Source organism: Choloepus didactylus, chromosome 7 (genome assembly GCF_015220235.1).
Source record: "Choloepus didactylus isolate mChoDid1 chromosome 7, mChoDid1.pri, whole genome shotgun sequence".
Taxonomy (NCBI): domain Eukaryota; kingdom Metazoa; phylum Chordata; class Mammalia; order Pilosa; family Megalonychidae; genus Choloepus; species Choloepus didactylus.
In genome coordinates this window covers 22,568,102-22,856,459 of record NC_051313.1, presented here as the reverse complement: position 1 = coordinate 22,856,459, position 288,358 = coordinate 22,568,102, and the positions used below count along the sequence as shown (strand labels likewise).

Genomic DNA, 288,358 nt, shown 5'->3' with positions numbered 1-288,358 from the left:
GCACATTGCAGGTGGCAAAACACTGCTGCAGGACCCAGACAAGAATGTGGCCCTGGGCAACATCACTGCAGGAACATGCCTTCTGTCAATCAGTAAGAATGTAGGTATGATACTTAGCATGATAATGCTAATTCTATCCTGCTTACAGTGTACTTTTTGTACTGGAAAAGTTCAAGGCACTTTGCAAGCATTATATTAAGTGAAGCACAAAATGAATGCTACACACACGAAAATTAAGTCACTAAGAAAAAATAATACATTATCTGTATTTTGTCGTTAATCCAGATGGGGCTGCATATGGTGCTACAAACTCTCTCCTTTATAGAGGCTACTTTGGCTGTCATGTAGGGTAGGAAGGAAAAGGAAAATTGGTCTTCACTGAGTATATACAATAAACCAGATATTGCTAGTAGATTCCACATTTACCTTACTTGATATTTAAAACAACTCACTGAAGTATATTTTCCAGTTGAGGAAACAAAGGCTTGGAGAAGAAACTAATATAAGATAACATAGGCTACTACATGACAGAGACAAGAAGTTAACCCAGGTCTACATGACTGCAGAGCCTATGCTCTTTCCATTATACATTAAACCCTGGAAGAACACTACCACCTATCCAACAGTTTCTTTCTTCTAAGAACTTATCCTTACCTCTGCAAAGAACAGAAGAAACATAACTGAATTTTCCAAATAAATTACTCTTTGAATATGCATGAAGCCACCACATACAGGGCCAGGTCCCATTATCTCTACCCCTGAACTGTGGGCTAGAAGACATGGTTTAACATTTGGTTAGTTACAGGAAGTGTCCAATTTAAAATAGTACCTGATTTACACCTACTCACTGCTACTCATACACACACAAACCTCTACCATCACTGGGGTCACTAACGTCACTGCCACAGCACGAAAACAGAGAAAATATCTGAAAAACAAGAATGCCTTCGGATTACTTGTATCAGGAGCAGACTTAAGAAACAGGCCCCTGACTTGAAATTACCTTGCCCTCATACAGACTAAGACTGAAATTTTAAATGACATTTTGATGTAATATTGGAACTCAAAACTTAGCAAATCAAATGAGTTCAAACATCCTTGTTCTAAAACATATATTCCACCAAGAGGGCGAAGGGGCCAACTGATACTCACAACTTAGGGAGAATTACTTCGGATTCTTTTCCTTCCATAACCTCTATGAAATCCATTACACTGAAGGAATGTCCATTTTTACTAGAAGAATGAAGGTGGAAGTAGCTATTTTGAAGCATGGGACAGGTTGTGAGGGCAGGGACTCTGGCAGCTTTGTGCAACAATTTTTCCCCAGGTGAAACCATGATACCTGGCACACTGTAGGCATGCAAATAATGTTTGTTGAATTAATAAACTAAAATTCATTCCTATGTAACAAATTATACCAAAATAAATACTAGATTGAATTAAGATTTTTTTTTAATGGAAGAAATGGTTACTGATAGACTGATAAACAAAAGGTAAAACTTTCTCATGTAGAAAATAATATAAATTAAGATTTAAAAGAAAACAGCTATTCAAAATAAATATACGAATGAAAATATATTTAATATGAGACCAACATTAAGTGACTTGATTTATAAGCACTTTCAAATCACTAATAAAAGACAACCACCTCAAGAGAAAAAAAATAAGACATATAGCCACAAAGAAATAAAAATAGCCAAAGAATATGAAAAACGTTGCTAACATCAACAAGAATTTTTAGAAAACTAAAATTAATGCAATAGATGCCATTTCATCTATTGGGGTGGCAACCACCAAAACTACCCAGCATTGGCAATGACTCAGGGAAATGAGTACTCTCAGGCATTGCTGGTGGGGGTAATAATTGGTCCAACTGTTGGGGAAGGTAATTTGGTAGTAAATAGGAAGTGTTTAAAATGTGAATACTGTTTGATCTCCTGATTACATTTACAATAACTTAAGACTAAAAAAATTTAAAATATGCACACATTTTTACCTGAAAAGTTTTATTTCAGCAATGCTCATGACAGAAAAAGGGTAAACATTTAAATGCCCAACAATTAGGAATAGTTAAGAAAACTTATGATATATCCATACCAAGGAATTCTATCAGGAAAAAAAAATGATTTCATAGAAGAATATTTACTGTAATGGAGAAATATTTATGATACATATTTAGGTTAAACCAGCAGATTACAAAACAGCATAGGCAAAAGGATCTTATGTTTTGTGAGAAGGAAAAAATACATAAGAATTAGTGGTGATTGTTTCTGGTTGGTGGGTTTAAATGGCCATTTAGATGTTCTTCTTACTGATAACACAATTTACTAATTGTTCTGCAACAAACATGTAAAACCATAGGAGATGGTTTTAATTTGAATAAAGAAACAAAAAAGTACTGGGAACTTTGTCCCCTGCTCTCAGGACCCAGGATTAATTAATCATCTATAATCAGCTATAACAACCATCTCTTTCCAGTGCCAAACATGTTGCTAAGCACTTGATATGCATTTTTTTTTTATTTGATCCTTACCCTACTGATAAGCATCATTAGCCCATGATGAGGCCCCAGTTTCAAAAAGAGTAAGCAGCCTGCTCAAGGGGAGGGACATAGTGAGACCACTGGGCATGGTTCCCTCACCCTGATTCTGAAGCTTGACTTCTTTACCACAAAGTTACCTGCAGCCTATTGCGGAGTAGTTGGGCTTTTAGATGGTGGATGCAGAAAACTAACCACCATGTATGTTACGGCTTGAACTGTGTTCCCCCAGCCCGCCCCAAAATATATTGAAGTCCTAACCCCCAACACCTTACAATGGGACCTTATTTGGAAATAAGATCATTTCAGATGGAATTAGTTCCGTTAAAATGAGGTCATGCTGGAGGAGGGTGGGCCTCTAATCCAATACAACTGCCATCCTAATGAGAAGGGGAGAAGAGATGACAGAGGGGGGAGGACGGCCATGTGACATCTGAAGCAGAGAACCCCACGGATTGCCAAGACACCAGACGCCAGCGGAGAGGCACACAACAGATTCTTCCCTAGGGACTTCAGAGGAAGTGAGGCCCTTCCAACACCTTGATTTCGGACTTCCAGCCTTCACAACTGTGAGACAATCACTTTCCATCATTTTAGGCCACCTAGTTTGTAGTACTTTGTTACAGCAGCCTAGGAAACGAAGACAATGTATCACACAGTGTCTATGGAAAAACGTTTTGGCATTCCGAACAACACCCTTATAAATGAAATTTGAGAAACGAATATTTCTGAAATTGTGAATCTCCTCTACATGTTTGTGCTGTGTGGGTGTCCATGCTTATTCTTAGAGATGGTACCTTGGGCAGATATTGAATCTCCCTGAGTCTGTGTCCTCAGCAGTAAAATAAGGACAATGACTGTACCTTTCTCAGAGAGTTCAGGTAAGGATTAAAGTGCTTTGTTTGCAAAGTGTCTGACACATAGCAAGCACTTGATACATGGTAGCTCTTACTATCACTGTAATTGTATCCTCTGGATGGTAAATTCCCCCAGGACAGGGATCACACCTTGCATTGCTTTTGAATTCCCCAGATTGCTTACTAGATGTTTGATCAATGGATTGAAGCTGGAAGTTACATAATTTCTGAAGGGAAGGTCTCAGTGCTGCAAATTGTCACCTCTGATTGGACAAGAGCCCTCCCTTGTTACCCTTCATTGATGAACCAGAGGCCTGTTTTTATCTCATCTGCACTGCTGTGACTAGAAGAAAATCACTATTTTAAGGCTGTCTTGCATTTTCTTACTAAAAATCCCTGCAGTTTATTGATTGAATATTCAGTATCTAAATGCAAGTTACTTTCATTGCAACAAGGCCTTTCAGGGAAGGAGGTAACTTTCACATCTAAAAATAGTTAAATGACATCTGAGTTGTAAAATCCTTGAATGTTTATTTATGGCACCCTGTAGAAAGGTAACTGTGACCTATTTCTCTCTCTCAGCAAGAGAACAGCAGGAAAGAATCAGGGCTCAATCTCTCATTGAAAGTATTTAATCTAGATAAATCCTGAGGTAGCTAGCTGTGTTCCCATACTGTGCATTATTTTGAAGTCACTGAGGCTGAAAATCTCACTTAGGAAGTTCTCTTAATCATTGAGGGTATAATAGTATTCTGATTTTGACTATGACATGGCAGATTTTAACACACAATCTGTAAATATTGATGTGCATGTCCTGGAATTATTCTGTGAATATTCTACAGAGCAGGAAGTGAACACTTCTTTCATATAAATCAGGTCACATTAAATAAACCCAAGAAACCCAGTTTAAAGCAGAAAGTCTCCTAAGGGCTGAGTTAACAGTCCTACCTGTAAATTCATTTAAAAGTCAAATTGAAGCCTTCACAAATTATGGTCCAGTGAATAGTCCTAGAATTTTTCTTCTACTGTAATGCTAACAATTCAGTTAGTGACCACAACCAAAGCAATGAAGAAGGATGATTAGATTAAGCAAGCATATCTAATGAATTTTAGCTCTGAACATGTCACTTTTATTAAAAACTTCCAGTGGCTCTCAAATGACTCCAAGAAGACACCAAGCTGGCATACGAGCTCCTCCATGATTTGGCTACAGTCTAATTCATTTACCCAAGATAATTCTCTCTCCTCTTCCCATTTTCCTTCCGCACCCTTCACTCCCACCGAGGACCGCCCACCTTTGCCTAAAAATCCCTGGCATTCTTCAGCCTCTGTGTGTCTGCAAATGCTAGTCCCTCCCCAAGAATGCTTAATTTAAGATTGTAGCTATTCTGTACATCCTTCAACATCCTGCTCAAATGTCTCTTTCCCTCTTCATTCCATGGATTAAGGGTATCAACCAAGGGATAGATAAGGAGTTAGATGCTTCTTTCCCATAGTGTTTAACAGCAACCCCCCACAGACATCCCAATAACATATCTGAGTAAAAATAGTGTACTTGTTATAAAAATGCATCTTGAAAACAAAAATCACCCACCCCCACCCCTTCCAGCAGGATTGCTGTCCCTGATCCTATACAAAAATTTTGGAGCCATCACTGCTGAAATCTCCCTTTAAAATGGAGCCATCTCTCTCGGTGCCCACAGCGTGCAGTTTTCCCTTTCCTGCATCCCATCTTGTGTAACAGATGCTTACATTCTGACTCCCATCTTACTATCTCCATTCCCTGAGAGCAGGCACTAAGTCTTGTTCACCATAGATCACCCTCACTGCCAAGCAGGGAGCATTGCTCAGTATCTTAGTTGCCTGGGAATGAGAACAGACAAATTAAGGGAAGCACAGTCTGAAAAATCAGGCCATGATGAAAGAAAGTCAGTTCTATTACTTTCAAGCACACACACTAACAGTTCTGTCACTGATCTCTGTCCACAATTCTTTGGTTTCATTTTTAGATCCTTTTTTCCCACCAGGCCATTTATTTAGTCCTCACTGTGCTGTTCCTAATATTAGTTCTCAAACTATATTCTTGAATGAGAACAAAGTTCTTCATGGTTAAAATTAAGGTATGGGCCATCTTTTTCCAATTCACACTCCAAAACGATTAATTTATGGTTAGAACTTCTCAATTCTAAATCTTGCTCAAATCTTTGTTAACTAAACTAGATACCATGCACACAGGTAAGTAGTTAATTTAACACTATTTCTTGGGTTCATGGCAAGAGGATATGATTTTCAGGTATTCTACCGGAACACAAAATCACTCTCCCAAACCTTTAACATCATCTTATTCCCATTGCACCAAGCAGTTCAAAATACTGCAGTCTGCTTCTAAGGGTCTATATTTAAAAGATGTATAATGAGAAACTGCTTTAAAATGTAGAATATAAAATATACAAAACATATTAAAATAAACTGAAATATGGTGAACACAATTTTCAAAAATTGAGAAAACACATGCAAAACCTGAAAATCTGTAAATCCTATTTTGCAAATGGTGATTTAATCACAAAATGCAACATACTTCTCTCTGACCTATTATATGATTTGAGCTACTGGCCCATGCTAGATATTACTATAAACTTTATACACTAAATCAAGTACAGTCACGATAAAACCTTTAATTATTTTGTGCTTTTTATATGTAGATATAGATCTATTTATATGTAGAAAGAAGGTAGATATAGATGATTGATAGATAGATAGAAAGATAGATATACACACATACATCATTTATACCTGGTCTTCTATTTTCTATTTATATCTTGGTCATCTATTTTCCGACTTTATCAATGTTCCTATTGAGACTGTCATTTTAGCAAAATTCTGATTACCATCCTTGACAAGTAAAAACTGCAGTGCTACAAGTTTTATTGCCAATTCAATGACGTCCTAGTATTCTCAGATTAAAAGTACTTCAAGACACTGATTGTATACTTTGGATGGATTATATGGTATGTGAATATATCTCAAATAAAATTTGCAGTGGAGAAAAAAAGTACTATGGCAGTGTACGGTGTGCCGTTTTTACGTGTTCAAGGCACAGTACACTTCTCTACGCTGCAGCTCAGCATAGCTGTTCTCAGATGAGCAGCATAACGTTTGTTTCCCAAGAGATTGTATTGCCCTGATGAATACTGCAATTCCTTAATGAACTGCTATTTAAGCTACTTACTTCCTAAAAATGGAAAGAGATCAAAAGCTATCTCAAGGGCAAAATCTATCTCTAAAATTTCTTAGTCCACTGTATCCAACACCTTAAGTTATTTTGAAGGCTACAACTGGAAAAAAAACAAATTTCCATACTTTGCTTTTCTACAAATAGGTACCGAGAGTTAGTCAAACTCTTATCCTCTAGAACAAATCCAGCTCTGTCTATGCAAAAAAAACAAAACATGCTATTTTGTATGTTTCTTGAAAAATACGCACTTCAATAGGTTTGCAAAGCATGAAGGTTCATAAATAGACTGTGTTCTTCCACAGAAAATCTAAAGTTAACAACTTTATTTCCAGCCTAGGAGGGTTTATTTTCTCCCCAGAAAGCCATCTATCAATTTAAAAAATAAACAGATAAGGGCATAACTGTTCACACATCTAATAAAAATGTTAAGAAAATATAGACGTTCATTTACATTTTAGTGGCAATTACTTTTCATCTTAAAATTTCTCACAGCTTTTGATATTTCAGAAAACTGTGGAGCCTCTCTCTTTCTTTTCTTTCTTTCAACAAGGATTGCCAGCCAACCAGATCCAAGTTGATTTAAAAAAATTTTATGGAACTGAGAAAAGAGACTTTCTTATGGAGAATCCACAATTTTGCAACTCTTTGAGGCAATGAACCTATTATCCAATGTCATTTAACTAATCTCAGGAACTTAGTGGATGACTTATTCAGTTGTAGTACTACAGAGAGATAAACTATTATCCTCATTTATGTATAATGTGAATGCTATTTTTTCATGTTATAATTAGTATATATACTTAGAGGAGAACTTTAGACAAAGAAAATAATTGTTTTAAATAACTGAAATAAAAAAAGTCTGTGAACTAGATGGGTTATCATGCACTTCTTTTAGAATTCAGTGACAGGAAGACAATTTAGGGTTTTATTTTGTTTTTCACCCCCCCCCCCCAAAAAAAAATATGCTTCCTCTGCTCCGGTTATAAAAGCTAGAAAATTCTCTGTTTCTCTTTCTGCCTTGGCTACCAGGAAGCTCAGGATTGAACTGAGTCCACAGTCAACAGTAAATGTTTTCCTGCTCCTGTTTAAGCATATTCTTTTTGTCTTTTCACAGTCTTTTAACTGATGGTTGCTTATTTCTATTTTATTGCTCCAATATTTTATGTAAATTTCTATTTTTTGTTCTAATGTTTTATGTACATGTAAATGGAAAGAAGTAGGGAGTTCATTAATCTCAACAAGAAATGCATTTAAAACCCTTTAATGTGCACCCATGATGTGTCAGGCACTATTCTAGAGGATGGGGGAGACAGTTAATGAGAAGGTCATTTTCATGAGAGAAGTGATTATTTCACTGTGCACTTAAGGGGGGGGGAATCTGCCAATCAAACCAAATTCAAAAAAAAAAAAAAAAAATGAAAATTTAAAAGAGTTGCCTTTAAAGAAAAGCCTGCCAACAATTTAACTCTGTTCACAAAGAGTAGGATCATATGGAGTAAGGAAGACTGGTTATTTGATTACATAACCCACTTCTCAGGGTTCCAGCAATAAAACCAGTCTTCATCCTTGGCCATGTGCTAAGCACTAGTAATATAATGAAACAAAAATTTTTGAATAAATTGCCCCTTGACAAGAGAGATCAATTTAAACTTTCTAACTTCCAGCAAAGGGGTTTTATGTCTTAAATTTCCTACCTTGGAGCCTCTGATGCAACAAATAAGTAGCAACAAATACTCAGGCAAGCCAAGAAATACGATGCACTTGGGGTGGCTGAGCAGGGAAGAACACGTGTTTACTGCTAAAGCAACTCCCTTTGAGAAATGGCTTCAAGCTTGATGGGTGGAAATTCGCCCTTGCTTTCAGCATATGTCACACAGTGACCCCAGGTTGGTCTGCTTGCTGCCAGCCTGATGTTGGGAAAGGCATTGAAATTTACAAGGATCTTGCCCTTGGGGCCTCCACTCCCCGGATGCAGCATTCTCACACATTCTACAGCATTGCCAGCTCACAATAGCCCTGCAGTCAGGGCAGGCGGCCCAACAAGACTGCCCACAGATACGCACGTGCTTGTCACCTGCCCCAGCAACTGCTTCTTAGGGTAACCTGCTGCTCCTTCTTCCCTTTGCACAAGAAAGCTGTGTAAATAACTATGTTTCAAGTCGGGCAAAATATTGGACATCTCAATTTGAAATATACGCCCTCAGGCTTGCCAGGCTGACATCAAGGTCTTTCAATAACAAAGCCGCCCTGTTTAACTGAGAAATTAAATTTTTTAAAGTGGCGCCATACCTTGGTGACTTTCTAAGGGAATCCAAACACTGGAGTGGTTGACGGTTTTTTTTTTTGAAGTAATTGTAAGCAGCATTCAAAGGATTCAGAGAAGTAACAAATACAAAGTGTGACAACTGATCTTGAAAAATCAGAGGGCCCTACTGGAGAAAAGAATAAAAAAAGATACCAAATTCGTTCCAAAGATGATGCAAGGAAAATTTATAAAGTTACAGTCAATTAATCACCTCATTGGTTTGTGCAAGAGAACAAAAAAGTTGTCCGGCAAGATAAAATTAGGTCAAGATCGCCAAACTCATCAATACAGATGCAAAAACTGCAAATTTATTTATATTTAACGGGTGTGGGAAGAGTTGAGACGAGGATCAGGAACATTTAAACTCGGAAATCGGTCCTAGTGTTATCCAGATCTCGGCATGTCACACATTTTATTTAGCGAGTTAAACTGCCTAAGCACAAAACACCAGCGAGAGGACCAGTTTCAGGCAGGCGGCCGAATCTCCTCTCCTCCCTTCCCTTCAGAAACGCCCTCTTGGGCTTCCTTTCCTAATGGCATTTCGTTTTTAGGAAAGTCCCTGGTATCCTTCCGTCTATCTCATTGTACAAATCTTTCAAAAAGAAAGAAAAAAAAGAACCGAGGTTTGCTCTGCGCGCCGGACATCAACCAGCTTTTGCTTAAAAGGATGTCGCAGCGAGGTGACGATGCTTGAAATCCCGCCGTTTCCTCATTCTCTTTCCTTTCTTTCTCTCGGTATATGCCATCCACCCACCCCCAGACAATCTACGACCATTTTCAAGTAAGCGGGAGCGTTTTGTTGAGTTTCCTGCCTGCATTTTCCGCTCTGACCCGAGACGCAATTTCAATTGAAGACAGACAAGGCGCGTAAGCAGGGGATGGGCAAAATGGAATACTTGAGGGGAGTAAAGGGCCTCACTGAAAAATCTCATGCTGCCTAATTGCGATTAAGTGATTACCTATAAGTGAGCGTTTTGATAGTTCTCAAAACGCCAAGATCTTTTCCCATTGGCATTCTTGTTTTTTAAAAAACAAATTTATATAACGCTTACCACGTACCAGGTGCCGTTCTAAACTCTTTTAAAATAGGGCCCTTTTTGCTTACAAAATATTTGAATGCGATATTAAGTCCGTGAAATTATAGTTTTCTTTATAACAATACAACGGTTAAGTCTTCAAAGACAAATATGGAAAAACTTTAACCACTTTTGCTACTTTATTGCAAGCAAACCATTTCCCTATCTGTACTTTTTCGCAATCTTTGTAATTAAATACAGTAGTATAATGAAAAGGCACTATTCATTCTCCCCCCACCCCCCGTAAGCCGAGCTCATTTTGCCTCAGGTGTTTGGAAGCGCACGCTAATTTGCTCGCGTGGCAAACGTTTAATTGCACCTGTGGGGAGTAGCCTCCCTAACAACGTGCAGCCCTCACTGCAAGTGAGGAAGGTGGAGCTCGCGCCGGACCCGGCGCGCATCCGGCTCGCTATCGGCGGTGCAGCGGTAACCAGGAGCCAGGGTGGCGTCAGGGAAGGCTGTCGTGGATGGGGGGGCCGACCGCCCAGATGGGGGGTCACCGCCGATGGCGTGCTTTGCCCGGGGTTAAGTTTTGAAAGTCTGGATGGAGGGTTTCGAGTTTCTGTTCACACGGTTATCGCAGGGACCGCGGTGGAGACCTCACAAAAGAGACAAGGACGCACGGGGAAGGGGTTTTGTGTCTTAATGAGGGCGTCACACGCTAGCGGCACGTCCTCCTCGCTCTCCCCCGCCCCAGCGCTGGCGCGGTCCCCGTCCGGTCGCGTCCTTGTCTTCCCGCCTCGCGCCAGCCGGTCCTGCCTCCTCCTCCCTGACGCCTTGGGTGGGGACAGAATGGAGTGTCAAAAGGACGCCCAAGGCAGATCCCCAGCAAAATAAGAATCTGTCTCTTGGCGGCGGGGCGTGGGGATTAACAGATGCCCTTTCTCAGAGGCTCTCCTCCACTAAGCACAGACGGTGCCGGCGCGACGTGTGGAGTCCCGGGCTCCACCTCACCACCATGCCGCCCGCTCTCCGCCTCAGGCTCGCTCAGCTCCGGCCCTCGCCGAGGCTCAACGGCGTAGCCTGGAAAGAGGAGCAGCTTGGAAACATGTTTTGAAAGCACATCTAGAGTTTTCTACAACCCATGTAGTCCAATGCATTAAAAACTATTGGATTCGAATTCGTACTTTCGAAAACAGCTTCAATTTCCAAACGCGATTCTTTCCAAATTCTAAGGAACTCTACGGCGGCGACTGCACACACCGGGGGGAGTGGAGAATTGAGGCATTGATTAGCTGGATAATCCAAGCCCGAAAATGCCGAACTTGAAAAGCTACTAAAAATCGTGTCCTGAAACGCTCGCATCATTGCTCTAGTCCTTCCTACCATCCGAGTAGCCACAACGCCAGCCCATGGTCCACTCGGCGAGGGATACTACCCTCGGTCCCTGGGAAGAAAACCAAGTGGAAATAACCGATCCGTAGCACTCGAAGTCGAGTCGTGGCCGACCTGTCAGCCCCTCCGACAGCCAGCGGTTAAGTACCTGGTCGGAGAAATTCACGTCTTTATCTGTCCACGGCCCAGAGGCCACGGAAGTAGCCTCACGAGTTGCCAGGGAGAAAAGCAACGTTGCTTTAAAGTTTTCAGAAACCCAAGAGGTCAAATGGGACCGCCCAGGTCGGCCAGTCAGCAGTTTTGGTCCAGACAAGAGAGAGCCGACGTCACGCAGGCACGCTCACACCCGGCCACGCGCTTGGGGTGATTCTGTAGGCACATGGCGAGCCCACGAGGTGCCGAGCCGCCCACCCGCCCGCGCGTCTCCCATTTGTGGGTAACAGGCCCGTGCTCCAGCTCGCTGCCGCCTCCCCGGCGGCGCGCAGCTCCGGACCTAGGTACGCTGCAGTGTTCCCACGCCTCGGAGGCGACTCGCGGCGGGCATTGGAAAGCACGGCCCCGCCCTCCCTCGTCTCAGCCAATCGAGAGCCGTGGCGACCCCTTGGGAGGCGGGGCCCGGCAGGGCAATAGTGAGGGGAGAGCAGGGGTGAGGGGGCCCCGCCCGCGCAGGGGGGCGTGGCTGGCGCCGGCACTTGCGGCAGAGCCCGGCTGCGGCGTGGGAAAGAGCCGCGAGGAGCCGACCGCGCCGCCGCTGGAGTCGCGCCGCCGGGCCTGAGGGCGGGCAAGAGGGAGCAGGCGGGCAGGGAGGGCGCCGCCACCCGCTTGGCGTCCGGGCTCCGGCCGCGCTGCTCCCGTGCCGCCTGCGCCGCGATGAAGCGCCCTTGTGAGGAGACGACCTCCGAGAGCGACATGGACGAGACCATAGACGTGGGGAGCGAGAACAATTACTCGGGGTGAGCGCGGACCCAGCGGGAGGAGCCCCGGAACCCGAGGGCGTCGGGGAGCTTTGTGCGACGGCGGGTTCTTGGAAATCTCGAGGTTCCTCTTCGCGGTCCTGACGGAGCGGGCAAAGTTTTTGCCTGCAGAAACTTTACGTGGTGGGCGCGAATTGAGCGTGCGTTGGGGTGGGCCGAGGGATGTCGGCTTTCCCTGTAGTGGTGGAGGGGGTGAGGGGGAAGAGGTGCAGGGGTTGGGAGGAGGGTCCCCGACTGTCCGCGGTGGGCGCGGAGCCGGCATGTCCGAGCGACGGGCGGCGCAAACGAAACTGTATTTGGGCGACAAGCGATCCTGTATTTAGGGTCACTTACAAAATGTGTCAGGAGAAAGGAAAAACCAACTGATATTGTATTTCTAAAGTAAAAACACGAATTGCGTTTTGGAGAAATTACAACAATTTGCGATTTCAGGGCAAAGGAGGTTGCGCTTTCCCGGTTGACCCGGGAGCGCTTGGGCTGACGCGAGACTGAGTGACACATGTAAGGATCGGTTTGGGCAGCATCTCTGACTGCTTGTTCTTCCTAAGTCTGGAAAAGATCGGGGTCGTGATCACAGAAGCCAGACCTCCACTTTCCCGTGACAGAAGGAGATTACCGAGGCATTTTAGTGCCAAGGCAGGTCAAATGATAATTGCTTCTAATTGGCATCCCCAGAAGCACCTTAATTATTTATCTGCAGCTGTCACTCAAAGAGCAAAATTCTTTCTACCGTTGGAAAACTGGTTTTCTTTGATATTGTTAATCTAATACGTGCAAATGTAAGCCCCAGATCAGCTAGAGCAAAGATATTTATGTGAAATGTCGTTTGCAAAGTTACCTATCGATTTGCTAAATAGTCCCTATGTCATCTTGAGAAATGAGGTCTGAAAGATGTCACATAAAAGGCAAAGCCAGTTAAGGGGGTGGGGGGAATGAGGGGGACAGTTGATTTAGAAATAAGATCCAGAAGTGAGAAGGTGAAGTAATAGTAACCTGGTGTGTGCAACATTTGTAAAATGAAAGAGAACAATAACAAGAACCTGGAGAATTTGAGAACATAAAGAAGGATAGTGTCTCCATGAATTATGAAGAGAAACAGATACACAAACTAGGGAGGACCGTCAAAATAATAAGTGACAAAGGAATAATTTGATTGGACTTTCAATATAAAATGTCTTTTTTTAATTATTAAACTCAAGATGGATCGCACCTCCTACAGGTTTAAGTTTGGATTGAAGGCTGAGAGATTCTCACCTCCAGTTTCATTTTCAAAGTAAAACATTTATCTAATTGTGAACTAATTTTAATTTCCCTGTCAGCATATTTCATTTGGGCATTTTTTTGGGGGGGGGGGCAATTAGCTTAAAAAATCAGATTTGTTGTGGTTTGTTTTTCCTGTTATGAGATATGGCTAATTGAAGTTTTGATACAGTAAGATAACTTCTGTTGATTCACTTTTATTTTTTATTCTTGTTCTGGTTCTTTCTGATGTAAGGAAAATGTTCAGAGATAGATTGTGGTGATGAACGCATAACTGTGTTATCATACTGTGAACAGTGGATTGTATATCATGGATGATTGTATGGTGTGTGAATGTATTTTAATAAAATTGAATTTAAAAAAAAAAGATTGCATCTGGGGGGAACAACAGTTTAACATATGAGGATTCTGTATGTGTTTGATACTGGTGCTTAACATGACCCTTATTTTAAAATAGCTTTGCTTTGTTCAGTATGATTGACAGGACAGAGGCAGAAGGATGCTATTAGAGGAGATTAGTTGACTTTTAAGAAATATACATGAGTGGGGCTAAGAAGTATTAATATTTAACTTCTCATCCTAATTGCCCTTAATTATTTCACTGGGAGAATTCACTAAAAGTTCAGGGAAGTTTTTGCCAATGGATTTGGCATCGGGATTACCCGTTAAAAAAAAAAGTACAATTCCTATCTGCAAAGAGACAGGAGGGCTGAAAGAAGGATGCTAAGAGTGAAGCAAGAATTAAGAATTTAAAAACCACGTACACATGAACTATACAGTCTTTCTGAATATTTAATGGAAGCCATCAAGTACCCACAAGACACTATTATGTTAATGCAGCACCTGACATACTCTCCTTATTTCATAGGCAAAGTTCTAGCTCTGTGATTAGATCAAATTCTCCAACAACAACATCTCAGATTATGGCAAGAAAAAAAAGGAGAGGGGTATGTAATTTTTTTTTTCTTTTTATTTCATGTAATCCAGCCTAATGTGTAACAGTTGTATTTTTCCATTATGAGTAATTTTATCATTTCTGTATTCATAAATTTTTTTGTTTTCCTTTCTTTGGGATAGATTATAGAGAAAAGGCGTCGGGATCGGATAAATAACAGTTTATCAGAGCTGAGACGACTAGTGCCAACTGCGTTTGAAAAACAAGTAAGCTACCCCCACCCCTCTTCCCCCAAAAAGCTAAAACAATCAGATTCTCTCATCTGGGAATGTGGGTTCTTGTTAAAGCTCATTAAAATAATGGTGTATGTGCCCTGATCTGGCACAGAGCAGCTATTTCAATAAAATGCTTTGTTGTGGCAAAACTATTAAAAACATAATCCATCATGAAGTTGAAAAAAATTTCCATTCTTTTGCTTATTTTTTCCTTAAGGGTAACAGTGTTCGTGCTTTCTCTGTTCTTTTTATGAATACCAGTAGTGGTTTTGTTTAAAATGGTGCTGTATGTAGTATTCTTCAAAAAATATATATCATATGTAAAATTCACTTTGTCTCAAGCTGTTAATAAGAAGTAGGCTTTTTTATTTTAAAAAAATTACCAAATCCTCTCTAGCTGTATTTCTTAGTAATAATAATAATTATTATTATTGTATTTACCAAGCCAATTGCTTTCATTTTTAATCCCTGGGTTAACAGAATGATGTCTGGTTTTGGGCATCTTTTTTGAAGTTTGGTAAAAATTAAACCAGACCTAAGAGCCCCTTTTCTCAGAATTCAAGCATACTTTTACAAAATAGATTTTGCACATTTAGAAAAGTAGGAAGCCAAATGTTTAAATCTTTCTTTGTGGTTTTAGAAAAGTGTTTCTCCTTCTAACATGGCACAATTTCTAAAGAACATTTTTCAAAGGATATGGCAACATATCCTTGTTGAAAATTTTTTCAATGTTATTCAAATAGGGTATAGGCAGCTGTTGTTTGTTTATTCCATTTTGTTGTTTACTTCATGAACCCACAAACATTATAAAACAAGCCCTACAAAGCCCTTGGAAATTACCCAGAAACTGCAGCTTTAGTTGTTAGTCACTTTCACTGAAACTGCTTGTACATCTTCAAGGAAAAGTTTAACATTGACAAAAGTACAAGACGTAATATACTATTGACTATATATTTTTAAGAAAAAAAAATACTCTATATCCTGAGACTGTCTTTGATAAGTTAAATATAATGTGGCAATTGTAGTTGTGATTGGTAGCAATTCCAGACTGCAGATTAAAATATCAGTAATCAATGTTTTTAAATTTTTGTGCATCGTAATGTCTATAGTTATGAGGAGCAGTTAGGGTGATGAATTTTTTTTTCTTGGTTTGTTAGGTTTTTCTCAAATGTTGACTTAAAACAGCCTTAAAAGGAAACCTCAGTTGTTTGGCAGTTAGTTACCATAAACACAGGCTTTTCCATTAGCAGGGCTTGGCTACCAACTCCAGCAAGCTGGCCTTGTCACAATGTGATTACAGGAGGGTTCTTTAGAGCAGTAAAAGAACTCTGGCGCTCGCGCCATGTACTACTGGGTGCTGATAATTTTCACAAAACAAGTAAAGCAAAGAAACCTCGAATAAACTTCAGTATCCTTTCAAAAAAAAAAACATCTTGGTTTAATTATTTCACTCTTCCAGGAAATTAGAAACCACCCACAGCCCTTTGAGACAGTTTGAGGTGGCACATTTGTTTTAAAGTTGGTTTCTAGAGGTTGCCTTATTTTAAAAAGAGGGATGTAAAAAATCTGCTTCTAAGGCAATTTTATTAAGAACTAATTTTAAAGGTTTCAAAAATCCTTAAGCATTTATGGTTCTTTCTAGATAAGTAGTAAATTCTTCCTGTGATCTTGTAATTCACAGTGACACCTGCTGGTAATTTTTTTTGGGGGGGGGGCGGTGCTGACAAGTCTTCCCTTTTTTATTTTTGGTTCAGCTTACCAGGAGTCTAGTCTGAATCGCCTTAAAGACTTACTGGGCTTTTCTATTTTTGAAAAATCTACTTTTAAAAATTATTTGAAAACATTCTCTCTTTTTATCCTCCAGAGTTGATACTCAACTGGTATAGACTTGAGCATTATACAAGACTATTGGATGTCCCCTAATAAAATAAAGCATTTTTTTATTTTAATCGAAGGTAGAGATTGGATCCAAATCTCTACTGTAACTGAGATTTTTGCAGTTACAATAGTTTAGGTGGAGTGAACTTAGGGGTATATTTATTCTTATGATTTAAAGAATCATTTATTATGCCTTCTTTTAGCCTTTAAAAGTTAAAATGGCAAACAACGGTCACTAGGTGTGACACAGTAATTAGTGCTTTCATTTAAAGTTTGGTAAGAATTCAGATTTTTCTGTGAAAATTAAATTTAGAATTTTCTAGTCAGAGGGAAAATTGAAACCTTAATGTTATAATTCAGTGTAAAATGTTCTAGTTTCTATGGGACTTGTAAGCCTTCATTATTTGTTCATAAAGGGATCTGCAAAATTAGAAAAAGCTGAAATATTACAAATGACAGTGGATCATTTGAAGATGCTTCAAGCAACAGGAGGTAAAGGTAAGCAAGTGACTTCATCCCCACCCCACCCCCACCTTTCTCTTTTCTATTTTGCCCCTAACATTGTACAGAAGTCATACTTGAGAAGTTCTTTAACAAGCTGAAATACGCAGTCCCAGATTAAAGCTGTGGAAATCAATGCTAATGGCAGGATTGAACTCGTGGGAAAGAACTTCTGGAACAAAAGAAGCACTTGACCCTGGTCTTGTGTTTGCTTTCATAATACTGTGGGAGTAAAGCTTCATTCACAGTGGCCTGGTCATAGATTTGTTTGGGACTCCAGAAGAACATGCTGGAATCTGTACAGAAAGACAAAACAAACACACAAACATCCAAACATAAACAGTAGGCTTTAGAGACAGTCTTTTTCTCCTTCTTCTCCCCCTCCTTCTTTTTCTCCTCTTTTTCTTTTCATTAAATCAGGACAAGGACTCAGTATATAATTCAGCTATTGCAAATGGAAGTGACTCTACAATTATTTTTGTTGTTTTCTTCAGATTTTGGTTTTTCTTGGGTTAAAACCAGACTATCTGAAATGCAGGTAGCGCACGTCTAGACTAGAAACTGTTTGTGGACTAGAAACCTTTCTAGGGAGAGCAGACTGGAGCAGGCAGGCGCCTGGGACCAGTGCCCTGGGTGATGTCCTCTGTACTAGACAGAGCTTTAGGGAGGAATTGTCAGGGGGGTCAGATAGGGACTCTCACCTCATGCATAAAGGTAGATTTGAGATCCTGAAAGCTGTAATATTCATCATATTTTATTATCCCACTTCCCTACATATCACTCAGACTTGATTTTGCACCTTTGTATCTTTTTTCAGCCTTCAAGGAGGGCTTGATATTCATCTTAGGCAAGACTGTTAGTCAATATATTTAACAACTGGGTAAGGAGGGAATAACATGAGGAACTAAGTGCTGCTACTAAATCCTGGGGGCCTGTCTTGGCTCACCTTTTAGTACCTATGGCTGAGTTCTGGATCCGGGTGGGCAGGGCACTGGAGGGAAGTGGTTGTTTACCAGTTGGTATGGAAATATTTCAGGATTTAATTCTGGTATGACTTTACTGGTGAGTACATATGGAACATCTGCCCCAACCGTAACCATCTTTACCTGGTGGGGCGGGGAAGGGGGGTTGACCTTCATAGAGGGAAGCCCACATGCTGTGACTTAGCCCAGGTTGTGCCTTCCCAAGGAACTGTCCTGAATGCATAAGGAGTGGGGATGGAATTGTGATTTCTATTTATTAAGATATAACCCAAAGTATAGGATGCAAACATTCTTACAAAATAAAGAAGAGAAATGGATGGAGTCCTGGAAGCTAATGCTCCCCAGCCTCACCTATGGCTTGGGGCATAAGTGCTCTGCTATACTTTGGGGCCTGCCCCAGCACTAGGAATGCCAAGCCCCCTCCAGCCTCATGATTCTGCCCACACAACTGAACCTCAGGATATTAGGAGACCAACTGAAGCAGTGATGGTGCAAGGAAAGTTGTTCGATCACTCTTCCTTGGCATTGTTAGCTACAAGGCAAAGAAGTCTTAACAGGGTTTCAAATATTTGACATGAGCTGTAATTCTAAAGAGTAATATTATTCTTATGCTTTATTATAAAAACTGAGTTCCATCTTGGTTGCTATTCTTGGCCACCTGAACAGTCCTAAAATTGTTCCCCAAATAGTTTAGGAACAGACATTTCCAAGCAAACTCCATACAAGTCTTCTGGCTGCTGGGTCATTAAAGAGTTCCTCTAGCAGGAGAATGTGTGGGCTTCGACCAAGGGTGGCTGGCAGTTTGAGATGGCAGTGTCAAAGACTCGCAGCTGCTGTGGAGACTTCTGTGTGCAGCGAATGGTGGGGAAGGGGCATGGACACTGCTGTTGGGTTGCCTGATTTCAAATCCTGGCTCTGCCATTTATTAGCTCTGTGACCTCGGGTAAATTACTAACTCTCTCCAAGCTTGTTCCCTCAACTGTAAAATGAGGACAATGATAGTGTCTACCTCACAAGGTTATAAGTTAACTCATCTGAAGTCCTTAGAGCAGCGCTGTCCCAGAGGAAGTAGTATGGACACATGTGCTATTATTTTGGCGAGTCATTCCTAGGAGACAGCTGTTCATTGTCATTTACCTTGGCATTTAACAAGATAGGAATTACATAATTTATATTCTGCAACAGAGGGCTCTAGCTGTATACAACAGTGTAACTGGCAAACCACAAATATGACCACACATGAAAGTTCTTGTAAGAACTCAGGATTCTGTCACTTCATTTGTTATGGCCTGTCTCGGTATAATGCAATAGTTGCTAGATAGAATTTAGTAAAGTGACCTAAATGTCTAAATATCTCTGGGTTTCTAGACTCTGTCTACTCTAATGATTCCTTCCCTCTTTCTCTTATGGCAGTTAGGAGCCTACAAAGCCCTACAGAAAACCCTGAAATGCTTTCATTGGAAGCATCTTCTTCAGGAATAGTGTCCTGCCCTAATCCCAGGCCTTTGTTTGCTAACTATGCCACAGCCCTGGGATAATTTGTTTTTGTTGTTGTTCTTCCACGTTGATGATACTCTATTATATCAGCTTTGTGCTGTTGTCCTTACAGGTTTAATGGTGTATTTTGTTTTGTTTTGTTTTTGCCCCACACATCTTTTTGGACTTCCAAATTTCCGTTGGAATTTTTGGTTTAGAACTTTGAATATATGTGTCTAGTATTTTCCAAAGTGCTTTGATTACAGAATAAGATGGTCTGACTTTTAATAAATGATAAATGAAACAGGTAATACTTTGATCTGCAAAGACATAAACAAGATAATACAGCAAACACCTAGGATGAAAATAACTTTGCGGGAATATTATATATATCATTCATGTATATACACATCCCTAAAGTGGCTGGATTAAAGTTTTAATTTGAAAATTACTTTTTAAAAAATTGGCAAATGAGAAAGAAATATGAAAGGGTCACTTGTACATATCAGAAGTCACTCATTCATAGTGGTGTTATTTTCCTGAATGATTATTATTGGGCCCTAAAATGGCACTGTAAAAGTCAGACATTATTATTTTCTATTATGAGGTGTTAAATTTGGAAAAAAAGAGACACAGGTAAATGTGACACAACCCCAGCCATCTATGGTGGTAATCATAGGTGTGGGGTGGACGGTATGTACACACTGAAACAATTAATACACATTCTTTCTTAGGTGGATGCCAGAAAAATGTAAGCTAAACAAAGGAGAAGATATATATTTGAACTTCAGCAGTTCACAGCATAGTAATATCATATCCGTAAGCAGCCTTATATTGCTTGAAAGAAAATTATTTTATATTTTCTAGACCTTCAAACTAGTAAGCAAATTCCAAAAAAAGTCTTTTTGTTTTCATTAAACTTTTTCATACAGTGTAATGACAAGATATTTTCACTTCGCTGATAAAAAACGTTGTAGATCAAGAAGCACTTAAGCTTTTATTGTGATGACATTCTAGCACGTTTCTAAAGCAAATCTTCAAGCTACTAAGATGTTCTTTGTCTCTTACACAAATACCAACAGAGTGAGGATGTTTCAGATAAACCCTTTAATCTCCAACTCATGTGACAGGGATAGGGAGACTGGAATTCCATTTCACCATGAAAAAGCTTCCTGGGGAATTTCAGTATTCCACAACTTAAGAAAAACTTTTTTTTGTTTTCTGGAAATGTTTGAAACATGGATGTTCTTAATTCCACCCCACCCCCACCCCCACACTGTGATATTTGGTTGCAAGAACAACTGTAGCATTTTGCATTGTCAGAGTTGTCATACATGTAAATTGCAAAGTATGCTTTCTTAACTTCCCCCAAATTAAAACCATAAATAGCTGGCAAAGTTTTTGGAAAGTCTCATCCTTCTAGTAAATAAAAAGGACAGAATGAAATACTGCTTGGTCGTTATTGCTAGTTAACTATACCATATTCTCTCTCTCACACACTCTCTCTGCTTGCCTATTTCTGTCTCTCTCTCTATTTATCTCTCCTTCGCTCCTCTCTGCTCAAACCCCTTTTTAGGCTACTTCGATGCACATGCTCTTGCTATGGACTTCATGAGCATTGGGTTCCGAGAGTGCTTGACGGAAGTGGCGCGGTACCTGAGCTCGGTGGAGGGCCTGGACTCCTCGGATCCACTGCGCGTGCGCCTCGTCTCTCATCTCAGCACGTGCGCCTCCCAGCGGGAGGCGGTGGCACTGACGTCCTCCATGGCCCACCACCATCACCCCTTGCATCCGCATCACTGGGCGGCGGCCTTCCACCATCTTCCCGCCGCCCTGCTCCAGCCAAACGGACTCCACGCCTCGGAGTCATCTCCTTGTCGCCTTTCCACAGCCTCAGAAGTGCCTCCTGCCCACGGCTCGGCTCTCCTCACGGCCACCTTTGCCCACGCGGATTCTGCCCTTCGAATGCCAGCGACGGGCAGTGTCGCCCCTTGCGTGCCGCCTCTCTCCACCTCTCTCTTGTCCCTCTCGGCCACCGTCCACGCCGCTGCCGCCGCGGCCACCGCAGCTGCGCATAGCTTCCCTCTGTCCTTCGCGGGGGCTTTTCCTGTGCTTCCCCCAAACGCAGCTGCTGCAGTGGCAGCCGCGACAGCCATCAGCCCACCTTTGTCGGTATCAGCGACGTCCAGTCCTCAGCAGACAGGCGGTGGCACAAACAATAAATCTTACCGACCCTGGGGGACAGAAGTTGGGGCTTTTTAAGTTTCCAAGGAAGCTTTTCACTGAACTTCTTGCAATAGGAACCGAATGTCCATCATTTCCGAGTCAGCCTAAAACCTTTGCACCCTGAAGGTAGCCATACAGATGCCTACAAAGAAATAATAAAGCTCTTTGAGACACCTCACAAGTGGAAATGTGGTATTATCTTTTTTCTTTTTCTTTTTTTTTAAAAGGCGACTTGCAAATTGACATCATCAGCAACTTTTGAAAACTTCAGGCTTGTTTGCATTTAGAAGTCTCCCAGAAGATACATGGAATTTATCATCCAGCAGTACATCAGTATGCCCGGATTGGGGAAGAAAAATGTCCTGACTGAATTTTTTTGCAAGTAGACGGGGATAAAAATAATCATGTTTCATAAGTGCCTGAGCTAATCGAGTTTTCTTCTGGACATACAACGTTGCACAAGAGCATAGAGGTTGGGTTAAGAAAGGAAAGGGACAGAAATCTTGCTTTAGGCTGCAGACGTTTCATGCAATTCCGGAGAAGAATATTCTCTGGCCAAAAGGATTGCTGAAAATAATTTTCAGGTTGAAAGACCTAGTTTTATCTTACTTAGTTTGCTTTCTTTGTACAGACTTGCCAAGTGGTGACATTTAGCAGTGCATTGGTAGAAGCAGTCATTCCATCAGTGCCCAGATTAACAAGCATTTCTGTCCTGCTTGCAAGTTTCCAGATCTGGTGCTGCTTTATGTGAACCTTACTTTATATAGTGCACCTAGAAGCATTTGCCTACTGTGTGCCCACTGGAAGTTATTTGATACATGCCACCTTGAAAACTCTCCAGTTTGCAAGAGTTTGGAATAATTTATTTAGTTTATTTTGGACTACTTTTATATGTTTATCCTCCTCACTTTCTCCTAGTAACATCTAATATCTATTCTTGTCACCTTTTGGGAGAAGTTGCATTTCTGGAGGTGAGACAGGGGGTGAACATTGAGAAGAGAAAACCAGGATTCTTAAATGCTCTTTATCAAGTTAGTGGTTGAGTATGATCCTGAATCAAGATGAATGTATTCAGAGAGATGTATATTAATTATTTTTGTCCATACCTAGACTAGTGCTACATAATGGTGTTTTAGTTTTGTTTTCGTGTGGTTTTTTTTTTTGCTTTTGCTTTATGACCTAAAATAATCTCTTAATACATTGAAATCAAGCACCTGAGATTTTGTTTGAAAGTTAAAGACACAGCATGTATTATGCACTTCATTTCTTTGCTGTGTGGAGAAAGCAATAAACGTGAGAATGTTAAACATTATGCAAAATTATACTTTTAAATGTTTGTTTTAAAAATACTGTACCTAGTCTTGTTTGCATTACTTTGTAACCTTTTTCTATGCAAAAGTCTTTACATATCACTAATTAAATGAAGTCCTTTTTGAATGTTTTTATGTGAATGAGTTGCTTTGCAGAATGGACAGTTTAAGTGCATGTCAAGTGGGGCCTTCTTTTACTAACAATTTAAGCCAGGTCCTTTCTCTTTAACAGTCATTTGACTGATATAATTCACAGAGTGCTTGGAAATAGCATTTTTCTGCACTTGTAAATCAAGCATAGGCAGGTATGACATTACTTGGAAGCAAGAGGTGATCAGTTTCCTCTGCCTTTTATTCTTAACTATGGTTCTTGGAAAAGTGCAAGACTTCCAAATGAGAGTACAGTATACCAAAATAAGGTAAAGTGGAATGTAGCATGCATTTTGTAGCTCAAAAGCATTTATAGAGGGTTTTTAAGGTATCACATGCATACGTGATAGGCATTTACATACATCCTAAAGATAGATCCTCTGAACCTTGAAGAAAATATCCCGTTGCTCTGGAAGTTTTTTGGGTATCCCTTCTTCAGGGAAGGCTAAAGCTATTGGGCCAAACAACATGAAAAAATGAAAAATAATGTTTTTATTAAGTATATCAACTCACATTCAAAGTCAAAGGGAAAACTCAAGGGTGTGGTCTGTCTAATTTGTTCTGTTTGAAAGTGGTTTGGACTCCTAAAAAAAAAAAAAGTGCAAAATAACTACCTCTTTTTTTCTCTGTTTGTGAGCCCTGCGATCATTATATCTTAAGATAATTCTTACGGAATTAGGTAGCAAATAAGAAAATGGGCTTACTAGTGTTTGGAGTTGGCTTTTTAAATGTGATGTATGGACAACAGGCATATACATAGTTTTTATCATAAGATCTAAAAACTGATTTTGTGCCTATTGTAAATATGTCAGCATTTGAAGAGCTTTTCCTTTTTTGAAACGTACACTGTTTTAGAGATCAGTGATTTTTTTTTTTTTTGATTTGGATAAAATGTTTGAAGATAATTTCCTTCCTCTCTTTTCCTTTTTGATTTGTTCTTTTATTTTTTTCTTCCCAATTAGGTATGGGTTTATTATTTTTCAATTTAATTGATGAAAATATTTGCAAACCAACTTGCCACATAGTCCCTAAGGGTTGTCAGCATTCCTCAAGATAATCTTTGTCAGTTTCCCATTGATTGGTTGATAATCACATTTCACTGGGAGTAAGTAATGCTACACTTGAGTTTTCCACCTCCCAACCAAGTGCTTCATGAGCAGGTTGCAGCACCTTTAGGTGTGGTAATTTTCATGTTTGCTACCAAAAAGGAAAAGGGTTACATTTTTAAAAAATGATTTTTATGGTTCAAGGGGGAAAAACAGAAAACTCTGAGTTCGATTTATTGGTGGCTCTTATGTGTTTAAAAGTTAGTCCCAAAATTAGAGGATTTTTAGTAGAATAAAAAGAGAAGGGGGGGCATCTGTAGAAATTTGATTTTCCCTAAATGTTAAAAGCTATATGTTTGATTAGAGCGCAGCTTTACAATTCACATCAATGAACCAGAAGGTATTTGTTGAGTAACCACTGTGTGCCCAGCACTTTGTGGCATTTAACTGGTTTTGAATGGGACAGCACATGAACGGTGGTTGCACGTGAAAGCGTGGCTCCACAGCTGGACAGTCATAGGCATGGCTGCCGCCGCAGCTACTCACACAGCAGGGGGACCCTCAAAAGAAGGATGTGACTGACAGTAGGAAAAGGGGTTTCTGGGAGCTGGAGGGAACACTTTTTGCTCTTCTTGGAATGTTTTTCTTGTACGAAGATGGTATTTCCTATCAGACATGAAGAAATCTGAGGGACTTTTAAAGTATGTAATGTTGAAACAAAAAAAAAAGTCAAGTATTAACTAGAGTGATGTCTCTAAGATCCACACATGCCTATGTATTATTAATCTTAAAAGCCTTTTTCCTATGTATTTAACTTGTTTCTTATGCCAATCGTTAAGTTTCAACAAATCACAAATTTACCACAAATAATTATCATATATTATCACAAATAATATCACAAAGCAATATGCTTTTAGAATTGCCATATTTCCGTAAATCTGAAGTTACATCAGCTGCAAGCTACTCTGTTGGTTTAAGATAATCTTTTAAAGGGAAAAGAACACTAAGGCACAACTTTACACATTGATCACAAGACACACCCCAATTTCTAGAATGCAAAAATGTAAATTAAAAAATGCATCTTGGATTTGAGGTAATACTATAATGCACTATTTTTCTCATAATGAATGCCATTTAAAAAAAAAATATCCATGGCTAGAGATGTACACAGATTAAAATGTAGCTGATTTAGCTTATTTTTTTAAATTTCTCATTAGAATAGGGTCCTAGTCAAGGAATCTGGGTTGACTTTGTAAGCTTAATGATCTAGAGACAGATGTGTTTTTTTAAGCTTTTCATGTTTTTATTGCCCAATGGGACTACTCCTAGTTTTTCTGCTGCATTTAACTGAAGAACGGAGTTTGACTTCCCCTTGTAATTATTTTAAGATCTAAGCAATGATTGAGGTTGTGAATATTTCAGCAACTACAACAAAGCATTACAACAAACGTGACATAATAAACTGTGACTGGAGTTCATATTCTTTGGAAGGATAAGTCTTTGAACTCGGATGGGAGGTCTTGAAAAAAAATCCCCTAGCAAATATAGACAAGCTTGTGGGAGGGGCCAGAGGCATGGCATGGGAGAAACCGTTCTTTGTCCACCAGGTGGCACGTTCTCCCATTGTCCCTTCATTTCTAACAGGACAGGAACCAGAACAGACAGAAACCGGGCTGGTCAAGGAATCAAGTCCTCTGCTATAACTGACATCACCAGCATCCACTGTAAGGCACAGGGCTAAAAAATCAAATGTAGTGTTAACTGCTAATACTGTTAGGTTGCTCTTTGTGCTAAGTCTCATGATAAATGTTTGGGCCTCTTAAACTGCCCAGAGTAGAGAGTAGTGTTATCTTTATATTACATACTGGAAATTAGAGAATAAGAGATTAATTTTCCCAGCCTATACCTAGCAGGTTGAGCTATGAATCACCCAGTCCTGTCTGATTTTGAAACCCATGATTTTAACCTCTAAGTTGGTTGTCTTTTTGGCACTATTTTTTGTGAACTTGGACTTATTACAGATTATCCATGAATTTCAACCAGCCAGGGAACAGTTTGGACTAATGGCAAGAGTAATAGTATTAGCATAAAAACTTCCACCATCTCATCCTTCTAATATATGAAAGGATGAAAAAAAGTAAAAACTATTTTGTAATACAAGATAAAGAGCACAGCTGGAAATAATTCTGGCAGTTCTCTAGCTTTAACTTTGAAGTTGCAAACAGATCACACTAACCTTATCTTAAACGGTGAATTTACTCTCTGTAAAGACTGCCAAAGAAGATTCTGTAACCTCACTCAAGATGATTGACAAAAATGAGGCAAAGTGGTAAAGATTGAGTAAATTGAGTTTGGAAAAAAAAAACAAAACAAAACCCATTCTTCCTTTGGATGCAAAAGAAAATAGCTTTGTCTTGGTTTTTTTTTTTTTTGGTTTTTTTTTCTTGAAGGGAAAATGCTGATAATTCATCCTTCAACTCCATCCATTCTTCATTTGGCCTATGCCCAGTATCTCATTCGCTTTAACAGTTCTCATTATCAGGAAGAACTTTTGAACCTAAATCCTTGGGCCAATAGTTAACCCTATAGCAGTTAACAGTTTGTATTTACATACATTTTTAAAAATCTCAGAGGCCTTTTCTATATGCTTTAAGTCCTCAGCCTTCTGTAAATTGAATATCCCCAGTTTTCTTAACTTCTGTTGTCATTCTGTTATTCTGTGGGAAAGTGGTGATTCGTGCATATGAAATGGTATATGCATGTACTAGAATACATTTTAAGCTTTTTTTTAAAGTGTAGAAAGAGGTTGGATAACTGGCAAGTTAATTGTAAGGTTTCTTGCATTAAGTTTGCATTGTAATGGTTTTGTATTTTCATCACAATGAAAACAGTCGCATTTTCTCATGCAAAAGAAAAAGTATTTTGCAAAGAATGGCTGTTATTCAAAATGTCTCACATATAAGTGGGATGATAAATTTAAAATTGCTCATAAAGTCCCAAAACAATTGAATATACTATTTGAGTCAACCCCTCCTTTCCTGATTATCAGCTATAAAACTGAATATTATTTACCATACTGTAAAACTGCTTCTTTGATCTTTCATCACTTTTTACAAACCTTTTTTGTTAATTACAGGAAACATAAAGACATTATTTTTCTCCGCTAAAACAATGCAGCGGGAGCTGTTTATGTAGAATTTCTCCCAAGCCAGCCCTGGCTGGCGTCTTCCATAGTCCCAACCAGTCTATCCCAGCACAGCTGCTCTAAACAGGCTTCTCTTGGGGTCTGGCAAGATGATGGACGTATTTGCACAGTCGTGAGGGCAAAGCACAGAGGCAAAGCACAGACCATATCTTACTCTCATCATAACACATTTCTCTGCCACAGTCACAAGCCACTTCCTAAACGAGAACTAAGTCAGTCACATTTTTTAGTCTCACAAGCAACCACTCTTGGAGATATTTTATTATCATGACATCTTTCTGACGCTGCCAGATAAACAGCATAGTACAAATGGTCGGCTGCACCCACGTGCAGCCTGGTGACGGGTCATCAGATATGGGTGCGGCCGAGCTCCGTGGACAAGAATTGCCTACATTGACAAGCACCTTCAAGGCCATTGCACGCCCTCCCACCCCACGCCACCCCACCCCACCCCCGCCCTTCAAACATAACATAATACACCCCCTCCAAAAGAAATCCGTGAGTCCATAACTGCCGGATCATTCAACAGGCATAAACAATGTGCTGCACCAAGAGAGCAGGCTGCAACCCCCAACTCCCTCCTTACCGTGACTCCCTTCGGAACGGGCCTCAGAAATAAACCCGGGAATTATCTGGCCCCAGCTGATGGGATCTCACTCCCAGAGCTGATCCTTTGATGCGATGGTCAAACCCCCAGAATCCCCCAAAAGCGAGAGCCCCAACCAAAACAACAGAGGAGCAATAACTCAATATCAATGCTACTTAGCCACTTCCCCATACACCAAGATCTAGCAGGCAGCCTCTTGGTTCGCTTGAGCCAAAAGGGGAAACAAAATTCACAAATTATTTGTCTTCAGGGCCTGACAGTGAGAGAAATGGTGTAGGTTATTGTCTGATTTTTCTTTTTTTTAAATTAGAAAGGTTGCAGGTTTACAGAAAAATCATGTAGGAAATAGAGTTCCCATATCCACTAGCCCATTAACACCTTGCATTAGTGTAGTACATTTGTTACATTCGATGAAAGAAGATTATTAGAATTGTACTATTAATTATCGTCTATGGTTTACATTAGGGTTCACTGTGTGGTACAGTCCTTTTGTATTGTTTTGTTTTTTATTCTAGTAACATATATGCTAAAAAAGAGTTCTTCAAATGAAAGGACAGGATATTACATTTGGATAGAAGTGACATAAAAAAATAAAGGCCTCTGATAAAAGGTAACCATATGGGTAATTACAAATTGCAGTACTAATTGCTCTTTTAAATGTATAGTTCAGGAGTTGAAATTCTGTAAGCGGATCCTCTGCTGATGCAGTAAAGGCATTAACAAGAAGGTTTCTTGTTTGATGATAGTGCAACTTCCCAGCCATGGGAATACAAGTTTAATTAGTTAAAGCTAGCAGTTTTGTTTGTTTTAAGATGAGGGGGCTTATTAAAATTGTTGGTCCTTATTCAACAGACCATTTATAAATAACTTGCAATTCAAATTTATAATTCTAGTGAGTTTATGCCATACTTATTTATGTCATTTTTAACCTCAACTCTTTAATGAGTGCAATAAATAGTATAATGATTAAAAGTGCAGATTCTGAAATCAGACAGATCTGGATTTCAATCCCACCTCTTGGATTGTATTAGCGGTATGACTTTGTACAAATTTACAAATTACTGAAACCTGTGTCAACCTGGTTTTCCTTATCAGTAAAATAGGATAACACACACACACCTATCACAAGGATTTTCTGAGGATTAAATTAAATAATGTTTTTAAGACCTGATACATGGGCACATAGTATACTATCAATAAGCAGTAGTAGAATCTACTCAAATCTAGTTTATTAAAAAGGTCTTAAAATCCAAACTAAGTCTCAATTCGTCTCACATGCGATCACACCTTTATTCAAATACACACCAAGGCAGTCCCTCAACATGTATTAGCTCTTAATAAAATTGGTAGCATGTACATGTTGCTTTTTATGAGTATGTTTACAGATATACAGAATTTCGGAGTTAGAAGAACACCATCTAGAGCAGTGGCTTCTTTTTGCAGATGGAAAAAACTGAGGCCCAGCCAACTAAGGTAATTTTTCCCAAGTCACAAAACCCAGGTGTCCTGATTGCCAACACAGGGTTCTTCCTGAGACAGCATAAACATTTACATAAAGTTAACATTTTCTTTCATACCTCTTGTATTTCCAGTGCCAGAAAGTTTTTGTTCCGTTGTGGATGAGCTAAATAGGTCTATTTGGTTTTTAAGAGGTCGTGAGTTACGTTTCCTGTCTTTGTAAGCAATGCTGTTTAATTTGATTCAAAATAACTGCAATAGAGCCAAGTTTTATTAAAAGAAAATTCTTAAATCGAATATAGCCGAGATTGAAATTATATTACTGTTTTCAAATGCTGTCCTTTGTTATGAAAAAGCGACCACACATAAGTGAATAGAATTGTGCCACTATTTGGCACTTAAGGCAGACTCTTTCATATATACTGATGGCACCACTGCTCACCGCGATTGAGTGGGCTTCGAGCTGCTGCTGCATTGTCCCTGATCCTCTTAAAATGAAGACAAAATCCTTAACCTCAGTCTACAAGGCGCTGCAAGTTCTGTCCCCTGCCCACCTCTTGGGCCACTGCTCACCTCTGATTTGCCATCCAGTCGTCCTGGTTTTCTTTCAGCCCTTGACCTTCCTGCTACAAGCCCTTGCACATGTTTCTTCTGCTCAGAACATTCTTTCCTCTCCTTTTCATCGAGATGACAACCCTTCATCCTTCAGACCTCAACAGATGGATTACTACCCTGAAATCCCCAACTGGTTCAAAACTTCTTTGTGGCATCACATGAGCCACTTACTACTTCTTTACAGAATCTGACAGTTGCAAATTTCAGTTTGTGAAGATACGATTATTATCTGTCTCCACCACTACAGTAAAAGCAAATGAAGATGACAATGTTTTGGCCCCCCATTAAGTCTCCAGGGCCCCTTTGCCCTTTGTCTGGCACAGAAGAAAGGCTCTGCAAATATTTGTGGGTGTTGGTGGGAGAAATCAATGCCTGACTGAATGAGCAATGAATGAATGAATACCATATGCTGGACTGCTGTGCTTGCTGCATTGAATGTATTTGACTTGCTTTCCCCAAACTTAAATCTGATGGCACAGCATATATGCAAGTAAAATCTACTACAATTGATAGAAGGAGAAAAAGCTAAAAGAAAGTCCTCTGCTGCTCCCTATGGATACAGTAATCCCTAGACTTAATCATACCAGACATTTCCATGGTCCATTACTTGGATTTAAATCATTGAAATGAGGCATGTGAGACTAGGCTGCCACCTTGTGGTGTGTTTTCACATTTGCCATTTTCAACATACCTGGGACTTCACTACTTTAGAAAAGCACTGCTATAAGCTATGGCTATTGAGGGAAATGGAATTTTGCCTAACTAAATATTATTTGAATACCATTATCTCAAAGAGTGAGGTCAAACATTATCATTCATTCCTTTCTGTTTTTTAATTTTAATTAAACATTGAATTGATATAGAAGATGACAACATTTGTCTGAGGTATAAGCAATAAAATTAAAATTAACACCTTTTTACCCTCAACCCATCTTAGCACCACCAGTGTGTGCTTCTTAGCATCCATCTTCTCTGTGCCCAGGAGTATCACTATCTTGCTTTTTTAAAAATAGTTTACCACCCTCGTATATATCAATAAACAATATTTTTAATTTAGCATTTTAAAACTTCTTATTAAATGGATAGTGTTATATTTACTTGCTTTTTAAATTCAATATTGTGTTCCTGAGATTCATCATGCTGACAAGAGGAGTTATAACTATTCGTTTTCACTCCATTATAGTATTTCACTATATGGCTATACCACAATATGATTAGTAACTCTACTCTTGGTGGATATTTAGGTTGCTTCCAATTTGAGACTGTTACAAAACTTGCTGCTGTGAATATTTTTGAACACGTCTCCTGGTGCACATGTACAGGGATTTTTCAGGAATGGCATTTCTGGTAATGGGCCCCTCCAACTTGATAATACCAAAGTATTTTCCAAATTTATCGCACCAATTTACACTCCCACCATTAGCATTTAAGAGTTTTAATTGTTCTACATCCTTGCCAACACTTGATATTTGTTAGATTTTTCCATTTTTCCACTTTGATGGGTGTAATGGTATCTCTCTTGTTGTAGTTTGCATTTCCTTGATCACTAATGATGTTGATCCTCTCATCCAAAGTTTCTTGGTCATTCATATTTCTTCTCAGAAGTGCCAGTTCCAGTCTTTTGCCTCTTTCTTTCAGATACTCATTCAAGAGTTATTTGAATCCCTGCTATGTGCCAAACACCGTTATGGCCTGGTGCGTGCAAAGATGCTGGTGAAAATCCTTCCCTTCCTCCCCCATAGCCCCTGGTCACCATCGGCCGTCCCTTAAATTCCCGGCATGCCTCAGCCCAAATAGCTGTACACTGTAGGAGCCCAACCCTGGTTGAACAACAATTACACATTTAAAATAAAATAATTTGACAAGTCTGGAAAATATTTTTGGTATACATCTAATAACCTTTACTTCCTTTTGTGCAGGTTACATACTTCCTATTCCTTTATCTTTAAAGAACCTCTTCGTATTTGGAGTATTTCTCCATAAAGTCCTCCATCACGTCCCCATTCTTCATAGGTACAGAACTGAACACAACCTTTTGACTCTACATATCAGCAACTTTGTGCTATGTGTAGGTAATGTGATATATTGCTGTGTCTAAATGAAAATATCATTTAGAAAAAGTGTACTTTGACTAAAAAAATAATGACTGAACAGATAAAACACAGTAAGGAAGATACCTAAACCTCAAAAATATATATATATATATGGCTCCATATAAAAAAATAATGAAGAGGAGAAATATGCTCTACACTATTAATGACCACATAGCAATCCCCAGAGTCTTTCTTCTTTTGGCTTCCATGATCATGACATCTCCTGACTCGTGTCCTCCCTCAGACATTCCTCCTTTAGCTCCTTTTCCAGCCAAAGTCAAGGCTCAAAAGCAAACCTCAGCTCTTCTTTTTACTGCACTCAATTTCTTGGCAAACCTTTCCACTCCAGAGGTTTTGTTTCTCACCTCGGGGATGATTTGCTTCCAAATCTATCATCGATAGAGATTTCAACCTATATACAGCCAGCTTCACTGGGATGACCACCTTAGTCCAAATCTAAATGCAACATGGCTTCCTGCTTTGCTTGCCTCCCAATAGGCACCCCTTCCAAAGAACCTAAACCTTAATCATGATCTCGTTTGATTCTTTCTCAACTGAGATAGAAGCAGTCCTGTTCATCTTTCTATACCAGTGCCTAGAAGAGTGACGAGCACAAAGTTTTGCTAGATTGATGAATGAATGAATGAATGAATAACAATAATTCTGAAGCATGCATGGAAGCTATTAGCATCTCCACTGTATAGATAAGCATCCAGAGGCTCAAAGAAGTTGGGTCACTTATTCAAGATAACCCAGTTGATATTGGTACAGTCAATATAGTGGGTTGAATAATGAACTCCAAAAATTCACATCCATCGGGAACCTCAGCATATGATCGTATTTGGAAATAGGGTCTTTGTGGATGCAACTAATTAAGATGAGGTCACACTGGATTAAGATGGGCCCTAAATTCCAGTAAGACTGGTGTCCTTAAAAGAAGAGGGAAATTTTGATGCAGAGACACTGAAGATGGTCACCTGAAGACAGAAGCTGAGACTGAATTTATTCCACCACAAATTAAGAAATGCCTGGGGCCACCAGAAGCTGGAAGACGTGAGGAAGGCTTCTCCACTAGAGGCTTCTGAGGGAGCATGGCCCCGCTAAACACCTTGATTTTGGACTTCTACCCTCCAGCATTGTGAAAAAATAAAGTTCTGTTGTTTTAAGCCACCCAGTTTGTTGTACTAATACCGCCCTAGGGAACTAATACCATCAGGACTAACTCGGTCTTCTTGCTCCTGAACAGCAGTGTTTTCCTTGCTTTCATAAAACCTCTTTTCCTTTCCCTATTTGTTCTACTCCAATATCTAGTTCATTGATAACTTTCCTGTCTCTTTCCCATGCTTATCACAACACCTTGAATTGTATTTACAGCAATGGCCTCCTAGGTCTTCACCAGTCTCATCTGCACCCAACAACCATTGCCTCACCACTGGTTTTTGTTTAATTTCTTTCATCCTTCATCTTCTCTGTGACCTCTTTACAATACCGTATTCTCTTCACTGCTGCTTCCTTATTGAATCTGTCTTATCCTGTGGCTACCTTCTGACTTTTGCTATTTCCTTTGCTAATTATTCTACTTCTTCCCATTCCCCTATATTGTACTCTCTCCTGGGTTTAATCCTTGGGCTTCTGTCCTTTTTCTAGGTTTTTCTTTTGGGAGAGCCCAAATCATCTCAAACTTCTCAATGTCTATCCTCAACCCTAACGTAACACCAAAGTTCCATTCCTGTATTTCCAATACAGGAATCCAATACAGGGATCAAATGCGGTACGTTGTGTTATGTACCCCAATAAACACATGTTCTTAATCTCAATCTGTGTCCTTTGGGTGTGAATCTGCACCAACCTCTCCAGCTTCACCCTGCACCCTTTCCCTGCACAGATCCTCTGCTTAAGTCATCCTGGTATGACCATTCTCAGTGCAGACGCCAGGCTTGGTCATTCTGGACCCCCTTAGATGAAATGCCCATTCCCCTTTTCTCAGGTTTTCCAGATCCTACTAGCCTTTAGTTGCAGCTTAGAATCCAGTTTTCAAGTTCTTTCATTCTAGTGCCAACTTCCTTCTCCCTTCCTTTAACATACGCTGTGATTATTTGAAGTGCTTAATACAATAACAGATACTGGTGCCTATTATTTTTGTTAATGCCAATAATAATAACATGTATTTCAATCTTAATTCTTCAATGAAGTGAAGGCTCCTTGAGCGCCAGTATCACATCATCTTTTCTCTATCCCATGGCACCTATCACAACACACTTCCTAGATCCTTAATAGATACACACCATTCTCCTCTTCTAAACTTGTTATGGCACAGCTAAAAAGTAAAGCAAAACAAGCACAATTTAATTGTAATCAAGTTTTCTTTTCATTTCTATGCTTTTGTAAAATTTCAAATTTTAAATGAAATGTTCAAAAAGCCCAACAGTTCAAAAGTAAGAGAAATTAGATACAGGTTGCCAGTTGTGGGAACGGGGAGAATAGGGAGTTAGTACATAATGTGTGTGTAAGGAAGGTGGCAAGACTACCACAATATCATGAATTTGATTAATCTCATTGAATGGTATGCTTGTGAGTGGTTGAGATGGGAAAGTTTACGTTGCATATATGCTCCCACAGTTTAAAAAAAAAAATAGAGAGAGAAACTAAAGAGACAATGACAATTAATTGGAATACATGATCCTGGGTGGGACCTAGCAAGGGAGGAGAAAAGTCTCAAAGGGACATTATTGGGACATATGGAAAAAATGAAATAAAGCCTGTAAACTTTATATCAATGTTAAATTTCTTGAACTTGATAACTGCTTCTAAGGTGGTTATATAAGTGAATAGTCTTGTTCTTGGGAAATGTACATGGCAGTATTAAGCATTCAAGGGGCAGTATTAAGCATTCAAGGAGTGTAGTTAGGGTTCTCTAAGGAAACAGAATCAATGAGAGGTGTCTCTGATTATCAAATTGTAAAAGTGACTCACGCAACTGTGGGTATGCACGAATCCAAATTCTGTAGAGCCGTCAACAAACTGTCAACTCCAAGGAAGATATCCAATGAACTCCTCAGGAAACGAACCAGCAACTTCGACGAACTCCTCAGGAAATGAACTGGGATCTTCGACGAACGTGTTCAATGAACTCCTCAGGAAACGAACCGGCAACTTCGACGAACTCCTCAGGAAATGCTTCACTGGGCAGCTGAAGAAGAAGTGAAGGTCCTCTATCTGTCTTGCTTGTAAGTCTTCAACTGATTAATTGGATTAAATCCAGCCAATTGCATTCTCTCATTGTGGAAGGCATGCCCTTTGGTGAGTCATCAGTCACAGCTGCAGTCAGTTGACTGATGATTTAATAAACCAGCCTGTTGGTTTATTAACCAGCCTCAAACGTCCTCACAGCAATTGTTAGGCCAGTGTTTGCTTGACCAGACAGCTGGGTCACCTGACCAAGTTGACACATGAACCTAACCATCACAGTCGACCCCTTGTCAACTTGGCAGTTATACACATCACCTAAAACCACACCTTCAAAATGAACGCTACAGCTTATGCCATATGATAAGGGGATAAGACAGAGAAGAAAGCAAAGATATTTGCTTTACAGACAAATACAAACATAATCATAACAAAATGAGGAGGAAATATTCATGTCATCATAGTCCTCATTTCTGTAATTGGTCACGTGGCCTTAGTTCATATTTATCACGACCTTCTTCCACTACCCATTCCATGTTCCCTTTACCCTCAGCAAGCACTTCAGCTGGCCCTGGTTCTTTGCCTGGTGGGGTGATCCAAACCTTCATTCCTGAAGTTTCTTGGCCATTGGTAGTCCTGCCTGGATTGGGTTGTTGCAGTTTTCCATTGACTTGAGTCACGGGGCATGGCAGTACTAAGAGACACCCTAGGGGATCTCCTGTATTCCAGGAAAACTTTACTTCCATTGTGTAGTTGCAGTGCTATTTCCCCTTGATAGTCAGGATCAATCATCCCAGCCAAAATCCCATTCCTTGCCTATTGATTCAGAGGCATAAGAAGCCCAAAGTGGCCAGGTGGCAGTCTTAACTTCCAGTTCAATGGGATTATTGTTGTGTTTCCTGGTGGAAGCACTCCTCCTTTTGGAACCAAGACCTGTAGACCAGCAGAGTTTAAGCTTGCAGGGACAGGAAGCAAAAATTTACCTAGTGGATCACTAGGAGTGATAGTGAGTGGTGCCACTCCTGTTTCCACCCCTTGATTCCTGGACCCATGAATCCTGGCTATGAGAGAAACAGCACCATAGAGTGGATGCTGACTCAGAGCATACACAGCCTCCTGGAGAACACTGCCCCAACCCTGTAAGGTATTGCCACCTAGTTGGTGCCGTAATTGAGTCTTCAACAGGCCATTCCACCATTCTATCAACCCAGCTGCCTCTGGATGATGGGGAACATGGTAAGACCACAGAATTCCATGAGCATGTGCCCATTCCCTCACTTCATTTGCTGTGAAGTGGGTTCCTTGGTCCGAAGCAATGCTGTGTGGAATACCATGACGGTGGATAAGGCATTCCGTAAGTCCACGGATCGTAGTTTTGGCAGAAGCATGTAGTGCAGGGAAGGCAAACCCATATCCGGAGTATGTTTCTATTCCAGTAAGCACAAATCGCTGCCCCTTCCATGATGGAAGTGGTCCAATGTAATCAACCTGCCACCAGGTAGCAGGCTGATCACCCCGAGGAATGGTGCCATATCAGGGACTGAGTGTGGATCTCTGCTGCTGGCAGATTGGACACTCAGCAGTGGCTGTGGCCAGGTCAGCCTTGGTGAGTGGAAGTCCATGTTGCTGAGCCCATGCATAACCTCCATCCCTACCACCATGACCACTTTGTTCATGAGCCCATTGGGCAATGACAGGAGTTGCTGGGGAAAGAGGCTGATTGGTATGCACCAAATGGGTCATTTTATCCACTTGGTTATTAAAATCTTCTTCTGCTGAAGTCACCCTCTGGTGAGCATTCACATGGGACACAAATATCTTCATGTTGTTTGCCCACTCAGAAAGGTCTATCCACATACCCCTTCCCCAGACTTCTTTGTCACCAATCTTCCAATCATGTTCCTTCCAAGTCCCTGACCATCCAGCCAAACCGTTAGCAACAGCCCAGGAATCAGTATACAGATGCACCTCTGGCCAGTTCTCCTTCCAAGCAAAGTGAACAACCAGGTGCACTGCTTAAAGTTCTGCCCACTGGGAGGATTTCCCCTCACCACTCTCCTTCAGGGACATCCCAGAAAGGGGCTGCAGTGCTGCAGCTGTACACTTTCAGGTGGTGCCTGCATATTGTGCAGAACCATCTGTAAACAAGGCCCGAGTCTTCTCTTCCTTAGTCAACTGACTGTAAGGAACTCCCAAAGATGCCATAGCTATGGGCTGGGAAAGAGCAGGTAAGGTGGAAGGAGTGGGAGCCATGGGCATTTGGGCCACTTCCTCATGCAACTTACTTGTACCTTCAGGACCTGCTCGAGCTCTATCTCATACATACCATTTCCATTTTATGATGGAGTGCTGCTGTGCACGCCCAACTTTATGGCTTGGTGGGTCAGACAACACCCAGCTCATGATAGGTAACTCAGGTCTCATGGTAACTTGGTGGCCCAAGGTTAAGCGTTCTTTCTCTACTAAGGCCCAGTAGCAGGCCAATAGCTGTTTCTCAAATGGAGAGTAGTTATCTGCAGAGGATGGTAAAGTTTTACTCCAAAATCCTAAGGGCCTGTGTTGTGATTCTCCTATAGGAGTCTGCCAAAGGCTCCAAACAGCATCTCTATTTGCCACTGACACTTCCAGCACCACTGGGTCAGCTGGATCATATGGTCCAAGCGGCAGAGCAGCTTGCACAGCAGCCTGGACCTGTCACAGAGCCTCATCTTGCTCCGGTCCCCACTCAAAACTAGAAGCTTTTCTAGTCACTCGGTAAATGGGCCGGAGTAGCACACCTAAATGAGGAATATGTTGTCTCCAAAACCCAAAGAGGCCAACTAAGCATTGTGTCTCTTTTTTGGTTGTAGGAGGGGCCAGATGCAACAGCTTATCCTTCACCTTAGAAGGAATATCTCGACAGGCCCCACACCACTGGACACCTAGAAATTTTACTGAGGTGGAAGACCCCTGTATTTTTGTTGGATTTATCTCCCATCCTCTGCCACGCAAATACCTTACCAACAAATCTAGAGTAGTTGCTACTTCTTGCTCACTAGGTCCAATAAACATGATATCATCAATATAATGAACCAGTGTGATGTCTTGTGGGAGGGAGAAACGATCAAGATCCCTGCAGACAATATTATGACATAGGGCTGGAGAGTTGATATAACCCTGAGGTAGCACGGTGAATGTAAACTGCTGGCCTTGCCAGCTGAATGCAAACTGTTTCTGGTGGTCCTTGCTGACAGCAATTGAGAAAAAAGCATTTGCCAGATCAATAGCTGCATACCAGGTACCAGGGGATGTGTTGATTTGCTCAAGCAATGATACCACATGTGGAACAGCAGCTGCAATTGGAGTCACCACCTGGTTAAGCTTACGATAATCCACAGTCATCCTCCAAGACCCATCTGTTTTCTGCACAGGCCAAATAGGAGAGTTGAATGGGGATGTGGTGGGAATCACCACCCCTGCATCCTTCAAGTCCTTAAGAGTGGCATTAATCTCTGCAATCCCTCCAGGAATCCGGTATTGCTTCTGGTTCACTATTTTGCTAGGCAGGGGCAGTTCTAGTGGCTTCCGCTTGGCCTTTCCCACCATAATAGCCCTCACTCCAGGAGTCAGGGAACCAATGTGAGGATTCTGCCAGTTGCTGAGTATGTCTATTCCAATTATGCATTCCGGCACTGGGGAAATAACCACAGAATGGGTCCAGGGACCCACTGGACCCACTGTGAGATGGACCTGAGCTAAAACTCCATCAATCACCTGACCTCCATAAGCCCCAACTCTGACTGGTGGACCAGAGTGACGTTTTGGGTCTCCGGGAATTAATGTCACTTCTGAACCAGTGTCTAATAATCCACAAAATATCTGATCATTTCCTTTTCCCCAATGCACAGTTACCCTGGTAAAAGGCCATAGGTCCCCCTGGGGAAGGCTGGGAGGAAGATTAACAGTATAAATTTTTGGCAGTGTAACAGGGTCCTTCCCCAAGGGTACCTGGCCTTCCCTTCATTCAAGGGGCTCTGGATCTGTAAACTGTCTCAAGTCTGGGAATTGATTAAGGGGCCGTGACTCTGTTTTTGTAATTCAAGGGATATTTTTGTTCATGTGACCTAGAATTCTTCTGCTTATATAGTTCAAACAAGAATTTAGTTGATTGCCCATCTATTTTACTACTTGGTACTCCATGATCCACTAGCCAACGCCATAAGTCTCTACGAGTCATATTATTTTGATTGCTGCTTTGAGCCTGTTTTCCATTATGGTAGCCATGCCCACCTTGTCTGTGGCGATTAACTGCAGCCACTTGGCTTCTACCGACTCGGGACCCGATTATCCCCATTGTGTTTAAGGATTCCATCTCAGTGACAGCAGTTCCTACAGTAATATCTGACCTACAGAGAAGGGCAACTACAGAGCTCTTCAGGGATGATGGAGCTAGTCTCACAAATTTATTCCTTACAGTCCTGGTAAAAGGTGTGTCCTCTGGACATTCCAGGGCTGTGTGAGCAGGTCTTCCATGATAAATCCACCCTAACATTCTAATCTCTCTAAGCCTTTGAATCCCCTCCTCACATTGTACCAGGGCAGTTCTGGCATTTCAACCTCGGGTAATGCTGGCCACCTTTTGATCCATGTTTCAGCCAGCCACCCAAACAAACTGTTAACACCCTTTCTAACCCCTCGAGCTACAACATTGAATGCAGAATTTCTGCTTAGTGGGCCCATATCAGTAAATTCAGCCTGATCCAACCTTATATTCCTGCCACCATTATCCCACACTCTTGATATCCATTTCCACACATATTCCCCTGGTTTCTGTCTGTATATGTTGGAAAACTCATACAGTTCCTTTGGAGTATAGCGTACCTCTTCATGGGTCACACTTTGTACCTCACCCTTTGGGGCTTGTTGGGACTTGAGCCTAGTTACAGGTCTTGAAGCAAAAACTGGTGGTGGGGGTGGGTCATGAAAAGAGTTAGAATTATCTCTCAAGCCATTCACCTGAGGACATTCTGTTGCATTTTCATCGCTTAAAACGATTAATCTCTTCAGACAAAGGAGTGAAGGCTGCTTCCTCAGGGGAGGTGATTACAGGATTAGCAGACACTGAAGGGCTAATCTCCTTAGGTGGGGGTTGGGTGGCAGGCTCCTTAGGGCAGACTGAAGGTGGGGAAGCTGTTTCCCCAGGACAGCCCTCTACAGGTAAATCTAACAATGACCCAGCAGAATCCAGGGTTCCAATGTCCTCACTGCCATTATTATCAATCCATATGTCCCCATCCCAAGTTTCCAGATCCCATTCTTTTCCAATCAATGCCTTTACTTTAACAGCAGACACACTGAGAGGTTGAGATTTTAGTTTATGTTGTGAATCTGCTACTCACACAATGAGATACTGCATCTGGTTTTCAGAAACTTCCAGTCTGCGGGCACAGGAAATAAGATTTTCTTTCAGGGCACACATGGAAACCTTTACATCTGTCATACAGCATTTAAGTTTTGAATTTGAAGCCTTTAGCTCATCCCTTTCTGTTCTAGATTGCTAATGCTGCAGAATGCAAAACACCAGAGATGGATAGGCTTTTATAAAACGGGGGTTTATTTCACTACACAATTACAGTCTTAAGGCCACAAAACGTCCAAGGTAACACCTCAGCAATTGGGTACCTTCACCGGAGGATGGCCGATGGTGTCTGGAAAACCTCTGCTAGCTAAGAAGGCAGCCAGCGTCTGCTCCAAAGCTCTGGCCTCAAAATGGCATTCTCCCAGGACGTTCCTCTCTAGCAAGCTTGCTCCTCTTCAAAACATCACTCCCAGCTGCACTGAGTTCCCTCTCTTTGAGTCAGCTCATTTATATGGCTCCACTGATCAAGGCCCACCCCGAATGGGCGGGGCCATGCCTCCATGGGAACATCTCATCAGAATCATTACCCACAGCTGGGTGGGGCACATTCCAAGCAAATCTCTGCCCCACAAGACCACAAAGATAATGGCATTTGGGGGACACAATACATTCAAACCGGCACACTTTCTCTTACAACTTTATCCAAAGTGTCTAAGAGCAGCCAGCCAACATCATTATACCTCTTAATACTGCAAAACTCCGTGAACATGTCGAAAACACTGTCACCCAGAGCCTTGTTTCATACTAGAGTATGATTAGGAGAATCAAATGGTGCTATTTTCGTATTTCCTTTGCCAACTCATGCCATGGACTGTCAGTGCCCTCTTGATTATTGGAAATAGAGTCATTAGTGCCTCTGTGTCTAATCAGAGTAGAAAACAAATTGTAAAAGCCCATTTTAAGATTCTGTTTCTCCAGAACCACTCCCAGTACCAAGTTGTATTAGTTAGGGTTCTCTAGGGAAACAGAATCAATGAGAGGTGTCTCTGATTATCAAATTGTAAAAGTGACTCACACAACTGTGGGTATGCACGAGTCCAAATTCTGTAGAGCCGTCAACAAACTGTCAACTCCAAGGAAGATGTCTGATGAACTCCTCAGGAAACGAACCAGCAACTTCGACAAACTCCTCAGGAAATGCTTCACTGGGCAGCTGAAGAAGAAGTGAAGGTCCTCTATCTGTCTTGCTTGTAAGTCTTCAACTGATTAATTGGATTAAATCCAGCCAATTGCATTCTCTCATTGTGGAAGGCATGCCCTTTGGTGAGTCATCAGTCACAGCTGCAGTCAATTGACTGATGGTTTAATAAACCAGCCTGTTGGTTTATTAACCAGCCTCAAACGTCCTCACAGCAATTGTTAGGCCAGTGTTTGCTTGACCAGACAGCTGGGTCACCTGACCAAGTTGACACATGAACCTAACCATCACAAGGAGCATGATGTATGCAACCTAAACTCAAGTATTCAGAAAATGGATTAATAAATAGATGGAGACTGATGGATAGAAAGAATGATATGGCAAATGTGGCAAAATGTTAAATTGGTGGATCTGGCCATCAGAGTGTTCCTATACCAGACAAGTCCTAAAACCCAGAGGCAACAGCCTCTTTAAGATTAACAATCAGATGCAGCACCCTTCCCCATACTGTCAACACCCCCTTTAATATGAAGAAGCTAGGGTGCTCACTGCCTAGACACACCTGAAGATGGAGAAAGAGATTAGCTGAGTGGAAGGGGTAGCAGCAAACAAGATTAGTGTTCTAGTTTGCTAATGCTACCAGGATGTAAAACACCAGAGATGGATTGGCTTTTATAAAGGGGGTTTATTTGGTTACAAAGTTACAGTCTTAAGGCCATAAAGTGTCCAAGGTAAGTCATCAACAATTGGGTACCTTCACTGGAGGATGGCCAATGGTGTCAGGAAAACCTCTGTTAGCTGGGAAGGCACGTGGCTGGCATCTGCTCCAAAGTTCTGGTTTCAAAATGGCTTTCTCCCAGGACATTCCTCTCTAGGCTGCAGTTCCTCAAAAATGTCACTCTCAGTTGCTTTTGGGGTATTTGTCCTCTCTTAGCTTTTCCGGAGCAAGAGTCTGCTTTCAACGGCCATCTCCAAACTGTCTCTCATCTGCAGGTACTCTCTCAGCTTCTGTGCATTCTTCAAAGTGTCCCTCTTGGCTGTAGCTCCTCTTCAAAATGTCAGTCTCAGTTGCTCTTCAAAATGTCACTCACAGCTGCACTGTGTTTCTTCTGTTTGTCAGCTCATTTATATGGCTCCAGTGATTTAATTTAGACCCACCCTGAATAGATGGGGTAACACCTCCATGGAAACTATCCAATCAGAGTCATCACCCACTGTTGGGTGGGGTGCATCTCCATGGAAACACTCAAAGAATTACAATCCAATCAACACTGATACATCTGCCCACACGAGGTTACATCAAAGAAAATGGCATTTTGGGGGACATAATACATTCAAACCAGAATAATTAGATTTAACAACAGTCTATGAATACTGAAACTTTATATAATTGTGTGTGTGTCTGTGTGTATGTATATGTATGTGTGTGTATATATATCTATATGTGTATATATATAGGTGCTGGGGTGTTGGAATGGCTAGAAGGAGGTAAATGACATGGTGGAACTGAAGCCTATAGCATCCTTTGGGATTTGCTCTATAGCTGCCAGTTGAATTCTGCCCTGGAGGTCTTCACCTTTCAGTATATACCTTGAGTTGCATAATAGGGAAGGGGTGAAACTGTGGAACTGTAAACCATAACAATTTTTTAAATAACTTATATAACTGCTTGTTGTGCTGTACATCGAGAGTTGACACCTTTCTGTATGTTATACTTTACAATAATGGAAATGGCTGAAGTTGTGGAACTGTGACCCATGATGTTCTTTGAAATTTGCTCTCTAACAACTTGTGAAATTGTACTTTGAAAGTTATCACTGTTATGTATATATGTTGTAGTTCACAATAAAAAAAATTGGTGGATCTGTGTATCTGGGGAGGTGCAGTATGTTTCAGTTTTCAGTATGTGGTTTGTATTATTTTGGAACTGTCCTATAAGTTTGAGCATTCAAAATAAGTTCAAAATAAAAAGTTAAACAAAAAAAGTGGCAAAGGTGAAAATGGTTTTAAATTTTCAAGATTAAAAATAATTGATTTCTATATAGCCATATTTTTACTTCTCAGATTCCAAATATTTCCCCATATTTTCTTTTGGGGGAACTCCCATAATTTTACTTTGCCCTGAATTCCTAATGATACTTTTTTTACAAAATTTTTTAAATTACTTTATTTATCAAATAAACATTTCCAAACAAAATAAAGCAAAGCAATGCGAAAAACAAATATCCTGAAATAAGTTCATTCCTTCCAAGTATCTTAATGATATATAAATGCATTTTTTTGAGGGGCCTGAGGGAACTATATAGTTTACATATTAGTAATTGACACTCTGAATGCAAGAAATTTACATATTGGTGTGAATTTCTTAGAGAAAATTTAAAATCTGAAAGATAAAATAATTAACTAAATGGATTGTAAAACAAAAGCTAATACCAGCTACTTAATGATTAGCAAACCACATATCTCAAAAAGATCTTCTTAGATCCCTAAAAGATAATATAGTAGGAATAGCTTCCAGTATACACAAATAATCCACAAAGTACGTAATTTGAATGTATAGAAAAGACAGAAATTGACTAACCATGAAGCAAGTAGGTATCATCCCTCCTAAAACTAGTTTCCTCTTTTATTAGTCACGCAAAGCTCAAGATTAAACAAAGACTTTAGAAAAAAATCATAAAGCCTTAAAAAAATCATAAAGGCTTGTATATATCCAAATTATTTTCAAAAGATGGAAAATGCAATTTTTCAAGTTTATGGAAAAATATATTTAGGGTAATTTACAATCAAAGAACTTTGGTTTGTTTATTTGATTGCAAATAATATTATTTGAAAATAAATACAGCGTATTCTAAATTTTAGGTTAATATAATTTTAAAAGAACGGAATTTTTATCATCGAGAATAGAGACAACCAAAAGAGACAGAGAAGTGCTGTTGAAAACTACATTGTTCCCTGACCGGGAATCGAACCCGGGCCGCGGCGGTGAGAGCGCCGAATCCTAACCACTAGACCACCAGGGAAGTTGTAACATTGGCTTCTCGAATTCTATTTGATTGATAGAACTCTCTACGAAACTCCTTCAACCAGTAAGAGACAGAGAGAGACAGAGAGAGAGAGAGAGAGAGAGAGAGAGAGAGAGAGCGCGCGCGCGAGCGAGCGAGCTAGCTGTCCCTAAGTCCTACCCTTTCTTTCCTGCTCTAAGTCTCAGTCCCCAAACCCAGGCGGTGTCAGCAAAACCCTCCGAGCTCCGCGCCACCCGTGAAGGAAACCCTGGACGCCCCAAATCCAATCCCCTTCAGACTCCCGTGTTGGGAAAGACATCCTGAAATTCTCACTCTAATTACATCACACATAAATCTTTCTCTATACCTAGAGAAATGTTAACGTACTGTCCAGGGCTGTGTAATTTGCTTTATTATTTTCTTAACCATCGAGTTGCTTTTTCCAAGTCGAACCTCTGTCTCTTTTTGTCTTTCTCACGCGGGTATTAAATCCTGCTAAACATTTCACTAAATCTAGAATAGATTGCACCGGCCTTGCGTCCTTGGCACAAAACAGTGAACGTGAGTGACACAGGACGCGACCATCACTGTATATTTATACAGGAAGCGATCATTGCTTATTCAGGTTCAGGTGAACGAGGCAGACGAGAGTGGTAGGTAACATGCCTCGTGAAGGGCCAGGGCATCTGCACAGGATCCAAGCAAATCCATTGTCGTTCCCTTATCCTCGTATTTTCCAAACAGTGTCAGTATCTGCGCAATTGCTTCACTTCTCTGCATTACATATGTTGCCCGGCCAGGAACTGATGCAATTACCGAAGCAAGGCCAGGAACACTGCAGTCCAGCCTCCAGTAAGACATCCTTTCGACATACGAGCAGAAAGTAATAGGATGTAACTCAGCTTTGAGAGTGGCAGCCGCTCTAGTTGAGGAGACCCCTCTCCGCTGCAAAATGGAAGGAGGCTTAAGTAAGACGTATAAATTTGTAATGAACTTGATCAAAACAACATCCGGCGCGACTGTGAGTTACTGCATCACCCCTCACCCGGCACTTAGGTGAGCCTGGGCTTGACTATTTCTTGTTTTCAGCAACTCAGAGATAGAGTGTAAATTATTAGCATAATTTATTTCACATTATTTAATAATGTGCAAGCAGGTAGATTAAAAGGATTTATTATGTCTGATAGGAAAGGTGGAAAAATCACTGAAGGAAATTTCTAAACTTCATTGTTACATTTTAGATGGGGCATGCACCTCTTTCCTCTACACCAAGGAAGGATGCTATGTGTTTTTAAAGTAAAACATATTTTTAAAAAATAATTTTTCTCCATTTTTTTTCTAATACAGTAATTACTAATAGATATAACCTATAGCAAGAAATCCCTCAGGGGTCTCAATATTTTTAAAAGTCTTTACATTCAAAAAAAAGTTTTTAATACACTGGATAAAGGGAGTGGGAGCCACAAGGTTTTCACAATCACAGGGTCACACAGTGTTAACTATATACTTATTACACAATTGTCTTCAAGAATCAAGGCTACTGGGTTGCAGTTCAACAGTTTCAGCTATTTCCTTCTAGCTATTCCAATACACTGAACACTAAAAAAGGATTATCTGTATAAAGCACAAGAATAACCTCCAGAATGAACACTCGACTCTATTTGACATCTCTCAGCCACTGAAACTTTTTGTTTAATTTCTCTTCCCCTTTTTGGCCTCACGTTGCCAGGGAGATTTTACACCCCTGGGAGTCATGTACCATGTAGGGGGGAGGGCAGTGAGTTTACCTGCTCAGTTGGGTTAGAGAGAGGCCACATATGAGCCACAGAAGAGGTCCTCTGCTCCTATTTCAAGAGGATGTCTTACTGGAGACTGGGCTGTAGGGTTCCTGGCCTTCCTTCCATAATTCCATCAGTTCCTGGCCAGGCATTGTATATAATGCAGAGAAGTGAAGCAATTGCAAAGATACTGACACTGTTTGGAAAATAGGAGGATAAAGGAAAGACAGGGGTTTCTAAGGCCAGGGCATATGCACAGGATCCAAGCAAACCCTTTGAACCAACCAGATTTCACTCCCTATTCAAAGTTCCATGTAATTATGGTGTTTGAATAAACTGACCATACAAGTTAAATTATATAGTGTGTGCCAGGTAATTGTATTATGTCCCCTAAAATGCCATGTTCTTTAATGCAATCTTTGTGGGGGCAGATGTATTAGTGTGATTAGGTTGTTTCCATGGAGATATGACTCAATCAACTGCAATTGAAACATTTGATTGGATTATTTCCATGGAGATATGGACCCGCCCATTGAGGGTGGGTCTTGATTTAATCACTGGAGTCCTATAAAAGAGCTCACAAACCAAAGGACCTGAAAGCAGCTCAGGGTGACATTTTGGAGAGCAGCTGCAGCTTAGAGAGACATTTTGAAGACAGCTGTTGAAAGCTGATGCAAACATTTTGGAGAACGCCATTTTGAAATGCAACCTGGGAGCAAACAGACACCAGCCACATGCCTTCCCAGCTAACAGAGGTTTTCTGGATGCCGATGGCCTTTCTCCAGTGAAGGTACCCTATTGTTGATGGCTTACCCTGGACAATTTATGGCCTTAAGACTGTAGCTTTGTTACCAAATAAACCCCCTTTATAAAAGCCAATCCATTTCTGCTGTCTTGCAAAACAGCAGCATTAGCACATCAGAACTTAGTGTGCTACAAAAAATATAAATTTTGCACCTAATAAACATATCCTCCTTTGATCTCACACAGAAGTTGAAGGAGCTCTTACTTCTTAATTGGGGGTTACTAGTGCTCAGCCCTACTGAATAAGGTTTTGAACAAAAAGATAAAGCAGATATTATTTTTAGAATAATTTTAATTTAAATCTTAATGGGTATATCCATAATATTGTACAATAGGTACAAAAGAGTATGGTGAAAACCATCCTCCCACTCACTCTTCATTACTTCTCAGAGGTAGCCCTGTTACTAGTTTCTTCTACATCCTCCCCAAATAGTCAATACATATACAAACAAACATCTATTTCTTTTGTCCCCAACTTTTTATTTTGAACTATTTCAAACCTACAGAAGCGTGCAACTATAGCACAATGAAGAGACATAAACCCTTCCTCTAGACCTGCACTATTCAAAACAGTAGCACCAGTCACATGTGGCTATTTGCATTGAAATGTGGTTAGTCAAAATTAAAATGATCTGTAAGTGTAAACTACAGATCAAATTTTGCAGCCTCAGTATGAAAAAAGAATTAAAATATCTCCTTAATAATTTTTATACTGATTACATTTTGAAATGACAATTGTTGGATATATTGCATTAAATAAACTAGATTGTTAACATTAATTTAATTGTTCTTTTTACTTTTTTAATGTAGCTACTAGAATATTTTAAATTACATATTTTACAGTACTGATCTAGATTTATCAGCTATTAATATTTGCCATATGTGCTTTCTCTCAATCTCTCTCTTTATGTAGTTTTTCTGAACCACTTGAGGCTTATTGCAGACATCATAATACTTTACTCCTAAATATTTTTTATCTCATAAGAACAAGCAATAGAATTATCACACTCAGGAAATTTAAAATTAATATAATATTATAGATTATACAGTCCATAATAAAATTTTCCAATTGTTCCAATAATGTCTTTTATAGTTTTTCATTTTATCCAAGATACAATCAAGGATTATACATTGCATTTAGTTTTCACCTGTCTTTAGTCTCCTTCCTTTAATCTGGAACAGTTCCACAACAACCTCCTCCTTCTTCTTCCTCTTCTTCTTCTCCTTCTTCTTCTTCATCATCATCTTCTCCTCCTCCTCCTCCTCCTCCCCCCTTCCTCCTCTTCCTCCTCCTCCTTCTTCTAAACAACATTGATATTTTTTTAAGAATGGAGGACAGTTGTTTAAGAAATTCCCTCAATTTAATTAAATTATTTTTTGGCAGGAAAACTATTGTAAGTGGTGTGTCCTCAGTGTATTATATCAGGGGGCAAACAGTGTTGAATTATCTGTAAAGGTGAGTATGTTAGGCAGAATAAATGTCCCCCCAAAATGTCCACATTCCACTCTCTGGAATCTATAAATATGCTACCCTAAATGACAAAAGAGACTTTGCAGTTATGATTAAATGAAAGATCTTCAGATAGATAGATTATCCTGGATTATCCAAGTGGGTGCACTATAATCACAAGGGTTTTACAAATGAAAGAGGGAGGCAGGAGGGTTGGTGTCAGAATGATGTAATGTGGGAAAGACTCAACTGGCCATTGCTGGTTTGGAGGAGAAAGGGGCCACAAGCCAAGGTATGCAGGCAGCCTTTAGAAGCTGGAAAAGGCAAGGAACCGGATTCCTTCCCTAGAGTTTCAAGGAAGAATCTAGCCCTGTCAACACCTTGAGTTTAGCACAGTGAGAAGAGAGTCCAGTTTCCAAACTACAGAAGTGTAATATAATAAGTTTGTGTTCTTTAAGCTGCTAAGTGTGTGGCAATTTGTCACAGCAGCAATAGGAAAATAAACACAGTAAGTTTGATCATTTGGTTAAGTTGTCTGCCAGTGGAGGTAGTACATTGAGACTGTGTGAATATTCTGTTCTCCAACAAACTTTCACACAATTTTGTTAGCCTCCACTGATGATCCTTACCTGAATCAATCACTATTATTGTGACTGCAAAATGGTGATATTTTAATTCAATCATTCTTCTGTAAAGAAAAACTTTCCTTTATCTCTCCTCCCTCTTATTCTTTATTTAATTTTTAAATACAATTTTGGACTCGTATATCCTTTTTCTACTTTTGTGGGCTTTAAATTCAATGTGTTGTAATCTATTGCTGTCATTATTCATTTGATACCTAAGTTTTCCCAAATTTGGCCAGAAGGAGTCCCTTCAACTGGTTCTTGTATCCTTTTGTCATGTCCCTATAAATTTTCAATCACTTCCTTCTTTTCTGGCACAAAATGATCTAGGCACATGCAATGCTTTATAAATTAACTTAGGGAGAATAAATATCTTTACATATATATCTATTCTTTTTACATTTCTTTTTTGAAAATGTTTCTACAAATAGTGAGATATATACTTTTCTGTAACTTTAAAAAAAAATTAATATCCTTTGAAAGATGCTCCAGTCATTAATAAAGAGCTCTCTCATTCTTTTTGCTAACTGCATGGTACTCCATTGTATACATATACCATATTTTATTAAAACAGTTCCCTATCATTGTGCATTTAGATTGTTTCTTATCTTTTGCTAATTCATAAGTACTTCAGTGAATAACCTTAGACCAACATCATTTGGCATTTGGTTTTTATTAATTTTCCCACAAATGATTCACCTTATTGAATTATAATTTCTGATCTGAAAACATTGTTACATGTTTGTTTTGGTGTGCTAAAGCTGCCAGAATGGGAAATACCAGAAATGGACTGGCTTTTACAATGGGGGCTTATTAGTTCACAAATTTACAGTTCTAAGGCTGTGAAAGTGTCCCAGTTAAGGCATCAATAGGATGATACCTTCTGTGAAGAAAGGCCAATGACATCTGGGGTTCCTCTGTCACATGGGAAGGCACATGGCTGGAGTCTACTGGGCCTCTCTTGGGGTTAGCTTCTTGTTTTCATGGCTTTCTCCAAAATGTCTCTGGGCTTCTGTCTTAGCTTCTCCCTCTCAGTTCCTGTGCATCCTTGCTTGCTTCTCCCAGGGTGTTTCTCTCTGTCTGGGGGTCCTCTCTTAGCTTCTCTGGGGCAAACTCTGGATTTCATCTCTTAGCTTCTCATCTCCAAACATCTTTCTGTCTGCATCTCCAAGCATCTGGGTCTGTGTCAGCTCTGAGTTCTCTCTCTCTCTCCCTCTCCCTGAGCTCTCTTAAGGACTCCAGTAAACTAATTAAGACCCAATGGGTGGGGTCACATCTCCATGGAAATAATCTAATCAAAAGGTCCCACCCATAATTGGGTGGGTCACATCTCCATGGAAACAACCTGATCAAAAGATCCCACCCACAATAAGTCTGTACCTACAAGGTTGGATTAAAAGAGCATGGCTTTTCTGGGGTATATAACAGTTTCAAACTGGCACAACAAATTATTTATTGAACAGCTAATAAATGCCAGGCACCATGTTCACCAAGGTGAAAAAAACAGGATCCCTGACCTTAAAACTTAGTGTGTTGGGGTTCAAGTAAGTAAGGAATTGCAGTACAGTAGGGTAGTCACTAGAGAAGGAACGATGCTTATTTACCAGATTAAACACCCATCTTCCATTACGCATCCATTGCTGATGGAAATGTCAAATGGTACGGCCACTCTGGAAAATAGTTTGGCCGTTTCTTTTTATAAAACTAAACATACACTTGCCATACAACCTAGCAATTGTATACCTTGGGCATTTATCCAAAAGAAATGAAAACTTATGTTCACATAAAACCTTCACATGAATGCTCACAGCAGCTTTGTCTGAAATAGTAAAAACTAGGAACAATTCAAAAGTCCTTCAATGGGTGAAAGGTTAACGTACTGTGGTACATCTATATCATTTTGTATTGCTGAATACTACTCAACAATAAAAAGGGCTGAACTATTGATATATGCAACAACTTGGAAGGATCTCAAGGAGATTATCCTGAGTGGAAAAAAGAAAAACAATCCTGAAAGGTTATATTCTTATGATTTCATTTATCTAACAATTTGTGGTTGTCAGGAATTAGGGATGGGGTGGCAAAGGGGAGTGGGTGTGACTGTAAAGGGGTGTTGGTATAGTTGTACATCTTGATTGTGGTGGTAGTTACAAGAATCTATACATATGATAAAATTGCACAGAACACACACAAATACACATATACAAACATAAGCGCATGCAAAGTTGATGACAGTTGATTAAGCTCTAAATATTGCACCAATAACAATTTTTCTGATTTTGATATTGTTCTGAAGTGCAAGATGTTACCATTGAGGGGGACTTGGGTAGGGGTACATGGGACTTCCCTTCACACTTTTTGCAACTTTTTGAGTAACTTTAATTATTTCAAAAGAAAAGTTTACAAAAAATCTTTCGTTTTCAGGATATGTACTATAAATTTCTTTCACCCGGTAAAACCAAACAGCCACCACTTAATGCCATTTTGAGTTTATAGATTCACCTCAGAATTATAAATTATGACTTATCACCAGTGCCTACTTGAATAAATTTTTCAGAAAGTATAAAAATATATAATGAATTATGAAGTTATTGAACAGACCATTGTGATGGTTTGAAGTTTTATTATACCCCATAAAATATCATATTCTTAAATTTAATCCATTCCTGTGGGTGCATACCTATTATAGGTGGGGCTTTTTGATTAGATTATTTCAACTGAAATGTGACCCACCTCATTCAAGTTGGGTCTTGATCCTCCTATTGGAGTCCTTTATAAGAGGATAAAAGACAGGGAGTAGACACAGAAAAAAGGCCCAGAGAAGTTCAGAGAAGAAAAAAGCCACAGAAGCTGGGAGAGAAGGACTCACACAGAAGCTCAGAAAGAAAGCCACAGACAGAGAGTAGAAGCTGATAGCAAGGGAACCCAGGAGAGAATGACCAGCAGACACCGGCCATGTGCCTCGCCAGGTGACAGAGGAGTCCAGATAACATCTGATGATCCTCAATTTGGACATTTTCACAGCCTCACAGCCTCAGAATTGTAAACTTATAAGTTAATAAATCTCCCTTGTAAAAGCCTACCCATTTCTGGTATATTGCATTTCATCAACTCTAGCAAACTAAAACACTATTTTTTAAGCAGAAATAAGACAGCAGAATACTGTCTAAAAGCACATATTTTTAAGTTAGATGTTGAATAAAAGAAAGGGACAAATTTACTGAGCCTATTCTAAATAATCAGCCGTAAGTCCTCCGTGCTGACATGCATCCAGACAGCAATCCATTTCCATATTCAGTATTTCTTTCTCAACACACTCTGACAGACTCCTCGTTTCAAATGACAAGATAATTTCCACCCCCTCTTCAGACTTAATAAGAAGCCAAGAGAAGCTCTGAACCTAGGCTCATCCACAAAAGGATACATTTACTTTCTTCTCAGTATTCAAGATAATATTATAAGGTGCTGGATCCCAGCTTGTGCAAATAAGCCACTACTTTTGACACTGTTAAATGATAAATTCTCTTCTGTCTCTTCAGGTGCAGGATGGCTAACCGCATACATCGTGGAAACTCCTATCACAACCAGCCCAAGTCAGCTCCATAAGGAGGAGGGTAGTTCAACCCCTAAAGAGTGAACTTTCTTGGTGCTAGTAGCCTCAACTCCTCACCCAGTACACAAATCTCCTCTACAATGTCTTCAGGGAGAAATCTTCCAAAGTTCCAAAGCAGTTTCAACAATTTCAGTGCTTGTGAGCTAATATACTTATCCAAGGAGCCTTTAATTTTGGGAATTTATTAAAACAATATTTCCCAACTCCTGGACTTCCAGGTTATGAGAAGTTACCAGTGTTATGTTCACAAAACAGAAATACCAGCTTTCATAGTTATAAAATTATTTTGAAACAGAAATATAAGAAAAATGCTGAACACATATGTATGGTTGTTACTGTTTGGTGATATTTCTCTAAGCCATAGAGTGCTGACCCAAAGGGCCCCAGGAAGTCACTTGAGGAAAACAGGCATCCAGGTGCCGCCCACTGGTCTAAGGCTTGCCTGGGTGCAACAAAGAGGAGATAAATGAAGTGAGCCCTTCTCATTTTCCTTTAAGACCTGAAGGCATCACTGCTCTCTCTACATCTATGCCACAGTCTCATCAGGTGAAGATTGTTTATCCCAGAAAAGTCAGATGACAAGCCCACCTAAATTGTCCTACCAATGGCCTCTACCCTTCAACGGAGATAGAAAAATCAGTGTTGATATTTAACAGGCCCTCATCGCCATGAAATCAGTAATGTTACAGTGCTACATTAACTCAGCATTTACTGAGTATCTTCCATGAGCCAGGTACAGAGAGAGATGCTAGGATGCAATTTTAAAAAAGAAAACTTTATTGTAATAATGTATGTATTAGTTAAGGTTCTGTAGGGAAACAGAGCCAACAAGAGATATCTGTGAATATAAGATTTTATAAAAGTGTCTCATGCAACTTTGGGAATGCACAAGTCAAAATTCTGTAGGGCAGGATGTACAAGTCCAAATTCCGTAGGGCAGGCAGCCAACTGGAAACTGATGAAGGTGTTCGATGAGTTCCTCAGAAAATGTTTTGCTGGCTAGCTGAAGAAGCCGAAGAAGGTCCTCTGTCTTTCTCCTTTAAAAGTCTTAAACTGATTGGATTAAATCCAGCTGATTGCATTCTCTCATTCTCTCAGAAGACATGCCCTTTGTTGATGTAATCAGTCACAACTGCAGTCAATTGACTGATGATTTAATAAACCAGCCTTCTGGTTTATTAATCAGCCACAACTGTCTTTGCAGTAATGGTTAGGTCAATGCTTGCTTGACCAGACACCTGGACATCATCATCACCTAGTCAAGTTGACACATGAACCAAACCATCACAGTCCACCACTTGTCAACTTGGCAGTTATACACATCAGCTTAAACCATACTTCATCTCTAAGTGGAGCACAATAACAGACATATATTTTGCCTAACAATACTTCTCTATCCTGTGTTCATACGGAAATGGACTAAATCTCTCTAGAATAGGGTGCAAGTCCTTGGGTGACATTGACTCTTAAACTTGATTTCCTTGAACTTAAATACTGTGAAATGAACAATATAGCTTATGTCATATGATAGGGGGATAACATAGAGAAGAAAAGAAAGATATTTGCTTTGTGGACAAATACAAACATCCTCATAACAAAACAAAGAGGAAACATTCATGCATCATAGTCCTTGATTCTATAACTGATCCCATGGTCATAGTTCATATTTATCACTACCTTCTTCCACTACCCATTCCATGTTCCCTTTACCCTCAGCAAGCACATCAGCTGGCTGTGCTTCTTTGCCTGGTGGGGTGACCCAAGCCTTGATTCCTGAAGTTTCCTGGCCATTGGTACACCTGCCTGCCTGGATTGAGTTGTTGCAGTTTTCCATTGACTTAATCACAGGGCATGGTAGTACTAAGAGACACCCTAGGGGATCTCCTGTATTCCAGGAAAACTCTTCTTTACCTCCATTGTGTAGTTGCAGTGCTATTTCCCCTTGAGAGTCAGGATTAATCACCCCAGCCAGTAGAGTGATCCCCTTCCTTCCCTGTTGATTCAGAGGCATGAGAAGTCCAAAGTGGCCAGGTGGCAGTCTTAACTTATAGTTCAATGGAATTATTGTTTTGTCTCCTGGTAGAAACACTCTTCCTTTTGGAACTAAGACTTGTAGAACAATAGAGCTTAAGGCTGCAGGGACAGGGAGCAAAAATACTCCTAATGGATCACTAGGAGTGATAGTGAGTGGTGCCACTCCTGTTTCTACCCCTTGATTCCTGGACCCACAAATCCTGGCTATGGGAGAAGCAGCCCCATAGAATGGATGCTGATTCAGAGCATACACAGCCTCCTGGAGAACACTACCCCAGCCCTGCAAGGTATTGCCACCTAGGTGGGGCTGTAATTGAGCCTTCAAAAGACCATTCCTTCCTTCTATCAACCCAGTTGCCTCTGGATGATGGGGAACATGGTAGACCAGAGAATTCCATGAACATGTGCCCATTCTCTCATTTCATTTGCTGTGAAGTAGGTTCCTTGGTCAGAAGCAATGCTATGCAGAATATCATGATGGTGGATAGGCATTCTGTAAATCTATGGATGGTAGTTTTGGCAGAAGCATTGCATGCAGGGAAGGAAAACCCATATCCAGAGTATGTGTCTATTCCAGTGAGAACAAATCACTGCCCCTTCCGTGATGGAAATGGTCCAATGTAATCAACCTGCCACCAGGGAGCAGGCTGATCACTTCAGGGAATGGAGCCATATTGGTGACTGAGTGCTGTTCTCTGCTGCTGGCAGACTAGGCACTGTTCCGGTTTGCTAATGCTGCCAGAAAGCAAAACACCAGAAATGGATTGGCTTTTATAAAAGGGGGTTTATTTGGTTACACATTTACAGTCTTAAGGCCATAAAGTGTCCATGGTAATGCATCAACAGTTGGGTACCTTCACTGGAGGATAGCAATGGCATCCGGAAAACCTCTGTTAGCTGGGAAGTCATGTGGCTGGTGTTTGTTTGCTCCCAGGTTGCATTTCAAAACGGCATTCTCCAAACTGTCTGCATCAGCTTCCAATAGCCATCTTCAAAATGTCTGTCTCAGCTATAGCTACTCTCTCAGCTCCTGTGCATTCTTCAAAGTGTCCCTCTTGGCTGTAGCAAGCTTGCTCCTTCTGTCTGAGCTTATATAGTGCTCTAGTAAACTAATCAAAGCCCATGCTGAATGGGCGGAGCCATGCCTCCATGGAAATTATCTAATCAGAGTTATCACCTACAGTTGGGTGGGTCACATCTCCATGGAAACACTCAAAGGATTCCAATGTAATCAACACTAATATGTCTGCCCCCACAAGATTGCATCAAAGAATATGCTGTTCCTGGGGAACATATTACATTCAAACTGGCACAGGCACTCAGCAGTGACTGTGGCCAGGTCGGCCTTGGTGAATGGAAGTGCATGTTGCTGAGCCCATGTACAACCTCCATCCCTACCACCATGACCACTTTGTTCATGAGCCCATTGGGCAATGACAAGAGTGGCTGGGGAAAGAGGCTGACTGGTATTCACAGAACAGGTCATCTTATCCACTTGATTATTAAAATCTTCCACTGCTGAAGTAACCATCTGGTGAGCATTCACACAGGACATAAATATCTTCATGTTTTTTGCCCACTCAGAAAAGTCTATCCACATACCTCTTCCCCAGACTTCTTTGTCACTAATTTTCCAATCATGTTCCTTCTAAGTCCCTGACCATCCAGCCAAACCATTAGCAACAGCTCATGAATCAGTATACAAATGCACCTCTGGCCAGTTGTCCTTCCAAGAAAAATGAACACCCAAGTGCACTGCTCAAATTTCTGCCCACTGGGAGGATTTCCCGTCACCACTATCCTTCAGGGACATCCCAGAAAGGGGCTGCAGTACTGCAGCTGTACACTTTTGGGTGGTGCCTGAATGTTGTGCAGAACCATCTGTAAACCAGGCCCGAGTTTTCTCTTCCTCAGTCAACTGATTGTAAGGAACTCCCAAGGAAGCCATAGCTGTGGGCTGGGAAAAAGAAGGTAAGGGGGAAGGAATGGGGGCCATGGGCATTTGGGCCACTTCCTCATGTAACTTACGTGTGACTTCAGGACACACTCGAGCTCTATCTTGTATATACCATTTCCATTTTATGATGGAGTGCTGCTGTGCATGCCCAACTTTATGGCTTGGCAGGTCAGACAACACCCAGCTCATGATAGGTAACTCAGGTCTCATGGTAACTTGGTGGCCCATGGTTAAGCATTGTGTCTCTAATAAGGCCCAATAGCAGGCCAAAAGCTGTTTCTCAAATGGAAAGTAGTTATCTGCAGAGGATGGTAAGGCTTTACTCCAAAATCCTAAGGGCCTGCATTGTGATTCTCCTATAGGAGCTTGCCAAAGGCTCGAAACAGCATCTCTATTTGCCATTGACACTTCCAGCACCATTGGATCAGCTGGATCTTATGATCCAAGTGACAGGGCAGCTTGCACAGCAGCCTGGACCTGTCACAGAGCCTCATCTTGTTCTGGTCCCCATTCAAAACTAGAAGATTTTCTGGTCACTTGGTAAATGGGCCAGAGTAGCACACCCAAATCAGAAATATGTTGTCTTCAAAATCCGAAGAGGCCAACTAGGTGTTGGGTCTCTTTTTTGGTCATAGGAGGGGCCAGATGCAACAGCTCATCCTTCACCTTAGAAGGGATATCTCAACGTGCCTGACACCACTGGGCACGTAGAAATTTTACTGAGGTAGAATGTCCCTGTATTTCTGTTGAATATATCCCCATCCTCTGACATGCAAATAACTTACCAATAAATCTAGGGTGGTTGCTACTTCTTTCTCACTAGGTCCAATAAACATCATATCATCAATATAATAGACCAGTGTGATGTCTTGTGGGAGGGAGAAACGATCAAGATCCCTGCAGACAATGTTATCACATTAGGGCTGGAGAAATGATATCCCCCTGAGCTAGAACAGTGAATGTATACTGCTGGCCTTTCCAGCTGAGTGCAAATTGTTTCTGATGGTCCTTACTAATAGCTATTGAGAAAAAAGCATTTGCCAGCGCAATAGCCTCATATCAGGTACCAGGGGATGTGTTGATTTGCTCAAGCAATGATACCATATCTGGTATCCAGCTCCAACTGGAGTCACCACCTGGTTAAGCTTATGATAATCCACTGTTATCCCCCAACACCCATCTGTTTTCTGCACAGGCCAAATAGGAGAACTGAATGGGGGTGTGGTGGGAACCACCACTCCTGCATCCTTCAAGTCCTTAAGAGTGGCAATAATTTCTGCAATCCCTCCAGGAATCCAGTATTGCTTCTGGTTTACTATTTTGCTAGGCAGGGGCAGTTCTAATGGTTTTCACTTGGCCTTTCTCACTATAGTAGCCCTCACTCCACTAGTCAGGGAACCAATGTGAGAATTCTGCCAGTTGCTGAGTATGTCTATTCCAATTATGCATTCCACAACTGGGGAAATAACCATAGAATAGGCCCAGAGATCCATTGGACCCACTGTGAGACAAGCCTGAGCTAAAACTTTATCAATCACCTGACCTCCATAAGCCCCAACTCTGACTGGTGGACCAGAGTAATGTTTTGGGTCTCCTGGAGTTAATGTCACTTTGGAAGCAGTATCTAATTATCCACAAAATATCTGATCATTTCCTTTTCCCTAATGCACAGTTACCCTGGTAAAAGGCCATAGGTCCCCCTGGGGAAGGCTGGGAGGAATATTAACAGCATAAATTTTTGGCAGTGTAACAGGGTCCTTCCCCAAGGGTACCTGGCCTTCCCCTCATTCAAGGGGCTCTGGGTCTGTAAACTGTCTCAAGTTTGGGAATCAATTAAGGGGCCATGACTCTCTGTTTTTGTAATTCAAGGTAGACTTTCGTTCATTTGACTTAGAATTCTTCTGCTTATACAGATCAAAGAAGAATTTGGTAGACTGCCCATCTATTTTATTTCTAGTTACTCCATGATCTACTAGCCAATGCCATAAGTCTCTGAGAGTCAGGTATTTTGACTGATGCTTTGAGCCTATTTTCCATTATAGTAGCCAGGCCCACCTTGTCTTTGGCGATTAACTGCTGCCACGTGGCTTCTAACAACTTGGGACTCGATTATCCCCTTTGTGTTTAAGGATTCCAGCTCAGTGACAGCAGTTCCCACAGTAATATCTGACCTGCAGAGAAGGGTGACTACAGAGCTTTGCAGGGATGATGGAGCTAGTCTCACAAATTTATTCCCTATGGTCCTTGTAAAAGGTGTGTCCTCTGGACATTCCAGGGGTGTGTGAACAGGTCTTTCATGACAAATCCATTCTAACATTCCAGTCTCTCTAAGCCTTTGAATCCCCTCCTCTACATTATACCAGGGCAGTTCTGGCATTTCGACCTCAGGTAATGTGGGCCACCTTTTGATCCATGTTTCAGCCAATCACCCAGACTGTTAACATCCTTTCTAACCTCTTGAGCTACAACATTGAATGCAGAATCTCTGCTTAGTAGGCCCATATCAATAAATTCAGCCTGATCCAACTTTATATTCCTTCCACAATTATCTCACACCCTTAAGATCCATTCCTACACATATTCTCCTGATTTCTGTCTATATAATTGGAAAACTCATACAGTTCTTTTATAGCATAGTGTACTTCTTCATGGGTCACACTTTGTACCTCACTGTTCGGGGGCCTGTTGGTACTTTAGTCTACTTATAGGTCTTGAAGCAAAGATTGGCGGTGGGTGTGGATCATGAAAAGAATTAGAAGTATCCCTAAGCCATTTACCTCAGGACATTCCCTTCCAGTTTCATCTCAGTGAAACAGGATTAATCTCTCTAGACAGAGGGGTGAGGGCTGCTTCCTCAGTGGTGGTGATTATAGGTTTAGCAGGCACTGAAGGATTAATCTCTTTATGTGGAGGTTGGATGGCAGACTTCTTAGGGCAGACTGGAGGTTGGGAAGCTCTTTCCTCAAAGCAGGCTGGAGGATGGGTAGCTGTCTCCTCAGGGCAGACTGGAGGTGGGGTTGCTGTTTTCTCGGGGTACACCATGACAGGTATATCTAGAAAAGACTCAGCAGATTCCAGGGTTCCAATGTCCTCACTGCCATTATTATCAATCTATATGTCCCCATCCCAAGTTTCAGGATCCTATTCTTTTCCAATCAATGCCTTCACTTTAACAGCAGACATCCTGCAAGGTTGTAAATCTGCTACTTGCTCAGTGAGACTCTGGGTCTGGTTTTCAGAAATCTCAAGTCTGCAGCCACAGGAAATAAGATTTTCTTTCAGGGCACAGATAGAAACTTTCACATCTGTCATATGGAACTTAAGTTTCAAATTTGAAGCCTTTAGCTCATCCCTTTCTCTTATAATTTTATCTAGTGTATCTAAGAGCAACCAGCCAACATCATTATACCTCTTAACTCTGCAAGTCTCTGTTAAGGCTCTGTCACCCAGAGCCTCGCTTCATATAAGACTATGATTAGGAGAATCAAATGGTGATATTTTGCATCTCTCCATTGCCAACTCACACCATGGACTGTCAGTGCCATCTTGATTACTGGAAATGGAGTCATTGGTGTCTTTGAATCTAATCAAAGTAGAAAACCAATTGTAAAAGCCCATTTAAGATTCTGTTTCTCCTGGTACCAAGCTGTATTGGTTAGGGTTCTCTAGGGAAACAGAACCAACAAGAGATATCTGTGAATATAAGATTTTATAAAAGTGTCTGATGCAACTGTGGGGATGACAAGTTCAACTTCTGTGGGGCAGGCAGTGAACTGGAAACTCCGATGAAGGTGTTCGATGAACTCAGGAAATGCTTTGCTGACTAGCTGAAGAAGCAGAAGAAGGTCCTCTGTCTTTCTCCCTTAAAAGTCTTAAACTGATTGGATTAAATCTAGCTGATTCCATTCTCTCATTGCGGAAGACATGCGCTTTGTTGATCTAATCAGTTACAGCTGCAATCAATTGACTGATGATTTAATAAAACAGTCTTCTGGTTTATTAACCAGCCACAAATGTTGCAGTAACAGTTAGGCCAGTGCTTCCTTGACCAGACACCTGGACACCATCACCTGGTCAAGTTGACACATGAACCTAAGCATCACAATGTATATCGTTACAGTGATAGCTAAATTTTATTGAAGGCCACGTACCAGACTTTAGTCTAAGCATCATTCATTCATTATCTCATTCAGTCCCTACATCTACTCCGTAAAGTCGTTACTATTATCATAGTAGATTATAAAGAAATAAACTTTTATTTTCTTTATAAGAAAATAGATGAAGAAAACGGATAAAGAAACTGAGGTTGGATAATTTACCCAAAGTCAGCATGTGGTGGAGTTGCAGTCTGAAGTCAGAACCTGAATTCTTAAAGATTACCATGTTCTTAAGAAGTATACAGTTTAATGAGGTTTGATTGTGTAGTGTACTAAGAGTTCCCAGATTATTTTATGTGTTATCTTATCTCCTAAAGAAAATTTGACCTTCTATCTAGTGCACTGCTATCAAATAAAACTTTTGGTAAATAGTTCTTTTCTGCCCTATCCAGTGTGTTAGTCACTAGCCAAACGTGGCTCCTGAGCTCTTGACATGTGGCTAGGGGATTGTCTTTAGTTTCCTAGGCTGCTCAAGCAAATACCATGAAATGGTTCAGCTTAAACAATGGGAATTTATTCGTTCACAGTTTTGAGGCTGGGAAAATGTCCAAATGAAGTCATCATCAAGGTGATTCTCTCTACCTGAAGACTGTGATGTTTCTGGGGCTGGCTGCCAGTGATGCTTGATTTCTCTGGCACATGGCAAGGGACATGGCACCATCTCCTGGTCTCTTCCATCTCTTCTGGGTTCTGTTTCAGCTTCCTGCTTCCTGTGGCTTTCTCTCTGTCTAAATTTCATTCTCTTATAAAGGACTCCAGTAAGAGGATTAAGACTCCAGTAAGAGGACTGGCCACACCTTAACTAAAGTAACCTCATCAAAACGTTCTACTTACAATAGGTTCACACCCACTGGAATGGATTAGATTTAAAAACATGTTTTTCTGGGGTACATACAACTTCAAACCACCACAGAGACTGAAGAACTACATTTTAAATTTTATTAAATTTAAATAGCCACCTGTAGCATGTAGCTACTATACTGGACAGTCCAAATCTACAGGATAGGGAAATGGCTCTATTTCTTTTGATTCCTCTATCAAGACAAGACTCAGGAAAATCAATAAATTCTTAGTAGGTGAAAAAGAATGAATAAAGAATTATTAAAAGGAAGTTTTTTCCCTTTAAACTGGGAAGCAGAAATGTTTATTATTCTGGGACTTCATTATACTGGGACTTTGGTAATAAAATGTTATAAAAAGTATATTACACAGTATGCCATTCTAGAGGGATTCATGTAAGATAGTAAAAAGGATCTTTAAATTATTTGCAATGTTTTTAAGAGGTTTATAGACATTTTAGAATTGATGGTCACTGCTTTTTAAATACATTCTTAATAATATAGATATAATCTTATATTCAAGTACAATATCTCAATATTATAAACTTAAGTATAATATAAATCTCATATTTAAGTAAATAAGTATAATCTTGGAATAATTTAAAAAACACATTTATTTGTTTCTTGACAAAACATGGGTCCATTGAGAGAAAAACACAAGGGAGCTCAGTGGCAAAATGATGGGAAACAGTGAAGCATTTCAACTCATTGGATATTTCCTGCAGAAATTACCATTCTAAATCAGACTTCTATAAGCATTTAAAAATAGTAAACAACTGCCAAATTCTCCCAAGTGACTTTACCCTGTCACTTTACATTACATATATTCATGTACACATACACTTCTATAATCAAGTTGTTCTGAATTGGGGGCAAAACACCATGAATAATAATAGGTATGTGAGACTTACACTGTGCCATTCTCAAAAGGAGTCTTCATCTGTGGTTTCTCATTTATTCTCATCTAAGTGAGTTAGGCCGTGTCATCCCGTCCACTTTACAGCCTGGGAAAGCGGAGCCCTAGATGAACTGAGTTCCTCAAAGACATGAAGTCACCTGCTCGTGCTACCTGACCCTGTTGCCGTGGGGCTCCCACATGGCTCTGCACCCAACCTTCAATTTACTTAAAAGAAATCATCTAAAAAAGTCTTAGCTTAGTTAATCACAAATTTTACTGCTATAGAACATGTTTTTCCTTTTGCCTGATTATTATTAACTCATTTCAAAATCATAAAAGCACTTATCAAAGAGGTTTAAGGGCAGGCCAATTTCTCCAGAGATCTCAAACCATGTTCTTTTGATACAGTGAAACCTGCTCTTTATATTTTAGGAACCGAATTTCCCACTGGAAGTAATCCAAAAAGTAATATTCCATATTTTGCAAACCAGGATAACATGCCCACCGGCAGCTGGAATCCCAAAGCCACTAATGTTAAACGCTTTGCTCCGCCCTCCAGAAGAGGCTGTTTTGGTATCAGCGGCAGCAGCAGCCCAGAGCATGCCACTGTCCAGTGGGTCTGCGTGTATGAAAAGCCAGTGTCATCAGACCAGCTGCAGGCTATGCCTTGACATTTTTCTGTGTGTGAGGGTGACCCGCACGCCTAGATCCTCCGAGTCATCATGCAGTGCTGGTCAGGGGACCTTAGAGGGAACTGCACCCGAGTGGGGATGGGGAGATCACAGGCACAGGCACCGCTGCTGATGCAAACCCTTCCAACCAAGGCTCTCTGGGGTCTCTGCCAAGAGTCTGCCTGGAGGCCCCGATTGTTATGTTCCCATTGCTGTAATGATTGCAATTTGGCAGCATTCAGGATGCAGTCCCGGGGAAGGGTGCGGAAGGGGGAGGAGATGGTGGGCCCCTTTGCTAAACGCAACGCCGGAAGGGAACTAGGGCCAGAGAGATGAATTTATTGTGGCCAGTGATCCCCGAGCTGGAGCAAACTCCTGGGGCTTTAAAGTTCGGGAAGACGTCGTAACTGCAGCTCTGCTCTCAAAGCCTTACCTCCCACGCAGAGTGGGGGCTCAAGGCGAGCCAGCGGCAGGGGCTACGGCCCCGCGGCGAGGTAAGCAGACCCTCCCCGGCTCCTCAGCCCGGCTGCCGGAGCAGCGACGCGCTCGCGCTAGGGAGGCGTCACGATGGGCCGAGGCCTGCGGAGGCCGCGCGCGCAGCTCTCCGGGGCGGAGCTGGCGGGCCGGGCTGGGGCTGAGCCGGGGCGGCGGGGGCTGCGGCAGCCGGGAGCACTGGGGACCTCCAGCCTAGCGACTCGGAGGATGCCGCAGCTGCAGCCTCAGCCGCCAAGCCGAGCCGCCTTGCCGCCGGGCCTCTGCCGCGGCGTTAGGGCGCAGAGCGCGCCGCGGGCCGGGCGGGGCTAGAGGCGGGCGTGGGCCTCGCGTCGCGCCACCCGCAGCTTTCCGCTTGCGGCCCGTCGGTGAGCCAACTGCGGCCGATGCCTTGAGCGCGGCCGCAGCAGCAAGAGCGGTGCGGTGCCGGCCTGGGAGAGAGGCCGAGGGACGCCGGCAGCCACCTCCTCCCCCAGCTCCGGCCGCTGGGCCCTGGGGCGCGCGCCTCGGCGCTCCCGCCTCCTCCCGCTGCTGCTTCTCCGGGCCCGATCCTCCCCCGACCGCTTGTTCCACCCGCTGAGGAGGATGCGCTCCCCCGCGCCGAGCGGCGGAGGCCACTGCTCCCCGAAATGCGCGCGCGGGACCCCTATCTCCGCGACCCGAGGAGCCGCCGCCCCCGCTCTCTAGGTAGGTGGGCCAGGCGGAGACCAGCTCTCGCCGCCAGCAGCTGATGCTGCCTCTGGGGAGAGGTCGGGGCCGGGGTGGGCGCCCACCAAACTTGCCTCCTGCCGGGGTTGGAGGGTGTTGATGGCGCTGGACGCGCCCTGAGAGCCCCTTGCTAAGTTGAAAACCTCTTTTTGAGCTGGAGGGGCCGAGCGGTGGTGAAGGAGAGCGTGACCCTTTCGCGTCCACCCTCTGGGGACCGTTGTGGGGCCGGCTGCGGGCGGCGGTGGGGAGGACAGGGTGGCAGGAGGCTTTCTGGGGGCGGGAGGAGCAGGGAGCGGAGACCGTGGGATTTTCAGCGGCGCAGGTGGAAATATGTCACTGTTGCCACGGCTAGATTAGCAGATGCGTTCTTCCTGTTTTTTTAGCCAAAACATGTAGCCACCCAGAGCCTTAGGTTAGCGGCAGTGGAAGTCACTGTGGATTTTTGTGTATTTCAATGCTGACTAACTGGTTTCTGTAAAATTAATGCCTCCAACCTTTCCAGTCAATATTTTAGGACCAGTTAGAGACGGTCCTTCTAGAAGTCAAATTATTCAGGAGTTGGATAAGTCTGGGATATGCTTGTGCTGCTTGCTTAGGAGCCTCCTGCTTAGGTGAAAGGATGTGGTAAGAGTGGCAAGTTTGATACAGGTGTCGGGAATTGAGAATCTGCAGGAAAGATGAACAGGGTCGACCAGTAGACGGCAGTCTGTGCTCAGCCTAACTTCCAACTCGGTGTTATGGTTGGTGTTTCTGAGAAACTGGTTATGCATTCTTTTTCTTTCTCCTCAAGTGTAAACGTTCATACATCAGAGCTTTTGACAAGATCATCTCTTCCCAGGCCATCTGTTTTGATTTTCTATATTATGCAACGAGGTTTGGAAAATGGATCTTTGTGAGCGCTAATTTTATATTAACATTTTAAGTTTTAGAGTTTTGGAAAATCATTCAGTGTAAACTCCAAGAGGGCAGAATCTTCTTGTCGTTCAATCCTCTAATCCCCTGCATCTGATACATAGGTGCTCATTAGTTATTTGTTAAAGGAACAAATGGTGTTTCAAGCTTCATCGAAAGACAATTTATTTAAATTTAAGTACAATTTAAAGTGTATTTCTCTGTTTTGTGGCCTTTGAAAGTATTTTTCTTGTTCTGTGGCCATTGAAATTTAACTGGATTTTTAAAAATTGCTTCTTTGTTTGAATAGTCAAGTTTAGTTGTCTTAACATTTATATTTTTGTTTTGATATTTTTTAGGACCATATACTATCCTTCTGTAATCTGTTATGAAATGAGGTAATTCTCCCAACTCCTGACATGTTAATTTCATGTCTAATCTTTCAAATTTTCCGTTCTTGTTGGTATTCAAACCCTTTCACTTAAACAAATGATAAAATCCTTTCAAACACAACAAAAAAAGAATCATTCACATTCTAAGGAAAATTCTTAGTTTCTTATTAACCCTGTAATAAGAAGGGTAATAAGTGACATTTTAACTTTTAGAGTTGAGTTGCTGTGGTTTGATCTAATTATAATGTATTTTAGTACAGGTAAAGGTAAAAATGAAACATTTAGAAATGCCTGTGAGTTCTAAATGATTCAAAATACATGATTTAGTTATAGATTTTAGCTGTATGGGGTTTCCTCAATATATAAGCATATCAGTTTCCAGGTTTGACAGCTGCAGGAGTTGTAAAATGAGGGTTTTGGAGGATACAAAATTGAATGTTATCTTAAAAAAATCAAGGATAAGTACATCATACTTCATTTTGCTTTATTTTTGCACTGTGATATTCCCTGTTTTGTTTTTATTTTCCTGCCTTGTAAATTTTATGAGTCAGTATTAACTTCTCTTCAATCCCTTTTCTTAACAAAATTATCTGGGAGTTGTCTGGCGATTTTCTTTTATTCTTTTGGCCGTTTAAATACCTTGTCCCCATAAGACTTATTTATTTTCACGAAACTATGGCAAGCCACAATTTATTACTATTACCTCTCCAACCTGTTTGGGTTCTTCCTAGATGGGTGAGGAGATACCGCTTTTTATATAAAAGATAGTAAGATTGGGAGAACTAACAGTGAGAGGGAACTTTGGGGGAAAAAAGCTAAAATTCCCAATGAAATAAATGTGTAATTACATTTTACACATCTTAAATTTGTAATCAAGGGTACCAAGCAATCAATTTCCATAGCCGCCCCTTGTTCACTTTAAACTTTTCAGGAGAGCCCTCCCCTATAGTTACAACAAACTCCTTTTGCTTTGTTGCACACAGTAAACACTTATTTGTTCATGTGACAGAAGTTGAGTGCATACAACGTGCTGGCAGTCTTGGCCTTGGAATCACAGTCAAATAAGAGCTGGTTCATAATCTCCAAATGGAAGAGACATTTTTTTCCTGCTTCTTGCATCCAAATGCGCAGTGTCACTGTGATTTGGTGAGTCACTTTCTGGGTCCTGCCTCGTGAGTTCCCACTGTTCAGCCTCCACTCACACCCCTGGAATGCAATTCTAAGACCTAGATTTACTCTCTCTGACCTTTCTGTATCTTTCTCAAGGTTTAGTTGTAGAAACCTCCATCCCTTCCTTGCTAAATGTCGTTTCTCATCCTCTTCTAATACCAGTCCATAGTTTTCTTTTCTTCTATTTGCATCCAACAGGATCAACTCAGTTCACATAGGCTGGAACTAAAACTGTTATGGTTGCAGACAAATAGAAGTAAATTTGTATAACCTTGAATTCCAAATATAGAGAACTGGTGGTTGAAGAATAATTGTGTATTAATCTCCCCTCAGCAGTAGTAGTACACAATGACCTTGTTTTTGCACATGCCAGAGAATATGAATTGTCTGCTTGCAAATTTGATCTGAAGCTTAATCGAGAGAAATGATGCTTGTAGAGACAGTTGGCTGAACAACAGTCATGACATCTACCCATTCCTCTCTCACTCTAGGAGTTAGACCAAAAGTCTAAGCAGATCTGCAGAAACTGTGTGCTTTGGTTACCTTGTTTTGCATTCTTGACCCCCTCCACCCACCCCCATCATGTTCCCGCCCAGGGATTCTGTTAATAAATATAGTCTCAAGAGACCTACCTTCCTTTAGAGAGGTAGTTAAGTCATGATTACTGCTAGAGCTTCTATTGAAGACCCAAGCAAGAAGTTCCATTCACCTCTTAAATGCTTTTCAAGAGAAGCTTTACTTCCGCTGAACAATTCATATGTATGTTTATTGTTTTTTTTTTTTTTTTTCCATCACGAACAATGAGAATCAGATACTCCATTACATTTCCATTTCTGCCTTGGCAAGTAGGAAATTAGAATCAAATTTGCAACTCAGTTCTAGTAACCGTATAAAAACCCATGACCTAATATCAATGTTCTACCTTTCCCTTTGGTCTTGAGCTTTTGTTCTATTTATTTTTTTCTACTTATTTTTTTTATTCTGATTTTTATCAAATTCTATTTTCACATTTTATTGAATTTATTATTTTAAGCTGACTCACTTCCTGTGTGGAGCGAGGCAAAGTATAAACAAAAAACAAATAAATAAAAACATTGTGTAACTGATCTTTGGACACATAAGGTTTTGATTGCTAACAAGTTTAATTGGGTATATTAAACATGTTTTGAACAAGTAGTACTTGTTTAGATATTTGAGTTTATATAGCCAAATGAAAAATTTTGCAAAATTACATTTCTCTCATTTCTTAACTAGTAAAAATTGACTGTCTGGTAAAAATTAACTATGGGTTTTGGATGGCAATGCTAAGACTGACCCCAAAAACCCAATGGAGAGTTGAAGCTTTTATTTAACCATTCATCAGTATGCTAAGATTGGCCCAGACAAAACAAGGTTGAAGTGTTTATTTAAACATCATCCCTCCCTACTTTCAATATCATCCCTTCTGTATACTACAATTCCATATCATTTTCTTTAGTGGTCCTGGCTTACTTTACTAATTCTCTCTCAAACAGTGTACACACTCATTATAGATAGCTTTTATGTTTATTATGACCCTCATCTGGGAGAATTCTCCATCCCCAGCTTCCCTCTGTAGTTGGCACATAAAGGGGTGAAAGCCTCCAAATAGGGTGCTCCTCAAGTTTAGGGATCTCATAGGAGAAATCAAAAGTAGCAAACCTTGACCCTGAAAGGTGACACTAATTATTTGAGGAGAGTGGCCCATAGAAGTGGTGATGAATGAGGAATTCTTAATGCCAAGCCAAGTAAGTAATCAGAGGGTATCTGTTCTAGGTGCTCTCTTTTATTGCAAAGTGCCTGACACGAAGTAATTTGCTTTTCTTAAAAATATATTTATTTATTTTAAATTATGGTAAAATATACATAACAAAAATCATTTTAACCGTTTCAGGTGGACGGTTCTTTGACATTAAGTACACTGAAAATACTGTGTAACTTTCACCACATCTATTTCCTGACTATACATCATTTAGCAGTAACTACTCATTCTACCTTACCCCCACCCCTGGTAACCAATTTCTGTCTCTAAGTATTTCCTTAGTCGAAGTATTTACTATAAGCGAAATCATACAAAGTTGTCCTTTTTGTCCGGCTTATTTCACTCAACATGGTGTCTTCAAGGTTCATCCATGTTTAGCATGTATCAGAACTTCATTCCTTATTACAGCTCAATAATATTCCCTTGTATGCATAATACCACATTTTGTTTATCCATTCATCTGTTGATGGACATTTCGGTTGCTTCCACCTTTTGCCTTATTGTGAATAATGCTGCGATGAATACTGATACAGAAATATGTGAGTCCCTATTTTCAGTTCTCTCAGGTATATACCTGGGAGTGGAACTGCTGGGTCACATGGTAATTCTATATTTAACTTTCTGAGGAACTGCCAAACTGTTTTCCATGGTGGCTACACCATTTTACAGTTCCACCAACAATGTACAAGAGTTCCCTGTTTCTCTGCATTCTTGCCAACAGTTCTTTTCCTTTTTTAAATTGCCATCCTAATGGGTGTGAAGTAGGATCTCATTGTAGTTTTAATATGTATTTCTTTGATGGCTAATGATGTTGAGCATCTTTTCGTACACTTATTGGCCATTCGAATATCTTTGGAGAAATGTCTATTCAGATCCTTGGCCTATTTTTAAATTGGGTTGTTTGTCTTTTTTTGTTGAGTTGTAAGAGTTATTTTTATGTTCTGGATATTAAACTCTTATCAGATATATAGTCTTAAACTAATACAACCTAGTTTGACTAGTTACAACCTTGTTTCAGTAGTATACAATCTCTACTCCTATGTTTCTCTGTCCCTCCCTCTTTGTATTGTTATTGGCTCAGATTACATCTTTATGCACTGTATTAAGATAGATTTAAAATGTTATTTTACACATGGGGGTGTTACAAACTAAAAGTACAATAAATAATACAGGATTTTATGTTTACCTATGTATTTTTACCACTCTTCTTTATTTCTCTTATGGCTTTTACTTACTGTATAATGTCTTTTTATTTCAACCGGAAGGACTCCCTTTAGCATTTCTTGTAGGGCAGGTCTTCCGATAATGAACTGTTTTAGCTTTTGTTTATCTGTAAATGTCTTAACATTTCCCTCATTTTTGAGAGATAATTTTGCTGGATACAGAAGTCTTTGTTGACATTTTTTTTTCCTTTTAGGGACTTTAAATATGCCATCCCACTGTCTTCTGGCTTCCATGGTTTCTGATGAGAAATTTGCTGTTAATCTCATTGGGGAATCCATTGTATGTGACAAGTTGCTTCTCTACTTCTTTCAAAATCTTCTCTTTGTCTTTGGATGTTGGCAATCTCACTATGTTTCCTGGTGTCTGTTAGTGTCTATCCTGCTTGGAGTTTGTTGAGCTTCCTGGATGTGTGTGTTTCTTGTCTTTCATCAGATTTGAGAAGTTTTTGACCATTATTTCTTCAAATACTTTTTCTTTCCCTTTCTTTCTTGTCCTTCTGGGACTCCTGATGCATATGGTGGTAAACTTGATGGTGTTCCACAGGTCCCTCAGGCTCTATTCATTTCTCTTCATTGTTTTTCTTTTTGCTCCTCACACTGGATAATTTCAATTATCTTGTCTTCAGGTTCACTGATCTTTTCTTATGCCTGTTCAGAACTACTGTTGAATCTGTCTAATGAGTTTTAATTTCAGTTACAGTACTCTGCAGCACCAAAATTTGTTTGGTTCTGTCTTATCATTCATTTCCATCTCTTTTGTTTAGAAAAAGTTTTCCTGATTTCCTTTGTTTTTTTTTCCACCTATATGGATTCGTTCCTTTTACCTCATGGAACATATATAAGAAGGTTAATTTAAAGTCTTTGATTAATAGTTCCAATGTACGAGGTTCCTCAGGGTTAGTTCCTGGCAAATTCTTTTTTCCTGCAATGGGGCATATTTTCCTGTTTCTTTGTGTGTTTTATAATTTTTTTGTTGAGAATTGGACATTGTGAGTATTACGTTATTAGAATTCTAGAAATCTAGTTCTCCCTGCCTCTGGGATTGCTGGGATTTGTTGTTGTTGTTGAGGGCTGGAGCCATCTACCTGTGACTTTTCCAAACTATTTTTGCCTCCAAACAGGGAATAGAAAGATAAAAGAGGAAAAAATAGAACCAGTACTGTCTATTTAAGAGTTCTCTGCCATTTTTGCCTGAGGGGTGGGGAGTAGGGGTTGGCACAATGGCTGCCCTTAGAGCTGGGCCTCCAGTAATCTAAAGTAGCTGATGAGAAGTGATGATCGGTGACCAGACCACCCCCTCCCTAGGATTTTGGAGGACTAGGCCCTGCCACGCCACTGGGGGGTGGTAGCTGCTGCGTGGAGGGTGAAATTTGCTAACACTTACTGTAGTTCACCAGCCTCTTCGTCCAGCTGTTCCTTGAATGCAGTACCATGTTTCACTAATTCTAAAATAGTTGATTCAGATACTTCCTGCTGGTTTGATTATTGTTTTAGTGTAGGGAACTGATTCCAGGATCCCTCTACTTTGCCAACTTCCTACAGTTGTCCCACCAGTAATTTGCTTTCGATGGCTGATTAACAGAGGACTTAGAGTAAGAATTTGGTAGTGTTTGTTCAGTGTTGCTCATGTGAAATATTCTGATGCTTATTCAGACCATTAGCCACATGTATTACTTAGGGTTCTCTAGGGAAAAAGAATCAGCAAGAGATATCTGTAAATATAAGATTTTAAAAAAGTGTCTTATGCAACTGTGGGGATGCATGAGTCAAAATTACAAAGGACAGGATGTACGAGTCCAAATTCCGTAGGGCAGGCACTGAACTGGCAACTCCGATGAAGGTGTTTGATGAACTCCTCAGGAAATGCTTCACTGGCTAGCCAAAGAAGTGAAGGTTCTCTCTCTTTCTTCCTTAAAAGTCTTCAACTGATTGGGTTAAATCCAGCTGATTGAATTCTCTCATTGAGAAAGACACGCCCTTCAGTTGATGTAATCAGTCACAGGTATAGTCAATTGACTGATGATTTAATAAACCAGCCTTCTGGTTTATTAACCAGCCACAAATGTCCTTGCAGTAATAGGCCATTGCTTGCTTGACCAGACACCTGGGCACCATCACCTGGCCATGATGACACATGAACCTAAACATCACAGTCCAACCCTTGTCAACTTGGCAGTTATACACATCACCTTAAACCATATGTAATCTCTCAATAGAGCATAATTGCAGACATATATTTTGCCTAACAATACTCAGCTGTACTGCGTACAACCGGAAATGCACTGAATCTCTGTAGAATAGAGTGCAAGTCCTTGGGTAACATTGACTCTTAAACTTGATTTCCTTTAACTTAAATACTGCAAAATGAGCAATACAGCTATGTCATATGGTAAGGGGATAAAATAGAGAAGAAAACAAAGATATTTACTTTAGGACAAATACAAACATAATCATAACAAACAAGGAGGAAATGTTCATGCCATCATAGTCCTCATTTCTATAACTGGTCATGCAGTCACAGTTCATATTTATCACTTACCCATTCCATGTTCCCTTTACCCTCAGTAAGCACTTCAGCTGGCCGTGCTTCTTTGCCTGGTGGGGTGACCCACACCTTGATTCCTGAAGTTTCTTGGCCATTGGTAGTCCTGCTTGAGATTGGGTTGTTGCAGTTTTCCATTGACTTTAATCACAGGGCATGGTGTACTAAGAGACACCCTAGGGGATCTCCTGTATTCCAGGAAAACTCTTCTTTACCTCCATTGTGTAGTTGCAGTGCTGTTTCCCCTTGCTAGTCAGGATCTATCACACCAGCCAGTATAGTGATCTCCTTTGTTGATTCAGAGGCATGAGAAGTCCAGAGTGGCCAGGTGGCAGTCTTAACTTCCAGTTCAATGGAATTATTGTTGTGTATTCTGGTGGAAGCAGGCCATAGCTCTGGGCTGGGAAAGAGAAGGGTAAGGTGGAAGGAGTGGGGACATGGGCATTTGGGTCACTTCCTCATGTAACTTACTTGTGCCTTTAGGACCCACTCGAGCCGTATCTCGTATATACCATTTCCATTTTATGACAGAGTGCTGCTGTGCACATCCAAATTTATGGCTTGGCGGGTCGGACAACACCCAGCTCATGATAGGTAGCTCAGGTCTCATGGTATCTTGGTGGACCATGGTAAAGTGTTCTGTCTCTACTAAGGCCCAATAATAGGCCAAAAGCTGTTTCTCAAATGGATAGTAGTTATCTACAGAGGATGGTGTGCCGGTTTGAATGTATTATGTCTCCCCAAACGCCATTATCTTTGATGTAATCTTGTGTGGACAGACCTATCAGTGTTGATTAGATTGTAATTCTTTGAGTGTTTCTGTGGAGCTGCGCCCCACCCAGCTGTGGGTGATGATTCTGATTGGATAATTTCCGTGAAGGTGTTACCCCACCCATTCAGGTTGGGTCTAAATTAAATCACTGGAGCCATATAAATGAGCTGACAAACAGAAGGAACTCAGTGCAGCTGGGAGTGACATTTTGAAGAGGAGACACAGCCAAGAGGGACGCTCTGAAGAATGCCCAGGAGCTGAGAGAGTTGCTGCAGAGGAGAGACTGTTTGAAGACAGCCATTGAAAGCCGACTCTTGCTCTGGAGAAGCTAAGAGAGGACAAAGGACCCAATAGCATCTGAGAGTGACACTTTGAAAAGGAGCTGCAGCCTAGAGAGGAATGTCCTGGGAGAAGGCATTTTGAAACCAGAACTTGGAGCAGACACCAGCCACGTGCCTTCCCACCTAACAGAGGTTTTTCTGGACACCATTGGCCATACTCCAGTGAAGGTACCCGAGTGTTGATGTGTTACCTTGGACACTTTATGGGCTTAAGACTGTAACTGTGTAATCAAATGAACCCCCTTTTATAAAAGCCAATCCATTTCTGGTGTTTTGCATTCCAGCAGCATTAGCAAACTAGAACAGATCGTAAGGTTTTACTCCAAAATCCTAAAGGCTTGCCTTGTGATTCACCTATAGGGGCCTGCCAGAGGCTCCAAACAGCATCTGTATTTGCCACTGACACTTCTAGCATGATTGGATAGCAGGATCATATGGTCCAAGTGGCAGAGCAGCTTGCACAGCAGCCTGGACCTGTCATAGAGCCTAAACTTGTTCCAGTCCCTACTCAAAACTGGAAACTTTTCTGGTCACTTGGTAAATGGGCTGGATTAGCACACCCAGATGAGGAATATGTTGTCTCCAAAATCCAAAGAGGCCAACTAGTTGTGCCTTTTTTTTCAGTCGTAGGACGGGACAGATGCAGCAGCATATCCTTCACCTTAGAAGGGATATCTCAGCATGCGTGACACAACTGGACACCTAGAAATTTTACTGAGGTGGAAGGCCCCTGTATTTTTGTTTGATTTGTCTCCCATGCGCTAACACACAAATACCTTACCAACAAATCTAGAGTAGTTGCTACTTCTCGGTCACTAGGTCCAATCAACATGATATCATTAATATAATGGACCAGTGAGATACCTGTGGGAGAGAGAAACTATCATGATCCTGCAGACAATATTATGACACAGGGCTGGAAGTTCATATTCCCCTGAGGTAGCACAGTGAATGTATACTGCTGGCCTTGCCATCTGAAGGCATACTGTTTCTGGTGGTCCTCACTAATAGCAATTGAGAAAAAAGCATTTGCCAGATCAGTAGGCTCATGTCAGGTACCAGGGGATGTGTTGATTTGCTCAAGCAATGATACTACATCTGGAACAGCAGCTGCAATTGGAGTCACCACCTGGTTAAGCTTATGAAAATCTGCTGTCATCCTCCAAGACCCATCTGTTTTCTGCACAGGTCAAATAGGAGAGTTGAATGAGGATGTGGTCATGAAATAACCACAGATTGGGTCCAGGGACCCACTGGACCCACTGTGAGATGGACCAGAGCTAAAACTCCATTGATCACCTGACCTCCATAAGCCCCAACTCTGACTGGTGGACCACAGTAACGTTTTGGGTCTCCTGGAATTAATTTCATTTCTGAACCAGTGTCTAATAATCCCTGAAATATCTGATCATTTCCTTTTCCCTAATGCACAATTACCCTGGTAAAAGGCTGTAGGTCCCCCTAGGGAAGGCTGGGAGGAAGATTAACAGCATAAATCCTGGGTAATGTAACAGGGTCCTTCCCCAAGGGTACCTGACCTTCCTTCATTCAAGGGGCTCTGGGTCTATAAACTGTCTCAAGTCTGGGAATTGATTAAGGGGCCATGACTCTCTGTTGTTGTAATTCAAGGTAGACTTTTGTTCACTTGACCTAGAATTCTTCTGCTTATACAGAACAGAGAAGAATTTAGTGGCCTGCCCATCTATTTTACTTCTAGGTACTCCATGATCTACTAGCCAATGCCATAAGTCTCTGCAAGTCAGATTATTTTGACTGCTGCCTTGAGCCTGTTTTCCATTATGGCAGCCAGGCCCACCTTGTCTTTGGTAATTAACTGCTGCCATGTGGCTTCTGCCAGCTTGGGATCCAATTATCCCCATTGTGCTTAAATATTCCAGCTCAGTGACAGCAGTTCCCCACAGTAATATCTGACCTGCGGAGAACGGCGATTACAGAGCTCTTCAGGGATGATGGAGCTTGTCTTACAAATTTATTCCTCACAGTCATGGTAAAACGTGTGTCCTCTGGACATTCCAGGGGTGTGTGAGCAGGTCTTCCATGATAAATCCACTCTAACATTCCAGTCTCTCTAAGCCTTTGAATCCCCTCCTCTACATTGTACCAGGGCACTTCTGGCATTTCAACCTCAGATAATGTCCACCACCTTTTGATCCATGTTTCAGCTAACCACCCAAACAAGCTGTTAATGCCTTTTCTAACTCCTCAAGCTACAACACTGAATGCAGAATCTCTGCTTAGTGGGCCCATATCAATAAATTGAGCCTGTTCCAACTTTATATTCCTTCTGCCATTGTCTCACACCCTTAAGATCCATTCCCACACACATTCCCCTGATATCTGTCTATATAAATTGGAAAACTCATGCAGTTCTTTTGGAGTATAGCTGCTTCCTCAGGGCAGGTGATTATAAATTTAGTAGGCACTGAAGGGTTAATCTCTTTTGGTGGAGGTTGGATGGCAGGCTCCTCAGGGCAGACTGGAGGTCAGGAAGCTGTTTACTCAGGGCAGACTGGAGGTCAGGAAGCTGTTTCCTCAGGGCAGACTGGAGGTGGGGGTGGTGGTGGCTGTTACCATGACAGATATATCTAGCAAAGACTCAGCAGATTCTAGTTTTCCAATGTCCATACTGCCATTATTATCAATCCGTATGTCCCCATCCCAAGTTTTAGGATCCCATTATTTTCCAATCGATGCCTTTACTTTAACAGCAGACACCCTGCGAGGTTGAGATTTTAGTTTACGTTTAGTTACATTGTAAATCTGCTATTTGCACAATGAGACTCTGGGTCTGGTTTTCAGAAATCTCAAGTCTGCAGCCACAGGAAATTAGGTTTTCTTTCAGGGCACACATAGAAGCCTTTATATCTGTCATACGGTGCTTAAGTTTCATATTTGAAGCCTTTACCTCGTCCCTTTCTCTTGTAACTTTATCCAGTGTATCTAAGAGCAGCCAGCCAACATCATTATATCTCTTAACTCTGCAGAACTCTGTTAAGGTGTCAAAAACAGTTACCCAGAGCCTTGCTTCGTACAAGAGTATGATTAGGAGAATCAAATGGTGATATTTTGTATATCTCCCTTGCCAACTCATGCCATGGGCTGTCAGTGCCATCTTGATTATTGGAAATAGAGTTATTAGTGCCTTTGAATCTAATCAAAGTAGAAAACCAATTGTAAAAGCCCATTTTAAGATTCTGTTTTTCAAGAACCACTCTTGGTACCAAGCTGTATTAGTTAGGGTTCTCTAGGGAAACAGAATCAACAAGAGATATCTATAAATATAAGATTTTACAAAAGTGTCTCACGCAACTGTGGGGATGCACAAGTCCAAATTCTGTAGTGCAGGCAGCGAACTGGCAACTCCGATAAAGGTGTTCGATGAACTCCTCAGGAAATGCTTTGCTGGCTAGCTGAAGAAGTGAAGGTCCCCTATCTCTCCCTTAAAGTCTTCAACTGTTTGGATTAAATCCAGCTGATTGAATTCTCATTGAGGGAGACATGCTCTTCAGTTGATGTAATCAGTCACAGGTGCAGTCAGTTGTCTGATTTAATAAACCATCCTTCTGGTTTATTAACCAGCCAAAAATGTCCTTGCAGTAACGGGCCAGTGCTTGCTTGACCAGATGCTTGGTCACTATCACCTGGCCATGTTGACATATGAACCTAACCATCACCCAGATATATTGTGTGGAAAAGGCATAATCCACGAGCTGGCTCTGTAGGTGGAAGATTCCTCAAGAGTTTTCATTTTCCTTCTCTAATTCGACCTCACTAAGCAAATATCAGATTTACTGATTTGTTTCCCAGACAAGTTGATAGCAGGAATTGAGGGAGTCCTGAGTAGCAGTGGTGGGTATTTTAGCCATTGGACATGTATTATCCCTGCTGATCAATATAAAGCAGTTTCAGGCTATTAGCCTCTTAGGAGGGCCTGCTTGTTCCTTGTAGTTTCAGGTATTTACAGCTGAGCCCTCAGCACCGTGTCCTGGTGATTCTCCCAAAGTCCTGCCTCTCTGTGAGGACCCAGTGAAACAGTTAGTTAGTTCCCCTGTTTGAGATCTCGGATCCCAGAATCTTCCAAAATAATTTCAATTTCACATGCCTTAACTCTTTGTTAAAAAAAAATGATAGTAAGGAATAGGAGTAGAAAATTCACAAAACAGGGGTCCCAAATGGCCAAGGCATGAAAATCGATTCAGTTTCATTGCATTAAAGAAATAGGTAATTATTAGCTTTTATAAATGCAGTTTTATTGAAGTATATTCACACACCATGTAATTCATCAAAAGCATACAATCAGTGGCTCACAATATTATCATATAGTTGTACATTCATCACCATAATCAATTTTAAAACATTTTCATTACTCCAAAATAAAAAAGTAAAAATAAAAAAGAACACCCCACAGGGAAGTGAATCTCCCTGGCAACGTGGAATATGACTCCCGGGGAGAAATGTAGACCCGGCATCGTGGGATGGAGAACATCTTCTTGACCAAAAGGGGGATGTGAAAGGAAATGAAATAAGCTTCAGTGGCAGAGAGATTCCAAAACGAGCCGAGAGATCACTCTGGTGGGCACTCTTACGCACACTTTAGACAACCTTTTTTAGGTTCTAAAGAATTGGGGTAGCTGGTGGTGGATACCTGAAACTATTAAACTACAACCCAGAACTCATGAATCTCGAAGACAGTTGTATAAAAATGTAGCTTATGAGGGGTGACAGTGGGATTGGGAATGCCATAAGGACCAAACTCCACTTTGTCTAGTTTATGGATCGATGTGTAGAAAAGTAGGGGAAGCAAACAAACAGACAAAGGTACCTAGTGTTCTTTTTTACTTCAATTGCTCTTTTTTCACTCTAATTATTATTCTTGTTATTTTTGTGTGTGTGCTAATGAAGGTGTCAGGGATTGATTTAGGTGATGAATGTACAACTATGTAATGGTACTGTAAACAATCGAAAGTACAATTTGTTTTGTATGACTGCGTGGTATGTGAATATATCTCAATAAAATGATGATTAAAAAAAAAAAAAAAAAAGAACACCCCAACCATTCCATCCCCTTATCCCCCCACTAAGAAGTGGGTTATTATTAGATTTAGAAAGTCAGTGACAATGCTGGTAATGGTGAGCTTGGATCATACTCCTTTTTAGCAGATGGGAGAGGGTATGTTAGCTCATGTGCTTAGAATCAGTGATTTCATTCTGAAAGTATTGTCTAAGGGAATAATCAGAAATCAGGCTTACGTTCAGAAGTAAGCATGTTCTCTACAAGGCAGCTGGTTTGGGAAAAGGGTTATGTGCAGGGACCCTGGAACCAGCTACCTGGCTTCAAATCCTACTCCACTAATTACCAGCGATGTGCACTTGGGTAAGTTAATTTCTCCAAGCCTTGATTTTTCTCATCTGTAAAAGGAAGATAATAACAGTAACTACCTTTTTCATTGTCCTTAGTGTTAGATAAGTTAACACATGTAAAGCCCTTGGAACCCTGTCTGGCACAGAGTTAGTGACTGTGTAATATTAGTTATTATCATGGTTGTTATTATGAAAATTCGAGAAAAATCCAACAGTGGAGTTATTTTTTATAAGATAGCACATATCCATGATAAAATATTTAGCCATTCAAATCATTAAACAGCATTTAATGGTATGGGACATGTTCAGATACTTTAAGTTAAAGTAAATACCAAACTGTACAGACAAAAATATCCTAATTTGATTAAAAATGTATCTGCATAGAAGACAGGAAACTGGCAAAATATGAAAGGTTTTTTCCCCAATGGTTGGATCATGGGTAATTTATATTTTCTTCTTTCACATTATTATCTATTATCCATAGGCATAATAATGAAAATTTTGGAAATTATTAAAATCAGTGTAGCATAGGTTTCTTATGTTCTTGACTTTTCTTTACCAAATGCATATTCATTTTGACATATTTTACTTTCTCTTCCTTCTTTCAAAGCTGCTCATACTTCACTTCCTCAACATCTTCACCCACATGCCATCTGCTTGGTATTTTGTTGCATTTAGCTCGCTTGCTTTTTGTATAGATCTGCCCCAAGGCTGACTTTTGAAGAATGAGTAGACCAAGTGAAATGATTTTCAAAGTGTTAGTGGTGGTGGCTTTTTATTAGAAGTTGAAGCTGAGGATACTACTTGTAAGTAATGCTGCAGCTGTATCCTGTCCACATTTCACACGTTCAGCCTTATTGCCCACTCCCTAACCAGTGTGAACTCAGTGCTCCAGTGGGGTCAGAATCCTCAGGGACACCCCCATCCACCCACCCGCCCGTACACTAAGGTAATTCCTGCCTCCAAGTTTTTTGCTGCCTTCCCTCTCTAGAATTTCCTTCCTTATCTCTTCCCCTCCTGTCAATCCTGCACCAGCTTTATGCTTAATTCCATGAGGACTTTCGAAGCCATCAACTGTACCCTGATTTCAGTTCTTTTGACACTTAAGTATTTGAATAATAACAAATTAAGTGAATATTGGCTTGCTTTATTTAAAGCTTAGGTGTTCTTATGGTAAGCTCTCAGTGAGTGTGCTCTATGTCCTCGGTACCCCTCAGTTTTCTAGCTCAGTGCTATCCACATAGATGCACAAGGAACACAGGAAGATTGGACCTTAGTGTGCTGATAGCATGCTCAGAAATGATTTATGGGTTTTCCTTTCCATCTTCCCCTTTACCTGGTCTTCTCTTTCCCTTATATTCAAGATTATAATTTTATGCCCTTTGGTTCTCTTGATCTTGTAGATGTTTGCCTGAAAATCCAATGATAGATTTTCATTTCTAAAGCCAAGAAACTTAAGGGCTCAATTGCAGAGGAGACAACAGTTAGCAAATGCATTTACAATACAGCAATTGTAATATATTAAAATAAATTAATTCTAGTTGCAAGGACAACTCTATCACTAATGCTAAAATATTGCTTGTTTGGTTTAAAGAATATCATGAATCTGTCAGAATACGCTTAAAGTTCGCAAATATATTAGAATTTCATAGATCTTGCATTTCCTGAGACCAAGTCTCAGGATGTGTTTTCCTACACGCACGTGTATGGTCTTGTTGAGTGGTCTCCAAGACAGGGTGCATGCACCCCATGAGTGGAATGATTCATAGGATGTGGGAAGAAATTATTAGAATGTCTATATTATGTTTTCATGACTTCTGTGTTTTGTTATATGTTATAAAAGGTATAGATAGTGCAGAAGACATGTTTTATAAGTCAAAGTATATAAACAAATTAGGGTTTTATGCTCAGATATTTTTAGTGATGTGGAATGGGACCTAAAAAAGTAGAGATCACTCATCTGAATAAAAGGCAAGATCTTAGTGTTCTTAACCTGACATCAGTTTCTATTAGTGTCTTAATTTGCCAAGCTGCTATGGCAATACCACACGGTGGGTTGGCTTAAATAATGGGGATTTATTGTCTTACCATTTTGGAGGCTAGAAGCACAAAATCGAGGTGTCAGCAAGAGTATGCTTTCTCCTGGGAGGCTGTGGTGTTCTGGTGCTGGGCTTGCTCCAATCCTTGGCTTGCATCTCGGCCTCCTGTCACATGGCGATCTCCCTCCCTCCCTCCCTCTCTCTTTCTCTCTCTCTGCCTGCTCTTCTGGTTTCCACTGACTTCTGGCTCCTCTGTGACCTTCTCTGACTTCTGGCTTTCAGTTTTTCTCTTTGTAAGGCCTCCAATAATATATATTACTACCTTAAACTAAAAGGTCCTATTTAAAAAGGGTTTAACACCCACAGGAATGTGGATTAAGATTAAGAACATGTTCTTTCTTGGAGTTCATAATTCAGGCTATCACATTTAGGTATTTAGCCATAGCAAATAAAAAATCAGTTTAGTCAGCGTAAATTCTGCGTCCAGTCTGAACTGGGAGCTGTGTGACGTGTGTTTGTGTGTGCATGTGTATGTGCAGGAGCAACATAAGATGTGCACCCTGCTTTTAGGAGCTTACTGTCTGGTTGGAAGGAACCAGGGCATGAGGAACAGTTAGAAGACAGTACAAGATATTACAAGTGTGAGCTGAGAAGTCTGGAAGTTGGGGTGTATTGGAGTAAAATTGCAAAAGTGTGATGAGTGGCATAATTCCTTGCTTGAATTATCTCCTGGGTAAAAGTTAGTTGTGTGAGCTTTCTGTTCTAACAGTCAAAATAATATAGACCAATTCTCTCAATGACATGCCCACATTTCCTTTAAATTATGAGAAAGTAGCAGAATAAATATGGTGGGAAAGTAATAAAGTTTTTGGAGAAGTATCCTTTTGTAACAGTGATAATATAAAAAAAAATTGAAATAAGTGATATCAGAGTCTATAGTTGAATAAACCAAGACTAAATAAATCACCCTTGGTTTCTAATGATGTCTTTTTAGCTAAACTTACATGGTCATGCAAATGGGTTACAAGGTGAATGACAGCCAGAAGAAAGGGAGATTTCCTTGGCTTTTTTGTGAATCAGCTGCTTCTGTCTCTGGGCTTTGGTATCTATTCATATAGACAGTAATATGTACCATGTGGTTTTGATCTTCTTGGTAAAAATCCACAAAGTAATTTTGGGATCCGAATGGTTATAAGGGTAGAGTGGTTTTTCTGTTGTTTTAATAATGCTGCGTAACAGCCTCCAAATCTCAGTGGCTTAGAACCACAGATGCTTATTTCATATTCATGGATCTGCAGGTGGACTGAGGTTTGGCTGCACCTGGCTGAGCTCGGCAGGGCTGGGCTGGGCTCCAAGGTCAGAGTAGGGGTTCAAGTCTGTCCCACGTGCCTGCGACCCAAGTTGAAAAATGAAAAGCAGCTACTCTTCTCATGGCAGAGAGCAGACACTTACCTCTTAGAGCCTCAACTTGCCGGCTCTTGTCTTCCCATTAGCACTTCCTCTGTGAATCATACATTTTATTTGACTTCATTTTATAGCATACCCCTTTTTTCTGATTGTTTTGATTATGTAACTCTTATCTACCTTGTCAAAAATGAGTTTCTTGAGGTCACAATTATCCCTCTCATATTCATAGGTTTTAGATAAACAGAACAGTGGTAGGCATTTTACTGGTTCTTAGTAAATGCTTTCTGAATTGAAGGAAATTGCCAATGAATATGTCCAAGGTGCTACTTATGACTAAGTGTAAATTGTTTGTTGCCACCAATATACTCCATGTAAATAAGTATGCTGAAATTACATTAAAAAGAGTAGTAATTCAATGATTTTTTTATTTTACATTTTTACAAGTATGAGTATATTTTGAAAATGCATTCAGTTACAGATATCATCCATAGAGAACAAAGAAGCACATGGCCTTGGTGAAATGGCAGTCAAGCAGGTAGAATGTACTTTGCCTTTTATTCATAATGTCTCAAAAGACACTCATATAATTCTTGAGAACTAGTGTTTGCAGCCCATATACTGTGTGATTGTTGTTGTTTTTAAAGATAGTATGTATACTTTTAACACCTTTTATCCATCAAATTTTATTGGTTTTGTTGGCATCAATTAACACTAATTCGGATCCATCAAATAGACACTTCCCACCAGATAATAATAATAATAATAAGTAGTAGTAGTAGTAGTAGTAGTAGTAGTAGTGGTGGTAAGTAGCAGCAGCAGTAGTAGTGGTAGTAACAACTGCTCACACTTCTTTCTCCCTTGCAGTTGAAGGAGCTGGGGCAGTGGTGAAGGCAGTGGTTATGGCATTTGCACATGGTGGGCTGGCATGGTAATTTGCATCAGCACCTATTCTCTGCAAGGCCTTGGGGAATGAGCTTGAGTTCTTCCAATGGAGAAACTTGAGAAGAGTGTGGAGCTAACTCCTTTCAGGCCAGGGCAAGAAGATATCTGTAGAAAAGCCAAGTGGGTCAGAGACCCTGTGATTTTAGGAATGGATCTCTCTGATAAAATCATTAAAATGAACTCCAGAAGTAATTAAGGACACATTTTTCTTCCCAAGTGACCTGTTTGTTTACTGATGATACTTGGAGCCCACCACCTTTAGATTCATTTTAGAGATCATTTTAAGTCATCCCCGGTACTGGATCAATAGTAGGAGGTGTCCCTAGAAGCCTCTGTGGGTGATGCAGGCATCAGATTTTCCCAAGTCTTGTGAGGGACAATCATATGCATGTAGCAGGTACCCAATAAATAGTGATTGATGGTGAGAAAGAGGCAGTTTTCTCTTTTGGTTGGTATTCTAGTTTCCTGGCTGCTGAAGCAAATGCCATGCAATGGTTGGGGTAAACAATGGGAATTTATTGGCTCATAGTTGTGAGGCTAGGATAAGTCCAAAATCAAGGTGTCGTCAAGGCGATGCTCTCTGTCAGAAGACTCTGATGTTCTGGGGCTGGCTGCTGGTGATCCTTGGCCCTTGGCTTTTCTGTCATGAGGCATTGCAGATGGCAGCCTCTCCTGGCTTCTTGGTTATGTTGATTTCCAGCTTCTGGCTTCTCCCTCTGGCTTTCTCTCTCTGTGGCCTTCCTTATAGGGTCTTTTGTAATAGGATTAAGACCCATCCTGATTCATCTGGGGCACACCTTAACTGAAGAAACCTTATCAAAAGGTCCTGCTTACAATGGGTTCACACCCACAGGAATGGATTAACTTCAAGAGCATATTTTTTGGGGGGTCATAGCTCCAAGCCACCACAAATGAAATAAGATTAGCAGAGTAGACTCTAGACTATTTTCATTGCCTCCAATGATTTTTTGATATAACTTTCTGATGATTTTCTCCCCTTTGATCTGTCTTTGTGTGCAGGTAGAAGCTGTTCAAAATTGAATTCTTGTGTTCTTATGCATATTAATGAGAAAATACATGCAATACATTTAAAACATTTGGTAGAATTTTTATAGAATCATAATTTTTAGTTCTGTAATATTTTATCCCTAGGGAAAAAAAACCCCACACTTATTACTTTTGTAATTTAAAATCAGTAAAGAAATAAAGTGTTTTTTAAAAGATCAAAATTTCATCTTTCTGATTCTATGTATTTATAATTCTTTTTTTTTTTTTGGCAGAGAAGTAAGATTGGCATAAATTAACATGTCAAAACAATAGAAATAAAATAGTTGACCAATTGCAAAGGGAAATATTCCTGGCATATTCAAAGATGTATTATTACTTCTGTTCCTAAAATTTAAGGGACGATTTATTTAATTTGGTGAATTAGGGGAAAGTTTTTTCCACTTAGCTCTTTAAAAATCTAGTTCAGTGCAATAACTAATTTGAATGCACTGACATATTATGTTCATTGCAGTGCACTTATTAATAAATAGCAATGACTGTGCACTTATTAATAAATAGCAATGACTAACTTAAATACAGTTCAGGATTTACACTCTAAAGGACAACTGGCCCAAAAGCTGCTGTTTACCCTTTTGTTCTTTTTGGCCGTAGGTAAATCCAGAAACAACCAGGCAGTTGGCGTGAAAATTCTGTGTAGTATTAGAGGCCATTATCAGTGGTTCTGGCTTTAGGATTGGACAGAGCTGGTCATTCTGGCTCTCTTACAGATGTTTGACCTTGAGAAGTTCTTTAACCTTTCTAAACTTCAGATTCCTTATTTGTAAAGTATTGAGAATATTAGCTCCCTCATGCATTCATGAAGATGGAATTAAACAGTGCCTGTAATAGCACTGAACACAGAATTTAGCCCATATGGTAAATGTTCAATAAATGTTAACTTTCGCTGATTGCTGTCATCTTATATTCTCTAGGTCTGCCATTGCTTGAGTTAGTTTGCTGTATATTTTTTCTGTTTGCCAATTTGAGTGTAGTTTCCCAGATGTTGTTGAATTACGGTAGGGATAATTTTTAGGAATAGTTGAACATTTGGGCTCACCGAATTCTCAGTGAATAGAATACTCTATTCCACTGAGCACCAGCCTCTAGAGGATACCCTTTAGACATGTTTACTCTCTGGACAGCCATTTTATAGATAAGGAAACAGAGGATTAGAGCAAAATGAAATAACCTGCCAATGCTGCATACCTCGTAGGTGGTGGAATCTGGGTTCAAACCAGGCCTGTTCTGCTTCAGAAGTGCTGCTCGGCTTTAATAACCTGGGTCGTAAGTGTTACTGAGGTGAAGCACAGAGCAGGTGTAAACAGAGAACTCAGGTGTGTAGAGTTTATAAAATCTCAACTTTGGAGCAGTTTTTCAAATTAAATTTTTTTTAATTAAAAAACTTCAAAGTATTAGTTTATCCACAAAGCTTGACTTTCCTCAGTAGTAGTAGTTCTCCATGGGTGTGGCACTCCCCCTGTCCCCGGGAGGAGCATTTTGGTTGGCACAGTTATTGGGGGGCACTACTGGCATTTAGTTGGGGGGAAGCAGAGGTGCCAGATGTCCTGCACCAAGCGGGACAACCCTAGACAACAAAGAATTGTCCCTTACCTCTTGGGAGTTTCCTATCTTTTGTAAGGCTCACATGAATATTTATTGGGGCAGCCTAAAGAAAAGAAAGAGGTTAGTTCCAGCTTACTGTGTTCAGAAACATCTGTTTGGTTGTTATTTATAACACTAGCTTTTATTCTGGTGTTCCATGTCTCAGTCCTCGTTACCCCTGCTTCCCTATCTGCTCTTTCATTTCCCTGTACTTCGCATATGTAGTGAAATGATTTCTGATTTTATTTCCCCTATATCTAAGTTTGCCCCATATAGGTATGTGCAGTCCTCTGAGTATTTAATTATATATTCTAATGAACTCGTACCTTAGAATTTGCATACCAAAATACCTGTTATAAAATACTTTACTTTTTTGGCATTACGTTTTTTAACAATTTTTTCAATTTTAACATTGAAATACCTATAAAAATTACTTTCATTTTGGAAAATATATTGATTTTTAAAAGCCATATGCCAGTAGGTTATATTATCTATGAACTTATTTTCAATATTATAAAATATTTACATATTTGTTTAGTTAATATGTGTTGGATTTGGTAAGGTTGAGAACTACTGGTCTACAACAATCTGGTGAAGTGGCTGCTTAGCTTGTGCCCAAATACTTGTGGGGATTAGGAAGCCAGTCTGTCTGGAAGCAGCTCTTTGCATCTGTGTGTAAGAAAGTTCTTCTTTAGATTGAGCTAAGACCTTTCTTCCTCCCTGTCTAATGCCTGGTCCCCAGTAGAGCCCTTGGAGGTCTATTGGTACAAGCTTAAATCCTCTACTGGATAAAGATTCTTCAGATATTTGAAAATATCTATAATTTCCTCCCATGTCTTTTCTCTAGGCTAAGATCTGACCAGCTCCTTTGACTAATATTTTTAAATTTTGGTTTTATGACACTTAACCATGCTGGTTGCTCAAATTTCCCTGTATTTCTCCTGGAGTATGAGGCGCAGAGCTAAATGCAGTATCCTGATATGTTCGAGCCCTCAAGGAGGGGATGGGACAGATCGCCAGAATCCTTTTATTCTGGGTTGCTCACATTATTGTTTTCTGGGGGGCGGTGGAATCACATCACCAGAAATATGGGGTTTATGGATCTTACTGTAATTTAAAACCGCAAATTATACTCTCTCATGCTACCACCTGTCTCATTGCTTCACACCTCACCTAGGTGTAGAACCTGAGATTTGTATGGCGTGTATTCCACTCCTTTCTAATAGACAGCTGAAGTCTTTCTGAATCCTAATGATGCTATTCAGGATGTTCTTTATAACTCCAAAAGTCTGATAAGGATGCCCCTGTATTTTCATTGAAGTCAGTGGTAGGATTAGTGATGAGGACAAGACCTAAGAAAGAATATCCATTAAGCTATTAATATCCTGCACATAGCTTTCGGCTCTCTAGGTCTGTGGTTTCCTGGATCTTTGTAATCATGGAAGCATCCATCCCCATCCAACCTGCATTTCTCCATCTTAGCTATAAGTAGTTCAAGAGAAACTTATCAAATGTCTTTAAAATGCAGATACACTTTGTTTACTTCATTTCCATGATCCACTAGAATCATAGCTATGTCCAAGAGGGATATTAGGTTGGTATGATTTTACTAAGCTGCCCTTCCCTGAACTTCGTCCCTGCCAACAGCCTACATTCCAGCTACACCACCTAAGATTCCCTGAACATGCCACGTTCCCTCATGTGGCTTGGACATCCTCATTCTGCTGATGGGCCGAAACTCTTCTGCATTCACTCTCAGCTCTGTCATGACCTGTGAAGTTTCCCTGACACATCTTCCTGACCTGGCAGAGTTAGTTGTTTCCCCCTCTGTGCCCAGTGGTTCTTTGCACCCACCAATACCAGATCACTCGCCACTTCTTTTAGCAGCTGATGGGTTTCAGTTGCCTGTTCAACTGAGCTTTCTGGCAGATGGATGCTGTTTTCATCCCTGTATTTCCAGCAGAGTAATTGGTCCATGGTAGATGCTCCAAAAAGGAGTCCACTCATTACTTGTCAGTGCTGCTCTGCTGAATTGTTTTGTTCTCTGTGAACATTCTAAGCCCCAGGATTCACTGCTTCCTCTTCCAGGTACCTTGCCCACCTCCTTTAATGATTATTTCTAGAGTTTTGCTTGGAATCTATGTGATGTTCTTCAATCTATAGTTTGTATAATCCTCTTTCTTCCTTTTTTCAAAAATTAAAATGCATTTGCTTGTTTTCAGGCTTCTGGCACTTCTGATGTTGTTGACAATTTTTGACCCACCATTAATTTTTGAGAGATCTCATTAGCACATTTTCTTCCTAGAATTTCCAAATTTTCTCTCCAGCCCAAAGATGGGTTCTAATTCAGAGGGTCTAGGAGCTCTTATGAAATCTCTTTATTCATCTGAGACAAGAGGGCACTGAAACCTATGTTTGTTTAATTCTCTTCAGGTCAAATTTCAGTTCCTTAGGCAGAGAGTATAGAACAAGAGTTGACAAGTACATTCATTTTGCCATCCATCAGCCTTATCCCATTTTCCCAAGTTGCAGACCTCTGGCTTCTCTGATCATTACCTTGATTCAGGTGTAAACTTTCAGCTCTTTGTTGCCTTCGGGTTTTGATTTTGTTGTTTTGGTGACATTTGTTTATATGGGGGCTTTGTCTTCTGGATGCCCCTCTTACGTGTTTGTGGCACACTTTTATATCTGTTTCTTTGTCCTTTTTTCCTAATTTGTTAAAGAGGTTATTCAAATATGTGACCTTGGTTAATGCTGAAATTTGAATATACTTCCTTTCTTTAGCTGACATTGTGACCTTGAGAGGGTCTGAACACCTGTCCTATTTTGGTAAAAGTATTTTCTAGGAGGAAATGTCTGCAGAGAAAGGTACATGCAGGTCTCTTCCTTAATTGGTCAAACTCAATGTGACTACACCATAAAATGTGATCCTGTTATTATTTCATTTGCATATTAGGAACATGTTGATAGGAAAACAGTTGGTGGACATCAAGGTTACACTGGTGTTTTTCTAGTCCTGACCGGTTCTACCTGAACATACAAGTAGCTGCAGTGTGTTAGATGTAAGTTCCCAAAACCACCCTGTGCTGTGTGGGTCCACACTGTTTTCCTAAGAAGGGAGCCTCCAGTAGCTCTCTTCTTAGATCTGAGTGGTGTTGTGGTCTCAAACAGGGAACTGATGGCTGGTAGTACAGAAAATACTTCATCTTTGGCTCAGCTCTTATGAGGTAAGGATTTGTAGGTGCTATTTTTATTTGAATAATGAGCTGAATTTCGGTTTAAATTTGATATCCTGATTTAAGATTGCAAGAAGAGATATTTAGGTAGATTCATCTTGTGCCTCCTCATAAAATTCTTTTTGGTCTGTCATACACCATAAAAGCAGGATACTGCTGTAACTCAGTGTTGGTTTAGAGTTTCATGATGTGAGGAAAAGTCAACTTTAAATGAAGGAAGGACTTTTAAGAGGCCCATTAGAAGCACTTAGAATGGAAAATGTATTTCCCATTAGAGATTGATTTGGGGAACCCCGGTTCTTCACTGAAGCATGAAGGCTGCTGGGTGTTGCTCTATGCGATTTGTTTTTATAGCATCTTCTACTCTTCTCTTTTTGGTTAATCCGTTGGTGTATTTAGACCTGAAAGGACTGCATTGTCTTGTTTAAGGAATAGAAAAATTCTCAGAAACTTGAAAGAAACCAAAGATTAGCTTATTTTTTTATTTATCTAATAGAATAGGGGGAAAAAAAGCCTTGCCAGTTCCAAACAGACACAACACCAAATGTCGTTTCTTGCATCATTTAATCTTTTTCTCTTGTGCTTATTTTTGTCAATATTTTCCCACTGGAACCAAATATTAGTGTCTGGCTCAGCTTGCAATATAAAAATTTTCCAATTAGATTGTTATGACTTCATTTTTATTCATGAGGGGAAATCTAATCAACAGGGATCATCATCATATATGTGCAGCATGCAGGAGAAGGAATTTTAAAATAAACCAGCTGGCCCAGGGCAGTGATTGGGAGCCTGGGATTTAAATCCTTCTGGAGTCTGAGAGAGGTCACAGTCTGCATCCTCCATCCCCAAGCAGTTCTTAATTTGGGAAGAATCCTTGGATTTATACCAGCTGTCATGTAATTGTCCTCACTCCAAGTCTGGATTAATTTAATTCCTTGCTTGGCTTTTGCGTGGATCTTCTGCCTAGTTTTGTGTTAGGTATTTGGGGAAGTAGAAGGAAAGTGTGAAACATGGTGGTTTTTGACTCGAAGGAACTAGTGGTTTCTTTGGAGCTGAGGAGGCCAAGTGGAGTGGAATTGTCACACTGCGTGATTAAGTGCTTCATTATAAGTGATATGCGATATGCGAAATAATCTCCTGAGGCGGAAAGAGAAGGGTGCCGAGTGGTCAGGGGAGGCTTTAAAGCAGGGCTGGGCGTTGATCTAGATCTCTTCAGGAGTAGGGGCTGTGGCAGGTTTCCCTCAAGCTTGGGGAAAGAATAAGGATAAAGCTTCGGTGTGAGGAGTTGCCCAATGGGTTTAGAACCCAATGTGAGCCTGGGCTCATGAGAGGTGGACACTCAGCCAGTGTCTTTTCTTTGTCATCTTTGTTTCACCTCCAAAATTGTTGAATGAATATGACCCCAACTCACTGTGGCCCGGCTTCGTCTCCCAGTGCTCCTCAGACAGGGTCCTGTTGGAAGCCATCTATGACCCCTGCCCTGGTGGCCAGGTATCTCTGTCTTAGCCTGCAGAATCCACTCTGAGGATTTTTCTCCCTCATCTTCAAATGTTTTCTGGCTCCAAAGATGAATGAAAGGCTTCCGAGTCTACATCAAACTGGATTTAAATTACTGCTCCACCTCGGCTTGTGCTGTGTGAGCTAGAGAAATTAATTAGCATCTCTGAGCCTCAGTATAATGGAAATAGAATATCCAACTCATAGTGTGGTTATAAGAATGAAAGGCAGGAATAGATGGATAATATGTTGGAGTAAATGGCCTATAGCAGGCAGGCATCAAGGTTATCAGTTCCCTTTCTGACATACGTGGCCACTCTGTCCTCCTTGCTATGCCCTGCTGGGTGTTGCTATACACCATTGCTCAGGCATTCCTTCCCTCTCCCTGGAATGTCCTTTCTCCTTTTACCTTTTGAAATCCGACCTCTCCTTGAGAGGTTTGCTTTATTGATCCAATCAAAATTGAACTTTGCATCTTCTAGAGTCTTAGTATTATTCATTGGATGACTCCGCATTTGTACCCTGCGTTTTAGCTATTTTCATACATCTTACTTTCCCATCTAGATGTTAAGCTCCTTGAGGGCAAAGCTCATGTCAGTATGAGACTGTGTCCTTGTTGTTTCCCTTGTACATAGTTGTCACTCTTCCAGAGTGACCTCATCACCATGTCATTTTTTCCTTACCTACAACCATACTCTGTTAAGTTCTAAATCTTTTCCTCTAGCCCTCACTGCTCTCCTGTGCTTGAGATATTATAATCAAACATCTGGTGCGTGTCTCCAGTTGACTATCCCATAGTGTCTGCAACTGACCTCTCATCTCCTTCTGCCTTCTCCATCATCCTCCACCCCACACACCGTCAGCCCCCTTCATGGGTATTTTATCATATGTGTAGTATCACAGTCCACCCAGTCCCTGAAGCAGAAACTCAGAGGGCATTTTTCATTTCTTCCTTTCCCTTGTTGTCTACGTTCAATGAATTAACAAATCTGAACTCATTTGCCTTTTAAACATTTCTTGAATTCATCCCCTTCTTTCTCTTTCAGCAACTGATGCCTAAATTTGGGCCCTCTCTCGACTAGTTTTACTGTAGTGTCTTTCTAATGAGTCAACCTCATCCTATTCTAAGTCTTCTCAAATCCATCCTTGACAATCTATGTCACATTCCCTCCTGTAAAACCCTTTGGTCGCTTCCTTTCATTTACGTCACAGATGGGAAAATCGGTGTTATCTTGTGAACTAGCTCTCTTCAATTTGGTAATGGCTGCAGAGGGTGCTGACTTTGGATTCACCATCATCACCCAGTCTTATCTGACATTGGAGAAGGAAAGGGGGTGGGCAACACATATACATAGCTAGGATTTGGTTCAAGTTCCTTAGCATGGCATAAAGGTCTTCCGTGACCCTGGTCCTGCCTTTGTCTTTGTCCTCAGCTCCCACCATTGCCCTGCTTCACACTTTACCCCAGAGCAGCAGGGAGGTATTTTGTCTTCTCGTTTTTGTTCATGCTGGACCTGCTTCCGCCCTTTACCTGGAAGCTCATGTGCAGCCTTCAAACCTGGGGTGTGGGGATGCATGGGTGGTACCTGCAGAAGGTTAGTTGCTCTTTCTCCAGGCTCCGGGGGCACCTGGATACCTTTGTCTTGAAATCCTAACTCTGTCTGTCTTTCAGGACAGTAAGTTCCATTGGGACAGAAGTCATGCTTCATTTATCTTTGGTCTCTAGTACTTATCACAGTACATGTAATGAATACGTGTTATTGAACGGAATTGTTTATTGAATTGGAATGAATCAATGGATAATTTTGATTGATAAACATACTTTGCGTTTACCCTGATACAGGGTAAGAGGGTAAAAGGACAGATGTTAGGAAGTGCTACTACTCTGCAAAAAATTTAGATTGGCGTATCAGGCAGTGAGTGGATTTGAAAATTTTTGAGCAGGGTAGTGGTGTGATGCAAGTAGTATTTAAGGAAGATTGATATGGTGACCACTGTTTTTAAAGGTTTAAACAGCTCCTGGGAAGCATAGATGAGGGTAGCAGAGGTTACTGAGGGGTGGAGAAGAGGGAGAGGCAACTACATAAATCAAGAAATGCTTTTTGAGTCTTTGTACTTTCATTTCCACATTTGCTCAGGTAGAATGTACTAGCTGACATGTTTCTGAAAGCAAAATAGAATGCTGATATTATTTTTATTTTTAGAGAAAGGGCATTTTGGTAAAATACTTAAGTAGACTTTTTATTTATGTATGTGAGATATATTAATTATTAATTACTTGAAAAGAGTGATTATGAGTTCAAACATTTTTTTAAAATAGCATTTGAATAACTGGCCAAAAATCTTCCAAAGTAAGTGAAGGTTTGCATTTTTGGCACATTTTAAAATGATTGTGAATTAGGAGGAAAATCCATTCCATTCCAAAATAATTTAACACTTACATACTAATTACGGTTTTTTTTCACTGTCATTTGTATTTCGTATATGACTCATGTGACTGTGTTTCCTGGTTAAAGTTTATCTCCCATTTGTTGTGGGCTGTGGAGCTCCACTCTGCTTTATTATTTTGGCCATTATAATCTTCTTAATTTACAGTCATTTTGCTATTTTTTAATTACAGGGTTATGATACATTGATTAAAAAGAAGGACTTTTCCAAATACTTACTTTGTACTTTTGATGGTGTGTTATGGATACCAAGGAAGAGAAGAAGGAACGGAAACAAAGCTATTTTGCTCGGTAAGCATTCACTTTGCAAAATTATATCAGTACTTAGAAAAAAAAATGTTTGAGGGAACTTTGCCCTCAGGTATTACTTAGTATTTTATGTTTTGTGACTGGACTGTTCATAAACAGGTAAGCTGTAGAAGTTCAATATACTGTTTCAGCCTTTTCTTATTTATATTAGAGGATAGCAGTTAGTTTTTGTGCATTCTGTTTTGTTTGCTGCTCCAGGAATTTAGCTGCCATTATGCACCGAACTGCAGATTGATCTGAATCCCACATTTAGCAGCCTACATTCAGTTTTAAATCCTAAGTGCTTACTTAGCTACTTCTGCTCTGTAGCTTAATAGGTTGAGCTATAACTTAAACCATATGGCACATTATTTAAAGCTCAACACATTATGGGGAGTCTATTGCTAAAATACTTTTTGCAGGTAGATGGAATAGATGAAATTTTTTCATTGGAGTCTTTGTAATTATTAATGTTTGAACTTCAAAATATACACATGTGCATTTGTTGATATCTGAATAGAAGAAATCTAGTATTTGCTCAGTTACTGTTTAGAGATTTAATCATCTGTATGGCAGCTACCCATTAATCATAGTAGAATGAATGATACGCGAAACATTTATAAATCCTTTTGATAGCAGGAAACTCAGACTGAGTGCATAGGCTTAAAATGATCACTGTTATCTCCTAAATTGAAAGACTTCATAAATACTGAATTCAACCTCACCCATTCCCTAACTCCTAACTGCCAGTCTATGCTGTTAAAGATGCATTTACTGTTTTTCCAAATACAAACCTTGCAAACTAAAACCACAGTTGTTGTTTTTTTTTTTTTTCTTTCTTTCTGTTTTTATCCAGAAATTAAGCTGGGTTTTGAGTTGTTAATGAAAAAGGAAGGAAACAAATACTTAAGTGCTTAACTTACTATTTTATTTTTTCTTCCTAGTGAACCTGTGACATAGGTTATTTTATCCCATTTTACCATAAGTTACCCCTTAGTTACCATAGGGGTAACTAAGACTCAGGAAGTAAATATTTTGTCTATTTCATACTGTGTAATAGTCAGTATTCAAACACAGGGCTCTCTGTCTCCCAAGGGCATGCTCCAATTAGGAATAATAAACCATGAATTGCATTTATAGAAAAGAAAGAGTTTACTAGTAGTAGTGAAGTATTTTCCACTATCAGGACTGGAAAGAGTAGCAAAATGTACCTAGGGAAGTTAAAAATGAGGCATCAAATCAATGAGACATTAGAAAGTTAGGATGGTTAGAGTAAGTAAGACTACATGGTGGTTTTAAAAACTTTTTATTTTGAAATAATTGTAGATTCACATGTCGTTGGAAGAAAGAATAGAGAGAGATCCCCTACCCCTCTACCCCGTTTCCTCTAGTGATAACATCTTGTATGACTATAGTACAATATCACAACTAGGAAATTGGCAGTTACACTCCATCAACCTTATTTAGATTTTACCAGGTTTACATGTACTCACTTGTGTTTATGTGTGTGTTTTTTTACTTCTATGAGTTTTATCACTTGTGTGGATGTACATGACTGTTACCCCAGATAAGATACAGTAGCTGTTCCATAGTAAGGCTCCCATGGCTACCCTTTTAGAGCCACACCCACTTCACTTCTCTCTCTCTACCACTGCTAGCAATCACTATTCTGTTCTCCATTTCTATAATTTTGTTATTTCAAGAATAGTGTATTAATGGAGTCATACCATATGTCACCTTTTTGAGATTGGCTTTTTTCAGTCCCTGTAATTTGTCCAAGTTGTTGCATGTATCAACAGTTCATTCCTTTTTGCTGCTGAGTAGTTTTCCATGGTATGTTTATATCAGTTTGTTTAACCATTCACCCACTGAAAGACATTGGAGTTGTTTCCAACTTGGGGCTATTACAAATAAAGTTGCTAGGATCATTTGTGTACAGAATATTGTGTGAACATAAGTTTTCATTTCTCTGGGATAAATGCCCAAGAGTACAGTTGCTGGATCATATGGTAAGTGAATGTTTTGTTTTGTGAGAAACTGACATATGCTTTTCCAGAGTGGTTGCATCATTTTACATTTCTACCAGCAGGTATGAGGGATAAATTTTTCTGTATCTGCGCTAGCATTTGGTGTTATCACTTTTTTTTTTTTTATTTTGCTATTCTGATAGTGTTTAGTGATATCTCTTTAGTGGTTTTAATTTGCATTTCCTTAATGGCTAATGAAGTTGAACATCTTTGCATAGACTTATTTGTCATCCATATATCCTCTTCAGTGAAATGTCTGTTCATGTCTTTTACCTGTTTTCTAATTGTGTTTTTCTGTTGAGTTTTAAGATTTCTTTATAAATTCTAGATATTAGTCCTTTGTCATACATGTAGTTTGAAGATATTTTTTAGCCATTCTGTAGCTTGTCTTTTTATCCTTTACACAGATCAAAAGCTTTAATTTTGATGTGATCCCATTTATGATTTTTTTCTTTTAGGGATCGTGCTTTTGGTGTGAAGTCTAAGATCTCTTCTCCTAGAACTAAATGATACGGTTTTATTTGATGTTTTATAATACTATATTTTATATTTTAGTCTGTGATCCATTTTGAGTTAATTTTTTTATGAGGTGTAAAGTTTAGGTAATGGTCAAGGTACTTTTTTGGGGGGGGGGTGGGGGGGTGGAGCTTGGTCTACAGATGTCCTACATAGTGATTTTAAAAGTTATAGTGTCTTCTCAGTTTCAGTCCCAGATAACTCTTGTATTAAGAGTAACTGGCTCATGAACAGTAAGCTCAAAGTTAACTGCCTCTTGTTCCTAAGATACAGAGTAATGGGAACTCCCAAAATCCTTATAGTTTTGGGCAGCCCAATTCAGAAAGATGAAGCTAGCTAGACTGACCGAGACCATTGGCATGCATCAGTGAAACAGTTCATATGAATGCAAGGCTGAAATGTTCTGAAAGATAAATGTCATTTGTTCAAGTCAGAAATGTGAAATTAAATTGTCATACTTGCCTTGACCTCTAGTGAAAAGTATTCTAACAATGAAAAGACAAACATATTAAAAAACTCAAGTGTGACCTTGAGAGCCTAGGAATAATAGGACAAGGATGAAAATCAGTGGTGCTTTTAAAACAGTAAGTCAAAGGGATTACTAGGAAATAATCTCCAAAGGAGAAAGAGGACAAACTTTTGCTATTATAATGCAATGGCAGCCAGAAATGGTCAAGCTATTAAAAGCAAAAAAGCAAACTAAAGCAAACCCATAATCAGAAGACAGGCAGCCAAATTTTCAAATGCCTTTTTACCAGACTTCGGAATTACCCTAAAGTGGAACTACCAACAGAACCTACCGGAAAGCCAGTTTCTGAAAACATAGGGCAGATTTCTCTGGAGCAGTGAGCACAAGGGTAGTCCAAGCAAGATCTCTGAAAAGAAATGTGAGACCAGGGTAAGACCATTTGGATACAATCACAGCTTTCTGTAAACTTAATTATACCTTACCTTACACAAATCTCTACTAGTGCTCAGAGGAAATCAAAAGGACAGTTTACCCTGATGTTCTGCCTCCTACCCCAATCTGTATCTGAAACCCTAAAAATTGCTTTAATATACTGTATACTCTCTCTCTGATCCCTTTTCCCTCTTGCGTAAACAGCCACTACTTTCTTTGTGAGCTTATCATGTGGTTTAATAAATATTATATGACTGCGTTTGGTAAATAATCCTGTATTTGTCTCTTTTCTTGATGTTTCTCTTGCTGTCTCTTTCTGAAGTTAACATTGAAACAAAGTTAATTTAAAAGACCCTATTTTAATAATTTTGGATTAATATTAGAAATTAGAGGATCACATGATCCTTCCTTTCTCATAATTCATTTTGAGATGTGCTCTGTGTAACTCTGAATGGAAGGGTGGGTTAGCATCATCACTAGTTAGATTTATTCTGGATGAGCCTTAATGAGTTACTGGTCTGTGTGGCCCACCTGGTTTTCCAGATCTGCAGTGTAGTTTTGCACCAGTTGTTTATTCCTGATCAAATGATCATGAGACCTTTCTCATGCTTTTGCAAAGATTTTTTATATACAAACTTAGCATATTATATATGTGTGTATTAATTCCTTGATACCTGACAGTTCTTGAAACCAAATGGAAAATGGAATTATTAAAACAAATTATACTTGCTGTACTGCCCTCTAGGGTGCTCATTATCCATTATGGCCCCTGCTACCCCTTCCCTTCCCTTGTGGGGTGATTGCTGGCCTCTTCTTGGTAGTGCCACACAGGGCTCTTTTCTTCCATGCCCATTTTGCAGAATGTAGAACCCATTTCATGATCTTTGTGTAGGTCCCTTTATGCTATTTGTGTGTGTGTGTTTGACAAATTTTTCAAAGCATATTTTTCAGGATCAAGGATTAATTTAAGACATCAAAAATACATTTTTAGCTAATGGTGTTTTGTAGGTGGCTCACTTTAACCTCTGATAGGGTCTGAGAGAACCTGTGAGTGGCCACTGAAGATAAGGACTTATCAGCTGGCTGGGTGGTGTTCATGTAGGTTCCTTTGCCCTGGACTTGCAGGTTCCTTTCACACACTTTCCTGTTTATCAAGAAAAGCAGAACTGCTGCTCCCATCTACTCTCTTTTCTTCCTCAAGCCCATCAGAGCAAGCAGTAGGCAGCACAGAGGGTGGGGGAGACTCTCTTCTTTCCTCCTTGTCTCCACCTTCCTCCAACCCCTGCCACCTCTGTCACCAGCCTCAGTGAAGGATGCAGAGTGTCGAGCGTATCTTAGCTCCCATCCCACTCCTCTGACTCCTCCCACTTCCAACCCTGGCCTGGGGCAGAGCAGTCCATCAGCCTTGAACCTCTGACCTACCAGCAGATCACTTAGCTTTTAAAGATCACTCCAGTGTATTACCTTGGACAAGGTTTCTAAATTTCCTTCAACTTCCCTTTCTTCAGCTGGTAAGTATGGTTAATGAACCCAGCAACAAGATGGCTTTGAAGAAGGAAGTATCTGAGCCCAAACTGGGGAGAGGAAGCCCAAATGGGACATAGCAAAGAGAACCACAGTTGAACCAGATCTGCCCCCCTTATCCACACTGGTTGAGGTTTGACCTGTTTTTCAGGGAGGAGGATCCAGAGACTTCTATTTGGACCAATTGCATAGCCTTTTTTTATTAAGTATGCATAGTAAACTGTGTAGCTTTCACATTCAGCCAAAAGAAAAATAAGATGGCTGTGAAGGTTGAGATAACCTATGCAAAGTGCCTGGCATAGTGAGCACTCAGTCATTCTTTAAAAACAAATCATTCCTGGCCTTAGCTTCTCTAGGCCTTCCTGCCTCTCATCTTCACCCAAAAGGATCCTCATCTTGAGGCCTGTTATGGATTGAATGGTGTCCCCCCAAAAGATATTCAAGCCGTAACCCCCAATCCTATGAATTGGACTTGTTTGTAAGAAAGGATCTTTGAAGATGTTGTTAGAAGATGAGTCCAATATGACCAGTGTCCTTATAAGGGAAGGCAATTTGGAAGCAGAAACACAGAGAGAGTCAGAGAGAGAGGGAGAGACAGAGAGAAAGAGAGAGAGAGAGAGAGCCATGTGATGGAGGAAGAGATAGATTGATGCCATGGATTGCCTGCAAGTCACCAGCAGAACCCTGCAGACTTCAGGGGATTCACCTTTATTTCAGACTTCTGACCCCCAGAACTATGAGACAATAAACCCCTGTTGTTTTGAGCCACCCAGTCTCAGGTACTTTGTTATGGCAGTTCCAGCAAACCAAGATGAGACCCTATGTCCATCCCATGAGTTGTACCTGTTCATATTGGGAAGAAGGGAGCAATTACAGCAATCCAAATTAGGATCATTGTACAGTTTCCCAAAGATGCCCTGTTATGAGCATGATTAGGTGCTGAGGTATCAGGAAGTGGAGGCTGGTCACCTCCGGCCATGAGCAGCCTGTTGCTCCACCGTGCTGTCTTAATATCATTCTCTTCTGTGGATGCCTCAGTGTGAAAAAGGTTGGGCAGAACCAAACAAGATTATCTTCATCCAAGGCCTCTGATATATAAAAATTGTCATCCTTAAGTATGATTCAGCTGCCATGGAAATTTAGACTCAAAGGTGGTGAGTAAGCTCACTGAGGTTCCACACGGGTGGTGGCACAGGGTTCCAGCCCAGCTCTGTACTTCCCCCTCAGAGCCTCTGCCCCGTGATGCTGCCTGGGGCTGTGTGGCTGCTTAGTGGCAGAACTGAGCCTGCACAACACAGGCTGCCTGGCTTTCTGCTCCACAGTGGGCGGTGGATGGACCTCTGCGGACACTCCCGGTAGCCGAACAATACCTTAAACCATGCTAAATTAACTTGGAGAGATGCTTCCTGGGTTCTGAAGATCTAACTTACAAGTCACCTTTTCAGAAACCACTTGTTTATAATTTGAAGACATCCCCTACTGCAGGTCAACTCTATCCATCCCTAATATGATGGATGCCAGAATGTTAACTGACCAAGTTTGGCTACCTGCAGTCAGTGTCTACCCCACCCTGTAAGGCAGGGTTTTGCATTCAGCGATTGACTTTACTCTCTAGGGTTGCGTTTCGTCTAAAAAGAGTATTTGCCTGTAATAGAAATGAATGCAGGAATAAATTTGAACACAAAGCCTAAGCTTGTTTTCTTAGTCAGTGTTGTGGGTTGAATTGTGTCCCCAAAAGGATATGTTCAAGACATGACCCCAGATACCTGTGACTGTGACCTTGCTTGGGAATAGGGTCTTTGCATATTAATTAGTTAAGATGAGGTCATATTGGATTAGGGCGTGGCCTACTCCAGTGACTGGTGTGTTTATAAGAGAAAGGACAGGTAGATGCAGACACAGAGATGCCCAGGAGACATGCAAGGAAGAAGGCCACGTGCCAGAGTGATGCAACCACAAGCCAAGGAGCGCCAGGAATGCCGGCAACTGCCAGAAGCTAGGGAAGGCAAGGAAGGATTCTTCCTTAGAGCCGTCAGAGGGAGCGTGGCCCTGTCAACACCTTGATTTCAACTTCTGGGCTCCAGAACTATGAGAGAATAAACTTGTTGTTTTAAGCCACCAAGTTTGTGTGACCTGTTACAGCTGCCCTAGCAAACCAATACGATCAAATACAGAGTCTTCAGATCCTGTGAAAGGCGTCCCCTGCACAGTCTCTGTGGCTGATCTCCAGCACCAGGTGAGGACCTAGGGGGTGGCTGCCCGTCTCCAGCACCCCAGAGGCAGCCCCTGAACCCCAGGAAAGACCTGAGAATTAATGGATCACAGGGTGGAATGGTGTGATTTGAAGTCTTGTTTTTTCTTTGGCTGGCAGTGTGTAGATTTTTTTTCCTGCTAGCCAAGGGTCATTGGAGGGGATTTGACCACCCTTAGTATGTCTGAGATTTGAGGAGAAACTGTTATTACCAGTTGTTAGACTCAGATATTCATCTTGTCACAGGTTTTAATTGAATTGAGAAAAAAAAAAAAAGAATATCTTTAAGTGCTTGACAAATGTCAGCTCTGTGTGTCCTTTAAAATTTGGTTTCATTATGCCTTCTGTGTCTAATATAATTTAGTCATCATAATAGAATTTGTTGGTACTGTCCAAAGTGCTTTCATGTGTATTCCCTCACTTTATTCTCAGAATGATCCTGTGAGATATAAATGCAGATGATGAGTCAGGAGGCTAAGTAACTTGCCACTTAAGTCTTTAAATGGAGGGTCTGAGCCCTGATCCTCTTTACGTATCTCATATTACTTTTCCTTGTTCTGTGTAGTCCGGTTATATTGCTGCTGGACCCAGGAAGAGCCTGATGAACACATATAAACCTTTCTAATCCTCAGTGTGTTCAAAAATCAAGGTCTCCTTTCATTAAGGAAGGGCCTTTTAATGCAATTGGAACTGATAACGGAATTATCAAGAATTAATTTTTACTTTGTCTGAACGGACTAGTAGAATGTGCTGTTAGCATCACAAGATGATACCTGGAGAAAATTGTATATGGCTTTGGAAACAAGATTTTTATGTTGACTTTACTGGAAACCAAATTTGATTTCCATTTCAAAGAACCATCCTAGCTGACTGTTGTTGCTTTTAGGGATGTGAACCTGTTGTGATCCACAGTTCTGGTCAAGAGCTCTCTGGTGAACAATCGTCAGAGCTCTTATTTATCTGGTTATGTGTTTACAGTCTTGTCTCCCCACAAATGGACTGCTGAAGGGTGGCGACTTGGCAACAACCCATTGCTCTTTCCTTCCCCGCTGTTAAATAGTGGCTAGCATGTAACTAGTGTTAAATATTTGTTGACCGACTGACAGACCAAATGTATAAACAGCCTCTTTAATGTGAGATATAAATGGTTTGTGAGTGTTCATTTTTATCACTACAGATTTTTCAGTATTCAGCAATTTTATTATTCTTAACAAGTATGCAAGCTCACTCCCTTTCAAAACCATTTCCAGTGGAAAAGTGGCTGACCTTATTTGAAATTATTACTGTTACCAATTAAACTTGCATGCACTATAATTTTGCTTCAAGCTCATGTTTCCTGTCTTGTTGATTGAGTTGGGATCAGGCAGGTGGCCCTTAAGGGAACATTTACATAGTACTTGTCATTCATTACTGGGAAATCATCCGTGGTCAGGTTTCATCTGATAATGTTTTCAGGGAATCATTAACTTTTTTGTAGAGATTAAACAAGAAGGCTTAGAAACATTGAGCCATTAACAGTTTGCACTCGTGTATTTTGCTTCGTTTTTAAGGAACAGACTGCGTGACTTGATTTGATTCCATGTAGGACATTATTTTTCAAACCGTAGGGCCCAATCCATTGGGGCATTATGAAATAAATTTAGTAGATAGCAACCAGCATTTTTTAATCAAATGGAACTGAATAGATTAGACTGAACTAGACTAGACTGAAATAGAAAACATCAGCATGTGTTGTGTATAGTCTGAATAAATATTTCATGAAAATTTTGTTTTAAATATTTATAAGTAAGAATATTGAATCATAGTCTAAAATAATTTTTTGTGGGCTATGATCAAAAAAGTTTGAAAACAACTCATTGATTTAGAGGATTCTTTGGTGGTTAGTATTTTGGGAGTGAGGTTGCTTTTTTCATCACTGCAAAATGAATTTCTTTGAAAATTATTGATCTAAAACATGTTAACCAATTGTTCAAAGACATAAACTTACATAAAATTCCTATTCTTTAAATATAATTTCCCATAGTACAGGGTAATGGGTCCCTATAACGCTAATTTTGAGAATCAATGATAAGCATGTATCTAACCTAAATCCTAGACTCATCTAGACTATATCAGATCTTACAGAGAGCCCCAATAAACCTGTGACCTAAGAGAACCACCAGATGGAACTATTATGGGCCCAAAGCTTAGGTAACTTTTCCTTTTGGGCATCCTATAGGTTTTTTCTCTGTAGAACTCCTTACTAGCTATGTTGCTGGGGGTATAGTTTTCTTTTCTTTAAAATGGAAATAATAATACTACCTACTTTAAAAGGTTGTTCCAGTTTGCTAATGCTGCCTTTTTGCAAAATACCAGAAATGGATTGGCTTTTATGAAAGGGGGTTTATTTGGTTACACGGTTACAGTCTTAAGGCCATGAAGTGTTCAAGGGTAATGCATCAACAATCGGGTATCTACACTAGAGGATAGCCAATGGCGCCCGGGAAACCTCTGTTAGCTGGGAATGCACATGGCTGGTGTCTGCTCCGGATTTCTAGTTTCAAAATGGCTTTCTCCCAGGACGTTCCTCTCTAGGCTGTCTTCAAAATGTCACTCTCAGTTGCTCTTGGGGTTTGTCCTCTCTTAGCTTCTCTGTAGCAAAAGTCTGCTTTCAGCAGCCATCTTCAAACTGTCTCTCATCTGCAGCTACTCTCTCAGCTCATGTGTGTTCTTCAAAGTGTCCCTCTTGGCTGTAGCAAGCTCTCTCCCTCTTTCTGAGCTTATATAGGGCTCCAGTAAACTAATCAAGGCCCATGCTGAATGGGTGGGGCCACACCTCCATGGAAATTATCTAATCAGAGTTATCACCTACAGTTGGGCAGGTCACATCTCCACGGAAGCACTCAAAGAATTACAGTCTAATCAACACTAACACGTCTGCCCACACAAGATTCCATCAAAGATAATGGCCTTTTGGGGGACGTAGTACATCCAAACCGTCACAGTTGTCATGAGGATTTAAATACTTCAAGTCTTTAGAATAGTGCTTTTACAAATAAGGACCACAGAACTTTAATATAAAAGCATGCCAACTAAATGAGAAATACAGGAATAAATAAGAAAATGAGAAAAAGTAACAATGCACAGACACAAAGATTTGTGTAAATTTCAGGGAGTTTATATATCCCCTGAAACCTTGTCCATAAACATGCTCCAGTAACAGCCTCCATGGAAAGATCCAAGACACCAGACTCCAAAACACAGCCTCCAAAGAAAGACCCAAGAACATGGAAAATAAGTGATTTAAGCTGCCCTTCACCCCCTTTTAAATGTTGTTGCTGACAATAGAGGATGATTTCAATTGAACCGACTCTTCTATTTGGACTTAAACTTAGTAGCAGAGGCTTAAGATACTTTTGCCCCATGCCCTCTGCATTTGAAACCTTTCATTGTTGCTGGTACAATGACTTCAGCAAGAGAAGATTGAGTTTTCATGCAGAAAATGCTTTGTGCTAACAGCTCTGAGAAACTTGAAGGTTCACACTTGCAATTTGGGTGTTGCTGAGTTTTGTAGAAATCTTCCTTTCTCTTCTCCCAGAACATGAGTCTGGAAGTTCTGACAGACAATCTTCACCCCCTCTACCCTCAGAAATCAGATGCTAATTGCATATCGCCCCCCACGCATCTTGCCAGATGAGTCCTCCTGAGGCACAGCTCAGATATGTCACTTTTGCGTCCCAAATCCTTCTCTCTGGCATTCAGGGTTCTGCACAACATGGCTCCATCCTACCTTTCTGTCTTTTTCTTCTACTTTGATTTTTTGTGCATGTGTTACACTTTGCCTTCTGCATATAAACAGCGCCCTTTTCTCTCCTCCCTTTGCACATCACTCGGTCAAAACTCTCCCACCTTCAGTTGTGGCACTGTCTCTCAGAAGCCTTTCCTTTTTCATTTACTGTGCTCCATTCCCCACCCTCCACCCCAACTTGAAGTGGCCATGTGGGCCTCCCTGCCAGCAGACGCAGAGGGCATTGCTAGTCTTCCTTACACCTTCTCTTGGGGGCTTTTCTCCTTCTCACCAGGTGTAGCCCAGCGCCCTGCACCTAGCAGTCATTCACGATGAATGATAGCTCACATTTGATGAACGTTTACCACGTGTCATACTGGTTTGCGTTCTCATATAGCCCCATAATTATCCCATGGAGTAGGTCCCATTATCATCCTAATTATAGAAAAGAGGTTGCATAACTTGCCCAACTATGAAGGGGCAGATCTAGGACTCATCTTGTGTATCTGACCCCTCTGCCCCACAGCCCTTACTCTTTTTGTTTTTTTACTTTTTTAGAACAAACAATCTCCCTCCCTGTTTCTCTCTTCCCCTCCTGCCCCAGCCTCTAATCTATTTCTAGTCATCTCTTATAAGTGAAATCACACAATTTTTATCTGTATGTGCCTATGTACCCCATTTTATTTATCCATTCATTTGTTGATAGACATTTAGGTTGTTTCCAGCTTCTGGCTATTGTGAATAATGCTATAAACACTGGTGTGCAAGTATGTGTTTGTGACTCTGTTTTCACTCTCTTGGGGTATATACCTAGAAGTGGGATTGCTGAGCCATATGGTAATTCTCTATATAACTTATTGAGGAATCATCATATTGCTTTCCACAGTGGCTGCACCATTTTACATTCCCACTAACAGTGCACTAGAGTTCTAATTTCTCCACATCCTCTTCAACACATTTTTTTTTCCTATCATTTAAAATAACATCCATCCTTGTAGGTATGAAGACAACCTGCAGAACAGGAAAAAAATAGTTTCAAGGCGTGTATTAGATGAGGGCTTAATATCCAGAAAACATGAAGAGTTTTTACAATGCAACAAGAAGACAAACAGCCCTATTAAAAACTGGGCAAAGGACTTCAAAAGACATTTCTCGAAAGAAGATATACCAAATAGCCAGTAAACACATAATAGATGCTCAGCATCATTAGCCATTAGAGAAATGTAAATCAAAACCACAATGAAATACCACTTCACAGTCCTCACTCTTAATCATTACTCCACATTCTTCATTAAACTATATTGAGTTGAATTTTATAGAATGTTAGAATTATCAATATACGGATAAGTGGAAATCACTAATCTAAATAATAAAATAATTAAATATATTTAAGTACTAAATAGATATTGTTTGATTTTCAGTATGAAGGTAACAGTAGGGAGTTTGGAATAAACTAGGAAATCATTCCTCATTCAAGGAAACTTTGAAAGTTCTTGTATACCAACACAAAAGTCAGGACTCTTCTGTCAAGAATTCCCCCTGTAATTTCCTCTCTGGATTCAGGGTTGGAGACCTTGACAGCTCACATACTCCTAGCTTGGGCACTTTTGCCTGGTACTTCAGCCAAGTGTCATGTGTTTGTGCATTTTTACCTGCCTTTTCCTCCATTTTCCCAATTCAAGTAAAGTTTGTATAAAGTGGAATGGTTACGTTCATGTGTCAGCTTGGCCAGGTGATGGTGTCCAGGTGTCTGGTCAAGCAAGCACTGGCCTAACCATTACTGCAGGGACATTTATGGCTGGTTAATAAACCAGAAGGCCAGTTTGTTAAATCATCAGTCAATTGACTGCAGCTCTGACTGATTACATCAATGAAGGGGTATCTTCCACAATGAGAGAATTCAATCAGCTGGATTTAATCCAATCAGTTGAAGACTTTTAAGGGAGAGAGATAAAGGACCTTCACTTCTTTGGCTAGCCAGCGAAGCATTTCCTGAGGAGTTCATCGAACACTTTCCTTGGAGTTGCCAGTTCGCTGCCTGCCCTATGGAATTTGGACTCGTGCATCCCCACAGTTGTGTGAGACACTTTTATAAAATCTTATATTTATAGATATCTCTTGTTGATTCTGTTTCCCTAGAGAATGCTAATAATACATTTTGGGTTCTATTTTTTCTGTAGTCATTTTTGTGTTGTGGTATGCCAGTCAAATGCAACATCCCTGCCTGCTTGTTTTAACTCTTTGCTGCTCACATGTAGTAAAAATAATAGTGGGCTGTACTAGTTTGAAACTGTTATGGACACCAGGAGAGCCTTAATCATTTAATCCAATCTTCTTGGGTGGCAACTTTTGATTGAGTGTTTCCATGGAGATTGATTCACCCATCTGTGGGTGATACTTTTGATTAGATTATTTCCATGGAGGTGTGGCCCTGCCCATTCAGGGTGGGTCTTGATTAGTTCACTGGAGTATTTAAGGGAGAAGCTAAGAGCCAACACAGACCCAGATGCTTGCTGATGCTTAAAGACGGTTAGAGATGTAGACAGAAGGATGTTTGGAGATGCTAAGAGATGAAGCCCAGAGTTTGCCCCAAAGAAACTAAGAGAGGACCCCCAGACTAGAGAGAAATGTCCTAGGAGAAAGAAGCAAGGATGCACAGGAGCTGAGAGAGAGGAACCAAGACATATGCCCAGGAACATTTTGGAGAAAGTCATTTTGAAACACAACCTGGGAGCAAAGGACCAGCAGACGCCAGCCACGTGACTTCCCAGCTGACAGAGGTGTTCCACACGCCATCAGCCATTCTTCACTGAAGGTATCCTCTTGTTGATGCCTTAGTTTGGATACTTTTATGGCCTTAGGACTGTAAATTTGTAACCAAATGAAACCCCTTTATAAAAGCCAATCCATTTCTGGTATTTTACATAATGGCAGCATTAGCAAACTGGAATATGGGTCATATTTAAGTAGACTGGTAAGATACAGGGTGGCCATGGTTAGTAATGTGATTCAGGACTAAGTATTTCAGGGTCAGTGGTGCCAGCTCCATAGAGCATACATCTGAGGTCGTTAGGGATGAGAGGGGAAGATGAGACAGTTAGATTGGGGATCTGGTCCTCCAGGGTCTCTTTCCAACACAAGCCAGGGTTAAGCATCCGCTGAGGCAGAAAGTGGTGGAGGACGAGAAGGAGGTTTTTTTCTTAGGATTACTGTTACTAGAACCCTGCAGCTGACTTCATTTAAAGAAGAACATGGGAAGAAGACCCAAAGATGACTTTGAGGTGGGATATCACAGACTAAAATGAGAAAGGTAGCTTGATGGTTAAAATTGTGTAGGTGTGGAGAACAGAGAATATCAAATAAATGTAAATACAGAAGAACTAGAGAATAAGAGTAAGGATTACATCAACAAAATGTTAAAATGGTATTTCTTGGTATGTTTGTGGAATACTTAACAGGCAGATGGTGAAACCATGATTGTTTGAACATATGAAACAGTGAAATTAGAGGCCTCTTTTTCATGTTTTCAGTATAGAAAAGTCTATACCAACCCCCCCCCCCAAGCAACTAATTATATTTCTAAATCACTCTATGGTATTCAAAATATAGTTTGTACATAGATTTTCAAGAACACATCTGTTGTACAAAGTGGAATAGAATCCAAATTGATTGGTCCCACTTTTAAATAGGTGGAGTGATTTAAATCAAATCACTGTCATGGATGATTTGAGCTAAATCATAAATTATTCCATTCCTTTTGTATTTGTGAGAATATGCTGTTGATTGCAACAAACAGTGCATATTCTTCACAACTTAGAGCTTGAAACTGTTTTGTTTTAGAAATGGTGTAATATATAATTTAAAGCAGATAAATTTTGATATGTCAGATTGATTTTATTAGCACAGCAGAAAACCAAACAGTAATTTGGTTATTTCATTTTCAGAAGGTAATTGAAGCAGATGCTGGTGAGGTCACCGAGGACTGGGCCATCTCCATTTCAATGGTTTTATGCCTTTTTGTTGTTGTTTTTTGGAGTGGGAGTATTTGGGCTTATTGTGCTAAATCACCTGCTTCTACTGAATAGTGAGAAAAATTAGTTTGTTTGTTTTTTTTTTTTAACAAAACTGTGAGCTATATAATCTGGATTTTTTTCTTTTATAAGAAAATGTGCATTTTAAATGCAAAAATTAGTTATATAGACACACATACATATGTTTGCATATACATGTAATTATGTTTCTTTTATAAGAGTATGGATTTTTTTAAATATAAAAATTAGTTATACAAACTCCTGGATCCTTGAGCAATAAGAATCCACAGTTAGATGCATGGGTGAGTGTGTAGGCAGGGAGATGGAAATGGTTGTTACTAACAGTATTAACAATAGTAAATTTTAATGTGATATATTCCTGTCGGTTATAAGGTGACTTTTGTTCCCTATGTTGAGTGGAATATGATGTAAAGAGGCATTATAATAAATTTTAGAACCTTAAAAAAAAATCAATTATACACACAATTTTATTGTAAGTGCAATTTATAAAACATTGAACTATTTTAACAGATCTTGAAAACCTTAAAATTATAAAATTAATTGGTTTATGAATCTAATATGTTATAATTTTTTACCTTATTCTTCCTGTTTTATTTTTACTGCATGGGGGAAAACCTTTCTCTAATTTTGAATAATTGACCAATTTGTTTTTGGTATTATCTGATGCAACAACTTTAACAGCTTCAACAATTTCTGACACCAACTATAAATGTTGTAAAAACTTCGGCAAACACCACAGTAACTCAGTCAATTCAATTTTTACTCTATCTGGAGCTACAATCTTGTAACCATCCTCTGTAAGATTCCTCTTCACGTTTATATGGGATTTCGGTACGTAGGCATCATTGATGGAATCAGTGCCCACTTGGTTGAACTCAGTCCCCACCCTTCCCTTCCCCAGAGGTTGAGGTTTGGAAGGCCAGGCTGACAGTGACTTGGCTCAAAGCCCCTAAGATGGCAGGTGTGGCTGGCCCCACTTTGTCATCTCATTAGCATATGAACTATCAGGTGTCCTTCCCAGCCCACCATAAAAAACAAATTCCACTCCTATCCGGGAAAATCCAGGGATGTAGAAGTTACCTCCCCAAGAGCTGGGACAAAGGCCAAACCTCTTTTTTGGAGGCCAAATTCCTTACTCTGCAATCAAGATCTTTAAGACTTCTACCAGTTTTTAGGCTTAATCAAATTTATTAATGTTATTGGTGTCATATGTTCATCCTCAGGTTTCAAATGTATTATAATTTGTGTTATGGGGATGAACTACGTATTGCTTATATCACCGGTAGATCTTATGTCCCTGTATCTGTTAAGCCTGGAGGACATAGTGGTGAACAAAACAAAGGTGACCCTGGCCCTTATGGAGGGAGATTACTTCTCCCGAAGACAATAAACAAACACATGAATACACAGATGTGATGGTTAGGTTCATGTGTCAACTTGGCCAGGTGATGGTGCCCAGGTATCTGGTCAAGCAAGCACGGGCCTAACCATTACTGCAAGGACATTTGTGGCTGGTTAATAAACCAGAAAGCTGGTTTATTAAATCATCAGTCAATTGGCTGCAGCTGCGACTGATTACATCAACAAAGGGCATGACTTCCACAATGAGAGAATGCAATCAGCTGGATTTAATCCAATCACTTGAAGACTTTTAAGCGAGACAGATAGAGGACCGTCTTCTTCTTCTTCTTCTTCTTCTTCTTCTTTGGCTGACCAGCGAAGCGTTTCCTGAGGAGTTTATCGAACACATTCATCAGAGTTGCCAGTTCACTGCCTGAGGAGTTCATCGAACATCTTCATTGGAGTTGCCAGTCTGCTGCCTGCCGTATGGAATCTGGACTCGTGCATACAAACAGTTGTGTGAGACACTTTTATAAATCTTATATTTATAGATATCTCTTGATTCTGTTTCCATAGAGAACCCCAAGTAATACAACAGATCATGATAAATTGCAGTATTTGCTATGAAGGAAAGTAACACGATATTATAAGAGACTTGCAAGGGTGGTATCCATCTTAGACAAGAGTGATGTTCATGAAGGACTTCTGGGGTGGTGTGTGTGTGTGGTGGAATGACATGTCAGCTGACCCTCAGTGTGAGCAGGGGTTCGCTGGGTGGTCTCTGTGTTCAGGAGAAGGGCTGGGGAGGGAGGAGGGGAGGGGATTTTTCTAGGTAGAGGAAACACTTAGACAAAAAGACCTTAAGTTGGGAAAAAGCTTGGCATGTGCCTGGATCTGTAAGCAAGCTGGAACGGAGGGCTTTTTAGGGGGGATAGCGGAAGAGGGGTGCGGAGGAAGGCTGGGGCAGGCCCTGCAGAGCCTTGTAGGCCTTGTTCACAAATTTGGATTGAGCAATTGGATGGACAGGGCTAACTGAAATGGGGGAAACTAGAAAAATAACTGTTGTGAGAGGCAATCTTCAAGAGTTTGTGTCTGGATGTGTTAAGTTTGAGATGCCTGTGAGACATCCCCGTGGAAGTGCTAAAACCACAGCTGAGTATGTGAATTTGGAACGAAAAACAGGGCAGTGAAGGCTGAGATAGAAATTTGGGAGATGTTGACCTCAGCCATAGGAATGGATGAAATACCGCATATAGAGAGTGTATAAGGAGAAAAGAGATCGATACAAAGGAATGGGGAACAGAACTGGGGACCTGCATCCTTCACAGGACGAGTACAGAAAGGGAAGTAGGATCGGCTCCAGAAGTAGAACTACAGCAGCCAAGAGAAGAGAGCATATCAAGAAGGAGGGAATGGTCACCAGTTTTGAAAGCAGCCAAGAGGTCAATTAAATTAAGATGAGGACTGAAAAGTGTCCACTAAATTTGGTAACTTGAAGGTCACTGGTTATTGAATAAAAGCCATTTCAGTGCAGTGGTGGGGGAAGCCAGTTTGATGTGAAGTAAGGGAATGGAGAGTAAGCTTCTAGGCACTTCTTCTAGGAATTTGGCTGGGAAGAGAAGCCAAAACATTAAGGCCATGGCAGGAGAGGAGATGTAGGGGATCAAAGAAGGGAAAGTTCTTAAAGATGGAGGAGGCAGAAGAGGTGTCAGAGCATGTTTGTCTGCTAATGGGGATGATCCATCAGAGAGGGAGAGCTTGAAGATGGACCCTTTGCAAAGTCAGGAGGATATAAGCAAAGGAATAAAGCTGAAGGCAAGTCACTCCAGAGTGCACGCACCCCTGTCTGCCCAGGGCCTGTAACATGTTGTAGAGTTTCACTGGTACGGGTGATAGGAGGGGCTCTCTCTTGCTGAGTGCTCGCTCTGGCATTATTTTTCTCATTTTATGAGATAAGGAAACAAGCTCAGATCAGTTCAGTAAGTCCCCAAGTTACCCAGCTAACAAGTAATGGAGCCAGGATTCCTTCCTACTTGTGTCCAACTCCAAAGCCTTTGTTCTTAACCACTACTTCCACAGTACCCCCAAAATATAATGTAAACATAATTAAAATAATTCTGTTCCATAATAGACAATTTCAGTTTTAAACTCTTAAATGAAAACTCTTTTTATAGAATTTTTCCACAAGAATTTTTATAAGGTAGTAAAAAAATTTTTATGAAACTGTCTTTTAATATATGTCCAAAGGTCATTGGGGAATTCTTAAATATTTAAGAAATAGCTGTACAATGCTAGGAATTAAGAGTACCTTGATAGTATTAACTTTTTCCTACTAATATTAATTTAAAAAATAAACTATAAGTGACTGATATTAAAATATGAATATGTTAATGCAATTATTCTGTAGTAGATGAGCATCAATCATTCATGTCTATATTAAATAAAGAATGCTAATCTTAACTCAAATAGGCAGTGACATCAGCATGGGAACTTGATGTACGTGTGTGTGATGAGAACAGCTAGTTGGGCGTGTTGTAGTGGCCTCCACTATGTACTGAGAGCAGCCAGTACAAAGGTGTTCCTGCATTTTCCAGGAAACAACGTGCATTGAGGCGTTAGGTCTGTATAGCGCTGATAGCTGATAATTTCTTTTTTTGTGTTCAGAATTCTGAGTGTCTCCATGACCTTTTACTTTTTTCTTAAGTGCACTATTTTGCAAAGGCTTAATTTCATAGGCATCTCATATGAGGTACTTCAGTTTCACTCTAAGAGTAGGTTGGGTGTAGACGCACAAGGTAATTAGCTAATTCCCTGGTGGGCTAGAAGAAGTGATGTAAAGATTAGAAAGAAAAGACTGCATTTCCTTTTATAAATGCCAAGCTATGTTGACTTGATATATTTTTCCTTCTCCATCTTCTTAATACAGGCACCATGCATAACTTCAGAAGCCTATAATCCTTCATTTGAAAGGCAGAGGCTCAAATTTCCACTGTATCGACTAAGAGGCCTGTTAGTTTATTTTTCTGGAAGTTGGTATCAAGCTGTTTTGTCTGTCATTTCTAGAATTTTCTTTTCTCCTTTTGAGAACCAGGATATATTTTTTTCTTGTTTCCAATCTTCTTTCTCCATGGTTCCTTAGAGGTTGCTCATAAGGGGTCTGTTATTGTTTAATTATTCAGGAGTTGCTTCACCCAGCGCTAGAGGCCTGAGCACATTTGATGTAGATGAGTACCTTTTTCATTTCTTTATTTTCCTTCATCCTGGTGTTCATTTCCTTCTTAGCCATGGACACCTCATTCTTTTTGGTTTTTCACTTTTTCTCTTTGATGGAACTACAAAATAGGATTGGACTTGATCTCCTTTCTCTCTGTCATAAGTTACCATCATCCAGTGTGCTGCAAGCAGTGGGTGGGCCTGTTGCTTCTTGCCTCTTCTTCATCCTCTGGACATCCCTAAAACTTCATTACCTTTCCTTTGCATTTTTTACAAACTTTTGCCCATTTTGAGCTTTAGCTTTCCATTGTTTTTTTTTACATTTGCTTTTGTTTGGGCTTCATTATGTGCCCTCTAGCCATGCCTTATACAATGTCCATTGAAAACCTGAGTTCACTGGGCATATTTGTTCTTGAGCTACTTTTTTCAGCTTTGCCTCTTCAGCAGGCCCATTTGTAATGGAATTGACAGAGTTGGTTTTAGAAGAACATGCCATTTCGCTTGAACTATTTCCCTTTCAGCCTCTGGCCATGAGAGTATACTCATCTGTGCCTTCCCTTAGCCATCATTTGTAGGAATGCACAGCCTGGTGAAATAACAGGATGCTTAAAAAAGTACTAACATTGGGATGTGTACGGTAACCAAGGTGACTGCCAAGGGCTCAGGGTATGTCACAGAAGAAATGACTGTTCAAAAGAGCCAAGATGCCATTGTGAAAGAGGTGACACTTGGGCTGTCTTTAAATGCGAGCTCAAGTACTTCACTCATTCATTCCTTCCTTCTTCCCTTCCTGTTCCACCTTCTTCTTCTTTCTCCCTTCTTCTCTCTCCTTCTCTCTTCTTCCTTCCCCTTCCTCCAGACAAAACAAGCACTGGATTTATTTTGTTACCTGCCAGGCAAGAGAACACAAACTCATTCATGGGTTGTGCTAAATAAGGATTGACGTTTATACCTTGGAAAGGAGGTGGGTAAGAGTAATGAGTCCATAAGTCCATAAGCAATTGGTTTTAACTAGTCCTATTTTTCACTGGGCAGTAAAGCGCCTTCAGTTATGGCCCACAAGGGCTTAGCATATCAGGGATGCTCGAAGTTCACAGTTCTTTATCAACTTTGGCTGGTGCGTTGTTGAAAGTCCACATCCAGTTATGGTGAAACACAACACCAATTTTACTTCCTGGGTAAGTACTGCTGCAAGTGGGAAGCTTTTTGATGGGGCTGGTGAGCTGCTAGTAGCTCTTGCTTTTCACAGCTTGGCTGGTCCAACTTCATGTCTTTGGTGCATCATCACACTGTTGTGTTGCAGTGTGGCTTCTCTCTCGGCCTCCTTTTTCCTCTGACACATGTTCTTCTCATTAGCATTCTGTTACTGGTTTCAGTTTGTCTCTGCAGCTTCAGAATAGTTTTCTTTCCTACATCATAGATAAATTATTTTTCCAAGTTCCAGAACTTATGTTTAATGAAACATTTATTTTTCAAGTTAAATTTTCTGCCACGGTTTATGTTACTTTGGAGTGAAATTACCAGCCCTAGAAATTTGGTGATTTGGTAATTTGGGGTTATAAATTTTAGGTGATGGGCGTAGTTTACCTCATTGAAGAAGAAATGAGAAATTAAGGAAAAAGCGGAAACCGGGACAGGCGCATGTGCTTTATAGTGAAGATCATGCACATACGTATAAAACATTTAGTCAGCTAGGCAGATGTTTTAGTTTCCTAGGCTGCTCAAAGCGGATACCATGAAATGGGTTGGCTTAAACAATGGGAATTTATTAGTCCACATTAAGTTGTCATCAAGGCTACACTTCTCCAAGACCAGCTGCTGGTGATCCTTGGCTCCTCTGCCACGTGGCAAGGCACATGGCGACATCTGCTGGTCTCGCCCTCTCTTCCGGGTTTTGTTGTTTTCAGATTCTTGCTTCTGTGCCTTTCTCTCTCTCTGTATTCATTCCATTTATAAAGGACTCCAGTAAGAGGATTAAGACCCATCCTGAATGAAGTGGGTCACACCTTAACTGAAGTAGTCTTATCAAAAGATCCTACTTATAATGGGTTTATGCCCACAGGAATGGATTAGATTTAAGTACATGTTTTTCTGGGGTATGTATAGCTCCAAACTACCACAGCAGACAACTGTAACTCTTGGAGGAAATTAGTGTGGCTGCTTTTTTGCTTCAAACAGGGTGAAGGCAAGAGGTGCTTTGGGGATTTTAGCCTCCACCTCGGTCCTTTGCCATTAGCACTTCCCTCTCTACATGCCACCCCAAATCAATGTGCAGTCTTAATAAAAGGAGTCTACTTGCTGAGTACTTGTAGCTTTAAAGACACCTCCCTGAGCTTTCCCCAACCCCTCCAAAACTCACTTCTGCTACTGTCCTCTTTCTGTTGAGAAATGATGAAGTGACTGCTGGGTTAAGTTCCTTTTTCCTTTCTTTGCTTTGACTTTTCCTTCCTTTTTGTTGTTTCTATAAAACTGTTTCCTCTGAGAGATAATAATGGACCTTTAAGTCCATTAAGTCGCAAAGGTTTTTGCTATTTTTAAAAATTTTAATGCCTACAAAAAACATTTGGTAGGCAGGATTATCTTATGCAGAAATGATAAAGAATCTTTAAAAATAAGATGTACTTCGCTCCACAGTGAGGGAGTATTAAAAGAAACATGTGGGTGGCTTATTTTTGTTTTTTGGTAATAAACACAAGTGTTTGGTCTTCACCATGGAACTCTTGTCTATGTATCTGAAATTATCACTAAATAAACCTAAAGAACTTAAAATATTAATAATACTTGTTATCCACATATGGAATAGTAGAGTTAGTTCCTTACAGCTATAAGAAAATTCTAATAAATTTTATAAAAATAACTGAAGATTTTTGTTCCCTGAATAATCAATTCCTATGTAATTTAGATTTATTTATTTACTTAATTATTTGTTTATTTTAGTGGAAATTTAGGGCTAAAAAATACCTGAAAAACCACCAAGCCAAATTATTGGCAGGAATGAGTTATTGAGTCTTGAGTGGTTGTTATTTACTCAGGGTCAGTTAGTGGCTGGTTAGGGTCATTCATTCATTCAACAAACATATATTTTGCTTCTATTGTATATCCTGGATACTGTGCTAAGCACTGAGTATACAGTGGTGACTAAGACAGATGTGGTCCCTGCCCTTGTGGAGCGTACCTTGTCATGGGAGAGCCAGTTATTAAAATAACAAATTGCAGTTGTAATTATTTAATTACACTATTGATAAGTGCTATAAAGGAAAAGTATATGGCAGCATGAGAGATGGTAGTAGGGGACCTGACCTTGTCTGAGGTTCAGACCAGGTGTTCCTGAGGAAGTGACGTGTGACCTGATCTCTGAGGGATATTAAGAGTGAACCAGGTAAAGGCTGATGGGGAGTGTCCTTGGTAGAGGGAGCACCGGGTGTAAAGGTAAAACGTAAAGTTCACAGGACCTAGCAGTGGTGGAATGTGGAGCGTGAGAAGGAGGAGGGTCCAGATGAGTGGATAGGGGTCCCCCAGTAAGATGGAAGGAGGTCAGGGGGACCAGGTTTGGGGAAGACCAAGGACACGCTCAGTTTAGGGTTTTGGCCATGCTGGCCTTGTCTGTGAGAAGAGCATGTGGGGGTCGGGAATAGGGGTGGATATGCAGGGGAGAAGTTTGGAGTATGATTCTGGGCTGGAGGTTTAAGTTGAGGAGATCAGCTTATGCATAAAAATGGAAGATACAGGCAATGAGTCTCTTGGGGAGAAAGTTACGAACCAAGAAGTACCAAACCTGTCCCATCCCTAATCTTCCCCACCTCAATAAGCACAGCCATCTACTCATTAGCTTAAACCAAAAATTTAGGAGTTGGCATTCATGCTTCGTTCCTCCCTTTCCACATTGAATCCGTCAGCAAACCCTGTTGACTTCTCTGGAGCGCCCTGAATCTATCCACTTGCCTTCGTCTCCCAACCACCACCATCTCTCTCCTGGATTACTGTGGTAGCTTTAACTGGTCTCCCAGCTTCCTCCTTCCCCTCCACAATCCATTGTCCTCATAGGAACCGGAGAAAAAGATTTAAAACACAAATCAGATCACTCATACCCTGGTTTGAATCCTCCAGGGGCTTCCTATAGCCCTTGAAATCATGTGGAATCTCTTTCCCCAGGACAACAAAGCCCACAGAGTTCAACTTCTGCCGACCCCTCTGGCCTCCTGTCATTGGTGTTCTTCTGGGCCCCACCACCCACTCCTGCCTTCTTTCTTGAACACAAACATGAGGGAATTGAGATGGTGCAGCCCCTCAACATGCGGAGGGGTGGCGTCAGGAGAGCCAGAAAAGGTAGTGTGTCCGGGGGAGAGCCTGGTGGGTAGTGTTGATTGCAGGTGGGTGGTCAGGTCATCAAGTCAGACAAGAACTGGAAGATGTTCACCAATGCCCCCTCCCCTGTCCACTGCTCCCTCCATCCAGCTGTGTCCTGTTGGGGGCTTTCCTGAAGCTGGTGCTTGGGGACCCAGCATGAATATGCATCTGCCCTGAGGAGCTCGCAATCCTAACTGGTCAAGGGAGGGAAAGACTGAAGCATTGCTCTTGTTAAAACGAAAAATAGACGAACATAAGGTTAAGTAAAAGGATATGGTTTTTGCTGACTGCAGGGGCTCATGCTTTTTCTTGGTTTCTTACTATTAATAAGAAATTCAAATGGTGCAAAAAGGTGTAGTTTACGATTCTTAGTCTCCCAGAACTTTCTCCTTCCCACAATGCCTAGTCCTCAGAAGTAACTCTGGAAATAGGATTATGGCTATTTCAGAAATATTTGTGTATAAACAATCACATTTTCTCTTTTTTCCCCCATAAACACTCTTACTACTCTGTCATTTCCTTTTTTTAACCTAATACTCTATCTAGACATTTAAAAATGATGCTCCATGTTTTTATTAGAATGTTGCATTGATTTACATCGTGTGCATATTTTGTGTTTTTCTGCAAACATAGCTGTATGATAAATTCCTAGCAGTGAGTAAAGCCTATGTATGTGCAGTTAGAATTTTGATAATTATTCCAAATTGTTCTCCAAAAGTCGTGCCCCAGTTGCCTTCCCACCAACCGTACTTCTCATGGGATTTGAACATTCTGCTTCGAAGCACATGCTTCTTGAAGGTTCCTATTGCGAGGATGTCTTGTTCCATGTGAGCTTCTTCCTTCCCTTTTCCTGTCTTTTTATTTTCCTTCCTCATTTTCTTCTTTCTTACGTTTCTTTATTACCTCATTCCCTCCCTTCGTTCTTTCCTTTTCCCCCTTTTCCTTCTCCTCCCTTCCTTTCTCCCTTTGCTTTTCCACCCATCCACACATCAGTATTTTCCAAGAGGCTGTTTCATACTGAATTGTATGATAAAGAGCCTGAGACAGCTAATGTTGTCCTGTGCAGCACCAAGTGTGAGAGACTGAATGAGGGAGAGGGTGGTGGCATTCCTTTCCTCCCTGGTCAGGCCACACATGAGATCCCGCATGCCCTGGTCCTTGTGTTCAATTGAGAGCAACAAGTATCACTAGGAGCGCAAGCATATCTTGCATGAAGAGGATGGAAGGTACTGGAGCTATATAACCTGAAGGGAAAAACCTGGGTAGAGGTGGGCAGGCTCAGCTTCAGATTTCAAAAGATCTGTCATGAGGAGCAGAAGGGTCAGTTCTCTGTGTTACCAGGGAGGAGAAACCAAACTGGTGGGTAGAAACTTCAGAGGCAAGTTTTGGCATGCAGTGTAACAAAGAACTTTATTGCTGCCATTCCTTTATTTATAGATAGTAGTTGTTCTCTTTAACAGTTAATGCTCCTTTGGATGCCAACGAAGAAAACTCAAATTCTCTGAAGTATGAAAAGGTCATGAATTAGGTAGAGCACCTTATCCAGAAGGACCCAAGATCGGCATGGCAATAAGAATGGTTGGATTCAGGGTTCACACACCACATTGCTCGGCTGTTCCCCTTCATTCTCAGACCCTGCAGTGAGCTCCCAGGGTGGTTCTAGACTCTTCTTGTGTGGAGACAAAGTCTGCTGCAGCTCCCGCCTCATGTCTCCCTGGGTAGGAAAGAGCAGGAGTGTTTTCTGGTAGCTTACTCAGTAGTTCTGGGAATCAGACTGATTGGACTGAAGCACAAAGGCTTGTGTGGGAAGAGGGAGCCTGGGGAGCAGCACCCGGTGGCCGGTGGCCTGAGGCAGTTAGTAGGTTTTGCTTAACAGAAGAAGCAGGTTCTCCTGTTCTGGCAGCTGAGAGTGATCCCTCTCCCTCCTCAGCCTCATGGCGGCCACCAGTTTTGCTTGGGGGTGGCTCTGCATGGCTCACTTTTTCCCATTATCCTGAGAATATTGAGGAGCTCCCTGGGAGCTGGACTTCTCCTGCAGCCCATTTTCTGCTTGGGATCCAAGGATAGCTCTTGGAAATTGTGATGGTTAGGCTCATGTGTCAGCTTGGCCAGGTGATGGTATCTAGGTGTCTGGTCAAGCAAGCACTGGCCTAACCATTACTGCAAGGACATTGGTGGCTGGTTAGTAAACCAAAAGGCTGGTTTATTAAATCATCAGTCAGTTGACTGCAGCTGTGACTGATTATGTCAGTGAAGGGTGTGTCTTCCACAAGGAGAGAATTCAATCAGCTGTATTTCATCCAATCAGTTGAAGACTTTTAAGGAAGAGAGAGAGAGGACCTTCACTTCTTCTTCAGCTATCCAGTGAAGCATTTCCTGAGGAGTTCATTGAACACCTTCATCTGAGTTGCCAGTTTGCTGCCTGAGGAGTTCATCAAACACCTTCATTGGAGTTGCCAGTTTGCTGCCTGCCCTACGGAATTTGGACTCGTGCATACCCACAGTTGTGCGAGATGCTTTTATAAAATCTTATATTTGTAGATATCTCTTGTTGATTCTGTTTCCCTAGAGATCCCTAACTAATACAGAAACGAACATTTGCAGTCCTTTTGTTTGATAAATCTGGGTTTTCTCTGGCAATACAATTCCACTAAACAACTTAACAGCCTTTTATTCAATATTTATTGTCCAAACACCATGGGCTAGTTCCTAGAGCCCATATATTTGACCAAACGCTGGTCTTTAGGTCTAGATGGAACCTGGCCTGGGATTCTCAGCCTTTCACAAGTGGGTGCTCCTGGGCTTCTGCCTCAGGGCAGTAAAAGGGCTGGATTTGGGGAGGCACTGTGTGTTTGCTCCTTAGCACTGGATGGGATTCCAGCTGTATCAGTCAGTGGGGCCATGGTCCATGCATCTGCCAGTGGGAATACATGGAGGTATTTGGGAGGGACCTGGGCAAGGTCAGCCTCTCACAGATCCTCATCTCTGTACTACAAAGTTCCCTACTTTCTTCACACCCAGTTTAGTTCGGGGCAAATGATTTGGCTTTTCCACCTTTGTGAGACTCCAAGTCACCAGATTCAGCAGTTGCATGCAGTAGACCAAAAGGGTTTCTCTTAGCAGAGTTGTGTTTTCATTTTTCTCTGCTTTCAGCAGACCAATTGTACCTCAAGCTTGTCCCTTGTAAGACCTTACTGAGTGCTAAAATAAGTAGACAACTTATTCCAGAATCCTAAAAATTCTCATAAGCCCCCTAATATTGCAGCCTTGGAAGGCACATGATTTGAGTCCAAAGATGACAAGGAGTGCTAATTTCCAGCCACCATCCAACCCCAGTTCAGCCAGTCCACATTTTAGAGTCATTCACGTGGAATAACCTTACTTCTTATGCCGATTTCCAAAACAGTGAGGACCTTCTTTCCCTCCATTTTGGGGGGCATGTAGCAGAAAACAGATTAGACTAGTTTAGGAGATTAAAAGGAGTTGGAGAAATTATTGGCTCATGTAAGTTAAAAGTCCCGGATTAGTTCTGACTTCCAGAATTCCTGGATTTGGGGCTCAGTTTCTCTGCATCTAAGCCTTTCCTTTCATTCTTTTGGCTTCATGCTCAGGCTTGACTTGATAAATGCTGCCAATTCAGGATCTCCCTTGTATAACAGCAGTTAGTGTGAGTGGCTTTGCCAGTAGTTCCCACAGGTCCTTGTGAAATACTGTTTTCATTCCATTTTGGTTTTCTTCAGAAGCCTCCTTTAATTTCAGCCAAAATAAAGTCCAGCTGAGTTTTCTTATGGCTTAATAACGAAACATGGAAATCCACAGGAAATCTTGATGGCTATTATTCCAATTTTATAAACATTTAAAAGCTTTACAAAGTGTATTAAAATTAAAAGGAATTTCTGAAATTAAAATACTTAAAACAAGACAAGCAAATGCAGATCCATGAGAAGTCATCTTGCCTTTTATCAACAACTATTGAAAGTTCAAAAAGAAAATGTTTATTTGTATATACTTTCACTTTTTGTATATGAAACCAAAATGAGAGTTTCTTGATAAAGACTGATACTGGAGAAGGTGGTTTGATTACTCAGTTAATGGCATTTAATGAATTTTGTTTCACTTGGATGTGCCAAGTGACACATTAGGTATGAGGAGGCCTTAATGACAGGAAATGCTAGTTGCCTTTATTTGGGGGAAATGGGCGGGTGTTTGAATGGTGAAGGAATTGCTAGATCCCAGGATTGTTGTCCCCCCAAAACATCTTACATATTGTTTAAATTAGTAGATTTGTATTGGGTAGAATTTAATTTCTCTCTTTGTAACAACTTACTTCAGATATTTGTCCCTTTTAGTCTATGTGATGTGGTCAAATTGAAGGATTATAGCAATTTGTAAAATTTGACATAGATAATTTGTAATTAATTTCCTATGTCAATTTGTAAAATTTGACATAGATAACATAATTTATTGATTGTTAAGCAATATATAACCAGCCTTGTTTTGGTCCAGTCCCAGCATGAAGTCACATTTAAACAAATGAGTATAACAGAGGAAATAATAGAAAATAATTGCTTCAATTCCAGAAAACAGCCAAGTGAAGAATAAATGCATTATACATAATAAAGGTTTTTAAAAATCCTTTCTCCTTCTCTCTGATTTGCCATCTTCTACATGGCTGTCTGCTGCCTCCCCAGCTCTCTCTCCTTGCTCTTGAAACTTCCATAGAAGCTCTCCCCAAATCCAGTCAGTGTAGCTCCTCATCTCCCCACTTTCCCCCTTTAGGCCTATTTTCTTCTATTTTCCTCTCCTCTGTTTCTCTCTTCTCCTAACTCATTTCTCATGCCTGTGTTTATAGGTCCAAAACCATGGCAAGGGAGAAAAGCTGAGCAACAAACACAGACTTTCCCGTAAGCGTCACAAGGGATGAGGCTGAAATTATGTTAATGTATTTTAACATACTCTCATATGTTAATGTATTTTCTCTTTGTTGCCCTCATAAAAAAACTACAAAATAATAATTTAAAAAATTAAGTCTACTCCAGGGAACACATAAATTGACATGAGACAGGACACTAAAATGCATGTTATTTGCCTTGTGGTTAACTCAGATTACTTCATGGTCAGTGTTAAAAAGGGACTCCTTTCCGGAGTTTTCTCTGTCTTTGAAGAGAGCACGCTCAATCCTTGGGTGAGAAAGTCCTTCCTGGCCTGTAGCTCTGAAATTATATAGGACCGCACATGAGGACACTGAAAAATGTGGAGCTGGTATCTTTAACAACATCCATAAAACAGAACCTGTTTCCTGCAGCATCTGTGGATGGAAAGACAGGGCAGCATGCCAATGTATGACTCAGTAAAAGCATCCTGCAGTGGACGAGCATGCTATGGGCCAAGACTGCAGCTTTCTGATGGTCTGAATTGACTGACTCAAGGATGAAATGCTGTGCTGTTGGGAGTAAAAGTTGCAAATAAAAGCTTAAGGGCCAAAGGGCCACTGTCATGGAGTGGGGGACGAGTAGTAACTACCAGTGTCAGGTGTTGGGGCACCAGAGGGAAGGAACAGCCTGGTGTCTGGAGTGCACAAGCCCTCTTAGAGGGGTGAAGCTGCTGCAACTGAGCGCCATCCTATTTTCCCACGTGGGGCCTTAGAGCAGTGCTGTTAGGTCTTCTGATTCTTCAAGATGAGCCTGAAAGCCAGATTTTTGTGTGAAATGTCTCCATTTTAAATGCTCATCATCCGATCTTTTGGATTTTTAAAAAGTGCTTTGTGGGTCAAGCACAACCTGCTAGCAGGCATCCAGTATCCACGTCTGATCCCCACGGCATCATGTCTTTGTTCCAAGTCTATAGAAATCTCACTTCCCTCTCCTCTGCTGTGCTCGAGATTGGCTCGCTGGCAAAGACTGGTCCCTGTTCTTTGTGGTTGGGTAGGAGCTGATGGGGCTTTTTGAAGAGCCTGGCCATGACTCACGGGAATGGATGGTCATCACACTGGAGGGAGTCCCCAGAAACGTATGAAAGCATGGCCAGGATTATTCTTTAAAAATTGAGTTTTGGTTTACGACTGCACGTAAACGATTTATCTAAACCTCAGAGTTCTACACGAATTTCAGATAGCAAGAATTTCCGAAGTATTACCAGTCTCCCACCCAGTGAATCCTGTCCCTGAGCAATGCCACTTCTCAAGGGAACTGCCAGTACATATCAGTTGGAAAAAATACCCCCAGGAAATTGAATGGGCAAACTGGATATAAACCAACTAAATTGAGGGCTTCTGCCAAAATAGTTTTTAAAATTCTATACCAGGTGTTAGATTACTCTTTCTGAAAGTGCCTATAATGACAGGACAAGTTGTTAGGAGGCCACTTCTAGTTTATGACATTGAAATCATACTTTAAAAGGGTTAGTATATGTGTATGTATAAAATTGTTCAAGAGCAGTTAAAAATGATTAGAAGCTGTTTTGAAAGTTGAGAGTAGGGAGAGAGATTGAGTTAGAACATATTCTCATTTTTTGCCACTCAATTGTTTTCTATCAGGAGGCCATTTCTACTGATCATAAACTTGGTTTCACTTACTAGGCTTTCAGGAAAGCATTAATTATTTTCAGTATTGTATTTTTTAAGGCTCTATTTTCTTCCTTGTTTCTACAGTTTAAATAGTCAAGAGGGAGTTAGATTAAAATACAGGAACAAAATCCCTGGCATCATTGTACTTCTACTTGAAATTTTTTGTAGTACCTGTGTTTGAATTAGTTTCCTGTTTTTCTGAAACAGCTTCAAGAGACCAAAACGTTTCTCTTTCTCCAGAAGAACTGTGACACTGAAATATGTTGCTATCTCCTGAACCTATTTTCTGTAAAAGTTATTGTGGATTCAGAGCATATGATTCATTTTGAGTTAAAAAAAATTTTTTTTTAATTAACTCACAAAAAAGAAGTTTCTGGGCAGGCTAAGGAACTCTAGTAAAGAGAAACATTTTTGGAAGACTTCTTTATAGACTGTAAATAACTGATGTCAGTGCTGATTGAAGTCATCAGATATGAAAATAAGGTTCACCCCTTTTGAAATCCTCACTGTTTAAATTTCCCTTCCAATATCCCCACCTCCAAGCCTCAATGTTTTGGAATCATCCAACAAGAAAGGAAAGCTTATGTCTGTAATGTTCTCATTCCAACTAAGCTTTTTGGTTTTTCTTTAGAAATATGTGTTTACTGCCAGCGAATAGCACAGACAGTGCTTTGGTGGTGTGCGAGTGGGGGTAGAGTTATGATTTGGGCATGGGAAGCCACGAGATGCCACAGTTGATAATTGATGAGCAGTTGATAATTATTTATAACAAGAAAGCTAATTTAGCCCATGTGGTAGGCTGAATAATGGCCCCCAAAGATATCAAGGTCCTAATTCGTGGAACCTGTGAGTGTTATGTCTACAAAGAGGTCTTGTGGGTGTGGTTAAGTTAAGGATCTCAGGATGGGTTTATTACTGTGAATTAGCTCCATGGGCCCTGAATGCCATCACAACATCCTCAAGAGGGGAAGGCAGAGGGAGATTGATCACAGAGAAGAAGATGCTGAAGCAAGATTCTGTACTGCTGGCTTTGAAGATGGAGGAAGGACCCCCAGTGAAGGAATACAGCTCTGGAAGCTGGGAGAGCCAAGGAAAGAGATTCACCCCCAGAGCCTCCCGAGGGAGCATGGTTCTGCCAACACCTTGATTTTGGCCCAGTGAAATGGATTTCAGACTTCTGACCTCCAGAACTGTAAGAGAAAAAGTATGTATTGTTTTAAGACACAAGTAAGAGGCAACTTGTTATAGCAGCAGTAGGAAAGTCATACAGCCAGTTGGTTTAACTCTAAAGTTAAAGAAGCCATGTAAATAATACCATTGCAAAGAAAAGAGGGGCAATCTTCCATATACTTTATCACTTAATTCTGTTTGCAGATTTCAGTTTACTTCTGTGTTCTAGGGTTACCAGCTTATTCTTGGTGAATAAGCAGTAAAATTCCTAATATTTAAATCCCAAATTTACAGGACTTTGTTGATTACCCTTAGCTCAACACAATTCTGTTATTACCTAGAACAGGTTCCCTTTTCTGGTTCCCTTCTTTGGTTTATAGCTGACGTATATATCACCTTTCTCCATGTTCTCGATTTCTGTGTGACTTGTCAGGCTATGACTCAGAATCTTGACTTTTAGAAACGGGAACCAGGCTCCAGACAGGATGACCCATATGTGCAACAAAAGCCTGTCTTGTTTCATAAATACAAGGCAAACATTCTTCCAGTTTATGCAGTGCCATTGTAATCCTGGTACTGAGATTTGCATGTAAGGGTCTCTGAAACATCCCTTAGGAGCCAACCCTGAGGCTCCCCTGAGTGTGTGAGGATTTGTTTGTTGCCATTCCTGGAAACTGCACTTTGATTATGGGGGTCCCCTAAGATCTGCTGACCCCACCAGTGTTTTAATAGCACAAGGAAATCCTAGTAAGGGGAAATTGGATTTTTGTAGTTTGCCCAATTGGCATTCTGTTTATTTTTCTTTTACTGGAATGTGGTTGTTTCTTGAGGCAAGGGAAATTCTGGTGGGTATGTATGTGCGTTTGTTTATTCACCTTTTGGGGGCTATATCATTAGTTAGTGAACTCAGAGCCAAAGGATCTCTTTTTCTAACTATACTGGTTTCTTGGAAACAGATTATTTCCATTTTAAGTGATGAATTCTTTAGGGGAAAAATCACATAATCATATTTAGATAAAGTGAAAAAAAGAATGCCTGGTTCAAGGGACAGTGTTAGAATCATGTACATCTACAGATTTTTCCAGTGATTACTCCTGAAGTAAGTGTTCTCATTTGATCATAGTTTTAAGAAATTTTTCATCAAGTTTTTTTTTTTTTTTTTAATACATATCCCCCCTCTGGCTTTGAGTTTAATTCTGTTCAGCATATATAAAAATCAGAAGTGTGTAGTGGAAACTGAAAACTGACTCTATTTGTGAAATCACAAAAAGAAATGGAATACAAAAGTGGTTTGTACTAAAATAATAACTTTTTACTGTAAATTCATAAGAGTTAAAACTAATACTTATGTACAGTAAAATAATGTGAAAATATTTAAGATAATGTGAAAAAATATTTATGTACAGTAAAATATTATGAAAATAATGTGAATAATGAGAAAAATATTGTGAATACATAATTATAGTAATATCTGGAATATTTTCAGCCCCCTTTGTTCTGTTATACTGCTTTATATGTTATCTCATTTCCTTGGCTTCTAAATCCCGACTGCTATAACACATATCACAGACTCTGGTTGGCTTTATCAACAGGAATCTATTATCTCACAGTTGTGGAGGCTAGAAGTCCAAAATCAAGGTATTGGCAGATCATGCTTCCTCTGCAGCCATAGCCTTTGGAACTGGCTTAGGGGTTCTATAATTTACTCTGCCTCTGTCTGGCCATCTGTCTCCTTTTGTCTCCTCCTTACACCTTCCTGCTGTGTCCACATTTCCTTTGTTTACAAGGAGTCCAGTCATATTGGCTTAAGGCCCACCCTGATTCAGTTTGGTCTTATTTTAATAGGATCTTCAAAGATCCTGTTAACAAATGAGTTCCATCCAGAGGACTGGGGGTCTTTGTTGGGGGCATGACTCAAACCATAACATCCAGTAATAGCAGCAGCAGCAGCACAACAGTGTAGTAACTTTGAGTCATTAAGCTCTTACTGTGAACCAGGCACAGGTCATGTGTAATAGTAAAAGCCAGCCGTGAACGGTGCTGTTTAATCATCACAAACACCCAGCTGAGGCCATATATCTCTCTTTCACAGACAGAGGAAGAACATGAGACTTAGATTTAGTAACTTGCCCGTGGATATGCACCTAGGAGGGAACAAATCAATTGCAAATGTTTCTGGTCCAAAGGCTGAGCTTATTACATCACAGCCACCCCCCCCTTCCCTGGCACCCCTCCTCCTACTTCTCTGCATCTGGATGTGGCAAAAGTCAGGATTAGGCAACCAGGAATAAACATCAGACTGAAGGTCAGAACAGTACAAAGTCAAGGTTGCAGCCAAACAGCCAAGAGCAAGATCCTACAGATGTCTCCAGAGGGCTCTTCCGATAAAGAAGGGTGTGGTACTTAGGTCCAGGAATTCCCTGCAGTTGCTGGAATCCGGAGAGAATAAGCCACTGAAGGAGAGTTAGCAAAATTCTACCGATACTGCAGGTATTTAATTTGATTTTCTACTTACCGGCCTTATAATTACAAAAAAAGTAATATATTCTTGTTGTACAAAAAGATTCGACAACCTAAAAGTATACAAATATCAAGTAAAATTGCTTCTCTTCCCTCTGTCTCTTCCAGTTGACCAGCCATTTCCCACCAAACTTATGAACATATATATCAAGTTGTTGGTTTGGGAAGGTTTTATTTTATTTTTTGTTTGTCTTTTCCACAAAAATGGGCTCATACTATAATACTATATATATATTTCCCGTTAACTATAACACCTATACCTTATTATGGTAATACTTTTATTTGCCAACAGAGGCAATTTAAAGGAGAAATTTTATATTAAGGGGGATTATACCATGCTCATGGTTTGTCAATTTTGACAGTTTTTGCTTTTCATTGTGGAGCTTTTAGCTCCAGAATGTAGAACAATGCTTTTTGTTCTTCCTTTCCTTTCCTTTCCTTTCCTTTATTTATTTATTTTTTTAATTTTTATGACATTGTTTGTCTATGAAAGGCATTCCATTTTGGCCTCTGGACTTTTCCAGTGCTGGGGGCTCTGTGGTGGAAAGAAAATGTAATTAGATGTGAGATGTGGAGGTAAACATGCAGAAGTACAAGACTCTTGGGAAGGTTTAGTTTGGATTTAAAATTTTTTTTTTTAATGTCAAAACAACTTTAGCACGTTTCCTTATCTTCTCGGCCAAGTATAAACTGTTTGAGCCTGACGGGATCTTGAAAATCATGTCTACCTCTCGCTTTTGTTTAACTTGGAAGTCCTGGAAAGTTTCTTGTGTTTCCAGGTCGCAGAATTGATTGTAGAGACAATCAAAATCAGAACCCAAACCTTTCCTTCCTGTGAGTGTACTTTCTGTGGATGCCTTCTAGATTGCCAGGCCATTTCTCCCTCAAATAGTTCATGGAATTTCCAGAATAGAGTGGATTTTATTTTAAAGTCAGGATATAAATGTATGCCATTGACTACTTTTAGTACGGGGGGCCCTGTGCCAGTTGGCTCAGTCCTCTGTGAATTCCAGCTCCACAACCTAACTGTGCTCTGAGACCTTGGGAAATGGTCCTAACTTTTCTTAGCCTTCCTTTTTTTTAATCTGTAAAATGGAGACAAAGTTGCTTACCTCAATGGGCTTTTGTGAGGATAAGTGCTTTCAAAAGCCAGCTTAGTAGTAGTTGCTTTTAGAAGAATGCTTTTTCAAACTTTTCATAATCCTTTTGAAAAATAAAATAATTTTTAAAATCTGACAATATTTAGGGGTTAAATTACTCTTATAGTAGGAAGAAAACTTGAAAGACTAAATATTTTTTGTTTCTTTTTTTGAATAGATGTTGTACATGGAATGAAATTCAAAAGGGAGCATAGTGAAAACTAATTTTTCCTGATCTCTCTTTCCGCCCAGCCACCAACTCTCCTTTGCTGGAAATTCACTTTACCAATTTCTTATGTACCCTGGTAGAGATACCCTATGCATATATTCATAAGTTTTAAATATTAGATGTTTCTGTTCTTCACCTTCCCTCCCTATGCTTACTAGTAACAGCTACCTGTTTGAATCAGTAGCTCTAAATCAGCACTGTCCTATAGAACTTTCTGCAGTGATGGAAGTGTTCTATATTTGTGTTGTCCAATACAGGAACCACTGCACATGAGTCTACTGAGCTCTTGAAATTAGCTCATGAAACTGAAGAACTGAATTTTTTATTTTTACTGAATTTTAATTAGTCTAAATTTAAATCATCACATGTGTCTGGCTGGTTGGTACCATATTGGACAATGCGGTGCTAGGTATTTATGACTATGGCATTTTTTACAGTAAAACATGGACCTCCAAATTAGGAAATTAAGGAAAGTGTCATATAGAACCATTAATTTAATGTTAAAAGAAACCTGTAGTTTAATACGTCTTAAATTTTATGTGGCTAGAGATTTTCTTTTAAAATCATGTATCTAAATAAGAAGGTGGGAATTTATTTTGGGGAACATGCTGCTAATCAGAGAAAGCTGTGAAATGGCATGTTTGTAGGGGAGCACCAGCTAGGAGAGTGGGGCTCAACCAAATCCGAACATAGCCTTATCCCTCCATTCATTCGTTCATTCATTCATTTACTCAAGAACTATTCACTGAGTGCCTGATGTATGAAAGGAAGTCTCTGGGAATACAGTATTTAACAAAACGTGGACAAATCCCTGCTCTCATGAAGCTTTCATTCTAAGGCTAAGGAAAGCCTCCTCTCATCCTTTGGGACTTCTCTGTGTTGCTTTCCACTCCAAGTTGGCACCTAGGCAGAGATGCAAAAAGGAACTTGCTCAAGGCCCTGGCTTTGATTGCTGCCAGTAACCAAACTCATTTCCTTTGTAAGGGAAAAAGCTTCATCTACTAAAAGCGCTTCCTTTGGCAGTTTTCCCTTATTTATTTCTTAGTTAATCTGCTAACTCTGGACTAGGAGATAAGTAGGGAGAAAATGAGACCTGTGGGTGGTACAAATGCACATTCTATTTTATTATGAAAAACTGAAACTTTCTAGAATAAACAAGCCCTTTGATATTCCATCCTGGAAAGGTACAATAAGACTCTGGTTTTGAGCCACACTGTCTGTGGGAGCCCTGGGCCCAGGGTCTTCCCTAAGGGCCTTGAAGGCTGTGCATACAGCAGCTTGCATGATCTAGGTCAGTTAAGGTTTAATCTACCCTCTGTGTAGGATCAGGCCTCCTGTGCTAAATATAATCTATAGCTTACCTCCTTCTTGAACTCACTGAGCTACTGTCACTGGTGGTGTCATCTACAAAGCAAAAAACCTCTAATCCTTTCCTCTTTCCTGTTGAATACAATCAATCCTTCCCTATGCCACAAACCCCCCCCCATTCCTCGTTTATGCCCATCCCCAGACTTATGCCCATTCCCAGGCTTATGCTCTCATACTGTTGGAATGTCTTTGTCTCAAGCCCCTATAACTGGCTTACCAGCTCCCCCCCCCCCCCCCAAATGCAGAGAACCTTCACACTGAGTTCCAAACTGATGGCCATTCAGAGCAGCCTGGCTGACTTCCTGCTCCATCCCTGAAAGTACACCCCCAATAAAAGCTCATGTCTCAGACCTTGCCCAGTGCCTTGTAGCCCTTTGGCTGCAGAAGCCCCTTTGGGCCTTGACACTGCCTCCTTGTTCTGCTCTTGGGAAGGTCTGAAAGGTATAATTTCCCTTATCTTCTGACTTTCTCCACTGTCTCCCCAAAACAGTGATTGATTCTCAGGGTTAGTCCTGTTTTTGACTTAAACTCCATTCTTTTTACTTTTCTGCAGTTTCAAATTTTTCTAGTATGACCATGCATTATTTTCACAATAAAATAAAGAAAAACAATAATATAACAAGTCGTCCAGGCAGAGAGATGATGAAAGTCCAAAATAATTCATTAGTAACAGAGATCAAGAAGAATGTGAATTTGAGAGAAAGAGATTTGGGAGGAGATACAACCCACAAGTCTTGGTTAGAATAGTGTGAGGGGGGTGAAAAACAAACACTTGATTTATGTAATTGTCATCTATTTGAAAGACACACAAATCCAGCGTAAAAAAAGTTATTTTTTTTCTTGTACTCACAGAAAATTGTTAAAGATGTTTTATTTGCAATCATTCATCTGTTTAAGATTATTTTGTCACGTGTTTCTTATTCCACAATAAAAATAAGTGTATATTTTGGGTCATTAACAAAAGCTTAGGTGAAATAAGGAGAGTTCATTTTCTTGGGTGACCTTTTCTTTTTCAGTTAACTTTGATTTAGTGAGAACAAAGCCTCATTGTGAGAATGTCTTACTGTGATAGATATTGACTTGAAGAACAAAAGAGAAGTCTAAAAGATAAAAGCCCTAAAAATGGATGTTTGAAGAGTATTAACTATACCACATTCACCAGACTTACTTTTAATAAAAAAGGTGTTAAAAATGTATTTCCCTTCTTTGAAGGAAGGATTTTTACAGTGGTGTTCCAGAAACCCATCTGACTTCCAGTTACTGGATCAGAATGTTCCAGTCATATTGGTAACCCCAGGGAAACAAATTTTCATTAGTACTGTGGTCAAAACAAATGACGTAGCTGATTGCAGAATTATTAAGGTATTCAATTGTGCTTTGTTTAATGTTAAACAAGATTGATATTGACATTTTCTAGCAATTTTTTCCAAGGTAACAGCTGTGTTTTTATGTATTGACAGCAATGGTTTGTGTGGAAAGGAAGGGAAATGAATAAACAATGTTCCCATTTTGTTATTTCCATGTGTGATAATCAGTTTCTAATGAGATGCCCCCAGCCGATGTCGTTGTTCATCAAAATACATGCTCTAGATCTCAATGAGTTTAATTATTGTGGGGACAATAAAATGAGGGCATTTAAATCAACGTAAAGTGGAAAAATTGTGAAGGTTAAGCAGCAGCATGTCCTAGGCTGCGCAGAACTAATTTTGATGCCTCTGTTCTCTCCTCCTGGAAGGAATCATTTTGGAAGGGGGCAGTAAGGTTCATCCCAAGGGTATTTTGATCAGCATGATAGCTAACACATTAGAATGAGATCAGCACATCCTTAGTCGGCATTTTGGATACAGAGATCAGCTCTTCGTATAGAGAAGACTCCATAAGTAAAGAGGAGACTTCTGTATGGTATCTGGGATACTGCAGATTGCTTTCAGCCTCATTTAGTAATATGGATCAAAAGAGAAATTGTTTCATTATGGGCATAATCTCACTTAACTTTGCAAAACACCACCTTCTGTTTTACCAGAAAAACAGTTTAAAATCTAAGGATAGAAAATAGAACATGTTTACTGAATGTGGTTCCTTTACATGAGACTCCAACTTTGTTTGATTTGTGGTTTTGTTATCTTATCGAGCAAACCAAGAAATTGCTAAGCTAAGAAATGGGAGTACATTCTACTGTGGCTTTTTCCAGCTGTCCTGTCTCCTAGGCCATATATTTGCTCATTTATTAGCCAAGGAAAATCTAAGAACTTGACAGCTTAATGGTCAGTGAATAACAGTCTTGAAATATCTTATTAGAATATGGGGCTTTTATCCCCAAAGCTGAATGTGTTCTGTTTCTTACCATGTTTACATCTCATGCCATCATATGATTATATTAGGGAATATTTTATTATTTCTGTTTGTTTTGTTTTATGTGTTGGTGTTCATTGTCTGAATCAATCCTAGTAAAAGACCCTGCTAGATAGCTAAGGAAGGATGAGTATCACCTTTTAAAATATGAGCAAACTGAGGCTCAAAGAATTAGGTCCGTAGGCTGAGATCAAAGCTGTCTTACAGAGCAAAGTGTCAGTGAGGGGCCTCTCCAGACTGCTGAATTGAAACTCCCTGGAGAAAAGCAGAGTAAAATCAAATCTTAACCCCTGAATTATTGATTATCTCATTTTTCTCTCAAACCATTTTCTTATCTATTGCCCAACATCAAATTGTACAGACGCTCAAGAGGGCAAAGGAAATAGAAATGATTAAGAGAATGCTGACTGTGCCTGGATAGAAGGTGATGAACAAGATCCTAGTTAAAATAACTGTTTACCACATACCTGCTGTGACAGAGGGCCCTGGATGGTGGAGACCAAGGCCCTGTTCTCAAGGGGTTTACATTCTATTAAAGTAAAAAATTCTCAAGAAGGAGTAATAATTACAGAGTCACACATCAGTTTATGACAGAGTGACACACCAATCAGAAAACACTGTGAGTTGTTGGATTTCAATTTTTTATGATAAACTTCATCTCTTATACATCTTTTTTTTGCCTTAGTACAGGATTGAAAGTGTCAAATGTGTTAAGTAATGTATCAGTAAGCTATTATATTAGAAATCATAATGATAATTGTGTATTGTCATTATGCAGTTTTCTCTCCCAGGAAACACAGCTATTTCTTCAGACTACTGTCTTGAGTAGAAAGAAAAAGAATCACTCAGACCTAAGCCAGTTCACACCTGGCCAGAACTTAATACTCAGGAGCATGAGCCAATTATAAGGGATTTGTTTTCACGGATATGCTTGCCCATCACTTCAAAAGGTATCACTGAAAATCAGAACTTTTTAAAACTATAACACATCAAAAATGGGATTATAGGAGGGTAGCAGTATATTTCAGTAGAAAACAATGAGTATTTTATAGCCTAGAGAAGAATCTGAATTTTCCTCAGAACTTGAGTATTTCTCAGTAATTTTCTAAGAAGTATTATTGATGATATAAAATTGAGGAAAGTCCACATCTCAACATAAGAACTTTTAAGTGATTAGAAAAGAAAAAAATAGCGAGAAAATGTAATTTATAACAATATAAGGAAGTTATTTTCTTAAACAATTTCTCAAAGCCTCACAGAATGAAATTAATGTAATTCCTACTAGCAAATCATTTTTTCGATTTTTTTTTCATTCCTAGATTGAAAAAGAAAAAACAAGCTAAACAAAATGCAGAGACAGCCTCAGCTTCAGCCACAAGAATTCATACTGGAAAAGAAGACGCTAATACAGTCATTCTAGAACAAGACAAGTGCAACATTACTGTGGACAAGGAGGATTATATTACTGATGAGAAAAAAAAGAGAAAAAATAATCAGTTAAAAGAGATCAGGCGTACAGAATTAAAGAGATACTATACTATTGGTGAGTATTGGTGGCAGTACTGCATTTTCATCAAAAAAGTCTGTAATAATTTTTAAAGACTTAAATTTATAGTGATCATAACAATAATAGCAATAGTTTATTGAGCAGCTATTATGTATCCCAGGCACTTGCTTTATGTACTTACTCTTGGGCAAGGGATGGCAATGAAATAAAGGTGTTGGTGTGTCTTGTTCAACACTGTGTCCCCTGCATCTAGAACAGCACCTGGCATTTAGCATGTGCTAAAACACATTTTTCAAATGAGTGGTCATTTTCCTGTATGAAAAATATTTTTCTTTTTAAAAAATTTTTATTGTGGTAACGTGTGTCTGACATAATATTTCCCATTTTAACCTCTTTGAAATATGCAATTCAGTGGTGTAAATTATGTTCACAGTGTGTTTCCATCACCACCATCCATTATCAAAACTTTTCCATTACCCCAAACAGAAATTGTGTACCCTTTAAGCATTAACTCCCTGTTTTCCTTAATGTATATAGATATGTCCATTAAAGTATTAGTGGAAATGCCTGTACATTTTTGGCATCATCCAGGCAGTAGAAAATGCAGGAGACATGGCCTAGCATAAGTCAGTTTTTGTTAAGGGGACACTTAAAATAGGTCCATAGGATGATACAGTTTCTCAGAATAGCTGTTGCATCTGAAACTATTAGTAGAAGTGGCATATCTCAAATGGTGGAGGAGATCATCCTGTTTTACTTGGCTCACCCTTCTCATGCCTACTCTTCCTATCCCAAACAGGCCTGGGGTATGTTCAATAGGGAATGCAAAAAAAAAATAAAATAAAATAAAGAAGTAGGAGTCAAAATGTGATATGGCATATGGGTAGTGTGGGTAGTGACATACTCGAGATTGCTAGGCTGAGAGAGGAGACTGGGGGGTGTCTGGGAGCATGTCTGCAGAGAGGTTGTGTGGAACTTCATTTTGTAGCAAAGACTGAGATGTGTTCTGTAGGGTCCCAAACTTGGTTCCAGTTATGCCAAAGTTACAGGGAGTCACATTTGGTCTCTTTGTTTGGTCCAACTTTCTAGCAGTGCACTTCAGAGATAAAATGGACTGCCACTGGGGTGGTCTTGGGCCCAGATTGCTGACCTTGCTCCCGCAGAGGCAGAGGGGGTACTTGAAACCAAGTGCTTGTTCTTTGTACCATTCCAGAGGGCTAGGTGGTGTATTCCACAGCTTAATGGTTGTTTTCAAGTTCGAACCATTCTGTGTTTTATTAAAACTTTCCACTGTCAACCTATTGAGATGTCTGTGTAATTAATAAACTTCCTCTTAAAATTTAAAGTGTTGAATATTATCTCTTGTTTCCAAATAAGAGGAAAAGGATAAAGGATAATTGCAGTTCATATCTTCTTCTACACATATCATTTATACCACATTTGACCTTTGAAATTTTCTGGATTTCTTAGTTGTTCATTTTAAAATATTATCTTTTTCATGCTTACTTTAAATGTTGTTGTTAAAGTAGAGACGTTTTCCGCCAGTTAAGTGGAATTTGCTCTGTAGAGTTTCCCTGAAAGAGGCAGATAGTGTCCTATCCATCGAGGTTTCTTTTTGGTCATGCTGCTCCTCTGATTGTAGATAGCCAAATCCTTTTACTGTTTTTATCTCTTATTATGAGCTGCATTAGATAACTGTTTAATGTGGTGGACTCTTTTGCCTGTGTAATGCTCTGAGCTTGCAACCCTTCACTGTACCTGACTAGCTCCAGTGTAACTTCGCAAATCAGCTCAGTCATCATCTCTTCTGGGAAGTCTTTCCTCTCCCTGTCTGGGTTAGATCTCTGCCTGCACTGGTATGATTTATTGGTGTCCCCATTTACAGGCTGTGATGGTTGGGATCCTGTATTGGTGCTCTTTAAATGTGCTTCAAGTGAATGAATTAATACATAGATGAATGAATGCTCTGTTTTGATTTGTTTGCATTTTATGAGAAGTCTGGAAGCATATAGGTGACAGTGCAGTAGTTGATCAAAGTTATCCTGTGATTTTATTTGGTAGCAATAAGTAAAGCCATAATAGCTTGCAGCTTCTCTCAAGGTTGGTTTGGAGGTCAGGGCATTTCCCCAGGGGAATCCAGTGCGTAGATCTGGGGAACACACAGAGAGTAAAATGAAAGGGAATGGACTACCAGTGACAACATATTTATAGAAAAAAGACTGGAAGGATATATACCAATACATTGCTAGTTGTTTTCTCCACTAGGTGGGCCATCGGGTTCCGGGGCTCCGCAGTCTTTTCCACACCTGCCTCGCTGACAAGTGCCATTTGGCAGGTTTACTAATCTCCTGTGGCATACGCCCTGGATCCCCATCCCAGGACATTGTTCTATACCACTAGGTGGAGCTTCAGACCCAAGTCAAGAGTAATCCTGGTTCCAGGTCACCGCTGCTTTTGATGGTTTTAGTCTGCGGAGAAAGGAGACATTAAAATGTGGTGGCCTTGTCAGCCACTCTGTGTTTTAAAATGATGACTCTCAGGGCACTGGAGACAAATGGGATTGCACTGAACCTGAGGGAGGTCCGTGCTGGCCGGAGGCTGGGGCTGAGCCCCTGGGACAGGACCGGACAAAGGTAGGAGCTGGCGTAAAGAGGAGACACAGGGAGGAAAGATTTTGCACAGAGAAGCTGCAGCATTTGGTGGCCAGCATAGTGTGTGAGGGAGGAGAAGTACAAGAATCAAGAATTGGCACACTAGAAAACTCAAAGAGTGAGGGAGGAAGAGAATGGATTTGTGTTTGGAGGTGAGGTGTGTGGTTTGAAGTGACCATGACACATCCCATGGATTTGTCTGAGGAGCCTACTTGCAGGTGTGAGGTTAACCCATAAGCGTAAAAGAAGTAATCTGGGGAACACACAGAGGAAAATTGAAGGGAATGGACTACCCGTGGTAACGTATTTATAGAAAAAAGACTGGAAGGATATATACCAATATGTTGCTAGTTGTTTTCTCTGGGTACAGAAATTTCCGGGGAGTTTTAATATTCTTCTTCATCATTTTTATGTATTACACATTTTACAGCTATTTTAATATTAATAATACAAAAATGTAGAGCACTGAATAAAATAATGGATGAAAAAGGACTTAGCAAAAAAAAATCAAGCAAATGTGTAGTTCCGTAATCAACATACAAGAAAATAATAGCTGTAGATAATTATTCCATATCTGTGACTATTATCTGCCTTATTTAAGGCAGCTTGTTTTGACAAAATACTATTTTTGCTTGTTGAATTAGATTTATCCGTGCTTTTCTTCAACCTTGGGTAATAATTCCCTGCTGTCTCCTTACACTTAGAAGGATACATACAACAGTTAAGATGCTGATAAAAGATGTTATGGCAAGATTGAGTCACTAGAATTGCCTGGTTGTAACAGAAACGGTGCTGATTCTAAAAATGTTTTGTTTTGGTTTTGAGAGTGGAGTAGAAAAAAGCAGGTGGAGTGACAATTGCATTCAGGCAGATGGCATCAGATAAATCTAAGTCCAGCACCTAGCACAGCCCCTGGTACACAATAAGCATGAAAAAAAGCTGCTGGAATAAGTAACCGCAACCCTTCTATACTGGGTCTGTAGTCACTAGTATATTGGACTCCTTTTTCACTTATGCTATTTATCCATATCAGCTTTTAAAAAGGTATCGTATGGTAACAAAGTATCTTAACGTATTTTTCAAAATCACCTATTAAGTGTAGTTGAATTTGACAAAGCATGTTGTAAAGTTTATAAATGTATCAGGAGAGGTTTGGTCCGTATTATAGTATCAAAATATATTAATGGCATGAAATATAGCACCCAAAATTTACATATTAAAGGAATACGTTGTTTCTTAATCTTAGGATGGGGTACATCCTTGTTTCCAAGAAGATGGAGGAGATAGGAATGGAATTTTTAAAATATGGATAATGTCTCAGTGTAGGAATGTTCTTCAGCTAAGACAGAGCTATGCAGGTGTAAGGCTGAAAAGAGATGGAGAAATTTCATAAACAAGAGAAGTAATCTTAAACTGGAATAAAATATAATTATTATGATTATATAATGTTTTAATGCAGAGGGTTCATAGGAGGAAACCCTGGATTGTAAAATAGAAATTTTGAAAGGATTGTACTTGGGAACTCATTATAAGAAACACAGAGCACTTGAATAAGAGTATGGTCAATTTTGTGATTATCTTAATCAAAGATTTGTTTAGAGAGAACCTTTGCAGTGTGAGGACAGAATTTAGCTTTTCAGTAATAAATACTTATATCTATACTAATTGCTTCAAAACACAGTTTTCTCTTTTGAATTTAAAAGAAACTCAGCAGCAGCAAAATGAATTAAATCCTCTACTTCTGTTATACATTTTGTTTTTTACCACAACATGAAAGTAACCAACTACTGAGTTATCTTTTATGATGGCAACCTAGATATTTTTCCTTACACAGGTTTATTTTTTTCATTATGTTTTTTAACCACAATGTGCGAAGGTTTCATAACTGTCTTTTGTCTTCATTTCCCACAGCAAGTTCAGAGGGCCAAGGTTTTGTTATTTTGCTAAATTAATTTCCAAACCTAAGCAGGTCAAGCCACAAACATATATTTGCCCTGCTCTTCTATTAAGTGGTAATGATCATACCAGTACTTTAGGTCTCAAGATATTAAAGAATACAAGAGTTTTTGAAAATGGACTTCGATGTGGAAAGATAATCAAGAATCTAATTATATGTTAAAATTATGTTTATCAAGCAGACTGTAAAGAAAATGAGGGATTTGGGTATAAAATAAATTGAAATTAATTGTTAGGAAAGAAATAGTTTGGCCTGTGCTTCTTGGGGCCATGAAGAAAGTCAGATTAATGTTTAGGTGAAGTCACACCATACGAATCCAGGCGGTGAGCAGGACAAACATGATGATATATGCCCTAGAATGCAAAAGATGTGGCTGATTGGAGAGAGAGCTGACAGGTATGGGAACATGAATGAAGATTCTGAGAATCAAAGGTGTTCTTGGAGAAGAGACCAGAACAATGAGAATAGAAGCAGAAATCAAAGATGGTAATACAGAAGGTGGCTTTCAGGAGCTGAAACTCATACTCGGGTTTCAGAGTTGAGAGAGCTTACCATATTTAGGCCGAATTAAGGGAAAGATACAGCACTTAGATAAATCATGGCAAATGTTCATGGAAAAGGGGAAAAATCTTTAAAACAAATGTTGTCTACAAAGGATGAAAAAAAAAAGGCATGGCAGATTTAGCCACAGCAATTAATTAAAATCATCTTCTTCAGGGTTTTGAAGTGGAAGTTGTTTTTCAGGTTCAAAGACAAGACATTCGAAGATATTTAAGGGCCGAGGAAACATACTGTTATCAGTCAGGGTTCTCCAGAAAAAGAGAACCTATATAAATAAAGAGATTTATTTTAAGCAGTTGGCTCACCCATTTGTGAGAGCTGGCAAGTCTAAATTCTGTAGGACAGACTAGAGGCTGGAAATTCTTGTAAGAATAATATTGAAGTCTTGAGCCCAAATTTCTTAGGGGATGCTGTCAGGCTGAAAATTCCGGTAAGAAATGTTTAATAATGCCTTGAGTCTGAAATCTGTAGTAGAGGCCAGCAGGCTGGAAACTCAAAAAAGAATAGAGGGTGAAATCTGGAGGTAGAATTTCTTTTTTCTCTCTGGGATCCTCAGTTCTTTGCCCTTCAGGCTTCCAACCAACTGATTGTATGAGACACCACATTACTGAGGATGATCTCTTTTACTTAAAGTAAACTGATTATAGATGCTCTTCCCATCTGCAAAATACCTCCACAGCAACATCTAGGCTAGTGTTTGACCAAATTGACACATAAAATGAACCGTCACACATATCTTTTGTGTTGTAACTCTCATGAAACAAGATTACTAAAAGTCAGAGGTGTTCTTGTTTAATGGAGTTGCAGTAAAATCTAGTCCTCAAGTATGGAAAAAATCATTTTATAATTGGTAGTGACTATTGCAACTAACGAAACGAAATTAAAAATGCATAACCATTGTAAATATGGTTACAAGCATGAATGTGAAAGGCATAAAAAATTCTTAAAATCCAAGATCTACCCCCAATTATGTAATAATCAGCAAGTTTTATAATACTAAGAATAAGTATTAAATATTGAGAAAAGGTAGTGGAAAAGAGAACAGAGAGAGTAAGAATCCTGTATCTATCTTAAATAGAAGGAAACCAGATCTTGCTTATCCCTCCCTCTCCAGCATTTATTCATATTTTATAATCTGAAGAACCCCAATTTCCTGACCCCACATTACTGAAGGGCCAGAGAGTGCCTGAGACATAAAACAAACATACCCACGGAGTAGAGAGACATTTTTGTTTCTCAGGACATGGCAGATTCTCAAGCCCCGAGAGAGGGACTTTGAGCTATTTTTCAACCTCAGTGGACTGTTGGTGCTTTTTTCTCTCCCTTGTTTTGTTCAACTTTGTCACTGTTGACTTTTCCTTCTATACCGGTTGCAAAAACTACCCTGTTTAAAAAAGTAAGGATATTGAGAATGTGGTATAACCTTGTTCGCTAAAGAAATTGTTCCAAAGGAAAGAACAGGGTTTAGAGTCTTAGAAATTCCAGTCATTAAGAAGTACGGATGTCTACATATAAGTAACTCTGAAACAAAATCCCTAAGTACAATTCAATCTAAGTAATCACCTTAGATGTAATGGTTTAAATATACCAATGGAAAGACAGAGACTATCAGAGTGAATAAAAGAACAATACTCAGCTCTAAGTTGTCTATAAGAAATTCACTTTAAATATAAAGACACATATAGATTACAAGTAAAGCAGTGGAGAAAGATACAACATGCTAACACTAATCGAAAGAAAGCTTTAGGAGCTTTATTAACTTCGAACATAGATTGGTTTCTGAGCAAAGAAAATTATCAGGGATAAAAAGGGCATTACACAATGATAATTTCCAAATGGTCAACAAGTACTGTTCCCACGACACCACCCTGAGGATCCCAGCAGCAGCCCCACACCCATCAGGCAGAGCCAGGATGCCAGCCACTGCCAGCCGTCTTCGAATCCTGAGCTTTTCCTACCATCATGACTAATTAGTTATGTGGGTGATTCTCTGTTAGGTGGCTTCTCTCATTAAAATGCCAACTCCATGAGGGCAGGGCTCTGTCTGGACCCACTGGAGACAAGTGGAATCCATGGGTAGATGTAGATCCCTTACAGAAGGCTCCCATGCATTCACTCACTGTCATTTATCCAGTCCCCATTCATTGCGCATCTGCTGTAGGTATGAAGATGAATCATGGGCTCTTGCCTCAAGCAGTTCACTTCCTAGTTGTGGAACCAGATGTGCAAACACATTTTAACCCAGTGTGCAAAGTCCAACCATGGAAATCAGTTCAACCTAATGAGACATCCCAGGGAAAGAAGGGACTGACTGTTGGGGGCTGTCTGGGAAGGCTTCCTGGAGGAGGTGATGCAGAGCTGGGTTCTGAAGGGTGGAAGGGAGTTTGCCAAGTAATGATACTGAATATTTTAATTGCACTCTTTACTGAGTCAGGCCAGTAATTTGAGAAGTGTGTGTTGCCAAGAGAGAGTCCGTTCTTTCTTCAAGCAAATGCAAGTCTAAATTTTCTTCAGAGACATTTATGACTTTGTTTTTTTACTTTTAAATCTTTAATCCACCTGAATGGATAGGAGAGTGATCTAGATTTTTCTCCAGATCTTAGCCAGTGTTTATCCAACATTATTTAATAACAGTCCTTAAGGTTTCCTGAGCCTTTACTAAATACGGTGAGGACTGCTTTACATGAATTGCTTTTTCTCCCCTGTTGTTAGATCCTAACCAGGATCGTGTATTGCCTTTAATTGCCGGTAATTGTCCTTACTATAACTCTCTCTAGGTCCAGTTGGTATGTCCATTTTATAGCCTGGGAAACTGCGTTTTCAATTAAGTAAAGCCAGTTGTCCAAGGTCATTGAAGTCTGACGCCAAAGCTTCCCCTCAAACACAAAGTTATGTATATGGCAAGTGCCATTCTTTTCTCATTGTTATGATGGCATGTTTAATTTTTACTAAATTCTTGCACTTCAGTTCTGTTTTTTTAGTTATTTGAACAGAATTGTTTAATTGCTATGGCTTTATAAATATATATTTTAACATCCGTATGGTGCTCCTACCTTCATTTCTCTTTTAAAAATAATTTTGGATAGTCTTATGTATTTATGCTTACAGATAAATGTAATTATCAATTTATCAAGTTTCCCATCTCCAAAACAATTTATATTTTTTATTTAAATTGCATTTAATTTAAAAATTAATTTGAGGGCTAAGTGAAATATTTGAAAGAGTGAGACTTCATACATATATTGCCATGGTCCTGTTATATTTATCCCTAGGTATTTTATAGTTTGGTACCACTACACCTGTGATTGTTCTGATTATGTTTCTATTGCAAATATAAAGAAAGGTAACTGACTATTGTATCTGGCCACCTTACTGCATATTTTTAATAAATTTCAGAAGTTTTTGCAATAATATTGTTCTAGGTAGACAGTCAAATCATATGCTAATAATCAGATTTTCATGTCTTTCTTTTCAGTGTTTAAAACTTTTATCTGTTGCTTTGACTAGAGGTTCTAGGACAAGGTTGAATAGAACCGATGATTGTGGGAATTCTTATTTTGATATTAGTTACTGTTTTACTTTTTATTTATTTTATATTATTTTTCAAAACTTTTTATTTTGAAGTCCTTTCACACTTATGGGACAGTTACAAAAATAATACAAACCCCATATAGAGAGCTCCAACATACCCCTATCCCCCAAATACCCAGATCACTCAATTTTAACATTTTGCCACATTGCTGTATCTATTCTGTCTATCCATAAATCTATCAATCCATCAGTCTATCCATCTCCCTGTCTCAATTCATCAGTCTGTCTATCCATCTCCCTGTCTATCCATATGTTTGTCTGTCTTTTTAACAATCTATTTTCTAGACACTTGAATGTAGGTTGTATATACATCATGGTCCTTGAACACTTAATACTACCATGTTCATTACCTAAGAACAAGGATATCCACTTATAGATCCACCTTAAGTACAGTCATCAAGTTTAAGAAATTTAACATTGATATAGAGTTTATAGTGTATATTCCAGTTTTTGTATATGCCCCATCAATGTCCTTTTGAGCCTTCTCTCCTCCCTTGTTAGATCCTGTCTAGGATCATGTATTGCCTTTAATTGTCATTGTCTCTTTAGTTGCTCTCTTTCTTTCTTTTTTTAATTGTGGGAACATATATACACCATAAACTTCCCATCCCAACCTCACATTGTTTTTTAAGGCAGTGATAAATTTAAGATAAGGTTTGTAGATGTTCCAAACAGAAACTTGACTATTTGTCTGCCTAATAGGGATAAAGAATCCCTCCCTGCCTCCGTTCCTTTCATTCAGTACACATTCATTCAATATCTACTATATAAATGCCACACATTTTGCTAGACTCTTGATACAAACTTAAAAGTGCGTCCCATGTTATTACTTTTTATTTTTAATATTTTCTCTTAGTTTCTGATATAAGGGCTCAGCTCAGTTTACACAGATACACTTTTGGGGAGTTGGGTCTTGTAATTTCTAAAGAGATCATTAATGACCAGGTGGGTACCCATTGTACAATTGTTGCACAGGTGCTGGGCATCCCCTCTTCGTCCTTGGGATTTCCAGAGTGTCTCCATTACATCTGTAGTGTTTCTGCACTCATCCCCCCCTGGAGAGTTTATTTTTATGACCGTAAATACTTGTGGTTTGGCCTTGCATCACATAATGTTAGCTTCCATGTTTAAATCACTGGAGTGGTAGATATCATGCCCAGAAGCCTTAAAAGCTTTGCTGGAACTGCCTTCCACAGCACAACAGAAATAAAAGGAATGGGTGGAGCGTGTGCAGTGTCTGTAGGTAGCTCTCCCTCTGCATACCCTGGGATCTTTCATCCATAAAGTTGTGGGCTGGGCCTCGCTGGTGCCTTGGTTCAGGCTGCAGTTGGGTAATTAACCAACTCCTGCAGATCTGGAAATGTTATCATGAAGTCATTCAATTTTATTTCTTATGGGGAAATTGCTATTGATATATAGTCTTTGGGTTTGCATTGCCTTTTCTGGAGTTTATTTCTAATGAATATCAAAGAGTAACTAAAATGTCTTCATCGTGGTAAGGAAGCTCCCTTCTATTCTGAGTTTTCTAACAATCGGATTTTTTTTGTTGTTTTATTTTGCTCTTTTTAAAAAAGTATAATCCTGACTGGTTTCACCAAATGCTCTTTTGGCATATATTGAAGCAATCAGAGAACGTTTTTCTTCTTTAAACAAGTTATAACCTATTACTCTTGCAGTTCTGGAATTAAACCTTCTTGGTAATGGTTTACTGGTCTCTTAACAGACTCTTCACATTAGTATCTACTTGTGGTAGCATTTGTTGAGCCCTTGCTCTGTGGCAGACTCTGAGCTAACCCTGTGTCCATCATCGCATTTAATCCTCTGAACATCATTTATATGGAGGTAGTTTCTCATGTACCAATTAGGAAACAGAGCCACAAAGATTTTAGGTAACTTAACATCAGACAGCCATGAGAGAGTGTCAGGGCTGATAGAAGAACCTGGCTTATTTTGACTCCCCAACCAGATTCTAATCAGAAAGATGTTTGGAGACATCAGGGAGATGGTGCATAACCTGCTTTCATGGCCAATGTCATCAAGCTCTCATGGCGGATGCAGCACTTCCCAATGTAGGGATGTGCCTGTCATTGGACACAGATCTGCCTGTTCGTAAACCTGGGTACCCCTTTCTTTGAAAGCTCTAGAGAGGCAATGCCACTCTTGCCCCTCCGAATCTCTCTCATTTGGATGCCGTGGGAACCATCGTCTCTCTTTAGACAAGGGTTGAGGGCACTGTGCTGCTGTGCTGTCAGCCTTGTGTACCCCATTCAGACTGTCTTAAGGGGAGAGCATTGACTTCAAGGGGAGTGAGGGAAGAGGGGAGACACACAGGACCAGGGCAGATTGGGTCCTGATAGAAAAGTTTAAAAACCTGATAATTTGCAGAAGTTCTGTTTGTATTTGTTAAGATGATTGATAACAACAGAAAAAAAATCTACGTACTATATTGTCTGTCCTTTTCTAAATATGTAGAAATGATGGAATCAGGATCCAGGGAATTCACAGCTCTTTTTTCTGTTTCTGTTTTCATGTACAATAAGGAATAATGTCCAGTGTCTTTACTTCACCGGGTCCCCCGTGGCCTGTGACAGGAGCCAGATGCCCGGGAGTGAACGTCATTGGTATTTTGTCATTCTTGGCCATTTTTCTCAGAACCAGAACATCTACTCAGTACTTCCTTCTTTATCACCATCCCCAACACCACTCCCACACTTACTGGCTTCATCAAATCCTCCAGTATCCCCTCTTTGCATCTTAACCTCTTTTCCTGTCTTTTCCCATTATTATGTTCTCCATCCGTGGTGGGCAGAGTAATGGCCCACCAAAGATGTCCACATCCTTATCCAGAACCTGTGAGTATGTTGGGTTACATGGCACAGGAGAACTATGGTTGCTAAGCAGCTAATCTTAAGGAGATCATCCTGTTTATCCAGGTGGGCTCAATGTAATCGCAAGGGTCCTTAAAAGTGAGAAATGGACGCAGAGGAGAGAGAACCAGAATTGGCAACATGCTGTTGCTGGCTCTGAAGATGGAGGAAGGGGGCCACAAGCCAAGGAATGTGGACAGCCTCTCGAAGCTGGATAAGGCAAGAAAACAGGTTCTCCCGTAGAGCCTTCAGAAGGAAACTCAGCCCTGCTGACATCTTGATTGCAGCCCGGTCAGACTCATATTGGACTTCAAACCTACAGAACTAAAAGAAAATAAATTTGTGTTTACTTTTAACTTTAAGCTACTAAATGTAAGGTGATTTGTTATAGCAGCCATAGGAATCTAATACAGCATGCTCCTCACAATGCCATTCTCCTTACTCCTCCAGCGTCTCCCTGCCCCTCACCCACCACTGGTCTAGCATGAGCTGCCCTGCGCTGTTCTTCCTGAGCCCCAAGGAGGCCCCTGCAGCAGTGCATTTGCTTTCTCCTTAGATGGCCTGTCACCGGGTGTTGAGATTCCACTCCTGGAAGAACTCTCATTGCTGTTTCTTAATATTCACATTATCAAACCCTTGTCTTGTCCATAGTAATGCTTCAAAATTCCATTACCTCATGAGCCCCAAATCCTGCCTTCACCCCGTTACATATTAGCAGATGTTCTTACCCCTACTTTACTGATATGGTCAACACAATCTGTCTTAGACCCCCTCAGTTTCCCATTTTTCACCCCCAGGAACTCTCTGTGATCTTCCAGTAATCCATTCTCAGGTTTCTGTCTCTTGGCCCCACTGTGGTGTTTGACATGTCCACACCATCTTCCTTAATGTAACTTTCTTTTTGTGGCCTCTGTGACATTATACTCATATTTCCATCCTAATTGTTCTCCTCCCCCTCCTTCATCAACCTCACTCCTTTTCTCCCCAAATCTAAAGCTGTCCTTAGGTTCTGTTCTCCCTCCTCCGATCTCTTTAAATTCACTCTCTTGACAGTCGTAACCTCATCCAAGGTTCACAGCTCATCCCTGCAAAGGATTCCTTCATTTCTAGCCTCTCTCCCTCTCCAGGCCTGGACGTACTGCTGGACCGCATTTCTGTTAGCCCATAACACCTTGAACTCAGAACAGGAGCAAATGAATTCTCTGCATTCACCAAAAGAGGTTCTCCTCCTACTTGCCTATTTCTGTTACTGGCACTAACTTCTTCCATTCAGGTGAGCCTTGCTCTTATCTTCCTTGTTCTCACCTTCCTGGTCAGTGACTGGGCTCCTTGCATCTCTGCCTTGTACCACTGTTTTAGTTGAAGCCTTGGTTACCCCCTCTCTTGGCTCGTGCTGTGGTTTTCTAACAGGTCTTTATGCCTTGCGACCCTCTGTAAATCCCAGCCAATCCTAGATGCGGCTGCAGAAGACTCTGCTTGAAGCCCATCTCTTAGTGCCACCTTTCCCCCCACGCCTACCAATTAGGACTGTCTCCAAAGATTTCCACGTTAAGGTCTCACGTGACCTTTCTAGGCCTTCCTTCCATAAGTCCCCTAACCTGCACTACACTGAGGAAGATGAGACAGCTTGCCCATCCTTTATCAGGGCCCGTGGCTTTCTGCCTGCCTCTGAACCTTGTCTCATCATATGGAACCCCTGATTCCCCTGCTCAGATATCAAAAGCTTACTCAGCTCCTCCAGGCCTGTCCCAAATGCTGTCTCCTCCCAGAAGCCTGGAGTAAAAATACTGGAGTTATGATCTTGCCCAAGTTACTTATTCCCTCTGTGCTCCAGTTTATTCATCTATAATATAGAGATGATTGTGGTGCCTGTCTCATAGGATTAAATGAGATATTTCATGCAAACTACTTAGCACACTGAGCTAGGGCACAGAGTAAGCAGCCAATTAAGACTGCTTGGTATTAATTTTTCATCATCATTGTCACTGTTTTCTGTCTAGAATGAATAACTTGTTTTTTTGTTTGTTTTGTTTGTTTGTTTCTTATCACTCTGGTTAGACCAGTGGTTCTCAACTGAGACAGTTTTGTCCCCCAGAGGTCATTTGGCAATTTGGTTGTCCAAACTGGGGTCAGGGGTGCATCATTGTTTTCAGAGCTTTTGGAGGTTTTGTTGACTTTGCATTTTTGACCCGATTTTTAGTCATTTTATTGTTGGTTGCCAACTTCTTTTTTAAAATCTACTAATCACAAATAATTAAATTTGTATTTTAAAAAAACTCGAAAAATAGGTACTCTTTTTCTCCTTTATTTTCCTCTTAAAAAGGGGGAGAATCATGTTAGGTTAACTAACAGACTGCTGCTTTCTCCCAGTTCTGTGCACTGTAAGAGTTAGAGAGCAGCTCCTTCCAGACTAAAAGGCTTAAGGACCAGCATGGTTTCCTACCCCCCAGTCTTCTTTTAACTCCAGATTGTGTTTTGAGGAGCAATGGCATTAATATGACATAAACAGAATCATGTAAAAGTTCTTTTGTTTTCCCAGATCATTTTAGAGGTTCTTGTTTGAAAAGCCTTCCCATTTGCACGCTCTTTTGAACATGCAACGGCTGATTGGTGAATGCTTTGTGGATTTTAGGCTTCATTGTTCACTGTTGTAACTTCAGATGCCATTAAGTAGCAGTGACCCTTAGAAAGAAACTTCTTGAGCACATAAAATTGCTTGACTTCTACCACTCTGGAGAGAAGTGGTTACTTTGGAAACAAGTTTAGGTGGACGGACAAACGCTGGTTTACCATCAGCCCCACCACACAGGAGATGCTAGAGCAGCCAGAAGTTAGTATGAAGAGGCTGATTGGACACAGAGGCTGCATTTAAGTAGCTATGTATATCGTAGGCAGCTGGGGAGATCTTAGGGCCCTGTTTATGTGTCCATTTATGTGCAAAACTTACACCTGCAGTGTCCAGTTACTGTCTAAAATGAACGTTCCAGTTATTTGCACTGGAAATCAGAATCATCTGGTTCAGTATGACATGTAATGAATTTGATTAGGTGTTGTCTAAGAGGATGAGAAAGAAAGCCTGAAGTCTTTGGAGTTCTTTCTCTCCCCTTTCTTGATTTCCTAATGCATGGGCAGAGAGGAGTCGTCTTTCGCTAAACTGGTACATGGGGGGATCTTTTCAGATTCAGAAGTGAAGAGCTTTGTCTTCTGGACACCTCGGGGTTCATGAGTTGGAGTGGAAGGAACAAAAGCTGTGGACCAGGCACCAGTTCCACCAGGGTTGAGGTCAACAGGAGTACCCCCCCCTTTGTTCCCCATTGCAGCCCCCACCTCCAGGATCTATGCAGAACCATGTGGGCTAGGCCAAAGGGCCAGTGTTTCCTACTTCTAGGATTTGTCTATTTTGTCGCAGGTACTTCCTTAATTGAGCTGGGAAAATACAGCTCTCAAGACTTAATTTTAGAGGCGGAGCAGGTAAGAGGTTCAATTGCTTGAATGGCTTCTGAAGAGCACCTGGCCAACTTTCCCCTCTGGCAGTTCCTTTGCCTCTAGTTCCTGTAAGTAGGGGGAGGGTCAGAGCTTGAGTAGGTATCCAGGGCTCAGAGGAGGCTGGAGCTGGAAACAAAGGTGCCGGAGTAATTGGAAGACAGTTCTGCTCTTGCAACTGTCATGGGCCCTCGCTTGAAACACTGGAGTTGGAGCCCCATCCCGAGGTCCAGCAGAGCAGCCCTTCCTTGCGGCAGCTCTACGCTCTTCCCAGCTCTCTCCAGGGCCAGAAAATTCTCCAGTGCTCTGTGGACTATGTGCTGCCGAGCCTGGCGTGGTAAGATATGCCGGACTTCTCTTCCTGAGACAGATAGTTAGCCATCTTTAAAAACTCATGGCAAACAAATGTTTAGGAAGCAATAATGAAACCTCGCCTTGTGCAACAGTGGTATGAAGACAATGAAATGAGAGCCTCAGAATTTGCCAGTTACTTCTCTGCTTTCTTTCTATATGGGGTCCACTATAAGTCAGTGTTCATTTTTTAGCGTTGACAGGCACGTATGATTCAGTCAGTGTGACGTTGTATCAGTGTAGTGTTGCCAACATCCAAATTCATCGGACTGATTGATCTCTACCGGGAAGTTCATTCAACTCTACATACCAGGTAGAACATTAAGGCATAAGACATTCACAGATGGGCACATCACGGTCTTTACCTCAGGTATCTCGATATCTTAGACTCTGGAGGAAGGCTATTTATTTTTTTCCTTTTTTCTTTTTAGTCATATTACCATGTTTGACATTTTTTAGCCTACCTACCTGTGCCAATGGAAAATAATGTGATTTTTGTACTACTTCAGGTGGACTTTGTTAAGTTTACCCCGAAGGATTCAGCCAGCACAGGTTTGTCTTTTGCAGCCAGACAAAAGGGAAGCTTAACGAGTTGTGGCTTGTAATAGTGCCCCTGCCTGCCATGGAGTAGAAGAGACAACAATGTACAGCTTATGGAAGGGTGGGGAAGAAAGGAGCATGTCTTAGGCTCTAGAAATAGAAAGTAGTTACAAAAGGATATGAAAAAGCAGTTCTGAAAGCAAGAGGACCTTAAGTGATAGCTGTTTATGGTGATAGTGAGAATGGGAAGGAGTGTGCAATAAACGGAGTAGAGCTGAGATGCGACGAGAAGTGAACATGTAACCTGAAGCCAAAAGGGGCCCTTGGATGAATATGGCTGGGGATATTGGCCTGGAGTATCCATCTTCCATGGGAACAAAACCAAAACAAACAAAAGTTTTCTGATCCCTTAAAAGGAAAAAAAAGAAAGAAGAGTTAACATTTATTGTTTACCTGCCAAGAATTATGTAAACCAGTTTTTATAATTGGTATTTCATAAGAGGGGGAAATACTGTGGTTGGGTTTTTGAGTAGGCTATGTAAATCTCCTAATCTGGAACTCTCAAAAACCCAGTCATTAGTCCCACCTTCCGCAAGTAATTTTAGATGTGGACCCTGAAGATAGGGAGGTCTTTTTTATAGTCTAGAAGAATTTTTAGGGTCTTTGGTTTTATGAAGGGATCTGATTCCAACATACAAACAATTAGAGCGAGACTGTAGTGGCAGCACCTACTTAAATTTATTTTTTTCTTTCTTGGTTATTATTTTTAAACAATACAAGAGAAGTGAAAACTCAGATAAAATCCCACATGAATTAACTATTTTCTTGTTTCTGTGTTAACTTCCAGGTCTCATCTGGAATACCCACATTTATTATGCAGATGAATGGCGCTGGTGTGTGTGGGGGGAGTGTGTGTGTGTGTGTGTGTGTGTGCGCGCGCGCTGGTTTTAGGACCTCAGAAGTAAAGGGTCAAGTTAATGACAGTTCACAGACCTTGGCATGTTGTCACTGGGCTTCTTTGTCATTTATTCATTTATCCTCTTCTATCTTAATTTCCACTTCCATTCCCCCCCCCACCCCACCCACCCTATTCTGTTGTGCTTAATGCATAACTTTTTATTTGTATGTGTCCTTGAAAAATGTGAGTGGCGGTTTGCATGCATCTTTTAAAAACATACATAAATGATACTCTTCTGTAGATCCCATTCTGTTTCTCTTGATCTGAATATGGTGCTGTGTGCACTTCTGGCTTGTTCTTTCTGATTCTGTCTGGTGTCCCAGAGTGTGTCTCCACCACATTTTACCAGCTCTCCAGCCCCGACTAACTCAGAGGACATGGCAGTGAGCACCCTCAAGCAGGGCACTTTATGGTGTTCAGAAAGTGTCTACCTCCTGGGGAGGCTGTGACTCTCAGATAGATTGTGGGGTTGTACGGGGTATATACTTAATTTGCTGGAATGGCTGTACCAGTTTACATTCCTAGTAGCGGTTCATGTCTCTCCAACACTAGAATTATCCAGCTTTCTGGTGTTTGCCAGGGAAACAGATGTAGAGTGACACCTTGATTTAATTTTTGCATTTTTATGATCACATATATGTTGGAGCACCAATTTTATATTCTTTTTGTCACTTAAATTTTTATCCATTGCAGTATGTCTCCATGGTTTCTGATATCTGGATAATATTCTGCTGAGTAGATATACAAAGGTATATTTAACCATGACGATTAGGTTGAATGTTGTGCAGCTGCCAATAGTTGACAGTTTTTGAGCTACAAAAACAGTAAAATCTCTGGTTCATTTTAATATGTTGTTGGACACATAGGTGTTCCCAGGTTTTTATTATTATAAATAGTATTTTGATGGTCATATGCTATGATATGTAGCATTTTTCTTCAGTTTTTCCTTATGATAAATTCTTAAGAGAAAGATTCCTTCAGAGAATGACCACTTTTATGGCTGTTATTACATATTGCTAAATCACTTTCTAAAAGGGCTGTACTGATTTACATTATGTATCATTGATACCATGACTACACTGGTTTTACTGTAATCTCATTGCACACTGTCATTTCAAGCTGATACTTTAATAACTGTAAATAATTTCCTTGTTTTTATTTGTATTGTTTGATTTCAGATAACATTAATCATTTATTCATGTGTTCTTTGACTAATGGCATGTTTTTATGAAATGATCTATTTGTGCTCTTGCTCCATTTTTTAGTGTTTTGATTTCTTATGACTTTGAAAGTGGTTTTTATATACTGTGAATTAACTCAGTCTTTGCAGAAAATGAAATTATTCATTTATATAAAACTTTATTCTTCAGATGACAATCAAAACAAAACACATGATAAAAAAGAGAAGAAGATGGTGGCTCAGAAGCCCCCCGGGACTATGGAATACACCGTGAGTATGAACAGGCTGATGTGAATGTGTGTTAATACTAAAAGATTTACTTGCCATTTCTGCAGGAAACATTCTGCCCCTTGGCTGCCTTCCTCTTGTGTGTCCACCAAATATTGAAGCTTCTCAAGACCTATTCTAGGTTGCTGGTCTTTTCCCTGTACTTTCTCCTCAAGCAATCTCCTATAAACTTGTGGCTTAAATTACCTTTCATATGCTAGCGGTCCCCAATTTCAGGTCTCCATCCGAGACAGCCCATCTGAGTTCCAAATCCACATCTTCAGCTGCACCTTTGAACCTCCCTGTGTGGTCCTTTTCCAGGAGGCAGTGGCTCCATCATCCACACATTTGTTTAAGCCTGAACTTTTATCTTCATCATCTTCTCACTCTCCATATTCATTCCTACCTTCTGTGACCATCCTGCATGGAGAGGCCAGATTCCTTTGTTTTACTCTCATAGAATCATGTTCCTTTCCATAAGTTTTCTATTGATTCATTAGTGTGGTTGTTATGTTAATGTCTTTCTCACATCCTAATTTGTTTTTCCATGGAGGGCGACTATACCGTGTGTGTTCACCATTGTATCCCTGGCCTCTAGCAGGATGTTGGCCCTCAGTATTGTCCACTCAACTGTATGCATGTTGCTGTGAACGTGTCCATTATTATGCTTCCACGCTGGGTGCCCTCTGCTCATCTCCCTCCCTGGACCACGATCCCCTGGAGGCAAGGAGCTGAGTCTTATTTATCCCAGGCCTGAAACAGAGTGGGCACTCAGTTACAGATCTGTAACTCATTATGAAAGAGCATTGTTGAGGAGTGTTCTCTTTGACTTCCAAGAAGAAATTAAGTGTTGTTGCCTGGTTGTCTTTCCCTAATATTTCTTATTTCATATTTGTTATTCCTGGATCATGCCATGCCCTATATAAGGCAAGCATGCAACCCGATCCCTCCCTGGTGCTTCTTTCGGAATAGTAAATCTCCAAGCCTTTCTGCAGAATCCCGTTGAACGGCCCTGGCACAAGCATTTCATTCCTTGTGCTCAGTGAGCATCACTAGGCATCTCTCTGTGGTCCACAGGCACAGTCATTTCCAAAAAGGATTTGGGGTGGTATCTCGTATTACCATGGTCAGAAATGCATTGTGCATCCCCGTAACACTCAGGGCAGTGCCTTACCTCGTCGTCGACACTGAGAAGTGTTGGATGAGATTATTTATCATTAGTAACAATATTAATTCTAAAGCCATAATTCCTAAGACCTGTGTGTGTCCAGCAGCCTGATTCACAAGCCCCTCCAGAGAAATGAGAAGCACTGTTTGCCAAGAGTTGCTTCTCAAAGTATGTATTATAGGAGGCAGTGAGAGGCGTAATCAAACCCCAAATTAATAAATAAATAGAAACAGGTGATGAAAGCAGTAATGCAGATTTGCTCACCTGTTTGGTTTCTATGTTATGGAGGCTTGTTTTCCTTGGTAGGTTATTTTGTGTACGTGTCATTGGAAGTAAACAGTGACTCATAAAACTTCATATTTAGAGAAACAGAAGTGCTTACTGGATTGTTATTGGTCCTGAGCTGTGGAGGTTCGAGCATTCTGCCTTAGTCTCAAACATTTAATGATCTCCACCCCCTTCTCGGGGTCTGTGGCCTAATTCTCTATGTATGTCTTACCCCTTAAGTAATAACTCCAGGTTGTTAGCATTTTTCTCCTTCGCTGCACCCTTCATGCACAGTATCCTGTAGAAGCTTTGCTCATAAATGTATGAAGCAGAAATTTATGGATCACTATGGATCACTTAGTGTGAAGTAAGCGCCACAAAGAAGATATTGTGATTACCTCTATTTCATGGCTGAAGAATCTGAGAAACAGACGTTAAGCAAATGCCCCAGTCACTCTGCTGGCAAGTGGCAAATCCAGAATTCAAAACCGGTAGTCTGGCTCTAGAGTCTGTATTTTCACTCTGTGTCTTGTACTGACTAAATCCTGAAAACACTTGGGTTTGAATAAGTGGTGTAAATATATAATATTTTAAAAGTATATATTTTAAAATGTTTTTTTGCCTTTAATACAGATAATTGTGCTCTTGGTAGAGGTAGAGGAATTTATTGTTAAGTTTTCAAGAGATTTTAAAAAATATTTCTAGGAAGGCTTTGAGGTTGTTTCACGGGTATTTTTAATTATAACTTGTAATTAGTCTGAGACAGTTTATCTAGTTGGTGGGTTTAATTCCATTTCTGTGTCTCACGACAGTCCACCTCTTCCTGCACCTTCCTCAAATCACCACCTAATTCAAGGCTTACATAATGGAGCCAGTTTCTCTTGTAGGAACAGCTACCAGCCCTGACCCAGGGCTATAGATGGGAGCTTCTCAGTGACATTCACCAGAATGACCTGCCTCTAGCAAGTTCCATCAATAAATCGGGACAGGAGCCCGTTCAGGTTATTGACCTGACCACAGGCAGCAGACTTCTTTCTGGGTGGACCTTTTTCATTGCAAAGTTTCTCATCTTCCACCTATCCTCTTTATTGCTATTGCCCACCTATTACAAAAGGAAAGAAAAGTGTACATCTGGTATACCTATCACAGCTTTTGTAGATTTGGAGAATAACACTACTTTGACTGACCATGGAAAACTGTGAACAATTATTAGTAGCTAATCTGAATTTCTTTTCCGATTTCCCTGCCTCCCACAGTAGCCATTCGTCAAATAGTTGCGTGCCCTCTCAGTGTCGGACAGTGGGCTGGGCACTGGGGGAAATGGCCACAAACAGGACACCGTCTAGGAGCTTATAGTGCAGGAAGGGTACAGGCAAGCAGACACACTGCTGCTCTAGAGAAAGTAGCAGCACTTCCCCTGTTGCTGGGTACTGTGTATATGTTTATTTCTTTTCTTCTTAGAGTTTTCTGTTATACCTCCACGCCTACTCCTAAGTTGTGCCAATTGTGCAAATTTAGAAATCTCTTTGAAGGATGAGGAAGCACAGATCTACTTGAAGGATGAGGGATTTTTTTCCCCTGTAGAATATAACATATTCTTAATTTTTTTTTTTTTTTGTTAATTTCTTAAGAAATCACAATATATCTGGATGGAACTACTAGTTTTTCTTTTACTCATATGTTGCATAGACTAACTTCGTTTATCAAAAGAAGTTTTAATGGTTAAAATGATTTCTATATATATTTTACCACGACCAAAATTAAATTTAAAAAACAAGCAACAACAAAAGGAAGTTGTTTTTGTTTTTGCTTTACGTATTGAATCTTGTTTGTTTGATTATTCTAGGCTGGAAGCCAGGACACTCTAAACTCCATAGCACTGAAGTTTAACATCACTCCCAATAAATTAGTGGAATTGAATAAACTTTTCACACATACAATTGTTCCAGGCCAGGTAATTATTTTCTTGCTTAATATTTTGCATTTGTCATTTATTGCCATTTTAATGCCTCACTATTGATGTTAGGATCATAATGATTATTTATTTATGGTGATTTATTTATGATGATTATTTATTAATGATAATGCATATTGGTTCAATCTTTTGTCTCCTTTAGATATAAGAATTCTGAAAGCATTCTAGTACTTACGAGCTGTTCAGGAATGAATACTTTGCAAATGATTAGCTCAGCTTCTTATAATCATTATTGGGTTATGTAGTAGGTGCTTCCTAGGTTTTCAAGAAATTCTAAATTAATACGATTTTTTTCCCCTGTAGAATATAACATATTCTTCAAATGTTTAATTCAGAATTGCAAGTTTCATTTTATTCCACTCTTGGGGTACATTTGGCCATTGTTTTGTTTTAAATTAGGTAGAATTTTTGTCTGTTTGTCTCAGTTTTATACTGTGAGAAGAGCAGCCAACACAGACGCAGGCAGATTCAGCACGACCATCCACAAAAGGCCACACAAAATTTTTTCCAGGTTTTCAGTACTTTATTTGTTAAAATGAATAAAATTGACAAATTGTATAATTTTGCCACTTTAGATTAATCCAACAAGCTATTTTTTAGTACCTTCTATATAAGATATTCTTTTTTTTTTTTTTTTTTTGTGGAATATCCATACAATGGAATTTTATTGGGCCATAAAAAGGAACGAAATTCTGACACATGCCACAACATGGATGAACCCCAAAGACACCATGCTGACCGAAATAAGCCAGACACACAAGAACAAACACTATGATTTCATTTATATGAAATATATAAAAACATACAAAATAAGCAAATTCATAGAGACAGAAAGTAGATTTCAAGTTACTAGGGCTGAGTGGGCATGGGGGAAATGGAGAGTTATTGCTTAGTGGGTACAGAGTTTCTGTTTGGAAAAAGTTTTGGTAATGGATGGTAGTGATGGTGGCACATTACTGTAAATGTAATTAATACCACTGAATTGTATGCATATAAGTAGTTAAGATGGGAAGTGAGGCACTGTATATATATTACCACAATAAAAATAATTTTTAAAAAGTTGGACAATGCACACTTTTTTGCTATTATGAATAATTTAAATGTCCATCAGCAAGAGACTAGATAAATAAACTGCAATTCATCCACAGATAAATAAACTACAATTCATCACAGAATAGAAAGAATAAGATTCCAAGTTGATAACTACTAAATCTGAATGATGGGTACATGGGGGCTATATACTACTAACTTGTAATTTTCCATAATAACAAACTAAAAAAAGAGACCTACCACTTACTAGGATAATTATCCACACTTTAGAGGGTTGACGTGAGGATTAAATGAGAACACACTTAAAAAAAAATTTAGAATCATGCTAGCATGTTACCAAGTAACATTTAAATAAGGAATTATCATTATGATACAGAAAGCTTTCTAGATGTGGAAAAAAATCAAGAAATAGAGAGTATGCAGTGTGTATATGTGCATGTATATATGTGTTTTCTTACACTATAAATATACACTATACATGTGTGTGTATGTATGTGTGTGTATATATATACACACACACACACCTCCAAATATACATATACATACACCCACCATATAAAAAATATTCCAGAAGGATATACTGAAAACCTCTGGGAAGGTAGAGCGTAGGGACAAGAAGACTTAATTTTCAATTTATAAACTCCTCTATACTGTTTGATTTTTTTACTAATACATCCATTGCCTTTTATAATTAAATGCATTAATACAGCTATAAAGAATAAACATTTTAAAAGGGACTCAACTGTTCTTAAAGTGCTGGAGTATAACATGGCCAGGCATTTACGGAAAAAGCCCCAAATAAAAGATGTTTATGATCAACCTTGTTGGGATAGTTTAAATAAATCGAGATCCACTTTCTACTCTAGTACTTTGTCCTCCCCTTATCCACTGTAAATCAAAAGCAAGAGAGAATACAGTATTACTTGAGAAACATTGCATCTACCCAACAACACCCTCCTCCCTTACAAAACTTCTTAGATATATTTTTTCACTTCTTGAGAGAGCATGTATGAATCACCTATTATGGTGATCCCACAAAAGAACAACAAAGGCTAGGAGAACTAAATTTGTGTCTGGACTTGCAGTCACCTGGTCCCAATTATCTACTACATAATCCAGAGACAAACTGCTTTGCTTCAGTAGGACCATGTACTTGGAGTGAAATAGACCCTTCTGAAAATGTATGAGCTGATCATAAATGAAAAGGACTAAGGGAATGTAAAAGAGGTATACAGAGTGAAACACTAAACCCAACACTAAACACAAAGGTACATGACCAGACTGTCGGCTCTGTACTCAGACTACAAAAAATGGATAGTTATACATCAATAGTTTTTTCAGGGGGTTCTTCCTCTTTGACAGGCAGTTCTGAGGGCTTTGGTTCTTCTTCCTCTGTTTCATCGCCCAGTACATCTTCCTCATTTGCCTCCTCTTCAGCATGCTCTTCAAGATATGCCTGGAGCATGTTGATGAGATCTTGTTTTATTCCCTTGGTTTCCAAACCACGAGCAAGACATTCCTGCTTTAGTTCAGCAAACTTCAGCTTATGGAGTTCCACCGTCTCTGCCGCCATCTTGTTACCCCCTCCACTCTGCTGAGGCTCCTGCCTCTGCTTCCGCCTCCAGGAGCTCCCGCCTAGGCGCAGAGAACCTTGGCCGACCAATTGCTGTCACTCTTACTTTCACCTCACACTATCAGCTCTCCCCATTGGTTAATAGCTGGCGTCGCTCTCGCTCTTCTTCGCAACTTTCCCCACCTATCTCAAAAGGTGGGAGAGGGAGAAGGGCGGGTTCTGCATCTTCTATAAGATATTCTTAAAGTTCCACTTTAAAACTACATTCAGCCAGTGTGTTTAAATGACCCAGCCTTGGAAGATTTTAGCTGAGGCTGAGCTCTCAGTTCCTTCCATTGTATTGTTTGGTGCCCATGAGCATGTTCAGGTTCCATGTTGACTTACGAGAGCATCTTCTTGAGTCTCTACATTATATTGACATTTAACTCTTGCAGGGTAGATGCTACTACTTTTAATCACAGTCTCATTCAGACAATGGCAGAGTTATTCTTTGCATTTCTTTCAAAGGCTTCACATGAAGCTCTTTTTTGGTATTTATGTTCTTGTCAAAAACAGAAATAAGTATAGTGTCAGTGCCAGGTTAATTGAGAAAATATACAGTATTAAATCTTTTAAAAAATGATTAACTTTCCAGCTCTGGTTAAACTAACAGATTTTAATCTCTTTCCTTGTTGGATGATTTATCTTGTAACTTGGGATATTGTTGCATAATGTATAACTGATTCATAGAAGAGAACCTAAACTTCTATTTACTAATTCAAGGCTGAACACTGTAGTCACTGGAACTTAGTAAAATAATTTAGGGTGATTCCTTGTTCTTTGACTATGTCCAGAAACAAAATAGTTTATTGGGACAGGATCAAGGTCCAGAAGCCCCAGGAGATATGAGGATATTTTAATTACACTACATGGAGGCAGCATACTGTAATAGTAAAAACAGAAATAGAAGCCAAAAGCTCTGTTTCCTTTTGCCCTTGTAACTATGTAACCTGGGCACGTCATTTCCTTTTTTGGATCTCCGTGTCCTCATCACTGAATTTAAAGGTTGGGCTCCATTATCCCAGCTATCCATTCTAACCTTTACTATGCTGTCCAGCACTTAAATAACAAAATGGTTACATGCTGGTGAGTTGTCCCAAGACCATCATGATTTTGTACTCATGATTTTGCTGTCAAGGGCAGGGAATTGAGAAGAGTGAAATTGATGGAGGGCCTTTCAAAATCTGTGGGTGACCTTTTACTGTCAAGGATTTTTTAAAATATCATTGAGTGCTTGAGGGGTAGCTGTCCCTCTCATCTCAGTAGATCTGATAAATCAAAACCAGTTTTATCTCTTCTGCTTCCAGAAAATTGGAGGCTCGCCCTTCTAGAGACTGGCTTGATCACCTTGAGATAAGAAAGAAAACTGGTCTGGCCAGATCAATGGCAAGGTGTGAGAGGAGGTTTTCAGAGGAGGAGGCTACCTGGGAGCTTATTGAAATTAAAATCTTACTCTAAACTTTATTGCTTCAGAAGACAACAAACAAGATCAATGATTTTTTTAAAAATTCAGTCAAGGCATTAAAATTTTTGCAGGAGGTCCTGAGTTTGGCCTTTAGTTCTGACACTTACATCAAAAGTTGAAGCCATTTAAGATGTATTTGTTTGAACTTGAGAGACAGATAATATTTTTACAAATAGTTTATCTTGAGCAAACTAGGAAGTTATCTTGCCAATTGATACTTTAAGATATTTTTCTATCTATGGGGTGCCTTGGCTAAAACTACTTAAAAAATTTCTAGGCCAAAATACTGCTAGCTTTTCTTTATGGTAAAGAACATTAGGACCTCAAATCCCCCATTTTCCTATGTGTTAGAGCAAACCCAACATTATTTATTATTTTTTGAAGGTACCACTGCCCATGATCCAGGCTCATATCTATGTTTAGATAGCAAATGTTCTGGCTGAGCTTCCCAGCCTTCAGATGTCACCCCTATCTTCAGTGCAGTTAACTGTTTAAATGTAGGAAATATCCCTTTGATTCATCATTTAGAATGTGTCAGATACGAGAACCTCAACTTGTATTGCCTAATACTTGTCAAGAGCTCAGGTGCAAGAAAATACTATTCATGGAAAATTTTTTGAAAGAAATGCTATCTGTTCATTCCTTTAGTCTGGATGCATAGAATAAATAAGATAGCTGCATACCAAGAACATGTGCGGTTAGCCCTTTGTAAAATTGCCTTTACAGAACTAGACTTTGGCATTTTGCATTGACCCATATTTGAAGATGTCATAAAGAACAGTTCTCCAAACTGGTTATTATATTTACGGTCAGTTGAGGATACACTTTTTTGAGACCTCATAGGAGGATACTTGCACTTCTGAAAAACTGGTTTGCTTTTATCTTGTGGAAATTGAATTCTGTAACTAATGATGTCTGTGTCTTTGCACTGGTTGTCTGGAAACTCAGAGCTAGTTTTATGGTCCACCTCTCAATGGGTGGTTAGTAATTTTGTAACACACATTTTCAGTGGTAATCATTTCTCATCCCAAATTTTCTCACCTTTGTCAAAGGTACCTCTTGTGGTTGCCTCAGTTTTTTTCTGGATTGAAGTAAAGCTTATATAACTGAAGTTAAAAATAATAAAAGAGCTATGATGGAAGGATAGAAAACATGATGGAAGGATGGCAGACAGTGAAAAGCAATACTGATCAGTTGTTATCAGATTTGCTCTGAATTCTGTTTTATAACAATAGAGGTCATCATTTTAAGACTGTGTTTTATACATTCCACATTGTGGCAAGTTTTATTAAAAGAAGGTTGAGTGACAAGATCATAACATTTTGGGAATCAGAACATCTTGAAGGAAGAGGCTACTTTGTGTAATCTGTTGGAAAATTTTTGTTTTTAGATAACCCAGACACTGATGGAAGAGAAAATATTGAGATTATTGTATTGATGATACCTTGCCCAGTGTATTATTTAAGGACCTTACATACTTTAGCACTCGGCCTGCTTGGAGTTAGCAAGCCTGGACTTGTTCCCTTTCCGGCTGGTATAGGTGTTACGTTTAGAAGCATGCCCCGCTTCTCTCTCTGTTCCCTTGTACTCTTAGTCCCCTTTCCCGGAAACCTCTTCCCTCCTTCCCTACTTATTCGTCAAGACTTCATCTCAACCTACCTGCTTCACATGGTGTGCCCAGAGTACTCCCCCACCTTGGTCTCCCCTTTTGTGAGCTCCTTCAGTGTCTACAGGTGTGTCCCATACACTGTGCACTGCCGAGTACTGTTTTCATGGAATAGTCTAGAAGACCCCAAGTAGCTTATGAGTTCCATGAAGGCCAGCTCTAAAACTGCCTGGTGGTTTGCTGAATTCTTGATACTTACCCAACACTTCTTTTCCATTCTCAGGTCCTTTTTGTGCCAGATGCCAACTTTCCTTCCAGTAACTTAAGATTGTCAACATCCAGTCCTGGTGCTACAGTCTCTCCTTCATCATCAGATGCAGAATATGATAAATTGCCTGTATGTATGTCATTCATGCACTGAAATTCATATTTATCAAAAGTATGTTTGGTGAATTGTAGAATTCTACATGTTATTTTTCACAAGATTACATCTGAAATTTCTCCCAAAGAGGTGGGGTTAAGTAATTTGTTATCAGTCAGGAGAACCCATCCTATCCAAGAGAAATCTGTTCCCATTTAAGATCTCAATGTCAAATATCTGTGGCTTGTGTAAAACTATGAAGGTAAATTCCCGAGACTGATAGTTTATTTGTATTCTTCCTTTTCTCTGGAGAATACAAATCATGAAACTAATATGAATTCTTTCATTTAATTTATTTTCTAAAGACATTTAATGAGCCTGTTTTGTGGGGTCACACATATGCATTTATGTTTTTATTATTATATTTAGTGGTGTTTAGTTAGTATACATTATAAAACAAATATAATAAAAATATTAAAAGAATGAGAAAAAAAATACACAGGTTACACACTTCCTTCTGCACCTGCCAGCTCAGCTTGCCTGCCGCCAATGTAGCCCACCCAGAGGCCACTGCCCACGAAGGGCCTCTTGCTCATAGGAACTCAATCATCTTCATACTGCCAGGGCTCCTTCATTAAAAGTTTTTTAAAAATCTTAGTTTGATTGGGTACCTGTCAAATTACATTTATGATATTTTTGAAGGATAAAAGACATTTGCCTTCTTTATATTCAAGTTAACCAGAAAGAGATTACTTATGGGGGACTTTGTATATGATTTATATAAATAATTTGTTTTTGAAAAGTGTTATTTTATTTTGAAAATTTTTGCTTTCTCAAGGATGCTGACTTAGCAAGAAAGGCCTTAAAACCTATTGAAAGAGTCTTATCATCTACTTCTGAAGAAGATGAGCCAGGAGTGGTAAAATTTTTAAAAATGAATTGTCGATACTTCACCGATGGAAAGGTATATGATATGGCAGTGTATTTTTTTTTTCTGGGTATCTGTGGAAATTTAAACTTGGTCCCAAATTATTAGAAGGGAGTCTCCATGCAAATATCTTACCCAAATTTTCAGCTAAAGATTTGTCAAGCATCTGTTAGTTTTCCGCTGTTGAAGACTTGGCATATCCTTATTAAGGCAACATGATCATTGAGTGGAAATGTGATTGACATTATCACTTTGTCATTCAGTTCTTGGCCTGTGAATTGATGGGGAGACAGGATAGTATATGTTTAACAGCAAATTTTGGAGTCAGACTCATTGACTTTCAATCCCATCTCTACCCGCCACAATTCTGAGACCATGGGTAAGGTATTACATTTCCTAAGCTTCCATTCTTCTCATCTGTAAAATAGGCACAGTAATAAACCTTAACTAATTGAGCAATTAGAAGAGATAATTAGTGGTAATTAGAAGACATAATTCATGTGAAGAGCTTAACCCTAACCTGGAGAATAAGTTCTCAGTTTGTTTGTTGCTTGGAAGTCCTAATATTAAAAATTAATGTCTGCTGTGTCATGCTATTTAAGTTTTTGGTTGTTAGTGTTCTTACAAAGTGGCTTTTAGTGAGCCTCTCAAGGAGACGTTATGTTGTTGTAAACTTTATTCCTGCGTCCTTAATATAGACTTCATTTCTGGTTCCAAATAATAGGAAAATAAGTTATTCAAATGCGTTCATAACTTTGCACCCAAGAATAAGTTATGTCTGAAAAGCAAAACTTTTCACAGAGATGATCACCAGACTCATTAACAGTACAACATAAATCATTTACCTAAAAGGAGTCATCCATATCCTCTTGTCCCTGGTGCGATAAGATCCCCATGGCCTCAAGGTCTATAACATAATGTGACCAAGCTTTAGACTGAGATCCCACCAAGATACTGCTTTTTGCTTTTGATTTCCATAGTTCAGTTATATTCACTACTGGCTACAAAAAAAAAATCTCATAATGCTGTTTATGTTTAGTCTTTGCTGGGTGTGTACTTTGTAAACATTTTAGGGGAAATAATTAGGGCTCCTCTTGGGCACCACAAGTCTGAGACAGCTGTTTACATAGCCTGACACCATGTGCCTGAGTGTTAGGCCACGAGTACTTGCTGAGTGGATTGGAAAACACAGCGTTCCCAGTCGGGAAAGCATTCAGGCAGCCCCTCCCATCTTCCAGACCTGGGACTGGGGAAGCCGAGACAGCGGGATCCAAGGTCACACCGTCCTTGTGCCGTTGCAGCGGCTGTGCTAGAACGGGGGCCAGCTGATCGCCACAGCGAGGCGAGCGAGTTCTCCCCGCCCCACCATGCAGAGCCCAGCGGTGCATTTTTTCAGCCTATTTTCCCATCCCTCACAGAGGGGATGTGATTGTCCTGTACGATACCCTGGATTGCAGAGTAGCTGGAACAGCCCCAAGAGTCAATTCAAATGTCCGGGTGGTTGCCGAGAGCATGGCTGCCCGTAGTGACGCCGTCCTGTCCGCTCCTCCCGCAGGGCGTAGTGGGCGGTGTCATGATCGTCACGCCAAACAACATCATGTTTGACCCTCACAAGTCCGATCCTCTGGTTATTGAAAATGGGTGTGAGGAGTACGGCCTCATCTGCCCCATGGAAGAAGTGGTCTCCATCGCCCTCTACAACGACATTTCCCACATGAAGATCAAAGATGCCTTGCCATCGTAAGAGAAATTTCTTTGCTTACCAGAAAAAGGGATGTTGGGAAAATTAAATGCAATTTTAAAACGAGGGCATTTGCAAGAGTGAGGGATTGTGCAGAGGTGAATTTGAAGGTGGAAAATTTGTGTTCTAAATTTAAAAAAAAAATAGAAAATGAGAGGAAATGAAAAGAATAAAGTAAATGACAAAGAAAAGTTGACCATATAAAGATGTCCTTCTCTTCCTCCCCACATCCTTTTCTCCTTTCTACTTTTCTTCCTCCTCTTTCTTTTACCCCTCTCCCTCCTCTTCCTCATCCTCATTTAAATACCACCATCATTTAAATACCACTCATGCTCCTGCATGGAGAAGATTTGAGTGGACAGGGCATAACTACCTTCTCTGTCGCTAGACTCCCTTAAGTCATGTGAAGAGGGAGTAATACTGGTTTGATTTTTCTCTGAAATATAAATGACTGTTACTTCAGTCCTGATCACTTTTTTTGATAATGCTGAGTCTATTGTGAAAAAGATAGGGGGGCTCCCCACAAAGAAAGAGCTAAGAAAGCTTAGGAAATTGATTCACTTACAGGGATAACCTGATTTTTCACTGTCATTTGTCAGTGTGTCTGTTTCTCTACAGATGCTAGCAGTAAAAATCCTCAGAAACTGTCAGTGAAAGGAAGGTAGAGGTGATTGCAGTGGTCTAAAGAGAACTAGCCCTTGGGGCTCTCAGATGCAAAGAGGGAAGGGAACTACGGAATTAACCCAGACTCAAAACCCAGGGTTTTATGCAGCAGATTCCCCTGGCCTCCTGCAGCCCTCACTATCTGATTCACTCAGCCCTTCTCCAACCACCTGAGCCTGCACACTGAGGTAGTTTCTTAATTCTGCTGCCAGGAGGGTTCAGAGTGGGAGGTTTAGGAAGCGGGGTAGCGTGTAAGCAGTACAGGGTGCCGACTACCTCTGGAGGCACACTGCTTGAGTTTCCTCTGCCTGCCACTTACAGTTCCATGCCTGCATGAGTTACTCCATCTTGAGCCTCAGTTTCCTCATCTGTAAAATGGAGTTAATAGTAGTACCCAGCTTCTAGGGTTGTTGTAAGGACTGAATGCATTGATGTCCACAAAACTTGTAGAAGAGAGCCTGGCACTTAGTAGATGTAGGCTGCTGTTATCGTTTGAACCTTTAATTCATAACTGAAACTCTGAATGTGTGGTCCCATGGGAATGTTGTTATCCACGTGGATCGAGGCTTCTCCTGCATTGTAGTGTGTGCTGCTTGTGTGCCAGCCACGTGACGATGAATGGGTCATGGCCCTGCCCTTGGGGAGCTTGCAGTCCACTGGGTGTGACACATATACAGACAGAAATGGTGATTAAACAGCACTGGAAATACCCAGGAGACCTGGGTGAGGGCGTGTCCAGCTGCCTGGGGGATTTGTGGACTCATAGATGAGGAGGAGGGAGGATGTGAAAGAGTTCATTTTGGAAAGGAGGGACATTGGGTTCTCTGAGACAAGAGGACAGAAAAGAATAGGTAAAGACAGAGGGAAGTTTGAAAGTGGATGGTGAGACATAGGAGCATTTCTTGCCCAGTGATGGCTTTTAATGGAGAAATCCTCATGCAGACCTTTAGAGTAGGATATTACATATTCTGCTTAGTAATAGAAAGGGAAGGCACTTCTTTGCAGAGAGCTTTCTCTCAACATGAGGTGATGTCTAATGATCTGGGGTACAGGGATAATGCTGTGATGAGGTGGAGAGAGGAGAGTTAAAAAGTGGCTGTCATTTGTTGAGGTTATTTCACATATGTGCTGTGTGCATTGATTCCCATCTTGGATGCAAGAATATAAAGAATTGTCAATCTAATGAAGAGCATGTGCACAAATGAGCAAAATAGAACGTCTGAGCAGAACCAGCGTGACATGAACTTCTTCAGAATTCTTCAGGATCCCATATACTTGTTTAAAAGTTTATAAATTGCATAAACTTTAAATTATTACTTAAAGTTGTATGTAAAGCAACAAGTAGAAATTAACCTAGCTTCAGTATGCCGATTTTTAAAAGTGTGTGTGTGTATGTGTGTAAAAATCTCATCTTCACCTTCAGTTTGTGTTTTTGTGTAGGACAGTTCATAACTCCAGCTGCCACAGAGAATAGGGAGCAACGATTGAAGGAATTATTGATTGGCATTAGGTGTCTGGCCGAGTCTAGAAAACATTAATTAACAAGAGAGCTGGTTGACCCTGTTATGTACTTTGTCCCAGCGGTGTTTGGCAGCTGAAATGCAAAAAAGCAGATGGTTAAATTAATCCTGAGTAGAGAGTTTGCAGCTTGGATTAAATAGTAGAACAAGTGGGGTGGGGTTAACAAGGTAATTTAGGAGGCTAATTAAGAGTGCAGTTGAATGCAGTCTTTTGACGGAGCAAGCTAAGTTAGGAAGGAGGAGGTGAGGAAGGGAAATATGGGAAGAGCTGGGGTTTTTTGTTGCAGAACTTCTTGCAGCCTTAATATGCCAAATTAACATTTGAGTCCCATATGAAAATTATACCACATTATGCTAACTTATCTGACTCTGGGATTCATGCATTTTTAACATCTCTTGGGATGCTAGTGTTGGGCAGAGCATTTTGTGCACGTTGCTCCAGGTACATACAAGTTCCTGTAGGTCAGAGACACTGTCACAGCCATATTTTATCCTATGGCGCTAAGGGACTTTATTAGTTGGCCAGAGTTGTTATAGTAGATACCACACCATGGATTGGCTTAACAACAGGAATTTATTGGCTCATGGTTTGGAAGACTAGAAGTCCAAAATCAAGGCATAAGCAAGAACATGCTATCTCCCCAAAATCGGTAGGATTCTGGTACTGGCTTGCCACAATCCTTGGGATTCCTTGGCTTGCATCTCTACTTCCCGTCACATCGCAATTTCTCGCTCCTACCTGCCTGCTTTTCAATTTCTGCTGGCTTCTGGCCTGGCTTCTCTCCCTGTGGCTCTCTCTGTAAGGCCTTCAGTTATACGGATTAAGGCCTGTCCTGATTCAGTTGGGCCACAGCTAAATAGGATCTTAGAAGACCCTATTCACAAATCAGTCCATACTCTGATTCACCTCAATTTAGTCAAAAATACTATTTATAAATGGTTTCACACCCATTGAGATTAAGAACATGTACATTCTTGAGGTATATAATTCAGTCTACTACAGGGGCTCAATGAATGTTTATTGAAGTGAATTAAAGAGGCTTTTAAAAAGTATTTGCCAGACCATAACAGTTATGTATCGGCTTTTATTTTCTATTGGAAAAAACATGCATGCAAGTGATGTATAAAATAACTTTGGGAGATAGTTTTCTTGTAACTTGAGAACTATCTGACACTTTCTGGCTATATTGGCATAATCATTTATTCCAAATCCAGTATAAAAGATAAAGTATAGCCTGAATATGATCTTGTCTTTTTGGAAAATAAAACTATTTCTGAAATCTGAAAATGTTATTTTTAAAAACGGTTTTGTACTTCTATGTTTTAACCCAGTATTGGTAGTAAGGTAAGTGGAAAGATGGGGTTTGCTTCAGATATTTCTAGTCATAGTTAAAAATATATGTTTCTTAACCATTTATTTTAAAATTCAAAGAGCATGCATAATCAATATTTTTGTGGAATTCACATTTGGAAAGTAAAGTATCTGTTATTAAAAAAAATTAACTACATCCCGGGAAAATATGTTTCAGCTGATAAACCAGTTGCCCTGTTGCCATAAAGTAAAATGATATGGTTATAACATGAAAGGGATGTTAAGAAATTTAAACTATTATTTTAAAAAGAGCTTATATGGTAAGATTTACTTTGCTATAAAATTTTAAAACTACAAAATGGATTGAGTACTATACAGTTACATAAATGGTTATCGCTTCCTATTGCATTTCCTTCAGAGGGGTGGACAGTGTCTATTATTGGAAACATCAGGTTTTCCTAGGTCAGGAAATCCAAAATCAGGAATTCCTGGTTAGTTTCTTCATAGAGCAGTTAAATGAGTAGCTGCAAAGTAAATGAGCCATTCAGAATTCTGCAGTTGGTTTCCAGACGATTACAAGAAGCAAAAGCTTTGAATATTTAAGGAATTTCAGTCATCAGTGCTAAAATATATTCTGTCCTTTGTCTTTTCCTTCATGAAAATAAAAACATTATTCTTTCATCTTTAAAAATCTGATGGGTGACATATCTCCATACTCATACGTGATTTCAAAAAACATTCATGTATTTCCAGTAGGGTCTGGAACTCTCATGGCTCTCTTTTACCACTTCCTTTAGTTCATTTATATTTTATTTTGGCGTCAATTTCTTGATATCATTTCCTTATTCCAAAATCATTTAAACATAAATTTAAGTTGTGGTATATTTGTGTTTTGGTTTTTGGTTGGGTTTTTTGGTTTTGTTTTTTGTTTGTTTGTTTTCGCCTTTCCTCCATCTTGTTTTTGGTTTTGTTTTTAACATTCCATGTGCACCCACCATTTTTCCCCAACAGTGATCTACCTCAGGATCTTTGTCCTCTGTACAGGCCTGGAGAATGGGAAGACTTGGCTTCTGAAAAGGATATCAACCCATTCAGTAAGTTCAAATCTCTCAACAAAGAAAAACGCCAGCAGAATGGAGAGAGAACCATCGTTTCAGATTCCAGATCAACAGCATCTTTGGAGAAGTCAGTAGATTGCTCACCGACAAAGCCCCCAGACAGCTGTTTGTCTGGAAAGTTCAAGAAACTGGAATCCTCTAGGGAAGCAACCAGTAGATCTTCCACAGCGACAGAGGTCAGCAAGGGACCTCCTGACACTCAAGCTGCATTTGAATCTACGGCCAAAGGAAATTCCCTTTTAGGGGAAGATGATGACTTTGTTGACTTGGAAGAACTTTCTTCTCAAACTGATAGCGGAATGGACAAAAGGGACACCTCAAAGCAGTGCCTTGCTCTTGACTCAGAGGAGCTAAAGAAGGGTAAGTCACAAACAGTCAGTTCTGCTACAGAAAAGCAAGTGCAGTCATCTGTGAACTTTTCAGGAACAGAGAGTGATGCTGAACTGAAGGGGACCCTAGATTTAGAAGCCTGTGAGAAGCAAGATATAATGCCGGAAGTGGACAAGCAATCTGGTTCCCCAGCAAGCCAGGTGGAAAACACACTGACAATACATGAAGATCTAGACAAAGTTAAACTCATTGAATATTACCTTAATAAGAACAAAGAAGGGTCACAGTTATCTGAAAATTTGCAGAAGACAGGATTAAGTGATGACAAAAGCATTGAACCATTGGGAATAGACATCACCCTTAGTAGTTCTCTTCCCCAGGCAGGTGATGCCCCAACTGAAGGCAATAAAGCACCAGATGAAACATGGGTGAAAGAGAGAGAGCCTCTTCTATTGAAGCTAGGCTCTTCTACAGAAGAAAATAGGGTTAAAGAGTCTCTAGACTCTTCTTTGGAACCTTCCCTGGACAACAGCTGCCAAGGGGCACAAATGGATAATAAATCTGAAATTCAACTATGGCTATTAAAGAGAATTCAGGTACCCATTGAAGGTAAGTCATTATTCTTTAACATCTTTTTAGTCTGTTGTATAATTGCCTTTCTAAAACTTGCACGTGGCAATAGCAGTAAAATTGAAAACAGTAAGCATTTTCTCAATAGAAGAGTATCCTTCCTGAAGCATGAATAATTGGGGGTAAAAGTTAACAATGTATGATTTCTATTTCAGAGGTACAAAGGTAGTTTGCTTTTTTTTTTTTTTAATCTTTCAAGTGACTTTCCTTTTTGATCTTGAATTTCCAAATCTCAAGGAGTTTTAAAATGTTTGTGAAGATATTTCAATTCTAAACTGAATCATATGGTGAGAGAGGGTCTTCAGTACCATTCATTAGTATGTATGTATTCTTGTGCATTATCACAGTTCTCCACTACTTTGTATTGTGTTGGGTTTTGTTTTTAAATATTTCCAGTTTGTAGCATCTCACATGATGTAGAGCCAACGTGAGCCATCCAGAGCTTTTTACTTTTGTGCTAAAGAAGTTCTGGAAAACTTAATCATTTCTGGTGTGATGTTATTATATGATGCTTCTACCATATACTTTGACTTTTCTTTACTGAGAGAGGCTTGGGCACTATTCTTTATAAGTTGAAAAGTTTCACTGTGACCGAAATTGGCCATATTGAAGAACCTTTTTTTCACATGTGATTCAGATATACTTCCTTCAAAAGAAGAGAAAAGCAAGACTCCACCCATGTTTCTGTGCATCAAGGTGGGAAAACCAATGAGAAAATCCTTTGCCACTCACACAGCTGCCATGGTCCAACAGTACGGCAGACGAAGAAAGCAGCCAGAGTACTGGTTTGCCGTTCCTCGGGAAAGGTGAGTATGGGGTAAAATAGAAAACTCTGTCTTCAAATGGATTCTAATTGCATTTTGACTTTTTTATTATAAAATACTCAATTTTATTCTTGAATAAGAATTCTCTTAATTCTAAATTTTAGAGTTTGTAGAAGGATATTAGTTGAGGGACTTTCCATTAAAAGGTGGTTTAATCTAACAAATATGAGCTCATCATAGGTACTGTGTGCCAAACCACTTTCATAACTTTCTATCCAGCTGATTCTAAAATGGCGGAAGGTTTAGATACTCTCAAATGGCAGTGATTAGAAATGTTCTTCCGTTGAGAATAAAAACTATGGAGCAGATCCAAACCCCTTTAAGTGCTATAGAGAGCCATGAATGTAATTTTTAAAGTGCTTATAATTCTAGAGAATTTAAGATTACTTTGGCTTTATGGAGGGTGTATTTGTGACTCAGCAGCATGAGAAATGGGGCATGTGATTGCCTGGGTAGGATTTGTATTTTTAAATCACCAAAGAAGGAATTTTATTGGGTATCTGATAGACTAGGATAGCAGGGGTAGTGGCATAGAAATTCTTCAGTGGTACGTCACTGAAGACATCATTATAATAAAAATAATTAGAAAATATTACTTTTAGAAAAAAATAAATGTTTTCCTCCTGGATATGTGGCAGAATAAAATTGCTTTTATAAAGGCCTTGCACTTAGTTTTCAAAATTGTTAAACCCTCATATCTTTCCTTCTTCTAACTAGTCATTGAATATCATCAGCTGGATGAGACCTTTAGGCTCACGTGCCTACCAAGAAAAAATGCACTCAGTGAGCTTCCTTCAGCGTAAATTCTCAAAGCAAAATTAAGTTCCTAGCAAGGGCACACCTTCTATTTGATAACAACTAAAATGGCAATTATCATCAAGAGAGAAGTTTCATTTTAGTAGATTATATTTTAATATGAAAATAATAGGATTATAATTAATGAATTTGCTAGTAGCTTTTCCCTGTACAGATTTAGACATAAACCCAAGTTAACATGGACATTAACATAATTTGTTTTGCATTCTTGTAATATACTCCTCTACCTGCAGCCCCACAGTATCACACTGAAGCTTTAAACCTGGGACACTAACTGGTGTGTGTGTATGTGTGTGCACATGCACGTGTGCCTTATATAAGAATATTTCAACAAAAGCAATGTAAAATTCTGAAGCTCTGTTAGAATTGGGGTCATAGAAACAGAATTTATAGCTGGGCAATAGCTTAGAGATTTAGGCCAGTCCCTTGATTTATAGATGAGGAAAACAAGGACTGAAACCGTTAGGTACATTAGGTGTTATGTGGACTTTCTAGGGTCTGTTTTAGTTTCCTAGGCTGCTCAAGCAAATACTATGCAATGGTTTGGTTTAAACAATGGGAATTTATTAGGTCACACTTTCCAGGCTAGGAAAAGTCAAAATCAAGGCATCAAGGCAATACTTTTCCCCTGAAGACTGTCGTGTTCTGGGTCTGGCTGCTGGTGATCCTTGGTCCTTAGCTTTTCTGTGACATGGCAGTGCACATGTGGCCTCTCCTGGACTCTCCCTTCTCTTCTGGGTTCCACTGATTTTGGCTTCTGGTGGTTCCCTGTGTGGCCTTCTTTCTCTCTCCGAATTTCATTTTGCTTATATATAGGAGTTCAGTAATAGGATTAAGACCCATCCTGATTGAGTTGGGTCACGCTTTCACTGACGTAACCTCTTCAAAAGGTCTTACTTACACTGGGTTCATACCCATAGGAATGGATTAACTTTGAACATTTTTTTCTGGAGTACATAGTTTCTAACTACCATGTGGTCCATCCGGAAAAATTACTGATCATATGTATTACTTTTTCTCTGGGAAAATGTAATGTTTACAATATAATGATGTTGGGTTTTGTTGTGTTTTTTTTTTTTTTCCAGTTTTATTGTCTTTAATGGGACTGTATGCACTAAGAACTCTTGTAAAATAATTTTAGTGATCCCACACATGCAGTTATTTTACTGTCATTCTTTAACCCAGAAATCTGCAATGCTGAAATAGTACTTGTCTTTGACCTCTTATGCAAGTGGTTTTGTGAGCTTTGAGGAAATAGGTCACTTGTTGAATTCCATTATACTATATTTTATAACAACCGTGACTAGTTGGCCAGTAAGTAATCTGACATGCTTAGTCTTCTCTCTTGAACTAATTAATTAACCAAAGGTTTTCTTGGAGGCATTATGTGTCTCTGTTTTAATGATAGCTTTTTTAATGTAGTTGTTAGCAAATTTTGTTTTAATTACTTCTTTATGTATTTCCATTCTGCCTGTGCTAGAGGAGCTCACAGTTTAAGATGGAGAAAGATGGAATAGTCCTATAAGTAGTTAATTCCCTCTCAGGCATCCAAGTACACAGTAAGAAATAAAAGAAGATCATTTTTGGTTTCCATTTATGAAGTTCTTCATGTCTTCAGACTCATTGGAAGTTGTGCCAGTTTGAATATATTGTGTCCCCCAAACAACATCATCTTTGATGTAGTCTTGTGGGGCAGACGTTTTGGTGCTGATTAGATTTGCTTGGAATGTGCCCCACCCAGCTGTGGGTGATGACTCTGATGAGATATTCCCATGGAGGCGTGGCCCCACCCATTCAGGGTGGGCCTTGATCAGTGGAGCCATATAAATGAGCTGACTCAAAGAGAAGGAACTCAGTGCAGCTGTGAGTGATGTTTTGAAGAGGAGCAAGCTTGCTAGAGAGGAATGTCCTGGGAGAAAGCCATTTTGAAACCAGAACTTTGGAGCAGATGCCAGCCAAATGCCTTCCCAGCTAACAGAGGTTTTCTGGATGCCATTGGCCATCCTCCAGTGAAGGTACCCGATTGCTGATGTGTTACCTTGGACACTTTATGGCCTGAAGACTGTAACTGTGTAGCCAAATAAACCCCCTTTTTATAAAAGCCAATCCGTCTCTGGTGTTTTGCATTCCACAGCATTAGCAAACTAGAATAGAAGTCCTTAAGGCTCAGATCTTCTTTATTGGAAGTCCTTGCTTCATCAAACTGAATGTTTCTACTTGTCTGTCTGTTTTGTGGTCAGAGGCGATTCTTCAGGCATCCATTGGAGTTCCAGCAACGGAAAATCACCAGTGTAACCAAGGAAGGGTGACAACACTAGGGTGATTCCCCTGTTGCTGGAGCTCCAATGAATGCCTAAAGAATCGCCTCGGACCACGAAACAGATAGACAAGTAGAAACATTCACACTGTCCTCTCATACACCTTATAGATGTGGTGGGTCCTTTTGACTCATCCAATGCACTGAAGTTCCTCATCACAAGAGAATAATAACCTGCTGTTGACAGAACTTCACCAGTGCTTGTTTCTCTGTTTCTCTCTGTTGGCCCTCATACTTTTTTTTTTTTAATGTTTGCCTCCTTCTGATTTGTTGTTATTACCAAGATATTAACTCTGAAATTTTTCCTTCTTCATTTACAGTGTGCTCTTTAAGTTCTTTAACTCTGTCATTGAAGGGAGAGTTTATCCAATAAGAAAATGGGGAGGTAATGGTTAGAGGAAGCATGGATTGGCACCTCACATATAGTTGTTAGTTATTTATCTTCTTTCTTGTTGTCCCCCCCCCCCCCCAGAAACCCTTGTTATTAAATTTTAGATACTGGAAATTAGAGATGAGAAGTCGTTAAAAACTGCCTAAATACACAATAGCTTTATTTAATTGGGTGGTTGTCAGAAGCACCAAGACCACGTTGAATCCAGGAAATGCAGCAGTTTCTTGTGCACCTGTGTTCTGCTAATTGAAACATGCTCACATTCACTTGGTATTAAGTGTATGTCAACCCTAAACCCTCCTTGTCTCCATTGCAGCCTGAAGAATAATCATATACTTCTCTTGAATCAGCTGAGGATGACAGTGGTGTGCTTGGGAGATTTGTGAAGTGTCCAGAACTTGTTTTACAGACCCAGGGATTCTGGCTTTTCATACTCTCACCCTTGGTTCTAATTTAAACATGAGGACAGTAGATAATTCCACCTTATTTTAATTGTTTTGTCCAGGGTTTTTCAACCTTGGCACTGCTGATGTTTTAGGCCAGGCCACTCTTTGTGGGGGCCTGTCCTGAGCATTGTAGGTGCAAAATGTCCCCTGGAGGGCAAACTGACTCCACGTTGAGAATCACTGGTCTAGTATCAGACCATGGCCTATGCACTTTTATAAAAGTAGTTGTGAGCCACAATGATTTGGGGATTTTACTGCTTAAAGCATTATTTTACTTGATTATAGTCCCTATATAATTCTTTGTTTCCTTTACTAAACCCTAATTTCTTAAAGAATTTACAAATAATTTAATTTTTAAAAAGTTTTAACTTTCTTGTTGATCAGAAGTTTTACATACATAAACACAAACTATACCTTTGGGATCAATGGTGTAAGATCAGTGATGGCTTCTGGTACTTCTCGGAGCCGAGAACCTCGGCAGCCGTGTGCACTCACCTATGGAGATCCCCGGGAGCCTGTGCAAGAAAGTCAAGCTGAGCAATAACGCACAGAACTGGGGGATGCAAAGAGCAACTAATGTCACCTATCAAGCCCACCATGTCAGCAGGAACAAGAGAGGTCAGGTGGTGGGGACCAGAGGTGGCTTTCGTGGTTGCACAGTTTGGCTAACAGGCTTATCTGGAGCAGGGAATACTACAGTGAGCATGGCTTTGGAGGAGTACTTAGTTTGCCATGGTAGTCCATGTTATACCTTGGATGGTGACAACATTTATCAGGGTCTCAGTAAGAATCTTGTGTTTAGTCCTGAAGACAGAGAAGAGAATGTTTGACACAGTGCAGAAGTTGTTAAGCTATTTGCAGATGCCGACCTAGTGTGTATCACAAGTTTTATATCACCTTATACTCAGGATTGCAACAATGCAAGGCAAATTCATGAGGGTGCAAGTTTACCTTTTTTTGAAGTATTTGTTGATGCTCCTCTGCATGAACAGAGGGATGTTAAAGGACTGTACGAAAAAGCACAGGCTGGAGAAATTAAAGATTTCAGTGGGATTGATTCTGAATATGAAAAACCGGAGGCCCCTGAATTGGTGCAAAAAAGTACGGGCTGGAGAAATTAAAGGTTTCAGTGGGATTGATTCTGAATATGAAAAACCAGAGGCCCCTGAATTGGTGATATAAATGACTGCATTCAGCAAGTTGTGGAGCTCCTACAAGAAAGGAACATTGTACCTGTGGATGCTTCTTATGAAGTAAAAGAACTGTATGTGCCAGAAAATAAGCTTCATTTGGCAAAAACAGATACAGAAACGTTACCAACACTGAAAGTTAATAAAGTGGATATGCAATGGGTGCAAGTTTTGGCTGAAGGTTGGGCAGTGCCACTGAATGGCTTTATGAGCGAGAGGAGTAGTACTTGCAGTGCCTTCATTCTGATTGTCTTCTGGATGGGGGTGTCATTAACTGTCAGTACCTATAGTTCTGACAGCTACCCAGGAAGATAAAGAGAGGCTGGATGGCTGCACAGCATTTGCTCTGATGTATGAGGGCCACCATGTGGTTATTCTTCGTAATCCAGAGTTTTTTGAGCACAGGAAGGAAGAACGCTGTGCCAGACAGTGGGGGACCACGTGCAAGAACCACTCCTATATCAAGATGGTTATGGAACAAGGAGATTGACTGATTGGAGGAGATCTTCAAGTCTTGGACTGAATTTATTGGAGTGATGGTCTTGATCAATATCATCTTACTCCCACTGAGCTAAAGCAGAAGTTTAAAGATACGAATGCTGATGCTGTCTCTGCATTTCAGTTATGCAACCCGGTGCCCAATGGGCATGCTCTATTAATGCAGGACACTCATAAGCAGCTCCTGGAGAGGGGCTACCAGCACCCCGTCCTTCTCCTTCACCCTCTTGGTGGCTGGACAAAGGATGATGATGTTCCTTTGATGTTGCATATGAAGCAGCATGCTGCAGTGCTGGAGGAAGGAGTTCCTGAATCCTGAAACAACAGTGGTGGCCATCTTCCCATCTCCTATGATGTATGCTGGGCCAGCTGAGGTCCAGTGGCATTGCAGAGCACAAATGGTTGCAGGGGCCAATTTTTACATTGTTGGACGAGACCCTGCCGGCATGCCTCATCCAGAAACAGGGAAGGATCTCTACGAACCAGCTCATGGTGCCAAAATGCTGACAATGGCCCCTGGCCTAATCACCTTGGAAATAGTTCCCTTTAGAGTGACAGCTTACAAGAAGAAGCAGCATATGGACTACTATGACTCTGAACACCACGAAGATTTTGAATTTATTTCAGGAACACAGATGTGCAAACTTGCCTGAGAAGGCCAGAAACCTCCTGAAGGTTTCATGGCTCCTAAGGCTTGGACTGTGCTGATGGAGTACTACAAAACTTTGGAGAAAGTTTAAGCTGTTAACCTACTCACTCCACCTTTGACACTTCATTGATTAACAAACAGGGACCACACAGTCACTGTGGGCATTGCTTTGTGGTGGCGTATGTCTGGAAGCACTTCTTAAAAATAGATCATTTTCCTTAACTGCCATCAGTTTTGGTCTGCCTCATGAGTTCTGCTTCAAACTAGTAAAACACACTGCCGATTTTAATGTATCTTTTCCATTTATTATAGCTAATACTCCTTCAATATGATTTTAAAATCTTGTCTTTTTACATTATATGTATGCTTCTGTCTTATGATTTTTTTAAGCTGTTATCTTAGTTGTAACCAGTAGTACACACAATGAATCTTACTTTTCATCCCTTTTAAAGAAAAGAAAAAGCCACTGAACAATAAACTTGGCTAGATTTTGTTTTGGAATTTTACAAGACATCTGTAGCAATTAGATTTTTTTCTACACTGGGAATATGAACTGCCTTTCTTCCTTCCAATCAGCTATTGATCTCTCAGCTGTTATAATCTAAACTATTCTTATGATCAATGTAAGCCCTGAATGAACTTTCTTTATTCGATAAAATTAAATTTTGGGCTTATTTAAAAAAAAAATCAGTGATGTAGGAACAAAATGGAAGATAACCCTAAAAAGATAAAGAATTTTACAAAAAATATGATTGTTGGTTATGAGAGGCATTTATTTATTATGCTGTATCTTTTTTAATGCATTTTTTATTGTGAAAGTTATAGTGATAACTTTCAAAGTATGATTTAACAAGTAGAGAGCAAATTTGAAAGAATATCATGGGTCACAGTTCCACAACTTCAGCTATTCCCATTATTGTAAAATATAACATGCATACAGAAAGATATTGACTTTTGATGTACAGCTCAACAAGAAGTTATATAAGTAATTTCAAAAATTGTTATGGGTCATAGTTCCACAGTTTCAGTTCTTTCCTTATTATGCAATATAGGGTATATACAAAAATTCAAAGCATAATTGAATGAGTAGCTATAGAACAAATTTCAAAGGATGTTGTAGGTTACAGTTTCATCATGTCATTTACCTCCTTCCAGCTATTCAACACCCCAGCATCTAAAAATATATATATATTTGTATTAAGTTTCAGTATTCATAGACCTTTGCTTAATCTTATCTTGTTTGTTGCTACCCCTTCCTCTCACTTAATCTCTTTCTCCATCTTGAGGAGTGTCTAGGCAGTGAGCACCCTAACTTGTTCATATTGAAAGGGGGTGTCAACAGTATGGGGAAGGGGGCTGCATCTGATTGTTGTTCTTAAAGAGGCTGTTGCCTCTGGGTTTTAGGACTTGTCTGGCATAGGAACACTCTGGTGGGTTTAAGTTTCTGAGAGATAAAACTTGGCAAGTGAATCTTTTATAGAATCTCATGTTAGGGACCTAGGTATTTGGGGACTACTTTTGGTAAGAGCATGGCATACTGTGGCCATTTGGGATGTCTAGCTGGAGCTTGCATAAAAGAAACCTCCAGGATAGGAGAGGCATTTATTTTTGCACCTTCATTTTGCACAAGCCTGTGCTAGAAGGTATCTGAGATATAAAAAGAGAAAGAATACCATCCCTTGCTCTGAAAAGTCTGGAGTCTTGGGCTTCCCTGCTTAGTCCAGTGGATAATGAGCTTCAGAATCGGGCAAACCCAGTGAGAATCCCAGTCCCCTAGGAAGTGTTGGTCCTAGAATAAGTTACTTCTTGAAACATCATTTCTTAATTTGAAAAATGGGTCATTGTGAGAGGTAATCAGATCATTATTTGAGCAAACAATTATTGAGTACATACTTCCTGGCAGGCAAGCACTACATAAATAAGATTGGTTCACACCCTCAAGAGCTTATGAGAAGCTGTTGAAAACAGTGCCTTGCACTTTCTCTATACTTAATGTCTGATTATATTCTGTAGATATGGATACTGCTCTATTTTTTTTTTTTTTTATAAAAACTTAAGTTTGTCTTTTTCTTTTTTATTGTCAAGACTCAGATTATTTGATTTCTTGGAAAGAACCAGTAGTTCCTGTTCAAATTAAAACTTTGCTCTCCTTTCCAATTTATGGCCTCAATCTCTGAAACATTTTATAGTAGTTAATTTTATATTATTCAGCTTTTAAAATATAAATAAGATGGAAATGGAATTAAATAACAGGAATTTTGTATGATTTGCCAAATCATGCATAAATATTTAATCCCAGCTAAAATTAATTGGTTAGTGTGATTTGTGTATTAAGTAAGCTAATAGGAGGGAGGAGAAAGGAGGGAGAGTATGAGAGGCGACACCTGTGGGTACTTAAAAAAATTTTTTTAACTTGAACTTTTAGCAATACTTGAACATACAGATAATCAAAAATGGGGGGCAGTTGCACAGCTACCATAACCTTTTTATATTTCCTTCCAGACATTTTATGCCTAAATATTTAGCATTGGTACTTAACAAAGATGGAATCACCGTGTTCTATTTTTGTGATCTACTTTTTTCCACTTAATATGTTGGGTACATTTTCCATATCAAATTCTCACTATGAGATATATATATATATCTGAACAACAGAGTTTGTAGCCACTGTCTTGTTTCCTGATTAATCATGACCCTATTTTGGATATTAGATGGTTTAAAATATTTTGCCATTAGAAGCAATGCTGTGGCAAACTTCTTTGTAAAATCCTCCAGGTAATCTCTCCAAGTCAGAGGATATGCTTAAGGCTTTTCATACATGTTGCACATGAAAAGGGTGTGGCAATTTATACACCCACCAGCAGTTTTTAAGGTTGCCCTTTTCCCAACATGCTGGGAAATCTAAGTTTTATGATTCTTAATCTTTGTCAATATCATAATGAAAAATAGAGGTGAAATGTAGCTTGAAAAAAATGTCTATTTTAAAGTTGAGTGGGCACTTTTTATATAACATTCGTTTGCTATAAGGTAAGGTCAATAGTGACCTGAAGATTTTAATTTTCTGTGACTCCTTTAACAGTTGAAAATTTAATTATACTTTGATTTGCAAATATTTACCTTTAAGTGTTAGCAATTCTAAAATGTCCTGTTTTTCTAATCAGCTTCTAATTAAGATCAGGTTCTTTGATTTATATAAGATAGAAAGTTTAGTTTGTGTCTGCACATCTATTTAGAAAACTCATCAACTATAAATTGATTCTGTTTTAGAAAGCATGCACTTTTCTTACATAGCTGTCAAGAATGATAGAAATTGTGAAACACTATAGAAGTTGTGATTGTTTTGTACTTTCACAATAAAAATGAGTAACAAATACATGCCTGTCTTTTTTAAGGTGTTATCGATGTTGTACATCTGTTTCTCAGATTCCAGTTTGTGACAGCCATCATACTTCACAGTGTATATCGTCTCTCTAGAGTTCTCTGTGGTTGCGTAGCCCGTGGAGTAGAACCAAGCATTCAAGGCCTGCTTTCAGGAAGAGTGCCTTTTCTTCAGGTCACCCTTTCCCCAAAGATAATCAATGGGAACTAGTCTCATAGGCAAATAATAGGTGTTTCATAGTTACATGTTTCACAGTAGTTCTTTCTTCTGTCTAGAGTTGAGTTTCTTTGTTTGCTTTTGTTGTTTCCCAGGTGACACCATTAAATTTTTTTTTCCAGAGCAGGTGTAGGTTTACAGAAAAATCATTAGAGTAGACCTTGATGCTCAAGTTGTTGCTCTCTTAATAGGCTTCTATAGGAATTTCTTCGTTTTATTTTTTTCTATTTTCTGGTCTCTACTGTTTTTTTTTTCCACTATTCTATTGTATATCAATACAATTGATGCTATTGATATTCTGGTATAATAGAGTACAATTGATTTTTATTTTAGTCTCTAATCATATTTTAATCTTATGAGATTACTTTGATACTTTGATGTCCATACATATTTAAAGACTATTCTAGTTTCCAATCTGTGTTGCTTTTAAATTCTTTATAATAATAAATGTAAACTGAGATTTCTTTCCTTGTTCACGCATCTGGTAGCAGCAGCCGTACATACAAAGACCATATATGTAACCTTTTGGCCACCAAAGCTATATTGTGTTGTGAGGAGTGACTGGTTGATGACAGAACCTAGTGAGGCCCTATCTTTAACTCTGTATGTTCTTTTTGTCTTTCTAAAGTGCTCACTCTTAGTTTTGGAATATTTAGAGCAAAGCCCGAAAATCAGATGGACTGAACTTTGCGTGATGTGCCATCTGTCTGAAACCTTATTCATTTTAAAGCTGTGGATGCTAAGTATCATGGACTTTGATATAATTCGGGTGCTTGAATTGCAGCCCTATGAAATGCATCAGATTGTTCCAGTTGAGCACATACTTTTACAAATGTGCTCCTGTGATATCCTCATCACCCAAAGTAGGATTACCACTCTGAAATCCAAAGGGAAGCATCAAAGAAGTCAACCTACTAGCTCAACTCTCAGTTTCCCCAGATCTAAGACAGAGAAGGGCAAGAGGGCAGGCAGGGCACTAAATTGATACTCTCCTTGACTCTGCTGGGCATGGTGACGCTAGCCATCTTGTGTGAGTTATCTTGTTTGATACACACTATAATTCTTCGAGGCATGTGTTGCTATTCTCCATTTTACAAGAGAGGAAACTGGGACATACTGAGTTTCAACACCCTCCTCAAACTAACCAATATCAAATGCAGGATTTATTCTTAAATTCATTTGACTTCAAATCCAATGTTCATAACCTTATACCAGTTCAGGCCATTGAAACTGTATTAAAGATATTTTTTTTGTTTAGGCTGATAAATCACCAAAATGGGGGAGGATCCTTTATCCACTGGAAGTCATCTCATGGCATGTGAGAGGAAGAAGATTTGGAGCATCCCAGATTTATTCATTGCTAATTGTTAAAAGTGCCTTCCGTCTGGCCAGATATATTTCAGTGAGGCTGGGGAGAGTCAGTGAGTGATATTTTATGGACGGCATCCCATGGGTGCTCATTAATTGAATTGAGGGGGTCTAATCAGAAAGTTGTATGGAAATAAGCTTGACTAAAAGTTTCTCTCTAGATTTGTTCCTGTTTTTTCTTTCCCTATTAGATGATTTAACTGAGTTGCAGACTGCCTAGCTTTAACTCATTTCTAGAATGACAAACTTTTATGTGATATAGTATTTGCCTAGCCCAAAACCAAAACCAAACAAAATTCCACCTTCCAAAGCATCTATTACAAGATCCAAGTACCTTGTATTACATTACTCTTATTGTGAACATAGCACCATGTACCTAAAAGACTACAGTCTTCTCTTCTCCAGTTCCTCCCCTTAAAATCTTTTTTCTACCTTATGGCTGCAAAAATCCCCTTGAGAAGTACTTTGATCCTGTCCTGTTGCCATGAAAACATTTTAAATGTTGATTCAGTCACGTTCATTATTAAAGTCTAAACTCCTTTGTTTTTTTTAATGAAATTTTATGGAGATATAGTCACTCACCATACAGACCATTCCAAAGTATACAATCAGTGACTCACAGTATCATCACATAGTTGTGCATTCATCACCACAGTCAATTTTAGAACATTTTCATTACTCCAGATGAAAGAATATTAATATATTACTGTTAACTATAGTCCATCACTTGCAATAAGTGTGTTTTTTCCCATATACCTCTCTATTATTAACTCCTTATAATAGTGTTGTATATCTGCTCTAGTTCATGAAAGAACTTTTTTTGTTTGTTTGTTTTAAACTCCAGCTTTCCTTCTGGTGACATACATGACTCTAAACTTCCCCTTTCCACCACACTCACACACCATTCAGCACTGTTAATTATTCTCGCAGTAATGTGCTACTATCACCTCTGTCTATTTCCAAACGTTTAAGTTCAGCCTAGTTAAACATTCTGCAACCACTCCCCATTCTTCAGCCTCATTCTATATCCTGGTAACCTATATTCTATATTCTATGTCTGTGAGTTTACATATTATAATTAGTTCATATCAGTGAGATCACAAAATATGTGTCCTTTTGTATCTAATTTATTCCACTTAACATAATGTCCTCAAGGTTCATCCATGTTATCACATGCTTCAGGACTTCATTCCTTCTTCCTGCTGAATAATATTCCATTGTATGTACAAACTACATTTTGTTTATCCATTCACCTGTTGATGGATACTTGGGTTGTTTCTATCTTTTGGAAATTGTGAATAATGCCACTTTGAATAATGGTGTGCAAATGTCTGTTCATGTCCCTGCTTTCAGATCTTCTAGGTATATCCTGATATAGTGGGATTGCCAACTCTATATTTAGCTTCCTGAGGAATAGCCAAACCATGCTCTACAGTGGCTGTACCATTTTACATTCCCACCAGTAGTGTATAAGTATTCCAGTTTCTCCACATCCTCTCTAACATTTGAGGTTGCCTGTTTGTTTAATAGTGATATCTATCACAGAGTGGTATCTCACTGTGGCTTGATCTGCATTTCCCTACGTGCTAGTGAAGATGAGCATCTATTCATGTGCCTCTTAGCCATCTGTATTTCCTCTTTGGAGAAATGTCTATTCATGTCCTTGGCCCATTTTTTAATTGGGTTGTTTGTCTTTTTATTGTTGAGGTGTAGGATTTCTTTATATATATATTGGATATCAAACCCTTATCAGATACATGGTTTCCAAATATTTTCTCCCATTGAGTTGGCTGCCTTTTCACTCTTTTGACAAAGTCTTTTCAAGCACGGAAGTATTCCTTTTGGAGGAAGTTCTATTTGTCTATTTTTTCTTTCATTGCTTGTGCTTGAAGGTCTAAGAAGCTACCTTCTATCACTAAATCTTGAAGATGTTTCCCTATATTTTCTTCTGGAAGTTTTATGGTACTGTCTCTTAGATTTAGGTCTTCTATCCATTTTGAGTTAGTTTTTGTATATGGTGTAAGGTAGGGGTCCTGTTTCATTCTTTTGGATATAGATATCCAGTTCTCCCAACACCATATATTAAAAAGACTGTTTGGTCCCAGTTGAGTGGACTTGGGAACCTTGTCAAAAATCATTTTACCATAGACCTTAGGGTCTAATTCTGAACTCTCAATTTGATTCTGTTGATCAATATGTCTGTCTTTATGCCAGTATCATGCTATTTTGACCACTGTAGCTTTATAAAATGCTTTGAAGTCAGGAAATGTGAATCCTTCAACTTTGTTTGTCTTAAATTATTTTTCATTATTTGGGGCACTTTTCCCTTCCAAATGAATTTGCCCTTTTTGCTCTGTCTTCTAGCTCGCTGATCCTTTCCTCTGCCTTTTCAAATCTATTGTGTCTCCAGTACATTTTTATTTTCATCTACTGTGTCTTTCATCTCCATAAGATATTATTTTTCTATGTATTCTTTCAAATTCTTTATGCTCTCCTAGTGTGTTCCTTATATCCTTTCTCTCTTTATCCTTCTCATTGAAATTATTTAGGAAATTTCTTTGAACATCTTTGATTCGTTGTTCCAAATTCTGTATCTCCTCCGACTTTTTAATTTGATCATTTGGCTTGGCCATGACTTCTTATTTCTTAGTATGTCTTGTAATTTTTTGCTGGTATCTGGGCATCTGATTATCTTGATAACATTATTTTGAAAGTTGGCTTCCTTCTCTTGTCTAAGATTTTCTTTTGATTGAGTCCATGTTAAAGGTCTTCTTTGGTACTTGGTTCATCAGTATTTTGCAGCCAAAACAAGGCCAGAGTCCCACACTGGTGGTGCAGACCACTTCCAAAGGGTCCTGGGGAGGGACAGGAAAGCAACTTCCCAAGACTGCACTTTCCCAATCTTCCCAGCAGATGGCTCTCTTCGGAAACTTAGTCCACACAGCCCTACAAAGGTAAGTTATTGTTTAGCCCTCTTTCCACTCTGTTTGTGAGGTGGGTGGAAATAATGGCCCCTTGGTGCTGTGGGTACCTGTCCAGAAAGGACCCAGGCTGTGAGACCCTGCAGTTCAATTTTGCCACAGTAGGATCAGAACTGCCGCATCCCCCCTCTGTTCCCGGATTCAAGGGCTTACCCAGCTCTCCCAGTTCACAGCAGCCAACCAGGCAGGGTCCGGCCAACCAGAAGCTCTTGGCCTCAAGGTGGGTGAGGGGATGGACGCCGGGAGCTGCAGTGGAGTTGGGTCACTCCTTGCAGTTTCTCCGTGTGTGGAAGTAACAGGGCTGCAGGCACCCCAGGCTCCTGCTTGGAAAGGTTCAAGGCTGCGGGACCCTGAGGGTCAACTTCACCAGCCAACAGCTGAAGTAGGGCTGTGCTACACCCCCTCTTTTCCCTGGGGGGAGGGCCTCTTCTCTCCCACTCCTTAGCAGCCATCTGGGCGAGAATCAGTTCCACCTGATGCTGCCTGCCTCGGGGATGGAGGATGGGTGCCAGGAGCCACCGCCAGCGACTCTCCACAGTTTCTCCATCATAGTTTCTGTGTTTCTTCGTCCAACTCTTCTTTGTATTTTTGCAGTATTCCCTCCCTGGTCTTCCGAGTGCTAGCTGCTTTGGAGACTTTCTGCCTGTTCTTGAGGTGTTTTTGGTGGGGGAGTGAGTTCTGTCTCTCCTATTCCACCATCTTCCCAGAAGTGTCCTTTGTTTTTAAAACCCCTTCACAGGCTCCAGCTTTTTCTTGATCTGCCTGAATCTGTTGCTTAGTGAAATTGACTACTTTATTGACTTTGCCAAACAAACCCAGGACCTTTCTAGCATGCCACCTTTTATCACAAATACTCTATTCCTGATCTCAGTGAGGCTCTCCCCTCTGTTCTCTGCCTGTGCAAATCCTGTGCTTTCCAAAACCATACCCCCTGCCGCTGGGCTGGCAGTGACAGCCCTTTCCCAACCTACACGTGATATTGGGAGGAGGGATCGGCATCTTGTGCCCTTTCCCTTTACAGAAGCAGTTCATTTTAATTTCTAAACTCAGAAATGTTGAAAACTAAAGCCTGTAGAGGAATGTATTGTTTCATGGATATGAAAGTGTATGACATTAACAGAGAATTTGTGGCTTAGCCACAGAACATATGTAAGAAAATGGTGGCCTTAATATGATGATGGGCATGATTTTCAGTATTATAATGAGGTATCAGTCACTTATAGGTTAAAGTTTAAGCTACTGTGAAAGGTAGGCCAATTTTGGTTAGATCCAGCTCCAGTTAACAAGATGGCTTTGGAATTGGGGTGGGGTTAGTTCTGGGCTGACTCAAGATCCTTCATTAATAAGCATGAGGGACTGTTTTCAATGATCATAAGACTTTGAAGTTGAAAAACAGGTAACATGGTACAAGTGGGTGTCCATCACAAGATTTTTACAATTACAAGGTTAAGGATATATAGTTACACAATCAGTATCAGAGATCAAGGCAGCTGGATTACAGTTCAGTAATTTCAGGTATTTCTTTCTGGCTACTCTAATATACTGGGAAGTAAAAAAAGAAATGTCTACATAATGATTCAATAATCATAATCATTTGTTAAATCCTAACTTCTTGGTTATGGTGCTACAGCCTGAGTCCAAGCTCTGTTTCCACCTTCCCTGAGTTATGATTACACCCATTTGCCTTACTTCCATTCTGACCCTTCTGTCAGCAGCTGGCCGTCTTTCCGCCAGAAGCTTGAAGAAATGTGAATCAGGCTTTTCACAAGGCTTACCTAGTATGCCTGACTCCCTCCCCCACACCCCCCTTGACTGAGTGCACAGTTTAGTTCAAATTTCCTCTAGAAACTTCCCCTGTTTGGCGTGGATGCCCCTCAGTGTGCTCCCACCCCTGTCACAGCACTGCCACACTGTGGATTGCCTGCCGGGGGCTTTTTCTACTTGGACTTCAGCTTCCTGACAGTCGGGACCCAAGTCTTACAACTTCATGTCCTGGCAGCACCATAAGGGCTAGGAAATAATAGATATTCCTAAATCTTAGTTGGATGAATGCATGAATAAATGAGAGCTTGCAGTCTAATAGATAAAAATGTTTAAATATCTTCCTTCTACCAACTAAAGTAATATCTATAAATGTTTATAATATTAGAAAACACAGAAAAGAAGAAAATAAAACTCCTAATTTTGTTACAAAAGCTAACTAGTGTTCATTTTTATTTGTGTAGCCTTTCAGTCTTTTTTGGGGGTATGAATGAATGTAGTAATACTGTCTATATGTGTATGTTTGTGTATTTATATATACTATTTTGTAAACTGCTTTTACTTAAAAGAGCATTTTTCTCTGCCATTAAATATTCCATCTGCATGCATTTAGTGAGCATGCATTACTTTTATAATGAGAAGCAAAATCACAGAAAACAACGTAGATTCTTCTATTAAAGTCTTTTTACAATGGAAAGATGTCCAAGCCCTAAGGTACCTGGTAAAGACAGAGCAAACTGGTCTTAATTGCATTCTGTAGAGAATGAAGGATGAATTAAATGAATCACAAGCTGACCTAGTGTTCTAACGTGAAATCTTTAACCATAGTTAGTACTGAATTTTCTAATCCAAGGTCACCTTGCTTTTTAATGGGATCAGAGCTAAATTGGAATCTTTACTGACACTATGAGACAGAATGCCAAGACGCATATTTTGAACAACCTTTAAAGTGCCATGTCCAGGACAACTTAGGTCGAACTCAGCCAGTTTATATTTCAGAATATGAAGCCTGTGACTTTTTTAGGTATTGCGTACCATTATGTCACACTGTATTGTTACTGTGTTGTTTTTAAGGTGAGAATATTGCTAATAAAGGGGGGAAAAAACTAAAAAAACAGAAAGATCTTCTCCAAAGCAAACCCTGAAGAAATATCCATGTCTCTTCATATTTAATGTGTTTTGAAAAAAAAAAACTGAACAAATGTTATGTAATTATTAGTCTCTTAAGTAAATATTTTCACTTCTTTTGAAGAAAATACTTTAAAATGTTTCGACTCCATCTTGCATCCTTTCATTCATGTTACCTTTTGTTTCGTAAACATAACAGCCTAGAATATCATCATCACCTCCCAAATGCACCTTATTCGGCAGCCATCCATGAGTAACTTCAGTAACCAGCTTTGGCAAATGCTTGGAGTTAATCAATGACCCTATAGCCAGAGCTAAGCTCATAAAAAAATAGTCCCTTTATAAGGGGTTCTTCATGGGGGCGCTGTGCTTTCCAGGCGAGGAGTGCCAGCATTTTGGAGAGGAGCTGGGGGGCCTCTTTCCCCTGTGAGCTGATAATCCTGCCAATGGGGGCTGCACACAGCATCTGGGAGTAAGTATGCAGAAACAGGCCTTGTGCTGGGAGTCAGAGTGCACCTACAGAGTGCAAACCAAAACCTGGAGGGCCAGGCTGAGGAGGGATCCAGGCCTGTGAAGCCCGTTCCCAGCGAGCCGCCACTGCCCCCTCCACGCAGTCTGGGATCACCTTACCCTGGGGTGGGACCAGGGGACGCACTGGCAGGCATTACTAGGTCTCCCCACCTTTTTCATATGAAGCTGGCATAGGGATGACTGTGTCCAATCTCCCCAATTTTTAAGGATGGGCCCCTGTTTAATTTTTTTTTTTTTTTTTTTAAATAGGTGAGCAGACCACACAGAATGCATCTTCTGCTTTATATAGATTATGGGCTGCAGGTTAAGGTCCCTGGCCTTGAGATTAATATCTGCTTTCAGTTTTGACTTATTTTTGAAAGATGTTTTTGTAACTATTAACTTGTTTTGGTCATTGGTTCTAAAAAGAGCTTTCCTATTATTTTTGGCGTTGCATAACAATGCAGTGTATTTGGTTGACGCTTTGTCAATACGGCTCTTTTGCTAGTCACACTGAGACCCTTTAGCGGGCATTACACAGGGTGGGGAAAACCTAACCCTTGGCTTCTTTCGGAACTGTAAAATACTGAAACCCGAAAACCACAGGGCAAGGCAGTTCTTTTTCACATAAGGACCTCAGGCCAGAACTTTGAGCTTGGGGCAAGATTTTAAAAGGTCATACTTTTCTGGTCTTGATTTCTGTGGTCAGAAAGTGGGCTGCTGAGGTCATATTCAGAATGGAGCCTCTGGAGCTTTTAGACTGAAATGCGTTTCACTATCTTTAATTTATAATCAGTAATATAAGGGAACAATGGCGCTGCGTGCATGTGCCTTTCAGTACTTTCTAAGTCACTTTTCTCTATTCCCTTTCATCACCTATCTTCTTTCAGGATTTCCCATTTTCTGTGCCATCATGAACTCTGAAATATGTTTTTAATGCAAGAGCTGTTAAATTGTTTAGTGGTCCCTGCTTATAAGTTTTAAATCAGGTGGGTGGCTAGGGGTTATATTTTACGTACATATAGTCCAAACTTCTTTTTCTACCGGACCAGTGGCTCTTGAAAGGATAATACTGTTTTAGCTGCTTCTGAGGTATTTTGGTTTAGCTTATTGGTTTACATGGTAGCAAGATTTTAGATGCTTATATAAAAGGAACTTTCTAAAAGATGTCTTTGAATATAGAATGGACTTCCCCACACATGTAATATCCCTGCCACCAGTATGAGGAGTTAGGTTCTCTCATACTCATTTTAGAAGCTTAGAGAGATTAAGGAATCTGTAGCTAATAACAGGCAGAACCAGTTTGGGAGGTTCGGTCTGTGATTTAGAAATCTGTGCTTTTGCTAGTTTACCCTATAGCTATGTTTAAAAAGAAAGAAAGAAAGAAAAAAATGCAGCAATAAATTAAATCCCACCCTAAGTCCTGGTGAGTCTTGTTTAATGAAAATAGATTGCAGTTATACCTAGAGTCCATAGACTTAAGGTATGAAAAGTAGAATAATGTTTTGTTCTAAGCATCAACTCTTAGATTTTTCATCAGGTTTTACATCCCTCACACTGCCACTTTGCCAGTGACAGGCTTTTATCAAACAGTGAAACCAGACTGACCATAAAGGAAATAATAAAGCAAATTGGGTCCCAGGTCCACTCTTAACTTGCTGTGTGGTCTTGGGCGAGTTCGTTCATCTGCCTAAGCATCTGTTGCTTCATCCAGTAAACAGGAATAGCATTCACAGTGCCTTCCTCGTTGGGTGACTATGAGAAACAAATACACTTATTTGGGTTCTGAATGAAAGTTGTTGCAGCAACTGCTGCTCTTTCTCCTGCAAGCTGTAGGGCTTGGCGGCCTCTGAAGCAAGGCTGCTGCCTTCCAAGAACCGGTATCACTAACCTTTGAATGCCTTCTTCAGAGCTGACAACTTTCTCTGCTAAAGGAGGATTTATTTGTAATTTGCCTATGGTGTCTCCCATGGGGGGAGTCCCTGAAGGAGACTTGTGTTGAAGCTGAAGCTCTTGGAGGTTTATGAAGAAATCTGGTTAAGCCCAGATTTCTAATTTAGCAGAAAGCCTGAACCAAGCTTGCATACCAGCTTTTGGTATTGACTGTTGCTGGATAGGTTGGACCCGGTTCTGTGGCAGGAGGAGTGTGCGTGGCAGACTTTTCCCTGGGCCCGTCGCCATGCCATCTTGCTGGACACCATTGTGGTCTCTCTTTCTGGTCCTAGCCCAACCTCCCCAACGTGGCTCCACAGCAGTATCCACCCTGCGGGGCTGGCCCTGCCGCTGTCCGGCTTATGCCACTCGGTCTTCAGTTGTTCACCTCCCTCCTTGGCACATACCCCACATGGGAGCCAGCTGTGCGGCTGTTTACTTCATGTTCTTTAAGGGACCTAAATCCACTCTCCTTCTTGTTTTTACTTAGCCTTTTCCTGCACAGTAATATCTGTGAAATCAGAGGTATAATATAAATATATAATACTAATGCTTTTTAAATAACTAATAAAATATGTTTTATTTTAAGCATAAACATATTCTTTGTACCCTGTAAAGTCACTGAAGCTGCCCCTGCCACATTTTGGAAAACTGGCCCCATGAAAAGGTCCAGGGCACTTTATCTCATGCCCAGGGCTGTCTGTGACTCAGTGGCCCAGCCCCACGGGCTTCTTTGTTCCCATCTCCCGCCATTCCATTAAGCAAAGAAGTCTTACTCTTTGACTCCTCCTGCTGGAAACTCCTCCCCTGCCTGAGGATTCCTGTTCAGCACAGATATCCTGGCTCAGCTGCCCCCTAGCTTCCCCCGCTGGATGGCTGGTACTGCGTTGGGGTGTTGTGTTTGCTCCCAGCACAGTTATCCTAGCTCACATACCCCCTAGCTTCCACCACTGGATGGCTGGTACTGCACTGGGGTGTTGTATTTGTACCCACCCACCTCAGTGCTCTCAGGCAGGGCTTGCCCCACCACAGACACCTTGCTCAGAAGTCACCAGTGCCTGGTGGCATCACCCACTTTCCGCTCTGCCACATCTTATTTGACCGCATGACAGCATCACCCCACTCTTAAAATGCCAAGTCTTTGCACAGGGTCCCTCCAGTAAAATGCCATTTTCCCTCGCCCCATGCATCTGATTCTTCTCCTTCTTAAGCGTGTCCCCCAGGGAAGCCTTCCCTGACCCCAGCCTCAGGTGCCTCTCCCCTGGGCTCACTCTTATTTAAAAGAAAAAAGAAGGGGAGGCAGCGGCCTGAGCACAGAGGCCAGAAGGCCACATTGGAGCAAAGATACTAGGGCATATGGGTGGAGCAGAGTAAGTTTTGGGGAATGGCTGCCTCATGCCATGAAACAGCTCTCAAGCAGCCCTCAAGAAATTTGAATGTATCCTAAGACCTAAAAGGAGACATGGGAAGGATTTTACACAGCTGGGTGACATGAGAAATTTGCCTTTTATAAGATCACTTCTACCTCCGTTTCTTCCTGGCCTCCTTCCAGGCCTACTTCTGCTTCCTCTTTAAGTATTAGCCTTTCCCAGTTCTCTGCACTTGACCTGCTCTCGGCCGCATTCTTGCCGCACCCACTGCTTCATGATCAGTTAGCTGGCGAGTGTGGCAGTAATTACTGGTAGCTGTGTTGGCTCTGCCAGCGGCCCCAGATAGAGTCCTCAGGCAACCGAGGAGCTCAGTGACTCATCTGAGAACATACAGTGAATCCCAGAGTGAATTTTGTAAAAGCCATCAACGGTATCAGGAGTTCAGAGGTCATGACAGCTGATGACGGAGACACCACTGGGTTTGACAGTTAGTGGCTTTTGAAAAATCAGCTTCATTAAAGTGGTGAGGAGGGGAACAACATTTAAAAGCTCTACCTCCTTCCAGAAGGTATCTGAGGCAGGGTTAGCAAAGGCTAATAAAATTAGAAGAAGTCAGGAATGAAAAGGAGTTGGAAAACATGCTAACTTCAAGTATTAACAATATACTGTAAAGGGAAGCTGAAATATGGGAGGGGAGCTTTAGGGAGAAACAAAATCCATAAACTTTTATTTTTTAAGGATGGGTTAATGTAAGCAGGTTTATGGGTCAAGTTGAAGAAGATAGAAGGGCTGGAAAGGAGGGGAGAGGTGAGGCTGGAAGTAATGAAAGAAAGCCACAGAGAACGGGACTGTCAGAAGTACAGAGAGGAAGGTTAAAACAGGTCGACAAGGAGCTACTGCTGGAGAAAGATTGCTAAGAGGATGGTGGAGGGAGCACATTAGAATTATGCAGCAGAGAATCCTCAATTCAGCGACGGGATGGGTGGGAGAGAGGGGTTGAGAGATTGAGAAGGAGAGGGGCATAGAAATAAGCTAGAGGTGAGGGTGGAGCTGCACTGAAGGAGAGCTTTTCCTAGGCAAGGTTAGGTGCCTTTTTTTGTAGTGGTTCCATGAATATGATCCGTATGAATAGTCAAATCCAGCAACATTCATCTTCCCAAGAGAAAAGCTAGAAAGGTGTTTCTGTAGGAGGGTGTTTGGAAGAGCAGGTACAACAGAAGGAGCAAAGCTGTGGGTCTCCAGGGGTGCCACTGAGGGTGAGGTGGAAAGATTGGCCTAGAAGGGGGTGACCAGGAGGGACCTAGGGGAGGGCTGGGGAAGGAGGGGGGTGTCAAGATGACAGCACAGTTGGCACAGTCAGGAGGAAGGAGTGGGTGAGGTGGAGTGTGCAGGGACAGTGAGGGGAATTTCAGAATTTGAAATCTGTTTCCAGATGGCAGGGTTGAGTTCTGGAAACTAATCATTAGGAAAACCCAGATAGCCGAAAAGAACCATTCCGAGAATTAGGTTAAATAAACTTAAGACAACTGTGATCTCAGGGGAAAAGGATGAGGTCATGTCCTCCTCCTCTCCCTCCCCAGTTAAGTAGTAAAACAAAGGAGAGAATTGAGCAGACGCAGAGCTGGAAAGAGAGACACAGACTCCTTTCCCTTCTGGTCTTCAGAGGCCTAACAACTTAAGGAAGCAAATTGGTTCCAAATGAATTTTGATTCTCTCTTGTGGAACAGGCCATTTTAACTCTTTGTTCCTTCTGCTCTTCCCTCAGAGGCACAGTATGAGGGCCTTCTCTGCGTGGGAGAATGAGGGAAGGTTAGGTGGGAGGCCACTGCTGAGGGAAATTGGGCTTCCCCGGTGCCCCGAATGCCTGAGAGAAAGGACGTGAACAGTCCTGTCAGGGAGCTCCACTGCCACACGTTTCTGATGTTTCCCACCACACCTCGTCCGAGGCTTCCCAAAGCTGAGGTGACTGTTGGCTACAGAGATGGAGCCCATGGCCTAGGAGAGGAGGGAGACCATGCTGAGCTGCTGTCCTGCCTGCCGCGGCCAGGGGAGGACCATTCCCAGATGTCCAGCTGTGGGGCAGCTGTCCCCACAGTGTTTCCCAGGCACGGAGCCCAGGCTGGCAGGTCCCAGGGCCTGAGGGCCATGCTGTGAGCCTACAGCTGGAAGCAGCAGGAACAGGGAATGGGCAGCATGTGCTCAGTATCCTTTAAAGAAGAGGTGGTCCACTTGGACTGTCTGGAACATTTACAGGGATGGGGTGTTTGAACACACTCTTCAGTCTTGCTGAGCCTCAGTTTCTTCATCTTTAAATTGGGTGTCATGATACTTACCTTGTAGAGTTATCATGCAGTGTGAGATCCTCCAGGCAGGAAATCACATCCTTTCTTTTTTGGTAGCTGATATATTCTATTTCACCAGCCTGGATTAAAATAAAAGGCCACGTCTCTGTTTAATATTATAATGTTCATGACACTGCACCTCTATTCTGAGCTATTTGAGGATGTTTTTCTCCCCTCTCTGGAGACCTTCCTCCCATGGTATATCCAGGAATCCCCTGGCTGCTCTTAACCCACCAATGGTGCAGTAGCCACTGTGACCTCCCCCAGACCCAAAGAAAGGATTCACCACTTCCTGAAAACCCAGCAGTCCCGAGAGAAGAGACTTGGGATAACCCCCTGACCTGGTTACCCCCAGCCCCAGATGTGGATTCCTGCCAGGCTGACTTGTGCCGGAGCTGACTTGTGCCCCTTGAAGTAGCTCATACATGTGCGTATGATAGTGCAGTCATTGTCTGCTGTTACATGCCCACAGTGGCAGGGGGCTCAGTGTAAGTGTCAGCATCAGCAGCACGCTGTGCCCAAATCAGCCTGCCCTAAAGTATTCATGGCACTGCTGGGAATACAGGCCAACAGTCTGAACCAAACCACTGCCTCTATCCCCTTTCAGGAAGGGTGGGTGGAAAAAGGGCTGGTATCCTTTCCCAAGGGCCTACCTCTATTACGACCACTTCAGTTTATCAGAGATGGCCTAATAACCTTGATCTTCAGAAGAAGAGGCATTAGGCACTAGATTTCTCCTTTGCAGGAGATCCTTGGACCTTAGGCAAATCTTCCCTCTCTCCCACCCTCCATTCAAGTCACCCTTCCCATGGGTCAAGGGAATGAGTTGTCTTCATCAAGCAAGAAATGTCCCAGTTATATACTCCCTTATGTGATACATCGAATTATGTACCCCAACGAGTACATGTTCTTAATTTTAATCCTCTTTCCTGTGGGTGTGAACCCCGTTGTAAATAGGACCTTGGAAGATGTTATTTTTAGTTAATGTGTGGCTCAACTGATTCAGGGTGGGCCATAAACCAGATTGCTGGGGCTTATAAAAAGAACTTGTAAGTCATAGAAGCAAAGAAAGGAAAACACATTGCCATGTAACGAGAGGCAGAAATACAACTCAAGGAACCCCAAGGATCGCTGGCAACCAGCACTAGTATGCTCCAGATCTTTGAGAAGAAAGCAAGCCTTGCTGATAGCCTGATTAGGGACTACTTCTAGCCTCAAAACCATGAGCCAATAAATTCCATTGTTTAAGACAACTAATTGCGTAGCATTTGTCATAGCAGCGTGGCAAACTAAGACACCTTGCTTTTACACAATTAAAGAAGACTTCTCAAATGGTCTCCCCAAGCAACTTCACATCTCCATCACCAGAAGTTGTATTCAATGAGAGAATCTATTGTAACAATTGCCAGACTTCAGTCACTAAAATTTTTAATGACCTGCAGTTTTCACAATTTACATTTTCTTGTAATGTCTAAGAAGAAAGGAAATCTTCACTCCAAATCTGTGCCTTATCCCTGACGCCTTTTCAGTCTCGTGCGAGAATGTACAGCAGCATTTCTTGGAGTGCTTGCTGCTTTACTCAGTGTTCATGCTTGTGCAAGGACTTCCCGACTAGGGAAAAATATCAGGGGACAAAAGAGCAGTCCTTCATGAAAGTGGGTCCAAAAAGTGGTAAAAAAAAATGTGTCTTGTGCCGTAACTAGGAAATTAACTGGGGAATGATTCAAAACCCATGTGGAGTAAAAGGAACTCTTCATCCTCTCCAGCAGTGTGGTGGAAAGAATCCTCGTTCCCACCTAGGAAATCTAGTCCTGGCTGGGACACTGATTGCTGGCTTCAGAGCCCTATTAACTGTGTATCTAAGGAGAGTTGGTTGGACTAAATGGTATCAGTATCCCTGCTAGCGTAACATTCCAGAAGGTCCGCTCCACGAGGACACAGAAATTGCCCAGGAAGTATTTGTCAAAGGAAGCAAAGTCCTCCAGCTAGAGACTATCGGGAACAAACCTGGAATTGACCAAGCTGGGTTTATGAAGAACACATACCACAAGGAGCTGTGGGCCATGTCAGTAAAATGGTGTCAGAAAGGCGTTCACAGGATTTAGGTTTATGTGGGTGATTTGGAGAGGAGTTAAGAAAGCAAACTTTGCTCTGGATTGAATGTTCTCAGGAAGCAGGGATAATTCTATGACTGGATATCTTAATAGCTCTTATCTAGAAGGAGGGGAAGTTGCAGAGGCAACTACCATAATTGATAAAGATGCACGATAACTAACGTCAGGCAGGTTAGGAGGATATATAGTCATTTTGTGGTTGGACAATGTTCATGTTTTTGTTTGTGTACAGAAATGATAACAGTGGTAGTTTTTCTTGTGGTCCATCCTGATCACAGAGGGCGTCACAGAGAGGCCTTGTGGATGTTGGTATATACTATGAAATTGTTCATGTCCAACAAGAGACAGCGAGGGCCGAGCTGTGAGTGTCTAGCCAGCTCTAGCAACACTGAGACCTGCTGATAGTGCTAGGCTTGCTCCCAGGTATCAGGGGCTGCTTTGCTTTTTCTCACAGGTAGACTAGCCACCAAGAAATTAGGAAGCCAGTGGTGCCTATGCATATTCTCCAGTGTGGATGTGCATGTAATAAATGTATTCTTTATTAAAGGCTAATTAGCGTGAAGCATTTTGGTTCTCAGGTATACTCAAAAAGAAATTTTAAGTATTTTGAAAAACTGGAAGTTAGAATTGTATACATATCACACTTCTCCTGAATGATGAGTTATTTCTTGTTTCCTAAATTAATCTATTTTAATAGGAAATTCCATACTACAGGGTTAAAATAGTTCAAAGATTCAACAGAATATACATATTGCTGGTGGGAGGGCAAAAGTAATGCATCTCCTATAAAGGGCAACGTGGTAGTACATGTCAGAATTATAAGTGAATTAATCCTTTGACGATGCAATCCCACTTCTGGGAATTTATCCTACACCTCTACTTGTGTGAGATGACTCATGTACGAAATTATTTGCAGTGACATAGTTTGCAATAGTAAAATTTTGGAAACAAGCCAATAACCGGCTATAAAAGATTGTTATGTAAACTGGGGTAAATACACACAGTAAAGTATTGGGTAGCTGGAAAAGAAAGAATGAAGAAGCAGCCTATACACTGATGCAGAAAGATAGCCAGGGTCTATTAAGAAGTGGAAAAAGCAAGACACAGAGTAGTACTACTTTTTATTTTAGAAAGGGAAGACAAAAGAAATATTTATTCTCATTTATTTGTGTCTGCATAAAGAGCACTACAAATACAGCAGGAACCTCATCAAGTAGTCACCTGCAGGGGCCGGGGGTGGGCACAAAATGGGGTGGGCAGGGATGTGGGTGTGAAGGGGACTTCGCCTTTTCCCAAAATTTAAATAATCTAAAGGTAGATATAGGTGATGTAAAATCTCTCTTCCACCATCCTCTTCCATTCCCCAAAGGTAACCATTTTGACCATTTTTTTATGTAAACTTTCAGAGTAGTCTACATATAGTCGTAACATATATACACACACACACACAAACATACATACACATGTATAATTTTAAAAATAGGAATGGTCACATAGCATAACACTGATCTGCACCTTGTTGTGTGGTAACATTCCATGTTTTGAAGGGATAGGAGAATTTGCAAAGGAAATACACCTTTAGTTTATGTGAAAATTGGAAATTCTGTTTTGGGGCAGGGGAGACATGATTGAGGGAAAGAACAGCTTAGAAGCGCACTGAATAATAGTTAATGTTCACATTACATGAAGGCTCTCACAATTGAAAAGGAAAACGTCAACTCCACATTCACAAAGAGCCAACTGAGGAAAGAAAAGCCACAGCCAGGAAGAAAACATTGAAAAATGTTCAACCCCCTAACACTCAAAGAGGTACAAAGTAAGTTGGGTAAAATTTATGTCCATTGAATTCACTTATGAAACTAACACACAGAATTAGTGCTGGTGGCAGAGTAAACTAGTCAGCCTTTCAAAGGCAAGTTGGCAGGATGAATCACCAGCTATAAAATCATGCCCTTTGGCCCAGTAATCTCTTTTCTGGGAACTAGTTTTGAGGAAGTAATTCAAAACATGCACCAAGACACAGGCAATGAGGATGTTCATTGCAACATCATTAGTAAAATCAAAGAAACGGAAACAAGCTAAATATCCTGACAACATGGGATTGCAGGCTAATTGTGGGTTTATTAGTTTCATAAAATATAGCTATTGGGGAGTTAAGGCTTAAAATATCCAGTTTCTATTTAGAATGATGGAACTGTTCTGGTAACGATGATGATAGAATGTAATTAACAGCACGTAAATATTTATCTGAATGTGATTAAAAGGGGAAATGTTAGGTTGTATATATGGTACTAGAATAAATTAAAAAAAATCCTTGCAACTGCACAACCCACACAGTGAACTTTAAGTTAAACCATACACTATAGTTAATAGTATAATTATAAATATGTGCTTTTATCAGTTGCAACATACGTACCACACCAAGGCAAGGTGTTAGTAATAGGGTGGTATTATTGAGAATGCTGACTTTTATGCCTGATTGTTCTGTAAACTCACAATTTCTCCAATTAAAAAAAATTTTCTAAATCCTTGGATATAAAAACTAAATGAATAACCACAAGAATAAATAATAGCTACATGGTAAATGTGCATTATATAATTTTACATGTAATAGACAATTATGTCTTGGCTATGATTGCAATGAAAAGAAAATTGAACATATGTGTAGTTAAGGATTGATAGGATTGTGGAATCCTAAAATTTAACAGTTTGATCCATTGAGGTCTCAGAATTGTGGATGACATTTTTTTTTCTGTTTTAGTCCTAATAATATTGTTATACTATTTTTATATAATTATATCTTTAAAAATTAATGATTAACGTTGTGCCAAACAGTAGCCTCAGAGTGGAATTATAATTTTGAGATTAAAAGGATCATCGTGCATTCCACCACCGTGATGGTTACAGGTGGAGAATCCAGGTCAGAGGGCTTGTGACTCATCATGATTCACACTGGAACCAAGAGCTAGTGTCCTTTGCTTGGTAGCTAGCCATCTCTCTGTTAAATCTTGAGAGATGCTTCAGAACCTTTATATGTTAAATAGGTGTAAGAGAACAGAAAAACTGGAAGCAAACTACATTTCTATGTCAAAATTAAGTCTCTTTTGGGATTCACCAGAAAAGATGTTTTTGGCAAAGGGAATAGCCTGAGCAAAGGTGGGTGGCTTTCCCAGCCCACTGAGCATCCAGGAAATGTGGGGGGCTCAGTCCGGAGCATGAGTGAAGAAAGAAAGATGGATTCGAGGGAAATCATCAGGAGTCACAGGCCTGGAGAGAGCAACTGCCAGGCTGCCCCACCTGCCCCAGCTTCTACCACTTCAGTGCTGGCAGGATGTAAAAAAAAAAAAAAAAATTAAGTCTCTTTCTACTGTTAAAGTAGTAGCTGGCATTATTCCTGGCATTTTCTAGTTTATCAAAGATATTTTATTAAAATTATAAAATTTTAACAGAGCTTTGAGGTACAGAAGACCCATTCAAGTATTGTTTATCTTTGTTCTCAGTTAAAACCTCCGATCCATTTTTCTTTGGTGAATACAAGTGTCTGATAAATTAAGATCCAATGAGAACAAATATTTGATATAAAGATTTCATCAATGGTGTTTTTCAAGTTTTATGCCCCATTTCTTAATCTCAGATTACAGGTCTAATAGTTTCTCATTGCTCTAGACTTATCTGTTGCTTTCATTTGTTGACTCTTATTTCCAGGGTTTGGAAGACCTCTAGTAGAGATATCTTCACAATGGGAAATTTCCCATTTAGCAAAATGGGTTTGTGAGGCAGGGAAAAAATGATTGAATGTACCCAAATCCCCAGTAGCACCTGCTCGGAAGGCAGACTTGGTGTTAACTCCCTATCACTCCCCTGTTTTTCAGGGTGGATCACTTGTACACATTCTTTGTTCAGTGGTCTCCTGACATCTATGGGAAAGATGCCAAAGAGCAAGGCTTTGTGGTGGTGGAAAAGGAAGAACTGAATATGATTGACAACTTCTTCAGCGAGCCGACCACCAAGAGCTGGGAGGTGAGCACTCAGGAGGGTTCAGTTGAGTGTACAATTGAAATGTTCTCGTGTTCGTATTCCAAGTAACTGGCTGCTAAGAAATTAGGCTTCCTGTGCAACTATGAAGTCACAGAGGAAAATACATTTATTCCTGTTTGAAGCAAGTTATTTTTATGTGTGTCAGAAGGACACCACCACACATACGCATACACGTACAGGTCATTCTGGCCACACTAGACTGATCTCATTGTTTTGCTCAGAGCTCCATGCCTTAGTTCAGAAGTCAACAAACTTTTTCTATAAAAGGCCAGATAGTAAGTGTTTCCAGCTTTGCAGGCCACACCATCTCTCTTGCAAATACTCAACTCTGCCATTATAGCATGAAAGCAGCCATAGACAATATGTGAACGGTGAGCATAGTGGTATTAGAGAGATGGTCTAATTAGACAATGGATTCAGGAACGGACTTACCAGAACTCCTGAGTTCCTCGGCCCGTATTCCATCCACTATACCCATCTGGCAGTCTGCACTCCTGGGTAACTCCACCCTCACAATTTCTCTGCTCCTAGGTGGCCAAGCATTGCTTAAGAAAATCTCTCAACCAGGGAGAATGGTGCTATTTTGGTTTGCTGTAGCTGCCAAAATGCAATATACCAGAAATGGACTGGCTTTTAACAATGGGGATTTATTAGCTTTCAGGTTTACAATTCTAAGTCCGTGAGAATGTCCCAGTTAAGGCGCCAACAGGATGATACCTTCTTTGAAGACCAGTTACTGGTGAGCTTGGGCTTCTCTGTCAAATAGCAAGGTACATGGCGACTTCTGCTGGTCTCCTGGGTTTTGTTGCTTCCAGCTTCTGGTCACTGACTTCCTCTCTCAGCTTCTGTGGGTGTATCCTTGTCTCTCAGCTTCTCTGGGGCTTTTTCCTTGAGCTTTTCTGGGGCTTTTTCTGGGAGCTTCTCTGGGTTTTCTGTGTGTCCTTTATCCTCTTTTAAAGGACACCAGTAAGAGGATTAAGACCCACCTTCAATGAGGTGAGTCACATCTTAGTTGAAATAACCTAATGAAAAGGTTCCACCTACAATAGGTCTGCACCTGCTGGAATGGATTAAAAGAACATCATCTTTTCTAGAGTACATATTAGCTTCAAACCAACACAGGTGCCATTACAAATGCATGATTTCTGAATTATCTGGGTCCTCATATCTGATTATGGAAACTCTTTTCCTTATTTATAGTCATCTCCCTTTTCTAAGCCCTTACCAGTCTCCTTAGCTCCCTAGCCCACCTCACCCTCCTTGAATCCCAGAATTTGGCCTTCCCCTCATTTCACAAAGAAAAGACCATTTGACAGTATTCCCCTTAACTTTCCCTCTTCTCTGCTTCTTAATTTACCTGGGGAGAGGTGTATCTTTCATATTTGGCTCAGGGAAGGGGTGTATCTTTCCCCTCACTAAGGCTGACTTATGTTGTATCAGTTACAAGTGTCCTCTCCTATTTTTTTTATTCTCTCTTTCCCTCTTGGCTCCTTCCCTTTCACCAAGATATGATAAAGATTCAAATGAAGGAAGAAAGGAAAGGGAAAAAACCCTCCTCTTCACCTTTAATTCTTTTCAGGTTCTTCCATACACCTTCTGTTCTACCACCACCAAACTTTTGGAAAAACCTGGTTGCCACTCATTGTCAATTGCCTTTTACTCCTCAGTACCTTGCAGTCTGACTTATTCTCCAGTCACCACTGAAATCACCCCCTCTCAGGTCACTGGAGGCTTCCTGATTGCCACTATCATTCTATGTGACCTGCATTTGACCCTACTGATCTCATCAAAGCTCTTGAAACTCTTTTCCCACTTGGTTTGCCCAGAACCATTCCCCAGTTTCACCTTTCTCTGTCCGACCATTTCTTTATACTCCTGTCTTTTCTTCTGTTAACCCCTTAAATGTTTCCTCTTCCAGACTACTATAACTGATCTATTCTTGTTCTCCATCACCCCTAAAGGTCTTCACATTATCTTCTGCCTTCCATGATCACCCAAGCACTGACCATTCTCAGGTCTTTATCTGCTTTCCCAACCCCTCTCATGCACACTCAATCCTCCTGGTGAGCAGGAGGCATCTCCAACTCGACACACCTTCCTCCAGGGTTTTCTTTGCCTCCTGCATTCTTCATTTTGATTAATGGTTCTGTCAAACTCCCTACCACCCAAACTAGAAAGATTTATACCATCAGCTCCTCTCTCTCCCTCATTTTCACATCCAGATAGCCCCCAAATCTTTTCATCTCTTTCTCAGGAATGTATCTTGACCAGTCTCCATAATCTTTCCCCGTTGACATTGCTTTACTTGCTTTCACTTTTACCACAGTATGCTAACTGATTTTACCAAGTTGACCCTTCCCAATCCAGTCCATCCTCCACACCATAGCTAGAGTTGTTTTTTAAGATTTCATTCATTTCTTTAGTCAGATGGTGACTTTGACAGATCAATGGCTGCATATCAGGGACCAGGAGATGTGTTGATTTGCTCAAGAAATGATACCACGGCTACAACAGAAGCTGCAATTAGAGTCACCACTGGTTAAGTTTACATTAATCCACTGTCATCCTCCAAGATCCATCTATTTTCTGCCCAGGCCAAATAGGAGAGTTGATTGGGGATGTAGTGGGAATCACCACCCCTTTCTTCAAGTCCTTAATGGTGGCACTAATCTCTGCAATCCCTCAGGAATGCAGTATTGCTTTTGATTTACTTGTTTAGTAGGTAGAGGCATGTGCCAGTTTGGATGCATTTTGTCCCCCAAAATGCTATGTTCTTTGATGCAGTCTTGTAGGGGAAGATGTATTAGTGTTGATTAGGTTGGAATATTGGATTAAGTTGTTTCCATGGAGATGTGACCCACCCAACTGTGAGTGGAACCTTTGATTAGGGTGTGACCTCTTGACTGAATGTTTCCATGGAAATGTGGCCCCACACATTCACGGTGGGTCTTAATTAGTTCACTGGAGTCCTATATAAAGAGCTCACAAACAGAGAGATGTGAGAGCAACTGAGAGTGACATTTTGGAAGAGCCACAACTAAGAGAGGACGAAACGCCCCAAGAGCAACATTTGGAGAATGCCATTTTGAAACGCAACCTGGGAGCAAGCAGATGCCAGCCACCCAGCTAACAGAGGTTTTCTGGACGCCAGTGGCCTTTCTGCAGTGAAGGTACCTGATTGTTGATGCCTTACCTTGGACACTTTATGGCCTTAAGACTGTAACTTTGTAATCAAATAAACCCCCTTTAGAAAAGCCAATCCATTTCTGGTATTTTGCTTAACGGCTGCAGTAGCAAACCAGAAGAAGGCAGTTCTAGATGTTTCCACTTGGCCTTTCCTATTAGATAAGCCCTCACTCCACAAGTCAGTGAACCAGTATGGGATTCTGCCATTTGCTGAGTATGTCTCTTCCAATTATGCATTTCAAAACTGGGGAGATAACCACTGTGAGATGGACCTAAGCTAAAACTCTGTTGATCAGTTGACCTCCATAATTCCTACTCTGACTGCTGGACCACAGTGATGTTTTGGGTTTCCTGGAATTAATGTCACTTCTGAGCCAGACCCCAATAATTCCCAAGATGTCTGATCATTTCCTTTTCCCCAAGGCATAGTTACCCTGGTGAAAGGCCATAGGTCTCTTTGGGGAAGGCTAGGAGGAAGATTAATAGTATAAATTTTTGGCAGTGTTATTGGGTCCTTCCCCAAGGGTACCTGCCTTCCCCTCATTCAAGGGGCTCTGGGTCTGTAAACTGTCTCAAGTATGGGAATTGATTAAGCAGCTGTGACTCTCTCTTTTTGTAATTCAAGTTAGACTTTTGTTCACTTGACCTAGAACTTTTCTGCTTATACAGATAAGGTAAGAATTTAGTAGATTGCCCATCTAGTTTACTTCTAGGTACCTCATGATCTACGGCCAACCCCATAGGTGTCTGCTGTCCATTATGGTAGCCATGTCCACCTTGTCTTTGTCGAGTAAATGCTGCCACTTGGCTTCTGCCAACTCAGGATCTGATCATCCCCATTGTATTTAAGAATCCAACTTGAGTGACAGCAGTTCTCATGATAAATCTGACTTACAGAGAAGAGCGACCGCAGAGCTCTACAGGGATGATGGTGTTAGTCTCATGAATTTATTCCTCAGAGTACTGCTGAATGGTGTGTCCTCTGGACATTCCTGGGGTGGGTGCATATGTCTTACATGATAAATCCACTCTAACACTCCAGTCCCTCTAAACCTTTGGATCCCCTCATCTACATTATACCAGGGCAGTTCTGGCATTTCAACCTCAGGTAATGTCAGCTACCTTTTGGTCCATGCTTCAGCCAATGACCTGAACAAACTGTTAGAGCCCTAACACCTCGAGCTATAACACTGAATCCAGAATCTATGCTTATTGGACCCATATCAATAAATTTAGCCTGTTCCAACTTTATAGTTCCTTCCACCATTATCCCACATCCTTAATATCAATTCCTATGCATGTTCTCCAGATTTCTGTCTTTAAAAAATTGAAAAAATCATGCAGTTCTTTTGGAGAATAGCTTACCCGCTCATAGGTCACACTTTGTACCTCACCTTTCCAGGCCTGTTGGACTTCAGGTCTGGAAGAGAAGAGGGGTGGTGGGGGTTGGTCATGAGAAGAATTAGAAGTGGTTTGCAAGCCAGTTACCTCAAGGGCATTCTATTGAAGTTGCATCTGGTGAAACAGGATTAATCTCTCCAGACAGAGGAGTGAGGGCTGCTTCCTCAGGGGAGGTGATTACAGGTTTAACAGGCACTGAAGGGTTACTCTCTTCAGCTGGAGGTTGGACGGCACATTCCTCAGTGCAGACTGGAGATCTGGAGTCTGATTCCTCAGGGCAGATTGGAAACTGGGTGCCTGATTCCTCAGGGCAGACCGTTACAAGTATATCTGGCAAAGACTCAGCAGCATCTAGGGTTATGATGTTCCCACCATTATTATCATCAACCCATATGTCCCCATTCCAACATTCAGGGCCCCATTCCTTTCTAGTTAATACCCCTACTTTAACAGCAGGTACCTTGCAAGGTTGGGAATTCAATTTGCATTGCGATTGAACCATTTGTACAATGAGACTCTGGGTCTGATTTTCAGAAATCTCGTCTGTGGCTACTTGAAATAAGATTTTCTTTCATGGCACACATAGAAACTTTCAAATCCTTCATGTGGCACTTAAATTGGGAATTATAAGCCTTGAGCTCATTCCTTTCTTTTACAGCTGCATCCATCATATTTAGGAACAACCAGCCAATATTGTTACAATTTTTAACTCCACAAAAATCTGTTAAGGTATCAAAAACACTCTCACCCAGAGCCTTGCATCTTATAAGAATTTGAGTAGCTGTATCCAGTGGTGATACTTGGCATATTTCTATTGCCCATTCACACCATGAACTATCATTGCCATCTTGATTGTTGGAAATAGAATCATTAGTGCCTTTAAATCTAATCAGGTTAGAGAGCCAATTCCCAAAATCCCAGAACCAACTCAGAAATCTCATCCTTATGATTCTGTTTCTCAATAACCACTCCTAGTACCAAAATCTTTATCAGTCAGGGTTGTCTAGGGAAACAAGTGACAGGAGATGTGTGTGTGTATGTGTGTCTGTATGTGTGTGTGTATGTATTTGTGTGTGAAGTAGAGATGGGAATTTTCCCTTATGACAGTTGAAATCGTCACTTCTCCTTTTACGGCCTTCAACTGATTAGATGAGACTTCTCTCATTGCTGAAGGCAATCTCAGTTGATGGTAGAAGTTATCAGCCATAGATGCAGCCAGTTTATTATGATTTAAATCCATGAAATATCCTCACAGTAACAATCAGGTTAATGCTTGCTTGACCAAACAACTGCATACCACAACCTAGCCAAGTGGACACATGAACTTGGCCATCACAGCCCTCTTCTCTCCTCACTTGTTATGTCTTCCTTGAATAAGCTCATGAACTCTCACAGTTTATGCTGCTGGCTCCCCCATCTGCTGCTTTCACACACTTCTTCCTCCCAAGCTGTTATTCTAAGAGTCACAGATGTCCCCCAGGCCCTGCCAGGGGTCCATAGGATGCAGAGATGGTATGATATTGGTCCTATAGGCCAGGGAACCCAGGAGTACTCAAGTCCTGTCTCACCTAATCATTCCTTCCAAAGAAGCCCCTATGAGATGTAAGAGCAGAAGAGGTAAAGGCAGAAAAGGTAGATTGTCTCATTGAAGCTGACCTCTTGCCCCAACATGGAGTTCCAGGAAGAAGGTTTGGACCCTAATCTTTACCTGACTCAGCCTGAATATCTTGAGCCAAAGCAGCCCCCTTAAGGCCTATTCTGCCTCTTTCCACTAATCCAAAAGTTGAGTCTCCTCTTGACAACTCCCATGGGAGAAGAGGCCACTCCTACCTGCCCAAGGGGAAGAGGAGCTAGCGAGTCATGCAGAGAGAGACACTGGATCCAGAGTGTCACAGGCTCAGGTAGCCTCACCCAGGCCTGAGAAGGCAAGTCCCTCTCTAGACCTCTGCTGGAAGAGGGAGGAGAGAAGGAAGGATGGAGAAGGAGGAAGAAATGGATTGTCCTGTTCCAAGCAAGTAGTGTTCTCGCTGACACTCAGGACCATGGAAAGAAGAGACAGCTAGGGAGGGAGGTGACTGGACCTGTTCAGGCCACCGTGTCCCTGTCTCCTTGCCACATGAAAGAGAGAACAGAAAGGTGCAACAAGGAAAATGATGGCTCACCTTTGGCCCATGCAGGAGGAAGCACCGTGCGCTAGCATCACTTACTTAAAGCTGATGCACCGTGACAGGGACTCTCCTCCTTCGTCTGGGGAAGGGACACCTTGCACGCCCCTGAAAGCTAACAGGTGTCTCATCCTCAGCATGTTCAAAACAACTCACTGTCTTTAAAACTTCTTTCTCTTCATGGACTCCCATCTTAGTTAATGGTTTCTCAATCCAGAAACCTGGTCATCTGCAGATTCTCCTGCACCTATCATATCTACCCAGTTACTTAGTTCTTGTTGATTGTGCTCTTAGCTGATGCAGGGGTCTCCGCTCCCCTCCACCACCACTGCCCTCAGTGGGCTCTCAGCCCACTTGGTCTCCTAAGGGCCTCCCAAGGGCCTCCTAATTCAACCCCTACCTCCAATCCATCCCCCCATACTCAGGCTCTGTAAATGCCTTATTTTATAAAAATAATACCTGCTTATTGTTGGAATTTTAGAAACTGAAGAAAACTACAATGCAAAAAATTTTTAAATCATATCCACCACTCTTAATTTTTTCCATTTCCTTTGTTTTAGGGTATTTTCTTGGTGGTGGTGAGGGGGATCTTTATTTTTGCACAAATGTGATCATGCTCTGTGGATAGTTTTGAATCTTGATTTTCTCACCTGCTATGTTGTGAGAATGGTATCATATTTTAAAAGATTGTTTTAAGAGCCTAATTTTTAATAGTTGTGTAGTATTTTTATCTCATAATTTATGTAATGATTTCCCTTTTTTAGGAATCATTATGTTTGTTCAAATTTTTCACAAGGATGAGATGATCTGCAACTCTTATTATTCCCTTAGAATAGCTTCCTGGAAGTAGAATTACTTGGTAGAAGGATACTAATTTTTTAAGGCTCCTAATTTTTAATTATATAATGCCAACTTACTGGGCAACAATGGACAAGGATTGGCTCTTCTCACTGTGCTTCTGCCAGCGGAAAGTATTTATGACTTTCTAAAACTTTTTGCTAATTTGGAAACTGAAAAATATCTTAATTTTAATTTTTATTTTTTTTTAATTACTGTTGAGAGTAGATTTTATATGTGTATTTGTATGCATACATGCATACTCATGTGCATATACAATGATACACATGTGTCTCTGTAGATGTCTACACACAGACGTTAGAGAGAGACACACATATATATTAAAAATTGTGGTTTTTCTTCTCTATAATGCTAACTCATTCCCTTTACACATTTTCCTTAAGAAACTTTAATAGTTTCATTTGAGCTCTTTATGTATTGAGGATATTATTTATTTGATTCCTCTATCTTTGAAAGGTTTTTCTCAGTTTGCTATTTGTCTTTTAATTTTGCTTACGGCTTTTTATGTAAATTTTTTCTTCTAGTGCTTTTATGTATAGGAGGCCCTATAGTATCAATTCAAACTCTTTATTCAATCTGTAGTTTATTTTGATATATGATATATGATTTTTTTAATAGCCAGTTTTTCCTATTCTAATGATTTGTGGTGCTTCCCTCTTCATGTTTAAAGGTCATATAACTGTCCTGGGCTGTCTATTTTAATTTGTCATTTAAATACACAAACACAGACTTACACCCCATGCATAAAATCCTCAGTGGCTCCCCATTGCCTACAACAGTCGTTCCTCACATGGCCAATTCAGAATCTCCACTTGGGATGTATTTTTGTTTGTTTGCTTGCTTGTCTTCATCAAATCCTAAGCCCTCACCAGTAGAGATTTGGATTTAGTAGGTCTGGGGAAGGAATGTCAGAATCTGTTTTTTAAAAACTCCTGGATAATTTTGAAGACCAGCCAGTCTTTGGAAACCCTGGCCTGTAGGATAAGTTCTACGCCCCCGTGGCACCAAGGATCTTCATTATCTCCACTCTGCCACCCTCGGCTCTACTTCCCTGGCTCTCTGTTCTCCAGCCATGGTGAACCCAGAAGCTCTTCCCTGAGACCGCATGTTGTTTCACATCCCTGTGTTCCTGTCGTGCCCTCCACCTGGGACAGCCACCCTCCCCCTCAATCTGAAGCAGCACCTGCTCTGTAAATAAAGCCACCTCTGAACTCTCCAAGTAGCCCTAACGCCCTTTGAGCATCTGCTGTAGCTCTTTGCGTGTGTATCACATGAAATGGCATTCATTTATTTATAAACATCTGTCTGCTGTCTCCCCACCCATTCACAGCTGTGGACTGCTTTGCTTCCCCGTGCCTGGCAGAGCACCTGGTGCTCATTCAATGAAGCACTGTCATGAAGTGCCAGGCATTGAAGAAAGTGCTGTCGTGCTGGCTGGCACGAAACCCGAGTGAATCTGCCCCAGGTTGGGTCCCGGCTCTCTCACCAAGAGGAAATTCTGAGTGACCTGGGGCTATTCAGAATCCTCTTTATGATAGAGCCCCAGGGTGAGCTGTGCAGTAGCACTCTGGACCCTGAGGAATCCCCAAGACCAAAAGGCCATTTTAGATCTGGAAAAGTCAAAGGAAAGTCATTGAAAATTGATCCAACGGGAGTCTGCATTTCTTTCCAACCCGTTGACATCTGCTCTGGAGACCAGAGAACTAAAAGGGAACTCACCCTGCTTATTAGTCATTAAGGCTAATTTTCTAAAATGTAAAAAGTAAATATGACTGCCTGCTGTTTTATAAAACTGCCTTTCAGCTAAGGTGGTGTCTTCCTCAGCCTCAGGTAAACCAGGTCTTCTCCCATTCTTTGAAGTTCTTCTCACTCAAGGAGCATAATGTGGTATCCAACTGAAATTGCCATTGTTCTAACTGCAATGACCTGCCTCCTTTAAAGGCTTCTTTTCATTTCTACAAGTTTAGCCTTTTATTCTGCTTTTCATCCTTCCTTTGAGATTCAGATTGATGGCAGGGAATATGTGTAAGGTTGAAAATGGAGGCTGAGCCTCAGAGAAGGTGCTGAAAAGGCAGAGCCAGAAAAGCTAGGTGAGCCTGAGGACAGTTCGGAAGGAAGAAAAGTTTAAGAAGAAAAAGAAAAAAAAAATAACAATGGGGTTTTGTTGAACTGTTAGGAAACCACTGGTTCAAAGGTGAAAGTGTCATTTTACAGCCCCACATGTCTGACAGGAAATATGTGTTTGCTCTAAATCCTAATTTGGGTGTGTTCCTGTAGAAACGAGCCCTCTCCTAAGGGAAACAGAAACTCAATCGTGCAGGAAACTAGATACTGAAAAAACAGTTGTAGCTCAGCGTGGCTGCAAGGAACCGGGGTGCAGGCAGATAGCGCGGTTCCTCGTTGGAGAGCGAGCAGTCACTTCTCTCGGCACCATGAGAGTCCGAAGATTACCCTTGGACATTCAGATTTTCTATTGTGCCAGACCTGACCAAGAGCCTTTTGTGAAGGTATGTTGGAGAGTGTCCTTAAGAGCTAATAAGGGGCTGGCGAGTCCTTAGAGATCTGCCACTCAGCATGTGTGGAGTGCATTCTCATGAGAAAGCATTGTGACATTTCAACCAGAGCAGGTATTTTATTCATTTTAAAGATGTATGCAGTATGGCTTGCCCCTTCCCTTTGGAGGCAAAAATCCATATGTGATTTTGTTCATGCCGTAGCCTCATTTTGTACCTGTAGTAAAAGACTTCATCAAAAATGTGACTTCACAAAAAAAAAAAAAAAAAGCTGGATTTGTGATTCTTTTTGTTTTTTTAAGTACTTCCTCAGAAGATGGCACAGTTTATAAGCTTATTATCTTATCTGTCTGTTTGAAACGATGGCATGTATTTTTAATTTGTCACTGTACATTTTGGAAATTAAGTAGCACATTATCAAACCATTTTCATTACATGTAACAAATGTTTTTTCCTCTGTAAGGCAAAAATTAATACTGGCGCCAGTGAAGTGAATTGGTGCCAGTATTAATTAGTTGCCGAGTTATTCCTCTATTTCAAAAGAATTCAGTGATTTATCCTGACTTTAGGAGGGGCAAAAAATGGATTTTAAGGTGAAATGGACTTTGGTAGTTCATAAACATAGCTCCAAAATAGTAAGTGTTGTGTACAACATGTTTCTTAGTTTAGAAGGCAGGAATACTTTGATCATTTCCAAACTGTACATAAAAAATTGTTACATAGTCAGAATTTGGACCAAAGCTTTGTGCCTCTATGTATTGTTCCTGGTAGCTGCTACCATTATTTCCATCAGAGGTGGTTGCTGTGTTCACAATCTTGAGAGAGAACATCAGGAACCTTGCTGAAGGAACTATCCTTATTTTCCCATGTTCCCTGTTTATAGAAGACTTGCTCACAGAATGATCTCTGAACTATCCTTTTCTTCCCACATTCCGTTTATAGAAGACTTGCTTATGGAATGATCTCTGAACTATCCTTTTTTTTCCCACATTCCCTGTTTATAGAAGACTTGCTCACAAATGATCTCTGATTAGTCCCTTAACAATTCAAACTTAGACTAAAGGAGAATAATCCAGGGCATTTCAAGTGGGTAAGTTGATTGTTTATACATAATGCTCCCTCGATGACTGAGCAATATTAGAAATGGAAAACTTTTGACTTCAATTTGTGTATATTAAGTGCCTCAGCTGTACCATGTTAAATTCTGCATTTGTTCTGAAACTGAAAAACTAGCCATTTCCCCCAAAGTCCGGTTGTGCTTTCCATCTTGATGCTTGAGCACCACTGTTACAGGCAGTTGTGCACCAGAGGTGGTGATTAGCAGTCTGAGGAAAAGCAGATAACATCATTTTCCTCGGCTTGTTTGTTTCTCCACCTCAGATCATCACCGTTGAGGAGGCAAAGCGCCGGAAGAGCACGTGCAGCTACTATGAAGATGACGACGAGGAGGTGCTGCCAATCCTGCAGCCCCACAGCGCACTGCTGGAGAACATGCACGTGGAGCAGGTGGGGCCTCACGCCCCCCAGGCCAGAAACGCATTTCCACCCTTAGTCTCATTAGCCCCTCTCACTTCCCTCGCTCCTTGTTCCGGGGAAGGGTGAGCCAGGTCTGGAAGGAGAGGCACCACTGCCCGAGCTTCCGAAGGAAGGGTTCTGGTAGTGTACCCCACCACCTCTCAGAAGTGCGAGGACTCGGTCGGAGGTGAACACCCTTTTCCCAACAAAACTGAAGGAAAAGCCATTTCTTGTCTGGAAAAAATGTTTAAGTGTCCTACCACAGTCCTACTGTTCTTTAAAATGATCCAAATTTATTCCAGTCATTTTTGCATCATTCCAGTGACTTTAAAGAGTTTGGTAATAGCAATACAGCAGATACACTTTACTTGCTTTTTGAAAAACACCTTCTGCTATGAAGAATGGGCCTTTCCTTGTAATTTTCTTTGTGTATCTTATATTTTCTGAAAATTGGTTGCTCCAAGTTTATGAAAGTTTTTTTGAAATATAAAAACATGTTTTCTTGCTCTCGCTTCTTTGGAAAGCTGGAGTTGTCAGCAGCTCTGAGCCTGTGAGGTTTAGAAAGAACAATCAGAGAAACCGGAGCTGTTTGGTGAAAGGTTAAAAAGTCCGTGCCTGTTAAGCTAGATGCTGTACATTCAAATTGGTGGTGGCATAGCAACCCCACGGGGGAGCCCCTGCCAGGAAACGTGGTCTGGGCAGCCTCTCTGCCAGGTGTAAACACCATCAGAACAATGGCTTGCCCTCCTCTTTCTTTGTTTATCGTGGCAAATGTTTCCCAGAGTAAAGGGGGAGCAATATGTAAGTATATGATTTTATGTTTGAGCCACAGGCTGTCATTTGAGCCGCATGTTTCCGAGTGATTTGTGGGTGAAATGTGTATTTACATTTCCATCTCTGAATTTGTAGCTGGCCCGGCGCCTTCCAGCCAGGGTGCAGGGGTATCCATGGAGACTTGCATATAGCACATTAGAGCATGGGACCAGCTTGAAAACGCTCTACCGGAAATCGGCTTCCCTGGATAGTCCTGTCTTATTGGTCATCAAAGATATGGACAACCAGGTAAGCCTGTTCCTCTCATAAAAAAAAAAAAGTTTTTAAATGGAGATATTCAGACTTACATACTAGTAGAGAAACCATTATAATGAACCCCCAGCCCCAGATTCCACAGCATATTTTTCCCATTTGCTTTTTCTTTATTTTTGTTTTTTCTTTGCTGAAGTACTTTTTAAGCTTATTCCTTTTAATCATATTTTTGCAAACAATTATACCATAAGAAAAACTTTAGAGAATAATGTAACGGAAAATCTTGTACCCACCACTAAATCCTATCTAACTCTGAGTCCTATCTCTTCATCTTGCCCTATGTTTTAGTTTTCTAAACTGCTGAAGCAAATGCCATTAAATGACTTGACTTTAACAGTGGGAATTTATTAGCTTTTAGTTCTGAAGCTAGAAGAAAGGCCAAATTAAAGCATCATCAAGGCAATGCTTTCTTCCTGGAGAACAGCTGCAGGTGACCTTTGGCTCCTCTGTCACATGGCGACACGTACAGGTCTCCCTTCTCCTCTGGGTTTCATTGATTTCAGCTTCTTACTTCCGTGGCTTGCTTTCTCTTTTTCTGAATTTCATTCTCTTATAAAGGACTACAGTAATAAGATTAAGACCCATCCTGATTGAGGTGGGCCTCACCTTAGCCGAAGTAGCCTCATCAAAAGGTGCTACTCACAATGGGTTCACACCCACAGGAATGGATTAAATTTAAGAACATGTTTTTCTGGGGTACAAACAGTTCCACACCGTCACACCATATATACCTTTTGCTGAAGGATTTTGAAGTAAATTTCAACCAAAATGCTTTTCCTCCCCACATACTTCAGAACACATCCCTAAGAAGAATATGGACCTTTTCTTAACTACAGTGCTATGACCCTAACAAAATTAACAGTAAATCCTTGCTATCATCCAGTCCTCAGTCCTTAACCAAACTTCCATGAATGCTAAGAAATTTTTCAGCTAAGAAAGAATATTATTGTTTAGAGTCATCCAGAAGCTGAGAGAGTAGGATGGCTTTTCCTATCGATTGATCAGAAAGCTACCTGCTTTCTTCATCCATTGGCCTTTGCCCTTCTTGCCAGATTTTGGCGCCTTGCTTTTAGAGATACACACCTACCTCAGCTTTATTTTAGTACTTTTACTGAAAGGTGGCTAGAAGAAAGGAAGGATTTTTGGTGTTTTTATTATTGGCTTTTGTTTTTGTTCTTAGCAGCTCCAGGGAAAGGTTTGGAAGCAGGAAGTACAATAAGTATTGGTTAGAAAGAGTTTCTAGCCTCTGTTCTACCTCATATTTAGTGTTTCAGGTTGTCAGGAATTGAGTGGAAGCAATAAAGAGAACCCACAGAGGTTATCATCCAGTTATAATAATTTTGAAAAATTCAAAGACATTTTTCAGATAACATCCATTTGAAGCAGTGATTATCAAGTGGGATTTGTAGTGGAGAGTATGAGAACCACCTAGGGATGTTTTCAGAATACATATGCTCACCTCTGCCACCTCCCCCCACTGCAAGTGCTGCTCATATCTGAGAATAAGGGTAAGAAGCCAAGGCAGTGAGCAGGCAGGTTCTGAAAATGCCTTTCCCTGAGTAACTTGGCTCTCCTTCTAATCCCCTAGAAGGAAAATATGGGAGAATCATTTGATTAAAACCCATCTAAATTAGTTTTAAAGTTCATAATTTTCTGGAATTTTTTTTTCTTAAAATCCATTTCAGAATTAGATATATCCTATCAGCCATGTTAAGGATGCGGTTATTGATAGACTAAGACTGAATTTTACAAATCAAAAGATGGGGGCAATTATTTTCTCTGAGAAAACGTCTAGCCATGAACCCACTTAAAAAACATGAGACATATGACTTTGTTTTTCCAAGCACTCATTTCTGCATGCAAGGTGCATCTTGTTCTTTAATGTTCCTAATATATTGACTGTCTTCACTAAAGAAGATTTGTCTTTGTAGACGACTTTGGAAGTGTTTTAAAATTGGAACAAATTGTTGGCCTTTGACAAACGGGTTCCCAGAGCTGCGTCTGATGGATTTCCCATGTATCAGGGAGACTGGCCACTTGGGTTCCAGTTATAGCTGGGGACATTTTATTTATTCGTTTGTTGGTGATCTTTTTTATTTGAGAACTCCAATTTAGCATAATCTTTACTGGAAAAGGTATAATGAGATCTCAGAATAGGATTATGTCAAGCAGTATTGCAGAAAGCTTTTGTTTGGGAGATTTGGGTTTGAGAGTAGATAATATTTGTATTTTCTTTTTGCAGATCTTTGGAGCATATGCAACTCATCCTTTCAAGTTCAGTGACCACTACTATGGCACAGGCGAAACTTTTCTCTATACGTTTAGCCCTAATTTCAAGGTACCTGGATGTGGAGAAATAGCCAACACCCCGATGTCATGATGCTGGGGGAGCGGGGTGGGGCACTGGAGCAGCGGCTGTCCCATAACCTCATCCTGACATGCCGCAGCCCAAGGCCACACTTCATTACGGTAGTGCGCAAACTGCGTAGATGCCTAAGTGTTGGGATTTTCTGCCCTGCACAGTGTGGGATCAGGGAGGAGCTCGCGTGTTCCAAAAAGATCTTTCTTCCCTCAAAACCCCTTGGGAGAGATCTTGTCTTGGGGTGGGACTAGGTCCCACAGTCAGGGGCTTCCTCAGCCAGTGGGAGGTCCTTCCCTAATAGTCCCTCTTTGCTCTTTCTCTGGATTAAAGTGTCTGTTCTCTGTTTTGTGTTTATACCCCAAGGTCTTTAAGTGGAGTGGAGAAAACTCATACTTTATCAATGGAGACATAAGTTCTTTAGAACTTGGCGGTGGAGGGTAAGGTTTTTATTGTCATCATTTTTGTTAACGCACCACCTAACCTGAGTGGGTCTGTTTTGACACAGGTAACCCAAACCTGGGTGTCAGGTGATTTGAGCTAGTCCATGTGCTTAGATTAATGAGGACAACAGCCTAACACATGACACTAAGAATCAAAGATAAAATCACTCATTTATGAGCCTACATGAGGGGCTGCCACCACTTGTCTTTTAGGAAAGCTGGGTCACTGAAATGGAGTAAAGGACATGTACCTTTTATTTTACAAGCAGATTAGAATTTTGTTTGTTTATAACATAAAGGAAAGAAGATGGGCAAGGAAAGACGGAAAGCATGCCAGATAATATTGAAGTGTTTTCACCTTTGGTGTATTCTTTTAAACCTTTACAGGGGACGATTTGGTCTATGGCTGGATGCTGATTTATACCATGGACGAAGCAACTCCTGCAGCACTTTCAATAATGATATCCTTTCCAAAAAAGAGGACTTCATAGTTCAGGACCTAGAGGTATGGACATTTGAGTGAAATCCAGACTGCCTTAAAACATGACATGAAAAAGACTGGAACGGTTCGATCAGCCCTCCTAAAACTGGCTGGAAGATGAAGCCCCAGCCCAGGCTGCCTCATTACACCATAATGCTTTCTTTCTGCCATCATCTCAGAGCATGACCCCACTGCAGAAAGATTCAGAAAGGTACGTATGAAAGGCAGATGCTAAAAAAAGAAACCTGAAGTCCAGACTGTTGAAAGACTTTACATTCCCACCTCCTCTAAATCCATACAGTGAGGAATCTGAATGTTTATATATGTACAAGTTGAATGCAATTTTTATTTTTGGCAACTGTGGAAAAAAAAAAAAGATACTGTGGAAATATATACCTGTCTTGTGTATTTATCAACATAATTTTCATTACCAAAATCTGCAGCCTACCATTGTTTGCCATGGAAGAAGTTGGTCTCATTTAGAAAAACTGAAAGTGCATAGCACTTAAAGGGAATATATGATTTTTTAAAATGTTTATTTATTATTTCTAGTACATTGTCTGAAATATGTTGGACTTTTTTTTTCTTTTTATGTGTCAAATCCTGAAATAAAGAAATGTATAGATTTCGTGCTATGTTTTGGCAACAGATCCATTTGATTTCTATAGTTTTATATTGAATTTTTTTTGCCCTGATTGTTTAGGGTGACTGATATTAAGTAGCATATATATATATATTGAGTGCATAATTCTGAATTTTTAAAACCTCATTACCAACGTTCCTTGATTTGTGTTGGCTGCACCTTTTTAGTTACTGACCCTGAACATATCTATGTAAAGATGTACAAGCCATTTCTTACAGCCATAAGTTGATGTTTAAAGAAATGGCTATCTTTATGAATAGACTTAGAGCAACCCTGCTTCTGAGAAGAAAATGTTTTTGCTTCTTATAAAATCATGTGTATTAATAGCAAAAACTTTATTTTCATAGTTTTTTGCATGATTCCCCCCAGGCTTTTATATAAACAAACAGCCCTCTGTTTTGAAAGGAATTGAGTCTTTTAATTTCTACAGTTTAAAAATTAAATGAAATTGAATTAGGTCAATCGTCTTTGTTTCTAGACCCTTTTATTTGAGAATAAGTAATGCAAGGTATTCCAAAATTGGAATAAAAGGAAAATCTTATTTTTTGACATCAACCCATTTTCACATCATAAAACACTTTTATTAAAAATATATGTGTAAAAAAAGCCTTGTCAAAAATCTAACCAATTTTATTGATTGCCAGATTTTGATGAAAGCCAAAGACTGCTAATGGAAAAAAAAATTCCAAATCATAATAGCCAAAGTTGAGGAGTGGTCTGTCCTAAATTTCAAAGTGATCTTTGAAAGGAGTAAATTAATAAAAAGTAGTATTTATGTGCCCATGTTTAAAAAAAAACGGTTCAGAGAATGTTAGTCTTAAGCTGCAGAATATTTCCTTTACATAGTTGTCTTATTTTAGACTGTTCATAAAAGGGAACAAACAAATGAATTGCTGAGTGGCCTCCTGCCTGATCAGTGATTATTCTATTCCACTCACATTCCATGTAATTTTAAGTGAATTCTGTAACATATTAAATCTGTAGCCTGGGTGTGCTTTTCACCCAAGTCCTCCTATTGAGAATTCTCAGTGAACACAATTCTAGCAGTTTAACTATCATGTGTTCATTAAATAAAGTTTTGGTGTGAGATACCAGGAAGTTTTCATGATGATCACATTTACCATTTATGCCATTTGCAACCATGTGCTATTAAACAAAATCGTCATTTTGCATATAGTTGACTCTTATCTAGTTTAGTCCAGGATACTATACTTGTGAGAGCATCTGCAGATGTTGTGTTCTCTATTTAAAACAGTATTCTGTCAGAAATGTGTGACCCTTCATATATGGATACTGAATATATGTAATGCAGTGCTATCCCAATATTTTCAATAAAGGAATTTATGCATTCAGTGTGATTTTATTTCCTGAGGATTCATTAAACAGGTATTGGTTGGGTGGGAAGATGATGGAATATCCAGTACTAAACAAGGTCCACTGCTCATGCTTTCCTTGCCATCCTGTAGCCAGTTTCCTCTTCTCTCACCAGCTCATGAAAACTACGTTGTTACAGTTGAACTAGAGATTACCCTTGATGCCATCTACAGGCTTCTTGTCTGTCCTTAATCCTTCTAGCCTTTCTATGAATAGTGACAACCTCCTTTGAATATCCCTCTCTAGATCCACTTTCTAGAAGTGGCACTTTACTGCTCTGAAAAAATTTTTGTTGGCTTCTTGTTGGTTCTACTGCAACTCCATCTCCAACCTGCTACCTACCTCCTAAAGATGAAGTGTCTAACCAATCTTCATTGCTTCTCAATTCCTCAGCTCATACATCCATATCTAAGGACAGTGGGTGGGAAGAGGCAACCAGTGCTTCATCAACCTCCGTTGAAATAACTGAATGCCTCCCCATGCTACAAGTCACCAGGGACACTCTGAACTAGTGTGAGAAATACAATGGCACTCAATCTGATTTCTCTTTCCTTGATTCCTCCAGATTTAGGGGCACTTGGAAGAAAAGTAATGAAAGAACTATTTGCCTTTTGAGGAAGGCATTGAGAATCTCTCAAGCCAGAAAGGGAAGCTAAGATTCATGGCTGCCTGAGGTGGCCTAACCTGTTTTTACCAGTATAATCAGATGGAGAAGACAAAGAGGTCAAAAGCCTAGGGAAGTTCCAGAACCTTTGTGCAAATACCAAAAAGTGACTTTGACCACTTCCTTCTTCCCAAATGGGTCACACACTTTCTCTCACTTAGGGGAAGCCCTAACCTCAGAGCCTCATGTCCTCTGCTCCACCTCCTTGCCTGTGACCATTATCCATAGTGGTCCCCCAACCCAAGGTGTCTCTTTACTGAGAAAATCAGGCTTCACAATTCACAACAAAATCTAAAGTCTTATTCCCCTCCCTTCTATCTCAAATTTCTAGTGGTTCAAAGTAGAAACTAGACAGGGCCTCGCTGGTATGGTCAATCAAGCCATCAAAATGGTGTTTCTTGGTAGAATATCTTCAGGGACCGTGTGTTTATCTTCTAGATCAGCACTGTGCAATAGAACTTTCTGCAGTGATGGAAATGTTCCAGGAATCTTCACTGTTCTTTATGGTAGCCACTAGCCACATAGAGTTGAATACTTGAAATGTGGCTTGGGTGACTGAAGAACTGAGTTTTAAATTTTATTTAATTTTGATCCATTTAAATTTAAGTAGCCACGTGTGGCCACTGGCTACCATGTTAAACTGCACAACTCTAGATCAAGATGTTAGTGCCAAATCACGTTTGAGTCCATGATTAACTTGGACTATTACTCTCTCACCAGAAGAGAACCTTGGGGTTCGAGCACTTTTCTGTGTCTCTGGCGTTACGGAACTCCACACGGCTCTGTGCCACCTAAGGTGATGGTGTGTCTCTTCCTTCCCATGGTAGTCAGCTAATAAAGTGACTTGAGAACTGAGATCCCTCACAGTCTTTCCATACTGAAAATGGGTCTTTATAAGATTACTGATGCCCATCCCTAAGCAAGGGTCATGACAGGACAGCCTGGTGCCCAGGCCTTGCCTCACATAAAGCTTTCCTGCCTTGGCCATCAGCACAGGTTTTATTCCTGTACTGGACATTATGCTGCTCCCAGCAATCCTTCAGAATGACATGTGTCTGTCCCCCCCCACCCCACCCACAGGCATCCATCCATGACCCACGATGGACCACAGGAAAGAAAAATAACTCCTTTCTTCCACAGAATTGTGCATCCAGCCTTAGAAAAATCGGGAATAATAATGTAACCATCAAGAATGCCTGGGATAGTGCTTATTCAGTAACCAACCAGTTTTCCTTAGCCAGTTTTCAATATCAGTCTGTTAGAGCAAAGGGCAATCAAAGCCATTAAATGTAGACCATTAGATAGCGTGGAAACCATTAGATGGATGATGTCCCACTTACTTTTCAACAAGGGTCCCATCATTTGATAAATCCCTCTGCTTCCAGGGTTACCCAAAGTAACCTTGATCTAGCTTGACATAACCCTCAAGGAAAATGCTAAACAAGAAACACAACCAGTTTGAGTGATAAGGCATGTCTTCTCATGCCTCTGATAGTCCTCCTTACCCTGATACCATTTTCAATTGGACAACACCACTTTGGAATTCAGCCAAGTGGTTCAGCCTTCAATTCCCAAAGCAGACCTATGCTTAATCTCTCTCTCCGCTGGATGATGGATCAGCTACATTTTACCAAATGGTTGTCAAGGATTAGTCCTTTCATCTTTGAAGACTCCACTTAACAATAAGAATATGTCTACAAAGATGTGCTGCTGTGTTGAGATGTTGTGTTGATCTGAAGAGCTGTTAAAAGGCTCCATTGTTACTCCACACCCAACAAGGCCCAGTCTTGTTCTCTTGTAGAATTTTGTTTCCCTATTACATTCTCCAAAAAATCAGAGAAGTGAATAGATTTCTCATGGCGGTATCCAAGGAGAGTTGGGGGTACAAGGCATGGGCCCCTTTCAGCAGGTCATATGATCACATTGCCCAGATAGAGATCAAAGCTGCTAAAGACTTCAAGAGGCCTCAAAGCATAGTGGTAAAGGACATGGAGACAGACTTCCTGGGTTTGAATCTCAGCTCTGGAGCTTACAAGCTGTGCAACCTTGTATAAGTTATTTAACCTCTCTGTGCCTCAGTTTCTCTATCTGCAGTATGGGAGTAATAATTACTTCATGATTGATATGATAATTAAAGCCCTTAAAATAGTGCCTAACAAAGTAAGTGTTAAATATTTGTTAAATAAAGTAATGACTTCTAATGAAGGAGTCATCTAATGATGTTACAGTTGCAAAGGAAAGTTCATTTTCTAAAACACCAGGTTTTTCACAATTATACTAGGTATGGTTATAAGTTCTTTGGACACAGACTCAGAAGAAAGGCAAAATTCTTTATTACTTACAGCTCCAAATGAAAGAAGGTTACTATCCAGTTCCTCACAAGGGTTGGGGGTGAGGGGGAGGGCTGGTTTGCACCTGGGGAGGGTATGGTAGGTTGAAATGTACCCCAAGAAACATGTGTTCTTAATCTGCATTCTTGTGCATATGAACCCATTGTAAATAGCACCTCTTGACGTTGCTGTTTTTAAAGTGTGAGCCAACTAAATGAGGGAGGATCTTAATCAGATTACTAGAGTTCTTTATAAGCAGAGGAAATTCCGACTGAGAGAGAAAGCCATGGGAAGGAGCCAGGAGCTGACAGTCAGTGGAAATCCAGAAGAGAAAGGAGAGGATATAACCACGAGGTGGGAAAGTCAAGGAACCTAAGGATTGCCAGCCAATTGGAACATTACCAACCCATGATAAAGCTAGCCTTCCAGCCTCCAAAACTATGAGACAATAAATTCCCATTGTTCAGGCCAACCCATTGTGTGGTATTTGTCACAGCAGCCTGGAAATTAAGACACAGGGTAACAGCAACCAGGAGCTATAGGTGGCAGTTTAAGGAAGTAAAATGGGGTTAGCTGTATTTCAAGAGCAACTTGTGGGTTAGCTAATTTGAATAATTTTGCAGGCTCCAGGGCAGAGGGGCTCTTCCAAGTTGTTTGGTTTCTGGCCCCAGGGTGATTAAGGTGGGTGCACATAAGAAGGAAGTGGCTGGGGTATGAATTTAACCAGCTGCTCCACAGGAGACCTCAAAACTTAGTCAAGACGGCATTTCAAAGAAACTGTATTATACCAACGTATATATTTAGGAAAAGTATTTACAGACATGTACAATGGTGCCCTTGTGCTTTTTTTCCCAGTATCTTGTATTTTTTATCAGTTTTTAATTGTAGAATATAACGTATATACATAAAAGTGATAACTTTCCAGGTTCACTTTAACAAGTAGTTGAAGATTTTTTTTTTGTTTTAGTTTTGTCTTCTTTTTATTTATGGGAAAGTATACTTTATTTTGAATAGAAGTTTTTTTAAATCAAAAATGTGATTAACAAACAATTTTTCCTAATTAAGGTTTTATTTCTCTCTTTTTTCATTATCACAGTAATAAATGTTCATGATAAAGTTTTCAAACAGTACAGAAGGGAATTAGGTAAAAGGCAAACATTTCCTCTCTACATTCCCAGAGGTAACAACCACAAAAGTTCCATACTTTCCCTTCTAGAACCTGTTTACATCTTTTTTTGTTTTAATTTTATTTATTTTAAGGTTATTTTTTATTATGGTAAAATATATTTTTAATATAAACAGAAGCATACTATATCCATTCATCTTCAGTTTGCCTTTTAAAATTTAACATAACATAAACAACATTTTATACTAGTATATGTGGACTTTATCTCATTCTTAATTGCAAGGGTCTATTGTTATTTTACCATTTCCTCACTGATGTACTTTTTTTTTTTGATATTGCAAACAATTCTTAGTGAACATCCTTTTTTATAGAACTTTGTACATTTATGAGTTGTCTATTGGTAGGATAAATTTTAGCAGTGAGTGAAAGAGTATACGCCTTTTTAATTTTAAGAGATGCTATCAATTATTGTCCCAGTAAAGTTATTCTAGTTTACACCAACTGTGAATCATCCAGTTACCTCACACCTTCACCAATACCAGTTATTGGTTATTTTAAAAAAAGTCTTTGCTAAAATGTTATCTTGAGCCAGTTTTCATTCTTTAAGCATGAATGAGGTTGAACCACCTTTTCAAAAATAATGGCTGTTTGTATGTCTTTTTCTCTGTATAGTTTGTCCTTGTCCTTTTTATATTTTTCTAAAGACTTATTCATCTTTTTCTTATGATTTGTAAGTGCTCTTTGTATGTTCACAAAATTAGTCCTTTGTCATATACACATTGCAAATATTTTGCTCAGTTTATACTTTTAAAATACATGCTTTTTTCCTTACAAGAGCTTTTAATTATATCTTTGTAGTCACATTTATCAATTGTGTCCTTTATGATACCTGGACCATAATTTTTTAGGTCAAGTCAGATTTCTTAAGCATGATTTTCACTTCCTACTCTAATACCTCCCTAAAGTATTATTAACCCCATCCTCCACCATATCTTAAACACATCCTCTTGTTTATTCTATGCCAAATTACACCTCCCCTCATCCTTCAGAATATTTAGGAATGACTTCCTTCAAGATCAGTTTCACTTTGCATTGGTCTCTGGTCATCCCCTTAATACATTTCAACACCTGCAGGAAAGGTCCAAGGACAATAATTACATGTTCACTTTAAGTAACATCCTCCAGTAAGTAAGCTAGGACTCAAGGAAGACTGATGGAGACTTCTGCCCAGGACTTGAAAACCCTACACAATGCCTTGCTGAGGAACCATTTTTATGCTAACATTAATAATAGTGATGAAGAGGAGGAGGAGGACAAGACACAGGTAACATTTACTAAGCATGACTGTCCACCCTCCTTTCCTATATGCATTGTCTTATTTGATCCTCAAAATGAGGTCAGTACAATTATTATCTTTGGCTTAGACATGAGGAAATGGAGTCTTCAGGAGGTTAGGTAACTTGTCTGGGATCCCACAACTAATGAGGATTAGAGCCAGGATGTCTCCTGTTACGACCGACCCCAGAGCCAAGCTCTTAACCACAACAGTTCACTGGCAGCATCGTCTTTTCAACCTCTCCACCACATGGCTCCCCACACTCTACTACACCACCTCCATTCTAGAGAGAAAGCTTCTTGAAAGCTGGGAGCTCCTCAATGGAACCACGTCTTATTCATCCTCCTATCCACAATGGCTGCTCGGGTGCATGGCACCTAGAAGACACCCAACAAATGCTTGTTGAATGTTACAGAACCACAGTGCACAACTAAGGGAAATGAAACCCAGAGAAATTCCCATATTTCCCCAACATTCCACAGCTAGCAGCAGAGTAGGGACAAAAACACAAGTTTTGGATTCCTAGCTCTCCCCTTTCCCCCCACGCCGAATGGCAAGTTTCCTGGCATCTTTCCCAGGATGGACTAGCACGATGAAGGAAGGAACGACCATCTCTCCAGGTGCTCATGCTTTTACCTTTAGTCCTATGGGTTGTGCAAGTGAAAGAAGTTGGGAGGAGATTTCTGGGATAAGCTCACCCTTGGGGGAAGATTTCTTCCGTTTCAGCTCTCTTCGTTATTGGCATGATGAAAAATGCAGATTGAAAAACAGACACAGGCCTCAGGGCTATAGGGCGTTGGCAGTGAGTCATATTCTGGATTTCCAGAAGTGAAAGGTAGAAAGTGGTTCAGAAAGCTGTTTAAATTAAGTCCAAATTACGATTATTTTGCAGTTAGGTGATGGGGGCTGGGGAGTGTAAGGGCATATTTATAAACTGGATTCTTCAGTCTTAACTGTGTTAATTTAAGAAGGAAGATTTATCAGGCAAAAAAGTCAAGAAGGAGATTTTATAAATAACTTTTTTCATAAATCAGATAACATTCACAGTATTTAGTACGGTTCCTAAATACCAGTACCATAGAAGTATGCAGTAAGTGTTAACTTAGGTCCCGGCATCTCCATTTAGTAGCTCAGTTTCCTCATCAGTAACATGAGAACAATAGGATCTACTTCAAATAGCTGTTATGAGGAATAAATGGGTTAATGCATGTAAAGTGTTTAGAAAAGTGCCTAGAAATAGGTTACTTGCTCTCATTATTGTTATTCCCTTTCCCAATAAGACTAGCTTTTGTTCTTAATTCTCTAGCTTCTCACAAAATATTTTATTCGTTAGCAAAAAAACATTTGTTGAGCTCCTCCTACGTACAGGCACTGTGCCAAAATGGAGATCCTCTGGGAGTTCTCAACCATGTATCTCACCCTCGATTACCTTTCCTGTTCCTTCGTTGGCTTTGCCAGCAGAGCCCCTGGTGGGAGCAATGGACAAAGGCATCCTTGGGGCGAAGAAGATGAACATAGAGGAGATGGTTCTTCCCCCTCCCTCCAAGCTGGCTTTGGGGGAAAAAAAAAAGGAGAATTGAGTAGAGGAGAGAAGGTAGAGGAGAAAGGGGGCAGAGTCCCAGAGGCCCCAGCGCTGGTCCAGCCACCCTGGGGCTAGTGCCTGACTCGGGTCTGTGGAAAGCCGCCTCCCGAATCGGGCCTAGCGTATGCGCTGCAGCCTGCTCTAGAGTTACCCCCGCCCATCGAGTGAGCCAAGATGGCGCCTGCATCCTGTTTCCGCATAGTGACGCATGTATCCGCCACCCGCTCCTACCAATCGAAATCCTGTATACGCGATACTAGCCTAGAAGCTTATTGGTTGTTAATTGTGTATAAAAGGTCTTACCCGGACGGGGTAGGGTGAGACAGCCCACAAGGAGCCGTGCCTGACGGCCATATCGAGGCTGCTCTCCCACGAGGCGCCGTGCCCCGTGTGGGAACCAGTAACACGGAATGTTCATCTAGCTGTAGTAAAGGGCTTGCTTTCACAACTGCCGTGTGGTTCGAGTCGTGATTCATGACCAGGTTAGTTCGCGCAGTCTGCATCTCTCTCTCTCCTTCCCTGTTTCCCCTCGCCGGCCGGGAACCGGGGACCGAGCGGGGCAGCGCTGGACAAGTGGTGGCCCGTACGGGGCAGCTCCTCCTCCTGCCTCGCTCTCGACGGTCCCTCTGTGAGGAGAGCAGCGCTGCGCGTCGAGCTTACGGCGGACTTCCCGCGCCTGATCAACGCGAGAAGGTGAGTGCGTCTTATTACATGATAGTTAGGGCCCGTGGGTTTTCAGGTGACCCCGGGGGACTCAGAAGAGCTCTCCGAGTGACTGAAGTATAGTGCCGACTGCAATCATGGGGCAGTCCGGAAGTTCACCTCTCTTAGCTCCCTTAAAGAACCTTTTGAAACAATGGGGTATCTCGGTCAGGAAAAGCTCCCTTCAGCGTTTTCTTGATGATGTTGATACTTTTGCCCCTTGGTTTGCCTGCACCGGCAGCCTTAGCCTACCCTCTTGGATGAAGCTCGGTCGCGACATAGACCGAGCGCGCCAGACGGGCGTGTGTATGGACCCGATTCTAGTACCCATATGGGAGACCGTCCGTGCGGTCCTTGAACTAGAATCGGCTACCGGCCTAAGCCCGTCCTCTGTCTTGCAAGAAGCACGGTGCGCGCTCCAAGAAACCCAGTCAGTTTCGTCAGCGGACGGCTCCTGTAAGGGCAAACCGCCGGAGTCCAGTGACTCTGACTCAGAGTCAGATAGCGATACTGACGAGAAGGCGGAAGCATCCCCGCTAATTGAGTGGGAGGAGCCTCCCGCCACACCCGTGCGGCCTTCCGCCCCGCCAATGTCTACCGCTGCACCCCCAGGGACACCCCAGCTCCCAACTGACACCTTGGGCGGTCCCACCAAAGGACCTTGCCGAGAGCTCCCTCTAGTGGCCATGCCCAGTAAATGTAATTATCCTTTGCTGCTAGACCCGGAAACCCCGATGGGTCGGTCAGGGGAGGGGCAACCTTTGCCGTACCCCCCGCCCGAGTATACAGGCCCTCAGGACCCTTTGCCATTAGGTAGTGGTGGGAGACATTTCTGGAGATGGAACCCTTTCACAACATTTAGACCTTTTGGCATGCTGGGTGGCTACCAGCCACTTGAGCCGCAGCCAGTCTCAGAAATGTACCCGGTTATTATCAATCCCCAAGGTGGCAATCGGCACGAATCATATGATTACAAACTATTGAGGGAATTGAGGCAGGCCGTCCATCAGTATGGCCCCAATGCCCCTTATACCTTGAACATGATCGAGAACCTCTCTGCTCTAAATCATACACCCGCAGATATTTTTCAGCTAGCCCGTGCTTGCTTGCCGTCAGGCCGATTCATAGATTGGAAAGCATGGTTTGAGGAGTCAGCTGAAGAGCAGGCCGCAAGGAATGCGGCGGGGAGACGTGGCGGGTGGAATGCTGACATGCTGTTGGGGAGAGGCGCCCATGCCCAGAACCAAACGGGTTTCCCACAAGAGGTCTATGCCCAGATCTTCCGCTGTTTTGTGGGTGCCTGGAAAAAGCTAACAGGTGAGGGAGAGGCTCAGGCCTCACTCAGCAATATACACCAAGGCCCCACAGAACCATTTGCGGATTTTGTAGCCAGGATGCAAACCGCAGCTGAGAGAATCTTCTCAGATCCAGGAGTAGCAGAGACTGTGGTTAAGCAAATGATTTTTGAGCAGTGCAACAAGGAGTGCAAAGTTATCCTGGCACAAAACAGAGCAAAAAATTTGACAGAGTGGGTCAGGCTCTGTAGAGATGCTGGCAGCCCTTTAACTAATGCAGGTCTAGCTGCCATGCTAGCCAGCTCCCTACAGGTGGCTACAAAAAGCCCGAGAACCTTAGGGGCAAAGTCTAACGGGTGCTATGGCTGTGGCCAATCAGGGCACTTTAAGAGAGATTGTCCCAATAGACGTCAACCCCCTGCCACTCAACGGTTTGGCGAACCAGGTGCAGCAACCAGGCCGTGTGGCCGTTGCCACAAAGGCCCCCACCGCGCAGAAGACTGTAAATCGGTTTTCGATGCGCAGGGTAGACGCCTCTCTGGCCGCCCCGAGCAGATTCCAAAAAACGGGAAGAGGGGGTCCGCCCTTTCGACGGACCCCCTTGCATGCCATTCGACAACACAGGATCCGATCAAATTCGTGCGTCCCCCGGCTCAGCAGGACTGGACCTCTGTGCCACCTCCAGACTCGTACTAACCCCCTCCATGGGTGTCCAGTTAGTAGGGACCTCCTTCAAGGGGCCCTTACCGGCTGGTACTGTAGGGCTCATATTGGGAAGAGCATCCACGGCCCTGAAAGGATTAACAGTTATACCAGGACTTGTAGATTCAGATTTCACAGGCCGTGCCCAAGTTATGGTTCAATCTCAGCGGGGCACCTTAGTCATTGCAGAAGGTGATAAGCTGGCGCAGCTCCTGCTCTTACCCAGCTTACATGCAGTCTTTCCAAGCAGAATCAGACAGAGAGGGGAAAAAGGGTTCGGATCCAGTGGAGCGATTTTTGAGGGACTCCATATGTCCCTGGAGTCTCGACCTATGCTAACCATTAAGGTGCAAGGCAGATCTTTCTTGGGCCTGCTCGATACAGGGGCCGATCGGTCTATCATAAGACAACAAGAATGGCCCCCCACCTGGCCAACGAGCAGGGCGGAAGAGCCCATTAGAGGAATAGGCCAAATTTCAGCGCCCATGCTCAGTGCAGCTGCCCTTCATTGGGCCGATGAAGAAGGACACCAAGGCAGTTTCCAGCCTTATGTATTAGCCCTGCCTGTGTCTTTGTGGGGAAGAGACATTCTGACCCAAATGGACGTTACTTTAATTAGCGGCTACTCCCCAACCTCTAAGCGACTGCTAAAAGAAATGGGGTATACCCCCGGCAAGGGTTTAGGAGCTTCACTGCACGGACGTGCGGAGCCTATACAAGCTGCCCCCAAGTCTGACAGACGAGGCTTGGGTTTTTCATAGGGGCCACTGAGGAGAGATTCCCACCCACACCTATAAAACTAAAATGGAAAACCGAGGCTCCGGTGTGGGTGCCTCAGTGGCCCTTGCCACAGGAAAAACTTGCAGCGTTGCACGCCCTAGTATCAGAACAACTAGAAAAGGGCCATATCGCCCCTTCCACGTCACCGTGGAACACCCCTATATTCGTAATAAAAAAGAAATCTGGTAAATGGAGACTGCTACATGATCTAAGAGCTATTAACGATTGCATGGAGCCTTTAGGGCCCGTTCAGATGGGACTGCCCCTCCTCTCGGCATTACCGGAGCACTGGTCGATTTTCATCATAGATCTGAAAGATTGCTTCTTTTCTATTCCGCTCCACCCTGAAGACACCCCTAAGTTTGCCTTTACTGTGCCCTCTAGTAATCAAGAGGAGCCCTGTCAACGCTTTGAATGGACAGTCCTGCCCCAAGGCATGGCTAATAGTCCTACCATGTGCCAGCTGTATGTCGCTGCGAAGCTAGCTAGCACTCGGCAGCAGTTCCCTCAAGTGAAAATCATCCATTATATGGATGACATTCTCTTAGCCCATAGAGACACAGATCTTCTTAAAACAGTTTTGTCACATTTAGTCCTTAGTCTTAGAGAAGCTAACCTAGAGATTGCCCCTGAAAAAATCCAAATGACTGACATTACCACTTTCCTGGGGGCGAAAGTCGCACCCACTCATGTTTCCCCCCAAAAGGTGTCTCTCAGGCTAGACAATATACACACTCTCAATGATCTACAAAAACTCATGGGGGATATCAATTGGATCCGTCCATACCTAAAAATACCCAATGTCAAACTAACACCTTTGTTCGACCTGTTGAAGGGGGATTCTAATATAAACTCACCTCGAAGCTTCACTCCAGAGGCAAGGCGAGCACTATGCCAGGTGGAACAGGCGCTCAGTGGCGCTGCATTGAAGAGAATAGACCCTGATGAGCCTTTTGAAGCCTGCGTGCTGCCGACAGAATTACAGCCCACTGCGGTACTGTGGCAGCGGGGGCCGCTGCTCTGGGTCCACCCTGGAGTTTCCCCCAAAAAAGTTCTAGAGCACTATCCTACAGCGGTTGCAGACTTGGCCCTAGAATGCATTAAAAGGGCTGTGCAGCATTTCGGTCAGCAGCCCAAAAATCTCAGGGTGCCTTATTCTTCCCAGCAGCTTGAGATACTCACCGGATGCATAGATCAATGGGCCATTCTCCGGTGTACATTTCTTGGTCCCATTAACAATCAGTTCCCTAAGGCTCCTCTCTTGCAGTTTGTCACCCGGCACCCAGTGATTTTTCCCAAAGTAACCTCTCCTAGGCCACTAGCAGGCGCCCCCACCGTATACACGGACGGCTCCAGCTCTGGAACAGGGGCGTATTGTGTGGAGGGGGACACTCCTAAAACAGTGCTCTTCCAACCACAAAAGCCTCAATGGGTAGAACTGCAGGTTATCATTGCAGTCCTGGAAAGCCTTTCCGAGCCCTTAAATGTCGTCTCGGATTCTGCTTATGTTGTGAACTCTGTACAAATTTTAGAAACGGTGGGCATTGTTAAACATTCCTCTACAGTAAGGACGTTCTTTGCCAAACTACAGGAGGTTATATGGACCAGGCAACACCCTTTTTACATAACCCATATTAGAGCCCACACAGGTTTGCCTGGCCCTATGGCCCAGGGGAACCATAGCGCAGATGTAGCCACTCGACAGCTGCACATCTTTCCGACGCTGGTACCGTATCAACAAGCCCGAGAATTCCATGCCAAGTTTCACATCAATGCAGGTACCCTAGCTAAGCGGTTCAGCATACCACGTGCAGCTGCTCGAGATATTGTCCGAGCCTGCAACAATTGTGCAGAGCAGAGAGCAGTCCCCTCGGTTGGGGTCAACCCTAGGGGTCTCACCCCAGGGGATACTTGGCAGATGGATGTCACTCATCATTCAGAGTATGGTAAGATCAAGTACTTACATGTGTCGGTGGACACATGCTCCCAAGTTTTATTTGCCTCTGCTGAACCAGGAGAAAGAGTCTCCCACGTCATTGCACACTGCCTTGCTGCATGGGCAGCTTGGGGTAAGCCAAAGACGTTAAAGACGGATAACAGGCCTGCCTACACTAGTAAATCCTTCCAAAAATTTTGTGACAACATGGATGTCCAATTAAAACATGGCATCCCCTATAACCCTCAGGGGCAAGGAATCATTGAAAGAGCGCACAGATCTCTCAAAGACTTGCTTAAAAAACAGAAAGAGGGTATAGGCCACGGCCTGTCCCCAAAAGCTCGACTGTCTGTAGCCTTGCTCACATATAATTTTTTAAACGAAAATTCACAAGGAATGACACCTGCCCTGCAACACACCACCCCGAGTCCTCCGCATAGAGGTCTAGTCCGTTGGAAGGATGTCCTGTCGGGGCAGTGGAAAGGCCCTGACCCGGTGCTCAGCTGGGCCAGAGGCTCTGTTTGTGTTTTTCCCCAGGAGCCAGGACGTCAACCAGTGTGGGTTCCGGAAAGACTGGTGAGAACCGTGACATCACCTGAAGAAGCCAAGGAACAGCTGTCAGAAACGCCAACGAATATACAACCTGAACCATTAGACCAAGCCTCCGACCCTGCTGATGATGGCGACGACCGACAAGACGATAATAGTAGGACTGACCACCCCGCGGTTGCCCAAAAAGAGGATCGGTAACTCTGTTCTTTGCTCTCCTATAGCAATCCTTCTAATCTGCCTTTTTCTTTTTAGTGGAACTATATTTCCTCCACAAGCTTCAACGAGTCCTTCCCCCTCACCAATGACACACTGATCCTCTCTTTTGCTAACCTCTCTGTCAAGGTTGTCAACACCACAGTTGCGGCGAATGCTACTTGTGAAACTGGTAATGGCGAGTTAAGTAAGGGAGTCTTGCTTGAATTTCTTAACGTTACAGGGAAGAGCCGCCAGTCTTGTGAAGGGATCTTGAGTAAAAAGGAGACTCAAAGGTGCCTTTTCCTTCCAGGGCTTGCTCCTACAGTCTGCAACCGTTCCAAAGACCCGGATGCCTCGCCGCCCCGCTATCCTAGTGTATCGCCCAAGTTATGTCTGGCTCCCCGTCAAGGCAACCGACTGGGTTGGCCCTGTTTCTCAAGTTGTTTCACTTAACAATATCCCCTTCTCTAAGTCTAGGCGTCCAAGAGGCATAAAAGAATGGCTATCGAATGCTGCCAGTGTAGCTTCCTCTTTGTTTGTCCCAACGATCGGGCAGGCTGTGCTACAAGCATGGACAGATCGGCAGCTCGCCATAACGATGGAAACGGTAAATGGCTTGGTCAACCTTACCCGAGACGTGCTACGCCGCCACAATCAGATGCTGAACTTAAATTTCCAGGCCATTCAGAAACTCCAAGCGGAAATAGATGAACTTGGACTGGAAATAGATGGACTCTGGAGAGTGCTTCAGCAAACATGTGACACCCGGTGGCTTACGGTTAAACTCTGTGTCACTCCTGTCAGGGCCAACGTGACCGGAAGCATTTCCAGAGTCTCTGATTGGCTGAAAAGGTCATATTTTCCTGAATTTGTTAATCTCTCCCAACAGGTGGAATCTAGTTTAGACACAATTGGGGGGATCAAGTTAAAACCCGTTAAAGTCGATCTCTCCGGGTTAGGCGAGGTTCTACAGAAACTATTGCACAGTGTTTCTTCCTGGTTCTCTTGGCCCAATTTAACTAATTGGATCCTCATTGCAGTGGGATTATTGGTGGGATTAGTCGTTGTTAAATGTTTGCTAGAACGCCTGTTTCAAGCGCAGCAGCAATTGTGTGTTACCACTATGATGGCTATGACTCCCACCTCTGTTACCCCCGATAGTGACCGATTTATTAACCATACCCCTTCCTGGTCGCCTCAGGTGGGGCGCTTTGGAGCAAAATTTGTAGCGAATCGCATGGCTGTTTCTCGGGTGTAAAAGGCGACACCAGTAGTCATAATTTTGTCTCAGGTGGGTCTCTAGGGCAGAGTCCTAGTTGTGGCCAGACTGGACCCTAGCCATTGCACAGAGACACCTAGTGACACCCCCGACTCTGGTTACTGCTGTTCCTGCCCCCGTCGTTGTTCCCCAGTTGCCAGGCAAAGCACTGCAGGGAGAGTCACGTTGCTTCCAGCTTACGGACTCTCCGGTCTCCATATGACGTGAGCATTCTGGTTGGTGCTAGAGGCTCCGCCGCTGGATGGCTGAGGCCTAGTCCAGACTCCCCAAAGCACCAAAGAGGTTGTGAACCATTTGGGTTCACGGGAGCACGCTCATCACTGGAGACACTGGGTCAAAAATAAATAAGAAAGGGGGAGATGTGGAAAGCCGCCTCCCGAATCGGGCCTAGCGTATGCGCTGCAGCCTGCTCTAGAGTTACCCCCGCCCATCGAGTGAGCCAAGATGGCGCCTGCATCCTGTTTCCGCATAGTGACGCATGTATCCGCCACCCGCTCCTACCAATCGAAATCCTGTATACGCGATACTAGCCTAGAAGCTTATTGGTTGTTAATTGTGTATAAAAGGTCTTACCCGGACGGGGTAGGGTGAGACAGCCCACAAGGAGCCGTGCCTGACGGCCACATCGAGGCTGCTCTCCCACGAGGCGCCGTGCCCCGTGTGGGAACCAGTAACACAGAATGTTCATCTAGCTGTAGTAAAGGGCTTGCTTTCACAACTGCCGTGTGGTTCGAGTCGTGATTCATGACCAGGTTAGTTCGCGCAGTCTGCATCTCTCTCTCTCCTTCCCTGTTTCCCCTCGCCGGCCGGGAACCGGGGACCGAGCAGGGCAGCGCTGGACACGGGTCCACCTGCTTCACGCGGTTGCTGTGAGGAGCAAATGCGGGTGAGTCTGTATCATGCCTGGCAGAGGGCACCCCCTCCATGAGTGTAAGCCCCTGCCCTATAGGCTGATGGCCAGCCTCCAGCAGCTTCCAAGGAGCCCAAGTCCACATCCGGCCTCCACAGACTCCCCCAGCCACACCCCACGTTCTACTCCGCAGAAGCGGTGCCTAGGTGGAAGAGGGCTAGAGAGTGAAAGGAGCAAAAAGAAAGTGAACAAGAGGACAATCTGATTCCACACCCTTCTCTCAAAACACTGGTTCAGCAAGCAATTTTTCAATTTCAAGCTGGAACTTCAAAAATGGTCTAGTTCAACTTCCTTGTTTGATGAATGAAGCCCTGAAGTCCAGAAGGATTGGAGGAGTAATTAACATCAGATCTAAGACAAGAACCTGAGATCCCACATTTGAAGGCTAAGTCCATTTGTGGCCACACATTGTGGCAATGATTATTTCTGAAAAGAAATGTTCATTCCAGTGATTTTTTAATGTGTCCCTCATTGCTACACAAATTTGAATTAAAATAAAAAACAGTAGCACTTCCAACCTACCTGACCTCTGGGAAAGTGTCATGTATATTATTCCTCTCAAACTCTTCTAAATGCTAAGAGAAGCAAATTAGTTAAAATTAAACGATTGCATTATTCTAATTATCATACCGATTTTAGAGCAGGCATTTTGAAAATGAAATTTTCTTTTCAGGCATTTCTGCTCAATGAGCTCTTGACTTTGGACAGGTCTCTAAGGGAAGCAACCTAATTTGGTGCTACACAGCCATGAGAACTGGAGTTCAGTTCTGTGTGGCCATGAGTAAGCTCTTTGCCTGCTCTGAGCCTCAGCTTTCTCACCTTCAGAATGAATGAGTTAAACAAAGGGGCCTCTGAAGTTCCTTTCAGCTCTAACAATCCTACTTGGCTGCTGGTTAATTTGAATGTTAAGTGTTTTAGTTTCCTAGGCTGCATAAGCAACTATCAAGAAATGGTTAGGTTTAAACAATGGGAATTTATTTTGCTCATGGTTTTGAGGCCAGGAAAATGTCCAAATCAAAGTCATGCTTTCTTCCAAAAGACCAACTGCCGGCAATCCTGACTCCTCTGTCACATGGCAAAGCACATGGCAGCATCTGCTGGCTTCTCCCTTCTCTTCCAGGTTTTGTTGCTTTCAGCTTCTTGCTTCCCTGGCTTTCTCTCACTCTGTCTGAATTTCATTCTCTTAAAAATGACTCCAAGGTCTGTGACCCTGTAGCATTAATTATTAGAGTGTTCTCTCCTGTCCTCTCCTCTCCGTGCCATTCCTCACTTTTTTGTTTTGTTTTCTTTTGCTTTGGGAGGAGATATTGTCCCTTCTGACATGTCAAGAGCCACATAAAAAGACAAAAATCTGTGGTTTGGTTCTGGCAATTTGCTGCCACTTTTCCCCACAGTTAACTTCACATGTACCTGCCATCCTGCAATAGTACAAATCATAACTAAAGATAATTTTGATGTTTGGAAGTAAAGTGGGGGAACTAGCAAGGCTTTATATCCTATATGCCCCATAATATGTGTATTAAGATATAGGTAAGGACAGAAATGGCTGTTTTTATTGATAACACAGGGAAGTTTTCACAAAAATGAGTAAAATAATTAATGAAACCTATAATTAGAGCACTTAGTCTCTGTTGTCAATTTGATGCTGGAGTTCATTGTTCTCTGGATTATGTTGGCCTGCTACAGCTACTACTAAACTACTTTGCAGAAACAATCTGGTTTATTTCTGGTGGAAAGCTACACTGCCTCTTGAGTTCCAGATTTGAATATTCTTTGTAAACAGTTGTTTGGATGGATTATAATAAAGATGTTACAAATGAAATAGAAACCCACTAGATGATAAGACTGTGAACATCATGACCGCTCAAGAAGGCACGTCCATACATAAAGACCACATTCATTGAATATATTGTCAATTCCCCATTTTTATTCCTGTAACTCAACAAAGGGCATTACAGTTTGTAGAAGCAGTTTGGCTTTGTATTTACAACTTTTTTGATATATACCTGCAAATCCATTGCTGGCAATGGACTTTGACTTTACAACTTGGCTCCTGGGTTAAGGGAGGTATGCTGTGGTTTCTTTCTTACTTGGATAAACTAACCTATAGTAGAAGTATCCTTTGGTTAATTCTGAAATGTGTCATTTTTAAATAAAATAATCTTAAAAGCAATACAGAATTTTGATTTATTAGTTTTAAATTAAAACGTTCTGATCTTGTTGAAAGAACAATTATATCAGAATCAAAATTATGTTTTTTAATAATTGCCTTTTGACTTCACCCTTTTGTCATCACCTTGGAGTGAAAATTCTCATTTAAATCTTAAAAAAAAAGGACTCCAGTAAGAGGATTAAGATCCATGCTGATTACAGATGAGTAGAAAAATGGGAACAAAAATTAAATTAATAATAAGGGGGTTGGGGGGATGGGATGTTTTGAGTGTCCTTCTTTACTTGTATTTTTATTCTTCTTTTTCTTTTTGTAGTAATGAAAATGTTAAAAATTGAATTTGGTGATGAATGCACAACTATAGGATGCTACTGTGAACATTGACTGTACACTGTGGATGATTGTAGGGTATGGGAATATATCTCAATAAAACTGAATCGGGGAGGGGAGAAAAGACCCATCCTGACTGAGATGGGCCACATCCTAACTGAAGTAACTTCATCAAAAGTCCTACTTACAATGGGTTCACAACCCCAGGAATTGATTTGATTTAAGAACATGTTTTTCTGGAGTACATACAGTTCCAACCACCACAGTAAGTAAGGGAAGAGTGTGTGAGTCTCTGCTTTTATAACATGGCAGGAAAGCAATGAGAATGAGCACTCATTCCTTTATTATTTCCTGAATACCAGCTCTAGGCCAGGCCCAGTGCTCTCCTTTGGCTTTATAAAGATTAAAACATCACAGCCTGTGCCTTCAGTGAGTTCCCACACTTCTATGGGCACCAGACACATAACCAGCCAGTTATAATTTGGAGTAATGAGTCTATAAGAGAGGCATATAGAAGACTATGGGTGCATGGAGGAGGAAGAACCTAATTCTTCTGGCAATGAGGGGCAGTGAGGAAAGGCCTCAGAGAGAAAGAAGGTCTAGAATTGACTGACAAAGAGGAGATCTGAGGGTGGAGAAAGCAAGAAGGACATTCTAGGCTCAGGGAAGGGGAGTGGCCAAGGCCCAGAGGTGAACAATTCGATGCTGTCTTTAGAAAACTGTGAGCTCACAGCCTGACGGGAATCTAGTGGTGGGGATGTGGTTAGAGGTGCGGTCTGGGCCTTCTTAGCCAGGGCCTTATGTACCAACCAAGGGGTTTGTAGGGGAAGCCATCAATTGGACTGGCTGACCATGGGCTTTGGAGCCAGGCTATGGGTACTTTGGGCAAGTCATTTAACTTCAATTTCTTCTTCTATAAAATGTTTAACATGGTATCTAAATACAAGGATTAAGAAAGTTAATAAAATAAGGTCCTTAGCAGAGCACCTGGCACATAAGAGTTCAATACATGTTGCCCATTGTGTTTATTATCTGCTGACTGATGGGGAGCTACTGAAAGATTTACAGGGAGGGGAAGGACATGATCAGACTTGTGTTTTCATAAGGAGGTGAGACTGAGAGCAGAGGGTGGTGAAGTGGTGAAGGAGCCATAGAGGATTAGATCTCTACAGGCAGTAGCTATAGGCAGGGAACAGAATGGATAAATACGGGAGAGATTCAGGAGTCTGGGTCAGTAGGACTTGGAGACTGATTGTGCATGGGAAGAAGGGAGGTTGGAAATCCAGGGTCAACTTCCCTACCCCCAGGTTCCTGGCCAGGGCAACTGACCGATCATGGTGTCATGTACCAACTTGCAGGAGCTTCCCAGACAGGCCAACTAATGAAAAAGCGATACAGGGTGATTCCCAAACCCAGGTCAGGAAGTACACTCGGGTCTCACAGGGGACAGGAACCAGAAATGGGGCCATTTGGACTCGTTTCCATGCCTTTCACTACCTCTCCACTGCATTTCTCCCTCTTTCCTCAGGCCAGCTTTGAGCAGGTGGAATGTGGCCTCCCACCCTGCCTTCCTATCACTCCCCCGTGTGACGTGCTGCACTCACTAGGGGCCAGTTGTGGCTAAAGGAGCAGGTTTGCATTGTCCACTGTCACTCAGCAGGGCCAATGGATGCGGATGATCTGAGAAGTGGACCTGGCCATGTTCTCAGTTGTGAATGTGAAGAGGAAATGACATTTCTTGTCCTTTCTCCACATCTTTATCACATGTGTGCATTCCTAAACAATTTATAATTTAGCCATGTTTGAGTCTGTCCATTATAAAAGTGTTATATTATATATGCTCACTTGTTCAGGACATGTTTTTTCCCCTTCAATATTGTTTTCTGAGATTTATTCATGTTGTTGTAGCTACTATATTTCATTCTATCAGTGGACAGAGTTGCTTCCAGTGTTTTGATTTCATCATCACTGGTGCTCTGACAGTTTTTGTCCCTCTCTTGAGGACCATGTGAAACCTGGTCACTGGGATGGGAATGTTTGACCTTTACAAGATAATGCCACATTGTTTTGCAAAGTGATGGCAGCATTCACACACTGGCAGACCCTCTCCAACACCTGACATTGTCAGACTTCTTAGTTTTTGCCAATCTCAAGGGTGTGTGATGTTATCTCATTGTGGTTTTAATTTGCATTTCCCAGATTACTGAGGATGAGCATCCTCTACAATGTTTCCTAACATTCATGTTTGACCTTTGGTGAGATGTCTGTTTATATCTTCATATGAAATCCTTGCTATTCCTGGCATAAGAATAATGGGAATTAGTCAGTCTGTTAATGCTATCAATTTCCAATAAGGAGAAAAAATTGCTACATAATGAAATCAGAGGGTCTCAGGCCCTAGAAGGGTATTTTCTCAAGAGTCTTCCTTAAACTAGCAATATCTAGAGAGAGGGGTGGAATCAAAGATGGATGTTTCTTTGGTTGGTTTTGTTTTGCTTTGCTTTGCAAATGGGGCATATATTGCACTTAATAATTTGTTATTGGATTTAAAAAGTATCATTGAGCAGTTCACTGGTAATAATAGTAAGCCTTTATTGAACCCTTATTGCTATGCTCTATTCTATGTACCTTATATATGTCATCTCAATTAACCTTCAAATCATGTGACGATCATGAGATAGGTCTGACTATTGTTATGTTCCAGATGAGGAAATGGATGTCCTGAAAAATTAAAAGACTTACCAAGGTAGAGTCACTATTAAATGGTAGAAATGGGCTTCAAATGCAGGGGGTCCGGCTTCCCAGCTGCTGCTTGCCTTTAACCACCAGATTAACTACCAGAGACAGTTAATTGGGAGCGTAGCAAAAAGACTGAGGGAAGGCATGGTGGGCCCAGAAGCAATTCAAGGAATTGAGGAGACATTGGGGTCTAAGGTGGTGAGTAGGGAAGGAGTTGAAGATGGGAGGGCGGCTGACGGAGTTGAAGAGGGGAACATCAAGACCAGCAATTACCAAGAGGTCAGGAGTGAGTGAATGATCCTGGGACAGACGCTTGCAATGACGTGGGGGGGCATGAAGTCCAGGTTTTCAGAGATTCTGGGTGAATGCAAAGTTAGGGCTTTGAGCAGGAGCAGGTTGTTAAAGAGAAATGAAGGCAAAGGGTGTTGAAATCCAGGTGTTTGGGAAGCTATGAATCATGGACATTTTGAAGTTGCATGAGATTTTGCCAGGAATTTGGCAGCATTTGTGAGCCAGGTGCTGAAGCTCTCGGTGAATTGAGGGGAGTGACCTAGAAGCCAGTAGATGGTGGCGATTACACTTGAGGCTATAGCTCAAGATCCAGAAAGGGGGTGGGGAGTGCAGAGTTGCAAGTAGGTAGGAGTGGAATCACCTGGAACTGGCAGTTAGCAGCCAGGAGAATGCCAGTGCTGCCTCCAAGTCTCCGTACATTGGGAGGTGCCAGAGAGAAGTTTCAGCTTGTCAAGGCCCAAGGGAAATGCTGTCCTTGGGGCAAAGCCCGATTTCAGTTAAGGCAAGGAGGCAAGGGCATGGTTCTGTGAGGAGGATGAGGATGTGGATTAGAGGGTTTACAATGAAACTGGTTCTTACAGTGGAAAGAGTATCAAAGGAGGTCAGTGATGGAAAAAAGATTGGGGGGAAGAAGCATAGGGCAGTTTGGGTATGAGTAAAGAGAGACATTTTTATTTTGAGGGTAACTAATAAGAACAAGGACAAATGGTGTAGATGAGATTTATTAGCCTTGAGAATATGAAGGAATATAAGTGTGAATTTGAGAATATTGACATTAACGTCAAGGTGTTAGATGGGTGCTGATTTACATGGCAGCTGCTTCCCACTGCTTTTGGGAAGACTGGAAGTGCCTCCTGTGCTTACTGGAAGGGCTTCCAGACGACCCCTGTATCATTCACCAATTAATACCTTCCTGTGTCCCATTATCTTCATTTCTAAAATAGGAGCAATAATATCTGGATATTTCTCCAGATTGTCATGCAAATCAAATTAATTTATGTATATGAAAGCACCCTAGAAAAACAGAAAATGCCAAAGGAAATTAATATTATTATAGTGTTAGTCACATCAAATTTTGTTTATGCTGAATTCTTTATCAGAAATGCAGAGTCCAAGTATAATTTCGTTCCTGATAAAAAAACAAGATCTACTTTCAATGGTTTGCTTGAGGACATGACTTTCAGGAAAGCATTATGGAAAATGGACAAAGTAACTTTATTATGTTCCACAGAAAGTGAACAAAACAATTTCTCAGGGAACTCATAGGGGTGGGGGAGTAGTTATAAGAAGAGAGCTTTTTTCCTTTTGTCATTCTCTCCATTACGGAGGATTTACACAGTTTCCACTTTAGAATAACAGGTCAGGACTTCCTTTAAAGTTCTTTAGCAAAACTCACACAGCCACAGATTGAGACTTTGGGCCACCTGCCAGTATTTGTTTACGGATAGTTCTAAGTAACACAGTTTAATAATCAGAAACTGGGATTTTTTTTCTTTTCCATACACAAGAACTTCTCCCTCCCCTTCCCTTGCCCAGACATTTCACACTCATTCCAACAGATGGAGACCAATATACACTCAATATTTAACCTCAGGCAAGAGCCACTTTAGCCTTAAGTATTTCTTTTTTTATTCTCTTGGTTTTTCTTAAAGAGGGAGAAATGTGTTCGTGCTTGTTTTTCTTTTGCCTTCTCCCAAATTTAATATTCTTGGGACACTAGCTTGTGAAATATCAAAGAGTTATTCCTACCTACTAAATTTGGCCAGGGGAGGACTTTGTACTCATGTTCAGGAAATTTCTATTTAGGCTGTGGAAAAGGGTGTGCCTATTGCCGAGAAGATACTTTATCAAATCGGAACAAACCCAACGACATATTTCTACACCCTTGCTGTAAAATGGAAAGAAATATTATACTGTATTAAACCTGCAGTAGTAGCAGCTCAAAAGTCCAGCTCTGCCAGAACTTCCCAGAAATGAAGCTTATATGAAATATTAGATTTTTTAAAATATCTGTTAGGAATGAAAATGTAAAATATGCAGATAAACAAAAAAGAAGGAAAACCATCATGCCATAATTTGCCCATCCGGAGATCACCCTGCTAATACATTTGAAATATATCCTTTTAGGAACTTCCTCACAAATCCTTATGTATATTAAACAAATGTGAATCATATTAAACATACTATCTTGTAACCTATGTACACATGCGTGTGTCAAGGTACAATGGGTAAGAAGATAGGCTCCGGGAAAACTGCTTGCGTTTGCATCCCAGCTCTATTGCTGGCTAATGAGGTGCCGTTGGACAAAATACTTCATCATTTGCTGATAGGAATGGAAGTTTTGAGCAGAGGAATGACAGGATCTACAGCTGGAAGGGTCAGGATGCCATCAGCCAAGACCAGAAGTCTGAATAAAAGTGGTTTGTAGCAGGGAAATCAGCAATTTAATCTATTGCACTTTCAAGTGGAACTAATCAAGTAGGTAGTTGGATTTTGATTATGGGAGAAAGGTGAGAATGGAGTTAGATATCTAAAGCCATGAAACTGGATGAAGTCATCGAGGGACTACATGTAGAAAGAGAAGACGACCAAGAATGGAGCTCTGGGTACTTCAACCCTAAGAGTTTAGAGAGAAGATACAAACAAAGGGAACAGAAAATGAACTTAGCAGGGAGGAAAAAAACTAAGAGAGGGCAGCGACTTGGCAACCACATGAAAAAGGTTCAATAAGGAAGGAGGGAATGATATAATGTGCCAAATACTGCTGACGATTCAGGTGAGACAAGGACTGAAAGGAACCATTGAATTTGGCACCATGGAAGTATCCGTGACTGAGGAAAGAGCAGCGTGGTTAGAGTGGTGGGGGTGAAAGCTTGAAACAAGAGTGGTGTCTTAGTTTGCCAGAGTTGCCATGACAAATCCCACAAAATGGGTAGGCTTAAACGACAAGTATTTATTGACCCACGGCTTTGAAGATCAGAAGTTCAAAATCAAGATGTTGGCAAGGCCATGTTTTTCCTGGAGTCAGTAGCATCTGGTGATGACAGTCCTCTATTACATGGCAATATCTCTCTCCTCTTGGGCTTCTTCTGACTTCTGGCTTCTACTGACTTCATCTGAATTTCTTCTGTGTAAGACCTCTAGTCATGTGGATTAAGACCCACCCTGAATTCAATTTGGCCGCACCTTAATAATAACATCTTCAAAAGCTAATGCTCCTATTTCCAAATGTGTTCAGACCTGCAGGACTGCAGATAAAGACTTGAACAGGTCTTTTGTAGGATACACGATCCAATCCCCAATAGGTAGGTTTAGATAGATGGAGGGGAGAAAACGGAGAGAGCTAGAAGGGAGGTTTCTTTAAGAGTTTACTTACAAAGAGCAACAAAAAAATTGGGCAGGTGAGGAAGGGGAAAGTATGCTCAAAATAAAGTTTCTTTTCATTTTTTTAAGGTGGTAGAAATTATAGCATATTTGTGGGCAGATGGTAATGATAAGGTAAAGAGAATAAAAATGATGGTGTGGGAAATAACGGGGATTTCTAAAGCAGGTAGGAACAGATGCGACCTAGTGTATAAGTGCAAGAATTAGCTTTGATATGAGCACAGACTGTTTACCTTTGGTAAGTCATGAAGGCCAAGTTTATGGGTCATGATTTTGCAGGGAGTGTGTGGAAGTCTTTTCTGATTGCTTCACTTTTCTCATTAGGTCCTTTGTCCTTGTTCATGTCAGTTACACAGGAAGCCCCAGAGTCCCAAGTGACCCTCATTTCCAGCTCTCTAATTCCCATAAAGCTCTGTGCATCCCATAGCCAGTCTTCTCCCATCCTTACTCCTTAAACTCTTCCTCTATGTCCTCTGGAATATAGGGTATATCATTTTGATTGTGTATGAGAGTGCTTATTTGCCTGCACCCTGACACGAATGAATGCTATAATTTAAAGGAATCTTTGCCAATTCAATTCTGAACAATATTATTTCATTGTTATTTAACCTGGCCTTCTTTGATAATTTTTTTTTCATATATTTGACTATAATTTTTCTTTTAATGAGTTGCTCCCATAACCACTGCTTATTTTTTCTACTGAGGCTATCAACTCTAATTGTTTTGTAAAAACTCTTCCTATATCAGGATTATTAATCCTATGTTTCTCATGCACACCATAAATATTTTTATACAAATTACTATTTGTCTTTCAATCTGCTTTTTGCATTTATAGGTAGAAACTTAAAAAAAAATCATGTTACTTCAATTAGGAATTTATTTATGGATCCCATTTTACACACTTGGAAAAACTCTTTAATATTCATCAACATTAAAAAAAAATTCAACATTAAAAAATTTATACCAATACTTCGGTTTCATTTTTCATACTAAAATACCTAATTTCACCAGGGGTGTATTTGGCTGCATGGTGTGAAGAAAAGATTCAATTTTTTTTTGGTCATAACTCCCTTTATCAGCTAATCCCTTCTAGGAGAAAGACCCACTGTCACCTTCAATGGATACCAAACAGTCGCAGCCTCCTGATGAGAGAGGACACCCTGGAAAGTCTTTTGAAAGGATTTGATTGTCTACAGGGTTGGGTGCCTGATCCCAATGCAGTCCCTCAGATTCATGGCAGCTTGCCAGTAACAGATTTGCCCAGAATGATAGTGCTTAGCTGGTGTCTCAAGCAGCAAATAAAAAAAAAGAATGATTCATTTGGCATCAGAGGGAGAAATTAGAACCTGCAAAAAGAGAAGCTGAGCTTGAAGGACAATACCAGCAGCCATGCTACCAGAGACACCATTAAGAAAATTGGCCTTCACTTTTTATTTTCTAATCTGTACAATCCATCAATCTGTTCATTCATGTAATTGACATTTTTCCATTGCCTGTGTGCCAGATACCAGGCTGGATGTTACAGCAAGAAAGGCAATGTCCCATGCACAAGGGACCTGCATTCCAATGGGAATATGTACAGGGAGCTACAGGAGCATCGAGGAAGCATCTGTCCCAGGCACAGGATGTAAATAGCATATAATAGTAGAATAATTTAACTGTGCAGGAATAGATTGATTAATGGCATCAGAATATAAAGCTTGGAAACTGAAGCAAGTGTATAAGAATTTAAAGTGTGACAAAGGTGGAGTTAGAAATGGTAGAGAAAGGATGATGAGTTATTTTAGCTTCCTTGGGTTGCAAGGAATGGAGACACTTGAGCAGGTGAACCTAACTGAAGTGTATTTATTCTGAGTTGTAACAGTCACTCTGCTCCAGTGCTCAGTCATTCCTGCATCTCTGCCTCTTCTGGCTTCTATCAATGTAGCTCATGGTGTCTGATTTTCTTTGTGTAACTTCTCCTTTTTCCTGTGAATAATCTATTTGGTCTGTTCGTACTTGGTGCCTTTAATTCCTTTGCTATCATTAATTCTTAAACCCACCAGAATCAGGCTTTCTCCCAACCCCAATGCCTAATTGCTTTAGTTGGTTTTACCAATGACTTCCACTTAATTCTCAGTCCTCCTCTTTCATATCCTACTAGCAGCCTGTGACACAGCTGGTCATTCCTTCCTTCCTACTTGAAAAAATCTTTGCTGATTTCTAAATGCAAGAGTGTCCCAAGGTCAGCCCTTGGAACTTTTCCTTGGTGATCTCTTCTAATTTCATGCGCATAAATACCATATGATAAAAGATTCTTGGATTTCTCTCTTGAACTTCAGACTTATATATATCTAACTACCTAGTGGCATTGCCACTTAGATGTCAAATAGGCATCTGTCATAGATTACATTATTGTTCAAAATATTTGTTGCCCTTTCCAGTGGGAGGATTATATTTACTTGTTTTACTGATGTCAGGGTTGGCCATGCAGCTTGCTTTAGTCAATGACGTGCATGGAAGCAACATGGCAACTTTGAGAAGAAGACAAGAGCATCGTGCGATTCCACTGTGTTCTCTCTTTCCTCTGCTGTGAGAGCGATATCCCAGACAGAGGCTGCTCCTTTGGTCTACATTATGAAATGAAATCTGAAAAGCCACAGTTGATCTGCAATGGACACAAATTGGAGCAAGAAATAAACCTTTTTGTTTTAAGCCACTAAGATTTTGGGGTTTGTTTATTTACTGCAACACACTGCTACTAAACAGACTGATGCAGCATCTCAAATTAACATGTCCACAGCTGAATGCCCGATCCTCCCCCACCCACAACCTATGTCTCCCAGACTTCCTCACCTTGGTAAATGACAACTTCACCCTTCCAGTCTTCAGACTAAGAATTTTGGAGTTGTCCTTGATTACTCTATCTCACATTCCACATATAGGCACTGGCAATACAGCAATGAACAAAACAGACAAAGAGGATAAAAATTTCTGCTCTTGTGTAAGCATAAGCTGAATGAGCATAATAAATTAAACATGTAGTACATTAGAAGAAAATGCATGCAATGGAAAAAATAGGTCAGGGTAAAGGAATGGGGGTGTTGGGTGCAAACGGGTCAGCGTGTGGGTTGCAAGGGTGGTCAGGGTAGATCTTACTGAGCAAAGAGCATTTGAGCAAACACTCGAGAGAAGTGAGAGGAGTAATCGTATGACTACTAGTGGGAAGTGTTCTAGGCAGAAGAGCAGTCTGTGCAAAGGTCCGAATGTGAAAGCGTGCCTGGGCAGTGCAAGTAACAACAAGGAGTCCAGTGTGGCCGGAACAGAGAAGCATCAGAAGTATCAGTGACAGCTGACGTCAGAATGTAAGGGGGTGGCATATAAGGTAGGGGCTTATAGGCCCTTATAGGTAAGAATTTTACTGTCATTGGAGGATGTTAAGCTAAGCAGTGATGTGACTGGACTTTAGATTTTAAAAGGATCGCCTGGGCTGCTGTGTTGAGACTGAACAGTAGGGGAGAAAGGCAGAAGGTTATTGCAGTAATTCATGTGAAAGGTGATGGTGACTCCATCAAGAGTTTGATAGCAGATTATGAATGTACTTTGAAGAATTTCCTGATGGATTGGATATAAGGAGGAGTTAGAGAGCAAAGTCAAATATGATTCAATGTTTTTGGCCTGAGCAGGTGGCAGAAAGGAGTTTACCTCAACTGAGATGGTTGCAGATTTTAGGGAGAAGAGGATTTCTTCCCCAAAGGAGTTCAGTTTCAGACACATTTATGATGTTCGTTACCCATTTATTTGGGATGATTGAATAAGCAGTTGGATATTCAAGACTGAAGTTCAGGGAAGAGATCTATACTAGAGATTTAAATTTGCCAATCATTAGCATATATAGTTTGTGTTTAAAGCCTCAGACTGAACGAAATCACCGAGGGAGTGAATAGCCAAAGAGAGGAGAAGAGAATGCTGGGCCAAAGTCCTCCAATGGTGAGAGCTTTGCAAGAAGAAGAGGAAATAGCAAAGTAGACAGAGAAGTAACAGCCAATCAGGACAGAGGAAAACCAAGTAAGAATGGTGTCCTGGAATCCCAGAGAGGAAAAGTTATCAAGGAGAAGAGAATGATCAACTCTTGCTGAAAAGATGAAGTCTGCAAAGTGATTGTTAGATTCGGTGACATGGAGGTCCTTGGTGACCTCAACAAGAGCAGGTGGATGGGATGGTGACAGTGAAGGCTTGATTGGAGGCAGCATGGGGGACAGTGGGAGGAGAGGGGTTGGGAAGAGTACAGACAACTATTTTGAGGAGTTCTGTTGCAAAGAAGAGCAGAGAAATTGATCAGTAAGTGATGGGGAAGGTGGGTACAAGTCAAAGTTTCTTTTAAGTTCAAAGTTGGCTCTTAATAAATATTTGCTATTGTTAAACAAAAATGTGATTTACAACCATGTCCTAAATTACCTTCCAACAAGGTGATGTCCTGATGTGTCATTCTACTGCAACAAAATTGTTTTTTCTTCCTTTCTTGATTTGAACCAAAAAGTATCTAAAGAAATGAGAGCAAAGGGTAATTTTCCCATTACTCAAGTATATAAATTGTTTATAGTCAGTTACTCTGTAGTAAACACAATAGGAAATAAGAAACTTGGCCTTTAAAATTGAAAACAGAATTTTTTAAAGTCATGACCAGATAATGAACTACTTCAAGTTTATTCTAGTTAACATTTTATAGGATAAATGACGTTGCAAAACCATAACTCTGCTTTGGACAGGAGCACCAAAGCTTCAATATTTAAATGCAAGTGAACCATCTAATCCCTGAAATTGTTTTGCCTACCATCCTTCCTTATTAGTAGTAATTGCTAACATTTACTGAGCGCTTTTCTCCAGGCTTTTGTTCTCACAACAACTTTTGCATTAAGCAGCATTGTTATACCCATTTTATAGATGAAGAAATGGAGGCACAGAAAGATAAATAACTTATCTTCACAGATAGTAACTTGTAGAACTGTCTGACTCCAAAGCCTGTTCAGAAGTAGACAGCCCACCAAAACCTCTGTGAAATCAGAAAACAGCACCCCAATTTGCAAGTAAATTTTAAAGTTAGTATACTGATAAACAACCTGAATGGCTGTTTCCTTAGGGAGCCTTCAGAGCTCCAGTTGGGAGCATCCCCACCCATGTGCACACAAGTACCCATATTTTTGCCTGCTCCCACACCAGGACACACACACTCCACACAATTTCTAAATACACTGCGTTGCTTCCTCTACTTCCTTTGTAGGCAACTACATTGAGTTGAAATTTGGGGAATGGGAAGCAAGACTTTGAAAGTGCCAGGTAAGTGAGAGAAGCATCTGAAGAGGTGCAACTTGTGCAGGTGTGTGTGCCAGTATGTAGGTGCATGGTCTCGGTGTGTGTGTGGCCATATGTGCCCAATGTGCTTTTTCATAGTAGTCAACTCTCTACTGCTCCACAACCTGGAATGTCCAGGCCTACCTGTGCTTTTATGTAAGTTAATATACATCTCTGATGCAAATTAGCACACTCTTATTTGGGGTGTCTTTGGACAGCATGCAGCCTGAACATACCTATCCGGTGACCTGGCTCCTAATCATTCTTTTGTTCACAGACAATTGTTAAATGATGCTGAGGAGGTCATGGACACGCTCACTGGCCATCTCCCAGCCCCCACTCTAATGAAATGGCCTGACCATACCTTGAACCTGAAACTGAGAACGAGCAGCCCCAACAGCTTGCCAGTGTGGGAATTCTGCACAAAGACTGCTTGATACATGCTTTTTGCTTAGTGGCAGGATTCCATCTCCCTGGGGTATATAAAAACCCAACCATGGGGTAGCATAAGGTCTTCATCACTTTCATGAAGCAGATCCCAGATCCCAACCCAGACCCAAACAGTTGGCTTCCCCAGGGGACCAGCCATGACGGGGTATCTTCCCCTGCTCTTTTGGATCCTTTGTGCTGTGTACACTTACACAAAGTGGTCATTTGTAGAGGATCTCTGTTGTGCTTGGGCATGTTCCCACAATGTACCATATAGCAACTCACTCCACAAATGTTTACCTGCATACAAAGCACTGTGCTACGCACTGAAGAAGATTCAAAAGACACCTAATACTTGTCAAGGATATACAGCTAAAAGATAAAAAGTATAAGTTCCACAAGGGAATTACTGAAAAAGTGGTATGTGAATTCACAAGAGGAAGAGCTTATTTCTGCTGGTTGATTAAAGAGAATCTCAAGAAGGAGCTAGCATTTGCAGAGTGGCTTGGAAGGTGGGATTTGTATGTGCAGAGATGGGAGGGAAGGGTATTTCAAGCAGAGGGAGCAGTGTGTGGAAGAGCAGGTGGCAGAAATGTGTAGTACACGCATGGACATAGCAAATACTTGAGTATGACAAAGTCTAATTAGCGATTTCGAATTTTACCTTGACCTCTAGGAGCTATTACAATGTTCCTTCAAACTACTAGCACTCCAAGCAACGAGCAAAAGGAATGAAAAAAGTCTTGAATGTATATGTACAACTACTTACAATATATATAAATACTATGGATTAATAAAACAAATTCCTATAAAGCATCATTTAATTCATAATAGGACTTATTATATATTTTCTAAATCAAACAAATCCCAAAGGTTCAAACACTATAATGAGCTAGTTCAATAAATTCTTCAGTGCTTAAAAGGGGTTCTGTTTTCAAAATGGCTGATGGGTCCTGGGGTTAGACAAACCTTCATCTGAACTCTGGCACTATCAATAATTAGTTGCATGGTATTGTGCATATCTGAGTTTGTTTCTTCATCTCTATATTGGGAATTGTAGAACCAATTTGTTTAACTGTTTTGACCATCAGAGGAATACATCGCACATTTCAGGTGCTCAGCAAATGCCAAGCATCATAAAATTAAATGCTGGGGTAAGATCAGAGTCCACCTTGAATACAAAGCTAAGGAATAAGTACTTTTTCTTTGGGCAGGGGAGTGACTAAAAGGTTTTTGTATGAGTGACAGGAGGCTCAAGAAGCAGGAAACTAATAGGTTACTGCACTAGTTTAGGTGAGGCATGAGGAGGCATCAGGAGTGAATTTCTGAAACACTTTTAACTATAGGGCTCAGCATTTACTCGCATATGAAGAACGTGAGAAAAGAAAGGCCACTACCTCTATTTTGATCCAGGCGGTGCCATTAATAAAAATCAAAAATTAAACAGAGGTTGTAAAGTTAAGCTTTGGACATTTTGAGCTTAAGACCTAAAATTATTGTGGCTGAAAATGCACAAAGCACCAAATAGGATCAATGTTGTAAACAAGGCTCTAGAAATTCTGCTTAATCTTTTAAAAAATATGAATTTTTAAAAAGAAATTTTAAAGCTTTTTTTTTTAGACGACAGCATAGAACACCTGCAACATGCTATAGTACTCGCTTTGGAATATCTTATTAAAAAAGCACTGGGCGGCTCGAATGCCCACCAGGCTGTACGTGGCCAAGCATTAGCGCGCCCTGAGCAGGTTACGCGCCACACGCCGCGTTCCGACGTCTTGGCGGACGTCGTGCGTCTTTACCGAAGCGGCTCAGGGGGCGGGGCAACTCCCGTCTCCCGCAGCGGCTTCGCCAGGCCGGGCCCTCGCGCGCCCCCTAGTGGCCACCAGCCGCACCAACACCTCCCTGCAGCCTGGATCTGCGCGTGCGTCGGTGTCCCCGCCCAGCCCATCGCGAGGTGCGGGGCGACGCCTGGAGGTGAGACGTAGGCGGTGCGGTAGGCGGGCCTTGCGTGGGGCCCGGCTGTGCTCGCTAAGCCGCGGGGGCCGAGCGTGATGGCGGCGGAGCAGGTGACCTACAGCACCATGTCAGACGCTGACCGTGAGGCAGCGGCGACTGCACGACCTACGATGTCCACAACGGAGACCTCAGGGGCCGCCTCAGAGTCACCGGAGCGCGAGGACTATGACAGCAAGTGCGTGTTCTGCCGGATCGCGCGGGGGCAGGAACCCGGCACCGAACTATTGCCCTGTGAGGTGGGTGGCGACGCGCGGTCCGGGGTGGGCGCGGGGTCGCGACGCCCCCACAGAGCTCCCGGAGGCCTGGCGGGTGTGGACGGGTGTCCCGTTGGCCAATCAGAACGCGCAGAAGGAGGGCTCCCGGGTGTGGGCGGGGTAGGGTCCCCACTGCTCCTCCGAGCTCGGCGAGGCCCCGCGGGTGTAGGCGGGAGGTCCATTTTTTAATTCAATTCAGTTTTATTGAGATATGTTCACATCCCATACAGTCATCCATGATGTACAATCCGCTGTTCACATTACCATCTTAGTTGTGCATTCATCACCCCAATCTATTTTTGAACATTTTCCTCAACACCAGAAAGAATCAGAATCAGAATAAAAAATAAAAATTAAAAAAAGAGAACACCCAAATCACCCGCCATCCCACCCTATTTTTCATTTAGGTTTTATCCCCATTTTTCTACTCATGCATCCATACACTGGATAAAGGGAGTGCGATCCACAGTGTTTTCACAATCACACTGTCACCCCTTGTAAGCTACATTGTTATACAATTGTCTTCAAGAGTCAAGGTTACTGGATTGGAGTTTGGTAGTTTCAGGTATTTACTTCTAGTTATTCTAATATATTAAAACCTAGAAAGTGTTATCTATGTTGTGAGTAAGAATGTCCACCAGAGTGACCTCTTGACTCCATTTGAAATCTCTCAGCCACTGAAGCTTTATTTCGTTTCATTTCATATCCCCCTTTTGATCAGGAAGATGTTCTCAATCCCACAATGCCGGGTCCAGATTCATCCCCGGGAGTCATATCCTGCATTGCCAGGGAGATTTACACCCCTGGGAGTCAGGTCCCACGTAGTGGGGAGGGCAGCGAGATCACCTGCCCCCTCCAAGGTGGCTTAGTTAAAGAGAGAGGGCCACATTTGAGCAACAAAGAGGCGCTTGGGGAGACTCTTAGGCACAATTATAAGCAGGTTTAGCCTCAGAGACTGCTTTTAAATTCTGCACACTCTAATGCCAATAACTGAAGAGAAAACTAATAGAAAATAGATAATGGTAATTGTGAAAGTTTTGTTTATTAGATTGTATGAAAAAAGGCTAGGATAGGGGTCTGAGATCACACTAATAGTCTCTGATTTCCAGTGAAGAATACATTTACTGGAAGTGTTATCAGTTGTGGCATGTGGAAATTTTCAGAGAACTGAAATCTTGCCTAGATATTTTAGGGCAGGTATCTGATACACACATTGTTCTACCAGTTCTACTTGTCCTTAAAGAAACAACTTTTGAATCACCTCCAAAGATTGCATCTTTAGTGTAATCATTCATTTGTTGGTTAAAAATGGATTCCTCCTTAACACTTTGTTCTAGAGATTCATTGGTGAACAAGATAAACGTCAGTCCCAGTCTGGACTTTATATTTTAAACAGGGAATGCATACAGAGGAGGCAGCCAGTACAATGCCCTGTGCAACGACAAGCTGGTTTTGCAGTATTTCGCAAGCTGGTGTGAAGGGCATCTAACCAAGACTTGAGGGTGTTGGGGAGGGCTTTCCAGAGAGAGATTGGAAGAAACAAGTGCAAGTTGACCTGGTGAGGAGAAGAAGAATGTCCCACATAGAAAAACCTTCAGTGGTTCAGAGACAAGAGAGAACTTTGTGCCATAGAAGAACCAAAAGAAATTTTGTCTGATTGGAGTGTAGCATTTGAGGGAATGGGGAGAAAGTTGAGCCCGAAAAGGAAACAAGGTCCCAGACTATGGAGGGTGTTATAATTCATGTTAAGGAATTTTGTTTTTATCAGAAGAATGAAGGGAGTCCTGAAAGTATTTAATACTGGGTTGGGAGAAGGGGGTTAAGGAGTGACATGAGGGATTTGCTCTGTGAAAGACTGTTCATGCATCATTGGGGAGAATGATTTGGAGGGGACCAGTCTGGTGGCATGGAGACCAGTTAGGCTGTTGGAGTGGTTTTCAACCAGGGGCAGTTTTGCACCCCAGAAGACTTTTGCAAATATCTCAAGACACTTTTGGTTGTCACATCTAGGGGCGGGGGGAGACTACTGGCACCTAGCAGGTAGAGGCCATTGTTGCTGCTAAATCTTACAATGCTTGGGACAGCCCCCACAATAAAGAATTATCCAGCCCAAAATATCAGCAGTGCCAAAGTTGAGAATCCCTGATTTAGATGTAGGAGAATGAGGAAGAGAAAGAGGGGGCAGTCAAGGATGACTTCCAGATTTCTGGCTAGGGTAACCTGGTAGTGGTGGACTATTTCTTTAAGATTGGGAATACAGGAGGAGAACAGATAGCCAGGGAAGTAGTGGAAAGAGTTTGAAGTGAGTGTGCAGCATCTAAGTAGAGATGTCCATTAAATGGTTGGACAGTCTGTCATTCTTGAGGGAGGTCTTTTTCTCTAGCCCAGATAACAGGAATCATCAGTTTATAGATGGGAATTGAAAACAGGAATTGAAATGACCCAGGAAGTGGGTATAGAGTAGAAGTGAAGGAGGTCTATATGGAACCCTAAAGAACGCTAACATTATAAGGGGCAGCAAGGGGAAGAGGATCTGCAAAGGGGATAGTAGGAACAGTCAAACAGAAGGAAAACTAAGAAAGCTAAGAAAAGGTAATATGTCAAGAAGAAAGGAATTGTCAGCAATCTCAGCCTGCCCTAACTCTCAGGTCTGGGTTTGGTGACCCTCTCATGTGCTTGCAGAGAGACCAAGTTAGATTAGGACTGGTTTCATCCCAAAGGTGACGTTAAGTAACTTTGAGAAGAGCAATTGCAGTGCAGTGGTGAAGGGGAAGACAGATTGCAGCTGATTGAGAAGAATCTGGGGGATGAAAAAGTGAAGAGAGCAAATATAGACAACTCTCACAGGAAGTTTGGCAATCTAGGGGAGGAGGGAAAGGGAGTAGTAGCTGAAGGGGGAGATGGGTGTTAAGAGAGAGCCTTTTAAAGACAGTGAAGACCTCAGTTTTGTTTAAACCCTGGTGGGGATGAGTCAATGGAGAGAGGTTTATGATGTCCCATGGGGGTAAAGCTTTGTGTGGTCGCAATAGATTCGTCTGGGGGGGGGGGTGGCGGCCGGTCGCTAAATCCTAGGCTCTCAGGATTGCTCGGAGGGTACCGGCGGCGGGGGCTCTTTCCCGGAGGCGAGGGCGAGGCGGGGGACTTGGCCAGGTCCCCGGCGGAGGCGTGCAAAGTATGGAGGGCGGCGAGAAAGGAACAGGCGGGACACGTTTCTTTTTAGGGTGAAGAAACCAAGAGAGTTTATTAGGGGAGAGTACAAGCTTATAACGGGCGGTCTAGAGGGCGGGGTAGCTGTAGAGGTTAAAGGCTTGGATTGGTTCTGAGAGGGCGCGGAGGTTGGTTGTTGGGTGTTGCACAATGATTGGTGCATGCGCACTGGCAGTAGGGGACGTTGCATTGTAACGGAGGGGTTGAGTGGTTAGACAAGGGAGGCGGTCTTACCCGGCAAGCTTCCTCCAACGGTTGGTTTTGGGTGAGGAATTGGGGCCTGCCTCCGGCCTCACCTTCTCAGGCCCGGGGGGCTGTGGAGGGCGCTGTCACCCGTACCCACTACCCTCCCCAGGGGTGGATCCGGTCCCCCGGCCCAGGCCCGCCAGGTTGAAGCACGTAATCAGTATCCCGCACTTTGTTCTTGGGAAGAGGAAATTCTTTTACTCATTCATCACTTAGTATTTGAATGAGTGCTTCCTATGTGCCAGGTGCTGTATGACGCATTGAGGTACAGCAGTAAACAAAACATGCAGAAAATCCCTGCCCTCATTGAGCTTACCTTCTTGTTACAGGAAATAGACAATAAGCAGATTCAAGTAAAATATAGTTATTAGATGGTGAAAAATAAAGAGAAGGGGGATGCACTTTTGAAAAGCAGTAGGAAAAGCTCCAGTAAGAAGATGGCATTTAAGTGAAGCCCTGAAGGAGATGAAGGAGCAAATTATGTGGTTAGTTAGAAGAAAAAGTTTGAAGTAGCTGTCCTCTGGAATCCAGGAGAGAAGATAAGAGAAACTGAAGGATTGTTGTATGGCGGTGAGGGTCTGTTGAGGTTGAGACCATTCACTTTAAAATCATGTCAGTCTGCTCAGTTGTGTGATTTTTTTTTTTTTTTTCTGTCCTCCAGCAGCAATCTAAATCAAGGTTCAGACGAAGTGGGCAGGTATGTCATCTCAGAGTTGGGGTTAGGTGTTTGGAAGTGCAGGGGGCAAGGGAGTGAAGAATTATGGCAAGAGAGTGGTTGAAATAATAGACCATGGAATCTGTGCTGAATGGGGGAAGGAAGTGAAGACAGGAAGCAAGCTGACAGGGAGGAAGAATTAGTACTCTGTCTTTAAATTAGGCCTCTGCTGTACTGATTCATAGAATCAGAAGTAGCTCTACCCCGTTCACCCTTTATTTTACTACATACAATATTAGGCTAGAGAGAGAGAGGTAAGTGAATTTTTTAACTTCACAGATTTCAACATTTCTTATATTGCTAGAAACTGCTTTTAACTTCTTCACACTCTACCAACAATGTTAAAGAGAAAACTAGTGGAAAGTAGATAATAGTTATTGTGGAAAGCTTTGTTTGTCTAAAAATAGGTATTGAGATGGGGTGGTACTGTAAAAAATTATATCATGGCTTTCTTCTATCACAGCTTTCTTCCTTCCTTTTTTTCACTGTTAGGAACATTCTCAGAGTAAACTATAAGAAGAACCCTGGGACCTTTTTATAGAGGAAATAAGACATTATCAGTACTTTTAAGTAATGTATACTCTAGGGCACACAGGATGAAAATATACAATATCCATGTAATATAGAACATAAACAAGATACAAATGTTTTTGTAATACTGCTCCTAAAAGTTGTGTATCTTTTTCTAATTGAATCTAAGATGATTGGATACATAAGAGCTCACTAATTAAGGTTAATCTTTTTGAAAGAGAATAATCACCTACGTGTTTAATTTGTATGCTCTAAATTACGTATTTATATAATATATATTAATTCATATATATTTCATTGTAAACATGAACTATTGGGTTTATAAAAGTGGGGCCTACTTATTGTTTAGTGCAGAGGAGAAAATTTGATTTAGAATAATGGAGTTACCTGCATTATGTGGACTCCTTACTTAGAGGGGCGATAAATGAAAAAACAGTGGAGAAACACTGGGCTAGATGTTTATTTTCACCTTTGTTGAGACCGTACTAAGGAAACAGCCCAGTGATAATTTACTTTAAACATTCTCTACCTTCTTTAATCAAAATTGACTTAACGCTTTAGAGGGCATGGTTCTGAAATGTTATTTTGAACATTATTTCCTTTTATTTGCTTTAGATATCTATTGGTCAGGGTTCATTTGTAGAAAGAAAAATCATTCTAGTTATTTTAAGCAGAAATTGATTTCATAAAGGGAATTATTTGCTAAAAAGTCATTGGAAGGGCTGGAGGAGCAAGTTTTGGAATAGTGCCCAAGAACGATACACAGAACAGCACTGCAGAACTAGCTCACTGGAGCACTACTTTCTCTGCCACAGTCAGAAGGTAGATCTCAGGTGACTGCCATTGGAACTTTGACTTCAGAAAGAAACCTCCTTAGCTGTGATACAGCAATGAATCAGTGTCTACCACTTTTTTTTAAATGCAATTTTATTGAGATATATTCATATACCATACAATTGTCTTAACTGTGCAATTATTCACAGTATCATCATATAGTTGTGCATTCATCACCTCAATTTTTGAACATTGTCATTACTCCAAAAACTAAAAATACAAATAAAAATACGAATACAATTAAAAGTAAAAAAGAACACCCAAAACATCTTATACCCCTCTTCCCCCCCTATTATTCATTTACTTTTTGTCCCCATTTTTCTACACATCTGTCTATACACTGGATAAAGGGAGTGTGAGCCACAAGTTTTCACAATTACATGGTCACCCTGTGTAAGCTATATAATTATATCATGGTCTTCAAGAACCAAGGATACTGGGTGGCAGCTGAAAAGTTGCAGTTATTTCCTTCTAGCTATTCTAATACACTAAAAACTGAAAAGGGTTATCTATGTAATGCATAAGAATAACATCTAGAATGACCTCTCAACTCCATTTGAAATCTCTCAGCCACTGAAACTTTATTTTGTTTCATTTCTCTTCCCCCTTTTGGTCTAAGAAGGTTTTCTCAATCCTGTGATGTAGAGTCCAGGCTCATCCCCAGAAGTCATGTCCCATGTTGCCAGGGAGATTTATACCCCTGGGAGTCATGTCCCACGTACTGGGGAGGGCAGTGAATTCATCTGCAGAGTTGATTTAGAGAGAGAGGCCACATCTGAGCAACAAAAGAGGTTCTCTGGGGTTGAACTCTTAGCAAAATTATAAATAGACTTAGCCTTTCCTTTGCAGTAATAAGCTTCATAAGGGCAAGCCCCAAGATCAAGGGCTCAGCCTACTAAATTGGTAGTCCCCAATGCTTGCAAGAGTATCAGGAAATCCCCAGGTGGGGAAGTTTAATTTTAGCACATTTCCCCCCAGGCCTTCAAGGGTGCTTTGCAAATGTTTTTATTCTCTGCCCAAGTTACCCTGGGCAGAGAATAAAAGGCAGAGAATCAGGTCTTCACGCTAACCTATATAAACCAACCAGATCTCACCCCCTATTCAAGGTTCCATGTAATTATGGTGTTTGAATAAACTGAACATACAAGATAAATTATATAGTGTGCTACAGAAAATAAAGATTTTGTACCAAACCAACATCTCTTCCTTTGGTCTCGCATAGAAGTTGAAGTTTTAAAACACAGTTAATATCATCTTTTATCCTTTAGTCTGATTTACCTTAGTCCTAACCAAGTCCATTTCATTCATATCTCTAATTGAAGTCTGATATCTTTTTCAGCTTTTTTAACAGTTGCTGTATAGGGTAATGCTGACATTCATAGCTTCCGAACTATGGCTGTGAGTCTCAGGTGTCACACAGATATCTAAAGTTATAGGGACAGACTAAGTTATACACAAACAGCTCAGCATCTCAGAATTTAGAAATAACCATTACAGCTGATGAATGGATGTGACTGTTGTAAGAGCTTATAATCTAGGAGCCTTTATAGTAAGCCTTCCCTTGATAACTTATACTCTCAGATTCAACTCTCAGAGTTTGCACATTATAATTAGTCCATATTAGTGAGGCATTGTGTTTGTCTTTTCAATTCTGGCTTATTTCACTCAACATACTTTCCTCAAGTTCCATTTACCTATTTGTATACCTCACAACTTCGTTCCTTCTTGCCACTGTTCAGTATTCCATTGTATGTATACACCACAGTTCACCATTCTGTTTATCAGTCAGTACCCTTAGGCCACCTCCATCCATTGAGAATCGTGAATACTGCCACCATAAACACCAGTGTGCAAATGTCCATTCATGTCCCTGCTCTCAGTTCTTTCAAGTATACACCCAATAACAGAGTTGCAGGATCATATGGCAACCCCATTCTTAGCTTCCTGTGGAACCACCACACTGCCTTCCAGATGAGCTGCATCATTTTACTTCCCCACGAACAGGAAATAGGTATATACCTCTCTCCACATTTTCTCCAGCACTTGTATCCCTGTTTATTTTTTAAACAGTTTTATTCACACCCTGTACAATCCATCCAGAGTAAACAATCAGTGATTCCCAGTGTAATCACATAGTTATGTATTCACCATCACAATCTATATGAGGATATTTCCATTTCTTCTGCAAAGAGAGAAGATGATAAAAAAATGAATTAAAAAATAAAAGACAGAAGGAAAATAAAAATAAAATACAATTAAAAGGTCAGACAACACCACCACCAAGAATCCCATACCACTCCCTTATATCCCCCTCTTACAGACATTTAGCTTTGGTGTATTGCCTTTGTTACAATTAATGGAAACATCTTACAATGTTACTGTTAACTATAGACTCTAGTTTGCATTGATTTATTTTTTCCCCTATACCATCCAGTTTTCATCACCTGGCAATGTTGACACTCATTTGTTCTCCCTCATGTAAAAACATTCTTATTTTTGTACATTTAATCACCATTATTGACAACTCTAGGTTTCGTTAAGTTATATAATCCTAGTCTTTATCTTCTATCTTTCCTTCTGGAGTCATACGTGCCCCTAGCCTTAGTCTTTCATCTGTCTAATTTCACTCAACATAATGTCTCCTGTCTGCCACTTTGTCTTTGGGATTTTAGATGTCATATTTTATTTTATTTTTCTTTTCCTCTCTCTCTTTTTCCCCTTACTGATAGTCTTCATTCTACACTCTTCTCTGAACCTCTCTTTCCTTGCTTTTCCTATTTGCCTGTAGTGCTCCTTTAGTATTCTTGTAGAGCTGGTATCTTGTTCACAAACTGTCTCTGTGTCTTTGTCTGAAAATATTTTAAACTCTCCCTCATTTTTGAAGGACAGTTTTGCCAGATATAGAATTCTTGGTTGGCAGTTTTTCTCTTTCAGTATCTTAAATATATCATACCAGTGCCTTCTTGCCTCCATGGTTTCTACTGAGAAATCTGCATGTAGTCTTATCAAGCTTCCCTTGTATGTAATGGATCACTTTTCTCTTGCTGCTTTCAGAATTCTCTCTTTGTCTTTGACATTTGATAATCTGATTATTAAATGTCTTGGAGTAGGTCTCTTCATATTATTCTGTTTGGGGTATGCTGTGCTTCTTGGATCTGTAATTTTATATCTTTCCTAGAGATGGGAAATTTTCAGTGATTATTTCCTCCATTTTTCTTTCTGTCCCCTGTCCCTTCTGTTCTCCTTCTGGGTCACCCATGACACATATATTCATGTGATTCATGTTGTCCTTCAATTCCCTAAGACTCTGCTCATATTTTTCCATTCTTTTCCCTATCTGTCCTATTGTGTGTAGGATTTCTGATGTTTTGTCCTCTAGTTCATGAATCCTTTCTTCTCCCTCTTCAAATCTGTTGTATGTCTCCATTGTGTTTTTCATCTCTTCTGTTTTTCTTTTCATCCCCATAAGTTCTGCCATTTGTTTTATCAAGTTTACAAATTCTTCTTGATGGTCATCCAGTGTCTTCCTTATATCCTTCATCTCTTTTGCCACATTTTCCTTCAGCTCATTTATTTTATTTAGAAGATCTGTTTGAGCATCTTTAATTAGTTGTTTCAACTCCTGTATCTCATTTGAAGTGTAAGTTTGCTTCTTTGACTGGCCACATCTTCCTTTTTCCTTATGTGAATTGTAATTTTTTGTTGTCTAGGCATCTGATTTCTTTGATTACCCCAATCAGATTTTCCCTGATCAGGCAGGCCCACATCTCAGGAGGAGAGTGTAATCAGTATCATATTTCCTGAGGATGAGCCCCAGAAGATTGTCAGACTTTTCTATTAGGCCTCTAGACAATGTGCTTTTCCTGTCCTGCCCTTCAGGTGGTGCTTGTCAGCTCTCATCTCCCTACTGGCATAAAGAGGTGTGGTGCTATTAATTCTCAGCAGACCCTGTCCCTGTCAGGGGCCAAGGGTGAATCAGAAGCCATGCTTAAGTTGTTTCTGTGTTTTGTTTTGTTTTTTTGTTTTTGTTTTTGTTTTTGTTTTTCTTTTTCCCCAGGTCCTGAGGTCTGAATTCTTTGAGGGAAGGTGGTCACTTGAGCTGGACCCCATCCTTCTTCTCTTAGGGAGGATAAACCCTTTAGGGAATTATCTCCTTGACTTGACTTCTTCCTTTGTCTCTCTAACTATCTCAACTCCACCCTTGCCTGGGTTAGTGCTGACAGTTGAAAATGCCATCAGTGCTGCCTCCTGTCTGCTGGGAGAGACCTTAGTGTTCTTTTCCTGCTTGCTCTGGCTTTATCTGTGCTCGTAGCTTGTATTTGGTAGTACAGATTTGTTAATTCAAACTATGATTGGAGCTTGGTTGAGCTACCTTCCCTTGCTCCCAGCAGAAATCACTTCTTTTTCCCATAGGGAAGTGTTCCAACTCAGCCTGCAGTGCTGGTGGGGGAGGGGTGCCAGCTCCACAGTTTGGGGGCTTTATTTCCAGTTCTATGTTGCCATCTCAGCTGTTCCACCCTTTCCAGACTGGTGTACGATGTGTGTCTGGTCACAGATGTGCCCAGATGGTTGTTCCAGACTGCTTTCTAGTTATTTCTGGCTATTTACTGGTTGCTCTAGGGAACTAAATTTCACATCTTTCTGTGCTGCCATGTTGCCCAACCTCGGCTACCACTTTTGAGCAGTGTTTCTCAATGGTAGTACTACTGGAATCTGGGATTTAACTTTACTTTGTTGTGCAGGACTACTCCACCTATTTCAGGAGTTTAATATCTTTGGCCTCTAGACAGAAAATTCCGGTAGCATCTGCAGCCAAAAAGCGCCCACATATTTCTACCCCCAGTTGAGAAAAACTGCTAGAGTCGTGGTACACCTGCGAAGTCCACACTGGCAGTCCGTTCTAACAAAAAATGAATGTCTCATGTTCATCTCTTGATACCCATGAAGATAGGGAATACATTTTGGAATTCTGCTGGGGGAAAAAGAAAGAAAATACATCCTATTTCTGTAGTCTTAGAACTGACCTTATTTGCCAGCTGAAAATAGCAGAAACAGCAGAAAGATAGCTTTTCCTCAGGTCAGCTTTCCAAAGTACCTAAGTACATCTAATTGGCAAGATCTAAACCCTATCTGGGATTTTTAGCTTTTTTAACCTCTGTAGCATAGAGGGCACAGAAGTAATGGAATGGAGGTTGAGGATGGACCACAGTTTATTGTATTTAAGTTGCTGGTTAGCCCAGATGGTTTAGTATTAGTGGTGATAATGAAGTGAAGAGGGACCAGCTCTTTGTCTAATTAATGTATTCTTGGCAGGGATAGGAGGTGCAAAGAAGTATTACTCTTTTTATGCATAAAGTACAGATATACAATACAGGACATAAACAGGTACACAGTATATCTGTGGTATTAAAATATCATGGGATGGGGAGAAGGCTTAAGGAAGAAAAATGTCTAAAAAGACTCCTTGTAGCAGGGGAAGAGGGGTTGTGAACAGTGGCAATAATGAAGAAAGATTGAGAAACACTGGTCTAATCAAATCAATGGCCACAATTCCAACATAAACAAACTATTTTTCAAGGAGAGACTAAAAGACCATGGAAAATCCATCTCTGTTACCGGAAAGGTGTCTGAAAACCTGAAAAACATGCTAATTTTGTTTAAGGGGTAGAAGAGGGAGTGTCAGTAGTTTCATCTTTATATTTAAGTAGCTATTATTTATTCAGTGCTTTTTTGCACGCTTGCTATGTATTCTTCCATTGGAATTAAAAGATGAATATGGCACATCCCCCCTCCACATCTACATACACACACACTTGAGAACCTCGCCTATGATCTGGATTGAAAGCTGCTAGTAACAATTTTTTAGTGGGTGTCATGAGGGATGGATTGTCAAAATTCTGTACTTTAATGTCACTTCAGACCACTCTTTTCCTTTTGTGGTTATGCTACCAACATAGCATACAGTTAGGTTCATTTGTTTCTGTTTGTTTTCAATTTTTAGGGTTTCCTTTTCCTTTTTCTTTTTAAGTTACAAAATGCATTGTTTTGGTTTGGTAAAGCTGCCAGAATGCCATATATTAGAAATGGACTGGTTTTGAACAATGGGATTTATTAGCTTACAAGTCTACAATTCTAAGGCCATGAAAATGTCCAGATTAAGACATTAACAGGATTATACCTTCTTTGAAGACAGGCTGCCAGCATCTGAGACACCTCTGTCACACGGGAAGGCACATGACCAGTGTCTGCTGGTCCTTCTCTCCTGGATTTCATTCCTTTTAGCCTCTGGCTTCAGTGGCTTCTTCTCTGTTTTCTGTGGGTCCTCTCTTAGCTTCTCTGGGGCTTTTCTCTGAAATTCTCTCTGCTTTGTCTGTCTATTATCCTCTTAAAAAGAATCCCAGCAAGAGAATCAAGACCCACCCTGAATGAGGTGGGTCATGTCTCAATTTAAATAATCTAATCAAAAGGTCCCACCTACAATAGGTCTACACCTACAGGAATGGATTAAAAGAACATGGCTTTTTCTTGGTTACAACAACATAAAGCTACCACATGCATGTTAAATATTTACATGTTTTCAAAGCCAAAATTGTAAAGTTTTGGAAGATGTTGTTTTTGGAAGAATGGAGAAGTCTAGCATCTTTCCTTGTCATCTCTACCCTGCTCCTTCTTTCTCCTATAAGAAACATTTTTTTTTAAGTATTTTTTAATTTGTCCTTCCATTGTAAGTAAAGATGAATCCATTGTAAGTAAAGATGAATGTGTATGTCTATATTTGTATTCTCCCTTCTTACATGAAACGTAGCATAACCATGCTCCTGCATCTTTTTTTAAAAACCTGAGTATGTATCCTAGAAATGATTTCATAAGTATATAAAGTTTTTTCTTATTCCTTTTTGTAGCTGCACAGTAATCCATGTATAGATTTATGATAATATATTCAACTAGTCTCCTAGTTGAATCTCAGACATTTGGGTTATTTTAAATCTTTTGATGTCACAGGGCACACTGCAATAAATAGTTTTGTAGACACATCATTTCATATTTTTGCCAGTGTATCTTTGGCATAGGAGAATAGTCTTTCTTAAAATGACCAGCTAAATAATGGCTGCATTAGTTGTAGCAATGGAAGAGGTTGGCATCAGAGGGTCAGTTTTCAATATTTTTGAAAACTTAAGGGAAACCATAATTTAATCACGGCCGAGACTAACTAAAACATAAAGTTTCTTTGCTTCTGACAGGAATTTTATCTATTCCTGGTGATAATGGCAGTTATCTTATGTAGATTGGTAGTTTTCTATTCATAAGGATTGGGAAAATAATCTATTCATATATGATATTGGGCAAACAAAACCTTTCAGATAGCGGGTTGGGAGAAAAGGGAACTCTATTGGACTGAGTCATGCAGTATAAGAGAGCAGATTTTTAGAAACTTTAATTTTTTCTTATTCTTTAGACTGGCACTTTCTTGTTCTATGAATTTAAAGTGTTCCTGCTGTGAGGTAGAATTCATTTACATCAAAGTTCTTATTAAGATATATGTTGTACCAGAAAGAATTACCTTTTAGATTTTTAAAAGTTAATGCCATAATTAAGAGGACATAAAGACAATAAAATTGTTGTGTTATGAACCAATCTGAGAGTACAGTTGTGACAGTGTTAGTTTGACCCCCAATATTAATTGTTCTCTAGCTGGGAGACATTAAAGAAATGATGGAAAACTAAATGTTGAAAAACGCTGTGGTTTTTGTTCTTACTCTTATTTCAAACATTCCATGAACATCAATATTTAACGTTACTACTAGGCAGAAAAATCATGATCAAGAATGGATTTAAATGATGTAATTATTCTGTTTGTTCCTCTAGGATTATCCACTGGGGTACTCTAAATCATCCAGCCTTTTGGAATTGCTCTTCTTACATATATACACCAAAACAAAACAGATCTGAACCTCCGTCCATGAATTGTAGAAACCCCAGCCCTTTCCCCAGTATGTCATAGGATTTTCTCTTGGGGTTAGGGGAATATACTGCATACATTTCCCCTAGCCACCTCTATCATTTTTCTGGTTCTCCTGAAAAGCCTCTCACTTTTCTCTTCTATCAACCCAAAAATGGCACACGGATCCTTTTCCTTTCCTTTCCCTAATACATTAACACAAAGCAGCAATTGATTTTTCCTGATATTTTGGGGTCATGAAAGATTCTCATATTCTTCCAAACACATCATCATATACCTGTTTCTGTAGGGCACCTCAATTTAGTCCTTTCTTGTTTCTGTATTTTCCTTCTAGCTCATTCTACATTAGGTTGATCCATCATTGTGTTTACCACATGATCTTAAAAGTGATTACCTTTCCCCCTCATCTTTCAGGCAAGTTACACTTAATAGCTGGGAAAAAAAAAAAAAATCAATATTTTTATGTTGTGGTGCCTCCACATTTTGGCAGCTTTTGGGCTGAAGGCATGTTAGTGCAGACAACAACAAAGTGAATATTTAAGCAATATCTTGATAAATTGATATTGACATTATATAGCAGTCTTGAGATAGGAAAGAGATATTTAACACCTTTTTGGCTGCCTTCCATTTCAGTCATGGCTTTGCTGGGGACTGACTAGACAAAAAGCCCCATTCTCTAAAGTACGGTTTCACTGGCTGGCTGACTTGAACTTGAAGCATAGATGAAAGCATAGATACTGATAAGGAAGATCACAGTGCAAAATGGACATTGCCCTTCACCATTATCCTCATTGAAACCAAGATTACTGGCATGATGAGAAGCCTTCGTCCAAATTGAGTTTTGATTTCTGGAATGGAGAATTAATGAGCAACAATACGTTCTGGGAATTTTTCAGGGGGAAATTGCTGTGATACCGATTTCATTTAATTTTGACTTTATATTTTTATATGAAGTATTGAATAAGGTTGTTTGGGAAATATAGATTTTCTCTTGGAAAAGCTTGAAACTCAGATGTTAACAGGTTGAAAAACTCTTTTTTTTCCTTTCCTTTTCCTTTTCCTTATATTACTGGGTGGAGCCATGTAAACCAGAAGATTGATGCCATATATCTCGTGGACTAGGCACATAACATTATAATGTACTGGGGTCTGTTTTAGATTGTCAAAGAGTTTTTAATGCTGTCAAGTGTTAAGTAAACATAAAATAAAGAAAAAGAAAATTTATATATAATTGCTTTAAAAATGTTTAAAATCTAACCCCTGGATCAGTAGATATTAGATGATATTCTTGTTTATAATTGAGGAAAAAGCTACTTTGGAAAAAAATTAAATGTAAAAAGGAATTTATCAATCCTGCTATGATTCTGTAGACAGACCTTTAAAAGTACATGTGGAGAGTGAAAAACACCTCAGGATAGAGATGGAGAAATGTATAATGCATAAAAAGCTCTGGGATTGTTGGTAATGAAGTTTAATGAACTTCACTCATTTGGTTTTTTGCTAGTGACTTTATAAAAAGCCTTTTTATTCCCTGCGATAAATGAGCCTCTCATGAAGGCAGCTAAAGCTTGTCTTTATAGACTTAATACTTAATCACAAAATACTTGATTTGCTCAGTGGTGCTTAGTTGTAACCTAAGTACCATTTCCCTATCAGACTTGGATTAATGAAGTTTAAGCCATGACAGGAGAGCATTAAAAAATTATTTTTAATAATTCCCTGAATAACAAATGGTATGCTTTTTTCCTTTAGAATGAAGACCTGGTTTGCTTCAAAGATATCAAACCAGCAGCACCTCATCATTATCTTGTGGTGCCAAAGAAGCACATTAGAAACTGCAAAGAATTAAAGAAAGATCAAGTAGAACTGGGTAAGATGATGGCAGTATTCTTCATGCATCATTTGGCATCAGTGATGACAAGAAGATGAAAATTAAAAATTAAAATTAAAAGTCCAGTCAGGCATTATGATTTTTCATAACACATTACAACTTTTTAAAACTTTTATTATGAAAAATAAGAAAGTTCAATCCCCATGTATACATTAACAATTTTCAACATTTATTAACTCATGGGCAATCTGGTGTCGTTTATTAACCTTCAACACTGGATTGCTTCAAAGCAAATTCCCAACATTATGTTATTTAATCTTTAAATAATTTAATAGGTTTCTCCAAAAGATAATGCTTCTTTATGACTTTTTAAATGATGGCTTTCCATAACTCTGAAAATGGAAGGTGATATGCCTAACTATAAACAAATAATTTATAGTTATGGCCTATGAACTCGTATTGCCTGATAGTGAGACCATATTAGTACCTGCCTTGTTGTAAGTGACTTACTGTGTAAATGAAGTTAATTTGTACAAAAATTTAATTATGAGATTTTAATGATGAAATTTTAACCTTTGTAAAGGAGATTCTGAGTCTTCTCTCTTACAGGATTATTGCACATTTTTTTTTTTTCTATTCTTGCCTTCTGTGACTTGTCAGCTATCATTTCCTAAGATATTTCTAAGTTCATTTCAAATCTGCTTTGCTAGCCTTTTCCACCAGGGTCTGGGATTAGTTTGGTCAGTCCTTAAAGGCAGCTTTCAAGATAGATAAACTGAATCAGATCTTTAAAAGATAAGTAAGAAACCTCTTTGATGGCCAGTCACCTTGATGTGTATGTAGTTCATTAGTGTTTACACTATTGAATTACCAGTTTTTAAACTGTTGTTTCTGTATACTGCAAATCTCCTTAGTCATCTGGACTTCTGCCAGTACATTTCAGAACTCATCTGATTTAAAACTAGAGGTAGTTTTTGGACCTACAAGATCAGTTCCTGTTTAAATTTACCCAGCTGTTATTGAAACATTGTAGTATTTCTTTTTTATTAAAAGTTTCTGTTTTCATTCTTGTGGTCATTTCTGTGGCTTCTTAGGAATTTTGAAATTAATCTTCAGAGAAGAGGTGAGTTTATGGAAAATGAAGGCTGTGTAATTAGTTTTTATAACTGTTAAATCAGATGTTAATAATTTTAAAGCAGCAGTGGTGGGTATTTGGGATTTCATTATACCAGTCTCTTTGCCTTTGTTTATATTTGAATATTTCTGTGATAAAAGTTTAAAAATTGTTGCAATTCATAATTTTTATACAATCTATAAAGTTGAAAAAATAGTGAGGATATGGAAGAGCTCAAAAACAATTTCAAGGAAGAAGACCTTCAGCATTGCCCTGGCGGAGACAGGCCCTCTGGTTGGAGATATGTGTAACTCTCCGACTTACTGTGACCTAGGAGAGGCTGCCAAAGTTATCTTCAACAAACGGTATGGGTTTGGCATGGTCAAAATAGATCTGAAAACCAAGTCTTGTAGTGGAGTGGAATTTTCTACTTCTGGTCATGCTTCCTCGGATACAGAGAAAGCATCCCACAGGCAACCTAGAAACAAATATGGACTTACTTTACAAACTTACCTCCACCCAAAAATGGAACACAGACAATACCCTTGGGACAGAATCTCTTTGGGGAATAAGCTGGCTGAAGGGTTGAAAGAGACTCTTGATTCCATATTTGTACCGAACACAGGAAAGAAGAGTGGGAAATTAAAGGCCTCCTTCCTATAAATGGGATTGTTTCAGTTTTGGCAGTAATGTTGATGTAGATTTTTCTGGACCAACCATCTGTGGCTGGGCTGTGTTGGCCCTTGAAGGTTGGCTTGCCGGCTATCAGATGAATTTTGACATAGTCAAATCCAAACTGTCACAGAATAATTTTGCCCTTGGTTACAAAGATGCAGACTTCCAGCTGCATACTCACTGAATTTGGGGGTTCTATCTACCAGAAGGTTAATGAGAAGCTCAAAACTTCAATAAATCTTGCTTGGACAGCTGGCAGTAACAACACCCGTTTTGGCATTGCTGCTAAATACAAGCTGGATTGTAGAACTTCTGTATCTGCTAAAGTAAATAACGCCAGCCTGATTGGACTTGGTTATACTCAGAGCCTTCGACCAGGAGTCAAACTGACCCTATCAGCTTTAATCGATGGAAAGAATTTCAATGCAGGCGGTTACAAGATTGGGTTGGGATTCGAACCTAGAGGCTTAATATGATTTTGAGTCGAGTATCAGATTTGTCCCTGGAGATGAAGAGAAGTGAACCTACTGTTTTGGCCTTAAAATTCTTCTGTGAAGTTTCAAAAGTGTGAACTTTTTATTCTTCCAAAGAATTGTAATCCTCCCTACACCAAAGTCTAGAGGTTGCAAGTGAATCCTGTGGGAGGCACTTGAAGGCATGCATGAAAGTTGTCATGTGTGTGCCACATTTCAGTTCGGTTCCTCAGTGTTATTTTAAGTGTTTCTCAGTGACAGTGTCATGTTATAAAGGAAATGACCTGATCCTCCAGTTTGTACATTATGTCCTGCATGTCCCACACCACTTTTTCATGACCTTTTAATATATCGGTCTCTGTACTGTAGTGGAATCTTTGGTTTTGCTTCAGAGTAAAATAAATCCATCACACTTGGAACATTAAAAAAAAAAAAAACAAAAAAAACACTGATTTAATTGACATGTATAGAACTCCTCCTAACTGCATTTTACACACTTTTTAAAGAGCACATGGAATGTTCACCAACATAGACCATATTCTGGGGAATAAGGTAAGGCTTAATAAACTTCAAATGGCTGAAATCTTACAGAATATGTTCTCCACTGACAATGGAATGAAATGAGAAACACAGAAAAATCTAGAATAGCCCTAAATATTTTTAAATGAAGCAACACACTTCTAAATAAATAACAAAAAGAAGAAATCATGAGGGAAATTAGAAAATTGCTTTGAATTGATTGGTAATGAAAATATAACTTTTTGTGGGATGCATCTAAAGCAGATCTTAGAGGGAAATTTATAACTTTAAATGCTTTTTTAGAAAATGTTTAAAACCAATGACTTAAGTTTCAATTTTAAGAAACTGGAAAGAAACCAAAATAAGTATAAAGGAGAAAACAATAAAGAATAGCTGTCTATTAGAGATACTAACAATAGTGTTTGCTCCATGTGTTTTCAGTGTGCTGAGTGAATAATTACGATTGTCATGTCTTCCCAGTGAATTGACCTTTTTTTATTAATATGAAATGTCCCTCTTTATTTCTGGAAGCACTCTTTGTGTCTGTTTTTTGTACTATTAATTTGGCTACTTCAGCTTTCTTATTGCCTGCTATTTGCATTGGGTATCTTTTACTATCCTTTTACATTCATCCAAACTGAATACTCATATTTAAAGACAAAGATAGCATTAAAGATGGGTCTTATTTCCCACCACGTCCCAGAATCTAGTCTGAAAATCTGTCTTTTAATTGGAGTGTTTAGCTTGTTAACATATTTTGTAACTGTTGATATCATTGGATTTAGGTTTCCCATCTTGTCATTTGTTTTCTATTTGATTTGTCCCATTTGGTTTTTGTTGCCATTTTTTCTTTCCTGCTTTCTTGCAGGTTGATCAAATATATTTTTTAATATTCCATTTTAATTTATCTGTTGCCTTTTTAGCTATGTCTCTTTGCATTTTTTTAGTGGTTGCACTAGAGAGATTATAGTACATATCTTTTAATTGTCACAGTCTACTTGGAGTTAATATTATACTAATTCATGTAAAATTTATGAAACTTTGAGACAAATTTTGTGGTATTGTTGTCATATATATTACACCTACATACTTTGTAAATCCATAATAGTGTTATAGTTTTGGCTTTAAATGGTCACATACCTTTTGAAAAAATTAAAAGAAAAACTTGAGCCTTGTATATTTACCCACTTGTTTGGGATCTTGAGAGCATTTTAAAAGAAAACAAGTTACAGGCTGGCCTGCAGTTATGCTGGGACCTTTTTCTGACCATATGGTATTGGCCTAGTCAGGGGAGTCTGGCAGTCTCCTGGCTTAAGCCTGGTTTAGAGAAGTAAACAATAGCAGTGGTTTTATATACCTCGGTACACCTATAGGTTCTCACACTTCTCCTTTCAAACGCATGATTATACCATTCAGAAACAAAGGTGGCAAGGCCTAAGGTTTGGTATTGTGCTTTGAAGCTCTCAGGTTACCCCAGATTTTTAATGGGTAGGCTTATTCCCATCTGAAGGCCATAAAGCACAGAGAAAGATGCTATGGCAGATATAGTTTGGAAGCTAAAGTCATTATACAAGTTTGTCTAGTCAAGCTTAGGCTGACTTGAATGGATATCATGTCTCTGATCTAGACTCAAAGACAAATTCAAGGTTTTCCTGTCTTTCTTCTTAATTTATACAATTTCTGTTTAATTATGTGGTCTCTTTAGCATTAAAATAAGGCCTCAGTAGGATCAGGTGTCCTAAACAGTCACTTAATAACAGCTGTTGTAAGTCAGCCTATGTGTGTGATATTTTGTGATAGTATGTTGCAACTGTGGCTCAATTTGAACCTTCCTGTCAGTTGTTGATAAGCAATTTTCTCAGTAACTTGGGGCTTGTGATGGCTAAATTCATGTGTCACCTTGGCCATTATGGTGTACAATTGTTTGGTCAAGCAAGCACCAGCCTGATTGTTACTGTGAGAATATTTTGTGGATTTAAATAATCAGTAAGTTGATTGCATCTATGGCTGATTACATCTACAATCAACTAGGAGATTGCCTTCAGCAATGAGAGAAGTCTCATTCAATCCATTGAAGGCCTTAAAAGAAGTGATGACTTAGTAGTCAGGAGGAGAATTTCCATCTTTACTTAAGCTAGCTGGGGAATTTATCAAAAACCTTCATTGGAGTTCCCAGCTTGTGGCCTGCTCTATGGAATTTGGACTTGCCCATCCCCACAGTCATGTGAGACAATTCCTGTAAAAATCTCATAATACTTATGGTTCTGTTTCCCTAGAGAACCCTGACTAATACAGGGCCATTCAATTTATCTTTAAATGTTTACCTATTTTACACAACTTTTGACTAGGTGCCAAAAAGTTAAGATAAATAGCAATTTAGTGAACTTTATGTCTCCAGTAATGAAATGGTAAATGTAGCTTCTTTCTGTTTTATAGTTGAGAAAATGGTAATTGTTGGAAAAGCCATTCTTGAAAGGAATAATTTCACTGACTTCAAAAATATGAGGTATGTATAACTTCCAGATAGAAACTAATATTGTACTGTTTTAGTTTCCTTGGCTGCTCAAGGAAATACCATGCAATGGGCTGGCATAAACAATGGAAATTTAATGCTTGCAGTTTTGAGGTTAGGAAAAAATTCCAAATGAGGGCATCATCAAGGCCTTGTTTTTTCCCTGAAGACTGTGGTGGTCTGGGGCTGGCTGCTGGCAATCCTTGGTCCTGGGATCCTCTGTCACATGGCCATGCACATGGCAGCCTCTCCTGGCTTCTCCCTTCTCTTCTGCGTTTCACTGATTTCAGCTTCTTACTTCTGTTGCTTTCTGTCTCTCTGTCTGAATTTCATTCTCTTGTGAAGGACTCAAGTAATAGGATTAAGACCCATCCTGATTGAGGTTGGTCACACCTTAACAGAAGTTACCTCATCAAAAGGTCCTACTTACAATGGGTTCATGCCCACAGGAATGAATTAAATTTAAGAACATGTTTTTCTGAGGTACATACAGCTCCAAACCACCACATATACATTATTGTTTGTTTTCTGAAATTTTATGTCTTAATGGAAAATGGACGTAAAGTTGTCTGAGTTCATGGTTTAAATGCAACCTTCCTAAAAGTAAGAATATAGTTCATTGGTATTGTACATTTAATAAACATAGATTCTTCCTCCCATGTCTTAGCAATTCTGATAATCTCCACTTAATGGTTTGGGCAGATAAGTATATATAACTAGTGGGTAGGTAAATACAGTTACAAAACCACCTGCTTTGTGCTTTGTTCAATTATGCATTCCTATAAAACTGTATATAAATTTAATTTTCATAAAAAAACTTATGTGATTTAAAAATATATTTTACTTGTAGCATGAAATTAACTTGAATTCATCGTTTTTTTGAACTGACGAATGCCACAGTTTGTGCAGTAGCACATAATGTTCAATTTGTCAGCTCCTTTAGTTATCTATGTAATGTTTTTCTTTTTAAAATATTTCTGACTTTGCTGTGTAGTGTACAGTGGATATCACTTCTAAAACAGAGAAGACCTGAATTCTAATGTTGTCCATTCTAATTGTTGCTCTGACTGTGTAACATTAGAAAAGACATTCAACGTCTTCAAGATAATAGCTGTTCTGGCTACTTGTAGGCTCAAATGAGATAATGTGTGTGAAAATCCTCTGAAAACCTTTATCTCCAAGTGTGATCATGAAAAGGAACAAACGGTATTTGAGATCTTTTGGCCAGAAGCAGCACAGTTCCTTCCCAGTCATGAGTTCTTATTAGAAGAAAGAACATTAGACCAGGAAATCAAGAGCCCTAAGTTCCAATCCCAGCTCTCCACTGTCTAACTTTGTGACCCTGGGAAGTCTTAAACTTTTTGGGTCTTGGCTTCCCCATCTGTAAAATAATTATTGACTGAACCTATGGGTTGTTTCTAGCTTCCAGATTACTTGATCCTAAATTAGATGGATCTTGTTTCACAGAGGAAAACCTAGTTTCCTTTCTAGCTACTGGTGGAAGCTTTCCAATACATGCTGCATCTGGCTCTACATTGTTAGTCCCAGAGGATCATTGCTGTAATACAGCACATTATGTGTCTTCTTCCCACGCTCCCACTCACTTCTAGTTTGATGAGGTAAATATTTCTTGGCTGTGATTTACTGTTACAGGTATGCCTTGGTCTACTCGGCAAATGTGAATTTTAACTGTAGACTGATTTTTAAGAAGTTAAATCATATTTCTGAAAATCTTTTGCTATTTTAAAAACATTTCTTTTGGTTATAATGCAAATAATTATAAATAATTATCCTGTAACTTATTTTCAGTATTAAACAAGAGACTTAGGTGATAACAAAGTGTTTTTTTAATTGATTTTATAATTCTCACTACTGAAATATTTGTTGTTGTTAAGGAAATGACTTTTATTAGAGCTAAGGAGAAAGACTGCCATCTACTGGCTACATATTGGAGTATATGAACACTGGTTCTACTTGAGTGCCCATTAATTTTTTTAGAGTCATTGTAGAAGAATTAAAGCTTAATATAAGAACTGAAGTGATAAGACAGTGGCAACTCAGACTTCATAAAGGTTCTACTGAGGCACAGTATGTTGTTAAGGCCTTCCTTGATGAAGAGTTTTATGTTACTGTGAACTTCAACATGAAAGGAAGCAAAATTGTGAATACTCTAGTATATAAACAAAGAGATATGAGTGGCGCCATGTCTACTTTAAGTAATGTATTTTTGATGCCTTTAACTTTTGTGTGTTTTAACCTGAAAAAATAGCTTTAAATTGTTGTAAAACTGATTTGTCAATTGTCTCTTTACCTTTGCATTTTAGGATGGGTTTCCATATGCCACCATTCTGTTCTATTTCCCACTTGCACCTTCATGTTCTGGCACCAGTCACTCAGCTTGGCTTCATATCAAAATTTGTTTATAGAGTTAATTCCTACTGGTTTATCACAGTAAGTGTTATTATTGTACCAGACACATTATTTGTCCCTTTTGTTGTAATTTCTTTTTTTGGCAATGGTAGGCACTTACAGTTCTCATAGGCTTGGTCACCTATTTTATCTTAAACATACTCCAAATAACATTTTTAATTTGAAGGATTTTCCAGATCATCAGATCTGTAGGAAGAGGAGATATGGCTAAATCTCCCAATTTCAAGCAGTAGATACAATATAGAAGCATCATGACATTAAGAGTTCAGACTTTGGAATCAGATCTAGATTCCATCATCAGTACTTCAGGGACCATGTGCAATTTACTTAAGCTTCTTAAGGTTCTGGTTCTTTATCTATTATCTGCATATAGACAATAGTGCCTGCCTGATAAGGTTGATAAGAGAAATGATGAGTTAATTCACTTGTGAAGCACTTAACATAGTACCTGGCAGATAGTAAATGTTACCTGTTGCCTATATCACCGTTATCATCAGCATCATCATTGTAGAAGTTGGTTTTTGTGATTCTGATAGGTTAAACTCATTAGAAAAGGACTGCAGTAGTAGCATCAACTACCAGATCTAACAGCGTAGCTTTGTGCTTTTCTAAAAAATTGTACAATTTTGCTTTGTGGAGAAAAAAAGTGAAATAGAATTCAGCGGTTCATAGGCCTGTAATTCTGACAATTAAGCCTCAGTTATTGAGTGACTCTGGTTCTCCAAGGGCCATTTGACCAATAATTTACCAGGCTCTTATTTTTTGTGTCCTTGGTGTTAAGGTAACATATAGTTGCTATATCTGAATAATCATCAAATAGTATTTCTTTAACATTAGTTACTGTATGGCATTATTCTAGTCATAGTACAGAAGAAATTTAAAAGCATCTGAATGTCCAATGATTTTGTTTAGATAAAAAACATATATATATATAAATATATGTTTGAAATAAAAAGGTAGAATATTCTGCAGGACAGCTGTATAGTTTCTTTAAACATTCAATGTGATTTAAAAAGGGATTTTTTTTCTTTTTCTTTTTAAATTTTCTACAACATATCTGTGTTTTTGCAATCAAGTAATTCAAATATATTTCTAATTTTTTTACTAAAGAAGTTCTAAGTTTACAGAAAAATCTGCAGAAAGTACAGAATTCCCATATACCTCCTCCCCACTCCCAGAGTATTCTGTTATTAACGTTTTGTACTAGTGTAGTACCTTTGTTACAATTAATGAAATGATATTATAATTTTATTATCTGTAGGTCCATAGTTTACATTCTGATAACATATATACAACCTAAAATTAATCATTTTAGCCACATTCAGGTATAAAATTCAGTAGTGTTAAACACATTCAAAATGCTCTGTTAACAGTCACCACCATCCATTACCAAAACTTTTCCATCACCCCAAACAGAAACTCTACCAACTGAGCATTAACTCCCCATTCCCTACCCCTACCCTTGCCCATGTGTTCTAATTTCTGACTCTATTAATTTGCATACTCTAATTATTTCATGTAAGTGAGATCATATAACATTAGTGCTTTTGACTGACTTCACCTTCACACAATGTCCTTAAGGTTCAGCCATTTGTGGCATGTATCAGAACTTCATTCCTTTCTATGGCTGAATAATATTACATTGTATGTATATACCACATTTTGTTATCCATTCATCTAATGGTGGACACTTAATTTCTTCTATCTTTTGACAATTGTGAATAAAGCCACTATGAACTTCGGTGTGCAGATATCCATTTGAGTCCCTGCTTTCGATTCTTTTGGGTATAGACCTAGAAGTGGGATTACTGGGTCAGATGGTAATTCTATTCTTAACTTTCTGAGCAACTGCCAAATTGTTTTATGCAGCAGCTGCATGAGTTTACATTCCCACCAACATACAAGGATTCCTGTTTCTCCATATCCTCTCCAATACTTGTTAATTTTCCATTTTTTTTAAACAGTAACCATTCTAGTGGGTGTGAAATGGTATTTCATGGTTTCGATTTGCATTTCCCTAATGGCTAATGATGTTGAGCATCTTTTCAGTGCTTTTTGGCCATTTTTATATCTTCTTTTGAAAGACGTCTCAAGTCTTTTGCCCATTTATAATAGAGTTGTTTGTCTTTTTGCTGTTGAGTTGTGGCAGTCCTTATATATTCTGGATATTAAACCCTTATCAGGTATATGGTTTCCAAATATTTTCTCCCATTCTGTAGGTTGTCTTTTCACTTTCTTGATAATGTCCTTTGCAAAGTTTTCAATGTTGATGAGGTTCCATTTTTCTGTTTTGGGGATTTTGTATGTATAGGATCATGCTGTCTGCAAATAAGGGAAGTTTTACATCTGTCTTTCCAATTTGGATTCCTTTTATTTCTTTTTCTTTTCTAATTTCTCTGGCTAGAACTTCCTGTAACAGTGGGCAACCTTATCTTGTTCCTGAGCCCAGTAGGAAGGCTTTCAGTCTTTTACCATTGAGTATAACATTAGCTCTGGGTTTTTTGTATATGCCCTTTATCATGTTGAGGAAGTTTCCTTTTATTCCTAGTTTTCTGAGTGTTTTTATTAGGAAGTTGGTGCTAGATTTTGTCAAATGCCATTTCTATGTCAATTGAGATGATACTGTGTTTTTTATTCCTTTGTTCTATTAATGTGGTATACTACGTAAATTGATTTTCTTATATGAAACCAATCTTGCATTCCTGGAATAAATCCCACTTAATCATGGTATATAATTCTTTGAATGTGCTGTTGGCCTCTGTTCACTAGTATTTTGTTGAGGATTTTTTTAAAAAAGTCTGTATTCTTAAGGGATATTTGTATTTTTCTTTTTTGTGTGTGTGGTATCTTTATCTGGCTTTGGTGTTAGGGTGATGCTGCCCTTAGAGAATGAGCTAGGAAGTGTTCTTTCCTCTTCTACTTTTTGGAATAATTTGAGCAGGATTGGTGTTATTTCTTCTTTGACTGTTTGGTAAAATTGAGCTATCTGGTCTTAGACCTTTCTTTTTTGGGAGGTTTTTGATTACTGATTTAGTATATTTATTTGTTATATGTCTGTCGAGGTCTTCAATTTCTTCTTGAGTCGGTGTAGGAAGTGTGTGCTTCTGGGAATTTGTCCATGTAGGTTATCTTGTATGTTGGCATACAGTTGTTCATAGTATCGTCTTATAAACTTTTTTTAAATTATTTCTGTGGGATTGGTGGTAGTAACAGCCCTTTCATTTCTGATTGCAGCCTCTTTTTTTCTTTCCTTTGTCAGTCTAACTAAAGGTTTGTCAATTTTATTGATCCTTTCAAAGAACTAACCTTTGGTCTCTTTGAGTCTATTGTTTGTTTGTTTTTTTTATTTTCTATTCATTTAACACCTCTCTCCACTCTAATCTTTGCTATGTTTTTTCTTCTCTTCACTTTGAGTTTCATTTGCTCTTCTTTTTCTAGTTCCTCCAGGTAGGAGATTAGGTCACTGATTTGAGATCTTTCTTCTTTTTATTTTTTATCATGAGTAAAAATACAGTGTTTCCATATACCACCCTATTATTCTATTATTAACACTTTGCTTTGGTTTGGTAAATATGTTACAGTTGATGAAAGCACATTTTAATAATTGTACTTTAGCTATAGTCCATGATTTAACTTAGGGTTCACTATGTTGTGCAGGTCCATGAAGTTTTAAAATTTTTATTCTAGTAGCATATGCACAACCTAAATTTTCCTGTTAACCATATTCAAATATACTACCGCTCTTAATTAAATTCACAGTGTTGTGCTACCATCACCACCATCCATTACCAAAACTTTTCCATTGCTCCAAACAGAAATTCTGTACATTTAAGCCTTAACTCCCTAGTCCCTATTCTTCTTTTTTACTGTAAACTTGTAGAGTTATAAATTTCTCCCTCAGCACTGCCTCTGGTGCATGCAATAAGTTTTGGTATGTTGTGCATTCATCTTCGTTTGCTTCAAGGTGGTTCTTAATTTCCCTTGTGATTTCTGTTTTGACCCATTGGTTGCTTAAAAGTTTATTCTTTAATTTCCACACATCTGTGAATGTTCCATTTCTCTCTCTTATTGATTTCTAGCTTCATTCCATTGTGATTGGAAAAGATACATTGCACTATTTCAATATTTTTAAATTTGTTGAGTCTTGTTGTGCAACCTAACATATAGTCTATCCTAGAAAATGACTCGACGGCACTAGATAAGAATGTATATTCTGCTGCCGTTGGATGAAACATTCTGTATGTGTCTGTTAGGTCAGGTTGCATTATAGTATCATGCAAGTCTTCTCTTTCCTTCTTGATCTTCTGTCTAGATGTTCTATCCATTATTGAAAGTGTTGTTTTCAAGTCTCCTACTATTAATGTAGAACCATCTATTTTCCCCTTCAAATTTGTCAGCATTGCTTCATATAATTTGCTGATAGGTGCATGTGTAATTATAATTGTTATATCTTATTGAAATGACCCTTTATTATATAGTGTCCTTCTTTATCCCTTATAAGAATTTGTAACTTAGTGTATTTTAAAATACATTTTTGCAGTGTTTTTAATTGTATTTCCTTTCATGAAAGAATAAGTTATTTTTTAGTTGGGGGAAAAATGAACAAAATTATAGGATCTGGAAACGATGTATTGTGGGACTCAACTCATATTATGAGACTCTGAGGAAATCTAGTTAAAGATATTGAAGTTTATCCCCAAATCTCTTATATGATGTTCCAGATAATATTAAATAATTGGGAAAACCTTTCTGAAACAATATAATTACATGACTTTGGTATATTTTTTAAAACTTTAGTATTTTACGTGTTTACTTTTTCCTATTGAAACTTTTTAATAAATATGTAATGTAGGCAAAAATTTGCCTGTTTATATACAATGTAGAATAACTTGACTGTATTTTATAAAACTATTACATTTAGAGATATTTTGGCAAGGTACTTCTAGGAACAGAATATATGGTACCTGACTCTTAGACTGTGGCTTATTATAATAGGGATGCCAGGAGAAATATTTGATACAGGCTATGATATACAGAATAAAAAATGTTTTTTTAAATTACAGGCTGATTATTTGATTGATAAACTAAGAACATGAAAATGTCAACAGTGGGAGACTTTCCTAATCATGGCGCAACACAAACTAATATTTCGGTCCTTTGAAGTCTGCTTGCAACTTTACGGTTTGTTGGGTTTTATGAGAGGCTTTTACAGAGTGGCCTTAAATATTTTCTGAGTGTATGTTTCTTGATCTATGATATAGTTTAAATGAATATCTGTCATTGACTTCTTTGTTTTAATGGTTACTTATCTAAAGTGTAAGATACTATGGATAAAATCCCATAAAAATTGTTATTAAGGGCTCTGTATTTTAAAAATTCAAATATTTTCGTTTGTCAGTAGTCAACTAGAAGAGTGATTTATTTATGTGTATTCACTATGAAGAATAAACAAGTATGAAAAGTACTTTATTAGCATCTTTTTTACTTTGAAGGAGTAAAAACTATTTATTGACAATTCTTTAGTTTTACACATAATTATTCAAAATACAGAATACTCCAATACACAGCAATCTCTGACCTTTTTGATGGAAAGAATTGTATCTGTATCACTTTTCACTTAAATTTCAGATGCTGGTTTTCTCTTCCTGAAGCCTAGCGTCTTTGTAATATATTGATCCTGAAAGCTCTCTAACAGTGAATTTGTAATAACAGTCAATGTGGCTAACAACAGAATTCACTGCAATGGAATTTACTATAGGAATATAAAAGGGGAAGAAACATAAAGTGGTTATATTAAAGTATTAAAACTGGCAGAATCTGTTGCTTTATGGCTTGTTTCTTGTACCAAAGGGAAATTAAAATAAAAAACTTCTGTCATGTAAAAGGCCTCATTTGAAAGTAGACATAGACTTGGTTATTAAAATAAAATTTCACATCTATATTAATATTATTATAATATCATTTCCTGAGGCATATTTCTTTAGGAATTGCCTGTTGGTGCTAAGGCCTTTTAATACATCTGTGTGTCTCCATAATCAGATAATTTAATGTATCTGTGAATGTGAATGAAGAGTAGGTGCTCAGAGCTACTCCTACATTGTACCAGTGTATAATAATCCCATGTACATGTATATAAATAAGCATAAGGATTAATGTATTGATGTTGGGAATGAGCTGAAATTACTAGTTTTCTTTCTTTGTGTGAATGTGATATAAAATATAGTTTTAAGTAATGAAATACTTACTGCAATGTTTGGTTAAAACATCTGGAGTCAATAGTTTAGTTTTTTCATTCATATGTTCATTCAGCAAACATTTGTTGAGGATTTAATGCATACCAGACCTTGTGATAGGATCAAGGAATACAGAAATGAGCAAAGACAGTCTGTCATCAACTAATAGAGGGGTAAGACATAATCAGTGGTTTGAATTTAGTAAGTGCTGTAATAGTTATATGTCCACAGAAGAGACTGTGGAGGGGGAAACACTTCTGAAAGCATGTGGCAGTAGGACAGAGTAGTGAACACTTAATGTTAGACAGGCAGTCTGGCAGTTTGGCCAAGGGACCCACATGTACTTTCCTTGAGTTCTGCTCCTAATATTACTTATTTTACAATTGAAATGAATGTCAATTTCATTTTAATCACTGGCGGTGAAGAAGGAAATTTGGAAGTTGGCATTACAGGCTGTCAAAATCGGATTACAAGGTTTTCAGCACTGCTTTGTGAAGTAGTTCCCTGAACACCTACTTGTATTGGCAGTTACAAGTTTCCATAAAATCAGCTAAAATCTGACTAGCTATAAGAAAGGAAATTTTGACATGTACAACCATTGAATGCTTTACTGCTTGCAGTGATATAACTGACGATAGTATGAAAATAGTGTGCAAGTTATTTAAGGTATTCTTAAATGCCTTATGAACCTCTTCAAAAATGTGTTTAGTCCATTGATTTAATTTATATAGATTTAGTATTCTCTCCTGTTTGTCTTCTTTGTTGGAAAGTCCTTGGAAACACATTTTTAGTGGAGAGTCTCTCCTTTTCTTGCAAAGACTGAGCCAAATTGCTACAATAAAAATTCACTTACCCTTTTCAGTAGTCTTAAGTATTTTGTGACTCCTTCATTATAACATAAGCTCAAGACAAAGCTAATTAATAACCTTTCTTTAAAATATTTATAGTAGTAGTAAGGCCATTTATTTATGTATGTTGTGATACTATTTGTTTTGTAATTGCAGGACTGTAGAATTATTAACAATAAACTATTTCAAACTATTTAGTTAGAAGAAAACTAAATAAAAAATGAAAAGATATTGCATCAAATTTTGCCTCTCTGGACTCTATTTTATTTTTATTTTTTATTATTTTTTTCATTTTTTTATTGTGGAAAGTAGCATATATACATAAAAGTGATAACTTTCAAAGGGCGATTTAACAAGTGGTTAGAGAGCAAATTTCAAAGAATGTTCTACATTTTCAGTTATTTCCTTATTGTGAAATATACATACAGAAAGGTGAGAACTTTCAACGTACAATTCAAAAGTAGCTACAGAGCAAATTTCAAAGTATGTTATGGGTTACAGTTCCACAATTTCAGTTATTTCCTTATTGTGAAATATAACGTGTACAGAAAGATAACTTTCACAGTATGATTTAACAAGAAGCTATAAAGCAAATTTCAAAGAATATTATGGGTTACAGTTCGACCATTGTCATTCTCTTCTAGCTATTCTAATACTCTAGTAACTAAGAAAAAATATATATAAAGATTTGGTATTCGTAATCCTTTGTCGAATTCTATCATCTGTTGCTACCCCTTCCTCTAGTTTAATCACTTTCCCAATCTTCAGGGCTGTCTAAGCAGTGACCGCCCTAACTTGTTCATGTTGAAAAGGTGTGTTGACATTATGGGAAAGGGGGACGCATCTGGTTAATGTTCTTGAAGAGGCTTTTGCCTCTGGGTTTTGGGACTTATCTGGCACAGGAACACTCTAGAGGATTTAAGTTTCTATTTTTAGTACTGAAAACAGAGTCCAAGTGAGAAGTGTTTAATAAATTGGCTGATTGTAATATATGAAAGTATGAAGTGTTAACTGTCAGATGTAGAAGTACCTCTTCTTTAATATGAAGAATTCAAGGTCAAGAGCACAGTGTTTATTATTGTAATACTTATACAAGTCTAGATGTCAAAAGATCATCTACAAAAGTTGATACCCACAACTCTCATTAAGTGCCAAGTACTCCAAGTCACTAAAATGAAGTTGAACCTGTTGATTCATCTGAGCATAAATCAATTTTTATTTTAGTAATATAAATATTAAAAATATCTCTTATTCAACTTAAATCATTTTATTATGGCCAAGTCCACCTCTGTTTAAGGAGAATCAGATCCTTATTAGATGATTAGTTTATTTAAAATCACATAGGTAGAAATGGATCCACAGTCAACAATCATGCATTAATTAAGCCAATGCTTAAGTCAAGTATCTTTCAGGTAAGTGCATTATATTTTGTATTGATATAAAACAGGTACTTCAAGTTCAGAATGTCCACTCTCCCCAACCTTTTCCTCTCACAGTCTTCCCAATCTTTGTTAATGGCAACCCCAGTCTTTCAATTACTCAGGGGAAAAATCTTGGAGTCATCAATGACTGCTGTCTCTCTAACTCCCTATCTAACCCATTAGCACACCTTGTCAGCAACACCTTCAAAATCTGTTCCGAATTTGACCACCTCTGACTACTTGTACTGCTGTCACCTTGGCCAAAACATCATCTCTTGCCTACCTGACTGCAATACCCTCCATGTTTAACTCCCTGCTTTTGTCCTTGCTCACCCTACAGTGTATTCTCAGTATGCCCACCCAAAGTGCTATTCTATTAACATGCAAGGAAGATCGTGTCACTCCTCCCTCTGCTCAAACACTCCACTGGTTTCCCTTCTCACCAGGCAAAAGCCAAAGCCCTGATAGTTGTTTACAAAGCCCTACACGACATTCCCTGCTGCCTTACGTCTCTGGCCTCATTTCTGTTATCCTCCTTGCTTGTTTTGCTGCATGCAGCCATACTATGTTCATTGCTATTCATCACACACAAAGGCACAGTTTCTGTCTTGGGGACTTTACACCTGCATGTCCCTCTATGCTCGTAAAAAACTGTGCCTAATCATAGTTTCTTATAAACTTAAACACATATCTATCCTATGACTCAATTCTATATCAGGTCATTTACACAAGAAGTGAAAACACATGTCCACAAAAAGACTCATACAAGAATGTTTATAGCAGCTTTATTTGTAACAGGTCCAAACTGGAAACGGTCTAGATGACTATCCACAGGAAAATGGATAAATGAACTGTGGTATAGTTTCATAATGAAATACTACTCAGCAATAAAAAGGAATGAACTGGTTATTCCTTAGCACTCCCATGATCTGGAAAATCCATATAAAAAAAGTTTTTTCAGGGTTTTAGGAAACTCCCTAGCTGCCTCTTGATTGGTAGATGCTGCCTCTCCCATTACTTTTACATTGTGTAGGCCAAACCTTTTTAAAAATTTTCCAACCAGCCTTTGCTGGCCTGAAGATCCTTAGGGGTAGACCGTTCACCTTCATTTTCCTTTAGGGAATCATATAAGGACTTAGCTTTTTCTCATATGATGCCAGAGTCTACCAGAATGCCTCTTTTATAGCAATCCTGCACCCAGAAGAATGTTGTACTTTCTGCATGAAAGAGATGTCGATTTTGTGGTTTATGTAAATGTTTTGCAGTTGGTATAGCTGCAGCAAGGGCTTCACAGATTTCCTTCTCTTTTTCTTTGGTATGCCTTAGGGTTGACTCATAAACGCCATAATGGTGGCCAACCACAGCAACCGGTTTTCCTGAACAAGCCTATCTAACAATTCTACTTTTTCCATCAATTTAATCACTTTCCTCTGTTTCTTGGGCACACTTTCTGAACCACTAGGAACTCAACACTTGGGACCCATGATTTCAATAGAGTTTATGGCATTTATACAGCACAAGATATAAGAAACTCGAGATGCAAAGATCACTGCAAGATCACCGCGAGATGCCATATGGCAGATTGCCGTAAACAAGCTTGGCATCCGTAAACAAGCTTGGCATCCCCAAACCAAAAGCTACATCCCCAAATCAAATGCTACATTTCTAGCTTGTGTGTGTCATCTTCTGGCCTTCGTGTGTCACCTGCGACTTCTGCAAAACTCCCCCAATATTCCCATTTAATTTCTTATGCCAACCTGCGATATATCAAACCCGTCTTGGGAAAGTTGCGATGTGGAAGAGATTAACTCTATTTATAATGCAACAATGCAGCTGAATCTCAGAAATGTGTGAATGAAAAGAAGCTTTCATAAAAGCGTATGTGCTGTATGATTTCATTTATATGAAATTCTTGAACAGGCAAAACAAAGATGAAAAAAATCAGAAGAGTGGTTGCCTTTCAGGAGTGGTGTGAAGGCAGGGCTTGCCTTGGAGGGGGCATGAGGAACTCTGGGATAATGGTGATGTTCTGTAACTTGGCAGGTGTTGGGTTACACAGGTGTATGTCTTTGTCAAAAGCAAACAAACACTTAAGATACATGCTGTTCTAGTCTGTAGGCTGCCAAAATGCCATATATCAGAAATGGGCTGGCTTTTATTAATAGCAATCTATTAGTTCACAAGCTTACAGTTCTGAGGCTGTGAAAATGTCCAAATCAAGGCATCATCAGGAGGACACCTGCTTCCTGAAGACAGGCTGATGGTGATCCTGGCTCCTCTATCAGGTGGCAAGGAACATAGTGGCATCTGCTGGTCTCTCTCTCCCCCTTCTCTTCTGGGTTTCATTGCTTTCAGCTTCTGGCTTCCGAGGCTTTTTCTTTGATCTGCGTCTTTTCTCTTTGTTTCTTTCTCTTTCATCCTCTTCTAAAGGACTCCAGTAAGAGGATTAAGATGCACCCCGAATGAGGTGGATAACATCTTAAGTTACAATCCTACTTGCCAAAAGATCCTATTTCCAATGGGTTCATACCCACAGGAATGGGTAAACTTAAGAACATACTTTTCTGGAATCCATAAAGCCTCGAGAACATAACACATGCTTTTCATGCATGTACATTTTGCCTACCTTAAAAGAAATAAAAACTGTTAACAAATACTGAAAGCTAGTTAATGCTGTGCCTGCCGAAGTGTTTAGGGGCAAATATACTGGTGTCTGCAGTTTATCTGAAATGCATGCATGGGTGGATAAAAATGTGATAAAACAAGTATACCAATATGTTAATGGTCAGTTTACAAATACTTACTCTAAGAGTTTTTAAACACTTCAATATGTTTGAAGATTTTCATAATAAAATGTTAGGGGGTGGGGAACCTAGGCCTATCAGACAGGCTAGAAAGAAACATGTCAAATATTAACAAGTTATTGCTTTGTAAATAATATTTAATGTGTTTTTTTTTCCCTTTGCTTAAAAAATATTTTCCACATTTTGTTGTAGGAACATATATTACTTTTATAATGGAAAAACTAATACAGGAAAAGAAAAAAAATGCACAGTGATAGCATTTAAATAAGTGTCACAGGGTGGTTCCAGGCAAGCTGATGGTGTAAGGGAGATTTTCCATTCATGAAATGATTTAATGGCTCTTGAGGTGACATTCCCACTTACGTATTCAATAAACAGAACATGTATGCCTTGACTGTCCTATCAGGACCACAGTTCCAGAACATGTTGCCCTCAGGTAGACACAAAAAGTTTTGGCACCAGAGTTTAAGGGACCTGAAACAAAAATCATTTCATTCTTCTCAGTGCCCAGTATTTCTGCTTTTTCAGACACCTATCTCTCTTGCATTGAATACTGCTAGAATCTTTTGACTGGCCTCTATGCCTCCTTCTGCTCCCTTTCTAATGCTGCTGCCATCAGAGTTCTTTCTAAATTACTGACATGAATATGAAATTTTCTTGCTTATGAAGCTTTCACCATTTGCCTTCAAGACTATTCATCAGCCTTCTCAGCTTTATCTCTTGTACCTGATCCCCATGTGCCAGCCATTCTTACTACAACCACTACACTTAGCTCATCTTTGAAGTTCTGCTCACCTTTAAAGACTAAGTTCAAAAGTTACCTCCTTTGTGAAGTCTTCCCTGATACCTCCCATCTCCAATCACGGCAATCTTACATGTTTCTTCTTCTCTGATCCATGATAATATGTTTATTTTTCCAGCATAGACCTTACAAAATCTAGCCAAGATCTAATGGGGTATCTCTTTTTTTTTTTTTTTAAATATAGTTATTGAGATATATTCACATCCACTACAATCAGCCACAGTATACAGTCATTCACAGTACCATCATATAGTTGTGCATTCATTACCAGAATCAATTTTTGAACATTTTCCTTATTCCCCAAAAGATAAAAGTAAAAAGGAACACCTAAAACATTCCACCCCCCAAATCTCACCCTATTTTTAATTTAGTTTTTATCTCCATTTTTCTACTCATCTGTCCATACACTGGATAAAGGGAGTGTGAGCCCTGAGGTTTTCACAATCACACAGTCACGCCATGTAAGCTACATAGTTACACAATAGTCTTCAAGAATCAAGGCTACTGGGTTGTAGTTTGACAGTTGCAGGTATTTCCTTTTAGCCATTCCAATACACTAAAAACTAAAAAAGGTTATCTATATAGTACATTAGAATGCCCTCCAGAGTGACCTCTTGACTCCATTTGAAATCTCTCAGACACTGAAACTTGATTTTGTTTCATTTCGCTCTCCCCTTTTGGTCAAGATTTTCTCAATCCCGCAATGCTGGGTCCAGGCTGAACTCCAGGATTCATGTCCCACATTGCCAGGGCGATTTATACATCTGGGAGTCATGTCCCACATAGTGGGCAGGCAGTGAGTTCACCTACTGAGTGGGCTTAGAGAGAGAGAGAGAGAGAGGGCCACATCTGAGCAACAAAGAGATTCTCTGGGGGAGACTCTTAGGCACAACTGTAAGTAGGCTCAACCTCTCCTTTGCAGTAACAAGCTTCAAAAGGGCAAGCCCCAAGATTGAGGGCTTATCCTACTAAATTGTTAGTCTTCAATGTTTGTGAGAATATTAGTAATAACTCAGGGGTGGGGGGGAAGTTCAACATTTCTGCATTTTTTCCCCAGTTCCTGAGTTAAAAGTTTAATTTTGAGGAAACCCCATTTATCTGTTTCTTCTTTAATTGCTTGTGCTTTGGCTGTAAGGTCTAGGAAAACACCTCCTATCACTCGATCTTTAAGATATTTCCCTACATTTTCTTCTAAAAGTCTTATGGTTTTAGCTCTAATGTTTAGGTCCTTGATCCATTTTGAGTTAAGTTTTGTATAAGGTGTGAGACACAAGTCCTCTTTCATTCTTTTGGATATGGATATCCAGTTCTCCAAACACCATTTATTGAAGAGGCTGTTCTGTCCCAGTTGATTTGGCGTGACCGCCTTATCAAAGATCAATTGTCCATAGATGAGATGGTCTATTACTGAACACTCAATTTGATTCCATTGGTTGGTATATCTATCTTTATGCCAGTACTATGCTGTTTTGATCACCGTAGCTTTGTAGTATGCTTCCAAGTCAGGTAGTGTGAGACCTCCCACTTCATTCACTTTCTTAAGATATTTTTGGCTATTCAGGGCACCCTGCCCTTCCAAATAAATTTT

General features: G+C 40.2%; 3 protein-coding genes, 1 non-coding gene and 2 pseudogenes across 13 annotated transcripts; 5 read left to right on the top strand and 1 right to left on the bottom strand.

Moving 5' to 3' along the window:
• The first annotated feature begins 12,081 nt into the window (after positions 1-12,081).
• HEY2 (hes related family bHLH transcription factor with YRPW motif 2) lies at positions 12,082-23,238 on the top strand. 2 transcript variants are annotated; one of them, XR_005218052.1, is made up of 6 exons: positions 12,082-12,300; positions 14,450-14,528; positions 14,659-14,742; positions 17,046-17,127; positions 21,166-21,941; positions 22,043-23,238. XR_005218052.1 is itself a non-coding variant. In XM_037844267.1 (5 exons), exons 1-5 carry the CDS (start codon positions 12,218-12,220, stop codon positions 21,849-21,851), a joined length of 1,014 nt encoding a protein of 337 aa, XP_037700195.1. In that variant the 5' UTR covers positions 12,082-12,217; the 3' UTR covers positions 21,852-23,238. The 2 variants fall into 2 exon arrangements, 1 of the variants encoding a protein (XP_037700195.1); XM_037844267.1 differs by having other exon boundaries at positions 21,166-23,238.
• A 21,734-nt stretch (positions 23,239-44,972) lies between these two features.
• Positions 44,973-45,044, bottom strand: TRNAE-CUC. Its single transcript has one exon. It is a non-coding gene; the product is annotated as a tRNA-Glu (tRNA).
• A 19,428-nt stretch (positions 45,045-64,472) lies between these two features.
• Positions 64,473-219,261, top strand: NCOA7 (nuclear receptor coactivator 7). 9 transcript variants are annotated; one of them, XM_037843824.1, is made up of 16 exons: positions 64,476-65,029; positions 93,934-94,051; positions 134,649-134,872; positions 153,166-153,245; positions 156,524-156,631; positions 162,669-162,782; positions 163,585-163,710; positions 165,230-165,414; positions 169,955-170,967; positions 171,626-171,794; positions 201,093-201,240; positions 212,762-212,887; positions 213,806-213,958; positions 216,225-216,320; positions 216,708-216,781; positions 217,172-217,307. In XM_037843824.1, exons 2-16 carry the CDS (start codon positions 94,002-94,004, stop codon positions 217,305-217,307), a joined length of 2,802 nt encoding a protein of 933 aa, XP_037699752.1. In that variant the 5' UTR covers positions 64,476-65,029; positions 93,934-94,001. The 9 variants fall into 9 exon arrangements, 8 of the variants coding, with proteins under 8 accessions (XP_037699752.1, XP_037699750.1, XP_037699749.1 ...); XM_037843822.1 differs by having other exon boundaries at positions 64,477-65,029; positions 169,922-170,967; positions 217,172-219,261; XM_037843821.1 differs by lacking the exon at positions 64,476-65,029 and adding an exon at positions 89,684-89,807 and having other exon boundaries at positions 169,922-170,967.
• LOC119539924 lies at positions 174,958-178,959 on the top strand (annotated as a pseudogene).
• Positions 219,262-251,305: 32,044 nt separating the features above from the next.
• HINT3 (histidine triad nucleotide binding protein 3) lies at positions 251,306-281,928 on the top strand. Its single transcript, XM_037844485.1, has 5 exons — positions 251,306-251,597; positions 266,861-266,978; positions 272,157-272,226; positions 274,557-274,683; positions 279,726-281,928. The coding sequence occupies exons 1-5, from the start codon at positions 251,397-251,399 to the stop codon at positions 279,756-279,758; spliced, it is 549 nt and encodes a 182-aa protein (XP_037700413.1). The 5' UTR covers positions 251,306-251,396; the 3' UTR covers positions 279,759-281,928.
• On the top strand, positions 268,035-269,908 carry LOC119540345 (annotated as a pseudogene).
• Positions 281,929-288,358: the final 6,430 nt, after the last annotated feature.

Excerpts from the sequence above, each read along its gene's own strand:
- HINT3 (XM_037844485.1), top strand. The coding sequence starts at position 251,397 with ATGGCGGCGGAGCAGGTGACCTACAGCACCATGTCAGACGCTGACCGT. Across the intron at positions 272,227-274,556 it reads ACTGACTTCAAAAATATGAG|GATGGGTTTCCATATGCCAC; the intron begins GTATGTATAACT and ends TTTGCATTTTAG. Across the intron at positions 274,684-279,725 it reads ATTCCTACTGGTTTATCACA|GCTGATTATTTGATTGATAA; the intron begins GTAAGTGTTATT and ends TTTAAATTACAG.
- HEY2 (XM_037844267.1), top strand. The coding sequence starts at position 12,218 with ATGAAGCGCCCTTGTGAGGAGACGACCTCCGAGAGCGACATGGACGAG. Across the intron at positions 12,301-14,449 it reads AGCGAGAACAATTACTCGGG|GCAAAGTTCTAGCTCTGTGA; the intron begins GTGAGCGCGGAC and ends CTTATTTCATAG. Across the intron at positions 17,128-21,165 it reads TCAAGCAACAGGAGGTAAAG|GCTACTTCGATGCACATGCT; the intron begins GTAAGCAAGTGA and ends ACCCCTTTTTAG.
- NCOA7 (XM_037843822.1), top strand. The coding sequence starts at position 94,002 with ATGGATACCAAGGAAGAGAAGAAGGAACGGAAACAAAGCTATTTTGCT. Across the intron at positions 134,873-153,165 it reads AAAGAGATACTATACTATTG|ATGACAATCAAAACAAAACA; the intron begins GTGAGTATTGGT and ends TTTATTCTTCAG. Across the intron at positions 216,782-217,171 it reads TTAGAACTTGGCGGTGGAGG|GGGACGATTTGGTCTATGGC; the intron begins GTAAGGTTTTTA and ends AAACCTTTACAG.